General features: G+C 41.4%; 5 protein-coding genes and 1 long non-coding RNA gene across 14 annotated transcripts; 2 read left to right on the top strand and 4 right to left on the bottom strand.

Moving 5' to 3' along the window:
* ITPRIP (inositol 1,4,5-trisphosphate receptor interacting protein) lies at nt 1,760–36,862 on the top strand. 5 transcript variants are annotated; one of them, XR_002338487.1, is made up of 5 exons: nt 2,354–2,963; nt 23,337–29,369; nt 29,604–29,739; nt 32,031–32,207; nt 35,825–36,862. XR_002338487.1 is itself a non-coding variant. In XM_021072795.1 (2 exons), the coding sequence occupies exon 2, from the start codon at nt 23,350–23,352 to the stop codon at nt 25,003–25,005; it is 1,656 nt and encodes a 551-aa protein (XP_020928454.1). In that variant the 5' UTR covers nt 1,760–2,305; nt 23,337–23,349; the 3' UTR covers nt 25,006–27,108. The 5 variants fall into 5 exon arrangements, 2 of the variants coding, with proteins under 2 accessions (XP_020928454.1, XP_020928455.1); XR_002338486.1 differs by lacking the exon at nt 32,031–32,207; XR_002338485.1 differs by having other exon boundaries at nt 30,635–36,862.
* On the bottom strand, nt 37,520–61,718 carry LOC100152209 (glutathione S-transferase omega-2). The gene is made up of 7 exons (XM_001927288.6): nt 61,593–61,718; nt 55,560–55,787; nt 55,206–55,314; nt 52,040–52,262; nt 51,039–51,140; nt 41,118–41,224; nt 37,520–39,641 (listed from the first exon to the last, which is right to left on the bottom strand). Exons 3-7 carry the CDS (start codon nt 55,262–55,264, stop codon nt 39,482–39,484), a joined length of 651 nt encoding a protein of 216 aa, XP_001927323.2. The 5' UTR covers nt 55,265–55,314; nt 55,560–55,787; nt 61,593–61,718; the 3' UTR covers nt 37,520–39,481.
* Nucleotides 63,273–73,463, bottom strand: GSTO1 (glutathione S-transferase omega 1). The gene is given in 6 exon segments (NM_214050.2): nt 63,273–63,505; nt 64,542–64,648; nt 66,433–66,531; nt 69,170–69,392; nt 73,032–73,140; nt 73,358–73,463. Coding segments are annotated over 6 exon segments (726 nt in total). The 5' UTR covers nt 73,392–73,463; the 3' UTR covers nt 63,273–63,351.
* CFAP43 (cilia and flagella associated protein 43) lies at nt 77,932–206,368 on the top strand. 5 transcript variants are annotated; one of them, XM_021072821.1, is made up of 43 exons: nt 77,932–78,009; nt 79,957–80,197; nt 81,059–81,155; nt 94,162–94,358; nt 99,149–99,289; nt 100,615–100,785; nt 107,335–107,588; nt 114,728–114,824; nt 115,674–115,841; nt 119,242–119,392; nt 123,989–124,148; nt 127,554–127,621; nt 131,977–132,108; nt 136,474–136,590; nt 141,365–141,445; nt 146,326–146,474; nt 148,437–148,540; nt 153,315–153,455; nt 154,263–154,435; nt 155,801–155,953; nt 163,136–163,266; nt 164,180–164,327; nt 166,617–166,718; nt 167,599–167,676; nt 169,998–170,123; nt 174,142–174,246; nt 175,289–175,405; nt 176,320–176,547; nt 178,201–178,407; nt 179,341–179,430; nt 179,716–179,796; nt 180,570–180,695; nt 186,802–186,921; nt 188,505–188,612; nt 190,535–190,621; nt 191,583–191,671; nt 193,560–193,773; nt 195,591–195,703; nt 197,097–197,256; nt 202,533–202,697; nt 204,668–204,748; nt 205,378–205,531; nt 206,070–206,236. In XM_021072821.1, the coding sequence occupies exons 7-43, from the start codon at nt 107,480–107,482 to the stop codon at nt 206,234–206,236; spliced, it is 4,800 nt and encodes a 1,599-aa protein (XP_020928480.1). In that variant the 5' UTR covers nt 77,932–78,009; nt 79,957–80,197; nt 81,059–81,155; nt 94,162–94,358; nt 99,149–99,289; nt 100,615–100,785; nt 107,335–107,479. The 5 variants fall into 5 exon arrangements, with proteins under 5 accessions (XP_020928480.1, XP_020928478.1, XP_020928479.1 ...); XM_021072819.1 differs by having other exon boundaries at nt 77,932–78,056; XM_021072820.1 differs by lacking the exon at nt 94,162–94,358 and having other exon boundaries at nt 77,932–78,056.
* On the bottom strand, nt 83,713–91,829 carry LOC100623931. The gene is made up of 3 exons (XR_002338508.1): nt 91,815–91,829; nt 87,799–91,587; nt 83,713–84,123 (listed from the first exon to the last, which is right to left on the bottom strand). It is a non-coding gene; the product is annotated as an uncharacterized LOC100623931 (long non-coding RNA).
* Nucleotides 206,041–214,942, bottom strand: SFR1 (SWI5 dependent homologous recombination repair protein 1). Its single transcript, XM_001927227.5, has 4 exons — nt 214,790–214,942; nt 213,885–213,997; nt 212,710–213,123; nt 206,041–211,707 (listed from the first exon to the last, which is right to left on the bottom strand). Exons 1-4 carry the CDS (start codon nt 214,800–214,802, stop codon nt 211,516–211,518), a joined length of 732 nt encoding a protein of 243 aa, XP_001927262.2. The 5' UTR covers nt 214,803–214,942; the 3' UTR covers nt 206,041–211,515.

Below are 243,793 nucleotides of genomic sequence, written 5' to 3'. Positions count from 1 at the left end.
TTACACTGTTGGTGGGATTGTAAATTGGTGCAACCACTGTGGAAAACAGTATGGAGATTCCTCAGAAAACTAAAAATAGAACTACCATTTGATCCAGCAATCCCACTCCTGGGCATCTATCCAGAGAAAACCATGACTCGAAAAGACACATGTACTCCAATGTTCACTGCAGCACTATTTGCAATAGCCAAGACAGGGAAACAACCTAAATGCCCATAGATAGAGGAGTGGATAAAAAAGATGTGGTATATATACACAATGGAATATTACTCAGCCATTAAAAGGAACAAAATACTGGCATTTTTAGCAACATGGATGGACCTAGAAACTATCATGCTAGGTGAAGTCAGCCATACAATGAGACACCAACATCGAATGCTATCACATGTGGAATCTGAAAAAAGGACAGACTGAACTTCTTTGCAGAACAGATACTGACTCACAGACTTTGAAAAACTTATGGTTTCCAAATGAGACAGGTTGGGGGTGGGGGGATGCACTGGGGGTTCGGGATAGAAATGCCATAAAATTAGGTTGTGATGATCATTGTGCAACTATAAATGTAATAAATTCATTGAGTAATATAGAAATAAATAATAAATAAATAAATAAAAACCCTTTCTAGAATAAGCACAAGGTGCTACGAGAACTATATTTTGGGGTGAGGGGGTTGTCTAACGCCAGGTATGGGAGTTAGTGGAAGGCTTCCTATGGGAGAATTCACCTATTTGTGGACCTTAAGACCAAGCACTCATTAGCCTGGCAAAAAAAAAAAAAAAAAAATGTGTGTGGATTTGGGGTGACAGGTTGGAGGAAGAGGTGGGGTGAAGGTTGCAGGCAGAAGATAGCGCCCACGTGAACCTCCAAAGGGGAAAAAACAAACTCATTATCACATTCTGAGAAGCATACGTTCCAAGAACTGCAAGGAGTTTGGTGTGGAAAAATGGAATGAGATATGTAGTTGGTGAGATAAGTAGAGGCCAGTTCATGAATGGCCCAGGTGCCTGGTTAGGACCCTGGACTTTGCAGAGAATAGAGGGGAGATGAAAGTGACCGTCAGGTCACAGAGAATGAAATAATCAGGTTTAAACAAAAAACAAATGTAATAAATGTTGCTTATATAGATAAGTATACATACCTAGTTAGAAAGTGCTAAAACAACTTTGCACACAGGATGAGGATCCCAGAGGGCATTCAAGCACTAACTTTGGTGTTCCACCACGAAGAACCCTAAATCCTTACTGCAGGGTTAGGCAGTGTAGTGGTGCTCGCTCCAGTAGTCCCCACCTCTCAGGAATTTACCCCACCTGCTTTGGTGGAAAACAGACATTTTACAAATACAGACATTTTAGAAAAACACAGGCCTTTCAAGAATGTCTTCCGGAGTTCCCGTCGTGGCGCAGTGGTTAACGAATCCGACTAGGAACCATGAGGTTTCGGGTTCGAGCCCTGCCCTTGCTCAGTGGGTTAAGGATCCAGCGTTGCGGTGAGCTGTGGTGTGGGTCGCAGACGCAGCTCGGATGCAGCATTGCTGTGGCTCTGGTGTAGGCTGGCAGCTACAGCTCAGATTAGACCCCTAGCCTGGGAACCCAAGCGGGAGCGGCCCAAGAAATGGCAAAAAGAAAAGAAAAAAAAAAAAAAGAACGAATGTTTTCCCCCATCACCCTTTTCCTCGTCCCTCCCCACCAGCCCCTAAAACTCTGCCATAATTGTCCCTGGTGTAAGGAAAGAGCTGTGAGCAGCCGCAAAAGCCAGAAAACTAGACTAACCTGGGCCACTGGCCAGGGGGTCTATTTTTAGAACTTGTTCTCATTGCCTGTTTATCTTTCAGACTCAGCCTAATGTCTTCCAGGCGAATGTTAAAGCTATTTGGCTGGCTTGCAGAGGAGAGGAAGAAGGTGATCTAACACTTAAGAGCAGTGGCAATAGGGATAACCATTCCGACAGTGTGTTCTCATAACGTCCTCCCAGTGTACCCTTCTTGGCCTTCGATTCCTGTAAAGCCACTTACACAGGATTTATTCAAGCCCTTCCCAGCCACTTCTACTGGCTGTGGAATTTGGGCAGGTCACAAAGAGAAGATAATAGGTTATGGATTTCATAATCCATCAAGTATGACCAGAGCGCTGCTGTCCCTCCTGACCTCGGTTCCCTGGTGACTAAAATAGGGGTCTAACATCCTAACTGTAAACAGGCATTGGACACTAAAGCGCCCTCTACAGATAAAAATCACTTGGTCGTGATTCTCCTTTGTGTCTGGTTACTCAGGAAAAGGCGACGGTGCTTTCATTTACCGTAAAATCTGGTGAGTTATTTTAATCCATTCAAGCCGTAAAAGAGAAAAGGGCTAGCGTTTTGTCTCGATTTATATTTCCCTCCAGAGGAGAAACTAGGTGGCCCCTGGAATTCCACAGCATCTAAAATGTGCCGCGGGAAAACGCTCCGAAGGCGTGCAGGGAATTAACCCTTTCCGTTCCGCCGGCCGAGACCGACATTTAAGGGCGTCCTCCCCGGACTTGCTGTCCATTAGCCCCAGTTTACTCTGTAGCCAGATCCCATCTCTCCGGATCACCTTCCAGTTCTGCTGTCCGCTCTAGAGTTTCTGGGATGATCGATGGGCAAACTTCCGCTGCAGACCCGGCGTTCATCCCCTCCCTAACCCTCACGGTCCACCTTAAGGAGACTCCGCAGCCGAAAGTAGAGGCGGGTGTTTTGTTCTTATAAGGAGGAAAAGTTTCTTTGACATCCAGGAAATGAGTAACTCTGAAGTCCTTTAGAGCCCCCGCTGATGGAGGCCAGAAGGCGGGAGCCGGCTGGGGTATCACCGCCCGCGTCCCTCTAATTGCCCTGACGCTCCGCGGCAGCAGCCGCCAGACAGCCGATTCCGGGCCCCCGGGACCCGCGCGTGCAGCGGAGGCTCGCGCGGTCCCTCCCGCGCCAGGGAGCGGACACCAAGACTAAACGTAAGTCCCTGGCCTGAAGCCGAGAGGCTCTGCGTCCTCCCCAAGCATCTCGCGTATAGGAAGGAAGGAAGGGGACCAGGCGGAGGCGCGGTGGCGGATTTAAGAGGGGCGCCAGCTCAGCCTCCCAGGTTGGGGCTGACTTGGGAGACCCTGTTAAGGTGCCCGAGAGAATGTGGGGGTGGGCGGCTGTCCTCCCAGGTTCCCTTTCCGTCCTCGCGCCGCGCGGGGTCCTGCGCCCCAGCCTCTCGGCTTTAACCCCTCTCGAGACGCGGAGACCGTGGGTGCTTCCCTGCAGCCACGCGCCGCCGGCAGCTCCTCCTCCCCGCCGCACAGAACCGCCGCGCCGGAAGCGGGACCACGCTGTTGTTTGTGCGGACTCGCTGGTCCGTTACCTTCGACCGTCTGGGCAGATGCTAGGACAAAAAGGCCGAGTCTCCTTACTCTCTAGCCCGCTCCTTTCCCTCCTTCTTTCCCCTTCTGGAAACAGGGAGAGGGTGTGAAGCCTGCTTTTTCTTGGTTTAAATTAGTGAAGCTGTGCTGGGGCCGGATAAAGCCCTCGCTGCTTCCTCTTTCAGGGCTGTTGATGGAGAAGACCCCACGCTGTTCAGAACTTTCTCTAGGAGCTGCAGCTAGTTTCTGCCACCTGGCCCCTAAACCCATCCCGTCCTTTTCCCATTGTCTCCACTTTCCTGGCTGCCTGGTGGAGGGACTCCGAAGCCCCAGGGCTGGACTTCCCATCCAAAAGGCTTCTTCTCTTTAAAACCATAAATGCTACCTCCCAGGAAAGAAAAATATTTTACTGCACCTCTTGGGCACCACACGTTGCCTTTTGCTCCCCTGCCTAATGTGAGAGCCACCTAACCTCCCCCTCAAAACTGAAAGAGCATCGGGTACTGGTGGATCCTGGACCCTGGTCTTTTGATCCTAAATCAGTTTCAGAATCCTATTTTGTTGCTATTCCTCCCTTGGATTTGACCCAGGGCCCTTCCCTTTTACAAACCTGTTCTACCTAGGAGAGGCTTAAAGCTAATCTGTGCTGGGGTGCAGTCAAGTTAGCCTTGAAAATGGCTAATAGACAGGTAGAGTTGCTGACATTCACCTCTTTATTAACATAATAGGCCGAGCTTTCGCGTCCTCCTTTCGAAGCCTACGTGCCTAAGTGGCTTTCATTGTTTGCTAATTCCCTGTGTGCTGCTGCTGCCCCAGGCCATCCTGCCCTCATATTTTCCACTTGTGGGTAACCATAATATGGTTATACTGACTCTCCAATGGAAAGGCTTTCATTCAAGTGCTATCCTCTATCTCCATAATTTTCAAAGATGCAGCAGTTTCAAGCTCCAGCTTTCAGGGGTCAAGGATCTGAACTTTTAACCTCAAGCCATCATCCCAGAAGTTGTCACCTTACCGAGAACACCTCCCCAGCTCCTGCAACGCCCTAGAGGGAAACAAAGCAGAGGGGGTGTGAACTTCTTATCTGAGGACAAGAACAGGGAGGAACTTTTAGTAGAGGCTTCTGGCAAACTTGCCCACTTGAGAAGGTAACCTCTCGGAGGAAACGTGTTTTTGTAATTTTTCCCTTCTTGGATCCCCTGGGAGTCAATCAAGAGAAAGAAAGTGGGGGGATTCTGTCTGAGAGAGAGGGTGCTCCTCTGGGTGGGAGCCCTCACAGCGCTGTTCTCACATGTCTGAAGGAGTGGATGGAATGCCTTGGAGCTTCTGGAAAGTACTTCTTGTGAGGGAAAAGGGAATGAACTGGCAATATTTTCCCCAAGGATGAGAAGCCCAGGGGGACATGGCTATGGCCTTTGGGACTCCCCGCATTGTCACTCCAAGAAAGGAAAAGACTTGCTCTGTCTGCCTCCGAGGCATACTGGGTGGGAGAAGCAGGACAGGTCTTACTCAGAAGTAAGGAGGAACTTGCTCAGTAGGTAATGCGCTGCCATCACTTTCAGCAGACAGGTGGCCATCAACACTTACGAAGGAGAAAGTCCCTGCAGAGGCTGAGACTCTGTGGCTCCCTGTTTGGGTGGAGAGTCCCCTCAATAGGAATGAGGAGGTGGGAGGGCAGCCCCCTGGGGGCTTCTGGGGAAGGCTTAACTCTCTCAGTGTCCTAAAGGAGGAACAAGTGCTCCAGGTGTGTTGGGCAGCTTAGGGGCAGGAGCTTGCTTGTGGCTGGGACTAATCTTGACCTGCTGGGGAGGGGGACACAGCCATGAAAATGCTAAGAGCTGATAATAAATAACCTCCAAGGCTGCTGCTAGCCTGTTCTATCAATTGCATGAATTAGAATCAGATGCTCCCTCTCTACAAGAGGATGGCACCCTAGTGCCATTTAGAAAAAGGGCCTCAGAGTTCTTGTTGTGGCTCAGCGGCAATGAATCTGACTAGTATCCATGAAGATGTGGGTTCGATCCCTGGTCTTGCTCAGTGGGTTAAGGATCTGGTGTTGCTGCAAGCTGCAGCGTAGGTCACAGACATGGCTCAGATCTGATCTTGCAGTGGCTGTGGAGTAGGCTGGCAACTGGAGCTCCGATTTGGCTCCTAATCCGGGATCTTCCATATGCCTTAGGTGCAGCCCTGAAAAGCGAAAAACATAATAATAAATAAATAAAAAGAAAAAGGGTCCTCATCTGGGTGGACATAGCTGGGCAGGCAGCATGTGAGCTGGATTCATCCTCACCACCCCTTGTTAGGTGTATTTGATCAGTACACCACCTATACAACCGTACACAACAGCCCTGATAAACCATAATTGAGGGCTTAACATTTGCTAAGTTTTTTTTTTTTTTTCCCAGAAAACCAGTTTGCCTCTATTAATTCATTAAATCTTCACAGTAGCCCAGTGACATAGGTATTGATGTCCCCATTTTATACTGGAGGAAACCAAGGTACCGAGAAGTAACGTATTTGGAAGCTCGAATGCTAAGCCCCAGTCACTGAGCAGTCACAGAACAAGAAGTAGATTGAGCTTCGAAAGCTAGTTTGATTGAGGCCCTCATGAGAAAGAAGAAAGATTGCTCTTTTCTGTCTCTATCAAAGGAAGTAATACCCACTCTCAGCTCAGAAGGAAGAAGATGGAAAGCTCATCTGGCAGCTGAAAGAAAGGAAGGAAAGAGGCAGGCCTGGCCCCAGCCTCCAAAGGCTTGCCTTCTGAATTGCTTGGTAGTAGGAGGTGGCAAATCCAGTTTGGCGCCTGGCATGAGGGTGATGAGTAAGTGCTGCCTGGGTGTGGTGTGGAGGGGAAAGGCCCTACAGGGCCTCTGACCTGGGCAGCAATGGGCAATAGCAGAAATTTCTGAAGATGCTGTTCTGATGCTATCCTGTCCAGTGGTGTTCACCTGCAAATGCCCTTCCCAAGCTCTTCCAGGAAGCCTTTCCAAAATGCCATTTCACAGCAGCATATACATTATCTCTTATTTTTCACTCTATACATCTCAGTACTTAATTAGCTAGAATCAAGCATTTTATTACAGACACTCTATAGACAGTATTTTAAACAAAATAAGCTTCTCAGCCAATGAGAAAGTCATGATATCTCTTGGAAAGGGTAGGCTGGTGCCCAACACATTTCCCAGAAGGATGATGTTTACTCTACATCATGTCACCTGTTCCAGGGTCTTGCTCTTAGCTGTGCCCACTGGGAAATCCTAGCTCCACAGTTTTTAGAAAGGTTTGGACTTGGGCTACTGAGTTATCTCAAGAGAGCTCCCAGAAGTGGGTATACAAATAAGATTGCTTGTGTATCAATTTGCAAGGAGACTTTGTCACCATCATGCAGACTGGGTGATACCTGGGAAGCCACATGGGAAACCATGGATCAGAAGGCAGCTTGTGCTTGGCAAGCTGGATTCAAATCAGAGTAAGGGACTAATGGTCCCATAGCATGGGCTCTGTTTGCTTCCTTGGCCCTCTTGCCAATGAGAAGATACCCTCATGGTAGACCAGTACTCCTATGTATCTCCTTGGCCAGTCCCTTCAGTGCAGTGTTTACCAGTAGGACTTCTCCCTGTCCTCTTTCATAATTTAGCAGTTTTAACTTTACTCACTTATTTAGTGCTTTAGAAGCATTAGCTCCCAACTACATTGAGTTGCATTTGCACAAGTTAAAGAACCACTATAAAATTTTAGGGTTGTAGGTTCAGACCACAGGGGTAAATGCTATATGCTATGTGCAAATCAAGGGGATGGTCAGATGGATGGGTCAACCAGAAGTCAAGGGTAGAGCTGATGGTCCCCAATCAGCACGGATGCTCGAGGAAATGGAAGCTCCAATTACTGTAGCTCCTGTGTGAGCCTGGGGGTGAAGCAGTCCTAAGGCAGTGCTTGCTTTGGCTGCCTTAGCCACCTGGCCTGCCCCACTGGCCTCTTTGGATTTAAAGCACTGTTCCTGCTCTCGGTCCAGACCTGGCTCATCTTTAGTAAGCCACAGCCTCCAGGTGCCCCAGAGCCAAGAAGGAATGACTCACAAGGGCTTTGGTGTAGGGCAGACTGGGATTGAGTCCTAGCTCCACTGTGCAGGAGTTAAGTTTCCTCAGTAGTTGGGCAAGTGCTTTGACTATTCCAAGCTTTGATTTTGTCAGGAAAAATGGGGGTAACCCCTCACAGGGCCTGCGTAGAATGCACTGAGCACAGTGCCTGGCGCAGAGCAGCATCTGGCTAGTAGGAGCTCTTAAAGACAGTAGAGGTCATTCGAACATCTACATTCTCTGCCAGATGGGGACCCTCACTTCCCCATTAATGCCCCTGTTCCCTCCTCTGAGGCCTGGGCAGAGGGCCAGGCCACAGGGACCCAGGTGGTGAGAAAGAGATCATTGGTACCCTTGCATGTGGTTCGTTCGTAGCTGAGGACAAAGCTGCCCATCCTGACCTTTCCACCATTGCTGGGGGAGGGAAAGTCAGGTTTTCTGTGTGGTCTGAATCGGTACCCAGAGGCAAGAGAAGGATGAGAACTTTTTCTAGGAGAGGAAGGAGAATCGTTTGGGAGCTCCCCAGAGGTGTGCAGGATCCTCCTGAGCAGTCTGGGCCCTGTGACATTGTCCTGTAGAAAGTGCTATCCCCCTACATCCATACGACCTACCCTGTGACATCAGTGGAATGGAAGCACCTCATAGGTGACATCACTGTTGCCCGAGGCAACACCTCCACCTTAAGTTGAACAGGGAGGACCAAGAACCACCCAACTGTAAGACACACTTTGAAGGGGAGGAACACAGGAGGTGTAACATCCATGGTATGTTTCTCAAAGGATGGGCCAGGGAGGAGGGTGGGGCCATGAGCCAGTTGGTGGAGGATCTTCGGGCCTTGGATCTAGCCCCAAGGGAACAGGGCACAGAGCTGACAGCTGCTGTCTTGCTTAGTTCTCGGAGCAAAAAGCAAGACTTCTAAGGGTTTCTGTGGCTCCCATGGCTCTGGGCCTCCCTTCCACAGCCTGAATCAATCTGTGAAGGGAGTGGTGCAAGAGTAGGCCAGGGCAGTGATGGGGGGGTCAGAAAAGTGGCTTTCCCTTCTTCACTGACACCCCCAAAGGAACGTGAGAAACAAGAGCACCCACATCCTTCTATGAGGGCTGACTTAAGAGGGAATCTTCACTCCTTGATGGAGTGAGTATGTACTTCGTATGCATCTAAGATGTGCTAAGGATTCCGTGTCCTCAGAGAGCTTTGTGATCAAACGTGCATAGAGGAGGAATGTCTGGAATCCACTGACCCAAGAGTTGGTACCAGCTTGAAATAGAGGCAAGGTCTCAGAGTTCACCTCTCACCCAGCTCTGGCATCCCCAGGGAATTCTAGGTGGACTAAATGAAACTGGAACTCCCTCCCCTGAGTAGTTCATGAAGGAATTCAGGGGTGTCTGAGCTATATCTGAGATTTGGGGAGTGGTGTTAGAACAGCCAGGGGTGTCCACGGTGTCCTGACAACGGACAGAATCCCACAAAGTCTGAGTGTCAAAGGGGAGAAGCAACAGCCAGATCACCGATCCCAGGTCCCCTCCTGCTGCCACTGGCTCTGTGATATTAACAGATGGGGGCTCAGTCTCCCAGTCTTTTTAATGGGGACAGTAATATTCAGAGCACTTTGAGATCCTCAGATGGAAATCCCTAGAAAAAAAATTCAAAGCTCACAATTTCCAACTCACTTCTAGGTGAATAACACTGGGACACTCACTACCGCTCAGCTTCCCATGGAAGCTCTCCTGGACTTTCTCCCTCTGGGTCATTTCCCTGCAGCAGATGCAGAAGGGTCTCCTATAAGCTGCATCAAACCGAGGGGAGGGCGTGGTCAGAATTTTGGCCCTGCTTGTTGGTGCAAAACCATGTGCTCATAACAAACTCTTCTCCCGGGATCCTGTTTCAAGAGCCTTCTTAGGAGCAGTCAGAGGACCCGCCTGAAGTTCATGAACAGGTCCTTTGTTTGCAGAGACTTTGTTTGAGAGTCCCTGAGGGAGGCGGGATGTAGCATGCCTGGGCTGGAGACAGCCCCACCCCCACACCCACCCCGTGCACTGCCCGCCCCGCATCCCCCCAATGCATGTTTGCCTCTTCCTCCCAGATGTCTCCCCTCCAAACAGAGCCCCCAGGCTCAGAGGAGCCCTCACTCCCTTTTCCTCACCCACTGCAGAGGAGGTTTCCTGCACTTTTGGCTGAAAAGCCAGCTCAGATATCCCAGTTTACACTCCTTGAATCTCTGGGTGGAAGGCACCATTAAGTCTAACTCACTGCTTCATGCCCAGATAGCACCTAAATTGTAACCTGCTTTTCCCAACACAGTACAGGGAAGGAGAGCCCATAGATGCCTATTTAATGTTTCATGGATACCAAGTCACTGAGTAGCACTGTATCCTGGGAAGTTGGGAGACTCGAAAGTCGGACAGTCCTGGGTTTGAATCCCAGCTCTGTGATGTTGAATGAGTGGCCTACCCTCTCTGTGCCTGTTTCTTTATGAGGATAGGGCCTCCTTCAGAGGTTTATTGTGAGGTAAAGCATTTTGCACAATGCTTACATCGCAGTAAGTGCAGTGCATTGGTTGTGCTCCACTAAACCTTCCTGTGGCTGTCAGAGGCATGTGGCTGGTCTGGTGCTCTCCAGAAAGAGAATTGTTAGTTACTCTAGCAAGGGCTGTTTCTCTCTTCTCTTGCCTAATTTGCACCGAACCCTGTAGTCCTCCATGTGTCTTCCATTTCTATAAGGCTCTCAAGCAAGGAGGTGGGTGTCAAGGAAGGAGGCAGCTGGGGGTCAGATGTTCATTCCTGGGTCTTTTTCTTGGTCAGTGTCAGTAGTGAGTCAGGTGCCTTTAGATGAAGGCTGTCTGGACCTAAAGTGGCTCTGATCTGTCTCTAGGGAAGCATCGGGAAGGGTTTTTACTCACATTTCCTGAAGTGCTTACAGTGTTAGAGCTTTGCTTTTCTGATGGGAGGGTGCCTCTGAGGAAAAAATGTAGAAGTTACTTCATCCAAGAACAGCCCACTCCACTCCCTTGTCAAATTCCTGCTCCTGGGAAGAAAAGCACTGAGGTTCTGTTCCCAGTCCTGATTCCTTTTATTCATTCACTTATTCATTCATTCATTCAGCAAGAATTCATTGAGCGCCTGCACTTTTAATGCTGAGCATCAGAAACCAGGAGTTCCCATCATGGCTCAGTGGTTAACGAATCCGACTAAGGAACCATGAGATTGTGGATTCAATCCCTGGCCTTGCTCAGTGTGTTAAGGATCCAGCATTGCTGCGAGCTGTGGTGTAGGTCGCAATCATGGCTTGGATCCCGCATTGCTGTGGCTCTGGCGTAGGCCGGTGGCTACAGCACCTATTAGACTCCTAGCCTGGGAACCTCCATATGCCGCAGGTGCAGCCCTAGAAAAGACCGAAAAAAAAAAAGAAAGAAAGAAAAGAAAAAAGAAACCAGCTCTGAGAGTTCCGGTTGTGGCTCAGCAGGTTATGAACCTGACTAGTATCCATAGGGATTCAGATTCGATCCCTGGCCTCAGTCAGTGGGTTAAGGATCCGGTTTTGCCACAAGTTGTGGTTTAAGTCACAGGTACAGCTCAGGTCCTGTGTTGCTGTGGTTGTAGCGTAGGCTGGCAGCTGCAACTCTGATTCAACCCCTAGCCTGGGAACTTCCATATGCTGCAGGTGCAGCCCAAAAAATCGTTTTTAGAAAAGAGAGAGAAAGAAAAGAAACCAGCTCTGGCTTCTCCTCAGCACTCAGAAGGAGCGGAGGACCTTTCAGTGTTGTTGCTGCCAGATGGGCAGGAGGGAGCAGTGAGCTTCCCAGGTGCCAAGCTTCCTGCTCTCCTTCTGGGCCTGCAGAAGAAAACAGGGAGGTAGAGAAAACTTAGCCCTGTCCCCAGGTTTCTGGAGTTGCTGCAGGGATGTGGGCCACCCCCTCTTCCTAGAGGAGTGCCTAAGATGCACCCAGCAGGATTTAACAAGTCAAGAGGCAGACCTGGCCTCATCACCAATACCAGTGCCAATACCAATGTCCTTTACAGAGCATGACTATGTGACTGCCAGGCCAAGTAGGTGCTGATGTCACAACAAGTAGGAGAGCCAGGATTCAAACCCAGGCCTCCGATTCCAGAGTTTGGCCCCTTTGCTACTAAGCCTCTCCAAAGTGTTAAGCTCTTCTGAGCTGAAGAGCTTCGGACTTTTTCTTTCTGGGCAATCTTGGGATGGAAGTATGTCCAGGTGAACTTGGCAGTATCCATGACTGCTTACAGCCAGCCCCAAGCTGACCTATCACTGCTTTGAACCTTCTTTATGCTGGGCACAGCGTCGGGCAGGTGCCAGGGCAGGGCATCCTCATCATCACTCCGTCGCTGTGGCTGGAAAACCACATGGTGGTAAGTCGTTGTTTTGTGTCATTCACGGAGTGGGACTCTGTGTTCACAGATGATTCTGGGGTCATTTTCTAACTGCTCCCGGCCTTCCCTAGGCCCCCTGCTTCCCCTGGAGCAGAACTGGCTTGCTCTGAGTGATGCACCCTGCTGTGGGAGGACAGGCCAAACGCCAGCGCCAGCTCTGCTTTCAGCCCAGGTCCCTGCAGCAGAGAGCACAGCCAAGAGGCTGACCGCAAGCTCTTAAGTTTTTTACAGCTGGGTTGGCCCCCTTCTTGCCTTTGTGTCTCTTGTTGTTCCCCTTTATTAAGATAAAAGGGGTTTTTAGATCTTTGCAGTCACAGAGCTTGTGACTGAGAGTGTGTGTGTGTGGGGGGGGTGGCAGGGGGAAGGGGGAGGCCCAGCGTGTGCTTCGCTTCTTCCCTTTCTCCAGCCCAGCTGGGCCCCAAGCCTCAGGGGACCAGGATGGGAGCACAGTCTGGGATTTCACCATGTGGGGGCCAGAACTCCACTAAGCCAGGAAGGGAGTAACAGGAGTAAGGGTGGGGAAGGGGAGAGAGTGGGGAACCCGCCTTTCTGTGGCCAAGGAAAAGCCCCCCCAGGGTCTGTCCCTACATGCCTAGGAGGCCAGGTTGTCTTCCTGAGCTGGGCTCTCTTTGTTCCCATGCCTGGATCACAGGGAGGGGGCTGCTGGGCCCTGGCCATCTATTGAATCCCATCCATCCTCAGCTCAGCTCTGAGAAGGGGGAGGCCTTGTCTACTCTTTGTTGTCCTTTGTATTTACTCTCTGGTTCCTGCTCCACCCCCTGAAGTCTCCTCCCCTAAGCCTGTGTGTTTGCACTTGTCTGGAGCCTGTGGCAAGAGTAGGCTTTGTCTTGCTATTTTGCTGCTGTGCTTGGAGGCCTGGGGTGTTGATAACATCAGGTGACAGGAGACACAGGGGACAGGTTTTAGGAACCCTGTTCTGCCTGCCCTGACGTGAGTGTTCTTGTCCCCACGTGCAGGCACTCCGGTGGGTGAGATGGGCACCCCTGCAGGCAGAGGGGAACTTCCAAGAAACACAAGTTCAAACCATACCAGCATCTGACAGTCATGAGGGCTGCTTTGCCCATCTCCTTGGGAAATAGTTAGCACTGTGCTTCTAGTGTTAAAATGAACCCTGTGATTTCAGGTCTAGAAACCTGACGTGCGGGTGGGGGGCAGGATCAAGGGAGAAAATGCATCCTTCCTAAGAATGGAGGACATTTATAGGGGGCTTCTTTGGAAAGTGGTGTCTCCAGTGTGTATGAGCTAGTATGTGCCCAAGTTCCCATGTGTCCTTAACACAATGAGCAGGCAGCCCTGTGTTTGGTTTCTGCCTGGAGCTCTGCAGAATGTCAAGGCAAACAGGCCTGCCTTGGCCCTAGAGGAGCCCTCACTATGGAAGGCAATGGGATAAGATCAGAACTCAGGTCGGCAGTGCTCCGTAATGAAAGAGCAGCATGGGGTGCTCAAGGGTCTAGAGTCGCCGGCCTGGCCTGTCTGGCTCCTCTGCTCTCTTCCTGCTTGTGTCTCCTTGAACAATCGCTCAGTCTTTCAGCACCTTGGGCTCCTGCCTGGGGAAGGGGGCTGCTGCACAGGCGAGAAAAGCTAAGAATAGAGTCTTGGGGAGCAGGGTCCCTGCTAGGGGCACATCTGTGGAGGCACCATCTACACAAGGCACCAGATCCAGATGCCTGCCGGCTCTCAGAGGGGCTTAATAAATCTGCTGTTTCTCTCTCTTTGTTCTTCTATGCCTTTCAAGAAAGGATTGAACTCAAGATTTGGGGGAGGGGAGGATAGGGAAGACATGAAGCAGTTTCTGAAATGGGCTGGCTGTGAGGCACATTGGGTAGGCTTAGGTGTGGACATTGCAGGAATAGTGGGGAAGTCAGTCTATCTAGGTGTTAAGAAGACAGCTGAGAACCTGAAGGGGCTGGGGCAGGCCTGAAGGGAGCCGAGGGTCCCTCTAGAGCTGACTGGGACCAGGCGCTGAATATCAGCCTTAAAGTTCAGACCTGTGTCTAATGGGCCCAGGGGAGCCCTCCAGGGCCAGTTCTACCTGAGGGAGCTGGGAATTAGGGAGAGCTCAGAGGAGCTGATTCCAAAGGTCCATGCCAACCAGGTGGGAGGGCCCCATCCATGTGGAATCCCCAGGCCCTAGTGCAGAGCAATGGCTGGGGAGGCTGGCGGTGCCCAGTGGAAATGGGAAAGTCAGTGGGGGGGGTACCTGGTGCTTTGAGACTCCCTCAGCCTCCCAGGGCTGCAGTAACAGAAGACCACTAACATGGCAGCTTAAAACAACAGAAATCTACCCTCTCATAGCACTAGAGGCCTGAAGTCTGAAATCAAGGGCCTCGAAGGGCCACACTTCCTCCAAACACTCCATGGGAGAATCCTCTCTTGCCTCCTCCAGCTTCCAGTGGCTCCAGGGTGTCCTGGGCTGTTGGAAGCATCGCTCCGACCTCTGTTACCCCCCTCCATTTCTCTTTGTTTTCTCCTTTTCTGTCTTTTTATGAGGAGGCTTCTTATTGGATTTAGGTTAATCCAGAGCTATCTCATCTCAAGATCCTTAATTATATCAGTAAAAACGCTTCTTCTAAATAAAGTCCAATGCACATGGTCTGGGGGTTAGCACCTGAACTTGTCTTTTTAAGGGCTGCTGTTCAACCCACTGCAGTGGCTATTGGATTCGAGGTGCTCTGGGGAGTATGGATGAGAAAAAGGAGGATGGGCCCTGACTCAGGGCTGCTAGGGAAGCCCTTCCTTGTCTCTGTGACCTGCAGGCCTCAGTCTGTCTGTCCCAAGGCACTGTGATTTTCCACGAGTCCCTGTTGGTTAGACCCTCTGCTGTGGGGAAGTCAGGCAGCATGGCCAGATGGAAGGATGCCCTGTCCTTCCTGGGAGTTTGATGGTGCCCCTGCCTTCTGCTCCTCTTGCCCACCAAGGGATACACATGAGCTGCGATGGAGGAGCAGGAACAGGAAAAGGATGTGGGCTCTCCCACTGTCCTTCCTGCACCTGGGCTGGCCAGCTGCATGACCCTGGTCCAGAGGATGGGGTTGGCATCCTGGTGACTTTTTGGGAACTTCTCCCTCTTCCACAAGTGGGCCTTGAGGAAAATGCATGCTTTGGCAGGTGTGGCTGGGCACCTTCGGTGAGTCTGGCCAGTCTGGCCAGGGGGGACAGCAGAGCTCACCTCAGTAGAAAGGCTGCTCCCCTCACACTGTACACTTTCACACAGGCCCATCAGTAGGTCTGCGAGGGCAGGGTCTTGCCTCTCCACTCCCTCCCCCATTCTGTCCTGCTCCCCCATCCCCACCAGGGCCCAGTCTTGACTCCTGGGGTTTTCCCGGGGTTAGGGGAGGGCAGTGGGAATCCAGCTGTCAGTCCTACAGACCCTAGGCCTTAGTCTGTAATCTGAGTGCTGCTGAGTGCACATCCATGAGGCCACATGGTCCCTTTCTATTTTCTCCTAGTCTCTGGAGAGGCCTTGGGAAGGCCTGTGTAAACCCCTTAGCAAAGACTGATTTTTTTTTTTTTTTTTTTTTTTTTTTTTTGCTTTTTAGGGCCGCGTCTGTGGCATATGGAAGTTCCCAGGCTAGGGGTCCAATCAGAGCTGCAGCTGCCAGCCTACGCCACAGCTCATGGCAGTGCCGGATCCTTGACCCACTGAGCGAGGCCAGGGATTGAACCCACATACTAGTCAGATTCTTAACCCACTGAGCCACAACAGGAACTCCTGGTTATAATTATTCTGAGGGTGGCTGCTGGGACCAACTGGGAGATACTGGAATAGAGTCAGCACTGGGACTGGGGAGGCAAGTTGAGCCAGGAGTTAGTTCAAGGGGTCTTGGGTGCAGAGGGACTAGAAGGTGGTGGTATGATCAAGAAGGAGAGTGAGAAAGGGAGTCCAGGGGTCAAGGGCAGCTTTGAGGAAAGCTTGGTGGGGAGGCAGGTGTGGCAGTGGGCAGGAGAGAAGAGGCATGTGAGGGGCTGCATACAGCGGCCCACAGCTCTGGGTGGCCCCCTGATATTTTCTTTGCCTCACATGGTTTTTAAAAATTTTTCGAAAGAGTAGACAGTATTGTGAAATGGAAAGATTTTGATAAAATTCAGATTTCTGGCTTCTCTTGGGGGAGAAAAAAAGATTGCACCATGTTGGGTATACAGAGCATGCAATATGGTAGCTTTCACTATGGGGAATTGTCCCCTCCCTGCCCAACTCCTGCTCCAGACATGTCCCCCACTGCCACTTCTGCTCCCCGGGAAGCTGGAAGGAGATAAGGGAAGGAGCCCAGGAGCCATGAGGGTGGCAGATCCCAGGAAGGTATGCCTGGCTAGTGGCCAAGACCCAGGACCTGCTGGGGGAGAGGTGGAAGGTGACTGGAGGAGGCAGAGATGCTGCAAAGACACTCAGAAGAGGAGGCCCTCAGGGCCCAGAACTGCACTCTTTCTACCCACTTTCTCAATTAATTTTTGTTGGTCCTCTTCCTTCCTCTTTCCTCACTTCCTTTCTTTACCTGCCCCTCCCTCCCCTCCAAGTGCCCAGGTCCCACCCCAGTGCCACGCAGCCTCCTCCTCCCCTCCCAGTCTCTCTCCCATCCCCCTTTCCCATCTCCACGTGAGGTGCAGATAAAGAGAAACCTCAGCCTGAGATGCCTCAGTGGTGGGTGGTGGCCTTGCCCTCCCTGGGCCTTTCTCCTCTCCAGCCCAGGAGCTTCATCCTGGAAGGGCAGAAGCCAAAGACTGCAGAGCTGCCCTTATGGAACCAGAGTCTGTCTGTCCCCTGGTCCTGAGTTAGGCCACAAGGAAGGAGTATGTAGAGTCCCATCACTCACACAGCCAGCCGTCTCCTCCCAAGGACGTGATGAGCCACCTCCCACTGACACACTGGGTACCTGCAGGTACACAGCCTCAGGTGGTGCCTGGAGGAGGTAGGGGTGGGGGTTGGGCAATATTCAGCTTCAGGACCTCACTGGAGCTGTAGGTAGGAAGACAAGGACTGATGGACCAACTGACACAGTAAAGAGCAGGAAGGTGGCCTGATCTGCAGGGGTTCGAAAAAGGGCAGGCTCCAGGGAGAAGGGGCCCCTGAGCTGGCCGTGAAGGTAGGTGCTATTGCACTCTTCCAGGAAGCTGGTCAGACTCCAGCATGGGGCATGGGCTCTGCTAGAGAGAAGTGTGGAATCGGGGATGAGACAGATAGGCTGGACCAAGGAGGAACACCCCGACAGGGCTCAGACAGACTGCTCCTGGGGCCCAAGTTCCAAACCAAGACTGAGGGTCAAACACGTGCTCCACATGCATCCTCTCTCTTCTTACAGTCCTATTTCTCCAAGGCCTGGGAAGCTTGAGGGACAGCCAACTGATGATTTGGTGGTCGCCACTGGCAGTGGGGGTGGGCAAGACTCACTCAGTTTCCCATCAGCTCCTGGAGAGCAGAGGAGGGGAGGCAGAGGGAGGGAGGCAGATCCATCACATACTCAGACCAGGGCATCTTAGAGGCCACCCAGGGAACCTCCCTGACCATCATTCTCTTCGTAAGATGGGGAAGTTGCAACTACCTAGCTGGTATCTGAAAATTCAGTGACAGACACAGGCGGAGTACTTAGCTTCCTCTCGGGTGTTAATGAAAACTTCACCCCTCATGACACCTCTCATGTCTGTGAGGGTCCACAGGGTGATGTCTAGCCTGCCCGGACCACTTCCACCTTCACCCACCCTCCTGATCAAGTGTGTCTCCTCTTTAGGCCTCAGTTTCCTCATCTGTAAAATGGAGCTTAAATGAGCACATCTCTAAATTCTGCCTTTCTTAAATTTGTGGATTTATTTTCCCCAAACAACATGTATCTCATTAGCCAGGACTGTGAAACCCTGGCACTGGGCCAGGCGCACAGGAGGGGTTCAGCCCAAACTTATCAACAGTTTGGATCCCTTGGCCCCTTCTTTCTCAGGAGTCCCAAGCAGTGGGACCCTAAGCAATAGGAAAAGGACTCAAGTCACCCCATGGGGCTTGGGTTACAAGTGCCCTCCTGCGCCATCAGTCCACCTTCTTTTTACATTTTGTAAGCACACAACAGCTCTCCTTTTGGCTCTGAAGATGACACAGGGCCTGAGCTACTTTTGCTGTGCTCATTAGCAGAGCTAATTGTATCTGACAAGCTAGGGGCATGGGGCAAACCCTTAGTAATCTCTGAGATCTGGGCTACAGCGACACTGCGGGAGCCCCACCCTCCTCCTACCCTGAGGCCTACCTGGCTTTGGAAGGGGTGGTTCTAAGACTGAAGGAGGCACTAGGACCACCTGGAGGTGCTGGCCCCACCCCTGGAATGGCTGGTTAGCAGGTCTGGGACGGCACTTGAAAACATGCATGTCTAACAAGTCCCCAGGGGAAGTTGGTGACACTAAACCTGTGACCACCTTTGGAGAACCACTGTCCCGGGGTGCTGCCAGGCTGCTGAGAAAAGTGTCCCTGCAGCTGAGGCTACGGTGAGCCAGCCCTTGGGGGCAGATGGGTGTTGATGAACACCTTGTAAGTAAGTCTCCACCTCTTCTCAGTTTGTTGTAGGAATTCTGTCTGGAAGGAGAGGGTATGATGGTGGATGTGGAGCCAAGCAGGTGGGCTCAGGGAAGGTCTCCAGACAAGGAAGATCCCCCCTCAAAAGATCAGCAATGAAACTCCCTCTACGATGTTGTAGCCTATTGCTCACAGCCACTGATGCCCCAGCTCATCCTGCCCTGAGAGGGTACTCAGTGGCCATCTGCCTCCCTCGTGGATTGTGGTGTTTTTACTACTGAGGATTATGCCACACTCATCTTTGTGGGCCCTGTAGCACCCAGCATGTTCCTGGCACACAGGAGTGCTTTGTAACTATAGCTTGGACAGAACTTGGGCTTTGGTGGAGGCAGAGTAGGGTTTCTCAGCCCAGCTGTGCCTTTTCTAATCGTATGACTAGGAAATTACTTCTCTTGGGCTTGGTTAACCCACCTGTGAAAGAGGGATCACACCCACAACCCACAAGCTTACAGGAGTCACTGTGTGCAGTGCCCAGTGCATCCTAGTGAGAGCTTGATAAACAGAAGTGTGTCACTATTATCCAACTCTCAGTGGCATTCATTGAATTAATTCTAGTGGTCCTAGGGGGCTGCAAGAGTGAAGGACCCACAGAAGAGAGGGTACAGTTTGGATTTCTCCCCCAGGGTCTGGGGCTTTGGGCCAGGCTCAGAGTAAGGGTCTGAGTAAACCATTGGTCCAGGCCAACCACCTGCAGCCCTCTGCCCCCATGACCCTGGCCCTTTGCCAGGCTAAGTTTAGCCATGACCTTCAAGGGCCGCCACGCTCTGTGGGCAGGGGTGGGGGTGGAGAGGAACTCGGCAGGTTTCCTGCCTGCTTCCTGGCAAGGCCGCCTACGAAACCCTCCAAGTGACCCAGGTTTATTTTCAAAGCAGAACCCAACTGGATGTCTCAGACTACATGTATGGGGCGGCCTGGTAGAGGTGAGAGCTTTGGGCCAAGGCAGAGGTGAACATCCTTGAAATTAGGGGAAGAGGGGCCCTTTGGTGAGGCGTGTGTGTGTGTGTGTGTGTGTGTGTGTGTGTGTGTGTACATGTGCACAAACATGCATGCATGTGTCCATGGTTTTGTGAGAAGCTCCCGGGTATTGTCCTGTCCCTCTGATCTCTATAAGTCCGGATTTTCTCCCCTCATTCTTCTGACCCCCAGGGCAGTGCTCCCTGTGGCTTGGTTTGGGGAAGGGAAGAAGCAGAGGCTGAACTCCCTACTGGCACGGAGGAGCAGCCACCCTGCTCTCCATCACTTAGGTGCTCAGGCAGAGCCAGACCGTGAAGAAGGTATCGGGAGCAAAATGACAGCTGGGATCCCATCCAGTCCCTGGAAGGGAAGGGATGGCTTGCACAGGGAGTGAGTCAGAAGCAGCTCCACCTCCAGGAGGATTCAGGGCTCCAAAGGCTTCTCCCTCTTTGCTGGGGGGCAGGGTGGACTGAGTGGCGTGCCAAGAGACAGCAATCCTAGGGAGGATTTTATGCTTTCAGAGCACTTTTGAGCGTGTGTTCCTCTGCCCCAGGACTTGGGCAGGGCTGGTGTGTGTGACAGGTGAGAAAAGAGGCCCATAGAGGCCAAGGGGGAAGGAGCTGGTGTTGTAAGGTCCCTACTCTATGCCAGGCACTGTGCTCAGCACCTGAGATGGATGGTATTGCTTAACCCTCCTTCCCCCGTCACCCCACCAAGAAGCAAGGCCTGCTATTAACATCATCTCACAGGCAGATCAGTGGAGCCCTAGAAGCTAAGTGACTCACCCACAACTCCTCAGCAAGGAGCAGAGTCAAGGTTCAAACCCAGGCCTGTCTGCTTCTACAGCCCAGGCTCCTTCCTATTTCTCCCATGCTCCTGTTGAGTCTTGTTTGTAACCCTACTGTTATCAGTGTCCCTGGGACTGCCTTACATCCTGCCAGGGTTCCTTGTAGGGACATCTGTGTGGCCCACTGTATCACAGACCCCTGCAGGCAGGTTCAACTGCTCACAGCCACCCTTTTATAAGAAAAACTGCTTAGGGGCAAGCACTTTGCTAAATGCTTTCTATGCATTATCTCCTTTAAAACAGCAAGTGTTATTCCCATTTTACAGATGAAGAGACTGAGGTTCTGAGAAGTTGAATGCTTTGTCCAAGGTTACAATATCTAGCAGGGGCACTTGCTGGATGCTAACCCTGTCTCCTCCAGAGTCCATCCTCTTAACCCCTCATGCACGGTATCCAGTTGCTCCAGTTGGTTTGGAGTTTTGAGCCTTGCCTGCCCCAGTACAGCCCATCATCTCCCAGCAGGCATGAGGATGTCCACAGGCAGCCCTATGGAAGCTGACAGGTAGAGAGGAGAGGGCTTCCTGGTCATAGGACTTGGTGACGGCACCCCTCCCCAGCTGATGGCCTCCTACCCTGAGCTGGCATAGAAACTGACCTCTGGAATCAGGTGTTGCCAGAGACTTTTACTGTGCCTTGTCAGCATCTGCTGTGCCCAAGTGTGGCTGCCTATAGTACAGAGGCCCTGAAGGGCCTCAAACCCCCCAAATTACCTCCTAACTGTCTGCTGCCTGGTATTCTATTATTAGTACTCAGGCCTGTATCTTAAAACTCCGATCCACATTAGTCAGCCAACCTTGCAGTTTTCCCTTGGATCACCCTGGCCAAATTTTCCGCTGATGTTTTTCTAATGTGGAAACCGGGACTGACATGTTTCTGCAATCATCCAGCAAGCTGCCCTTTGTCTTGGGGAAGCTGGCTACTCTTTCCTCACCCTACCTCCTTTCCAGTCTGAGACTTCCTTCACTTTCTTCTGTCCTCCATTTCTTCCACAAGAGGAAATGCGTAAGCACCTCAGAGTTTACCTCTGAGGCTTGAACTTGTCTGCACACCGAATTCTGCTCAGCTGGACCCTCCCGCCACCCCACATTCTGATTCCTGCTGACCAGGTGAAGTCACGTCTGAGCAGCTTTTGCCTAAGTGTGGCAACTCAGGCCAGGTACATCCTGGCCCTGCCCAGTAGAACTACAGAGGTGTCCTTACCTGGTAACAGATACCTGCCTCTTGACACCATTAGGGTGAGAACCAGAACAGGCGGTTTTCAGGGTGCAAATTCAAGGTCAGGGAATGGGGCTTCTGTCGCGTCTTGGCTTGTATTAGGGCGAGGGGGGCGGTTCTTGTTCTCCAACAATGACTTCCTTAAACCATTTGTTCTCTTAGCTGAGGTCCCAGCAGGGAGTGGGTGGGGCAAATGTGGAAAAGGCCAATTGTTACTTCCCAAGATTCCTGCCAGGGAGAAGTGAGGGTATAATATAAGGCTTATAGTGTGAGACATTGCTTCTCAGACTTTAATGTGGATGCTATTAAAATGCAAATTCTAGTTCAGTAGGTCTGGGGTGGGACTCCCAGAGGTGTTGCAACTACCAGTCTGAATAGCAAGTATTGTAGGGGGTTAGTCCTTCCCTAAAAGTTCCTTAAAAATCTGTTTATCCTGGAGGAATGGTATGTCTCCTTTCCCAATAAAGAAGTCAGATCATTTATTTATTTAGTCTTTTTGCCATTTCTAGGGCCGCTCCCTCAGCATATGGAGGTTCCCAGGCTAGGGGTCCAATTGGAGCTGTAGCCCCACCACCACCACCACCTATGCCAGAGCCACAGCAATGCAGGATCCAAGCCACATCTGCAACCTACACCACAGCTCACAGCAACGCCGGATCCTTAACCCACTGAGCAAGAGCAGGGATCGAACCCGCAACCTCATGGTTCCTAGTCGGATTCGTTAACCACTGAGCCACGACGGGAACTCCAAGAAGTCAGATTTAAAATTCAGAGGACTCGTCAGAAGGAAGCCAATCACTCATTCACTCTGGTTGTCTCCTAGACTCTTCTGGGGAAAGACCCAGGACTAGCCAGGAGATCAGTGTCTGAATTTGGGGTAGGGTCTTCCAGATCAGGAGAGGTTTACAGTGGGGGAAGATAAGGGCTCAAGACTGCTTCAGTTACTGTTCAGTGAACCTATGCTGTGCACCATTCACTGTGCTGTGTATGCAGTTGGCATGGATCAATGCATCCATCTGGGTGCTATGGCTTTCCTTTTGTAAGGAAAGGAGGGCTGGGGCTCAGAGGGGTGCATTAACATGCCCAAGGTCACACAGCTAATCAGTGAATGACAGGGCTGGCTTTGGAATCCCACCCCCCTGATCTTCACTATGCTATACTGCACTGAGGAAATGGGCACTGGCTAGAAGGCATTCGCTGGGGTGAGAAGAGGATGTCTTATGCAGGACTATTTTGGTTTCAAGTGTTGGAAAACAACACAAACTGACTTAAATAAAAAGGGAGGATTTTGATTTATATGCATACACAGTCCAGAGATAACAGCTTCAGGCACAGCTGGCCCAGGGCATCTGCTTCCTGACATGTTGTCATCTTTCTCAGGCAGATTCCCCCCCTCCTCCCCCGTCTTCTACACAGCTAGGGCATCAGGGGCAGGTGTAACCCTGTTACCTCAGCAACCCTAGGTAACCCCACCAGTCCCAACAGGTCCTACTTCTGTCTCGCACTGGCCAGAATAGGGTCATCAGCTCATCCTGCAACAAACACTGTAGCCAGTGAGGAGGAGCATGAAATAGTTTGGGTCTGGGTTAAATGCTCACCCCTTGAGCTGGGAGTGGGTTCATCCCCAGCCAAGCTATAAGGACTAGGAGTAGGAAAGGTGTGCTTCCGAGGGAAAGTGGGGTACTCCTACCAGAAAGAGGACAATCTGGGTGGAAAGAAACGTGTCCACCACTGCGGGCTGTTTAACCAGCATTGCTGGTGTGGGACTTCGGAGTTGTTTCCAAGGCTAGACTGCAGGTTGGGTGGGGAAGAACCATAAGACATGCAACAGCTGGGTGGGGCAGAAGTCGGTGGGAGGGAACCACCAGAGAAGCAGTGGCATTGAAGGAAGTTCAGAATGACCATGGGTCTCTCTCTCCCTCTTCCCAGGAAAGCTGCAGCCATGGCGCTGGGGCTCTTCCGGGTGTGTCTGGTTGTGGTGACCGCCATCATCAACCATCCGCTGCTGTTCCCGCGAGAGAACGCCACGGTCCCCGAGAACGAAGAGGAGATCATCCGCCAGATGCAGGCCCACCAGGAGAAGCTGCAACTGGAGCAGCTGCGCCTGGAGGAGGAGGTGGCACGGCTGGCAGCCGAGAAGGAGGCGCTGGAGCGGGTAGCAGAGGAGGGCCAGCAGCAGAACGAGAGCCGCGCAGCCTGGGACCTGTGGAGCACCCTCTGCATGATCCTCTTCCTGGTGATCGAGGTGTGGCGGCAGGACCACCAGGACGGGCCCTCGCCCGAGTGCCTGGAAGAAGATGAGCTGCCTGGCCTGGACGGCGCCCCGCTCCGGGGCCTCACCCTGCCCAACAAGGCCACGCTGGACCACTTTTACGAGCGCTGCATTCGAGGAGCCACAGCCGACGCTGCCCGCACCAGGGAGTTTGTGGAAGGCTTCGTGGATGACTTGCTGGAAGCACTGAGGAGCCTGTGCAGCCGGGACTCAGACATGGAGGTGGAGGACTTCATCGGCGTGGACAGCATGTACGAGAACTGGCAGGTGAACAAGCCGCTGCTGTGCGACCTCTTTGTGCCCTTCATGCCCCCAGAGCCCTACCACTTCCACCCAGAACTCTGGTGCTCTGGCCGCTCCGTGCCCTTGGATCGCCAGGGCTATGGCCAGATCAAGGTGGTCCGGGCAGACGAGGACACACTGGGCTGTATCTGCGGCAAGACCAAGCTGGGGGAAGACATGCTGTGTCTCCTCCACGGCAAGAACAGCGTGATGCGGCGGCCGGGCAGTGAGGCGGGAGAGCTGCTGTGTGCCGGAGACTCTCCATACCTAGACACCATGCGGGTCATGAAGTGGTTCCAGACGGCCCTCACCAAAGCCTGGCACTGCATTGCCCACAAGTACGAGTTCGACCTGGCCTTTGGCCAACTGGACACCCCGGGATCCCTCAAGATCAAGTTCCGCTCGGGGAAGTTCATGCCCTTCAACCTGATTCCTGTGATCCAATGTGACGATTCCGACCTGTACTTTGTCTCCCACCTTCCCAGGGAGCCCTTCGGGAATACCCCGGCATCCAGCACCGATTGGCTCCTGTCCTTCGCTGTCTACGAGCGCCACTTCCTCAGGATGACCTCGAAGGCGCTGCCGGAGGGTTCCTGCCACCTCAGCTGCTTGCAGATCGTCTCCTTCTTGCTCTCCAAGCAAAGCCGCCTGACCGGCCCCAGCGGGCTTGGCAACTACCACCTGAAGACCGCTCTGCTGCACCTCCTGCTGGCCCGGCGACCCACCGACTGGAAGGCTGGGCATCTCGACGCTCGTCTGCACGAGATGCTCTGCTTCCTAGAGAAGAGCCTGCTGGAGAAGAAGCTCCATCACTTTTTCATCGGCAACCGCAAGGTGCCGGAAGCCCTGGGGCTCCCCGAGGCGGTGCGCAGGGCTGAGCCTCTCAACCTCTTCCGGCCCTTTGTCCTGCAGCGAAGTCTCTACCGGAAGACAGTGGACTCCTTCTATGAGATGCTCAAGAATGCCCCAGTGCTCATTAGCGAGTACTCCCTCCATATCCCCTCAGACCACTCCAGCCTGCCCCAAAAAGCTGTCATCTCGTAGAGCATCCTTGACCCAGAGGACTAGGACAAGGGGCATCGCACATGTCCACACCCCTGGGGATATCCACAGGCTCTGTCCTGGAAAAATGATGGGCTTTGTAGGGTGCCGTGGCTCAGCCTTTCAGGGAAGCCAGACCCTATAGCACAGAGGAAACGGAATTCCAAGCCAAAGCTGGTTTGCTTTCGTGCCATTGGGACCTGCTGGTGAAGCTGTTGTCTGGGTTTGGGTACCGACCAACCCTTTGCAGCTTACTTTTGGATCACCACCAGTGGCTGAGGTGACGGAAGAGCTCTGTGAACACTGAGTTACAGACAATGCAAATATCGATTTGGGTGTAATTCTTTTTACATCCCACATCCAGTCTTTACTTGAATATCAACAAAGGAGCTACAGGAATGCTAACAGGGACCCATGTTAAGACCCTGCAGCCCTATTTTCAGTGATCCTTGGCCCCAGGCATCTGCAACTAAAGCACTAATAGGAGCAGATGTGGGAATTTACCGCGCTCCGTCCACAGCCTGCGCAAGAGGGGTCCCCACCATGGCTGTTTTTTCATACTGTTTGTAGAGAAGACCTCGAGAGATTCAAGGCCCCAGTGGCTCTGTTGTACAGAAGTGGGTACTCAGTGGCAGAGAGTTTAAATTGGCCGCTATTTTAGCTACATGTCTCACTCAGGGTGCACCTCCTTCTCTCTGCCTCTTCCATGAGGATTCTGTGTCCTGAACCTTGTGGGTGCCACATACCCTGCTGGGTACACATCACAAAGCCCTTACCCCTTGTTACTCCTGCTGGTCTCCCTGACCACCAGGATGTGAGAGGGTGGGCACTGAAGATGGAAGGTGATAGAGAAAGAAGGGCATGGGGTGACTGGAGCAAAGGACAGAGCCTGGTACCCAAGGTGCTGGGGTCAGGGTGCAGTGTGGCCTCAGCTCAAGAAGGTTGGAGAGGTGAGGAGCGAGGGAGGCCGCAGCCCTGAGTTTCCCTCAGGGTTCCTATCCTAGGTTCCAGGGTACACCTGGAGGCAAGGTCTGCTGTAGAAACCCAGCTCCATCTGAAGGCCCCCAAAGCTCCTTGGCTCTTCATTCCAGTGGGGCCCCCTCACTGCACAAAACCTACACCTCCGTTCTGCATGGGCCTTGCTGGCCACACAGATGACCAGCACCCGAAGCACCTGACAGAGGCTCAGCAGACTGGACACATAGGAACAGACTGCAAGCACAGCCCTCAGACCTGAGAGAGACTGCCTTGGCACTGCTGGGCTTCTGTCCCCAGGCAGGCCCCAGAGCCTGCGGTCAGAGCTGGCCTCCGTCTCCAGGCCTGGTTGGGGCGGGTGGGGCTGGGAAGCCGCTCCCTCCTCCACTTGTGGCTTCACTGGCCCTTTGGGAGTTCCTCTCTTGGCATCGCCTCAGTAACCCTTGCAGAGGCTGAGGAGGAAGCAGGAATGAGTGCTCTTCCCTCCAGAGTTGAAGCTGGTTGTGCCTCCCCGACAGCCTACCCAGTTCCTTAGGGGCGTCGGGCTCCCCATAAACTGAAGAAAGGATCCTGTCTCTACCACAGAGGTGCTGTCACCTAGCGTCAAGAGTGTTCTAGAAGATGGGCGGTTTGCCTGACAAGGTTAATCCCCAGTGGTAGGCTCAGCTGTGATGGGGCGTGGAAGCCCAAAACTGGATTTGGACTGAGCAGCGCCTGGGTCCGCCCCTCCCCAGGCCCACATGATCTCCAGCCACAACCCTGAGCGCCCCCATTCCACAGGGATTCATTTCTAGAGTTGGGGAAAATTTCCTTATTTATTGTCACCCGTGCCTTGCCTTTCCCATCATCATCCTCATCTAGAGACCCCAGCAACCAAGAACCAGCCTTCGCAAGCCAAGACCAAGCCTGACTCTCTCCTTCACTTCCAGGAGAAAATCCACTGAAAAATTACCTTCTGGCCTCTTGTTTATAGAGAGACAACAGCTCAGCGGGGAAACGGGGTGTTTTTTTGTTTTGTTTTGTTTTGTTTTAATGCACCAAAGCTGCTTCTGAAGCAGAAAGCGGCGGGGCTCTTGGGTTTCATGCTGCCTTATTTATATTAAAGGAAGAATTAAATTCATGCAAAGAGTAGAAACTGGTCACGGTGTTTGTTTTTAACTTCAGGAAGTCTGAGGTTCCCAGGGCAGAACTGGGGAGGGGGGGGTTTCCTATTGACAAGCGGAAGTTTTCACTCCCTTTTTATTCTTATACTTTCAGAAAACTTTAAAAAATAGCAAGATAGAATATTTCTGGCCCATCTTTGAGGCAGCCTGCAGAGTTCCAAAAAGGGCCTTTGAAAGCCAGCTGTAAGGTGGATTCTAGCACAAAACCCTATTTCACAGAGCTGATGTGGGCAAAGAATGTGGGGATTAGGCTTGAAGGAGAGAGATTGTCTTTTAAAACAGAAGAGTTCTGGTCCTTTGGGGCCCTTAGGCCTTTGCACTAAGGACAACTTTCTCTGAGGACTCTCCTTCCCAAGGATGCTAGACTTTACACAGCAGTCTGTTCACTTACTGTACCAAATGCCTCCAGGCTGGTTCCAGGGCCCCACTGCAGACTTCAGAGGAATCTCTAGGAGTCAGGCATAGGACTCTGCATTTTGTCAAGTCCTCCAGGTAATGCTGGAAGTCCAAGAATCCCTGACACCTGGGGCATCGGGGAAGGCCTCATGGTACAGTGCTGCCTGATACTGTTTCTGGAAGATGGGCAGGATTGACCAGGAAAAGCATTTCAGCTGGAACCATGAAGTGAGAATAGGAAAGCATAACAGAGGTAGGCAATCTTTAAGTAGTACCTACTGTATGCCAAGCACCCTTTCAGAGCGGGGTTGGTGGCAGCTGTGGCAACAGTGGGTGAACATCCTGGAAATCTCAACTTAAGTCCCTCTGCAGACTGTGATTCAGAACATTCTCATGCTCCATCCGGTCTCCACCTCAGGGGAAGGAGTGGGAAGGTTGTTTGGTTTGGCCAGAGGACCACCAGCAGAGAGAGCCAAGAACCACCCAGTGATGGAAGTGTGTGCCTTCAGGTCACCTCACCGCCCCCTTCACCCTCCTCAGCCTTGCCCCCGCCCAGCACCCCAGAGGGACAGCTTTCAGACTTCACTTTTCTCATTGCCATCCAAAGACAGCTTGTTTTTCTGACTTTTTTTTTTTTTAACAAAAACATTACAGTCATGATAAAAAAATTCAACCACTAACAGAAAAATTAAGTAACAGACGAAGTTCCCACTCTTGACTTGCCCAGCATCAACCAATAGGACGTCTCCTGCCTACCCTTCCAAAATCATTCTGTGTGTACATATCACATGTGTGGATGCATCCTTCTAGTTCTTTTTTTCTGTAAATTACATCATACCATCTAACTTTTCTTGGACATCTTTTTTGAACATTTGTCTCTAACTCACTCTTCATTTTTTTTATTTTTTTATTTTTTTTCTTTTTGGCCACCCCCACAGCATATGGAGATCCAAGGACAGGGATCAGATCCGAGGTGCACTTGCAACCTAACCCACAATGGCAACACTGGATCCTTAACCCACTGTGCCAGGCCTGGAATCGAACCTGCATCCCAGCACTCCCAAGACACCACCAATTCCTGTTGCACTGCAGGGGGAACTCCTCTAACTTAACTTATTCTTTAAAGTAGCTGCTTATCACCTCCTTGTGTGATAGATGTACCCTAATTTACCCACCCTCCCCTGAGGACCACTGAGGCATCTCCACTTTTTTGCTTTTACAAACAATGCTTTAGCAAACATCTCAGTTCTTAAAAGCCTTCTTTGAAGTGATTCTCTCCTGGTAATTGCTGTGTTCTGTGCTCACCAACTTGCTGTATATGGATTCACCAGCAAGCATCTTACTATAAAAATAAGAACAATCCCTTTCTTCTGTAACGTATTCAATTATCCTGACTCCAGAGTGAGGGAAAAGCTCTTTTTTTTTTTTTTTTTTTGTCTTTTTAGGCCTGCTCCACGGCATATGGAGGTTTCCAGGCTTGGAGTCGAATCCAAACTGTAGCCACTGGCCACAGCAACACCAGATCCGAGCCATGTCTGCAACCTACACCAAGGCTCACAACAACGCAGGATCCTTAACCCACTGAGCAAGACCAGGGATGGAACCTGCATCCTCATGGATACCAGTCCAGATTTGTTTCCACTGAGCCACGACATGAACTCCAGAAAAGGCATTTTTAACCAAGTACTCAGCAGCACAGCTCATGTTCCATCTTGGGTCAGATGCTATTTATGGAACGGAAGTATAAGACAAAGGAAGGGCACTGTCCCCAAGGAACTGGGTCTATTAGGAAGACGAGTCTGATGGATCTAAGGCCAAGGACAATGAAGGCTGGTAAGTAATTGAAAGTGAAACGATGTGGTTCTGAGGGGAATGTGAGAGCGGCCAGATCAGCTTTGGGTTTGAGCTGTAGGCTTCTCTGTTATCCACACATCCCTTCCGTCCATCATTCATCCAGTCACGTATTCACATATTTGCTCCTTCACAAAACACTTATTGAATGGCCATCACTATGTGCCAGCTGCTAGGAAAACAAAGTTTAAGGAGACACTTTTTCTTTATACACAGGAAAATGTGAAGCGCCTCCCCAAAGAAAATCAAATCAACACGACTGTCATTCTGTCACCACATGCCTGTATTCCATTCATCTGAGCTCAGGGCTGATTAATTTCCTCCTGCACAATGTGGGACCCCTGCTTTAGAGGTGAGTGGCCTTTTCTATCTCTTTGTTGTTCCTTTCCAGCCCCAAGAAAAAACCAGAAAATAACTGTCAACAACAAATGCTTTCCCAGCAAGATAAACCTCAGAAATATTTCTTTTCTCAGAGGGAAAATGTGGGTCTTAAAAGTGCAAGGTGTGATTTGCAGGACAGGGTGGGGTGGGGTGTTGGAAAGAATTCAGTCCCATCTGTATCTTTAAAACCCACTCATCAGTGATGTTTAAGGTTTCTTTTAGGGTAACTTTGTTTAAAATAGAAATAGAAAGTAGAGGAGTTCCTCTGTGGCTTAGTGGGTTAAGGATCCCGCATTGTCACTGCTGCAGCGTGGGTTCGATTACTGGCCTGGGAACTTCCGCATGCTGAGGGTATGGTCAAAAAGGAAAAAAAAAAAGAGGAAGAAATAGAAGGCAGAGATCCACTTCCTGCCACTTGTTACAAGCCACCCTTGGGCCTTCTTCCCAACTGGCCAGAGATGACTCACAGCCGCCACCACCACATTGTTCACCTATTCCTGGAGAAAATTGAGCCATGTTAGACCAAAGGTCTCTTGGGGCAGTGGTTGGGCTTCCAAAGGCTGATAATGGCCTTGGATCTCTCCCAAAAGGCATGGCTAGTGCTGAATCAGCCACCTAGGAGTTGAACCTCAGGGAAGCCCCCAAGGTCTCCCAACCAGAGACAAGGAGTCAGCCCATACATACTCCAAGGTCCCCAATTCCCAATAGCCCAGAAGTCAGGGCCAACCAAGTTAACAGCAGAAATCTTCATTGGAGACAGATTCAGGGGCAAGGAGCTTGGTGGCATTCAGCCCTTTTGAAAGATAGAGTTTCCACCAGAACGATTCCTAAGAAGCCCTCTCCACACATCTGTTTCCTCCTTGCAGCATTTGTTAATCCTCCAGACAGAGAAGCTCTTGAAACCCTACCCCTGCAAGACCAGACAAGACCACAAGCAGTGAGATTACTCAGCCTGAGTAGTCAGTGCTCCAGAGAGAGTCAAGGAAGTGAGGTCCTTGTCCTCCATGTGCCCTCTCAAACTGGAGGCCCATGAGGGACCCAGACCTCTGTCATGACAAGACGTGCAGAGACCAATGCGGCTGAGATTCCAGACAGTGCAGATGGCACAGGGGCTGAGAACTTGGACTCTGTGTTTAAATCCAGTTATGCCATGTCCTAGCTCAGCAAGTCTCATAATTTCTATAAGCCTTGGTTTTCCTTAGTTTCTTCTGTAAAATGGGAATGATAGTGTCCACTTCATAGAACCATTGAAAAGATTGAGTGAAAAGGGCACATGTAAAGCACTTAGCTTAGGGCTTGATGAATAATAACAAAAATAGCAGCAGTTATTACCCTTGCTCTTAGGAGGCCCCCTTACAGCCAAATTCCTACTTTGTGGTTTCCCCATTGGTGGTAAGGCTGTCCCTCAAGTACCCACTCGCCCCCACTCTGTGGCATGTGAGTCTGTCTTCTCTGGAGGCTCTCTTAGTACAGGGCATGACCTGCCCGACCTGTTTCCTCCACACATACCTTAGGGTCATGTGCATGCCCAGTAAATATCTGTGACCAAAGTGGGTCTGGGACACTGGCCTCAGTTTGAGAATAGGAAGTGGTGTCTTACCTTGACTCATCTGACCCCTCTGCTCTCTGTCCCTTTGCAGAACTGTCAGAGCCTAGACCAGTAGTTGCCATAGCAACAACAGAGCCCAAGAGAGGGTACCAGTCAGGGCATCCCTGATTCTCAAGAGACAAGGTGCTTTTTCTGGACAGCAAAGAGGGGAAACAGCTGTGACAGCTGCCTTACAATGAGCTCCCTGGGAGGCATACACCCCTTCATTCCATCACTCATCCAATCATGTATTCGCTCCTTCACAAAACATTTATTGAGTGGCTATCACTATGCCAGATGCTAAGAAAACAGAATTCAAGTGAAACACTGTTCCTGCCTTGAGACAGGTTCCAGTCTAGAGGGAACCAGAAGGGAAGGCAGGGAGGGCGGGCGGCAGGAGGGTATGGGTCAGAGGGAAGCAGAGGAGTGCAGAGGTTAAGAGCATGTCCTCTGGAGTCAGCTGCCTGCATTCAAACCCAGACTTTGCCCATTACTGGCCATGTGACATCTGGGCAAGTTACTTCATCTCTAAGCCTCAGTTTATTCATATGTAAAATGGGGTAACTAGTGCTTACCTCAAAGACTCTGAGGTATCTTTAGTACATGTAAATCACGTGACATGTAGCAAGCACTCAATAACCAGTAGGTTTTCTATTGTTCTGGCTCTACCCCAGGTTCCATCCTCCACATACCCAAAACCAGTTTCAGATTAGAGCTTCCTCCAGGGCTCCCTCAGCAGAGCCCTAGCTAACCCTGGCTTCCAGGCTAAGCAGCCCCACTGCCACTGCACCTGGGACTTCTGTGTGTACCTCATCCCCTGCTGCCAGCAGATTTTTCGGACAGTGTTCCAGGTAAAGTCCCCAAAGGGGTGTCTTCTGTTTGGCACATGAATGGCCAAGGACCACTTGTTTAAGGATGGAATTTTGAGAATACCTTCTGCCCTGATTATTTATAGGATTCCTCAGTATTCATCCTAGTACTTTCCTCCTTGGGCAGAAATGCCCAGAAACACACACACACACGCACATACACACACATCCTTTGAGAGGTTTTCTAAATCCTTGAGCATAACCCAAATACTCAAGTATAAACCCCGATTTAGCAAAGGCTTCCCCGCCCTCCAGGCCTGAGCTGCTGGAAGGGGTGGTGCCACTGCTCAGGCTCCCCTGTGTGGGCAGTGTGGTCAGAGCCTGCGTTAGTGGTTTTGTCCTCTTTGGCTGACAGGCCTATAAATCCTCTTTCTTGTTGGCTCCCAGCCCTCTGAGGGAGTCTGTCTGCTACTGACGAAGTGGACTGGAGACCTTTGCTATCTGTCTGCGAGGGGATTCTTGGTTGTAGTGGATCCTTGGGAGGACATGACAGGGCAGTTTCCTGTAGTTCATGTCTGGAGCACGTGTGTAATATTTTCCATGAGCAGCACAGCTCCAGGTGTCTTTGTGTTCCATGCAGCCTCCAAGCTGCCAGGTACCTGGGCAGACCTGTGTGCATTTCAAATCCCTTACACTTTAACCCGTGGAAGGTGGTGATGTGCTCCAAGAGGGCAGAGAAGCTGGATTCTGAGTACTCCTCCATAACACAGGAGAGGGTATTTATTGTACCATCAGCAGCAACATGGCAGAATTCCAAGAGTCACAGTATGACACTAGGCTTGAGATTCGAGGAGTGCAGATGAGGGGAGGGAAGAAAGGTCCGGCTTCCAAGGGCTCACAGGTCATTTGAGATTAAGTCTGCACACATGAAGCAACCAGAAAACAATTCCAAGCCGTGGATCAAGCTGCATGCAATGTAGTACATCTTGTTTGACAAAGTGATGGGAGAATAAACAGAGTTCATGTCTGATCATCCACAGAAGCCTCACCGTGAGAGTAGAGTTGCCCACCATTCACTGAGCATTTCCCCTGCAGGTCCTAAATCCTTACAGGGATGACCCCATCATTGTTCAGGGACCCTAGGAAACACGTACTTGGTGGTCTCATGTTCCAGACAAGAAACTGAAGCTCAGAGGGATTGAGCAACTAGTCCATGAAGTTTAATTAAAGTCAGAGCCAGGATTTGAACCCGCTACATCTGACCAACACAGCTCCCTTTTTATGCACCATGGCACACCATCTCTTTGCCCAAAGAAGGATTCTTTTTTTTTTTTAGGGCCGCTGCCGCAGCATATGGAGGTTCCCAGGCTAGGGGTCTAATCAGAGCTATAGCCACCGGCCTATGCCAGAGCCACAGCAACGCAGGATCTGAGCCCTGTCTGCGACCTACACCACAGCTCACAGCAACGCCAGATCCTTTACCCACTGAGCAAGGCCAGGGATCGAACCTGCAACCTCATGGTTCCTAGTCGGATTCGTTAACCACTGCGCCACGACAGGAACTCCCAAAGAAGGATTCTTACCTGAACTTGCCAAGAGAAAATCTAGTTGGGAAAAACAAAACAAAACAAAACAAAAAACCAGGCGGCTGCTCTGAAGATTAGAGAGTAAAGGAAACAGCGTTTGCAAAGCCTCAAGAACTGTGACAAACCAGATGTGAGCAAAATGTTTGAAAAGACCAAATGTCCAGCCTTCCAGGGACTCACAGATGTAGACAAATGAGGAGTGGAGCTCCTGAGTGGGCACAGTGCTCAGTGGGCTGGGGTTGGGGAGGGGCCGGAGGCTAAGCAATGAGAAGACCCTTGGGTTGGATTTTTTTTTTTCTTTATGGCCATACCATACGGCATATGGGAGTTCCCAGGCCAGGGACTGAATCCAAGCCACAGCTGCAGCAATACCAGATCTCTTAACCCACTTTGCCAGGCCAGGGATAGAACCTGCATTTTCAGAGCTATTTGAGCCACTCAGTCAGTTTCTTAACCCACTGCACCACGGCTGGAACATCTCAGGCTAGATATTTGGCTGGTTGTGCAGACTTTAGATAACAAATGGAACCAGGCTGACATAAACCACTGGACAGCCCGAGACAAAGCAGCAAAGATTCCCCACCATCAAGAAGGCCATTGAAACATGGATGCAACTAAAGAGTCTCAGACTAAGTGAAGTAAGTCAGAAAAAGGAAGAGAAATACCATATGATATCACTTATGTGTGGAATCTAAAATAGGGCACAAATGAACCTATCTATAAAACAGAAACAGACTCACAGACATGGAGAACAGACTTGTGGTTGCCAAGGGGGAGGGGGAGAGGGAGGGAGTGGTATAGACTGGGAATTTGGGGTTAATAGATGTAAAGTATTGCCTTTGGAATAGATAAGCAATGAAATCCTGCTGTATGGCCCTGGGAGCTGTATCTAGTCACTTAGGATGAAGCATGATAATGTGAGAAAAAAGAGTGTATATGTGGATGTGTGACTGGGTCACCTTGCTGTACAGTAGAAAATTGACAGAACACTATAAACCAGCTATAATGGAAAAAACTAAAAATCATTTTAAAAAATAAAAAAGAGCACAAATGAACCTATCTACAGAACAGAAACAGACTCACAGACATGGAGAACAGATTCGTGGTTGCCGAGGGGGAGGGAGAGGGAGTAGGATGGACTGGGAGTTGAGGTTAGTAGATGCAAACTATTAGAATGGATAAGCAATGAGATTCTGCTGTATAGCACAGGGAACTATATCCAATCACTTGTGATAGAACACAATGGAAGATAATATGAGAAAAAGAATGTGTATATATACATATACTTTATATATATATATGTATGTATGTATGTATGACTGGGTCACTGCTATACAGCAGCAATTGAAATAAAGTAAATCAACTATACTTTAATTTTTTAAAAAATCTTTTTTCAAAAAGAAGACCACTGACTTTGACAATAGAAATGTGGACCAGGTGGGATGCAAAGTGAGAAATTAAAGGAGAGATCACCCCCACCCTCACCCCAAAAGCTCCAAGGAGCATTATGGAGGTGCACACAGGCAGTCCCTGCAGGACTGAAGAGGCTTAACCTTGGACTTGATCATTCAGGTTTAATCCACTCTAACACTCACATCCACTCTGCTATCTGACATCAGAGAAGTTTAGAGCTAGAAGGAATTTCAAGTAACTTTTACTCACCATCAGCCACCCACCACCACTGCCAGCTGACCTGGCCACACCATGCTACCCCCACTGTGTCAGGATGTAATTGGACTCAGCCCAGATGGGCTCCAGTCCAGAACCTCTAAGGTAAAGAGTCCACACAACTTCCTCTGGTTCTGATGTGAACATCATCTCTGACAAGGAGGTGCTTTTGATGCTGTGGTTTACACTAGTTTTCTCTTTTTCCAATCTGCGGGACATAGGAGACAAATTTCACCTGCTTTCATAAGATACACTCCCATTGTTAAAAGTGGGACATGGGATGATGGAAGACCCCTTCCTCTTTCACTGGATTTTTTTTTAACCCTGATATTGTTTATGCCCCCCCCCAATAAAAGAAGGGGTATTCTGAAAACTCATGGAGCATTATTTTTCTCTTTTCTCCAGGCTATGCTTCTAGTTTCATCCAGAGGTTGACAACTCAGATTCCTCTGTGGCTCAGATGGGTAATATACAGGAATGAGACGGAAGTAGTGGAAGGCAGTGGAGGTGACCCTGGCCAGCTGCAGAGATCATGCTTGGCTGAAAGGCTTTCACATCTCAAACTGGGCTTCAGGGTTCTGGCCTGCAGATTTCCTACTTTTCTCCATCCTTTATTTCCTGGATTTCCAAGCTTTCTAAATTAGCATGTGGAGCCCCAGAAGAGAACATCTTTTGTTTTGGCCACCCAGTGACAAGCCCTTTATTTGTTGTGTCAACAACAGTCTTGGTCCCATGCCAAATACCGGGCAGCACACAGGATATACACCTGTAAAGTTGATCAATCCCTGAGTCCCAGGAGAGGCCATGGAAACAGAGCAAGGATCCCAGGGAAATGTGACTCTCAGACCTTACTCTGCATTGGCTCGGGTGCCATAGCAACAGAGAGCCCCATCCTGAACAGATGGCAGGGCAGATTGCCCAGTCAGGTGGCAACCCCCACCACCCCAACCCCACCCAAGCAGGCTTGCTCTGTCCAACTGGCATGAAGTCACAATGGTAACTATTTACATGAGTCAAAATCCGCCCAGAGGCAGCAGATGGTGGGGCCAGGCTGAGACGTGGGAGATAGAGGCTGGTTTGGGCTGAATCAGAGGCAGCAGCAGCCGACAGCTCCTCCTTGGGCACCGACAAGTCCAAACATCACTCCCGCCACTGCCTGGTCCCAGCATGGCTGGAGGCTGGGAAAAGATCTGGCATGACCAAAGCTGAAATGATCACAGGCTGATCCCGAGACCCTGAGATAAAATAGTATTGAACAGGACTGTCCCTCTCTCCTAAGGCATCTGCTGGGCTATATACTTTGGGGCTTTTTGTCATCTCCAGTGGTGGGTGCTGCTGGAAGAAGCGGAATCTGGCCAAGAGAAGCATTCCTGTAAATTGGTGCAGCTATTATGGAGAACAAATCAAAGTTCCTTAAACAGTTAATAAACAATTACCATATGATCCAGCAGTCCCACTCCAGGGCATATATTCACAACAGATGAAAACACTAATTTGAAAAGATAAATGCACCCCTATGTTCATAGCAGCACTATTTACAATAGCCAAGACATGGAAACAACCTAAATGTCCATTGAGCAGATGAATGGATTAAGAAGATATGGTGTATATATATAAACACATATATACAACGGAATACTATTTAGCCATAAAAAGAATAAAGTATTGTCATTTGCAGCAACATGGAGGGACCTAGAGATATCATACTAATAAGTGAGATAAGTCAGGCAGAGAAAAAACAAATATCATATATCACTTAAATGCAGAATCTAAAAATATGATGCGGGAGTTCCCATCGTGGCTCAGTGGTTAATACATCCGACTAGGAACCGTGAGGTTGCGGGTTCGATCCCTGCCCTTGCTCAGTGGGTTAAGGATCCGGCATTGCCGTGAGCTGTGGTGTAGGTTGCAGATGCGGCTCGGATCCCGCGTTGCTGTGGCTCTGGCATAGGCCGGTGGCTACAGTTCCAATTCGACCCCTAGCCTGGGAACCTCCATATGCCGTGGCAGCAGCCCAAGAAATGGCAAAAAGACCAAAAAAATAAGTAAATAAGCAAAAATATGATACAAATGAACTTAGTTACAAAACAGAAACAGACTCACAGACATAGAAAACAAATTTATAGTTACCAAGTAAAACCATAAATAGTATATACACACACTGCTATATATAAATAAACAACAAGGACCTACTGTATAGCACAGGGAAATATACTCAATATCTTATAAAACATAATGGAAAAGACGATGAAAAAGAATATATTTTTTTTCAGATAAGCAATGAGGTCCTACTGTACAGCACAGGAAAATATATCCAATCTCTTGGGATAGAACATGAAATATGTTGTGACTTAATCAGGAGTAGTCAGAATGTGGATTTATAAACTTCCAGATTTTGTTTATTTATTGATCCTCTCTCATTGTGTGAGAAATGGGTCTGTGAAATCGAACTGGAGTTGAGTGGTTTTTTTGAGTCAACTGAATAAATATCAGAAAAGGAGAATATTTCCATAGTTTCTTGGAGTGGAGAGTAAATCTTTATATTAATAATACTGTGAAGACTCAAATATTATTCAACTTTTCCTTCACTCTAAAAAGAAAAGGATATATATATATTATTTATATATATATATATGAATCACTTTGCTGTATACCAGAAACTAACACAACTTATAAATCACCTACACTTCAATTTTAAAAATATTTTAAAGAGAGACATTCCTACTGCAAGGCAAGCAGCTCCAAAGCTCTAGGTTTAAAATCTCATCCAAGACAAGTGGAGAGGAGTTCCTGTTGTGGCACAGGAGAAATGGACCCGACTAGTAACCATGAGGATGCAGGTTGGATCCCTGGCCTTGTTCAGTGAGTTAAGGATCTGGTGTTGCTGGGGCTGTGGTGTGGGCCGGCAGCTGTAGCTCCGATTCGACCCCTAGCCTGGGAACTTCCATATGCCACAGGTCCAGCCCTAAAAAGGAAAAAAAAAAAAAAAGTGGAGAGATCAGGTGGTCCTGCGTCTTTGTCATTTTTGCCGTGGTTATCACCCACATGGCCCAGGGCTTGGTAGACAACAGGCAACCAGAGGCATGCGTTGGGATGAATTGAAAGCATCCGTGACGCAAATCCAACAGAATGACCTTTGCCCGAGACTGGGCTGGGTTGCAAGTGCACTTTTTCAACTCAGGATGTCAGTTACAGAACATTTTGTGAGCCATCCTGAGCCCTGACAGCACCGGTGAAATTCTGACGTCATTGGTGCAGGGTGATAATGGGTGTTCCATTTCCTGCTTTGGAATTCTTTTGGTCACAAGACCCTCGGTGTCTCCCAGGCCCACGGCCAAAGTTTGAGTGAGAATGAAACTTCCGCACACCCACAGGGACTGCAGCTTTCACTTGCCAACTGAAGAGTATTTGGACTTGTGTTTCCTTCCTTCTCGTCTCTAGCTGTCCGCCCACAAGGAAGTTGTAGAGGGTGTCAAACTGCAGTAACAAACCTCAGTGATGGGGTGGCCTTCATCTTCAACAGCATCATCAGCACCAGTAAGTTGGGCCGAAGGCACACAGGCTCCTAAAGTGTCCCCGGACGTTAGCACTGGGCAACTAAAGATTTCTAGAGAATCTTTAGACACTATGGGCTAGAGAGGTCATGCAAATGATTATCAGAAATGATTCTTGGAGTTCCCATCGTGGTTCAGTGGAAACGAATCTGACTAGCATCCATGAGGACACAGGTTCAATCCCTGGCCTTGCTCTGTGAGTTAAGGATCTGGTATTGCTGTGAGCTGTGGTGTAGGTCATAGACGCAGCTCAGATCCTGTGTTGCTGTGGCTGTGGTGTAGGCCAGCGGCTACAGCTCTGATTTGACCCCTAGCCTGGGAAACTCCATATGCCCCCCCCGGGGGGGGGCAGAGGCTAAAAAAAAAAGAAAGAAATGATTCTGTCCTCATGTTTATTGGGAGCCTCAAAGAAAATGAACAGAGATAGACTGCCCTACCAAAACAAGGGCTGCTGCAGAATCACGGCATGCTTGGGAATTCTGGATGGTGAAGAGATGGATCGTGAGCTTCAGCAATTTAGTCCATAGTCAAAGGCATCAGGGTTGTTCTGAAAATAGAGATTCAGGAAGCCCAGGAAGATGTTCTTATCTATGAGAAGAGCACAGACTGTGGGGTCCTGCTTCATGGCTGCGATCCAGAGACGGAGTGCGGGGGTGTGGTTCACACAGCTGTGGGACAGGAGAGAAGCGTTAGGGCAACTACAGGGGATGGCATCTGGAAAGGTGCCAGGATGGATAGCTTTCTAGATTTATAGGCTACAAGAAATGGGTTTATCTGAGCAATAAAGTTTTCTTAGTTTTCTATGTGTGCTTTATAATTGCAAATGTTGTTGCTTTCAGCCCTGCAGTTAAAAATACCTGTGGAGAGTTCCCTTTGTGGCTCAGAGGTTATCAAACCTGACTAGCATCGATGAGGACGCAGGTTCAATCCCTGGCTTCGCTCACTGGGTTAAGGATCCGGCATTGCCATGAGCTGTGGTGTGGGTCGCAGATGTGGCTCGGATTCCGAGTTGCTGTGGCTGTGGCATAGGCCAGCAGATGTAGCTCCCATTTAACCCATAGCCTGGGAACCTCCACATGCCTCACCTGGTCCCCTAAAAAGCAAAAAATAAAAACAAAATTTTTTTAATCATTAAACCTTGAAATATTGGAGCTTATTGGGCACTTCTGAAGATAGATCAAGGTCCAAGATCTATAGAATGACTCACCTGTACAGTAAACTGGTTAGTGGAAAATCCAGGAGAAGGGATGAAGTTTCCTAACCTGTGGTTCAATACTCTGTCCCCAGAGGAGGCTGGTTTTTGTAACGTTTATGTTGAGACATGGCTTAAAATACCCAGGTGTGTTATATCTGACCCTCCCTCAGAGATGGCTAGGCAGGAAGCACAGCACAGACGTCTACTCCCGGGGAAACACAAGCCTGTGCACTATGAAGGTCCAGGCAGTTCTACCCCGGCAAGACCTGAGTCCCAAACAGCAGAATTGGCTGGCAGCCGCCATGTGACCACCGGGGTCTAGAGCAGAGCCAGCTCAAGTTCAGTTTCTCCTGTAAGCATCATGGGCACAAAGTACATGTTCTGCCCAGGGTCCCTGTGCCATCTCCCTAAGTCTACCAGGCAATTTCTTCTACCTCAAACATCCCTACATTCCCATGGCATATGGCTGGCCATTCTGCTTGCTTTAAACACAAAGTGTATATTATTTTTTAAGTCATTTATTTGTTTAAAGGTATTCCCATCTAGGGGAGGACCCTTTGGGGGAACTAAGGTGAGTAAAGTATGCGGTGTCTGCTGGTGACACAGCAGGACCAGGTGGGCAGCCACCAAGGAGGCTGCAGACAAGCCACCAAAACCCCATGACTGAGACCCTCCGCCTGCCTCTGTGTTCACCACAGGCCTGCACTGGGTGGGCTGATGATGGGGGGCTTTTGGATACAGTCTCATCAGCAGAATATGAATAAAGTCTGTTAGTGGCAGAAGAGCACAGATACATTCTAAAAAGGAAATTTACCTAGTTTAAAACCTGATTGTCTTTCATATTCATGTGAACTATGTCCAAAGGAGGAAAAATGGCACACAAACCATTGCAAGCACCGTTACCCAGGGCAATCCCAGGAATTCACCCCCCCACACTCAAATGTCTTACTCAGCTATTCCATATACATCCAGCCGCTCAAACCAGGGCCAAAAGAGGTAATCAATCATGGATATACAGTCTCCACCAAAGAAGATGGTGTTCTGATAGCCAAGAATCTGAAAGTTTAAACAGAGCAAAACCAAGTTAATTTACCTCTCTGCTAGCATACTTAACAGGACACCAACTACAAATATCAAATTAATTCCCAAAGAAAGAGAGCCAAGGCTTTGATTCCCCTTCCAGTTTGTTAGGTGAATGCTTCTTCCCTTTTCCCATGGTTTCTTCTACCTCCTGTCGTGTCTTACTCCAGGTCACATTCAGCCCTTCCCTCCTTTCAACCCTGGAGCGTGAGTGCAGCTCATCTCATTGGAGAACTTGAAAAGACAGCCCAGCCTAGGCCTCTCAACCTAGAACAGGCTCCTCCCAGTGCTAAGCTTTCCAGGGATGAGCTCAGCCACACACACTCCTGGGGGAGGGGGCTGCTGCCTCTGACCAGCACTGCCGGTAACTGGATGGGACGGTCCCCATTGGGATTCCCACTCTCTGTGGTTGTGATTCCCCATTCTCCAGGATCCACCTTATCTGTAATAAAGAGGATACTGTAGTCTCTACACATCTTCCATTTTTTGCCTTATCTCTAAACTGATTCAAAACTAAGACACTGAATGGAGTTCCATGATTGCACAGCAGGCTAAGGATCCAGCTTGGTCACCACTGTGACTCTGGTTACTACTGTGGGGCGAGTTTGATCCCTGGCCTCGAAACTTCTGCTTGCTACAGATATAGCCAAAAACAAAACAAACAAATAAAAAAAACAAAACAAAACAAAAAACGGAGGTAGGGAAGAGCAGGGCTATCTAACAGGTCTGCTCAATTCCCAATACCGTCTTTCTATCATATTTTCTTTTTTTGAGTTCTCTGAAGTTCATGCAAGCTGACCACTCAACAATTTTATTTTTAAGTTTAAAATAAAATTTCCAGGAGTTCCCATTGTGGCTCATCAGGTTAAGAACCTGACATACTGTCCCTGAGGATTTGGGTTCCATCTCTGGCCTTGTTCAGTGGGTTAAGGATACAGCAGTGCTGTAAGCTGTGACGTAGATCACAGATGTGGCTCGGATCCAGCATTGCTTAGGCTGTGGCGTAGGTCGGCAGCTGCAGCTTCAATCTGACCCCTATCTCTAGGACTTCCATATGCCAGTTTTGCAGCCATAAAAAGGAAAAGAACACAAAGATAAGAAAATAAGAATTTATCATTCCCAAATGGGACAAATCCAGATAGATGATGAACTGTCTTGAAAATAGAAAAACTCTTGACAGACAGATAGCCAAAGACAGTGGGGGGGAAAGGCATTTGAAAATTTAGAAAGCAACGGTGCTCAGCAGAGGTTATTTTTGGGCTGGGTCTTCCCAAAGAGAAAACTGTGATGCCAGTTACCTAGTTAAATTGAGCAAAAGACTCTCTTTGACCCACATAGCACATAATCAACTAAATACTTCCCTATAGCTACAGATCTAGATTCCTATAGCCTTTATCTAGATTTCAATATTCTTATCTCTCTCACTCAGGCTTGATTCTTCATATTCGAGGCCAGCTTGTTGCCTCTATGATGTAGCCTAGGGCTGGAGTTTTGGGGGGTGGGGGTTGGCCACACCTGTGGCATGCAGAAGTTCCAAGGCCAGGGGCCATAGCAGTAACAACACTAAATCCTTAACTGCTAAGCCACCAGGGACCTCCAGGGCTGGAGTTAAGAATAGGCTTTTGAGTTCTCTCATGGTACAGCAGGTTAAGGATCTGGTGTTGTCACTGCAGCAGCAGCTCAGGTCACTGCTGTGGGGCAGGTTTGATCCCTGGCCTGGGAACTTCTGCATGCTGTGAGCATGGCCAAAAAAAGAATGAAAGAAAGAAAGAGCTGTGAAGCCAGCAGAAAAGCATAAAGATCCAACAGAAAGCAGTCTTCCCTTGTGCTTGTCTTCCAAACACCATCCAAAGTGCTGGCTCCTCTACAGACACATCACAGTGACCCATGAGCACACCCTGGCCTGCCCTCCTTGGAGGTGTATTACTGCCTCTCACCTTCAATAGGAGAGCTCCCTTGTCTGCCAACCTGAGACCTCCCAGACCTGTGAAATGACTTGTCCCCTTAGAATCACAGAACTTCAGTACTGGAACAATCTTTGGGATTCATCTAGTGTGACTCCCATTTTTCCATTTATTTATACCATACTCATGATACAAAGGATTAGAGGGGCAGTGTATAAAAACATGTCCACTAAAATATTAAACATTAAAAAAATAACCTGCTAAGATCAGGGAAAATAAAAGTTAGAACAGAAAGTCAAAGGAAGGAAGGAAAATGGTCTCAAGATAGCAAGCCAAGGCTCCCGCAGAGTTCCTTAATAAATAAAGCTTTGACTTTGACTTGAGTTTCCTGGCAGCTCAAGTGCAGAGGAAAGCAGACTGGTGAGCTGATTATTGTCTCCGCCATGGAAGCATAAGAGGCTTTTGCTTTACAGAGGAGGAAACTCCATCCTGGAGAAGTAAGGGGGCTCTCTGGTTAGTGCCAGAGATAGACAAAAACACCATTCTCCTAAGTCCCAGCTGAGTGTCAATGCCGTGACATTCAACCTCAAATATGTATGTATGAGGACTCTCATCACAGAGGCTTCCCCAAGTCCCTTGTGAATTCTTTGCTGATTCTTTCAATTTAAAAAGAAATCAGCAAAAAGCTTAGAATCTGCCTACTCTGAAAGCCTCTTTCCCTCTCTGGCCAAGGACTGGCCCAACACTGAGCATCTCTGTGAGAACTTTCCTTCCACCTTATCCTTTCCTACTCTCTCTCAATCATGGCCTCTGCCAGGGCACCAAGCTGACCTGGAGGTGTGATACAACCATGGTAAAAGAGCCTTTCAAAATTCTCTCCTTCCTGTTTCATTCCATGGATAAGGTCTTCAGGCAACTTGACTTAAAATCATTCTTCTGTGTTCTCAGTTTCAACTAAGCCCCTTGCTTAGAGCCAATTAGCTGCTTTTCACAAATTTCAGGATAGTCAGAGGTGAAATAAACTGTCAGTCTTAATGTCCAATGTCTTATCTTTCCTAGGTGTTCTGTCATCAGAAACAGAACAGGAAGCTGTGGCTATACCTCAACCCACTTAGTGGTGGTTCTGTTAACACACAATATCTTTTTTTTCGTTTAGGGTCGCAGGTGCAGCATATGGAAGTTCCCAGGCTAGGGGTAAATAGGAGCTACAGCTGTCAGCCTACACCACAGCCACAGCAACAGCAGGATCAGAGCTGTGTCTGCAACCTACACCACAGCTCACCGAAATGCCAGATCCTTAACCCATGATCCAGGTCAGGGATCAAACCCACCTCCTGATGGATACTAGTCGGGTTCATTACCCCTGAGCCACAATGGGAACTCCTAAAAACTCTGTTTTGGGTTAATTCGCCCACCTGCCACATCTAATGATATTGGCCATTCTTAAGGCTTAATAGCTTTCTCAGAGCTATTATCCCTGGTATCCTCAAGCAAGGAAAAATAGCTACTTCAAGATGATGACTTTCAGCCCACCCCACCCCCACCCTCGTCCCCCACGTCCCCCACATCCCCCAGGAGGTCACACTAAGGCCAGAGGAGGGAACCAAGGCTCTAGCTTCAAGCCCTCAGGGGTCCTTTAAGTGTGACCACTTCTTCAATTCAGCTTAAGAATTGAGACATTTTAGGAAAAGCCATTTGATGTTCTGGAATAGTAGAAAGCCCTATTTTTAAAACCTTCTGTTCTCCAGCTCACTGAAAAATGACTGCATATTCTTCTCTTGCTCTTAGATGTGACAGGGGATGAGGACCGAGCACGCTAATGAAGAGGAAGGGGCTGCTTGGTAAAACAAAACTTGAAACAGCTGCTCCTCTACGCGGGCCTCTCGGTCTCCCTCAGGCGGACGAAAGGAGGCTGGCTCTAGAGCGCACGTAGAAGGCCTCCTTGTGGCCATTGTTATGAAGTGCACCGGCCGAGATACCCCTCTGAGAGCTTCACCAAGGAAAAAAGAAATTGGCATTTTACGGGGCGCACGATCATAAAGAGAAGCGAATCACAAACGTCCTCAAACCAGGTATCCTAAAAAGCTTCAGTCTACAGTCTTGGACTCTCAGGTGCAGCTTCAATGACTGCACTTCAAAGCTTGACGCGGCCACTTGCCCTGCCTGTGGTCATTTACACCACTGCCCACAAATCCCGAGTCTCTGACCAGAACAGTGTTGTGGCTCTAAGCAGGTGCTGCTGTCCTAGCCTAAGGAGGAGAAAGAGGTTGTTCTTGATGGAAATAGTTCTGAAGAAGCAGAAACCCCCCTTCCCCCAATAAAATACACAAAGCCCCCTACAGGTACATCAGCAATGCAGTCCTTTATCCAGGAGCAGAAGCAAAGTACTCAGCTCCAGGGCAGAAATTTTCTGAGTTCATACAAGATAAGGATTTCAAATGTCAGGTCCCTACCACACTGACATACTCTAGCTGAGGCTGCGCTAACAACAACGAATGGATTCCCTTTAAAACAAACCAAGGGTATAGAACAAAGTTAAAGCACAGATAAAACCACTTCCCTAGAAAGACCCCCGAGAAGTAGGATCCAAGGGGATCACGCCCCTCCCTCTGGTCATCACTTTCAACTCAGAGTCTGCTGTGAAGATTCAGAACACAACTTGTCAATACTTGTCAAAGGACCACCCTGAAAATTCTATCCTGGAATCCTTTTCATGGGCTTCCTTTGTTAAAATGTACTTGTGAGACAGTAGGGGGGAAAGCTATGGGGCAAGGCTTGACAAGTCAAATACCTTTAAAGCGACGGATGGTGGATGAAAATATAAATGAATATTTATCAAATCTCTGAAGGGGGCAAAGAGGAAGACGATTTTCTTTCTTTCTTTTTTTGGCCTCGCCTGTGGCATGTGGAAGTTCCTAGGCCAGGGATCAAACCCTAGCCACAGCAGTGACCTGAGCCACAGCAGTGACAACCACTAGGCCACCAGAGAACTCCAAGGATTTTGTATAAAAACAGTGGAAGAGGTCACAACAGGAAAGGCTTATAGTACAATATTTTTAATGTTATATTTCTATATGTACCAAAAAAGACAAATCATAAGTTAAAGCAAAAAAATGTGTCTTAAAAACAGGCCAATATCCTTTATATATATAAGGACTAATTTTTTAAAAAAATCAACAAGGAAAATCATTAAGCCCTTAACAAACAAATGGGTAACAGACAATTTTCACAAATACAACACAAAGAGATGGCGTACTTTGGGGAAAATTTTCCACTTCACTAACAATCAAAGAAATACACATTAAATGAACAAAGAGAGACTGTTTCTTTCCAAAACAGGCAAATATCTTCTTTCATGCACTCTCCCAACAGTGAAAAGGAGATGGTACCAGGGGCACATGCACTCATAGCACGTGGGCGGCAAACAGCAAAGACTCGGGGGAGGAGTTCCCCTCGTGGCTCCGCGAAAGAATCTTACTAGCATCCACAAGAATGCAGGTTCAATCCCTGGCTTTGCTCAGTTGGCTAAAGATCCAGCGTTGCCCTGAGCTGTGGTGTAGGTCACAGACCAGGCTCGGATCTGGCATTGCTGTGACTGTGGTGCAGGCCAGAGGCTACAGCTCCTATTCAACCCCTAGCCTGGGAACCTCCATATGCCATGGGAGCGGCCCAAGAAATGGCAAAAAGACAAAAAAAAAAAAAAAAAAAAAAAGGCTTGGGGAAGCAATTTAGCAACATCTAGCTCCTGCCTCTAAAGTGTTCATATGCCTTGATCTGGTAATTCCATTCTTGGAAGTCCAGCCTAGCAACATATTCTAAAATAGTGAAAAGGCTTTTTATGCAAAGAAGTTCCTGGCAGCATCATTCAAAATGATGAATCAATCTAAAGAACCCTAATGAATGTGCTGGCTAAACAACTATGGCATATACATATGGAAATTATGCAGAAGGAAAAGTGATTTTTTTCCCTATCTTTAAATACGACATATGTAATAGAGAAGTGCATTCATATTGCTAAAAATTTTTTTTTTTCAAACACAGAGGCAGTGTAAAAGGCAGAGACTCTCCCTCCCCCATGCCTTCCAGGAACCATTTCCTTTCCCACCCCAGTGCTAACTACCCCCCCACCCCCCAACCCTCCTGCCATAATAGTAGCCACTAGTAGAAGTCTGATGTGTGTCTCCCCAAACATTTTTCTCGGCATTTATTTGCCAAGAGGTAGTTTGCTGAATGCCTGGAATTAAAAACTTAATGTGTCCTGTGACCACCAAAAGCTCAAGCCTCAGTTACTGGACGGGTTCTCTCGCCCTCGTGTTATTCCAGAGTTATCCATGCTACCCTTCTCTCACTCTCCTTTACTGACTGTTGATGATAACTTGTAGGGGTCAGGCAGTGCCCAGGATGTAGAATTCATGAGGGCAGGAAGACTGAGTTAGAGCAAAAATCCAAAGCATTAAAGATAACTGCCCAAATCCTGTCTTTCACTGCACTTGGACTTGATTAGATTACTTCCGCAATGAAAATATTTAGAATGAAGGCCCTGGACCCCCCAAAAAGAACACTGAAAGGTTCTGCCAAGATTCAAATCCACAAAGACAAAAGGAAGGTGGGCTCGGGTGATATTTTGAAATGAGTCAGTAAGAAACATTAAAAAAAAAATGTAAAGCTTAAAAAAAAAAGTGCTACTGAGATTAATGGTTAATCTCATTAATTGGTGCTGCGATTAATGAGATTAAAGGTTAGGAAATCTGTTTGAAGACGGAAATGCCATTAGAGAAGGGCAGTCCACCAGTTTTATAACTCATGAAAATGTTCAGAACAGGGAGTTCCCATTGTGGCACAGTGGAAATGAATCTGACTAGTATCCATGAGGATGTGGGTTCAATCCCTGGCCTTGCTCAGTGAGTTAAGGATCCAGCATTGCCATGAACTGTGGTGTAGGTCACAGACCAGGCTCGGATCCTGTGTTGCTGTGGCTGTGGCACAGGGTGGCAACTGTAGCTCCAGTTGGACCCCTAGCCTGGGAACTTCCTTATGCTGAGGGTATAGCCCTAAAAAACAGAAACAAACAAACGAAAAAAAAGAAAAAAGAAAGAAAAAGAAAGAAGGAAAAAAGAAAAAAAATGTTCAAAACAGGAAAGCAAGTGAGGAAGCTGCTAGTTTGATAATAAAAGCAGCAGTAAGTAATATATCTCAAAGAATTGTAAAAATAACATAGGAGAATATGGTTATATAACAAGCACAATAAATCTTTAAATTCGATGAAACTGGTTTGTTTGTTTGTTTTTTCCTTTTCTAGGGCCGCTTCCACGGCATATGGAGGTTCCCAGGCTAGGGGTCGAATCAGAGCTGTAGCCACCGAATCAGAGCTGTAGCCACCGGCCTACTCCAAAGCCACAGCACCGCAGGATCTGAGCCGTGTCTTCGATCTACACTACAGCTCATGCAATGTGGGATCCTTAACCCAATGAGCAAGGCCAGGGATTGAACCCGCAACTTCATGGTTCCTACTTGGATTCGTTAACCACTGCGCCAAGACAGGAACTCCTCCCGAAACCGTTTTTTTAATTTTAATAGTTAAACATTGCATTTATTTCAAAAGAAGGAAGTGTCAGCGTTTAAGGCTCAAAAGTTAAATTAAGCCATTTTCTTGAGAATAATATGGTAGAAAATTATACATTGGTATCTTGAGTTGCTTATCACTCAGAAAAACCCATGGATATTTAAGTTATTTTTAATTCACAGAAAATTCCGATGATATAAAACTGAGGTAAAAAGTTGTACATGTCATTTCTATTAATGGAGAGGGAAATCTCTATTAGAATTGTTCTGACGAGTTTCAATTTCACTAGTCTCTCCTAGAGTCAATATACTGGTATTGGTATTGAGAAGAATGAATCACATAATTCAAGCTCAGTGGGCACGTTTCAGATTCTGATATTGCCTACACTGTTGTTATAATTCCTCCTAACATTTTGTGGGACAAAAACCATATTCACATCCGGTAGAACAATGCTGAATACTCAGTGGTCCTTAACTAGTCCTGGTTTAGGTAGCTTTCACTGATGCTATTTATTATATCAGAGAGGAGGAGCGACAAGATTAAATGAGAGAGTTATGCAAAGCCTCTGAAGCATCATGCCTGGCACAAAACTACAGGTTCACTTCCCTTGGAAGAACCCCAACTAAAGAACTGTACCTCCACTGTAATTATATACATTTATTTAGCAATCTGTAATTTTCAAAGATCATCCATCACTCAAATGCAGAGTAGGAGGGAGAGGGGTCAAAATGTGTTTTCAATTATCTTTGAATTCTGAGGGTTTTGTTTCCCAGCTCCTTTCTGTAGCCCAGCATTTAACTGTTAGCAGGTAAGGAGGCATGATAAAAACAGACTTTGAAAATCTCTATGGGCAAGAGCTTTCAAGCTTCTTTTTGAAAGCATAGCCACCCCTCTCCAAATTCGATCTTATTAAGTGTCTTGATAAACACTGTGTTAAAAGTAGGCTGGTCTAGCTGAAGCAGGATCTGGAACCACCCACCAGACCTCCCCTCACTGGGTGGTCCCTCTCAAGAACCCAGATGCTCTGTGAACACACCTTTTAAAACACTCATCCTGTACATGTGGAAACCAAGGCACTAAGAGGTCTCAAATCCTGCCGAAGGTTCTGGAATCTGATAAATCCAAGCCTAGGATCCAAGATTCTTTCTACCTCATCCTCCTTGCCTCCTGGGTATCAAGTCCACAATCTGTGTTCTCAGGACCAAAGGTTGACATTTCTTACACATGACTATTCATCATGTGTAAATACTGCAACCGTATAAATCTAAGATAGGCAGCTGGAACTGTAAATAATTTTAACTGCTTCCACTTAACAAAGGTCAAATGGAAAAATATAAGTAATCAGTCTTCCCTTATGGGGATAAAAATAGCATTCTCTGGCTACCAATAGAATTACAACCCACGTATAAATGGAATGTGTCAGTTTCTGGGACAAAGATGAAGGGGGTCAAAGAACCACCTTTCAGATAATTTTAGAGGTATGAGGTAAGTAGCCCTATTACTGAGAGATTAATGCAAGATCTGGTACCAGAGATTGCTCCTTGTTTACCCATAAACATTTTCCCCTTCTTTCTTAACTATAGAACTCTGATTTTATGCAGGGCATTCCCATCTAAAAGACTAAATTTCCCAGCCTCTCCCTACAGATATTTATGACTCTACAATTAAGTTCTGGCCAATGAGATTTAAGGAGTCATTGAGTAGGGTTTCTAGGAAAGCCCTTTAAAGGGGTAGGGTCTTTTGCCATTTTTTTCCCTTTCTTTTGTCCTTTGTGCAACCTGGAACTTGGATGTGATGGCTGCAGTTTCAGCAGCTATCTTGTTATTTTGAGGATAAAAGCCTTGCACTGAAAAGTGACAGAACTGAAAGAGAGAAAAGGCCTCATTTCCTGGTCTTCATGAAGAAGCCATCAAAAGAGCTTGGAACTGCCCTACCTCTGGGAACCTGCGTATATAAACATAAATCCTTACAAGATAAATTATAATGGTTGGTCCCTTTTACTAGCAGCCAAACAAAATCCCTAACCAATACAGACCCTGGACTCAGTGGCAGAAGCTACAGAATCCATGCAAAGATACCTAAGGAATGTGGTGATTCTGGGAAAGGAAGAAATTCATCACTTGCCCTCTCCCACTTTTTGCCAGATTTTTAAGAATAATTCCAGAGCAGGTTAGTGGGGGGCCAATACCCACAAGTTAAAGTCATATGACTAGCGGCTGAACTTATCAAAGTCTGTGAAAACAGAAGGTGTCCGGGTGACCAGGGTGGGGACCTGAATCACTTCTCCCACTGCATCTGTCCAGGAGGGGGCTCCGTTTAGTACCTCTTCCAGGTTGCAGAACTCCTGACGCAGGGCTAGCTTCAGATCAGCGCATTCTCTCCCACATCTCAAGGCTACCAGACACTCCTTTGTCAAATGTGGGACCTGATCAGAGGACACAGGTTCTTAGTGGAGAATTCTTAGGGCACCCAGTGCTCCCTAAAAATGCAGCTGGAGCTTGTCTGGCTCCCACACCCAGGCTCCCCAGCTCCTTCTGAGGGCCATCTCTGTGGCTTCACAGCACCCTGGTAAACAAGGTGCTATAAAAGAGGACTCTCTGGTGCTCCTTATTTGGTCAGCTACTTCCATGATGTACAGTCTTAGGTGGGGCACTTACCTTCCCTAAGCCTCAGTGTTCTCATCTGAGAAATGGATACAATAATAGTACCCACCTTAAAGGGCAGGGGCGAGAATTCAACGAGGTAACCTTTATAAAGCAGTTAGAATAGTGCTTGGCACATTCTAAGTGCTCAAGAGATTTCAGCTATAAATCTGATTATTTTTGTTTCTTTTCAAAGAGAATTATCTTAGAATTTCTCCATCATTTTCTCTCCCATTATCAACAATATCCCCCTTTCTCTCGTCTTCACATTTTCCTGGACAGTTGGCACTCTCATTCCCCATTAAAGGACAATTCCCTTCTGTACACATTACCTTTTACAGCTACCCCAATATTTTTTTTTACCTGAAAGCTTAGAAAGAGTCCCTTTAAAGTATCACCAGTTTTCAACCCTTTCAGTATTCCTGTCTCAAGTTACAGTCATAACCATAACTCTTGAGACTACTAGTTCAAATGGTAAAGGCTAAGCCTTCAAACTTTAACGTCAGAGGCCACTGCTCTACTATAATTCCATACCAGCTATCCTCCTAAAGGCACATACATATATCAAAGCAAATGAATTTCATCAATGATTTGACTTTTTAAACAGATCAAAGCTTGGGCAAGACATATAAAGTAAAATTGAGTGCAAGTGGCTTTCTAAAAAAAAAAAAAATGGGTATACCTTATAGAATAGCTCCAATAGCATCTTTTGGCGAGCTCGCTCATAAGGGTCATATGGATATAGCTTCCTTCCAGGATAAGCATCATCCAGGTACTCGCAAGCAATGACAGATTCGTAGATCAGTTGACATTTGCTGTTCTCCAGGACAGGAATTTGGCCAAAAGGGTGCTTTGTAAAGTACCATTCAGGCTTGTTTCTCAGGTTAATGTTGACAACTTCATGTCTTACAAAGCAAATGGGAAACAAGACAGAAAAACAAATGAGAGGCTTAGGCAGGTAGATGCTCATCTTGAACGCAAAAGCCATCAATCTATAAAATTATAATTTGCAATAAGTTTTTTTTTTAAGTTAGGTTTGTACAAAGAAAAATACATAATGAGGTCATTGTCTTCCTACATCCAGGAAGCTACATTGAATGTTTTCTATGCCTTACCCCATTGGCTCCTCCGGATTCCCTTTGAGGTAAACTGGGGGATCATCATGAAGAGCACACGAGGTACAGAAAACACTTAACACATCCCTTCTGAGAACTGAGGCTCCTTGAGGTTGACTCTCCTGCCCGATATCACCCACTAAAAAGTAGCAGAGCCAAGATAGAGCCCAAGCAGTCTGACTCAGAGTCCCCAAGCTTCACCAGGGTTTGAAAATTTTTATCTAATGTCTGCAAACAAGTTTTGGTTGCTGTAACTTGTGGGGGGGAGTCTACTGCCATCCTATGAGTAGAGGCCAGGGATGCTGCTAGACATCCAACAGAGCACAGGACAGTCCTTCCCCATCACCAAATACACACAGAGATAAAAATTATCTGGCCCCAAATGTCAAAAGTGCCAAGAGTGAGAAACCCTGCCCTAAACAGGTATTTACTCATGCAGCTCAATAACAACAACAACAACAACAAAATGCAATCAAAAAGTGGGCAGAAGATCTAAATAGACATTTCTTCAAAGAAGACATACAGAAGGCAAACAGGCACATGAAAATAGGCACAAGAAACAGGCATTTCTCTAATAATCAGCACTGCTAATTATTAGAGAAATGTAAATCAAAACTACAATGAGGTACTACCTCACACTGGTCAGAATAACCATCATTAAAAAGTCTACAAATAGCAAATGCTGGAAAGGATGTGAAGAAACGGGAACCCTCCTACACTGTTGGTGGGAATGTAAATTGATGGAGCCACTATGGAAAACATATGGAGGGTTCTCAAAAAGCTAAAAATAGGGTTGCCATGGGATCCAGGAATCCCACTCCTGAGCGTATATCCAAAGAAAACTTTAATTTGAAAAGATATATGCATCTCAATGTTCGCAGCAGCACTATTCATAATAGCCAAAACTTGGAAACAACCTAAATATCCATCAACAAATGAATGGATAAAGAAGCTGTGGTATATATGCAATGCAATACTACTCAGCCATAAAAAAGAATGAAATAATGCCATACACAGCAATATGGATGAACCTAGAGATCATCACACTAAGGGAAGTAAGTCAGAAAGAGAAAGACAAATACCATATGGTATCACTTATATAGAGAATCTAAAATATAACGCAAATGAACTTATTTATGAAACAAACAGACTCACAGACACAGAAAATAAATTTATGGTTACCAAAGGGGAAAGGCGGTGGGGGGAGGGGATAAATCGGGAGTTTGGGATTAGTAAATACACGCTACTATAAAATAGATAAACAATAAAAACAGATAAACAACAAGGTCCTACTGTATAGCACAGGGAACTATATTCAATATCTGATAACAAACCATAATGGAAAAGAATATGAAAAAGAATACGAATATGTGCATATATCTGAGTCATTTTGCTATATACATCAGAAACTAACACAATATTTAAAATCAATCATACCTCAATAAAATTTTTAAGAAGAAGTATTTGTATCAGTTCCTAAGCTGCTCCTTAGTCACTATAGTAAAACATTGGTCTAGGCGTTCTGGCTGTGGTGCAGTGGGTTAAGAATCCAACTGTGGTGGCTCAGGTTGCTGTGACGGGGGACAGGCTGAATTCTTGCCCTGGCACAGTGGCTTAAAGGATCCGGTGTTGCCACAGCTATGGCATAGGTCACAGTTACTGCTCAGATTCAATCCCTGGCTTAGGAACTTCCATGTGGTGTGAGTGTGGCCATTTAAAAAAATATATATATATTGATCTTTTTTTTTTTTTTTTTAAAAAAAAAAGATAATGTTAGGCCAACTAGAATTGAGCAGAAGGGAAGAATCTGGATATATAAGCCATATACACTTAACAAAACAGAATTACATAATTTCATTTAAAAGATCTCTGTATTAGTCACTGCATATCTTTACTTGAATCAGATACTCTTAAGTCATCCCCTAGGGACGGACTTTCCAAGCCCAGAGTCAAAAGGCTGGAGAAACACTTTCTCAGCACTTTAGCTTGGAGCCCATTCCATCCAGCCATTCCCAATCCCAGCAAGATCTCTATACCTTCTAAATCCAAATCTCCTTTGCAGGAGCTAGTCTTGCAAGATCCTTCTGGAGAGGTGTGTATCCATTTCTCAGATATATGGGTCCCTTCCAGACACCTCTTGATAATATCCCTATATTTCACAGTTTGGAACTATTTGTTTATTTATTCAAAAAGTAGTTTTAAGCACCTACTATGTGCTGGGTTCTCTTCCACACCATGAATAAAAGATAAAGTTCCTACCCTCAAGAACTTACATTTGTGTGTGTATGTGTGTCTGGGGCAGGGGTGGGGCAGTGGAAGTGTGGCTGGGAGGTGTGGAGAAAAGACTACAAGCAAATAAGAAAATGTTGGCTGCCACAAGCACAAAGAAAAAAGAGAAGAGAATTGACCTGAAGATGTCTAGGGTAGGGTGGGGGCTATGGTTCATGGAACAGTCAGCAGAGGCCTCTGTAGTCTCTGGAGTGCCCTTCACAAGCCTTAGGGAAGAAACACGCTCACCAGAGTCTTCATTCTGTTTGCTCTCAATTGTCCTAAATGTTTCCTGCACAGACCTGACTACATTTCAGCAAGGCTGCTCAAGAACCTGCCCTCTGCTAACCGTTTACTGACTTGGCTTCAGAAGAAAGAGGCAGGGAGCCTCTGCAATTTGAGCAAGGCACCCCAGATGTTAGACATCCCCAGGCGTGTCTGGGGCGCAGGCCTCCCCCTTCTCACCTGATGCCTTTGGCCCTAAGGACCAGACGGGTCCTGTGCGCATAGGGGCAGAACCTCATGCTGTAGATGCGGATCAGGCCCTCTGGGACTGGCCCAGGGGGGAGGCTCCCTGCGGGCAGAGGAGGTACAAGGAGGAGGATTAGCCCATGGGGTCAGAGGCTCACTTCCCTCCCCAGGACCCTAAGAGGGCCACCTCCTAATCCCAGAGAGGACTTTTTTTTTTCTTTTTTTCTTTTCTTTCATGTGGCTTTTTTGCAGAGGACCCATTCAAGTCCCCACTCGCCATGCTAGTCTGGGATCCAACATCCAGCCACATGTGCCCCCAGCCCGTGGACAGCTGTCAAGAGGACTCACCTTTCCCCAAGGTCCTGGTGGCATCGTCAGTCACGTTCTCCCGATGTTTGCGCAGTGGCCAGCGCTCACAGCCGCGGCCATGTGGCTTGCTGCTGCTACCGCAGCCTCCAAGGACAACGGAACTCTGGTGCCCTCGCCCTGCTCTTGCCCCAAATTCAACCTTGGAGCAACAGGGCCCTAGCGGGGCGGAGGAGAAGTGATCCAGGACGGCAGCTAGGATAGTTCAACCTGGAGAAACAGAGCCCCAGATTCAGAAGCTGGAGTACTAGGAGTAGGGGGGGGAATGGGTGGATGAAACCTGAAAAGTACCCCTTGCTTTGAACTCAGGGGGCACAACATCCGGTTCAATCTCCTCTACATCAAGAATCTGTGAAGTATGGGCATTGAATCTCCACTTATTTCAAGGGAGTTTAATAAAAATTGACTAGGGTGATGCTAACGTCTTCTTTCCCATTCTAAGCCTTCCCTTATGCATATCTAAGACAGCTAGCCATACCCTGTGTATAAGGAGTGCTTTTTAAAAAATAAGGCCATGATCTAGCAGATAAGAAGAAAAACTTACAGATGTTAAGATCTTGCACGACCCTAAAAGGGTCTCATTAAATTTTGTGCCCTCCCTGCCTCACCCTAGTTCTGATCCTATTTATGCAATTTTACCCAAGCTACAAAAAATTGGTAATGAACAGAAACAAGATCCCTAGAGGCAAAGATAAATTTGTGAGCTCTTTCCAACCCCTAGTACAAATTTCAGAAAAGACCCTTCTTAATTACCAAGGACACACTGCCAACAGCCCAGCAATACAGGGGCTCCTTGGACAGCTCTTCCGTCAACATGAGATAAAGGAGGTAGCTAGCCTTTGCTCTGACCCTAAGAAGCTGAGATCCCAATATTTGGTAGATGGAGAGATAATTATTTTAATTTTTACCTTGTAGAGCTAAAATGGGAATTGCTTATAAATGCATTTTTATGGGGTTGACAGGTAAAGAAAGAAAAGGATTACATGTTTCATTCAAAGTGACTTAATGATTCAGCTCAGTCAGCTATTATTATTCTTCCTATTTTACAAGTTAGAAAATAATCTCAGAAAAATAAAATTATTTGCCCAAAGTGACCAGCTAGTAGGGTTGAAGAACTTTAAAAGTCCGAAGTCTGCCTCATTGATTTGGCCTCTAAAGCTGGTAACAGCGTGGAGAGGAAAAGATATAAATCCCCCAAAAGACGCAGCACATAATAGCTGCTCAACAAATGTTAGCTGGATCTAAATACCCCTTATTAAAATGACAGAATCTAATTATATAGCTCATGAATGGGCACTTTTTGTCCTTTGGGAATTCCAACCCACCCAAAATTCTTGGCCAACAGTATTAACATGTTTTTCTGCTAAATAAGAATCTTTAAAAATCTTCAGAATAGTGAGTGGATTCAACTACGTTCCTTCCTAAGTCACTCAGAGTGATTTCATGTGAGATATGGCAAGTCGTGACTTTATAAGAATGGGGGAGAATGGAAAAAATGTTTGAAAAAAATGTTCTCTGAAAAGAAAATGTATATATGTCAGTAAGAAATCTGGCATTGGAAAGACAAATTGGTTCTTGATTTGCCATGCTGACAGTTTTGCATTTGAAAGACAGAGAAAGTAATAGGATAACTACTATTCTGGAGCTTATTTTGCACAAAAAGGACAAACTGAATGGTAAAATAGAAACAATCAATATAACCATGTCGTATGAAAGCTTCTGGTAGACCAGATGAATACTGATCAGACAAATGGAACACTCATATTAAAAAAGTAAGTGTTCTCTCTCTCTGCTTTTTTTTTTTTTTTCCGGTCTTTTTAGTGCCACACTCAAGGCATGTAGAGGTTCCCAGGCTAGGGGTCGAATCGGAGCTGAAACCGCCGGCCTACACCACAGCTGGATCCGAGCTGTGTCTGCAAACTACACTGCAGCTCACAGCAATGCCGGATCCTTAACTCAAGGCCCAGGGATCAAACCCACATCCACATGGATGCCACTCAGGTTCATTAATCTCTAGGGAATGCCAAAGAAAGTGTATTTCAAATAGTTTAGAGAAAACATAATCCAGACTCTAAAAGGGAAGGCCATATGAGGAATGTGAAATTCTCAAAGATCAAAATAAACTGTACTAACATGTATTTGCTGCTGTATGTGTATTAATTTATTTAATCCTTAAAATAGTACTATTATCTTACCTCATTTTAAAAGGCAAGTAAACTGAAGCTATCAAGGTTAAGTTACTTGTCAAAAGCCTCACAACTAGGAAGAGGTAGAGGGAGGATTATGAAGCCTGGAAGTTTGACTCCAGAGACAGCACTCCAACCAGGATCTTAATCTATACCAGAGATGGGCAAACTTTTTCTGTAAAGGTCGAGACAGTAAATATTTTAGGCTTTTCAAGCCATCTTTTCTCAACTATTCAACTCTACCCGTGAAGGGTGAAAACAGCCATAAATAATACATAAATAAATGTGTGTATGTGTTCCAATAAAATATTATTTATGAATACCGAATTTGAATATATGTATTTTTAGAACCACACATTGGGCATATGGAAGTTCCCAGGCTAGGGGGTGAATCGGAGCTGCCATCCTACCCCACAGCCATAGCAACACAGGATCTGAGCCACATCTCATGGCTACACCACAGCTCCCAGCAACACCAGATACTTAACCCACTGAGCGAGGCCAGGGATCAAACCTGAATCCTCATGGTTTACTAGTAGGGTTCATTACTGCTGAGCTACAGTGTCAACTCCCTGAATTTCATATATAAAGTCTATTTTTAATAGACTTTATTTTTTAGAGCAGTTTTAGGTTCACAGCAAAATCTAGCAGAATATATAGAGATTTCCCATTAAACTCCTACCTACACACATGCAAACAGCCTCCCCCACCATCAACATCCTGCATCAAAGTGGTACATTTCTCACAACTGACGAACCTATATTGAAATATTATTACCACCCAAAGTCCACAATTTACATTAAGGCTCACTTTTGGTGGGTTTCACATGATTTTTACATGTTACAAATTATAATTCTTCATTTGATTTTTCTCCCAACCATTCTTAGCTCTTGAATTGAAATGAGCGGCAGGCTGGACTTGGCCCACTGGCCTTAGGTTGCCCATCCCTGGTATTGACAATGACTGAACTAGCACTAGTCAAAATGAGGATTCCATTTGTAAAGTAAAAGGTGCCTGGATCCACATTTCTACTATGCCAGAAGAGAACATATTTTCATGTTGTGTGTCCTCATGCCCACCTTCTCAAGGAAACCAACTCTGAGAGTTGGGAAATACTGCTTATTAAAAGTACAGCTGACCCTTAAACAACCAGGGGGTTTGGGACACATCCACCACACAGAAGAAAATCCACATATAACTTTATAGTCAGCCCTCGCATCCGTGGTTCTGCCCCTGCAGATTTAATCAACTGTGGATCATATTGTACTGTGGTATGTATTCAGTGAAAAAAAAATCCACATATAAATAGACCCTTGCAAGTCAAACCCATGTTGTTCAAGAGTCAACAGTATACCTGTTTCTGGGAAGTCATTTCTGAGATGCAAGTCTATTTGGTGTAGTCGGGAGAATGAACAAAGGGATGGAAAGAGTTTTTCCTCTGAAGGGAAGCAGTATTACGACAAGGTTCTCATATGGCACTATATTCAAACCCTGGCTTTGGCACTTAGGCAAGATCTCTAACCTCTTTGACCTGCATCTTCCACATCTGTAAAACAAGAACACCAAGTACCTACTTGACGGGTTTTGCATATTGAATGAAATCCAATAGGCAGCTATCCTCAGTATAGTAAGAGTTCAGTGTATTTCAAAATTAATGACTAATACTAGTGAATAGAACATGTTTTTAATAGCATAGTGCCTTCTGATTTTATATCCATAAAGATAAAAGCACTGCAATTCAGCTTTGTCAAGCACATTAGAATTAAAATTCAACACAGAATACTTATTTCGCCAATTACCAGTTTAATGCCAATTGAATAGTTTGAATGCCATAGGCTACATTTCAGTAATATGGTTTTTAATCTTACCACTGAACACTATGGTTTCCCTAGAAAGACTTTAATTATGACCTTTAAGCTTAACACTACTTCCTCTTTAAAACTCAGTAAGTACCTCTTTGAAATCCTCTTTGCAAATTTTCCTTGTAGGTTACTATATCATGTTTACACCTCTATTATATTGAGTCACTCAAGCAAGACATAGATGGTAATAAGGCTGTATTAAACCTACTCCAAACTGATTTCTCGAGCTACTTGAAATATAATCAGATCTGTTTTGACAATGTGGGGCTCTTTGGCCATGGGGGATAATGACTTGCGCCTTCTAGGAACAATGCCACCGCAGAAATAATCTTTCACTCTATTGACACAAGAGTCTCTGTTTTGTGAAGAGGAGAGGAATTAAGGTTTGCATTTTGCGATTTTTCAAAATTTTTTTGTCATACCAATCTCTGATAGTGGCAGAACTTAGACGACATTCCTATTAAAATTTCAGAAGCCTAATTTACATGATAGATTATGCTACAGGGAGTTCCACTATTGTTCACAAAGTTTAAAGAGTTAGACAAATGAGAAGGGCTCTTTTTGAAATGGCCCTAGACTCAGGACTTTTTTACAAGTTGGGATCATAGGAAATAGTGTGTTCTAATGTCCTTGGAACATTACATAAGATTACTTAAGTTGTCAAAGGAGGAATTTCATCTTTCCATGGGGGAAAGCAGGGTCAAAGAAGGCTTTCTTTTTAATTACTTGATTTTGCTTTCCTATCCCTATTTTATAGCTTAAAGTATCAAAGAAAAAATTTTAACAGTTTTATATAATAACATTTGAAGAAGCAATGGCAGATTCTCAAGATCCTGAAATAAGCCAAAATCAAACAAAACACACTGAATCAAAGAGGAATGTCAGAACTTCCCATTATATCCCAGGCATAAGAGTGATGTGTCAGAAAGGTGGACACAGGAGTTCCCATCATGGCTCAGCAGTTAGCAAACCCAACTAGCATCCATTAAGACTCGAGTTCCATCCCTGGCCTCAGTGGGTTAAGGATCTGGCATTGCTTCGAGCTGTGGTGTAGGTCAGCAGCTACAGCTCCCTAGCCTGGGAATCTCCATATGCGGTGGGTTAAGGGCCTAAAAAGACAAAAAAGACCAAAAACAAACAAACAAACAAACAAACAAAGAAGTGGACACAGCCCTCTCCTGGCTCAATCTGGCTCAATCTCTAAAACCTAAAAGTTAATGAATAAAGAGACTGGAGCAGAGACATACCTGAACTCTCATTTCAAGAATGGTCTGAATGACTAAGAGTTCAGAGATTCAGGATTTGAATCTCCTCTTCAGCATTTACTAGCTGGGTGCCCTTGGACAAATCACAACTTTCTGTCCTTGGTGTTCTCATCTGTTATTCAGAGCTAAAGGCACCAATACATCATGTGGTTTGGAGAGAATTATTGCAAATACTGGGTGAAAAGCATTTAATATTTATCACCCCTCTATTACCTAGTAAGCATTCCACATTAGCTATTATTTTTATTATTTGAATATAGGTGGGAAGACGCATAGTTCTGACAAGACAGAACATTCCTGGGGACAAAATGCCCCTGCCTGCCAGTGCTCTATAATGTTAGCTAAATTAGTGGTGCCCAATGCAGGGCCCACAGTGACCTGGGGTCGTATTTACCTGTATCCAGTCAAATCACAAAGAACAATTTAATGGCTTTTTCCCCCTTTAAGTTAAAGGTATTCGCTTTAAAGACCTGTTTCTTAGGGTTATAGCACGTGTACTTCTTTCTTTTTTTTTCCAATGTTAAAATCTTTGATGAAACTTTGATGAAGATAAGTAGTTGGGTTTTCTTTTAAAAGTGTTAGGCAAATTTAAAAGTTGGCAATCCTATTCTGGGTCCGCAAATTCGTGAGAAAATCCCCCAATTCCGAAGAGACCTCAAACCCCTCTTCCCTTCAAATGCTACTCATGCCTCAGCGACCCACCCTGTGCTGGAGAAAAGAGAGACACCGGGAGGCACCTCCAGAAGCGAGGCTGACGGAAGCTGACGGAAGCTGATGTGGAGCCAAGCGGGCCGCAGGGGGAGGCGGGGTCCAGGCGAAACCCGCCCCTTAGAACACGATCCTCTCCGCCACTGGACGCGTCGCCCGGAGCTTCAGCCAATCCTCAAAGCCTTTAGAAGGGTTCCAGCCAAGCGGTGCCGAACTGAGCCAATGCGAAGCCGCGTTACAGGCTCCTGGGTCCCGAAGTTTCGGGTCTTGGCGGGTGTCGGTGGCTGGCCGAAGTGGAAGCCAGGGAGTGGCCGGCAGTGGCACTTCAACGCCCAGGTCTACATCCGACTGAAGTCCGCCCGCAGCCCACCCGGGCGTGTTGGGTGGGGCAGGCGGACGCCGGCAGAGATGGGTTGGCCCGGAGCCTGGGCGTTGGTGGCACCGAGGGTGCGCAGCATGACGCCGTTTGTGAAGTCAACCGGTTATCAGCGGCTTCTCAGGGTGCGGCCCCCTGGTCGCCTGCATCACCATGGGGCGGGGGGCTCCTTCAAAGGTGAACTGCCTGGCCCACCCCGATCTACCTAATCGGAGATCAGAGGTGAGCCTTAGGTGACCGTTAGGCGCTCTCTAAGTAGAGGAGGAGTTCCCGTCGTGTCTCGGTGGTTAGCTAATCCCACTAGGAACCGTGAGCTTGTGGTTCCGATCCCTGGCCTCGCTCAGTGGGTTAAGGATCCGGGTTGTCATCAGCTGTTGTGTAGGTCGCAGATGCGGCTCGGATCCAGCGTTGCTGTGGCTGTGGCATAGGCCGGCTGCCACAGTTTCGATTGGACTCCTAGCCTGGGAACCTCCATATGCTGCGGATGCGGCGCTAGGAAAAAAAAGAGAGAGAGGAAACCAGACTATATTAGGGCAGGTCGACAGCCCCCTAGTTCGATGTAAGAACCTTGTGCTGTGATTGTTCTCCATATCTTTCTGCCAGCATCTTAAGGCCTCACTTAACCTCAGGAACTGAGTTGAATCATTTGTAGAATGAAATGGTGCTCTCTTGACCTACCTTTTCATGGAGGTGATATGATAAATAAATAGTGAGAAGTGCAGTGGGCTATGGAAATGACTAGAAGATGACATTAATATTTCTGAATTACTTATCCAGACTTATATACACAATTGATGGATGAGGTCTTCACAGTATTTAATTACATATATGGGTCACCTGTGTCTAGCAAAGGCTTTGAAGGAGTTAGTGATTGGAGACTGGGAAAACAAGTAAGAGGCCACCTAGTCCCTTGGCTTTGAGTGGATGTGGGTCTGCTCTTCAGCAGCAACAATGGGAATAAGAAAGGTAATGGAATTGTGTAGGCGATGGAAAGGACAGAATGAGCAAAGTTTCTCAACTTTCAAGACAAACCTGAAAGGGCATCTCTTGAAATGACAACACCGTGTCTAAGTAGAAATGTCCTGTGGGCAGTTAGAAGTCTAGATTGAAATCCAGCTCTCACTAGAGATGATTTAGAGGTTTTCAGCATGGTCTATGTTAGAACCCTTAGAGTTCCAGCATCCTAGAAATGTGTTTACATTTCTGCAGAAGGGCCCTGAGGAAACCCCACAGTTAGACCATAGTGTCTAATGAGAGAAGGTGATCCAATGAGATAATGAGAGCACTGGAAAAGTATGTTTTTATTTCACATGTTTATTATTCATATTTAGGGAAGGAAAATATCAGGTACATCATAGTTGCTGACTCCTGTCCCCATCAGAGCCCATAGTCACAGGCCTCTGGGCTGTTCTGCAAGTAGAGGTCATTGAAAGCTCGAAGGTCTCTCGGTTCAATGTGGAGGGCTGACACCGCCGGATCTTTCATCATGGCTGCCATCCAGAGCTTAAGTTTTGGAGTGTGGTCTATACACCTGTGAGAGATGGAAAGAACGGAGGTGTGAGCAAGGCTAAATAGGAAAGCATTGCAAAGTCTCCTCTATATCATTAGTACCAGTCTGCAGCCTCCTTTTGTGTTTTTCTAACCTTTCACAAATTTTTCTCTTTTTTTAGGGCCACACTTGCAGCATATGGAGGTTCCCAGGCTAGGGGTCAAACTGGAACTAGCTGCAGGCCTATGCCACAGCCACAACAATGCTAGATCTGAGCCATGTCTGCAACCTACATCATGGCTCACAGCAATGCCAGATCCTTAACCCACTGAGAGAGGCCAGGGATACAACCTGTGTCCTCATGGATACTAGTCAGATTCATTTCCCCTGAGCCATGATGGGAACTCCCACAAATTTCTTTGAATATCTCTTTAAAGTATGCAAAATCATTGAATATGAGATTTGGAAGATATTGGAGAGGTCTTGGTTCTGTTGAAGAGGCATCTAAGACTAGAGTGAAGTGACTTGCTCAGTTTAGTGTGAGAACTTGTCCAAACTGAGAGACTGATAGGTTTCTTAAATGAGAACAAGAAAGGAAACCAATATGGTATATAATTAGCATTTTCTGGTCAGATCGTATCTAAATATTACCCTGAATAGCTCTGAGCTCTAAGAAGTGGGAGTAAGCCAAGGTAGCTGCCAAACTTCAAAACATGGAGTTTGGACAAGAGTGCAGGACTCTTGCTGATAAATGGGTGCTGGCATTAGGCACACAGTCCTGCATAACATCCTTATAAAAATGTACATCCTTAAGGATTTTTAACCAGGAGGGAAGGACTAAATTGATTTTAAAACATATTACCACATGGCACAGAATTCCCCACCCCCAGGGATGGGGGAAGAATGGTGAGGCCAGGTGGATGGCATGCCCTGGAAAGTCCAAGACCCCTCCTGTCTGCTTGTTCCCATTCAAGCCAGGTGAATGAGGTATTTTAATTACTGCTTATAAAAGAGGTCAATATATACTATTCCAGTTGTCATTGTCCTAATTTATGCACAAGGTATTCAAATGTCTTACTCATTTAACTCCAGGGCTTCCAGCCTTTCAAACCAGGGCCAGATGAGGTAATCAATCATAGAAAGAGAACTTCCACCAAAGTATGTTGTCTTCTTTTTGGTCAGAACCTGAACATTAAACAGCATAAGAGTACTTCTTATTTGTGCATCTGGTAAAATTCATTTTCAGAAATGATAAAAGCAAGTTAAGTTAAGCAAGTGACATATCCAAGTTAGCTTTTCCAAGTATGATCAGTTTAAGATTTAGGATCTCTTGGTTTGGGATGAAGCAAAACAATCATCAAAATAAACTGGAAAGTAGAGAAAAATAAAACAAGCCACAGAGTAAAAGATCTTTGTAATACAAATATTCCCCCCCCCCCCGCAAAAGGACTGGTATTCAGAATGTAGGAAGACCAGGGAATCAATATGAAAACACCTATCAAGAAATTGGGCCAAGACTTGAACTTCACAAAAGAGGAGTCCAAACACAGGGAACTATATCTAGTCACTTGTGATAGAACATGATGGAGGATAATGTGAGAAAAAGAATGTATAATATGTGTGACTGGGTCACTTTGCCGTACAGTAGAAATTGACAGAACACTGTAAACCAACTATAATGGAAAAATAAGAATCATTAGAAATAAAAAAAGAAAAAAATATATATGTACACACATATTTAAAAAAAAGGGGGGGGGAGTCCAAATGGCCAATAACCATTTGAGAAGGTGCTCAACTTCATTAGTCATCAGGGAAATTCAAATTAGAACCAAAATGTCATTCCACTTCACAATCATCAAAATGTTTAAAATGAACAAAACAAAGTATAGGTGGAATCACTGCTGAGAGGAATGTAAATTGGTACAACCATGTTTTAATAGTATCTGCTAAAGTCGAGTGCATGCATAATAGTAAACCAGTAATTCTATTAGTCAGAAATGTGAACGTAGGGGTTCCTGTCATGGCTCAGTGGTTACTGAATCTGACTAGCATCCATGAGGACGCAGGTTCTATCCCTGACCTTGCTCAGTGGGTTAAGGATCCAGCGTTGCTGTGAGTTGTGATATAGGTCGCAGACGCGGCTCAGATCCCGAATTGCTGTGGCTGTGGTGTAGGCCAGCAGCTACAGCTCTGATTAGACCCCTAGCCTGGAAACCTCCATATGCTGCAGGTGCAGCTCTAAAAAGACAAAAGACAAAAAGAAAAAAAAAGAAATGTGAACATATATTCACAAAAAAATAGGTATAAAAACCTTCATTACAGTTCCCTTGTGGCTGAGGAGGTTAATCCACTGCAGAGTCACTACAGCAGCTTGGGTCAATGCTGTAGCACAGGGGGTTTTTCCTGTCTTTTAAGGGCCGCACCTGTGGCATATGGTGATTCCCAGTACAGAGGTCGAATTGGAGCTGTAGCTGCCAGCCTCTACCACCGCCACAGCAACTCAGGATCTGAGCCATGTCTGTGACCTACACCACAGCTCCTAGCAATGCCAGATCCTTAACCCATTGAGAGGCCAGGGATTGAATCTGTGTCCTCATGGATACAAGTCAGATTGGTTTCCACTGAGCCAAGACGGGAACTCCTGCTGTGGCACAGGTTTGATCCCTGACCTGGGAACTTTCGCATGCCATGAGCACAGCCCAAAAAAAAAAAAAAAAAAGTTCACTGCAGCTCTACTTATAATAGCCCAAAAAGGAAATGATTACTATTTCAGGAATAAAATGGATAAATAAATTCTACAACGGCCATATCTTGGAACATTATACAAGGAGTAGGAATGAACTACACATAACATAGATGAACCTCACAAACCTATAATTCTATGAAAGAAGGAAAGAGTAGAAGGAAGCCAAGAGTGAATATAATGTACCATTTACTCTCCATAAAAGCGAAGAGAAACAACTGATTACCTCCTCTAGCTTGCTGAATTCTTTACGTAATTCTTCTTTTAGGCCAGAGCAGTCTGCCTCATTTTCCCTTCTAATAAAGCGTATTAGCAAAGGCGGTACCTAGACAGAAAATAATTTTTTAGTTCATCAGTGTGAGGCTAACTATTCAGCCCCATCATACAAAAGCATGATAGAACCCTCATAGTCCCAGTGTCAGGATGTTCTAGAAACCTCAAAAGTGCACCAATTCCTGTGTTCACAGAGATCACATCCTGATTTTAGAAACAGTTTTGTAGCCTAAGATGCTGCATTGGTTAGAATTTTATAAGCTGCAAATAAGAGAACCTTTGGAGAGTTTGAGTCAAAAATGTCTTAAAAGGACCCTGAGTGGCTCGTAGAATTGTTGAGAGACTTTTGAACAAACACGTTTGGAACTAAGCTGGAACTTTCCCAAGTCATGCTCAGAACTGAACTGATGGGAAGCACCCATTGCTGCCACAGAGCTGAGCACTGGATGCTAAAGTTGTGCCACTGCCAGAAGTTGAACTCTGAGGTAACCAATGCCACCCTGCAATTTAACCTTGCAACCACTTTGGCTCCTGAAAGCCAGGAGCTCTGCCACCAGCCACTCTCACCAGCAGAACCAGGGCCTCACACCAAGTCTGTTTACCCACATTGCTCAATTCAAAATTGAACTATACCATGTGTGTGTCTGAGAAAAAGAACCTTGCTGTCAGGCCTTAGTCCCAGGTGCAAAGGGACCTGGGGAAGAGACTTTCCTGATTTATACCTTGGGGAGGGCATGAGAAGACAGTTCAAAGTGGTTGACGACCTCAAGATTTGACAGGTGGTGTGTCAGATGCTTTACCACTTGTGATGGAGAAGTTTGTGTGTTTTAATACTTTGGTCTTTGATAGTGTGTCGCCACAAGAGACAGAAGTCCACTCGTCCCAGTGTAAGTAAACAGACAGAATGTCCTGAAACCCCATCCATGTTTGTAGAGCTTGCCTTCATTGGAACTGGATGTGGGCAGACAGCCCTTCCTTCCACTTTTCCATTTGGGACATTCATCTCTGCTTCTTCCTAAATGTCTGTTCCACATTACTTTCCATATATTGATTCCCTTTGCAATGCTCTTAATTTTTGCTTTCCTAAAAATTCACTTTTTATGTAGCTTTTGTTTGTCAAGTCTCCAAGGTTCCAAAGTCTTAACACATACATTGTCTTAGTCTCTGCGTCTCACTTTCAAATTCCCAGAAGAGAAGATGATTGGTCTGAGGGTACATTTGGGGGCATTTCTGATTTGCTAAGCTGTGGCCAGGATGGTGGGGTCATATGCTTCTAAGGCCACCTCTTCCCTGAATGTGAGCAGGGAAGTAACAGTGGGCATCTCTAACTTTTAGCTCATTTTCTTTCTAGAGAATACAGTCAACCTCTTGTTATTATTTTTGATAATCTAGCATCTTTCTTGTAAATACCATATTCCCTCTTCACCGTCTTTGATGGCAGCCATTTCTAGTATTTTTCCACTCTCATTCTGCCAAACAGACAACACCCTCTTCCTTCCCCACTGGATTCTCATTGCAGTGTCTCCTTAAACAATATATTCTCCCTATAGGTCTCATCTTCTAGGTATTTCTCTGACCATTTCTTTCTCTACAGATTAGAGATCTCTTTATATGTGGACATATATCCTGACAAGGTGACTATACAACAGGATATAACCGGATGTCACCTTTATTGTTGTCTACTGTTGATTCATTTCCTTATTTTTTCACTTCCTTGTATACAGTAATTTTTTAAACTAACCTGTAACATTGATGCTAATTAAAATACAGACAGCTCTTCTAAAGTAATGCCAATAACTCAGTCAGCAAGGAGCTATTGCCAACACACAGGAGATGCTCACTGCTAGACACTATGTGTCTAAAACTAACACAGTATTTTCGCTGTGTAGGCTTCTGCTCTAGATGATTTTTATCTATGGGGAGGGAACAATTTTCATACTCATTTTACAAATTATGGGCTGAGGCACAGAAGTAAAATATTAAGTACTTGCTCAGAGTCACATAACTAGGAAGTGGCAGAGCTGGTCACATGCCTAGGCAGTGAGCTGAGAGTGATGGAAATATAGCCCAACCTTCAAGAGGGTCATAGCCGAGGGGCAACACACAGGCAAGAAGGTAGGCAGTTACCACAGGGGAAAGTTAGCATATGTAGGAACACAGAGCTGGGCATTAACCCAGCCTGGACAAGTTTCTAGAAGACAAGAGTATCTGGGCAGGTACAGTGGTCCATTGGTATCCTCTGTGGGGGTGGTGGGTGTTTGAGGACACCCCTCCATACCAAAATCAAAGGATGTTGTATAAATTGGCACAGTAAAGTGAGCCCTCAACGTCTGAGGGTTCTGCTTATACAGAAACGCTGACTACAGAGCAAAGAGGACTTGGAGACAACCAGGCAAAGAGAGAAGGAGGAAGAGTCTTCCAGCAAGTTGAGAAGAAGGTGGCAAGTTTGGAAAAAAGAAAAACATTCAGCGTGGCAGGAATACACCGGGTCAGAAGAGGGAAGAGGCATACCTTTGGAGAGGTAAATAGGATCCAGACCATGAAAGGGCTTGCAGCACATGGCAGAGCTGACAAGAGCATCACCCTGTTGGTTTGCTACTCCCAAATCATTGAACCATGAGTGACAACACTGATTTAGCTTCACAACCAAAGGTGTTTCAAATGGGAGCTGAAATGTCTTACACACACACCTTAGAAGACAACTCAAAGACCATCTTTTGGCAAGCTTTCTCATAGGGGTCATCTGGCAACAGCTTCTTCCCTGGATATGCTTCATCCAGGTACTCACAAGTGATGGCAGATTCATAGATCAGTTGACCCTGACTGTTTTCCAGAACTGGCACCAGACCTGAGGGATTCTTCTGGAAGAACCACTCAGGCTTATTTTTCAGGTTGATGTTGATGACTTGATGCCTGAAAGACACATAGAAGACAGTCAAGAGAGTAACATTTCTTTTGTACTCCTGAAGAAAGCTTCACTGGTTCCACCACCCACTTATCTATCTGATCAGACCCCAAATTCAGGAGTCAGCTCAGCCTTGATTCCTTCCCTCTGTCCCGTCTTCCTGAAATCAGATGGGTCATCAAGACCTGTCAGCTAGACCTCCAGATCACATTCTGGCTTTATCTACTTCTCAGCTTTAACACTGCCACCTTGTCTAGGACATTATCTGGCACCTGGACCTCTACAGTAGTCCCCCTGGTCCCTCTGCTTCCACAGTGGCCTCCTTACAGTCCATCCTCCATGCACTGGATCAGCAAACTGGATCAGTGACCCTCCTGCTTGCTTACAAGCCCTCAGCTGCTCCTCACTGCAGTGAGGATTAAACTCTAAACCCCTTTGCATGCCATTTTATCTGTCTTCTGCTTATCTGTTATATCTCTTTCCTATGACTTTCCATCTGGTCATTATGATCTGGCCACACTAGCCCCATTTATATTCCTTGTATGATGTTCGTCACTGAACTAGTATGTATTTGAAATCACTTTGCTCAATTATACTTTTATTATGTCACCTCCCTAGAATATAACGTCCATGAAACCAGGGATCTTGTGAGTCTTGGTCATATTCATAAGCAAACATGTAAATGAGCAAAATTTTAAATAGATTTAAATGCTATGAAGAAATATAAGCAGTTTTAGATAGTTATTCAGTATGTATTTGTTGAATAAATAGGTGGAAATGCTTTAAGATTGTTAGGAAGATATTCCATGTGGGGCTAAGAAGTATTTTAACTGTATATTATATGAGGCAACTAATTGAATTGTGTCTACACCCCACTACTTGAGAATCAACATGATAAAATTCAATTCCTTTTGCTAATCTAAATAGAAAATTCCTTACTTTTTTTTTTTCCCCAAGTACAGTTATGATTCAACCCCTAGCCTGGGAACTTCCATATGCCACAAATATGGCCCTGAAAAAGCAAAAAAAAAAAAAAAAAAAAAAAGAAATTTCCTCACTTTCTACCAGAATATTAAGGGAATCAAAAAAAAAAAAAAAAACCTTTCAGATTAAATCTCCATTGGCTGATGTTTTCAAAAAAATGTACATGGGTAAATTACACTAGGTAAACCCATACAAAAGAAAACAGGTGAAGTCCAGGCTGTATTAAGACTGTTTTTAGATCTAACTCTTATCTTGTCTGAGAGATTTTAGGGGAAATAAGAGAAAGGAAAGTTTCATATAATCATTTTCCCCATCCACCTCAGTAGCTAGAACAGCATTTAGCTTGAGGATTTATTTATTTATTTATTTATTGTATTTTTTTTGTCTTTTTTGTTGTTGTTGTTGTTGTTGTTGTTGTTGCTATTTCTTGGGCTGCTCCCGCGGCATATGGAGGTTCCCAGGCTAGGGGTTGAATCGGAGCTGTAGCCACCAGCCTACGCCAGAGCCACAGCCACGCGGGATCCGAGCCGCGTCTGCAACCTACACCACAGCTCACGGCAACACCGGATCATTAACCCACTGAGCAAGGGCAGGGACCGAACCCGCAACCTCATAGTTCCTAGTTGGATTCGTTAACCACTGCGCCAAGACGGGAACTCCTAGCTTGAGGATTTAAATATGCAACACCCCACCCCTCACCAGGCCATGGATTGAACACTGGCCTCTGTGTGCCAAAAGGTTCATGTGCTTACAGACCACTGAACACACAGATACAAGCCACTGCAAGAAAAACTAATCTCCTTGCCAAGGAAATTATCATTTCTGAATTTTTTTTTTTTTTTTTTTTTGCCATGAAACAGAAAGGTAAATACTGGGCTTTTGTAATAAAGAAGGTTCTCAGAACACACATGCATCTTGGTAACTTGGCAACATGAGCCAACAAGTCAAGGTCCCTGCCAAACAAGTTGGAAGATGTGCCTTTAGAGAAAACCATGCTTTATTAGAGTCTATCAGATGGTAAAATCTAGTACACTAATGGAAATCTCCTGGGACTCAAAACTAATCCATGAACATAGAAGACCTCTGTTTGTGCTACTTAGCAGCTGTTATTACTCTTTACCTTCCATATACACACATGTACATGGTATAATCACTTCAGTTTTCCTTTGGAAAACTGTCTCAGTAAACAAGGTAGGGTTGTCTTCAACCTAGAGTTCCAGAAAGACACTAACCCATGACTTAGTGCCACAGCATAATAGCTGTGTCTTGCTTCTGGACTTACTTTATAATTGTATGAGCAGAAGATATGGTGCTTTTTTTTTTAATCAAATTTTAATTGTATTTCCCTTTCTTGCAATAAATGAATACTTACTAATACAGGAAATATTACTGTATTTGGATAAAAATAGTTTTGGATAAATTTCACCAAATATTGCGTATTTTGCTATGTGTTTAGAATCAGTTTCATCCAAATAAGATGCAAATTTTACTGCAGTGATAGCTAATCCAAAAATAATTCATTTTTTTAAGAGCACATCTTACAATTCTTTTTTTTTTTTTTTTTTTGTCTTTTGTCCTTTTAGGGCCGCACCCGAGGCAAATGGAGGCTCCCAGGCTAGGGATCTAATCAGAGCTGAAGCTGTTGGCCTACACCACAGCCACAGCAATTTGGGATCCGAGCCTCATCTGCAACCTACATCACAGCTCACAGCAATGCTGGTTCCTTAACCCACTGAGTGAGGCGAGGCATCGAACCCACAACCCCATGGTTCCTAGTCGGATTCGTTTCCCCTGCACCATGAAGGGAACTCCTCATCTTATGTTTCTTTTAGGGAAAAGAATTGCTTGCCTAATTCTCCACCTAGAAAACTAAAATTAATTTACGAACTCTAAGCACATAAATGGAAATTTTCTTAAGAATAGGGGCTGGTTTTAAACCTCCACATCTAATGTCTGTTCAACAGATTCCAAAAGTCATTGGAAGAGAGGTAGTGACAATGGATATTTAACAGAGAAAACTGAAGTGACTTGCATATTTCCTGCAGATAACCCATTTGTCATCACCATACAGGTTTCAATGACTCTTCCCCAAAGTCTGAATTTTTAGGCATAGACACTTCCTGTGACTCAGCAAACAATCCAACCTTTAGAAATATACAAAGTACAGTTATGTCAGCACTCTGCCAGGAGGAAGGTCAAGGTCTGGACTCTGGACTGGGGTGAATCAACAATTCAGGAAGGGATCTTATCTTCAGAATAACAGGAAAGGATATCAAATAAGCCAGATAAGAATGGAGAAATGGCGTGAAAGGGAAAAGACAGTGCACCAGGAATCGGGAATCTACCAGAGCTAAAAGAGCCTCACCTGAATACCAGTCGAGTGATCCCAGCCTATCACTAACTTTACTGAAGCTTCAGCTTTCTGGATCCATTAAATTGTTAATCTAAATGCGGTGTTCTAGACTGGTGGAGTCTGTAGCATTCCCACTGCCCTCGGAGGAAAGGATTAGGTTCATAGCTTTACATGTCCTCCCAAAAGTTTGAGAATAATTTATTTTGCAGTAAAAGAAGCTATGGGGACCCTGTCTGAGATTCCCACTCGCGCCGCTTGCAGCAGCTGGTTCTTGGCCTGAGAGGAGAGCTGCTGCTGCCTTGGTTCTCACCGGATTCCCTTGGCATTCAGGACCAGGAGAGTCCTCTGGGCGAAAGGACAGAATCTCATGCTGTAGACACGGATCAGGCCCTCGGGGACCGGCCCCGGGGGCGCACTTCCTGTTGGGAAGAAGGGGAGGCAGTTACAGCCCAGAGAGTATCTGGGACCCGTGGCCTCCCGCAGACCCCGGGCCTGGCCCTAGCTCGCTGAGGCCAGGGCCGATTCTCCCAGGTGGGGGCCCCCCTATGGCTGGCTCAGCTCCAGAGCAGCGGCTCCCGGACACGTGGCCGAGGGTCGCTCAGATTTTTCCCGCAGATCGTGGTGGGCCGGCCTTACCCTTCCCCAGGCTTCTGGCTGATCCTCCAGACATCTTGGCGCAGCAGGGGTTGAGCTCTCTTCCTGAGTTGCCCAGCGATTCAGGAAGTCGGTCGCCACTCTCTCCCTCCCTATCTCTTCCAGAAGTGCCCTCCCGAAAGGCCACTTCTGGGCTCACTTGCTCTTCAGGGAGGTGTGCCCAGGACCTCGCGCTCCGCCCACGCTGGAAGCAAACAGGCGCGCAGGAGCCCAGTGGCGGCCCGACCAGCACACAGGCACTTTCTCACCCAGCGCTTAAAGGAAGGCGCCGCCCTCAACCCGGGCGCCTGGAGGCGAATTGCGGCCGGCGGAGATGCCCGCCTGGAGCAATTCCACCCAGGGCTGGCCTTCCTGGTTTAGTGAGAGCGAGGCTTAAAACACCGCAGGTGGCTGTTATGCCACAGTTCATCATGCTGGCCATGAGGTGCACGCACTCCGAGATGCACAATAGAAGATCTAAATCCTCAAGAGCCTTTTCTGACCCCGAGCGATGGTGGTCTCCGGTCCACCCTGCTGGGGTCCGCGCCTGACCCTGACTCTGACTCTGATCTCCCTCAGCCAGTGCCCAGGCCGCAGGGAGGTGCTCCCTGGCAGCCCTCACATTACTCCGACCTGGTCGCTGCTCTCCCTCTGCCCCGAGGCCTCCCTGACTTTAGGGCCTGTGGCCCCAGACCCAGTGCACACCCAGGATTCCAGAATATGTTCTCTAGAGTTTCCTTTTTCCAGGACCTGAGACCAGGTCGCCCAGCCACCTGGAGAGCCTTTTCCTTTTTCTGTTGGTACTAGCCTAATATAACTACTGGGAAGGCTGCTGTCTCTCCTCTCACCCTGTCACCTTTTACTGAAATCTCTGCTGCCTCTGTGCACTGATGCCAAATAAAAATATGAAGACAGAGTTTTGGAGGAAATAGAAAGAGTAGCTTTATGTATTTGCCAGGCAAAGAGGGAACACAGTAGGTCATTGTCACAGACTGTGTTCCCCATCCTTGGGAAAAGGAAGAAGTCCTACAGTCAGGGCTCATTGTCTAGGGATAGGTGATTGAGATCAAAGCTGTGTCAGCCTCGCATCCTTTTTCCTCCTACAAAACATCCAGTCACAGCTCGCATCAGGTAGATCAGTAACTGGTTCTGCTCTCTCTGCGGTTATCAGCCTGAGACTTTCTTCTCTGAAATGAAGAATACTACAAGGGAGAGTGAGGAGAAAGGAATGCCAGGTGCTGGAAATAATTCAGAGAGTGATTAAGGAACTAGCTCTGTGAGGGACAAATCTAGTTACATGAACTCAAGATTAGCGATAGCTAAAAACAGTTAAAATTAGGGCTGCTTAACACTTTAAGGCCTGTTTTTGCTGTTCCCACAGCCATTTACTTTGTTTTTCCTTTTTATTAGCAGGGAAAAGAATGTCCCATTATTCTTTTCTACAGTAAGAGCCTCATACAGTCTTGCTCCATTACACTTTTAATTTTCACCCAAAGAAAACAGCCCATATCTGGATATTGCTAACCTCAGAAAGATGGTCTGCTTTCAAAATTTAAATATGGAGAAATTGAAGCCCAAATAGACTCAGAGTTAGGCAGGTGGGTTAGTGAATTTAGTCCACAAGTCTATGAATAACGTCTGGCCAGAACCACTGCTTTATTAGCTCCTCTTAATTTAGAGGTTGGGAAAGAGGGGATTCTACGGTACATGGTACAGATACTGGAAAAGGGTAGTCAATGTTTTGTTTGTCCAAATATATTTTCAAGCTAGTAACTCCTGTGCCATTTATTGAGGGCAAGTGGTGGTGGGGGAGCTGGGTAGTATTTTTATTTTGATAAGTTCTGTCTTGTGAGAGGCAGAGTGAGGTGATAAACAAACCCATCTCAGAGCCTTCCTGCCTGGGTTTGATCCTAACTCCACCCTTGTATTAGTTTGCTAGGGCTGCTATGTCATAGTGCCACAAACTGAGTGGCTTAAACAAAGGAAATTTATTCTCACAGCTCTGAAGGCTGGAAGTCTAAGATCAAGGTGTCAGCAGGGTTGGTACCTTTTCAAGACTGTGAGAGAGAATATGTTCCATGCCTCTCATCTAGAGTCTGGCAGTTTGCTGGCAATCTCTGGGACTCCTTGAAGCATAGAAGCCTTATCTCTGCTTCATCTTCATATGTCTTCCCCTGTGAGCATGTTCCTGTGCAAATGTCTCTTCTTTATAAAAGTACCTGTCATATCAGATTGGTGCCCATCCATATTAATTAACTAATTACAACTGCACTGCAATGAACCTATTTTCAAATAAGATCACATTTTGAGGTGCTGGGGATATAGAGCTTCAACATATGAATCTATGAATTCATAATTCAACATATGAATTTATTATAAAACCATATGAATTACAGTAGCCCCTTAGTAATGTGTGAATGTGGGCAAGTTCTATCTGTATTTCAATCTCCTCATTTGTAAAATGGAGCGGTGAAAACTTAATACCTCTCTTATAGAGACTGAAGAAAGATTAAATTAGTTAATAAATAGAAAACAGGAGTTCCCCTCTTGGCTCAGTGGTTAATGAACTCGACTAGTATCCATGAAGACTTGGGTTTGATCCCTGGCCTTGCTCAGAGGATTAAGGATCTGGCATTGCTGTGGTGTAGGTCACAGACGCGGCTCAGATATCGCATTGCTGTGGCTGTGGTGTCAGTCGGCAGCTGTAGCTTCGATTCGCCTGGAAAACTTCATATGCCACAGGTGCAGCCCTAAAAAGACAAAAGACTAAAACAAACAAACAAACAAAAAAAAACACATTCTTAGCACAGAATGAGTGGTAAATAAATGTTATTATTATAGATACTAAATTAAAAAATAGACCACATTTTTGCTAAAACATGGCTTTTGCTTAACTTTTTTAGAAAATTAATTTTTAGAAGGTCTTTAGCGCATTAATGATATCATGGAAATTAACCATGGCCAAGTATAAAGTTAAACTTGGCCAGGCAAAATTTCTGATTGGCCAAACTAAGGATTTCAGGTGTAGGGATTATTTGAGAACTTTTATTTGGAATAGCTCATCCTCTAATTAGTATGAAAAGTGTAACAATTTGTTGTAATGATTAGAAAGATCCAATTCATCAATAAGGTAACTTCCTTAGAGAAAGAAATTAAAAACAAAAGACACTGTCCCAGGAAACCACTGCTCTGTAGTGCTGCTCTGCATCACATTGGATCAGCTCCAAGCCCTTTGTGGTTGTGTGCATCGTATATGAACATCTGGATACACACTGCTGTTAGCCACAGGTAAAGGCATTTCACATTTTTTTGCAGCTATAATTGTCAGCAATTGACCTGAAGGAGCTAAACTGAACTGATTCTGCTGGTTGAAGATCAAGAGTTGGAAGACTTGTGATAGCTTTCTTCCTTCTAAGTGCCACCTGCTTTTGCAGACCGTATATACCCACTTGATACAACATTCTTCTGTGGATTTTCAGGAATGTAATTTGAATAATTTTAAGCAATTTAAGTGGTTCTTGAATCTGTGTGTCCTAGCTTATCGTCCTCGGTATGGTTCAAATAAAATTCTTTTCCATTCCTAGGATAGATTTGTTTATTGATTATTTCCCTTTACAGTTCCAAATGACTAGCACATGAGATACTTGGTAAATATCTCTGGATGAAAAGAAGAGAAGGTGACAAGATGGGAAGGAAAGGAGTGACCTAAAGAAGGGAAGAAGATAGGTCTAGAAAGGACGAAAGAAGGCAAAGGGCAGCGGGCAGGGGAGAGCATGAGAGGGGAGGGCAGAAGCAAGGACAAACTGCTGCCCTTCCCACAAGTTATTTCTAGGAGCTGTCTGCCTCTTTGAAATAGCTGAGGGTACATCAGAAAGTGTAAAAAAGTAATTAAAGGTTTGGCACTCCAGATGTAGACTAGAGTTGGCTTTATTTATTTATTTATTTGCTTTTTAGGGCCGCTGGTGCAGCATATGTAAGTTCCCAGGCTAGGGGTGAAATGAAAGCTGCAGTTGCTGGCCTTGTGTCACAGTCACAGCAACTCCGGATCAGAGCTGTGTCTGCGACCTTCTCCACAGCTCAGGGCAACGCTGGATTCTCAACCCACTGAGTGAGGCCACGGATCAAACCCACATCCTCGTGGATACTAGTCAGATCCATTTCCGCTGCTCAGCAACTGGGAACTTCCTCTAGAGTTGGCTTTAAAAAATCCCACTCAGCTTTGTAGCCTTGAGCAAATTATTTCTCTTATCCTCCCTTTCCTTTTCTGTAAAGTGGGACTGATGAGGATTTGAATATTATATAAAACTATACCCGCACGAATCTTGGACAGTCAGCCCTCAACATTTCATTCTAGTGCTGAGACTTAGCAACTTTGTTAATTATTTGCCGCGGGCTGGGCCATTCCAGTACCCGCCCCGCGCTTCGCGCGTCGCTCTCCATTCGTCAAGACCCCTCCACCCCCAGAACTTTCACCAATCCGCTTGACTCAAACATGAGCGTCTCAAAGGACAGAGCCAATGGGCGCAGGGGTTACGAAGCGGTAAACAGTGGAGGCAACTCGGGCGGGCGGGCTGGGGCTTCGGAATAACCCGGCAGATCCTAGTTGGGTTCCACGTTTACCGCGGGTGGCCCAGCTGCGAGGCTCACGGCTCATGGTACAAGGCTGGGAACGAGACGTAGCCCGAAGCGCCGCGTCCGTGAGGTTCACTGCCGCCCGCCTCCTAACTGACTCGGTCTTGAGGAAATTTTTCCCTCAGCTGTACCCGCAGCTTCCTCTCCTGTAGACCTGCTCTCCCACAAATTCGACATCTTCTCCTTCAACCCCAAACCCTCCTGCAGACTTCCGTTCTCTGTGAATGCTCTCCGTTCCACCCCCAGCCCCACTCCGTCCCCTTTTTCACTTAACACATTTCCAGCTCTTTCCACGTCTTTGGTGACTTTCCCCAAACTTAATGACCTCAATCCCTTCCCTTTAACTCCCGTCCGTGGACTTTGGGTTTATTTGCATTTGTGGTGATCGTAAGCATCTGCAAGGATGTAACTTGGCATTTCGTTCCTTCCACATGCTAGAGTGTTCCCGGCACTCTGTTCCACGGGGCGTCCTGCACCAGCCCGGCTGTACTCTCCATTCCCTTGACATTTTTCTTTAAGCATATTTTAATAATTAAATAGAGATAGAGTCTCCCCTCACCCCAGACTCCTCCATCTAGCTTACATTCACCACACATTTCTTACTTTAAAATATGTTCCTTTCGAACTGCAAACCAAAAATCTACAATTGATACACAAACAAGGAATCTCTGGAGAATAACTATATCTCATAATAAATAAGTGCATATTGTTTATCACATCACTTAGAATGGTGTAATGCCTATATTGAAGAATCAATAAGATGTAACAAATTGTGAGGACATATTTATATAGTTACCCTGTTTTTTAACCAATTTATGCATTTTAGATTTTACTTATTTTCAGAGGGTGTATTATTTTTGTTATTCTTACCAGTTAAGTTATTCTTTTTATGATGCTATATAAAATATTTAATGGTATAAAATATGTTCCTTTCATGTTCTGACCTTTTCATTCATGTTGACTTATTCCTTTTCCTTTCTGCATTTATCTCTAGTTTGATCTAAAATATGGCTACACACGTTCCATTTTTGTAAAGAAGCAATTTTCCTTCTGGGTTCACAACCACAAAGCAAGCTGTCCTATTCAAAGATGTTTTTTACAGTTTATTTTTAAAATCAAAACTAGTTATAAAGCAAAGGCCCAGGTTGCACCCTGTTTTCTATTGGGATCAAGCTCTTTTCTCTCTCTGTTTTGACTTTTTCTTTCCCAGCATGCAAGACCCCAGAAATCCTTCTGAGATTTTCTCAGGTTTGAACAGAGGTTTTCCTTCATTGGAAGAGCTCTCTGAGGAGGGCTCTTAGACTTAAATGCAGATGGGAACTTTCCCATCTGCATTTAAGTTTCTGGAATGCCTGCACTCAAACTGGTCTCACCGCTGGCACGTGTGTTCTTTTATCTTTGAGATTGTTTTGGGCAGAATGGGAGTGAAAAGAGATTAGATGTGTGGAAAGACAATCCTTGTGTTTCAAAGATTTCTTGATTTTTGTTTGCTTTTTTTAAGAAAAGACTTTTATTTTATTTTACTTTTTCATTTTATTTTCTGCTTTTTAGGGCCCCATCCACAGCCTACGGAGGTTCCCAGGCTAGGGGTTGAATCAGAGCTATGGCTGCCAGCCTGTGCCACAGCCACAGCAACATGGGATTCGAGCTGCTTCTGTGACCCACACCACAGCTCACGGCAATGCCCGATGCTTAACCCATTGAGCGAGGCTAGGAATTGAACCCAAAGCCTCATGGTTCCTAGTTGGATTGGTTTCTGCTGCACTATGATGGGAACTCTAAGAAGAGTTTTCTTGTGGTGCAGCAGATTAAAGATCTGGCATTGTCACTGCTGCGGCAAGGGTTTGATCCCTGGCCTAGGAACTTCCACATGCAGTGACCACAGCCAAAATAAATAAATAAAGTAAAGTAACAAGAAAATAAAAATAATTTGAAATATGATCTATTGATGGCGACATATCTTTTCCTAGATGCGTGCAAGGATTCCTAAGCAGAATGTTGTGTCAAGGACAGCACCATTTGCTACCCTTGTGGGAATTGCATAATACTTATTACCATGGAAATTAGGACTGTGCCGAAGTTTATGAATGGAATTGTGGGCATCCTGGAAACTCACATTCCTTATGAAGTTGTGGCTTTCTCTGACTGTCGGCTAAGACTCCTCATCTACATATACAACTTTTCTGGATTGACATAGGACCAAATTAAAAGGTATCTTGTAAGACCTTTCTTCTGCCATGACTGAAGGATTTAGTTCTAAGATGTGCCCAGATCTAGCTCTTATAAATGAAGGGTTTTCTTGGCTTTTTGAAGGTTTTTTTTTCATTGTGGTGGGAATTTCAGTTTATTTCCTTTTTTTTTTTGGTAATACACCTTTATAAGGAAGGAATTAGGCTCATCACAGTGAATTTAATTAAGTGGGCTAGAACCCTGCTACTCGAATTGTGGTCTGCTTACAGTCAACATTGCGTCACCTAGTATGCTTGTTATATATGAAAAAACTCTGCTTTCATTAGGGATCTACTGAATTGTAATTGGTATTTTAACCAAATTCCCCAGAGGAGGTCATAGGCACATTAAACTTGAGAAGCACAAGGCTATAACGCTCCATTAGATCACAGAAACCCTGAGGTATTTCAAGTTGTTTGAAAAACTTTTTAACTTACCTTGTTTCATATATTTATGCAATATTTTATGGTTCTTGGGGACAGACATAGTGCAGTGTGCTATGGAGGTTCCCAGGTTAGGGGTTGAATCAAAGCTACAGCTGCTGGCCTGTGGCACAGCCACAGCAACGTGGGATACATGGGGATACACATGGTGCAGTGTGCTCAGTTTGACACTAGAGACAGTGACCTCATGGTCTTAATTCACTCTAAAAACTTTTTAAAATAGATCTTAACTTTGATTTTACTTTTCTGTTCATATTTAGAAACCAGCTGAGACATCTCTTATTCCAGGAGCTAAATGCTTTTGAATTACGGAAAATTATTAGGCATGGGAAGTTTAACTATACGACTATAGTTACTCTGAACATGATGACTAATCCTTGTAATGGATTTTATATTTTAGGCAATGTTCTTCTGGATTACACTTTACTTTCCTTCAGTTACTGTGGCACCTACCTGGCAAGTTACTCCTCCCTCCTAGAATTTGAACTGGCCCTCTGGTAAGTTGCAGCCTTCTGCAGAATTCCTTTCATTGGGTCACATTTTAATCTTGTCCTCTGGATTTTATCAAAGGCGCTATGCATATGGAAAAGTGGAAGGAATAAAAGTCCTAATCATAAGTTTAATCTAGTTGCTACTTTTAGGCAGAAATTTGGCAGAGCAAAAGCTAAAAGAGATTAACTACCATCTTTCTCTTTTTATTAACATGTTATATTTTCTTTGTTGGGTAAAGAATACATGGGTAAGTACATAGTTTCATCTCTTTAAAAAACAATTGGTACCTTTGAATTATTTCATATTTTCCACTAATGTTGAAATTAGGGAGGTCTCTATATTAGAGCTCAGTTTGAAGTAATTGTTTTTAGAGACATTAGAACAATTGTATGTTCAGAGAGTAGAACATCATATCCCATTTGCCTCTTGTTTAGGAAATACTTGTGTGTAAGACACATCTCTGGTCTTTGCTGGGCACTTCTTGCAGCCAGCTGCAAAGCTGCACTCACTCTTTCATCAACATATAAACTCCTCTGGGGGAAATTTGTCTTATTAAGGGGAAGTACAAAATGTCCCAGGAATAACTGAGGCTATTGCTTACATGCCAGCATTTCTCATAGAAAAGTGTAACAGTTTAGGTTCAGAGAGCCACATTTAACTTATGCAGTTACCCATAAAAAAAAGCTTTACTAAGGTATAACTGACATATGATAAATTTCTCATAGGTACATATACACAACATGATAGCTTTTGACTTAGCCATGAAGCCATCACCATATCAGGATAATGAATCTACCATCACCCCCCCCCCAAGTTTCCTTGTGCTTCTTCGGATCCTTCCTTGTTGGCTCTTGCCACACATCTTGCTCTCACCATTGTGGCCCTGCCGCTCACCCCCAGGCAGCCACTGATGTGCTTTTCCTCACTCTAGATTAGTTTGTGTTTTCTAGAATTGCACATCCATCATATACTCATTCATTGTCAGGCTTCTTTTCATGCAGCACAATTCCTTTGAAATTCTCTCATGCTGCTGTGTGCGTTTCAAGGGAAGTTTGTTCCTTTCTATTCCATGGTATGGATATACCACAGTTTACTTACTCATTTGTCAATGGATATATTAATTTGCTAGGGCTACCATGAAGCAAGTACCACAGACTGAGTGGCTTAAACACAGAAATTTATTATCTCATAGTTCTGGAGGCCAGAAATCTGAGAACAAGGTATCAGCACAGTTGGTTCCTTCTGAGGGCTGTAAGGGAGAATCTGTGCCAGGCCTCTCTCCTTGGCTTGTGAATAATTATCTTCATGTTCACATGGTGTTCTTCTATGTGTAGCTTTCTCCCAGTTTCCCTTTTCTATAAGGATACTAGTCATGTTGGAGTAGGGCCACACTAAATGACCTCATCCAACTTAGTAAAGCTGGTCCTTCCAGACCACATCACGTTCTGAGATACTGAGGTTTAGGACATCAACCTGTGCATTTGGGGGACACAATTCAATGAACACTGATACTTAAAGGATGAGTAGGAATCAGCTTTGTAAAGAGGAGGAGGAGGAAGTGGATTCCAAGCAGAGGAAATGTGTGTGCAAAGGCCAAAAGATCAGAGAAAATAAGAGATCATAATGATAAGAACAAGAGATCAGCCATGAGAGGCAAGCCTGGAGGGACAGTCTGAGGCCAGCTCAGGAGCAGCCTTCTAAATAAGTGACCCTATAGTTTATTATCCAGTCCATTAGCATGGACTAGTAGAGCCCTTAGAGTCATCTGAGCATCCTAAGTTAGAAAATATGTTTATATTTCTACAGGAGGGCTTTGAGAAAAGCCTATACTTAGGCCACAGTATCTAACCTGATTAGGTGGGTAGAATGAGATGTGAGAGGACTTGATAACATAAAGGCATGCTATTTTCATATTAGTGAAAGAAAATATTAGATATATCTTAATTGCTGACTCCTGCCACTGTCAGAGCCCATAGTCACAGGCCTCAAGGCTGCTTTGCAAATAGAGGTCAAAGAAACCTTGAAGGGTCCTTGGTTCAATGAGGAGGGCTATTACTGCCAGATCTTTCATCATGGCTGCCATCCAGAGCTTAAGTTTTGGAGTGTGAGCAAGGCTAAATAGGAAGGCATTGCAAAGTCTCCTCTATATCATCATTACCACTCTGCTGTTTCATTTTGTTTTTTTCTAACTTTTACAAATGTTATAAAATACTTATTTAAAGTGCACAGAGTCATCAAATATGAGATTTGGAAGATACTGGAGAGGTCTTGGTTCTGTTGAAGAGGCATCTAAGACTAGAGTGAAGTGACTTGCTCAGTTTGGTGTGAGGACTTGTCCAAACTGAGAGACTGATAGGTTTCTTAAATGAGAACAAGAGAGGCAACTGATATGTTATTATATACTTAGTATTCTCTGGTTAGATTGTATCTAAATGTTACCCTGAATAGCTCTGAGCTCTAAAGAGTGGGAGTAAGCCAAGGTAGCTGCCAAACTTCAAAACATGGAGTTTGAACAAGAGTGCAGGACTCTTGCTGATAAATGGGTCTTGGCATTAGGCACACAGTCCTGCATAACATCTTTATAAAAATGTACATCCTTAAGGATTTTTAACCAGGAGGGAAGGACTAAATTGATTTTAAAACATGTTACCACATGGCACAGAATTCCCCACCCCCAGGGATGGGGGAAGAATGGTGAGGCCAGGTGGATGGCATGCCCTGGAAAGTCCAAGACCCCTCCTGTCTGCTTGTTCCCATTCAAGCCAGGTGAATGAGGCATTTTAGTTACTGTTTATAAAAGAGGTCAATATATACTATTCCAGTTGTCATTGTCCTAATTTATGCACAAGGTATTCAAATGTCTTACTCATTTAACTCCAGGGCTTCCAGCCTTTCAAACCAGGGCCAGATGAGGTAATCAATCATAGAGAGAGAACTTCCACCAAAGTATGTTGTCTTCTTTTTGGTCAGAACCTGAACATTAAACAGCATAAGAATACTTCTTATTTGTGCATCTGGTAAGATTGATCATCAGAAACGATGAAGGCAAGTTAAGCAAGCGAAAGTAGGATCTTTTATCCGGACAGGTACAAGTTGGCTTTTTATCTGATTAGTTTAAGCTTTAGAATTTTTTAGTTTGTGATGAAGCAAAACAACACAATAAAAACTGGAAAATGGAGAAACATCAAACAAACTTCAGAGTACAAGATATTCATAACAGATATTCCAACAAAGGATTGGTATTCAGAATATAGAGAAGAACTCATCAAAATCAAATAAGAAAAAGGCAAACAGGCCATCAGAAAATTGGCAAGACTTGAACTTCAAAAAAGAGGAGGTCTGAATCCATCCATTTGAAAAGGTTCTCAGCTTCATTAGTCATCAGGAAAAGGCAATTTAGAAACAAAATGTCATTCCACTTCACAACCACCAGAATGGCTAAAATGAACAAGACAAAGTAGATAAGAGTGTAGAACCACTGTTGATAGGAATTTAAATTGGTACAACCTTATTTTAACTGTATCTACTAAAGCTGAGTGCATGCATACCCTTAACCCAGTAAATATACTCCTCAGAAATGTGCACATATATTCACAGAAAATAGATATAAGAATGTTCATTGCAGCACTATTTGTAATAACCCAAAGAGGGAAATGTTTACTGTCCATCAGGAAGGAGTAAAATGGATAAACTGGGCAATAGTTATATGTTGGAACACTATAAAAAGAATAGGAATGAACTGTACATAACATAGATGATCCTCACAAACCTATAGCTGCATGAAACAAGATAGATCCAAAAGAGTGCACATTATATGATTCCTTTTGTATAAGGTATAAAACTATACAAAACTAGGAGTTCTCTTGTGCAGTGGGTTAAGGATCTGGCATTTTCACCGCAGCAGCTCCAGTGACTGCTATGGTGCATGTTGGATCCCTGGTCTAGGAACTTCCACATGTCATGGGTGCAGCTCCCGCCCCCAAAATCAGCCAAAACTAATATTCTATGTCTTGATATGGGTACTAGTTTCATGGCCCTGTTCATTTTGTAAAAATTTATCAAGCTGTACTCTTATGCTTTGGGTAAATCTCTGCATATAATACTTTAATAAAAAATTTACTTATAATACATGGAAATAACTATTAACTATTAGGCAGATGCCAAATAACATTCTTTGAAAACCAAGCACAAATAGTATATTTTTGAAAATTTAAATGAATTGGTAATTATGGTTTTGCAAGGAGAAGAACTGAGAATATTATCTGACTAATAAACACCAAACCATTTTATAAAACATCCATAGTTTTTCTCAGGTCCCTGCATTGTAACATCCTGCATTGTAGACAGATCGTTTATATCTACCCAAGCATTTGTTTTTGGTCTGTTACCAAATTAATCATCTGAAGCGTATGGACCACATCTTACTTTCTATCTCCCATACTGCTAGCACAGTGCCTTGCAATAATTAGGCACTCAGAATTGTACAGCGAACAAATATTTTTTTGGATATGTCCTTAAACTGTAGTGCCTTGTTATTATATTATGCAAAAATAAAAGTATGATAGTTTTAGTCAGCAGGAAATACCCTATCAGCAGCTTGAAACATAGAAACAGTACTGTTCACTTTAAAGCATGAGTCCTTAACATGGAGTCTATGAACTTAGATGGGAAAATGTTATGTGTCCCCCCAGGGAACTCCAAATTTAGCTGGTAGTATGTGGACTTTCTATTGCTCAGGGGATCAACATCCCTAACTCCCACACTGTTCAGGGTCAACTGTAGTTGGATATAGGGATTTTTTTGAAATCAGGAAACATGATCATCTTCATGCCCATATATATGAAAACTTAGATGAAATGGATACTTTTCAAGAAAAATGCTAATAACCGAAATTGATTCAAGAAGAAATATAAACCTCACAAAATCAATTGTTATTTAAAAAGTTGAACTACTAATGAAAACTCTAGCCTCATAAAAGACACTGGATTCAAATGTTTTATAGAAACAGCCAAACCTTATCAAATGTGTTCAGGGCTTAGAAATCCAGAGAAAATAAACCAACTCATTTTATGTGGTTAGATATCCTTGATATAAAAACCAAATAAAGATACTATAAGAACAAAACCATCTCCTTTATGAACAAATGTACAAAAACCTGTTAAATATTAACTAATTCTAGTTAATGAAAATCCATTGAAAACAAGTAGCTTTTATCCCAGTTATGCTAGCTAGCATGGTTCAAGACAAGAAAAATCTGTCAATGCCACTTATACTCTGCAGATTAAATGGAAACAATTCTATGAACATTTCAAAAGATGTAATAGAAGCAAACAAGACATTCACTAAAATCAGTCATTCTTGACTTAAAAAAAATAAGCAAATTAGTAATAGAACTTTCTTTTGTGTGTGTGTGTGTGTGTGTGTGTGTGTGTGACTTTTGTTTTTTTAGGGCCACACCCACAGCATATGGAGGTTCCAAGACTAAGGGTCAAATCAGAGCTGTAGCCTACACCAGGTAGCTACACCACAGCCACAGCAACACCAGATACCAGCCGCATCTGCAAACTACACCACAGCTTATGGCGATGCTGGATCCTTAACCCACTGAGCAAGGCCAGGGATCGAACCTGCATCCTCATGGATACTACTCAGGTTTGTTTCCGCTGAGTCATGACAGGAACTCTAGTAACAGAACTTTCTTAATGCAAAAACAAAAACAAAAAACAAAAAACTTTTCTGAAAAAAATCCATAGCAAACTTCATAGTTACTGATAAAATGTTAGTATGCATACCCATTTAAGACAGGAACTATGACTTCCCTCAGTAAAAACCTAAGGCTGACTGTGAATGGAATGTCTCAAGGCCAGTGGAAGATTCTATATAAAGGTCAAAACTGCAGCTCTCTCCCAAAGCAGGTAAAAACATACCTGGGCTTCCACATGTGTCTATCTGATTCATGGCATCACCTTGTTATGGGAAATATTTATTATATAACATTAAGTGGAAAAAAGAACACAATGATTTATGCCCTGTTATAGTTATGTTAATTTAAATATGCTCAAGGACTGAAAACAAACAAGCATGGAGGAATGTAAAAGGCTGGCAAATTTTGGAAACAGGGTAAAAATTTCCCTTGATTTTCTTTTTTTTCTTTTCACTTTTTAGGGCCATACCTGTGGCATATGGAAGTTCCCAGGCTGGAGGTCAAATCAGAGCTACTGCTGCCGGTCTACACCATGGCCATAGAAACGCAGGATCCAAGCTGCATCTGCGATCTACACCACAGCATACGGCAATGCCAGATCCTTAACCCACTGAGCGAGGCTGGGGATCAGACCCTCAACGTCATGGCTCTTAGTCGGATTCGTTTCTGCTGTACTACAACAGGAACTCCTCCCTTGATATTTCAGTGTCAGTATATCACAAAGTTTTAAAAGCAAACCAATGACAAGACATTTTTAGGTGTTTTAGGTTATATCTTAAACACAACAGCTTATAGCTATCCATTGTAAACTAAAATTTTCTAACTAATATTATTATTAATTGCCATAAAGCAGTTTTGGAGATGGGAGTATGAGGAAAAGAGTAGAACAAAAGGGTGGATACAATGTGTCACTCAAATGAAAGCAGGGAGAAGGGCTTGAATACCTCCTCTAGCTTGCTGAATCCTTTACCCAATTCTTCTTTTAGGCCAGAGCAGTCTTTATTTTGCTTTCTAAGAAAGCTTAGTAGCAAAGGAGGCACCTAGGTAGAGAGTAAGTTCTTAGTTTATCAGTGTGAGGCTAACTATACCAGTCCTCTCATTTGAAAGCGTGGTCAGATTCACAGCCTTCAAAAACAAACTTAAGGTGAGAAGGGGAGGAACATTCCAGCAAGAGTTGAGAAGAAGGTGGCAAGTTTGGAAAAAAGAAAAACATTCAGCGTGGCAGGAATACACCGGGTCAGAAGAGGGAAGAGGCATACCTTTGGAGAGGTAAACAGGATCCAGACCATGAAAGGGCTTGCAGCACATGGCAGAGCTGACAAGAGCATCACCCTATTGGTTTGCTACTCCCAAATCATTGAACCATGAGTGACAACACTGATTTAGCTTCACAACCAAAGGTGTTTCAAATGGGAGCTGAAATGTCTTACACACACACCTTAGAAGACAACTCAAAGACCATCTTTTGGCAAGCTTTCTCATAGGGGTCATCTGGCAACAGCTTCTTCCCTGGATATGCTTCATCCAGGTACTCACAAGTGATGGCAGATTCATAGATCAGTTGACCCTGACTGTTTTCCAGAACTGGCACCAGACCTGAGGGATTCTTCTGGAAGAACCACTCAGGCTTATTTTTCAGGTTGATGTTGATGACTTGATGCCTGAAAGACACATAGAAGACAGTCAAGAGAGTAACATTCCTTTTGTACTCCTGAAGGAAGCTTCACTGGTTCCACCACCCACTTATCTATCTGATCAGACCCCAAATTCAGGAGTCAGCTCAGCCTTGATTCCTTCCCTCTGTCCCGTCTTCCTGAAATCAGATGGGTCATCAAGACCTGTCAGCTAGACCTCCAGATCACATTCTGGCTTTATCTGATTCTCAGCTTTAACACTGCCACCTTGTCTAGGACATTATCTGGCACCTGGACCTCTACAGTAGTCCCCCTGGTCCCTCTGCTTCCACAGTGGCCTCCTTACAGTCCATCCTCCATGCACTGGATCAAAACTGGATCAGTGACCCTCCTGCTTGCTTACAAGCCCTCAGCTGCTCCTCATTGCAATGAGGATGAACTCTAAACCTCTTTCCATGCCATTTGACCTGTCCTTTGCTTATCTGTCAATCTGTTTCCTATCAGTCCCTCTCATCATTACCATCTGGCCGTACTGACCTCTTTTTCACTCTTTGTAATACTTTCTTCATTGACCTGATAATATGTATCTGAAATTACTTTGCTTCTTTAATTGCATGCTTATTATGTCACCTCCCTACAATGTAAGTTCCATGAAAGCATCGATTTTGAGAGTCTAGGTCATATTCATAAGCAAACATGTAAATGAGCAAAATTTTAAATAGGTTTAAATGCTACGAAGAAATATAAGCAGTTTCAGATAGATACTCAGTACATATTTGTCAAATAAATAGGTGGAAATGCTTTAAGATTGTCAATAAGATACTCCATGTGGGGCTAAGAGGTATTTTAACTGTATATTTTATAAGGCAACTAATTGAATTGTGTCCATACCCCACTATATGAGAATCAACATGATAATATTCAATTCCTTTTGCTAATTTGAATGAAAGTTCCTCACTTCTTACCAGAATATTAAGAGAATCAAAAAAATGCTTCCATGAAATAAACTTTCCGATTAAATCTCCATTAGTTGATATTTAAAAAAAAAAATGATACATGGGTAAGTCACTTAAGTTAAACCCATAAAGAAGAAAACAAGTGAAGTCCAGCCTGTATTAAGATGGTTTTTATATCTAATTCTTATCTTGCCTCAGAGATTTTAGGGGAAATAAGAGAAAGGAAAGTTTCATATAATCATTAAAGCCAGGTTCGTATCATTGTCAAAGCTGATAAGTGTTCAATAGAACATTATTTACTCAAAAATGATACACACCAGCAGCTTTTGTTTCCTATTTCCCCATCCATCTTAGTAGCTAGAATAGCACTTACCTTGAAGATTTAAATATGCAGACCTCCCACCATGGATACAGAGGAATAGCCCCATTGAACACTGGCATCTGTATGTGTGTATTCAAATGTTCATGTGCTAACAGACCACTAAACAGTCAGATACAAGCCACTGCAAGAAAAATAAGTCTCCTTGCCAAGGAATTATCAACATTTCTGAAAATTTATACTGTGAAACAGAAAGGTAAATACTGGGCTTTTGTAATAAAGAAGGTTAGCACACACATGCATCTTAGTAACCTGGCATTGTGAGCCAACAAGTCAACATACCTGCCGAACAAGTTGGAAGATGTGTCTTTAGAGAAAACCATGCTTTGTTAATCATGTGGTAAATTCTAGTACTGGCACGAAAATCTATTGGGATGCAAAACTAATCCATGAACATAGTAGACCTCTGTTTACACTACCTTGCAGCTGTTACCACTCCTTACCCCCATACACACACTTGTACATTAATATTAGCTTTCCTTTGGAAAATTTTCCTAGTAAATAACGTAGAGTTTTCAATCTAGACGTCCAGAAAGGCACTAACCCAAGACTTTGTGCCCCAGAATACAGTTGTGGCTTGCTCCAGGACTTTTCAGTTATATGAACACAAGATATGTATTTTTCCAATACAGTTAAATTGGATTTCTCTTAATTTCAATAAAAATAATTATGACTAAGGATATATTAAAATACTTGGCTAAAATAATGTTTTAGATAAATGTTACTAAATGTTGAGTGTTTTGCTATTGTGTTCAAAATCAGTTTCATCCAAAATAAGAAGCAAATCTTACTAAAGAGATAGCTAATCCAAAATAATTTCTTTTAAGAATGTAACTTACTTTTCTCTCAGGGGAAAGAGTTGCCTAATTCTCCCCCAGAAGACTAAAATTAGTTTGTAAACTCTAAGCCATAGACGGAAAACTTCTTAAGAACAGGGGCTATGTTTTAAACTTTCACATCACAGACATCTAAAGATCATTGGGAGGGAGGTGGTTCCGGTGGATATTCAGCTCTGAGAAAATCCCAGTGACTTTCATATTTCCTGAAGATAACTCTTATGTCAATAACCATCCTAATTTCAATAAGGCTTCCCCAAAGTCTGAATTTTTAGGTATAGACACTTTATTTAACTCAACCAACAACCCAAATCCCATAGGAACATGCACTGTACAGTTAGGTCAGCACTATGTCCGGTGGTGTGTGGAGGTCTGGACTCTGGACTGAGATAAATTACCCACTATTGGAGAAGGGACTCTATCCCCAGAATATCAGCAAATAATATCCGATAAGCAGGACATGAATGAAGTGGGGGAAAGGGAAAGTGCAATACACCAGTAACCAGGATCTACCAGAGCTAAAAGGGCTGCTGCCTGTGATTACCGTTCCAGTGATCTCTGCACATCACTAACGTTATTATTGGAGCCCCAGCTTTTGGGATCCATGAAATAGTTAATCTAAATGGGGCGTCATAGGCTGGTGGAGCCTGTGGCATTCCCCACCACGCGAGGATAGGGTCCATAAGTTACTATGTCTCCCCAAAAGGCTGAGCATTGTGTATTTTGCAGTAAAGGAAGCAGCGGGGACCCTTTTCAGGATTCCCACTCGCGCCGCCTGTAGCAGCTGGTTCTTGGCCTGATAGGGGAGCGGCCCCCTCACCGAATTCCCTTGGCGTTGAGGACCAGGAGCGTCCTCTTGGTGAAAGGACAGAACCTCACACTGTAGACACGGGTTAGGCCCTCGGGACCGGTCCCGGGGGCGCACTTCCTGTTGGGGAGAAGAGAAGGCGGTTACAGCCCAGAGAGCAGGTGGGACCCGAAGGCTCCCGCGGTCGCGGAACCGGCCGCCCAGCGTTCCCTCTTGCTCGCTACTGCCTCGGCTGGTTCCCCCGGGGTGGGGGCCCTCCCGGGCGGCTTGGCTCCAGACAGCTGCTCCTGGACACGTGGCCGAGGGTCGCTCAGATTTTTCCTCGGATCGCGGGAGGTTGGCCTCACCCTTCCCCAGGCTCCTGGCTGATCCTCCAGACTTCTTGGTGCAGCAGGGGAAGAGCTCCCACCCTGGTTTGCAGGCTATCTAGGAAGTAGGCCGCCCCTCCCTCCCTGGCTCCTTTTCTCCCTCCCTAAGTCTCCCAGAAGTGCCAGCCCAGGGCGGCCACCAGTTCGGAGAGGTCTGCCAGGGAGCAAGCAGAAAGCAAACCCATAAGTAGAAGCCTGGTGGGCGACCGGCCCCTTGTCCGGCCTTGATTTCCCACCCACTGGGAGAAGCAAGGCACTGCCACCACAGCCTGCGTGCTTAGAGAGCGATCAATGCCAGAGGCCCATCCCCCTTGGCATCTGACCTGGTTTGGCGGGGAGGGGATAAGACTTAAAATACCGCTCGTGTTCAAAGTTTATCATGCTGCCACAAAGTTCATTATGCTGGCCATGAGGTGCTCCCGTGTCAAAACGGACAAAAGAACCTGGAAGTCTTCAGAGCCCTTACTAATGGTGGTCTCCAGTACCCCCTGCTTAAAAACAAAAACAAACAAAAAAACAGCTATTATATATGGAGCATTTGAAGCCCTAGCAGGGGCATATGCTCAGAGTCAGGCAGCTGGGTTATTGAGTTTAGTCTGCAGATCTGTGAAAAATATCTGGCCAGGGCATCTGGCTCAATCTGCTCCTCTTAATTTAAGGGTTAGGAAAGGGGGATTCCAGGGCACATGGTACAGACATTGGAAAAGGGTAGTCAATGTTTTGTTTGCATAGATTTGCAAGCTGGTAGCTCCTGTGCCAGTTTGGGGGTGGGAAGAGGTGGTATTTCTGTTCTGATTTGTTCTGTTATGGGAGAGGCAGAGTGAGGTGATAAGCAAAACCATCTTGGAGTCTTACTGCCTGGGTCTGATCCTAACTCCATTCCTGTAATATTTTGCCCACTCCAGTACCACAAACAGAGTGGCTTAGGTAGTAGAGATTTATTCTCACAGTACTAGAGGCTGGAAGTCCCAGATCAAGGTGTCAGCAGGGTCGGTTCCTTCTGAAGACTGTGAGGGGGAATCTGTTCCATGCCTCTCCCCCAGCTTTTGGTGGTTTGCTTGCAAACTCTGGCATTACTTGGAGTGCAGAAGCATTATCCCATTTCTACCTTCGTCTTCACATGGCCTTCTCCTTGTATGCATGTTCATGTCCAAATTTCCCCTCTTTATAGAGGCACCTGTTATGTTGGATTAGAGACCCACCCACCCTAATTTAACTAATTACAACTGCAGTGAATATGTTTCCAAATAAGATCACATTCTGTGACATACTGGGGGTTAGGGCTTCAACATATGTATCTATGAATTCAAAATTCAACATATGAGTTTATTATGAAACCATATGATTTATAATAGCAACTTTTTGTGTGAATGTGGGCAAGTTCCACACAAAAAGGTGTGTTTCAATTACCTCATCTGTGAAATGGAGTGGTCAAAATTTAATGCTTCTTTTATAGAGTTTGAAGAAAGATTAAATTAATAAATAGGAAACAGTACAGTTCTTGGTACAGAATAAGTGTTAAGTAAATATTATTATAGATGCTAAATGAAAAAATTAGACCATATTTTTGCTAAAACATGGGTCTGGCATGCAGCAGTTCCCAGGCCAGGGATCAAACTGGAGCCACTGCAGTAACAATGCAGAATCCTTAACCTCTGAGCCACCAGGGAACTCTGCTTAACTCTTAACTCTTTTTTATTTTATTTGCTTTTTAGGGTCAAACCCACAGCATACGGAGGTTCCCAGGCCAGGGTTTGGATCAGAGCTACAGCTGCTGGCCTACACCATAGCCACAGCAACTCCAGATACCAGCCGTGTCTGTGACCTACACCATAGTTCACAGCAACACCGGAACCTTAACCCACTGAGTGAGGCCAAGGAGTGAACCTGCACCCTCATGGATGCTAGTCAGATTCATTTCTGCTGAGACATGATGGGAACACCTTAACTCTTTTTTAGAAAATTAACTTTTTAGAAAGTCTTTGGCACATTAATTATATCATGCAAATGAACCCTGTAAATTATACTTGGCCAGGCAAAACTTCTGACTGGCCAAACTAAAGATTCCACATGTAGAGTATTTGAGAACTTTTATTTGAAGTTGCCTACCCCCAAATTAGTATGAAATGGGTAACATTTTGTTGTAATGATAAGAAAGATCCAATTCATCAATAAAGTAAAATTTAATTCCTCAAAGAAAAAAATTGGAAACAAAAGATATTGTCCCAGGGAGTTCCCATTGTGGGGTGGGTAGTATTTCTGCAGTGCAGGGATGCAGGTTTGATCCCCGCCCAGCACAGTGGGTTAAAAGAATCCAACATTGCAGTTGCAGCTTGAATCTGATCCCTGGACCAAGACAGGAACTCCGTGTGCCAAGGGGTGTCCCTCCCCCCAGAAAATGTACTGTCCCAGGAAACCATTGCTCTGCAGTACTGCTCTGCATCACAGTGGATCAGCTCCAAGGCCTTTGTGATTGTGTGCATCATATGTGAACATCTGGATACACACTGCTGTTAGCTACAGGTAAAGCGCACAGTATTTCACATTTTTGCAGCTGTAGTTGTCAGTAATTGACCTGAGGGAGCTAAACTCAACTGTTTTTGGTAGTTAAAGAGAACCTCACTTTTTTTGGGCAGGGGGAGAGGCCTTTGTCTCTTTAAGGCCACACTCATGGCATATGGTGATTCCCAAGTTAGGGGCTGAATTGCAGCTGAAGCCACTGGCCTACACCACAGCCACAGCAACATGGGATCCCAGCCACGTCTACGAGCTACTACACCACAGCTCATAGCAAGGCCGGATCCTTTACCCACTGATTGAGGCCAGGGATTGAACCCTCATCCTCATGGATACTAGTCGGGTTGGTTAACCACTGAGCCATGACGGGAACTCCAAAGAGGGCCTTGTGATAGTTTTCTTCCTTCTAAGTACCACCTGTCTTTACAGACCATATATACCCGCTTGATACAACAGTCTTCTGTGAATTTTCAAGTATGTAATTTGAATAATTATATACTTTGTAATTTGAAAGAAATTTATATTAATAAGGTATTTTATAGAGTAAGTTAGGAATATTGAAAGTCACATGCAGTGTTTCATTGTTATTATTTTAGTTAATTATTTTTAAAAGCTCTTAAAAAATTAGGGGCCCTTATCATAAGAATATGAATGTTTCTTTAAAAATTAACAGTCTATGATAACCCATAGCAGAGAGGAACAGCCTTCTTCAAAAATATTCTATGCAACCATATTAGCTGAATGAGGGAGTGAATAGTAGGGCCCAAAGCGATAACAAATGAAAAAAATTTTAATCCCCACGATATGAAGCCTCATAAGAGTGAATAGTCCCATTAAGAAAAGAGCTTTGTCTACTTAAAAGAGACACATGCACCCGCATGTTCATTGCAGCACTATTCACAATAGCCAGGACATGGAAACAATCCAAATGTCCATCGACAGAGGATTGGATTCGGAAGATGTGGTATATATACACGATGGAATACTACTCAGCCATAAAAAAGGATGACATCATGCCATTTGCAGCAACATGGATGGAACTAGAGAATCTCATACTGAGTGAAATGAGCCAGAAAGACAAAGACAAATACCATATGACATCACTTATAACTGGAATCTAATATCCAGCACAAATGAACATCTCCTCAGAAAAGAAAATCAATCATGGACTTGGGAGAAGAGACTTGTGGTTGCCTGATGGGAGGGGGAGGGAGTGGGAGGGATTGGGAGCTTGGGCTTATCAGTCACAACGTAGAATAGATTTACAAGGAGATCCCGCTGAATAGCATTGAGAACTATGTCTAGATACTCATGTTGCAACAGAAGAAATGGTGGGGGAAAAACTGTAATTGTAATGTATACATGTAAGGATAACCTGACCCCCTTGCTGTACAGTGGGAAAATAAAATTAAAAAAAAAAAAAAAAAAAAAGAAAAGAGCTTTGGATGGAGTTCCCATTGTGGCTCAGCAGGTTAAGAATCCAACTAGTATCCATGAGGATGCAGGTTCAATCCCTGGCCTCTTTCAGTGGGTTAAGGATCCAGGGTTGCCACAAGTTTTGACATAGGTCACAGATGGGGCTTGGATCTGGCATTGCTATGGCTATGGTGTGCAGCAACTGCAGCTGTGATTCACCCTCTGGCCTGGGAACTTCCATATGCCACAGATGCGGCCGTAAAAAGGAAAAAAAAAAAAGAGAGAGAGAAGAAAAGAGCTTTGGCGTTCCCTAGTGGCTCTGTGGGTTAAGGATCCAGCATTGTCACTACTGTGGCTGGAGTTCAGTCCTGGCCCAGGAATTTCCACATGCTTCAGGTGTGGCCAAAAAGAAAAGAATTTAAAAACAAAAAACAGGGGACTGTTAAAAGTGCATTGTGCATTAAGAGCAGAATGGATGAATACACTGTGGTATATTCACATAATGGACAACTATACAGCAATAAAAACTAGTAAGCTACATCTACAGCTATCAACATAAGTGCATCTTAAAAACATAGGATTGAGTCACAAAATAATATATATGTTATATATGTTAACTTTAAAAACATACAAAATAAAAAAGCGTATTTATTATGGGACATGCATATGTGGTAGAATTGATTAGCAAGGAGTAGTAAAGAGAGTTCAGGAGAGTGGTTAGCCCTGGGAGAAGGAAGAGAGGAAAAAAGAGGGTATGTAGCAGAGTAGATGGGAGGGAGGGTTGCTACTTTTGTTCTGTTTCTTAAACTGGAAGGTGGCTCTGGACAATGGAATCAAGATGGAAAAAGATAAAGTGAGAAGAAATGTGGTGGAGACCACTGTCATTTGAAAACCTTTCTATACAATCTGAGTTTTACTATGTGTTGTAGTTGAAAAAAATAAAACCTAGAGAAACTGATTTTTTGGGGGTATATTTTTTGTTTTGTATGGCATATGGAAGTTCCCAGGCTAGGGGTGGAATTGGAGCTGTAGCTGCTGGCCTGTGCCACAGCCACAGTAACACCAGATCCAAGCCGTGTCTGCGACCTACAACACAGCTCACAGCAATGCTGGATCCTTAACCCACTGAGCGAGGCAAGGGATCAAAGCCTCATCCTCATGGACACTAGTTGGGTTTGTGTCTGCTGAGCCAAACAGGACTCATAGAGAAACTGATTTTTAAAGGAACAGGGGAAAAAAAAAAAGCCTAACTACTGTTCAAAGGGTTGGAGTAGATCTGTATATACTGATGCAGAAATGTGTTCTAGATATATTGCTAAATGAAAATGTGGTAAAACAGCACATAGAGGACAATCCCATCTATTGAATGCATACTTCCCGCCAGGTACCCGCTAAGAGTTCTACATGAAAAATATCTAATCCTCACAACAATCCTAAGAATTAGATAAGACATACTGTTACTATTACCATGGACTGAGGCATGGAAATTAAGTGACTTTCTCAAGAGCCTCAAACTTTGAAATGGTGGTGCTGGTTTTTCAACTCTGAACTGACACCAGAGTCTGATCTCTAACCATTACCATATTTCATTGATCCTAAAATGTACATTTCTTCACTTTTGAACACCTCTGAGAACTGGCTGTATCTTAAAATCACTGTAGGCTGGGTGCAGCTTGACGTAGGTGTTATTGCTTGTGCTTGAACTTGCATGGAGGATGTCTGTGGCTTGGAAGAAAATCCCAGAGATAACAAGAGAGCATTCTTGCTACATTATTAAATGAAATGTTCTTGATAGCACAGAGGACAATGCTGTGGCAGAGGTAGTAAGGGGAAAGAATGCCTATGCATGATTTGAAAAAATTCCTCAAAAGAGTTGGATTTTAAAAATAAAAGATGTTGTAGGAATATATTAATTTATATAAGTTATATTTCCCTTTTTATACTTAGACAACAGCAGTATAGAGTAAAATAAACATTTCTAAATAAGTTTCAGTTCTTTTATGATAAAATCTGTCTGCATTTAAAAGAGCTTTTTCAGTAAGTATCAAAGAAAAATTCTGAGTAATGAGAAAGGAGTCTGTTGTAATTTCATTGGCAGATTTCTCCCCTTACCGTTTTATCTTAGATTTGATGAAATAGAATATGTGTCCCTCATAATCACTTCTAAAGTACTTACTTTTTTTTTAAGGAAAAAACACATTTTATTTAATGATCCAGTACAAAAATACAAATATACACACGTACCTGAAACATTATTTACCTTTTCCATGTAGGATGCGTTGTGAAATTTTCTGTTCTGTGTTCTTTGATTTAGAAAAAATGCTTAGTAACAGATTATACAAACCACTAACATGTTCTAACTAGTAATTGTTCTAGAATACAAACTTGTGTTACCTACGCTAATGAGTAATTTATGGGAACTTGATAATATTTCCCTTCTTAGAATTAGCCTACAATGGTATTCTGAGTACTCAGAGGAAAAAAATTAGCATAGACTTGTGACCAGGTAGCCAGCATGGACATGATGCATGCTCGCAGTGTGCAAGTAAATCACCTTCCAGGCTCAACAGCTGAGGGAAATGCCTTGCTTCTATGTAACAGGACCATGTGTCTATACTGCACATTTTATATAAAGTCCTTTTTATGTACATTATTTCATTTGATCCTCGTAACAGCTCTGTGAAGGTAGGCAGGAAAAAATATTATCAGGTTCACTTTAATAGACGATGAAGTTAAATTTCAGAGAAGGCCAGCGACTTTTCCAGTTATATACCTAAAAAGAAGCAGAGACAAAATAAGAGCATGAAGTTTTAGGCTGAGGGCTCTTTTCTCCAAACCACATAGACTCCGAAGAGTATAATCTGAACTCAAATATTTTTACCACTTCATCCTCTTTTTCTAGGCATGGACTCAAATTTTTGTTGTAGAATACAATGAAACACTTGATTCCAAGCTTGTCATGTCAGTAAAAACTTTATGGCCACAGAATATGGTTTGGTTTGGTTTTGTGTCTTTGGAAAACACTGTTCCTTTGGCTCTGATCTAAGGGAACACAAAGAGCGTGTAAGACCCTAAAGGCAAAGGAAATTGAGGGGACATCGGATGAAAGAATATAAAATAGAATGTACTGATGGATTTTAGTGCTTTTAAGCTTTTACTTTGATGAGAAGTTTTAATGGAGAATTTAATGCAGATGAGACTTGAATCCTTTAAAGAGGACCTTAAGTCTTGATATGGTTATTCAAACTCAAATCCTAAACTTGTAATCATAGTAAACCATGGTCTTCCAAATTTTGGTTATTTAATGCTCTCCTAAAGTGCTATTTTATGTGCTATTTGTGCCAAAATGAAAATTGATTCCCGTTTTTGTCCATGAACAGCCCTTGGATTTCTTTAAATGAAGTCTTATGTTAGAGACCATAGATATATCAATTCTGCAAAATTTCCCTGGATTCAAGGCCCCAAGCAAACTCAGAAGCCCCAATGGCAGAGCCCTCTGTATCCAGGTACCACTTGCAGAGGTAACTTCCTGACTTTCTGTTACACTGTAAATAATGTATTTTATCATGCTTCTTAAAATAACCCTTTTTTTCTATTTTATCACTAAGTATATAGTTTGTCAAAACATATGTGACATGGTGCCACCCACAGACATAGCAGGGGGTGCTCCTGCCTCCCTCCCCGCCTGTAGAGAGCACATGCCTCTGTACTGTGGATAAAGCACTCAACATTCCCCCAGCATCCTTGCAGCTCTAATGATCTACAGTTGTTACCACATCAAACATGGATCCCCTCTCCTATTCTGCAGTAGAGCCAATATACTGATACTGGGTTGTAATAAAGGAAAGGATTGTGTTTAATGCCAGGCTAACCAAGGAGAATGGGAACAATTTTTAACAACAGTGTGAGGGAATAGGTCCAGGATGCATGATCAACTTTTTGATATTCTTCTAACTGGTTAGTGGTGAGGTAACAGGGAGTATTTCGGGAGTTAAGGTCATCAAACTTCTGACTCCAACAGGTCTGAGTCCTAAGTCCTGGTAGTCAACATGTAGTGAATTTAATTTCCACCTGCTGGAGATTTTAGTGTCTGCAAAACAAGGTAAGCATATGGCCCAGGATATTCTCTGTAGCTCTTGAGGAGGAAGTAAGGGCCCTTGACCTTATGGCTAAATTATTATTTGTCTTGTTTGACTGTTTTTTTGTTTATGCATTTTCTCACTTCTCTTATTAAATTTGCTCTTTGGAACTCAGGGAAGGCCTAGGAGGCTAAAGCTTTCTCTACAAACAAGAGGTGGGAGACATGGGGGGATCTGTCCCTGGGAAGGCCGCATTGGGCCCTTCTTGGTTTTTATGACTAACCCCTCTCTGGCTCCAGAGTTCTCTGCTTTTGCCTCTTGAAACAAAAGACAACTTACTGTGTTTGAGTGCTGTGAGGTTTGTGCTTTGTGCTCCTACTGATATCAGAGGCAGAAAGTGTTTGGGGAGTGTGGGGAAGATCTGAGTGGCAGAACTTGGATAAGGGAAAAGATTAATGAATTTGTCCACTCCTTTCTTTCATAGAGTACTAAAGTATTGCTTCTCTACTAAGGATCCTTTCCCAGCAGAATCAAGTAACTATTTTCTTACTTCTCTTTAGGTTCTGATTTTTGGTTCCAGAACCCAGATTTTGGGTTCTGATTTTTGGTTCCACACATGAATTAGTGTGGTATTGGCAATGATAACAAATGAGGCTGAGGAATGCTTTAAATATAAAACAAATCTCTTTAGCCTACATTGATTTGCTCAAGTAGTTCTAGATGAAACCTGTTGAAGCCTGATACCAATTCTTTATTATTTCAACTAGATGGATATCAATGGTCATTGTCATGGTCCATGCATGTGGGTCAGAAAAAAGAATTTTCCAGCATAATGAGGTGAAGAGAAAGAAGAATTTATTGAGATGAGAGAGGCTGCTGATTGCACAGCAAGACAACTTCCTGATAATCAGGGAGAGCCCCACCCCCCACCCCCATGGGTATGTATGGTGGTATCTGTTTTTATGGCCAAGGGAGAGAGGAGAGGTCTAATGATACACCTGCCGATCTGCTGATTGGTTGGGGAAAGAGGGGTCTCATAATACACTTGCTGGTTGGTTGGGGGTGTATAAGGCCCCTATAGGGGTGGGGTGAGGAGTGGGCCACATACCTTTCCTACTACAGGGTAGGAAGGGGTAGGCCAGGTTGCTCAAGGTGGAGGAGGGGGCATTACTATGAGATGGATGGGGTGATGATAAGGGTCTGGTAATTCATCTCTTGGCCAGAGGCTTTGAGATCTATCTTCTTGAAGGGGCCTTGAAGTTCCACAGTTAATCGGTCTCTATTTGTATTCTTACCCTGGAATGAGGAATCGGCATGATTTGACAATCCCCTTCCTCCACCTTACATGCTATGAACTAACTTTCACAGTCCCCTTCTTTGAAGCATTATCCAAAACTGTATCATTAGTGTCTTACTTGCTTGGATGCTGGTTAGTTACAAACTCTTTCCATGTTTCAACCTAGTATACATATTTCTGTATCAAGATCAAGGTAAACAACTTGGAATAAGAAATGGAGTCATAAAGTTTTGCTCCATATACACATAAGATATTCAAAGTTAGAAAATAGTCTGAATCTGTTAGGTTAAACGCACAAAATAGTAACTTTCAGTCATTTTAAATATCCGGTCCAGAATCTCCATAAAAATGTAACCTCTTCCCATATGACTTATTTTTAAGCTCCTGGGAATTATGAAGGATTCCCTATTTTTCTTCTTCAAGAAAAATGCTCAATTCAAATTAAATGCCCCATTCAATTCAAAATTTCAGGTCTGGATATCTCCTGGCTCAGTGGTTAACGAATCCAACTAGGAACCATGAGGTTTTGGGTTGGATCCCTGGCCTTGCTCAGTGGGTTAAGGATCTACCGTTGCTGTGGTGTAGGTGGCAGATGCGGCTCAGATCTGGTGTTGCTGTGGCTGTGGTGTAGGCTGGCAGCTATAGCTCCGATTAGACCCCTAGCCTGGGAACCTCCATATGACGTGGGTGTGGCCCTAAAAAGCAAAAATAAAAATAAAACTATCTGAGTTCAAACCCATTTGAAAGTTGTGAAACTCTGGGCAATAATCTCAACTTTTCTGAGATTCAATTTCCCTGTCTATGCAATAAGGTTAAAATAATATGTGTGTGCTAAGTGTGTAAGATCCCAGGTACAGATAGCAGCTTCCTACAAATTAGCTATCAGTATAGCAGAGCAGAGAGGAAATTTGTGCAGGACACACAGATTCAGAGGCAGGTGGACCCAGGTTTGAATCTGACTTTGCACTAACTAAATCTCTGAGCCTGTTTCCTCTGCAGTATGGTTATTGAGAGAATCAGATATTGTTACATTCTTAACATATTGTAGGAGCTCAGTAAATCGTGGTTTATTATTATCACTGTGATAAAAGGGGTCAATTACCAGAAAATAAGTAGATATTCCAAACTGCAATTGGTTATTCCTTTAATGTAAAAACATTCATTATTTACATCTTTTTACCCAGAGAAACAATGCTCACTTCTTGCTTTTTCCAGCTTTTCTTGTACACATTGCTACCTTTCACAAAAAGCAAATAATTGTCTAATCACAGGAAGTTATTTATCTACTTAATGAAATACTTTCCAGTATGGTTTATATTTTTCTCATGTTTAAATGATCCTAGAAAACCTAGTTAATGGGTGAAAAATTTACTGAAAATCTATCTTTCAGGTAATTTGGAGAGAAGCTGGGAGTGAAATGATTTCTTTGTGGAAAGTAGGCTTTTTTTTCCCCTTTTTTTGTTCTGTGGCTGGCTGTGTACCGGTTTTGGTTTTAGGGCTCAAAGAGCTTAAGCACTTCTTTCTTGGCCTTTAATACAAGATGAGTTCTCCTACAAAGGAATAAAACCTCAAGCTGAAGATTAGGCTTATTCTGTCCAGAACTTGTCTGGTGGTGGTGGTGGGGTTTGTGGAGATTTGCGAGGAGAGAGGAAGTTAAGAGGGGTAGGGCGGGTTTGGGAAGACACTTCCAAAAAATGGCACACTGGTTATCACCTTTGGGAGCTCAGGGCTGCTCCTTGGGTCACTGATTAGAGAAAAAGTTTGTGGGTTTTAGATTTTGTTTCTAACATCAGAAAATCCTTCACAGTGAGAACTAGATCCCATTTTCCTGATTTATTCTACCTTTCCATTCCCCTTCCAGACTGAAAATGAAAGGCCACTCATCTTCCTGTGTTCTGCATGGTGCAGAGGTCAGGGCATCTCCTCCTGAATATTAGCCACATGTATTTCCCAGAAACCCAGCTGGAGACCTCTGTTTTCATAAAAACAAACAAAAAAAGGTTTCAATGGAGTAGCCACATGATTGCATTTTAAGTTTGATTTTTTCAGTTCCTCTTTGCTCTAGCACAGGGCAAATTCAGCTTCCCAGGGTCATGGCTGACTCCAGCCCAGGTATATCCTCTTATATACCATTTACTTTGGGAGCAGTGGCAGGGCTTGCCCCATCATATCTTTTAAAACTCTCAGGTTGTAGTTAAAGGAATGTTGGGGTTGGGGTGGAGTGGAGGGTAGGGAGGGCTTGGTGGTAACACAAAGAAGCCAACTGGTGAGAGAGTGGCAGCAGAAATTGCCCTGAACTTAGGAAGTACTAGAGGAGAAATCTTGACTGTTGCTGAACCCACTTCTCCCTGTGACTCAGAATGTGGGATTTTGTCAGCCAGTTTTGTGCAGTCCTTTAGCACTAAGCACTACCTGTGTTTGGCACTTACATTTTAGCAAAGAAACTCTTCAGGGCAGAAACATGTAGCTCCATTCCTTCCCCCACCCCATCTCAGCAAAAGTCAGGACCATCTCTGACTGTGATAATCAGACATCCAGGAGCATCCTTCAGTCTTCTTCTCTCTTACCCTTCTTTACCAATCCATCATCAAATTCTTTTTTTTTTTTTTTGGTCTTTTTTGTCTTTATAGGGCTGCACCCCCGGCATATGGAGGTTCCCAGGATAGGGGTCTAATCAGAGCTGTTGCTGCCAGCCCACATCAGAGCCACAATAACACTAGATCCAAGCCGCGTCTGTGACCTACACCACAGCTCACGGCAACACCAGATCCTTAACCCACTGATTGAGACCAGGGATCAAATCCGCCACCTCATGGCTCCTAGTTGGATTCCTTTCCGATGCACCACAGTGGGAACTCCTCCATCACCAAATTCTATAGATTTTTTTTTTTTTTTACCATTAAAACAATTTTTCAAATACATTGACTCAACTGGCTTTCAACTGGGGTTATTTTGCCCCTCCAGGGGACATTTGACAATGCCCATAGACATTTTTGATTGTCCCAACTGTGGAGGTGCTACTGGCAGGGATGATTCTAACCATCCTACAATGTAGGAGACTCACCCCCGCATCCAGTCCCAAATGCCTGAAGTGCTCAGCTTGACAGCCCCACTTTGCTTCTCTTGTTAGGACCATGAAACCAACTCCTAACTGACTTTCCTATTTTTACTCTTTCTACTCTCCTACCCAGTTGATAATCCTTCTGCTGCCAGAATGATTTTAATAAATCTGATCACATCATTACTCTGTTGAAAACCAGTTAATGTCTTTGTGTGGCTCTTGGGCTAAAGACCAGATTTCTTTTTTTTTCTCTTTTGTCTTTTAAGGGCCGCACCTGCAACATATGGAAGTTCCCAGGCTAGGGGTTGAATTGAAGCTGTAACTGCTGGCCTACACCACAGCCATAGCAACTCAGGATCCGAGTCACTTCTGCTACCTACACCACAGCCACAGCAACTCAGGATCCAAGCCGCTTCTGCGACCTACACTACAGGTCACGGCAGCACCGGATCCTTAACCCACTGAGGGAGGCCAGGGATCAAACCCGTATTCTCATGAATACTAGTCGGTTTCATTAACCACTGAACCACGACGGGAACTCCAAGACCAGATTTCTTAATGTTGCCTTTACCTGGCTTTGGCACCTTTTCTAGCCTTGCATATGTTCTACTATCTCCCTCTGCTCCAATCACACTGCCCTTCCCAGTTCATACAATCTATTGTCCTGCCTTAATACCTTTACACAAACTTTCCTCTGCCTATTTTCCATCCCCTACCCACTGGCAATCCTCATCCTTTAAATCTCAGTGAAAATGGCACATGCACACAGAAACCAGCTCTGACACTGCCCATCCAAGTAGGAGAAGACCACAACAAAAGTCCTCATGATATCATGTTCCTTTTCTTCTTAATTCAATCTGTGATTCTACATTTCTGAATGGATGTCTACCCCCCATCCCACCCGGTGCTCCACCAAGAAACTTCTAAGTTCCATGAAGGAAGGAATTGTATCTGGTTTTCTATTTTGTTCCAAACACTAGCACAATGCACCGGAGTATTTGGTAAGTATCTGTGAATGAAATGAAGAAGAGAAGGTGACAAGACAGGAAAGAGAGATGTAAAGAAGGGAAAAGGAGATGACTGGAGGGGAGGGACAAAGGAAAGGGGTGAGGTAGCAGAGGGCAAGAGAGGATAGGAGAGGGGAAGAGCAGAAGCAAATTGACAACTGTTGACCGTTCCATTAGTTGCTTCCAGAAGCTGTCTGCCTCCTTGAAAGAGTGGAGCGCACAATAGAGAATGTAATACAGTAATTAAAGCTTGGAGCTCTAGATCTAGACTAGACTTGTCTTTAAATCCTTCTCAGTTTTGTAGTCTTAGAAAAATCTCTAATCCTGCTTTCCTTTTCTGTAAAATGGGTCTGAGGAGGGATTTGAATATAAATGAAATAATACCTGGACGGCGCTTGGGACAATGTCTGGTATGGTCAGCACTCAATATTTTAGTCAGCTATTCTTCTTTTTGAATATTGTAATTATTTGCCTGGGGGTGGGGCACTCCAGCACGTCACCCGGGACCCGCCCATCGCTCATTTCCCGATCTCCCATTGGTCGAAATTCGTCAGCCCTTCCACCAATCCGCTTGTCTGAAACGACAGAGCCAATGGGCGCAGGGGTTACGGTCTCCCGGATACGGTGTAAACAGCGGAGGCAGAGTAACCATTGCAGACCTCGGCCTAGGTCTGGCGTTTGCTGCCCGCAGCCGCGCCAAGAGACACACTGCCCATGGCGCAAGGCCGGGAGCGAGACGAATCCCACAGCGTTGCCATCGGCGCGTCGCTGTCCGTGAGGTGCGGCGCCCACCGCCTCGCACTGACTTTTTCATGCGGAAATACCTCCCTCGGAACTACCACCTCTCCCTGTAAACCTTCTCTCCTGCAAATTCGACCTCTTCTTCAACTCTCAATGCCTGCCTGCGGGCTTCCTATCTGATTTCTCTCCATTCCCCTAGTGCTCTTATTCAGTGACCGCATTTCCAGATCTTTCCACTCCACACCCTCTGCCTCTTACTATTCTGCGACTCCACCTAGCGCCGGCTTACACAGACTCTCTCTCTCCTCCACTCATTTCTACCTCTTCTTTCTGGCTGTTACCTTAAGTGATCTATTTTCCTTTCCTGTACATTCCCAACCCCCATCCCAGTGACAGCACTCCTCCTATCCCAGTGGTCTTGGGTGATCTTCCCCAGAGTTAGAGCCATTAATCCCTTCCTTCTAACTCTAATCCATTGACTTTGGATTTATTTGCACCTATAGTGGGTTTTGAAAAGCATAAAGCGCCGCACAGATGTAAATTGGTATTAATTTCCTTACACATTCTAGAGTGTTCCTGGCACTCTGTTCCACACTACCTCCAACACTGTTCCTGGCTATACTCTCCATTCCTTGATGTTTCCTTCTCTTGCCCTTTCCACCATCTTTAAGCATATTTTATTACTTAAATAGAGGTAGAGTCTCCCCTCACTCCAGACTCCCTCTCCATCTAGCTTACATTCACCACACACTCCTTACTTTAAAATGTTCCTTTTGTGTTCTAACCTTTTCATTCATGTTGACTTACTCCTTTTACTTTCTGCATTTATCTCTAGTTTTAGATCTAAAATATGGCTACACACGTTCCATCTTTGTAAAGAAGCAATTTTCCTACTGGGCTCACAACCACAAAGCAAGCTGTCCTATTCAAAGATGTTTTTTACAGTTTATTTTTAAAATCAAAACTAGTTATAAAGCAAAGGCCCAGGATGCATCCTGTTTTCTATTGGGATCAAGCTCTTTTCTCTCTCTGTTTGACTTTTTCTTTTCTATGTATACAATACCCCAGAGATCCTTCTGAGATTTTCTCAGGTTTGAACAAAGGTTTTGCTTCACTAGAAAAGCTGTCTGAAGAGACTCTTAGTTTAGACCTATAGAACTTTCAGTCTGCATCTAAGTTTCTGTAACACCTGGACTCAAACTGGTCTCACAGCTGGTACATGTATTCCTTTATCTTAGAGATTGTTTGGAGCAGAAAGGGAGTGAAAAGACAATACATGTGTTTCAAAGATTTTGATGATTTTTTGTTTGCTTCAAGAAAAAAAAAAAGAGGAAAAAGTATTTGAAATACATTATATTGATGGTGACATATCTTTTCCCAGATGGGTGCAAGGATTCCCTAAGCAGAATATTCATTTTGTCAACGATAGCACCTTTTGCTACCCTTGTGGGAATTTCATAATATTTATTAACATTGAAACCAAGAAAAGGACTGTACTGCAGTGTATAAATGGAATTGTGGGTGTCATGGCAACTAACATTCCTTATGAAGTTGTGGCTTTCTCTGACCGTCGGCTAAGACCCCTCATCTACATATACAACTTTCCTGGATTGACCAGAAGGACCAAATTAAAAGGTATCTTTCAAGATCTTTCCTCTGTCATGACTGAAGGATTTTGTTTTAAGATGTGATCAGGGAGTTCCTGCTGTGGCACAGTGGGTTAAGAATCTGACTGTAGCATTTTAGATACTGGGCCCAGCATGGTGGGTTAAGGATCCAGCATTCCTGCAACTGTGGTGTGGGTCACAGATGTGGCTTGGGTTCTGTCTCTGGCCTGGGAATTTCCATATGCTGTAGGTACAGGGGGAGAAAAAAAAAGATTTGACCAGACCTAGCTCTTATAAATTAAGGTTTTTTTTCTTTTGTAAGGATTTTTTTTTCCTGGTTTTGGTGGTTTTTTAAATTATCCTTTATTTTATTTTGTTTGTTAACACACATTATAAAGAAGGAATCAGGCTAATCGCTGAGAATTTGTTAAGTGGGCTAGAATCTTGCTACTCAAATTGTGGTCGGCTTACAGTCAACATTGCATCATTTAGATGCTTGTTATAAATGTAGAAACTCTGAATTGTACTACAGAATTCTAATATGCATTTTAACTAGATTCCCCAGGTGATTCATATGCACATTAAATTTGAGACCCACTGATTTAGAACACTGTATTAGAGCACTATATGCTATTTAAAAACCTTTTTCAGCACATTTTTTTTTTTACTTTCCTGATGACTCATTGATAATCTAGCTCAATGGATGTTGTTTAGCTTCTAGAGGTAAGTCTCTAAGCCTCAATTTCCTTATCCATAAAATGAAGATGGTAGTATCTACCATTAAGACTGTGATGATAATAAATAAAATCACATGTAACATATATAATTATATAATATATATGAAATATATACACATGCTATGTTTACACTGTGTCAATGTTTCCTACCACTTAAATTACTATGGACTCATTCATAGTTGCAGTTAACCCAGACTGGGCTGCTGCATATCCATTGGAGCCTCCACATAACCTTCCCTATTTTGACACATCATGAACAGGAAGCTCAGGAGGGCTTGAGGCTGATCTTAGTTTTGTAGCCTTATGGGTCAAGGAAATGCTTGGGTCAAGCCAGGGGACTTCACTATAATTTACCATTTTATTTATGGGGAAATATTTCTATGGTCACAACAGATTAAAACATTTAAAGGATAACCCATTGATACATTGAGGACTGTGTACAGGCATACCTCGTCTATTGTACTTCACTCTTATGCCTTGTAGATGTTGCATTTTTTACAGATTGAAGGTTTGGGGCAACTCTCTATTAAGTATATTGGCAACATTTTTATAATGGTATTTGCTCACTTCCTATCTCTGTGTCATGTTTTAGTAATTCTTATGATTTTTCAAACTTTCCCCATTAGTATTATGTTTGTTATGGTGATTGGTGATCTTTGATGCTGCTACTGTAATTGTTTTGTGGTGCCATGAACTATGCCCATATGAGATGGCAAACCTAATCTCTAAATTTTGATGTGTCTTCTGATTGTTCCACCACAGTCATTCTTCTATCTGTCTCTCCCTCTTCTCAGGCCTCACTATTCCCTGAAACACACAATATTAAAATTAGGCCTATTAACAACTCTGCAATGGTCTCTAAGTGTTCAAGTGAAATGAAGAGTTGTACCTCTCTCACTTTATAATGATTTTTATTTTTTCCATTATAGCTGGTTTACAGTGTTCTGCCAGTTTTCTGCTGTACAGCAAGGTGACCCGGTTATACATACATGTATACATTCTTTTTTCTCACATTATCATGCTCCATCATAAGTGACTAGATATAGTTCCCGGTGCTATACAGCAAGATCTCATTGCTTATCCATAGGTACCTCTCCCGCTTTAAATCACAAGCTAGAAGTGATTAAGTTTAATGAAGAATGTATGTCAAAAGCTGAGAAAGGCCAAAAGCTAGGGCTCTTACACCAAGCAGCCAAGTTGTGAATGCAACATTCTTGAAGAAAAGTCAGAGTGCTATTCCAGTAAACAGGTAAGTGATGAGAAAGCAAAACAGCTTATTGCTGATATGGAGAAAGTTTTAGTGGTCTGAATAGAGCAAACAGCCACAGCATTCCCTTAGACCAAAACCTAATTCAGAGCAAAGCCCTAACTCTCTTCAGTGAAGGCTGAGAGTGGTGAGGGAGCTGCAAAAGAAAAGTTCAAAGCTAGTGGAGGTTGGTTCATGAGGTTTAAGGAAATAAGTCTTCTCCATAACATAAAAAAGTAAGGTGAAGCAGCAAATTATCCAGAAAATCCAGCTAAGATAATTAATGAAGGTTGCTACTCTAAACAACAGATTTTCAGTATAGATGAAACAGCCTTATATAGAAAGAAGATGCCATGTAGGATTTTTATAGCTAGAGGAGAGAAATCGATGCCTGATTTTGAAGCTCCAAAGGATAGGCTGACTCTCCTGTGAGGGGCTGATACAGCTGGTGATTGAGCTGGGGCTCATTTACCATTCTGAAAATCCTACAGCCCTTAAGAATTATAGTAAATATCCTCTACTTATGATATATAAATGGAACAACAAAGACTGACAGCACATATGTTGACAACATGGTTTACTGAATATTTTAATCCTGCTATTGAGACCTACTACTTAGAAAAAAAGATTCCTTTCAAAATGTTACTGCTCATTGACAATGTTCTTGGTCACCCAAGAGGTGTATTGGAGAGGAGATATACAACAATATTCATATTGTTTTCATGTCCTGCTAACACAGCATCCCTTCTGCAGCCCATGGATCAAGGAGTAATTTCTACTTTCAGGTCTTACTATTCAAGAGATACATTTTGTAAGACTATAGTTGCCATAGGTAGTAATTCCTCTGATGGATTGCTGAAAAATCAATTGAAAACTTTCTGGAAAGGATTCACCATTCTAGATGCTATTAAGAACATTTGTGATTCGGGAGTTCCCATCGTGGCGCAGTGGTTAACGAATCCAACTAAGAACCATGAGGTTGCGGGTTCGGTCCCTGCCCTTGCTCAGTGGGTTAAAGATCCGGCGTTGCCGTGAGCTGTGGTGTAGGTTGCAGACGCGGCTCGGATCCTGCGTTGCTGTGGCTCTGGCGTAGGCCAGTGGCTACAGCTCGGATTAGACCCCTAGCCTGGGAACCTCCATATGCCGCAGGAGTGGCCCAAAGAAATAGCAAAAGACCAAAAAAAAAAAAAAAAAAGATACAGCTTTGGAGCTCCCATCGTGGCACAGCAGAAACAAATCCAACTAGGAACCACGAGGTTGTGGGTTCGATCCCTGGCCTCGCTCATTGGGTTAAGGATCCAGCGTTGCTGTGAGCTGTGGTGTCGGTCGCAGACGCAGCTCAGATCTGGCATTGCTGTGGCTCTGGCATAGGCTGGCAGCTATAGCTCCAATTAGACCCCCTAGTCTGGGAACCTCCATATGCCACAGGTGTGGCCTAAAAAGCAAAAAAAAAAAAAAAATTGTGATTCATTGAAAGAGATTAAAATATCAATATTAACAGGAGTTTGGAAGAAGTTGATTCCAAACCTGATGGATAACTTTGAGAGGTTCAAGACCTCAGTGGAGGAGGTAGTGTGCTGTGGTGGAAATAGCAAGAGAACTAGAATTAGAAGTGGAGCCTAGGAATTCCCGTTGTGGCACAGTGGTTAACGAATCCGACTAGGAACCATGAGGTTGCGGGTTCAGTCCCTGCCCTTGCTCAGTGGGTTAACGATCTGGCGTTGCCGTGAGCTGTGGTGTAGGTTGCAGACGTGGCTCGGATCCCAAGTTGCTGTGGCTCTGGCGTAGGCCGGTGGCTGCAGCTCCGATTGGACCCCTAGCCTGGGAACCTCCATATGCCGAAGGAGCGGCCCAAAGAAACAGCAAAAAAAGACAAACAAACAAACAAACAAGAAAAAAAAAAAAAAAGAAGTGGAGCCTAAGTGTGTGATTGAATTGCTGCAATCTCATTGTAAAATGTGAACAGTTGAGGAGTTGCTTCTTAAGGATGAGCAAATAAAAGGATTTCTTGAGATGGAATCTTGGCAAAGATGCTGTAAGGTTGTTGAAGTGACAACAAAGGATTTAGAATGTTACTTAAACTCAATAAAGCGGTGACAGGGTGTGAGAAGATTGACTCCAATTTTGAAAGTTCTCCTGTGGGTAAGGTGCTATCAAACAGCATTGCATGGTGAAGAGAAATCGTTCATGAAAGGATGACTCAATTGATATGGCAAACTTCATTGTTGTCTTATTTATGAAATTGCCAAAGTCATCCCAAAGTTCATCAACCACCACCTTAATTGCTCAGCAGCCATCTACATTGAGGCAAGACCCTCCACCAGCAAAGAGATTATGACTCAGTAAAGGCTCAGATGATGGTTAGCAGTTTTTTTGTAATAAGTATTTTTAAATTGAGGAATGTACATTGTTTTTTTAGACATAATGCTATTGCACACTTAATAGACTACAGTAACTGTAACTTTCTATGTACTAGGAAACAAAAACAATTCATGTGACTTGCTTTGTTACAATGTTTGCTTTATTGTAGTGATCTGAAACCAAACTCATGATGTCTCTAAGGTATGCCTGTATATGGATTATAACTACCCTTCATCTTTAAAATATCTCTAGCTTGATTATTTGGCTATAGCCTTGGCCAAGCAATTGAAAGTTAATTCAAACCAATAGCCAACATTCATATTGAATAATGAAGCTCTAAAGTCATTCACAGTAAAATTAGGACTAAGTTATCAAGGGAACCTGATGTTACCACTGGTATTTAAGAACATGATGAAAGACACTCCCAGACACACACCAACCTGAAAGTTCTAGCCAGTGCAACAAAATATGAAACAGAAAAAAATGTAGCTTTGGGAAAGGAGTTAATGGATAATAGTGTACTAGGAATAATAACATAATGCTCAGTAAGGTGCTGGTTTGAAAATAAATATGCATGAAATTAGATGATTTAAACACTTAGGAATACTCCAAAGAAGAAATGTGACTGACCTTAATGAAGAAAACTACAAAAATCACTGAATAAAATGTTTAAACATATAGAGGTATATTCCTGCATGGAAAACTTGTTTATTATAAATGTATTTCTGATATTCTTCACTGAATGTAATTCATAGGCTTATAAAATGTTTTAGAGAGCCAGGAGTACTTAAATGAAATGAATGTTCTTCTAAAACAAGACGTAGAGAAGGAGAATAATTTGAAAGACATTGATAACAAGTCAGAGGGTCCTCTTAGCATTATGGTATTATAGAAATTTATATGTGGTATTGGTACAGGGATCACCTGATCAGTAGAAGAGTTGAAGACTGGAGACAGACTCTGAAATATATAAAGTTAAGAACATGATGAAAGACACTCCCAGACACTCCCAGACACACACACACACACACACATGCATACATGCACGCACATGCACAGAACACACACACACACACACACATCAGATTATATGGATTGTTTAGCAATGGTGTTAAGGAATGTATTTGAACAAAAGTGTAAAGTTAGGTACTCATGTCATACTGTGTATCAAAACATATATCAAACTAAGAGTTCAATAAACACAACAAACCCATTGAAAAGAAAAAAAATATAGAAGATTGAAATGTTTTGAGAATGAGGAAGAACTTTTCACACAAAGAATAAAATTTTAAACATTAAGATTTATATGTTTGATTACATGCATATTTAAAACTAATGAACCTTTAAAATACCACAAAAAATTAAAAGACAAATAGTAAACTGAGGAAAATATTTGGAACAAATATGACAATAATAAAAAAGAGAGTTCCCTGGTGGCTCAGCAGGTTAAGGATCCAGCATTGTCACTGCTGTAGCACAGATTTGATCCCTGACCTGGGAACTTCTACATGCCATGAGTGCAGCCAAAAAGAAAAAAGAAAAGATATTCCATTAGAACAATGGAAAAGGAACTTGGCCAAATCCCAAAACTACCAATGACCCCAAAACATCACAAAATATTTCATCTCTACACTTGAAACTAATACAACATTGTTAAGTCAACTATACTCCAATAAAAACTTTTTTAAAGATTCCATCTCAATATTGATTTTAAAAAGTGTCACTTCCATAGAGAACAGACTTGTGGTTGCCAAGGAGGTACGTGGAAGGGGTGGGATGGACTGGGAGTTTGGGGTTAGTAGATGCAAACTATTACATTTAGAACAGATAAGCTATGAGGTCCTATTGTACAGCACAGGAAACTATGTCCAATCTCTTGTGATCATGATGGAAGATAATTTAAGAAAAAGTGTATATATATATCTGGATCACTTTGATGTATAGCAGAAATTGGCATAACATTGTAAATCAACTATGATTTTTTTAAAAGTGTCATTTAAACCAAGATAAGGTTTTTTTGTTTATCAATGTCATAATTTTTTTAGAGCTCATAATTGCTAGACAGAGTGCAGCAAAATTGATAGCATTCATTTTTGTTGAAAGTGGGGGTAAAAATTCATACAAAAACATGACTGTGAAAAAGTCAGTAATAGGAGAAAGCAAGGCTTGCAGCTCTGAAACCACAATGAAGACCAGGAGATAAAGGAGGGGAAATCAGAGCCTCATATACAAGGAGGCAGAAACTGACACTTCCCTGTTTTAGCATCCTCATGATGCTCATTTTAAACACATTGTTGCTGAGAATTTTAAAGCCACATTTCATTTCTTCAACTGTAGGTATAAATGAGATTAGGACTTTTTATAGTTCTAAGAACTGGAAGATATTAAGCTAAGGGCGAGATATGACCTAAGGGATAGAGATATGGAGCTAAGCTAGAATTATCACAACTCCCCAAAGTATTTCAAGTTGTTTGAATAACGTTTCTAATTACCATGTTTCATATATTTGTGGAATATTTTATGGTTCTTGGGTCATTTCAATCCACATGGGGACATACATGGTGCAGTGTGCTCAGTTAGGCACTAAAGTTTAGAGACAGCGACCTCATGGTCTTAATTCACTCTAAAAACTTTTTAAAAATGGATCTTAACTTTGCTCCCATCTTTCTGTTCATACTGTTAGAAATCAGCTAGGACATCTTTTATTCCAGGAGCCAAATAGTTTTGAATTACAGAAAATTATTAGGCATGGGAAATTAAACCATAAGACTATAGTTACTCTGAACATGATGACTAATCCTTGTAATGGATTTTATATTTTAGGCAATGTTCTTCTGGATTACACTTTACTTTCCTTCAGTTACTGTGGCACCTATCTGGCAAGTTACTCCTCCCTCCCAGAATTTGAACTGGCCCTCTGGTAAGTTGCAGCCTTCTGCAGAATTCCTTTCCTTGGGTCACAATTTAATCTTGTCCTCTTGATTTTTTTTTTTTTAATCTTTCTGCCATTTCTTGGGCCGCTCCCGCAGCATATGGAGGTTCCCAGGCTAGGGGTCAAATCGGAGCTGTAGCCGCTGGTCTACACCACAGCCACAGCAACCCGGGATCCAAGCCGCATCTGCAACCTACACCACAGCTCACGGCAACGCTGGATCCTTAACCTACTGAGCAAGGCCAGGGATCGAACTTGCAGCCTCATGGTTCCTAGTCGGATTCGTTAACCACTGAGCCACGACGGGAACTCCGTGTCCTCTGGGATAGGTGATAGGACTGGGGATGGAGGGAAGTAGGAATATTTGGGAGCTGGTTGGGCAGCAGCATCATTGGATTTGGCGCCTGGCTGAACAGTGGACGTGGTGCTGTGGGAGAGGGACAGTTGAGGGTCATACACAAAGGTGCAACTTGAGAAACTTAGGAACATTATGCAATTATGTTCAGAAAGATACAGAGGACATGGTGAGGGGGCTTGGAAGAAGCAGTGGGAGAAGATGAGTTGGAACAAGCTGAGTTGAGGGTGCCTGAGGTAAATAAATGGAGATATCTAGTTGGAAGTTGATACAGCAGTTGGGATTTAAGCTCAGTTGTTGTCACATACCCAGGTCATCCTAAAGAGGTGGCCTAAACAAAACAGAAATATTAAGATCATAGATTAATTAATTATATCATGAATTCTCAACTTATATAGATTGTTTTCAAATAATTAGATAAATGTTCTTAAGATACGAAATTCAAATGAGTTATTTTTCACCCAAATTACTTTTTCTCTAAGGAACTGGGAATTAGGTGTCATTTTGTGCAAGAAGTCACAACCTGGTGTAGATGTAAGCCAGATGACTTTTAACCCCATGAACTGGTGCCAGCTGTGCTTGTCAAGTCCAAGTGCAGTGACTGTTTGGACCATTGAAAGATGTAACCAAGAACATTATCTCAAAGCAAAGTAAGAGACTTCATTATAATACAACAAAGTGGAGAATCTTTGTGTGCATTTGTGCAGTGTGCTTGGATTAATTTTATGAATTAAGTGGCTTTATACATGCATCTTAACTTAAAACATCTTTCTACATGTATAATTACCTTGGAATGGTTGTTTGCATTTCAAAAAAATTCTCTGTAACCTGATTTTCCACCAGTTTTCTTTTAAATATCAAGATTTTTCCAAAATAGTTTAATTTTCCAAAATTGTATTTGCTCTTACTATTTCAAAACATGTTTATTGTATATATGTGTATTTTTTTGGCCTTTCTTTTTTTTTTTTTTTAGGGCCTCACCTGTGGCATATGGAGGTTTCCAGGCTAGGAGTCTAATCGGAGCTACAGCTGCTGGCCTACACTAGAGCCACAGCAATGCCAGATCCGAGCCACATCTGCAGCCTACACCACAGCTCATGTCAATGCTGGATCCTCAACCCACTGATCAAGGCAAGGGATCAAACCCACAACATCGTGGTTCCTAGTCGGATTCTTTTCCACTGTACCACAATGGGAACTCCTATTTATTGTATATTTTAAAAGGTCATGTTAGCGTTTTTTTGCTCCTATTACTTTAATGCCCAACTGGAATCTCAAAAACATGTTATTTTTAGGGTATACCTTCAACCACATTATCTCTAACCAAAAGCATCATTGCATGTAGTAAAGTCATGGGAATTACCTATTTAAATAGAACTGAATCAAAGAGAAATTCTAAGACAGATGTCCTCGTGATAGTTTATAATAATGGTACCTTCACTGAAAAGAGTTTGAAGACTTAAGGTGCCCCTGAGCTGACCATTCTCACCATACTCCCCAAAGTCAGAGACAAAGGAGGCATCGGACATGCACATCCTTGAAAATACAGTTTTCGAAAAGTTGCCTTTTTAAGAGAAATGTGAAGCTAGTAAATAAAGTTTTTGAAACAGAGAAGCTTAAGAGAGGCACTTCTTTCTCCTCTCAGTATTCTTTATGTCTCAATTTAATTTTTACAAGAACCCATTGAATAATCCAATCTGTCTCTAGGCAGAGTTGACAACATTGTACCTTTTTGTAAAAAGGGTAATGTCTCTATCAGATCCTTGCCAGGGCCAGTAATTTATCACATCTTTCTCTCGTTTTGCTTTCCTTGAATATTTTTCTCTACCTCTGCATGTTGAGTTGTGATTTTTCTATAAGCAAATGAAAGTGGGAGGCAAAATAAGTGGACTGTCTTGGTTTAGAAAACAAGCAGGATTTGAAAATACTTAATTAAGCCTTGCATTTGAGTACTAAGTACTGTTTTCATGTGATTGTTTTTCAGTTATTCATCATTTATAAAATATAACCAGGGACATTTTGAATTAATGTATAAAGCCATAAGTTCTCCAAACTCATCTTTATAGCCGTATTATGTTTTAAAAGGAAACATATGGTATATTTGAAAATGAATTCTTTTTTTTTTTTTTTTTTTTTTGTCTTTTGTCTTTTTAGGGCCGCACCTGCAGCATATGGAGATTCCCAGGCTGGGGTCTTTTCGGAGCTACAACTGCCAGCCTACGCCATAGCCACAGCCACAGCAGATCTGAGCCGTGTCTGTGACATGGCAACGCTGGATCCTTAACCCACTGAGCAAGGCCAGGGATCGAACCCGCAACCTCATGGTTCCTAGTCGGATTTGTTTCCTCTGCGCCAAAATGGGAACTCCCTGAAAATGAATTCTTGATACTAGAGGTTGTAAAGGTAGCTGAATACAACCTACATTTATGTTTATTTTGGCCCATGTATTTTTTTTAAATCTGCATCAGTTGCCAATATTTAAAATTTGAGAAATTTCTCATAAATATCCAAATTTGATATTCTCTTGAAATTTCGGAACCAAAATTCTCATAGGTCAACAAACCCTCCTCACTGAAACAGAGTAGTATCTCTCAGCTTTACTGTGTACAGGGATAAAATTCAGTTTTTTTTCTGTGTGGGGAAAATCCTAGTTCTTTCCTACTGTGTTTTTCTTCCCCATGAATCTACTCACAGTGAACACCTCAATTCTAGCATTTGTGGTGGAGGCTCTTCCCCACACCAAGCAATTTTCCATGATATTAGCTATGTTCCTACTATTCAGCTCAATTCTGACACTGTCTACCCAGAGACAGAACCAGATTCCACGGGCTAGGTGTTCAGTCCTATAATTCTGTCCTCTCCCCTTCTCATCAGAGGCTGGTTGCAGCTAAGTTGTTATCTATGTTTCTGACCAACCAGCTATAGATTAGAAGTTTCAATGACCACCCCCCCGCCACATGTGCCTTGAGTTCCATTAATTTGCAAGAGCAACTCCTAGAACTCAGGGCAACAGTTACTTACATTTACTAGTTTATTAAGGGCTTTGATAAAGGATACAGATGAGCAGCCAAGTGAAGAGATAGGGTGAAGGTTTCAAACAGAGGGACGTCTGTTCCTTGGAGTTAGATTGTGTCACCCTCCTGGTGTATGTGTTCACCAGCCTGTAAGCACTTCAGACTCCCTACCGTTAAGATGATCAATTATTAGCTCCATATCTTGCCCCTCTGCTCTCTCTGGATAATGGGCGTTATGGCTGAAACTTCTAAGCTTCTGTCAATGGCTTCATTTTTCTGGTGACCAATATCTAGTTAGGAGCCATCCAGGAGCCCACAGTCACCTCAGCAGAACAAAAGGTGCTCTTAATGCTCTAATCACTTTGGAATTTACAAGGGTTTCAGGAGCTCTGTTCCAGGAACTGGGGCAGAAACCAATATATATATTTTCCATTGTCTCACAGGAGGGAAGACACTTTGACATTTGCCACAGTCCCACCTGGCTACACATCACCTGCCTAACCCCTATCAGTGTTCAAATTTATAATTCCTGCCTAAAATTTTTGAAAAATCCCTGTATACATAATTTATAACTGTGTATTACTTGTCCTTTTATGACATATATATATATATATATATATATTTTTTTTTTTTTTTTTTTTTTTTTTTGGCTTTTTGCTATTTCTTTGGGCCGCTCTCGCGGCATATGGAGGTTCCCAGGCTAGGGGTCGAATCGGAGCTGTAGCCGCCAGCCTACGCCAGAGCCACAGCAACGCGGGATCCGAGCCGCGTCTGCAACCTACACCACAGCTCACGGCAACCCCGGATCGTTAACCCACTGAGCAAGGGCAGGGACCGAACCCGCAACCTCATGGTTCCTAGTCGGATTCGTTAACCACTGCGCCACGACAGGAACTCCTGACATATATTTTTAAATCAACTATTTGCCTTTTGTCTGTTTTTTATTTTTTAAATGAGTTATAACACCTCCACTTTACTTACTACTGATATGCAGCAGTTACATCAATGACTATTATCTGATTATTTTTTCCCACAGGTCAGTAAAACTGCCTATGGAAGATGGGTCATTTTTTAATGAAACAGATGTAATTTTCCCCCAATCGTTGCCCAAGGATCTTATCTATGGACCTGTGCTCCCTGTGTCAGCCATTGCTGGGCTAGTGGGTGAAGAGGCAGAAACTTTCAGGGTAATGACCTCAACGCTCTCCCTGTTTGCCTAATTGCTCTCATGACCATCCCCTGAGACATGCGGGACAGAGAGGCTCATCCTGGTCCTTAATACAGATCAGCCCTGGAGGCCACCAGAGATGAAGACTGGAGTTTTGAGTTTGAGTGACTAATAAGATGATGGCTCTGCTAACTGAAGGGGTGGGGGGGCAGATGTGATTTCAGTTTTGGACCTGCTGACTTTGGAGTTCTGGGATCGCATTTCAGTGGAGATTCGGGATGGAAGTTGGCAACGTGGTCCTAGTGTCAGAGAGGAGAGGGCAGGGCTAAGGAAGTCAGAGGAATTCCCACAGAGAAATAGCACTGCGTTGCGGGAGGGAGGAGGGACAGGAACAGCTCCGATTGGACCTCTAGCCTGGGAACCTCCATATGCCGCAGGGTCGGCTCTCAAAAAACAAAAAGAAAAAAGAAAAGAAAATGACTAATTCTTTTAATAGCACAGATCTTAGCCTTGGAAATAAGACCACACTCAGCCACAGTGGGGCAGCAAAGTAAAAACAAACATCAGCCAGTGAGGTTTACGACTTGAAAATAATGTTTCTATGTTTAATGTTTAATGCTAAGGAACACACATTTTCAACCATCTCAAGTGTGTGTGTGTGTGTGTGTGTGTGTGTGTAGCAAATTTCTGTGGCAGCCTTATCATTCACCTTTTGCACCAACTTGATGGATGCTACATTAAAACATTTGAAATTCAGACAATTGTTTTTGTCATTTGGAAAATGCTATGAGATGCCTTCTTTAAATACTTAATTGTGGAGTTACCATTTTTTAAAAAATGCTCATAATAAACAGACATCTTTATTTTCTAGGATTTTTTTAACTCAGTGCATTTTAACTTTTTTCTGAAAACAGAAATTTAATGTCAAAGTTTGACCTTTCTAAATCATAAAGGGAATATAATAAACCCATTTACTTTATATTTAAATTAGAAACTAATTTTCCCAGTATTTACTTTTTCGTCTTATAAATAAGGTGAGAAGAATTTCTAAAACACTGATTAACATCCATAAAGTGAGTGAAAGCATAACCAAAGTTTGATTCAAATGTCTTGATTCTGTTCTTTCCTTTGAATGAAATTTCTTATGACTCTGTACCAATGGCAAAGAAATCAGTAATGACTTGATCTATTTAAGAGTCTTAAAAAGTGACGTTATGGACTTTTTTAAAATAACAAATATTAAATATTCCCATCACTTCTCTTGTTGCTAACACTGGAATGGTACCTGATAGACCTTTAAATAAACCTGCTTCACATTACCTGACTTATGTAGGTCTTTAGAAATGGTATCCAGTAGTAGCAAGGGGGAAATCAAAGGCAGATGTTATCTAGGCAGAAATTGAATCCAAGGTAATGAACTTAATCTCCAGTGTCCAGTTTTCTTTTTCCATTTGCCTTAAGAAAAAAAAAAAAAAAGCAGAAGTTGCTAAATAGAAATTCCTTTTATAAACTCAAGTATTTTGAAACATATTCGGGAGTTAACATTTCCTAAAGCAATATTAAGTTGAACTTCAGTTTTTCATGTTTGCTCTTCAGGTGATCAAAATGGTTGATTCCAGAGAACTAAACAAGGAAGAGGTGTTATCAACAAAAAATTTTTAAACCTTATTGGCACATTTTATTTTACAATTCTCAATTTCCAGAATTAGAAATTATTGTTTTGGCTCACACCGTATAACACCACATTAAGTTTTAAATGGCACAGAAAATATTTATTGATGAAAGAAAGTAGTAAGAAGACAAGCCCAGGTTTATCTTTAAGTAAAGCTACATACAATACTAGTTTAATATATTAAGGCAAGAAAATTCCACCTTCTGTGGCATACATATAGATTCACTGATGTAGAGAATCATGTGTAGGTTTGTTTGTTTGTTTGTTTGTTTGTTTGTTTTTGTCTTTTGTCTTTTTGTTGTTGCTATTTCTTGGGCCGCTCCCGCGGCATATGGAGATTCCCAGGCTAGGGGTTGAATTGGAGCTGTAGCCACCGGCCTATGCCAGAGCCACAGCAACTCGGGATCCGAGCCGCGTCTGCAACCTACACCACAGCTCACGGCAACCCCGGATCGTTAACCCACTGAGCAAGGGCAGGGACTGAACCCTCAACCTCATGGTTCCTAGTCGGATTTGTTAACCACTGCGCCACGACGGGAACTCCTGTTTGTTTGTTTTTAACGAGTTTTGAGCCCATTGCCACAGACTTGGTAAGGCCTGTGTTTTTCTGATTTGTAGTCTAAGGTGAGATGTCATCAAGACAACTGAGACAACTTTTAAATAATGATAATTAAATAATGGTATTCAGTGAGTAACTCTTATTCCCTATGAGTCAAATATCAGACACCACAAAAATGTCATTAATCACCAGCCGTTTAATCCTTTTAAGCTGTTTTGCCCCCTTTTTGTGGCCCACTAGTGGGTCAGATTGTTACTCAAGATTTATTTTCTAACAATCCAAGACTGTGAGGACATGAAATAGACCAATCATACAATTAAAGATAAATCTGTCCTCTTAAAATAATCATGATGAGTGTTCCTGTGTATGACTTCTGCCTTAGTGATACTTCAAGGTCCATCCCAAATGATAATTATTTTCTCTGTCCAATTCCTTCACTCCACCAAGAACCAATTGCTGTCTCATAGATGCTCACATAATACTTAAACTCCCCTTTACTATAACCTGCCATGTTTTATGATTCTGGTACTTACCAATACTACCTGTTCCCTCAATAGATAATTATCCTGTTGAGGAGAAGGACCTTGTAGGATGTGGCACAATGCCTAGTATATAACCAACACTCAGTAAATGTTTGTGGAAATATCAGTTATGTCACTAATGTATATCAGTTAGAAATTCAATAGAAATAGTTACTTTGGCAGTGCCACATCTGCTTTATCTTGAATCTACAAACCTTTCCTAAATTAAAAGAGCAGTATGTAATATATTATTCAAATAGTAGAGTATTTATTAGAACTGTGGCTTACATTTAGTAAAGAGTTTCGAATGGAAAAATGACCATTTATTAGGTTTACAGTATTCCCATTGTGAAACCTATTCCAATTTCCCCTGCTTTATTTTTCTCCCACTTTGAAAACATAATATTCTCTATATTTAACTTGTTAACATATTTTTACTCTATTTCCTCTCACCAGGATGTAAGCTGCATGAGGGCAGGGATTCTTTTCTGTTTGTTTCATTCACTGCTACATCCCTGTGTTTAGAACAGTGCCTGCTACTTAAGTGTGTCCAATAAATATTTGTTAGATGAATGAATTCATGAAAGTATAAATGAATGAAATACAGAGCTCTTAAGGAATTTAAGAATTCTGTTAATTTGACTGTTGGCTTATTAAAAATGTTTTCTGTTCCTGTGGCTGTGAGGATGCCTAGAGAAAACAGACATTATGTTGCAGCTAATGCAATTCTAAATAATAGTATAGCATTCAGAAACTCAAATAGTATTAAATGTTATGTTACAAAGAAAGATATAGAAAGATAAATAAAAGTAAGGTATATGTTTGACTTGTTTAAATAGAAAAGGAAGCATACTGTGTTATGGTATCCTGAATTCAGAACCTTAATCAGTGTTGTGGAGGTGCATACTCAGAATAGCTGCCATAGCTATTTTGACAGCCAAGAAGGAGAGCAGTCCTGAACTTACAAGGCCAGTTCTGTTCTGATGGAAAGGGGAGTAACTCTCCCTGCTGGACAGAGTGTTTAAGGCTACAAGGGACATAACACTGAGATATTATCATCCAAGGCAGAAATAAAAAAACTAGCACCTGTCTTTATATGGCTTCACGCTAAGAATTTGCTTACATTTTTAAAGTATTTAAATAAAAGGGAAAAAAGGATACATGACAGATATCTGTGTGGTCCACAGAGCCTAAAATAGTCTCTACCTGGTCCATTTCAGAAAAAAATTTGCCTTAGACCCTTGGTCCACATTATTTTTAGTCCCCCAAACCAGCTTTTCTTCTAGGTACATTCCATAGATTTTGTGCATTTCTCTCTGAGTTTTCCATGGAATCAATGTCAGGTAGGCTATTTCATAAATCGGACTGGAAAAGCCACCAGCATCAGAGAAGGAGTCCCTTTCTCATTCCCTCTGACAAGTAACTAAGCAGAGAATCTAAGCCAACCTCTCCACAGCCACTCAAGGAAAATCACATTCATACCTCCTGCAGAAACAGGATAGAAAATATTGACCAAAATTTTCCTCAGAAGAGGTGATTATAGCTGTACAATGACTTTCTTAGATCTGAGATACTAAAGAGTCTACAAAGAAGCAGCAGAGAAGTTACTACTCAAGACTTTCACAAAAACCTGTGACACTAGAACTCTGAACATATTGGCAAAAACACCTAATTTTTTCCCCTAGGAATTAAAATGTATAGAGAGACATGAAGCAGGAAGGAGTTCACTTAGGTCTTGGTAGAGGGCAGGACCATATATGTACATACAAATTCACTTCTTGGAACTTGTTTTTGCTGAGTATTTCTCTGGCTCTTAAGTCATGACTGTTGTATCAACACAAGGTTTCAAATCTTTTCTTGAAGCCTAAAGATGATCTATATACTTTGCTTCACCCTACTATGCACTGCTGGACTCCAACAAGTGACCTATACATTGGCTGTGAAGAGGGTCATCTTCTTATGATAAATGGAGAAAACTTGAAGGCAACCGTGCTTAGTAAAATGGAAGACGGAACACCAAACAGTAAGAAATTGCTTTGCTTCATCTTCCCAGAAGTGTTAACATTGGTGATGGTTTTGCACTTGACGGTGGATGTTTTGTTTCCTGTTTTTCTAGAGACATCTTTGATTCCACTTTCTTCTTTCTCCTCCAATTCACTACCAGCTCTTGCGGATCTTCCTTGTAGCTAACTAATGTTTATTGAATGTTCTATACTTTAGGCATTCTGCATCACTCTATATGCATGCATAATTCATGTAATCCTTAAAACAACTTTATAAGCAAATACATGTTTATCTTCGTTATATACATGAGGAAGTGGAAGAAAGAGTAAAATTGATGCCCAAATTCACATAACTCGTAAACTGTAGAGCTGACCCCCGGACCCAGGCAATAAGACTTCAGAGTCCAAGCACTTAGCGACTGCGCTGTATCCTTTCCCATGCGTATGCCTGTTCTTTTTAAACAGCTAATTGTGCCCTTTCCTGCCCTCTGAAATGACCCTTTCTTTACAATGTCCTTCTTTAAGATCAGCTGCCATCTTGAAAATTACTTTTTGATGCTTGATTAGAATTTCTGAGAGAATCTAATGTATTCTCCTTAGACCTAGTGTCCATCAGCTATGGCCAGAGTTGGGCCTGGGTCAGAGAAGCCAATGTTACCCCGTTAGGGCTACAAGGAGACACTTTGTGAAGGGAGTTTTGCCAGGGCAGGTTCCCCAACCTGACCAATGCACCCTCCATTCCAATTCCTCTTATTATTTCATGTCTTGATTTCCGCAGCAACCTTAGGACTGACTTCACTGACCTTAGTGTAAAGCTGACCCAAACCAGGCATCTCATCCATGACAAACTGCCCCTCTTGAAGACTATTTTCAGTATACAACTCAAGGACTACTTTGCCTTGATTTTAAGCCCTTTCTATTCTGATCTTACCTGCGCCATTATTATTATTTCCTACTACTCCCCAAGTGTGAGTTTTCTGATCTAGCCAGCCATTTCTTCCCATCATTTCACAGACATGCCACCCAGCTCATTCCCTTGCCTCCTTACTCTGAATCTTCCAGGTTCCAGCTCAAACACTGCATCCTACAGCAAGTTTTCCCCAACTGCAGTGTCCCTTGCTTACTCCTCTCCTGTTCCCTGACTCACACTCCACTGGTAAACCGAAGTCATTAGGTTTGACTTTCTTTCCCCAGCCCTGCTCTCTCTTCCCTTCACTATCACCTGTACCCTACAGGCCTCGTCCACCCTCTGTCTCACATCCACAATGCCATCCCTCAGCTTTCTGAAAAAATAAGCCTCTTTGCTGGCCTATCTTTCCAGTCCTGGCTCTCTCACTTGAGCTTTTTAGACGTTCTCATCATTCCTATGCTCTCTCTGTATTCTGCCTGCTCGTGTTTATAGTTACCTCTGTCTAGGATGCCCTTCTCTTCCTTGTCTACCTGGTGAAATTATCCTTTGTGGAGCCTTCCCTGTGCTCTCCTCAACCTGTGGGCAGAATCAGGTGCTCTGTCTGGGGTTCCATCAGACCCACTTCTTTGTGAGAGCCTCATCCTATGCTATTGCAGTGCCCCATGTGCCTGTCTTTCTTTCCCACTAATCATCAACTCTTTCAGGTCAGAAACTGTATCTTACTCAAACTTTGGATCCAAAGTTTAATCCCTAGAGATTGCTAGAGAGTAAATTGGCACTTCTGTTTGTAAAATGAATTATAAAACAATGCTTCTCATTTCCAAATTCTTATCATACTTGCAATAAATTTTACACAATTTAGGACTTAGTTGTACATAGTCCTGTATTGTTCACTATTTCCTTCCTGTACACTATTTATTATCATTTCCATAATATATTATAAATACTTTGAAATAAATATTTATATAACCTCTACCATGTAGAAGACACTAAGCAAGTTGCCTCCAAGTTGACATAGGTGGCAAATATAATCATATAATCAATACCTTCAAAGGATTTGTATATGGTTTTTTTATTTTTTAATTTTTAGCTTTTTTAGGGCCTCACCTGTGGCATGGAGGTTTCCAGGCTAGGGGTCAAATCATATCTACAGCTGCCAACCTACTCCACAGCCACAGCAACGTGGGATCCAAGCCATATCTGCAACCTATACCACAGCTCGCAGCAACACCAGATCCCCAACCCACTGAGCGAGGCCAGGGATCGAACCTGCATCCTCATGGATACTAATCAGATTCATTTCTGCCTTGCCACAATGGGAACTCCAGATTTATATTTTATTAAAGAGAATAGAACAAGTTGACAAATAATTGCACCCAGGAAATTTAAGATGTGAAAGAGAACTTTATAAAGTGCTGTGGGAATTCAGATGAGGGAAATAGGCCAAGTTAAGTCATTTTGTAGAGAGCATTTGATATGGCCCTTAAAGGATGGGTTCACAGTCAGAGCTGAGGGTAGGTAGAATTTTAGGCAGTGGTATCTGCATAAATAAGAAAACACGGAGAAGGTTAAGAAACAAGAAGTAGTGTGGTTTGTGTGGAGCATCGAGTGTTGTGCATGAATAGTGGGGAACAAAGGGACATCTATACCCTATCGGACTTTGAACATCTGACTAAGGCATTTATACATAGTCTAGCTGACAGTGGACTGACATTACCTCCTGAATGGGGATGCACTCCAGTTGGAATTGTACTTGGAGAGATTAATGATCTATTTCGGGGAAGGACCATCCTAGAAGCAGGTGGCTGTAAGCAGCAGGCACCTAGACTAGGCCAGGAGTCATGGCAGCCTGGATTCTGGTGGCAGTTGGTTTGGAAAGAGGTTCTGCTAGGAGTTGAATGGTCTTGGAAGAAAGGACAGTATGCATCTCAGCCTCTAGCAAAATGCCAAGCATGTAGTATGCAATAAATTAACGTCTGGTGGATGTCTCTGAGCCTTCCATCTTGTTCTTGTGGCTTATCTACAAGATTTTTTACTTTCCCCCAGGACAATATTTTAGTAATAATGATGTTCTTTTAGATCATTTTTTTCCTTTTTTTAAAACCCATTGTGCTTTATTTATTGAGATATAAATTTATAAGCCATAAAATGTACAAATCTTAAGTATACAACTTGATAATAATATAGTTTTTGTCATTTTTTTCTGACCCCTTAAATCTCTGATAATTGCTTTCCTAAAAAAGCAAATAAATTACTATGTAATTCTACAATGTTAGTTCCATGGCTCTGATGATATGGAACATTTAAAAAAACTCATGTGATTTCCATCAGTAATCATTGCAAAGCAGCTTTTATTCTTCATTGTTTAAGAGCCATCATAGCATATATTCTAATATGAAGTTGATTGGTGGGAAGAATTACAAAGAAATGAGTAGTCCTAGAAAAGTAGATTAATTACTCTGTATGGCACTTTTAATTATGTGTCACCTGTTTTACCTTGTTTTCTTTTCCAAAGTTGGAAGGAGTCATATAAGTCCGGTCACCATGGTGTATCAGAAGGGAGGCGTGCTTGCTTCTGGAATTGTAATGTATTTTTTTTCTTCTAAATCAATTGCTTTCAAGAAAATATGCAAACACCTGAAGTTAACACAATGTTGTAAATTAGCTATACTTCATTTTTTAAATGGTTTAAAAATTATTTCAAATAGAAAAAAAAAATCAATTGCTTTCAAGAAAATATGCAAACACTTGAAGACAATGTTGTAAATTAACTATACTTCAATTTTGTAAATGGTTTAAAAATTATTTCAAATAGAAAAAAAATTATTTTCATTTGCTGTCATTATGATGAGCCATAGTTTATGATGTTGGGTTCTGCATAATTATTTCTTTATTACTCAATGAATTATTACATTTATAGTTGTATAATATCACAATCCAGTTTTATAGGATTTCCAACCCACAACCCCAGTGCATCCCCACCCCCCAACATGTCTCCTTTGGAAATCATAAGTTTTTCAACGTCTGTGAGTCAGTATCTGTTCTGCAAAGAAGTTCAGTGTATCCTTTTTTCAGATTCCACATGTCAGTGAAAGCATTTGATGTTGGTGTCTCATTGTATGGCTGACTTCACTTAGCATGATAATTTCTAGGTCCATCCATGTTGCTAAAAATGCCGGTGTTTCGTTCCTTTTAATGGCTGTATATGTACTACATCTTCTGAATCCACTCCTCTGTCGATGGACATTTAGTTGTTTCCATGTCTTGGCTATTGAAAATAGTGCTGCAATGAACAGTGGAGTACATGTGTCTTTGCGAGTCGTGGTTTTCTGTGGATAGATGCCCAGGAGTGGGATTGCTGGATCAAATGGTAGTTCTATTTTAAGTTTTCTGAGGAAGCTCCATACTGTTTTCCACAGTGGTTGCACCAATTTACAATCCCACCAACAGTGTGATAGGGTTCCTTTTTCTCCACACCCTGTCCAGCACTTATTGTTTGTAGACTTGTGGATGATGGCCATTCTGGCTGGTGTAAGGTGGTACCTCCTAGGGGTTTTGATTTGCATTTCTCTAATGATGAGTGATGTTGAACATCTTTTCATGTGTTTCTTGGCCATCTGTATGTCCTCTTTGGAGAACTGTCTGTTTAGATCTTCTGCCTATTTTTGGATGGGGTTGTTTGTTTTTTTGGTACGGAGCTGCAGAAGGTGTTCATAAATTTTAGAGATTAATCCCTTGTCAGTCGATTCACTTGCAAAGATGTTCTCCCATTCTGTGGGTTGTCTTTTTGTGTTGTTTAGGGTTTCCTTTGCTGTGCAGAAACTTTGAAGTTTGATTGGGTCCCATTTGTTTGTCTTTGTTTTTACTGTTATGACTCTAAGAGGTAGATCTGAGAAGATGTTGCTGTTGTTTATGTTGGAGAGTGTTTGGCCTACATTTTCCTCTAAGAGTTTTGTAGTGTCTGGTCTTACATCTAGGTCTTTAATCCATTTGGAGTTTATTTTTGTGTACGGTGTTGGGGAGTGTTCTAATTTCATTCTTTTCCATGTGGCTGTCCAGTTTTCCCAGCACTACTTATTGAACAGGCTGTCTTTTCTCCACTGTATATTCTTGCCTCCTTTGTCATAGATGAGTTGGCTGTAGGTGCGTGGGTTGAATTCTGGGCTCTCTATCCTGTTCCACTGATCTATATGTCTGTCTTTGTGCCAGTACCATGCAGTTTTAATGACTGTTGCTTTGTAGCATAGTCTGAAGTCAGGGAGCCTGATTTCTTCCAGCTCTATTTTTCTTTTTCAGGATGTCTTTGGCTATTCTGGATCTTTTGTGCTTCAGAACAAACTTTAAAATATTTTGTTCGAGTTCTGTGAAAAATGTGCTTGGTAATTTGATAGGGATTGCATTGAATGTGTAGATTGCCTTAGGTAGTACAGTCATTTTGATAGTATTGACTCTTCCAATCCAAGAGCATGGTATGTCTCTCCATCTATTTGTGTTATCTTTGATTTCTTTTATCAGTGGCTTGTAGTTTTCAGAGTACAGGTCTTTTGTCTCTTTAGGTATGTTTACTCCTAGGTATTTTATTCTTTTGGATGTGATGGTAAATGGAATTGCTTCCCTAATTTCTCTTTCTGATCTTTCATTGTTAGTATATAGAAATGCAGTCAATTTCTGTGTATTGATTTTGTACCCTGTGACTTCACCAAATTCATGGAAGAGTTCTAACAGTTTTCTGGTAGAGTCTTTAGGATTCTCTAGGTATAGCATCATGTCATCCGCAAATAGGGATAGTTTTACTTCTTCCTTTCCAATTTGGATTCCTTTTATCTCTTTTACTTCTCTGATTGCTGTGGCTAGGACTTCCAGAACTATGTTGAAAAGTAGTAGTGAGAGCAGACATCCTTGTCTTGTTCCTGATCTCAGCAGGAATTCTTTCAGCATTTCACCATTGAGAATGATGTTTGCTGTGGGTTTGTCATATATGGCCTTTATCATGTTGAGGTAGGTTCCCATTATGCCCACTTTCTGAAGGGTTTTTATCAGAAATGGGTGTTGGATTTTGTCAAAGGATTTTTCCACGTCTATTGAGAGGATCATATGGTTTTTTTTCTTCAGTTTGTTAATGTGGTGTACCACCACTGATGGATTTGCAGATATTGAAGAACCCTTGCATCCCTGGGATAAATCCCACTGCATCATGATGTACAAGCCTTTTAATGTATTGTTGAATGCGGTTTGCTAGTATTTTGTTGAGGATTTTTGCATCAATGTTCCTCAGTGAAATTGGCCTATAATTTTCATTTTTTGTGGTATCTTTGTCTGGTTTTGGTATGAGGGTGATGGTGGCCTCATAGAATGTGTTTGGGAGTGTCCCTTCCTCTGTGATTTTTTGGAATAGTTTCAGAAGGATGGGTGTTAGCTCTTCTCTAAATGTTTGATAGAATTCACCTGTGAAGGCATCTGGTCCTAGGCTTGTTTGTTGGAAGTTTTTTAATCACAGTTTCAATTACAGCACTTGTAATTGGTCCGTTCATCTTTTCTATTTTGTCTTGGTTTAGTCTTGGAAGATTGTACGTTTCTAAGAATTTGTCCATTTCTTCTAGGTTTTCCATCTTATTGGTATATAGTTGCATATAGTAGTCTCTTATGATCCTTTGTATTCCTGTGATATCCATTGTTACTTCTCCTTTTTCATTTCTAATTTTACTGATTTGAGTCCTCTCTCTTTTTTTCTTGATAAGTCTGGCTGAGGGTTTATCAATTTTGTTGGTCTTTTCAAAGAACCAGCTTTTTGTTTCATTGATCTTTTCTATGGTTTTCTTTGTTTCTATTTCATTGATTTCTGCTCTGATCTTTATGATTTTCCTTCTGCTAACTTGAGGTCTTGTCTGTTCTCTCTCAAGCTGCTTTAGATGTAAAGTTAGCTTGTTTATTTGAGCTTTTTCTTGTTTCCTGAAGTGGGCTTGCATTGCTATAAACTTTCCTCTTAGAAGGGCTTTTGCTGCATCCCATAGGTTTTGGAGTATCGTATCTTCATTGTCATTTGCTTCTAGGTATTTTTTAATTTCCTCTTTGATTTCTTCAGTGATCCATTGGTTGTTTGGTAGCATGTTGTTGAGTCTCCACGTGTTTGTGTTTTTTGCAGTTTTTTTCTTGTTGATTTCCAGTCATATAGCATTGTGGTCGGAAAAGATGCTTGACATCATTTCAATTTTCTTAAAGTTACTGAGGTTGGATTTGTAGCCCAGGATATGATCAATCTTAGAGAATGTTCCATGTTCACTTGAGAAGAATGTGTATTCTGTTGCTTTTGGATGAAATGTCCTATAAATATCTATTAAGTCCATCTGGTTTAATGCTTCATTCAGGGCCTGTGTTTCCTTATTGATTTTCTGTCTGGTTGATCTGTCCATTGCTGTAAGTGGGGTGTTAAAGTCCCCCACTATGATTGTGTTATTGTCGATTTCTCCTTTTAAGGTTGTTAGCAGTTGCCTTATATATTGTGGTGAACCTATGTTGGGTGCTTGGATATTTAAAATTGTTATGTCTATTGTTGCATAACGATATCCTCATTCTTATTACAGCATAATACTCCATACTTAATTTATGTACTATTTATGTACCATTATTTATTCATCTATCCTCTGTTGATGAACATTAGGTTGCTTTTACAAACAGCACTGCCATGAATAACCTCCTATACGAGGTTATTTTATTTCCCAAAAGAAATAAAATTGAAAATTGACCAGGAAATATGTTTAAAAGTTGGCTAAATAAAGGTAAAAACACAGGGCATTCTAGGTAATATAAACATACATTATGATTCCAAAAACGAACAGTAGATACCAATCAATAATTCTTAGCTCGTCTGATGAGGAACGTTTACTGAGCACTGACTGAGACTAATTTTCTGCATTTATCTCATTGTTTTTGTTCTATAGGATGGCTTTGTATATTCTTTTCTTATTAAAGATACAAATTACAAAGTAGAGGATTTTCTTGAGATTGAAGAGCCTGTGGAACATTTGATATTTTCTCCCAGTTACAAAATGCTGCTAATTCAGACAGACAAGGTATGCTAGAAGGTGATTTTTTGATATGCAATTTTCAGATATTATCATCATTGCATGTCAGGAATGAAGGACAGAATATGTTGCATAATTATATACTACTAAGCATGACTCTTTAGTTTGCAAATGAGAAAAAAATACCCAATTAAAAGACCTAAATAACACAAGGGTGTTTGTTTGTTTTTGCGCATATGGCTGAAAACATAAGGAATTTATATGAGTCTAGGAGTTCCCTGGATATGATGCTACTGGCCTTTTTTTTCTGTCATACCTTGCTTCTCTTTCCTCTCTGCTTCCTCCCTTTCCATGTAAACTATCCCCTGTGGTGTCAGAAGAGCCTTTTACAAATCTAGTTTTGTATTTTTATTCTCTTGGTGACTCTGGTAGAAAGATACTGGCTGAGAAAAAAAAGGTACTGGAATCTAGACTCATTGTCCTAACTTGGGTCACCTCTCTACCCCTGGGTCAATTGCTATATCCAGAGGGATTCTAAACTCTCATTGACCAGGTTTAAGTCACATGTCTACCCTTGGACCCTGGGTAGAGTCAATTCACCCAAACATGAACTCAGATTGGGTCATGGGTAGTTCTCTAAGGAATATAAAGGTCCCATAAGGGAAGAAGGAAGGACAATAAGTCCAGAATAAAACCAAACGCCCATTTGAATTAAACTGTTAGGAAAACTCCAAGGTCAGGATTAGCAACAGCCTATATTGTTAGGCAGTGATTTTTTTGGTGGAGTCCAAATAAAGTTTGATGATTTTCTGCCTAAAGGAAATTTAAATGTAAATACGGAAAGGCTTAAGTTTCTGGTAATTACCAGAAGTTAAAACAACTGTGCTGTGTTTTAATAAATGACAAGCTTAAAATATTCATGGAGACTCGGAAACAGTAAAAAATGTAACATAACAGAAAGGAGAAAGACACATAGAAGTTCTAAAAAATACATATACTAACAAAGTAAAAATTAAATGAGTATTTCTGACAGAAGATAAAACAGCCAAAGAGAAGATAACTGAACTGGAAGATAGATCAGACGTAGTTATCCAGAATATACCCAAAAGACAAAATTATAGGAAATCGAGAAGGGAGGGTAAGAGAAATGAATGATATAGTGAAAAGATCCAACACGTGTTTGCTTGAAATCCCAAAAAGGAGAGAGAGTGGGACAGAAGAAATATTTAAAAATGTGTATTCCAGAAATGATTGAAGACATGAATTTAAAGCTTTAAGAGGCCCAGTAAATCCCAAGCAGGGTACATAAAAAGATATTCACACTTAGACTAAGCAAAGTGAAACTGTTGAAAACCGAAGACAAAGACAAAAATATTAAAAGCAGTCAGAAAAACAGATTATTTTAAAGGATTTTCAATTAGACTAATAGCTGACTTCTCTGGCAATAATGTAAGTAAGAAAGAGTAGAATGATATCTTTGATGTAGTGCAGGGGTCAGCAAATTGTGAACCTGTGGGCCAAAACCAGCCTGCTGATTGTTTTTGTAAATAAAGTTTTATTGGAATGTTTTATTGGAACACAAGACTACTCATTTATGTATTGTCTATGGCTGCTTTCACATCACAATTGTAGAATTAAGTAGTTGTGAGAGATCACATGGCCTGCAAAGCCTAAATGTTTACTAGCTGTCCATTTATAGAAAAAGTTTGCTGACTTCTGACTTAGTGAAATAAGGTTACTACTACCTGGAATTCTATATGCAGTGACATACTTTTCAGATATAGGGGTGAAAAAGACATTTTTTGACACTCCAGAAATGAGTTCGTTAGCTGCACATCATCATTAGAGAAACTTCTAGGAATGTACTTCAATTAAAAGGAAAATTATCCTGCCTAGAAGGACTGTGATGTAAAAAGAATGAAAAGCAGTAGTAAATGTGCAGAGACAGTAAGTGAACACTGACTGTATAAAACAGCAAAAATACATGAAGTTGGGTTCAAAAATAACATTGAATTAAAATTCCAGACAATAGGAGTTCCTGTTGTGGCTCAGCAGTAATGAACCTGACTAGTATCCATGAGAATGTGACTTTGATTCCTAGCCCTGCTCAGCAGGTTAAGGATCAGGCATTGCTGTGACCTTGCAGGGTGTAGGGTGCAGGGTGTAGAGTGCAGGGGCTGCTTGGATCTGGTGTTGCTCTTGCTGTGGTGTAGGCTGGCAACTACAGCTGCAGCTCTGATTTGACCCCTAGCCTGGGAACTTCCATATGCCGCAGGTACAACCCTAAAAAGACAATAAATAAATAAATAAATAAAATTAAAAAAATTAAATCCCAGATAATAAGTTGGAGGGAATAAATGTTTCAAGTTTATTGTATTGCCCAGGAGGTGAGTAGAGGTTTTAAGTCACTTCTGATATTTATAAATTAAGTATGCATGTTCTGACCTCTAAGGTAATCATAAAAGAATTGAAACAGCAGATGAAATCTCCACATTATAGAGGGGGAAAGTGAAATGTTAAACAAACAAAAAACAAGATAAGAGAGAAAAAGAAACACAAAACAAGAAAATAGTATAAATTAAAATGTAATGTTTAAACTCCAATATATTAGTAATTACAGTTGAAACAAAACAGAATAATTGGTCTAGTTAAAAAAGGAAAGATTACCATATTGGATTTTTAAGAAGAGAAAATTAAAACCCAACTGTGCACTGTTTACAAGTGACATATCTAAAACATAAGTTTGAAAGTAAAATTTTTAAAATGCAGTAACATTGAAAGTAAATTAAAGATTGAAAGTAAATAAGATGGGAAAAGACATACTATGCAAACATTTAACAAAAGAATGCTAGTGGAAATAATATTAATATTAGACAAAGTAGACTTTCAGACAAAAATCATTACTAATGATAAGTGGGCTTATTTTTAGAATAGTAAAAAGTTTAATTCACTAGGAATATATAAACTTAAAAATATATATGTACCAAATAAAATAGCTTCAAAATATAAAGCAAAACATGACAAAATGACAGAGAAACAAAGTCATGATCTCAAACGATGTTTATATATTTTTCTCAGTACATGATAAACTACAACTACTACAACACAGCAGCCAAAGTGAGCAAAGCATTTCTCTCTACTACTTAGAAGTCTTCAGTGATTTCCCATGTTATTCTAAGTAAAAGCCCACATCTTCATGCTACTTTACAAGGCCCTTCATCATGTGAACTCCACTCCCTACCATGGCCTTCTCTCTCTCTCCTCTTCTTGTTCACCCTGCTTTACTCATGCTGGTCATAATGCACTTTTCTTAAACTCACCAGGCATACTCCTCCCTCAGAGCGTTTGCACTGACTGTTCCTTCCATCTGGGATACATTTCCCATAGAATCCACATGAATCCTTTCCTCATTTCCTTCAAGTTTTTTAGCTAAAGTCACATTCTCTGTAGAACCTTTCTTGAACACTCAGCTTAAAATTTTACCCTCTTATTTTGCTATGTCATATCCTCTTTCCTTGCTTTATTTTTTTCTTCTTACGATTATTGCTCTTTAACTAACTATATATTATTTAGATATTTATTGCCAAATCTCCCAGTAGAATGTAAGCTGCCTGAGAGTAGATAACTGTTATCTGTCTCTTTCTGACATAGCCCTGGCATCTAGAGCTATGCCTGGCACAGTATATCCTCTTAATATTTGTTAAGGTAAAATCAGTAAATACCTACCAAATTTTAGACTTTACAAAGTTGTGTTTTTTAGATAAACAAAAACAGAAAATTATCCATGTTTAACTCAGGTAAACTTGAAGATCTTATGATCAGTTGAAGGCTGACTTCTTATTTCTAGGTTAAACAGCCATACCATATTACAGTTACCTGGCAGAAATTCATAATATACAGGATAGATTTTTTGGAGAGGTGAATTTGGTGAAAATGGTAAGTCATAACATAATAGCTTCAGCCACACTTCTACAATTTTCACAAATGTTTACTTAAAAGTTTTCATTAGTGCCCACCCTGGTCTAGTATGTGATAAGATTTATTTCATCTTAACAACTGTCCAGGTTTTCTACATTTTTCCAAATTTTCTGCATAAATAGACACTATTTTTGAAGTCAGGAAAAAGTGCTTTGTTACACTTTTGTAACCTAAAAAAAATTCCTGGAAATGAAGAAAAGAAGAAAACCATTTTTATTATTTTAATTGATGAGCAAATGAACCTATCAATAAAGAAACAAGTCAAGCATCTAGATTTTAAGTTCCTTAAGGTCAGGGCCTTACTGGGTTTATCTCTAATTTCCTATCACTAATTCCCACACAGTGCCTTGCTCACAGTAAGCATTTAATAAATATTTGTTGAACTTCACACATAACAATTGCATTATTTTTTTTCTTTTTTGATGTATTTAACAGGGATCTGTTTATATTTATACTTTTGGTGAAGAGCCAACCTTTGAAAAAATCCTGGAAGCTTGTGATGGGAAATTTCAGGCAACAGATTTTATCACACCAAGAAGTGAATACTGCATGGTAAGGAATATTTTATTGTTCACAATATGATTTAAAGATGAGATTTTGGAAGTTGATGTGCAACCTGTTGCAAATAGGAGGCAGAGAGTATTCTTGAAGGTGAGGTAAAAATGCCAATCACTTCCATCATTGGATCTACTTTCCCGTTAGAATGACATCATCATATTGTGACTTTATAATATTGTCTCCGAACACAATCAAAGCAGTTAAAACTTAGGAGCCATCCTGTTTGTATTCACTATCCAAGCTTTCCAAGCCATCTTAAAACACATTCATTGCTAATGAGTTGTCAAATCTTTTTAAACTATTAGTATTTACCTCTTTCAGAGTGATACAGCCTCATCTAGAGATGAAAATGAAAGAGTTGCCATGCGCAAAATCTATATTCAGTCCACTTAGAAAAAAAACCCACCCTCTACCTTTAGAAAAGAAAGTTTTTTTATGGTGCTTAACTATTTACCTTTTGTTGATCTCAAGAATATATTTCACTTTTCATGTGATTCATCAAAAGTCCATTGAGATTTGGGGGATTCTAGAAAATTAAAAAAATACATAGACTCTGGAATAGGTAGTGCTTAAGGTTTCTTCTGATCTTGAGGTTTTGGTTGTGTTATTTTTCTGCCAGATGTTCTCTGATAAGAATTACATCTATTCATAGGGTTGTTTTAACTCAATAAAATGGTCCAAACAAGGTTTTCATGTTTAGGATTTAAATACTTGATTCACATTTTTTGTTTGTTTGTTTCTTTGCTTTTTAGGGATGCACCAGAGGCATATGGAGGTTCCCAGGCTAGGGGTCAAATTGTAACTGTAGCTGCCAGCCTACAACACAGCCACAGCAATTCAGATCTGATCCACATATGCAACCTACACCACAGCTCATGGCAACACCGGATCCTTAACCCACTGAGTGAGGCCAAGGATCAAACCTACAACCTCATGGTTACTAGTTGAACTCATTTCCATTGAGGCACAATGGAAACTCCCTTGATTCACATTTTTTTTTTAAGTAATTTTTTTAATTTTTTTTTTTTTTGTCTTTTTGCCATTTCTTTTCTTTTTCTTTTTCTTTTTTTTTTTTTTTTTTGTCTTTTGTTGTTGTCGCTATTTCTTGGGCCGCTCCTGTGGCATATGGAGGTTCCCAGGCTAGGGGTCGAATCGGAGCTGTAGCCACCGGCCTACGCCAGAGCCACAGCAACTCGGGATCCGAGCCGCGTCTGCAACCTACACCACAGCTCGTGGCAACGCCGGACCCTTAACCCACTGAGCAAGGGCAGGGACCGAACCCGCAACCTCATGGTTCCTAGTCGGATTCGTTAACCACTGCGCCACGACGGGACCTCCTGATTCACATTTTTATGTTACCCACTCTCTAGTATTCAGGAAACAGAATTTAAATTGTTATCACATTGCAGTTGCTTTCAACTACTTTCAGTCTCGATCCTGTGAAAGAGTAAAAATTATCTGTCAAAATGAACAATATGAACCTTTGGTTTCCAGTCCAGGGTGTAAAGAGCCTTGCAATAAGAAAAAAAAGCTGAATGAATTTAAAATTAACTGTTCCTCTTAGACTTATCATAGTATTTAGGTAATAGGGAAAACTATTGTCCCCAAATTATAGATAGATACAAAGAATCATGGCTTACTGGAGCAGAAGTCCAGAAGTAGAAACCACCACTGGAGCCAGTACCAGGGAGATTACAATGAAAAAATCTGCATATTTCAGACCGAAAACAAGGACACCAGGGGAAATTTTAGCTTCTGGTACATTCAGCTACAGCAAACAGTAACCATAATCTAACTCCTAGCCAGATAAACATAAAACTTCGATCTATAGCTTATGTAATTCAGATCCTTTTACCCAGTATATCATGTCCAGCTTTTAATGAAAATTTCAAGGTATACTAAAAGACTAAAACAACAGTTGAGACAGAGCAAGCATGAGACTCAGATATGGCAGAAGTGCTGTAATTATCAAGCCAGAAATTTAAGACAACTATAATTAATATACTAAGGGCTCTTATGGAAACAGTGGATAATATGCAAGAATGACGGGTTACAACATAAACAAAACAAAAGTGACACCACATTTGCAGAGATATGGAAATTCTAAGAGAGAAAAAAAAGAAATATTAGAAATCAAAAACACTGTAACAGAAATGAATAATGCCTTTGGTGGGCTCATCAGTAGACTGAATATGGCAAAGGAAAGAACCAATAAGTGTGAAGAAATATCAATAGAAACTTCCAACACTGAAATGTAAAGTGAAAAAAGAATGAAAATAAAAGACCAGAATATCCAAGAACATGGGGCAATTACAAAAGGTATAACATACACATAACAGGAATACCAGAAGAAGAAGCAAGAGAGGAAGGAACAGAGAAAATATTTGAAATAATAATGGTTGAGAATTTTTCAAAATGACACTAACTGCAGACCTAGAAACTCAGAGAACAGTAATAGGATAAATTTTCAAAAAAAATCTACACCCAAGCTTATCATATTCAAACTAGAGAAAAACAAAGACAGAGTGAAATTTTTGAAAAAAACCCCAAGGGAAAAAAACTTACCTTTGAAGGAACTAGGGTAAGAATTACATTGATCTTCTCTTCAAAAATCAAGTAAGCAGGAGTAGAGTGAATTACCTAAAGTGTTGAAAGAAAAAAAACACCAACCTAGAATTCTATATTCAGCAAAATTATCCTTCAAAAGTGAAGGAAAAATACTTTCTCAGACAAATAAAAATTAAGGGAATTTGTCACTAGCAGAACTACCTTGAGAGAAATGTTAAAAGAAGTTGTTCAGAGAGACATCACTAGCAGGCAGAAGATCAAAATCATAGGTGAATTTAATAATAACCATTAATTGGGTCTAGTTGACATCTATAGACTACCTCATCAAATGATAGCATAATAGACATTCTTCTCAATCTTGCATGAATTGTTCACCACAATAGATCACAGTTTTGGTCATAAAATATACCTTCACCATTTTAAAGAAATATAAATTATACACAGTGTGTTCTCAGGCTGCATGGAATTAAATTAGAAGTATCAGAAAGATCACTGGAAAACCCCTAAAATAATTGGAAAGTAAACACTTTTAATAACAAATTAGTCAAAGAAGTCTCAAGAGTAATTAAAAAGTTTGAACTAAATATCGAGTAATGTGATTTTGCAGTGAATGTAGTGCTTAGAGGAAATTTACAGCATTTGATACATATATCAGAAATGAAGAATGTTTAAAATCAATAACCTAACCTATCACTTTAGGAAATAGAAAAAATAAATCCAAAGTAAGCAGAAGAAAAGAAATAATAAAAATGAGAGTAGAATGCAATGAAACTAAAAGTAGGAAATCAGTAGAGAAAATCTAAGAAACCAAAAGCTGGTTCTTCAAAAAGATCAATAAAATTGATAAACCTATAGCAGTGTTAAAGAAAAAGAAAGAGAGAGAGCGAGAGAAGATACAAATTACTAATATCAGAAATGAAAGGGGGCTGTCCAGTCTTTTGGCGTAGACCACAATGGAAGATAATATGAGAAAAAGAATGTATATATATATATATGTATGACTGGGTCACTGTGCTATACAGCCGAAATTGACACAACACTGTAAATCAACTATACTCTAATAAAACTAAAAAAAAAAAAAGTCAAAGAGAGATCATCACTACTGGCCCCATGGACATTAAGAGGATAATAAAACAATACAGTCATCTTTCAGTATCCGAGGGGTTTAGTTATAGGACCCCTTGTGGAACCAAAATCCTCAAATAGTAGGTCCTTTATATAGAATGGCATAGTACAGTCAGCCCTCTATACCTGCAGATGCAGAACCTGCAGATATAGAAGGCCAACTGTATTATGAACAACTCTAGGCCCAAAAATATGATAACCAATTCGCATTTGAAAGATACAAATGGATACAAATGGAAATGGACCAATTCTTTGAAAGATACCATCTACCAAAATTCAGGTAAGGAGAAATGGATAATATGAATAAGTCCTATATCTATTAAAGAAAATGAATCAATAATTAATAATAAAGTTATAAAACCTCTCAAAAAACTACAAATAGAGGGGAACTTCAAGTTGATAAAGAACATCCATAAAAAAACCTATAGGAGTTTCCACCATGGCTCAGCGGTTAACAAACCCAAATGAGCACGTGGGTTTGATCCATGGCCTTGCTCAGTGGGTTAAGGATCTGGTGTTGCTTTTAGCTGTGGTGTAGGTCGCAGTTGTAGCTTGGATCCTGCTGGCTATGGCATAGGCTGTCAGCTGTAGCTTCGATTAGACCCCTAGCCTGGGAACCTCCATATGCCATGGGTGCAGCCCTGAAAAGACAAAAAGACAAAAACAAACAAAAAACCTACAGCTTACAGGGTATTTAATAATAATAACTCCTATTAAAAGCAAAGCCTATTAATTTTTAAAAATACCAATTATAGCTTTCTATTCTAGGCTTATTCACTAGGCAACAACCTCACTGAATTTCCAATTAACTTTTACTTCCAATTTTGTTACACAGAAAAAAAATTTATTTCACTTTTCTAATCCTATCTAGTTATTATGTGTTACTTAAATTGTATTAAAGATAATCATTAATCTTTGTTCAAATAAGAACTATTGATATTGAGGTTATAAAAGTAATTATAGTCCACATAAGATGAAATTTTATACTAAAATCATCAGAGTGATTGACATACTAGAAAGATATGCTCCCGTAGCAGAGTCTTTTTTTCCATTTGAGTTTTTCTTTCTTTTACAGACCCTCACAGCTTCAGGGGAAGTTTGTATTTGGGATATAGAAGATGGTTTGTGTGCCAGCAGGATTTATCTGAAAATCCCAGTAAGTATGCCTTATAAATGAATGTTTTAAAAAATTGAATTCTAATCTAACTTTCTTATATTCATGTGTCAATAATCTGTGGAAATACTCATTACAGATGCCTTATTGCATTTTTACCTTATATATTTAGAGTAATTCTTGTGTATAAAGTATATTCCTCAGCCCAGAGGGTGGAACATAAGGTACCATATTGGTGTATAGGAAAAAACAATTTTTTCCATGGTGGCCGTTGTTTCTGAAACCCTAGTGGTTTGTATCTCATTTGTGCTGTAAGTTTGTTGTGGATTGACAGGATCTCTGCTCCACATGGTCTCTCAGGAACAAGGTTGATGGAGGCTCCTCAGTGTCACGGTATGGGGAGAGTGCTAGAGAGTCTTGAATTAGCAATTAAGTGCTTTTACTCAAAAAATAAAACATTCCCTTGGCCATAACTAGATAAATGGTCCCATCTGACCTCTAGGGGATTAGTTAGGAAAGAAAGAAAATTGCCACTCTGATCAGCCAAAAATTAAAAAGTAGGGGTTAAATATAATAGCTTAATCAACTATAAAGTATAGAACTTATCTGGCCTCAGCTGTGGCTTGATCCAACAACTCAAATTATATTACCAAGAATCTTGTTTTTCTCTCTGTCTGTATACTGTGTCTTTTTTTTTTTTTTTTTTTTGTCTTTTGTTGTTGTTGTTGTTGCTATTTCTTGGGCTGCTCCCGCGGCATATGGAGGTTCCCAGGCTAGGGGTTAAATCGGAGCTGTAGCCACCAGCCTACGCCAGAGCCACAGCAACTCGGGATCCGAGCCTCGTCTGCAACCTACACCACAGCTCATGGCAATGCCGGATCGTTAACCCACTGAGCAAGGGCAGGGACCGAACCCGCAACCTCATGGTTCCTAGTCGGATTCGTTAACCACTGCGCCACGACGGGAACTCCTGTATACTGTGTCTTTAGTTTTGTCTTAGGCTTCATTTAGTGGCATGCAAATGCTACAGGTGTCAACCTCACATCAGATCATCAGGGAAGAAAGCTTCCAACAGTGGAAGGAAGAAGAGAAAAGAAATTTCTCCTGGGAGTTCCTGTTGTGGCTCAGTGATAACACACATGACTAGAATCCATGAGAATGCAAGTTCAATCCCTGGGGGATTAAGGATCCAGTGTTGGCACAAGCTGCAGTGTAAGCCACAAATGCAACTTGGATCTGGCATTGCTGTGGCTGTGGCGTAGGCCAGCAGCTGCAGTTCCTACTCGACCCCTAGCCTGGAAACGTCCAGATGCCATGGGTGTGGCCCTAAAAAGACCAAAAAAAAAAAAAATTTCTCCTTTTCTCAGAAGGCTTAGTAAATATCTCTTTATGTTTTAAAAATATTCTTGAACTAATCAGTATGGATAGGAGAATGAGAAATGCTAATTGGTTTAAAAATCAGCCCTGGAAATTGGAGCCAGATCTTTTACATTCAACCCTGAAAATAGAGGAAGGATGGTTTCTCAATGGATACTCAAGAAATTTTCCAGAAGAAATGTATATGAATATTGGATGTCCCACCACAACTGCTCATCTAAACCTCTCCCTAAACTACTACAACATGATACCATTCTTTCTACCATGTTCACAGTGCATTTTACATAAAATAATAATTAAAAAATATAAAAAGACCAAGAAACAATGGTAATGTTATTTTTTTCTTTTTTCTTTTTTTTTTTTTGTGTGTGTGTGTTTTTGTTTTTTTAGGGCCACACCCATGGCATATGGAGGTTCCCAGGCTAGGGGTCGAATCAGAGCTGTAGCCACCGGCCTTCACCACAACCATAGCAACGCAGGATCCGAAGTGCGTCTGTGACCTACACCATCGCTCACGGCAACACTGGATCCTCAACCCACTGAGCGAGGCCAGGGATTGAACCCGCAACCTCATGGTTCCTAGTCAGATTCATTTCTGCTTTGCTGCTTTGCTATTTTTTATTAAATTATCGTTTTCCATCTCACACAGTTCTGGATAAGATATGGATCTTGGGAGTAGGTAAAGTTACAGTTCTTCTCCATTATAAGTGAAAATCTCAATTATAAAACAAGATGAAACACCATTCTATATGTAAGAGGATAATAAGATATGAAAGATATATAATTTAATGAGATAACCAAACTCATCCTAAAAAGTAAAGATAAAAATTCTTACCTAAAAGAATATGTGTAACCCCCATACTCTGTGTGACAAAGATTATTATGTATTCATTTCTGTTAGAATTTCTAAAACTAGAAGAGTTCTTAAAGCTCATCTGATCACACCTCCTTTTCCAGATGAGAAACATATATATGTTATCAACCTACCCAAGGCTCTATATAATCAGGACTTATTTTGCACTTCATGGCTAAGGAGGATTATAGGTACCAAAAAGGCCCTCTTTCTGCTTCAGATATCTTCCCTTCGCTTGACCAGAGGGAAGACATTTGGACAACTGTCACAGTTAATTAGACAACCCTTCACTGAGCTCCAAACAAGACATTGTACACTTCTGTGGTTCTGCCCATGTGGGAGAGAGTTTGGTTTTTCCTTACTAGAGGGTTCTGCTGCCCAGTGGGGAATTGATAAGTGGATTGTCCCAGAGTGCTGAGGCCAGATCTCTCAGCCTGTGCCCAGGACTCTGTTTCCCATGAACATTTTAGGCAGTGGTCCTCAGAGAATCCTGCCTACCATCTTGATGGAAGGATCCTGAACACTAGTGCTTCCCTTGATGGTACCTGATAGGGTACATAATGCCCCTCCAAATATGACTCTACATTTTTAGCTTAGCCCACTATTACCCTAGAATGGAGGATAATTTCAATTTATTTTAAGGAAACGCACATACACACACACACACACTGAGAGCTCCCATTAAGTCTTTCAGTTAAAAAAACAGGAATTTTGGTGTTCCCACTGTGGTGCAGTGGGATCAGTGGCATCTCTGGAGCTCTGGGATGCAGGTTAGATCCCTGGCCTGACACAGTGGGTGAAGGATCCAGTGTTGCCACAGTAAACCAAGCCTTACCACTTTGGAGGCAGGACACCTGAGTTGTCCTCTGAGCTAGGTTACTGGCTACTGGATCCTGGCACAAATCGCTATGTTTTTCTTGGCCTCTATTTTCTAGTCTAAAAAATGATGCTCTCTTAAGATCTTTTCTAGTTCTAATGTTTCATTACTTTATTCAAAGCAACCTACAAAGTGTAATTATATTGCCAGTCCTTTTGAGGCATTCTCAACAGGGTTCCTCCTCTCTGGTGCTGCTCATGCCAATAGAGCAAGGTCAAGCTGGGTTCAGAAGCAAAGGAAAGTTTTATTCTTTGATCAAAGAATGGAGAGGGCAAGCCTCTTCTCTAGAGCACATGCTCGCCTGACAGTGGATGGGCTGGGCTGCCTTATAGGGTTCTCCCTAGCCTAGCAGGGTGGGGCAGAGTTCTCACACAATGATTGCAGCTTCTGTGGACCTGCCTAAAGCCATCTTGAATTGGGGTGTCCTGTGCAGCGCTTCTCCATGTGGCCACCAAGCCGAGGTGTCCTAGCCGTTTTACTCTAGGAACTCTGGTCTGAAATGCCCAGTTCGAGGCCTCTGCACACTGTACCCTATGGGCAGGTGAAACTAGACTAAGCACAAAGAAGAGGTTATACCTTACCTTATCACCTGGATTCCACCTTATGTTTCCTGGGGACTTCAGTGGACTTTGTTGGTGACACCTATAGAGGAATGAATCTGATTCCTTAAGTATCATGACAACACATTTATTCTCTCAGACATCATCTTCCGTAAATGACTGTGAGATAAGCAGGAATCTGTGATGACTTTCTTTGGTGGCATGCTACATGGTTCAGTGATATAGTTATTTTCTTAAGTCTTCCTCGGTCATACCAGCGTCCCAAGATCTACCATTATCCAGCAGAGGAATGCTGATTTTAAAAATTACTAACATTCTATAAAAATATCTAAAAGATGCTCAGAATGTATTTTAAATTTATTTTATTTTTTCATTATTATTGGGTGTAATCATTTTACAATCATTTAGGGATAAAAATGAAATCATGGTTTAAAGTTCAAGAAATATCCTTGTATTTTTATCATTCTAGTTTTAGCATAAAAGATTCTGATATGCAGATTCCTGTAACTTCTTATGTAGTTGATTATCTCAAAAATGTTGAGTGTATACTTTTTAATGCCACATGACACTTGCCACTCTTCTTATTCTGCAGGCTTTTCAAATAAACTGTAGAATTCTTATGTGTAGAGAATAGGTTTCATTTTCTGGTGCAGTAAAGTTGAGCACCTGAGGGCTTATTTTATTTTATTTGTTTATATTGAAGTATAGTTGATTTAAAATATTGTGTTATTTTCAAGTGTACGATTCAATATTTTTGTATATTATAATCCATTAAGGTTATTACAAGATAGTGGGTATAATTCCCTATGCTAGGGAGTTCCTTTCGTGGCTCAGTGTTTAATGAACTCGACTAGAGTTCGATCCCTGGCCTCGCTCAGTGGGTTAAGGATCCAGCATTGCCGTGAGCTGTGGTGTAGGTTGAAGATACAGTTTGGATCCCATGTTGTTGTGTCTGTGGTGTAGGCTGGCAGCTGTAGCTCCGATTTGACCCCTAGCCTGAGAACTTCCACATGCCTTGGCTGCAGCCAAAAAAAAAAAAATAATAATAAATAAATAAATAAATAAAAATTCCATATGCTGTACAGTCTACCCTTGTCCATTGTTGCTTATCTGTTTTATATGTATAGTTTGTATCTCTTAACCCCACCCCTAACACTACTAACCTGCCCCTCCCCCCTTCTCTTTCCCCTTTGGAAACCACAAGTTTGTCTTCTATATCTGTGAATGTGTTTCTGCTTTGCACTTATTTAAACAGGCAACAGTTCTGGCTTGCTCTCCCTCCTCCCTCTCTGCGGCCGTGGGGACCAAGGATGGTTTTGTCCACTTCCTTGATGTCCGGAATGTGGAATCCCCTCAGGCAGTTCACAAGGCCTTTCTCTCTGAATCTCCAGTGCAGCACCTCCTGTAAGTACTGCCTGCTTCTGGCAGCCAACTTTGTCCAGCCTGTCTTGAGAATTCTAGTGAAGCCCTGATTTCTTTTTTTCTTTTTTTTCTATTTTAGGGCCATACCAGCAGCATATGGAGGTGCCCAGGCTAGGGGTCTAATTGGAGCTGTAGCTGCCGGCCTATGCCAGAGCCACAGCAATGCCAGACCTGAACCTCGTCTGCAACTTACACCACAGCTCATGGCAACACCAGATCCTTAACCCACTGAGGGAGGCCAGGGATCAAACCTTCAACCTCATTGTTCCTAGTCAGATTTGTTTCCGCTGCACCATGACAGATACTCCCCTGATTTCTTTTAAGTTTTATCTGTGTTGTTTTGAAAGTTAGTGTATTGACTCAGATCAACATTCAAGAAGTATAGAGGAGTGTATAGTATAGTTTCCCACCCTTGTCCCCAAATACCCAGTTCTCCTTCCTGGAGGAGGCAGCTGTTTACCAATTTCTCATATCTTCTTCTGGAGATATTTATCCACAAACAAGCAAGAGGATAAGTACTTTTAATTACATGAATAATTATCAAGTACTTAGCATGTGCCAGGAACTTCTGCTGTATTAACTTCATGAGATAGATATTCTTATTGTCTCCATTTTACAGATAAAGAAGATGATGCACAAAGAATTTAAATAATTAATATCACACACATGATAAATGGCAAATGTTAGCATTTGAACCCAGGTAGTTGGGCTCCTGAGTCATTGCCTTCGCTCTTAAAGGGCAGCAAACCACATGGTTCTGCACCTTGATTTTTTTCACTTAATGGTATATCTTTGAGAAAATCTTCTATCAACACATGGAGACCTTCCTCATTCTTTTTTTTTTTTTTTACAGCCCCAAAGTATTCCATTATATGACTATATCATAATTTTTAAAAGATGGTATATTGGGAATTCCCTGATGGCTCACCGAGTTAAGGATCTGACATTGTCACTGCTGTGGCTCAGATCCTGCTGTGGGGCACAGGTTCAGTCCTTGGGAACTTCTGCCTGCCACAGATGTGGCCAAAAAAAAAAAAAAAACAAACAAAAAAAAGAAGTATATTGACAGACATTTAGATGACTTCAAATTTTTTGAGGCAGTGCTTATAAGAAGATAGAATAGAGACAGTGGATTTGGACTTACTATTATTACTTCTTTTGTTAATGTATCATAATAGTAAGTATTAATAAGAAATGACATTTATGCCCTGCTTTACAGAATGAGGTGCTATCACACATTGCAGCTTATTTAGTGTGACACTTGCTGCACATCTGGAAGATTGTCCCTATTTCACAAGTGAGATAAACTAGGTTCAGAGCAGTTAAGAGAAGGATTTGCCCAAGATTACTCAGCTAGTGTCTGGAGGAGCTGTGTTTCTACTCTCTGTGTTGTTCTTACAAGCTCTGCTGCCTCCAGCTCAGTGGGGAAGGATCTGTAATCTCTTTCCATTTACATTCTGCTCCTCTGTACCATATTTTTTGGTGCTTCTCCTCTCTCAGATTTTTCTTTCATACCCTAATTTGCATTTCCCACTGTTTTCTAATTTGATGAAGGTATAGACATTTCACTACATTCTTCCTGCCAGGACTGGTACTGAAGGTATTCAGTGTTCCACTCATCACTAAATTGAGAATTGCTTATTTCCACTTGCAGTATCAAGAAAGCTCTGCTGTCGTATTTCATTCACTTGTGACGAAATAGTTGCCCAGCTTTAGTAAATCTTCTTGACTGGGTACTTGTAAATTGCAATTGGGAAACAGAATTAGCCTAGAAGGTAATGATTACATTTATATATAATCACCTCCCTTTTTATAATATTAAAAATCACAATCTATAAAAATAATAGTTTTGAATATATCTCCATGGTGTCATTCAATAAATTTGTTTACCATCTTATTAGTAAAATAAGTAGAATCTGATAATCAGATTTTTTTCTTTTCTAGGTATGACCAGAGAGGAATGTATCTATTAGTTGGAACATCAGAAGGATATATCTTTGTTATCAATGCCAAACCCTCAAGCTTATTTCAGATTCTTGGATTCATAGGTACTACACAGAATGCTTATTAACTTAAAATATTGGTCACTTTATTCTAAAGAATTTAAAGTTGTGAAAGTGGGACTATAGTGAAACAATTATTTGTAGCATGTTTTCTAAAACAGAAACATTTAAATCACTGTTCAAAGTTACTTAGGAGAATTCCCACATCGTATTTAGAGGTTTTAATATGTCTACTTGGTACATAGTTGATGTTAAATAAATCTTCTTGAATCAGTTAATGAATTAATGAAATGGCTAAATGTTTCTAATGTTGCTACAAAGGGAAAATGAGTTAGTTTATCCCTGAAATATTTTTAAAATAGTATTTGATCTCTGTTCAAAATTAAGATATATGAAGAAAGTTTTGAATCATGCATCTTTAAAGTTTCCTTTTTAAACAAAATGATATCCAGCTTTTTTCGGTAATATGCATCAAAATGCCCAGGTAAACCTCATATCTGGTAAGCAAAGTAGCATTTAGGTAATGAATGATAAGAACTGATACTTTTCTCTCTCTGTCTTTACATACCAAATACGTTAAGTATATTTTTCCACAAAATGTATTTTAAAATCCATGTATTGATTTTTAAAAATTGAGTGCCTACCAGATATAAAGTGCTGAACGTAGGCCCTGTGGGAGCAGGGAAAGGTCAAGGAGACAGGGTAGTGGAGGAGGAGGAATAGCAGAGTGCCATGGAGGCTCAGGGCCAGGTGTGAGGAAAGGAGCAGAGGTGAAAAGTGTGCTCAGAGGACTGGGGGCGAATTTTCCAATGATGTAAATAGTGGAGGATGGGGCTAGTTAATATTCTAACTTTCGATAAGTCTGAACAAAGGCAGTTAGAATGGTAAGAAGTCTGGTGTAACAGGTAAATAGAAGAGTTTATTAGATGCTGATCATGGTGACAAAATCTGAAAGAAGGTAGAGCTGCTTGAACATCATTCCAAGGAGTCTGGACTTTGTTCTGTAGTTAATGACACATCATCAGATATTTTCAAGATGGGGCTGGTGTGATTCGACTTGGTTTTTTAGAGGACAACTCTAGAATCACTGTGAAGGCTGGAGCAGAAAGGCAAAAGAATGGAATAAAAAATATGGTTAGGAAGCTATTATAATAACTCAGGAAAGATATGATATTAATCATAATAATATCCAACATTTATTGAGGGATTCCTTACCATGTGGTAGTGTTCTAGGTATTTGGCATGTGTTAATTCATTTAATTCTTACAGACAATTTTTTATGAGATAGAGACTACTGTTATGCCCAATTTAAAGATAAGGCAATTGAGGCACAGTGAGGTTAAGATTTGCTCAAAGCCATGTAGGTGGTTAGTGCTGGAGCCAGGACTCAAACTCAGGAATATTGGCTTCAGGGCTTGTGCTATTATCCATAGTGTACAAGCCCATGCAGCAGTCACAGAGAGAGAAAGGAGGGGACAGCTAAGAGTGATGGGGTTGGTAGGATTTGATATTTGACTATGTGTGAAAGGGAGGGATCCACAACAACTCCAAAGTTTCTAGCCTGAATAGTGGAAGTCTGTGATATCATCAATTGCAGTAAAATCTCAAGAAAAAAGAAAGTTATGAATATTAAGGGATATGGTGAGCTAACAAGCTCCTGTAGATTTGAAGCCAATAAACTCTTCATTTGGGTATTTTTAGCATAAGTTTGGAAATGGATACTTGTAGTTCAAAGTTTAATAATAGAATTCTGATCTTGAAATCATGGAAGCAGATGATATGGCATAAGACAGAGTAAAAGAAAACCCAATTGCTTAATGAAATCAAACAGGTAACCCAAATATGTAAATTAGATGACATGGAGTGTAGTAGGCCCTATGTCTAACCTTAGGATGGGTAAAAGTCCTGCAAAAATATGCCATTTTTTAACATAGCTGGTTGGTCAGAATGTGGGATGGGAAAAGCTACTTACTTTGAAGTTGTGGACAGAGGAGGACAAGGCAGTGAAGAAAACTAAGGATGGAGCAGAGTAATAAGAGAATTGAGAGTCTCTACCTTTAGGAAGAGCTTAAAGAAGGAAGGCTGCATAAAGGGGTGGATGGTGGCAGAAGTCCAAGTGAGGTAAGGGCTGTGATGAGGCAATCAGTGTGTGAGCCCTGGGAGAGCTACTCCTTTGTAACAGAGGGACAAAGAGGAAAAGGAAGTCAGTAAGTAGCAACTCCTGTTCTAAGTTTGCATGGAAAGAGAATTAGTTTGCATGGTAACTGATGGGGAAGAAGGATTGAAGGAAGGTCCTAATTTGAATATTGGAGAGTCTTGAGAACTGAAAAGGAGAGGCCATAAAAGACAGAAGAAACTTTTAAAAGGGTAATTGACAGCACGTGGTCTGATAGAATATTGGAGGCATGGACCCAAAATCACAGATGGAAAGAGAAAGTTTCATTTTGTTCCTACAAAAATGTCAAGAAATGAATGGGGAAGATAGGAAGAAACAGAGAAAATGCAAGATTCAGCATAAGAAAGTTAAGGTCAAGTTTGTGTCACAAATAGATGGGAAGACATACCATGCTCTTGGATTGGAAGGGTCAATATTATCAAAATGACTATACTACCTAAGGCAATCTACACATTCAATGCAATCCCTATCAAATTACCAAGCACATTTTTCACAGAACTCGAACAAAATATTTTAAAGTTTGTTCTGAAGCACAAAAGATCCAGAATAGCCAAAGACATCCTGAAAAAGAAAAATAGAGCTGGAAGAAATCAGGCTCCCTGACTTCAGACTATGCTACAAAGCAACAGCCCTCAAAACCATATGGTACTGGCACAAAGACAGACATATAGATCAGTGGAACAGGATAGAGAGCCCAGAATTCAACCCACGCACCTACAGCCAACTCATCTATGACAAAGGAGGCAAGAATATACAGTGGAGAAAAGACAGCCTGTTCAATAAGTGGTGCTGGGAAAACTGGATAGCCACATGGAAAAGAATGAGATTAGAATACTCCCCAGCACCATACACAAAAATAAACTCCAAATGGATTAAAGACCTAGATGTAAGACCAGACACTACAAAACTCTTAGAGGAAAATGTAGGCCAAACACTCTCCAACATAAACAACAGCAACATCTTCTCAGATCTACCTCTTAGAGTCATAACAGTAAAAACAAAGATAAACAAATGGGACCCAATCAAACTTCAAAGTTTCTGCACAGCAAAGGAAACCCTAAACAACACAAAAAGACAACCCACAGAATGGGAGAACATCTTTGCAAGTGAATCAACTGACAAGGGATTAATCTCCAAAATTTATGAACACCTTCTGCAGCTCCATACCAAAAAAACAAACAACCCCATCCAAAAATGGGCAGAAGATCTAAACAGACAGTTCTCCAAAGAGGACATACAGATGGCCAAGAAACACATGAAAAGATGTTCAACATCACTCATCATTAGAGAAACGCAAATCAAAACCCCTAGGAGGTACCACCTTACACCAGCCAGAATGGCCATCATCCACAAGTCTACAAACAATAAGTGCTGGACAGGGTGTGGAGAAAAAGGAACCCTATCACACTGTTGGTGGGATTGTAAATTGGTGCAACCACTGTGGAAAACAGTATGGAGCTTCCTCAGAAAACTTAAAATAGAACTACCATTTGATCCAGCAATCCCACTCCTGGGCATCTATCCACAGAAAACCACGACTCGCAAAGACACATGTACTCCAATGTTCACTGCAGTACCATTTTCAATAGCCAAGACATGGAAACAACCTAAATGCCCATAGATAGAGTGGATCAAGAAGATGTGGTACATATATACAATGGAATATTATTATTCAGCCATTAAAAGGAACGAAATACCAGCATTTTTAGCAACATGGATGGACCTAGAAATTATCGTGCTAAGTGAAGTCAGCCATACAATGAGACACCAACATCAAATGCTTTCACTGACATGTGGAATCTGAAAAAAGGACAGACTGAACTTCTTTGCAGAACAGATACTGACTCACAGACATTGAAAAACTTATGATTTCCAAAGGAGACATGTTGGGGGGTGGGGATGCACTGGGGTTGTGGGTTGGAAATCCTATAAAATTGGATTGTGATGATCATTATACAACTATAAATGTAATAAATTCATTGAGTAATTAAAAAAATTGTGTCAGATGTTCTCTGTGTTCCTTGTTAAGTAAGCAAAGGTCATCCATTGGACATCTGAGGGGAAGGGCTGAGATGGGGCCTGGGAAAGTAGACAGGTAGAACAGTCCCTGTGGAGAATGGCAGTAGTTAATCTGGAAAGAGTCCAAGGTGGGTCCCAGGCAAGGCACCTTACAGAGGTGGATTAACTGAGTTTCTGGAGGGCAAACTCATAAAGGCATGTGTAGTCCCACCATTTCTTCAATACCTTGACTACAGATGCAAAGAACACTGATACCTGAGTTCATCCAGTATCAGCAGTGGGCAGATGGCTGGAGTGGACTTCCAAGGGTCCAGAGCATGCACGTGGCTGCCAAGTTGGGTGGACAGGGCAGACTCTGAAGGCCTCCCTGTCTGGGAAAGAAGCTGAGTCCAACTAAGTTGGATTGAATCTACCAACACAAGCATCTAATGGGAAGAAGCCCCTATCTGTTCATCAAAAATGTTACCATCACTTATGTTTAAAGGTCACTTAAATATCCAGTAAATACATTTGGATCTAAAGATTTAGTGAAGGCATTTCTATAATGTGATATCTTACCTGGGAATATGAAAGATTCTATAAACTAAACAACTACTTGTGGTGTTGATTTCCATTTGCTCGCAGAGATCGGCAAAGGTATTTTGCAAATATCCACAGTGTCTCTTTTGGAAAAAGACATAGTGAAAGTGATGGTCCTTTACCCACTTCCAGATACAGGAAGAAGCAGACTGGAAATATTTACTCTGCCTAAAATAATACCACAAGGTAAAGAAAAAATGAGCACTCAATTCTGTTCTGGGTGCTCAATTAAGTAGTTGCTACAGCTTTTTCTTTCTTTCTTTTCTTTCCTTTTTTCCTTCTTTTCTGACGATAGCATTTTTTTTAACATGTGAAGAGGTTAAAATGGCCACTACTTTTGTATATCTTTCAAAGAGAAATTGATGTGTCTACTAAATACTGTGAAATGTGGACTTCCTTCTAGGTCCTGTCATTCATATGAATCTGTCCTATTATCAGAAAAAAAAAAACAGGATTGACTGTCACTTTTATCAAATTGGTTTGTCATCTTTGTGATGTCTCTTTTTTGTAACTTTAAATATACATAGTCCAATTCAGATAGGTTATTGTGTAGTTACTTTCACTGATAAAATCATAAAGAAATCCTTCTGAATAAAAAGGTCTCATAAAATAAATACTTCATGTGTTTTAGATAACAAATATATCTGGGTGGCTATTTTGAAAATATATAATTATGGAGTAAAAGAAAGTTGAAAATCTCAAAATACTTTTATGTCTTCATTAAGGCTCTCTAGACCATCTGGGTTTCTTTTAACGCTGTATCTCTATTAACTGATAAAATTAACCAAGGCCTTATAAAAGATATTTTACTCATCATCAGTCATTTGATACTCAAGTATTTTAATGGAGCCAAGTTCTTTTCAAATCATTTTTATATCCTAATAGCCTCTGCATTAATTGAACATTTTTATTTTGCTTTTTTATAGTTTTCACAATAATTAAAAAAACAAATATATGGTAGAAATGATCTCTGTTCTTTCCCAAATCCTACAGTTTCTGCAAGCTTTGCTGATGAACGAGGGAGGCTGAGAGATGAATTAATTCATAAGTTTGTGTATGAGATAGAGCACACTCTGTCCTCTGCAGTCTTGAATTTTCAAAGTAACCGAATATATGGCTTCTGTAATCAAGTGCCATACATCTGCAGCTATCTTCTTCCTGAAAAAGTATGCAAAACTTATCATTTTTCTTAGCAATCGAGTGACACATTGTATTATTTAGACATGATCCATGCTTTAACACTCAAGTCCAGTTATCAAATGCCTTTACTGTAGAACTGAAACTTCTTTGACTTATATATATACTAGCATGATTTAATTCATCATAAAATACATTTGATCAACCTCACACTTGTGCCACATACATCATACTGGTCAGATAAACATGTAGATAACACAATATTAGTTTAGTGCCTTTTAAAAATATTTTTAAAAAATCTATCTCTAGAAAATCTATTTTAAAGGTGTCGGGAGCTACAGGATTGATGATTTTCAGTGGAACTTTGTACTCAAGCCCTAAAAAAAATTGCACAAAATACTTAAACTATATTTCTGGAATCCTTTCATCACACACTTTTCAAACTTCTCCCACATCATGTCCTTTCCTGCTACATATACTGACCCAGATTATCAACCACCCTTTCTTTCTAAATCCTTTAATCAAAGGCCTTCTCTCCCAGAGTAGCCAATGTCAGCAAGGTATGAGAGAGAGACATTCAGATGGAAGAAATGGTTTATGGTAAGGAGGATTCAAGAAAAGCTTCCTAGAGGCACTGGACTTTAAAGAATAGGTCAGATTTAAACATGAACAGGTATTGTATACAGTCTTAGCGGGGAGGTGGGATTGCTGCTTTGGGGTTGCTAAATTGCTGGGGATGGGGTGGGGAAGGGCATTTCAGACAAAAGTCTCAACATGTGCGGAGGCTTTAAGGAGGGAATACATGACCTACATGGGGGAATGTTGACTATATTTATTCTGACTGGAGCACAGGGAGGGGTATATGCAAAGGGTTAGTAAAAAAAAGATAGTAAGTTTTAGGGTGGGATTTTTAGTGGTAGCTAACATACGAAGAAGACTTTTTCTTAGTTGGCTGAAATGAACTTTTATTTGCAATCAAAGATAAAAAATGTTGCATTCCCATCGTGGCGCAGTGGAAATGAATCTGACTAGGAACCATGAGGTTGAGAGTTGGATCCCTGGCCTTGCTCAGTGGATTAAGGATCCGGCATTGCCATGAATGAGCTGTAGTATAGATAACAGACGTGGCTTGGATCTTGCATTGCTGTGGCTGTGATGTAGGCTGGCGGCTATAGCTGCAATTAGACCCCTAACCAGGGAACCTCCATGTGCTGCAGGTGCAGCCTTAAAAAGACCAAAAAAAAAAAAAAAAAAAAGTGCCCACTTTATAATTTGTCAGTTTATTTCCAATGACAGTATTTTCAGGTTTGAATCTGTTCATATATGCACAACCTTAAATCCCAAATTGCTGCTCCCCTGATCTTTCCTATAATGTGGTCATTTTCTTTGATTAGCAGGAACATGGTGGTGTTTGCATTCTTAAGCCATACCAAAAAGTACAAAGCAAACAATACGGATCTGGAATGCTCTCCTTGTCTCCACATGGATTGTGGCTCATAACAATAGCTAAATGTGGAATTCTGTGTGTCCGGGATATTCATACCTTGGTAAACTCCCCCTTTTTTGTCCAATCATGAATGTATGTCTTGATCTCATGTAAGAAACACAAGCCTTGAGGAAGGGAATTGGAACTCTTTCTTAAGTAAATTAACTCACAACATATTTACCACTGATGGTGTTATTGGCTTCAACATTGGATATATTTACATGCCAAAGTTTGAGTCTCTAAGGGAGGATGTGTCAATTAATAGACTGAGATCTGCACAGGAGCTTGGGGAAGGGATACAGTAGGTGGGCTCCAGCCCAGCTCCATCACCATTTACTGTGTCTTAGAAATCACTGAACTTCACTAAGCTTCAGCTGCTCCTCTGTAATGCTTGGTAAGCCTTGCTTGCCCCAGCCTGTGGGATTTTCTGGTGAGAGCCAGTGAGGCTATATGCAAAGCTTCTTTGGAAATTTGGAAATTTGGAAATGAATTGCTGTGCAAACCTTGGGATGAATACTGCTAGCTCCCTGGCCTGGAGGGCCTCTAGGCTGGTTGCTGTCACCTCCCCATCTGACTCTTCCTGTGATGCTGGAAGAGCATAATGGAGAAGGGCGTGGCCCTCACTGAGTCCTCCCCCATCACTTGCAGACCTCAGTGTCACCAGTACCATCACCATTTCTGATTTCCTTTGCTCTCAGATCTCTGAAAAAAAGATGAAAATAGCTTTTTATCCCCAAGAAGTGGAAGATCCTTTCCTAGGTTTTGAGTCTTAAGTTATACTGGTTATCAGCATAATTTAATGTGGTCAGTTATTTACATATCTGCAGCACCACAGTCATGCACATGACACTGTCCCACAAGGTCACAGAGAAACTGGCTCTGGTTATGCACATCCAGCTCTCCTTGCTCACTTGTGCAAGAAAGCATCTTTGGAATACAAAGCAAAAGTGATATTATTATTATATAGGAAAAATATTAAATCCCTTAGAAATTATCTTTAAGTCAACAATGTGCACACTCTGCTACATTCTCTCTTATTCAAATGATTTGTAATGTACACTACAACTGATAGTGACATAACATGGCAAGACATCAGCATTTTTCTGGGTGATTCTATGCAAAGTACCTCATATAGGAGGTTATTCATGGCAGTGCTGTTTGTAAAAGCAACCTAATGTTCATCAACAGAGGATGGATGAATAAATAATGGTACATAAATAGTACATAAATTAAGTATGGAGTATTATGCCGTAATAAGAATGAGGACATCTTTATGCAACAATAGGAAAAAATCCAAAAATACATTCTTAAAGAGGAAAGGCAAGATATATAATATATGTATTATGTTATAACTTATGTTAAAAATTCCCTGTATAAGAATTTGCTGATAGGAGGCACTGCCACTTCCCGCTCAGAGGTTTGAAGAGCAGGGAGAATGTGAGGCACTTGATGCTTCTCCATCATTCCAGGTGGCTTACCTAGGAACTCTGGGAGGCTCCATCTTCTCCAGGATGTTCATCAGCGTGGGTTTTGGAACTTGGAATGTTGGAACTCTTACAATAGCCTAGGAGGCTGAAGTTTTTCTACAGAGGAGAGGCAGGCAGAGGACACTAAGAGGTCTCTCCTGGGCAGGCCCTGTAGGGTCCTGCTTGGTGACAAACTGATCATGTTATATCAAAAATTAAGGACCTACAGGAGTGAGAGTTCTGAGCCACACATCAAACTCACGTGTGGGGATCTGGCACAGGGAGAAAGAGCCCCGGAGCATCTGGCATTGAAGGCCAGTGGGGCTTGTGTGCAAGAGCTCCATGGGACTGGGGGAAACAGAGACTCCATTCTTAAAAGGTGCACACAGACTTTCACGTGCACTGAGTCCCAGGGCAAAGCAAAGTCTCCAAAGGAATCTGGGTCAAACCTGACCTCAGTTCTTGGAGGACATCCTGGGAAAACAGGGGTGAACGTAGCTTGTTGTGAGGGAAGGACATTGAAAGCAAAGCTCTCGGGAATATTTAGCAGCAGTGCCTTTCTCTGGAGGTGGCCATTTTGGGAAAAATCTGGCCCCACCCATCAGTGCTGAGAAGCCCCAGGGCAAACAACAACCCAGGTGGGATCACAGCCCCACCCCTCAGTAAACAGGCTACCTAAAGACCCCTCAGGCACACAGCTGCCTCTAATCCCATCCAGAGACTAAGCCCCACCCACCAGAGGGATTAGAATCGGCTCCTCCTACCAAGGGGCAGGCATCAGCCCCTCCCATCAGGAAGCCTACACCAAGCCCCCATACTGACTTCAGCCACAGGGGGGCAGACATCAGAAGTAAGAGAGGCTACAACTCTATTATCTGTAAGAAGGTCACCACACCAAAAACCTATAAAAATGAAAAGATAGAGAACTATAACTCAGGTGAAGGAGAAAGAAAAAAACCCAGAAAACCAGCTAAGTGATCAGGAGATTCTCAGCCTCCAGGAGAAAGACTTTAGACTGTTGATGCTGAAGATGATGCAAGACATTGGAAATAAACTGAAGGCAAAGATGGATAACTTACAGGAAACACTGAGCAAAGAGATTCAAGATATAAAACTTCAACAAGAAGAGATGCAAAATACAGTAACTGAAATAAAAAATTCCCTAGAAGCAGCTAACAGCAGAATACAGGAGGCAGAAGAACAAATCAGCGAGGTGGAGGACAGATTAGTGGAAATTACGGATGCAGAACAGAAAAGAGAAAAAGGATTGAAAACAAATGAAGAGAGTCTCAGAGAACTCTGGGACAACGTGAAACGCAACAACATCTGTATTATAGGGGTGCCAGAAGGGGAAGAGAGAGAGAAGGAGACAGAAAAAATATTCCAAGAGATAATAGCCGAAAACTTCCCTAACATGGGGAAGGAATCACTCACTCAAATCCAGGAAGCACAACGAGTGCCATGTAAAATAAATCCAAGGAGGAACACCCCGAGACACATACTAATCAAACTGACCAAACTTAAAGACAAAGAGGAAATCTTGAAAGCAGCTAGGGAAAAGAAACAAATAACATACAAGGAAACCCCAATAAGGCTATCAGCAGATTTTTCAATAGAAACGCTGCAGGCCAGAAGGAAGTGGCATGATATACTCAACGTGATGAAAGGAAAACACCTCCGACCAAGATTACTCTACCCAGCAAAGCTCTCATTCAGATTTGAAGAAGTCAAAACCTTCACAGATAAGCAAAAGCTGAGAGAATTCAGCAACACTAAACCAGCCTAACAACAAATACTAAAGGAACTTCTATAGGCAGAAAAGAACAAGAGAAGAAGGAAAGGAAAAAGAGCAACAAAAACAAATCCAAAGCAATTAATAAAATGGCAATAAGAACATACATATCAATAATTACCTTAAATGTGAATGGACTAAATGCTCCAGCCAAAAGACATAGACTGGCTGAATGGATACAAAAACAAGACCCATATATATGCTGTCTTCAAGAGACCCACTTCACTTTTAGGGACACATACAAATTGAAAGTGAGAGGATGGAAGAAAATATTTCATGCAAAGGGGGATCAAAAGAAAGCTGGGGTAGCAATACTCATATCAGACAAAATAGACTTTAAAATGAAGAATATTTTAAGGGATGAAAAAGGACATTACATAATGACCAAAGGATCAATCCAAGAAGATGATATAACAATTTTAAATATCTACACACCCAACACAGTTTCACCACAATATATAAGGCAACTGCTAACAACCTTAAAAGGAGAAATCGACAATAACACAATCATAGTGGGGGACTTTAACACCCCACTTACAGCAATGGACAGATCAACCAGACAGAAAATCAATAAGGAAACACAGGCCCTGAATGAAGCATTAGACCAGATGGACTTAATAGATATTTATAGGACATTTCATCCAAAAGCAACAGAATACACATTCTTCTCAAGTGAACATGGAACATTCTCTAAGATTGATCATATCCTGGGCTACAAATCCAACCTCAGTAACTTTAAGAAAATTGAAATGATGTCAAGCATCTTTTCCGACCACAATGCTATATGACTGGAAATCAACAAGAAAAAAACTGCAAAAAACACAAACACGTGGAGACTCAACAACATGCTACCAAACAACCAATGGATCACTGAAGAAATCAAAGAGGAAATTAAAAAATACCTAGAAGCAAATGACAATGAAGATACGATACTCCAAAACCTATGGGATGCAGCAAAAGCCCTTCTAAGAGGAAAGTTTATAGCAATGCAAGCCCACTTCAGGAAACAAGAAAAAGCTCAAATAAACAAGCTAACTTTACATCTAAAGCAGCTTGAGAGAGAACAGACAAGACCTCAAGTTAGCAGAAGGAAAATCATAAAGATCAGAGCAGAAATCAATGAAATAGAAACAAAGAAAACCATAGAAAAGATCAATGAAACAAAAAGCTGGTTCTTTGAAAAGACCAACAAAATTGATAAACCCTCAGCCAGACTTATCAAGAAAAAAAGAGAGAGGATTCAAATCAATAAAATTAGAAATGAGGAGTTCCCGTCGTGGCGCAGTGGTTAACGAATCCGACTAGGAACCATGAGGTTGCGGGTTCGGTCCCTGCCCTTGCTCAGTGGGTTAACGATCCGGCGTTGCCGTGAGCTGTGGTGTAGGTTGCAGACGTGGCTCGGATCCTGCTTTGCTGTGGCTCTGGCGTAGGCCGGTGGCTACAGCTCTGATTCAACCCCTAGCCTGGGAACCTCCATATGCCGCGGGAGTCGGCCCAAGAAATAGCAAAAAGACAAAAAAAAAAAAAAAAAAAAAGAGAGAGACAAAAGATGTATACTCTGAAAACTACAAGCCACTGATGAAAGAAATCAAAGATAACACAAATAGATGGAAAGACATACCATGCTCTTGGATTGGAAGGGTCAATATTATCAAAATGACTGTACTACCTAAGGCAATCTACACATTCAATGCAATCCCTATCAAATTACCAAGCACATTTTTCACAGAACTCGAACAAAATATTTTAAAGTTTGTTCTGAAGCACAAAAGATCCAGAATAGCCAAAGACATCCTGAAAAAGAAAAATAGAGCTGGAAGAAATCAGGCTCCCTGACTTCAGACTATGCTACAAAGCAACAGCCCTCAAAACCATATGGTACTGGCACAAAGACAGACATATAGATCAGTGGAACAGGATAGAGAGCCCAGAATTCAACCCACGCACCTACAGCCAACTCATCTATGACAAAGGAGGCAAGAATATACAGTGGAGAAAAGACAGCCTGTTCAATAAGTGGTGCTGGGAAAACTGGATAGCCACATGGAAAAGAATGAGATTAGAATACTCCCCAGCACCATACACAAAAATAAACTCCAAATGGATTAAAGACCTAGATGTAAGACCAGACACTACAAAACTCTTAGAGGAAAATGTAGGCCAAACACTCTCCAACATAAACAACAGCAACATCTTCTCAGATCTACCTCTTAGAGTCATAACAGTAAAAACAAAGATAAACAAATGGGACCCAATCAAACTTCAAAGTTTCTGCACAGCAAAGGAAACCCTAAACAACACAAAAAGACAACCCACAGAATGGGAGAACATCTTTGCAAGTGAATCAACTGACAAGAGATTAATCTCCAAAATTTATGAACACCTTCTGCAGCTCCATACCAAAAAAACAAACAACCCCATCCAAAAATGGGCAGAAGATCTAAACAGACAGTTCTCCAAAGAGGACATACAGATGGCCAAGAAACACATGAAAAGATGTTCAACATCACTCATCATTAGAGAAATGCAAATCAAAACCCCTAGGAGGTACCACCTTACACCAGCCAGAATGGCCATCATCCACAAGTCTACAAACAATAAGTGCTGGACAGGGTGTGGAGAAAAAGGAACCCTATCACACTGTTGGTGGGATTGTAAATTGGTGCAACCACTGTGGAAAACAGTATGGAGCTTCCTCAGAAAACTTAAAATAGAACTACCATTTGATCCAGCAATCCCACTCCTGGGCATCTATCCACAGAAAACCACGACTCGCAAAGACACATGTACTCCACTGTTCATTGCAGCACTATTTTCAATAGCCAAGACATGGAAACAACCTAAATGTCCATTGACAGAGGGGTGGATCAAGAAGATGTGGTACATATACACAATGGAATATTACTCAGCCATCAAAATGAACGAAATACCAGCATTTTTAGCAACATGGATGGACCTAGAAACTATCATGCTAGGTGAAGTCAGCCATACAATGAGACACCAACATCAAATGCTTTCACTGACATGTGGAATCTGAAAAAAGGACAGACTGAACTTCTTTGCAGAACAGATGCTGACTCACAGACATTGAAAAACACATGGTGTCTGGAGGAGACAGTTGGGAGGTGGAGGGATGTGCCTGGGCTGTGGGATGGAAATCCTGTGAAATCAGATTGTTATGATCATTATACAACTACAGATGTGGTAAATTCATTTGAGTAATAAAAAAAATGGAAAAAAATTTGCTTATATACGTTAAAAAACTCTGAAAGGGTATTGTAGGTACTAGGTATATTGATTACCTTTGGGAGGTGTTGGGTAATGGGGACAGAAAGGAGATTTCACTGCACGTTTTTATAGCTTTTTAATTTTGAAACATTTGAATGTATTGCCTATTCAAAAACACTAAAAACGTTTTTAAAAGAACCATGGTTGATAACAAATGTGACAAAAAAAAAAAAAACCCTGTTTTTAGTCAGAGTTTAAACCATTGCATTTGTACCAGTTATTAATGTGTTTGAGTTCTATTTGCACTGGTTTAATTGGCATCCCCTGTCATTCTTCCCAGTGCCAGTCACCTTCCCTTATCGCACTCAGCCTCTTTGCACATAAAGGGAATTTGCCTAACCCTTGGAGGCATCCGAATTTGCCCACACTGCTTGTTCAAGGCCGCTCTCCTGACTTCTAGTACCCTTCAGCAAGTCCATTTGCTTCTCTGTGCCTGGTTCCTATTATAAATTGGTGATAATAATCCCTCTTCTTCCACATTATACAGAAGGGAGAGCAATCAGTACTGGTGAATGAATTTTGTACTAGGAATTTTCAGCACTAGGTATTACTAGGAGGCTATTTCCATACCAACTAAAATGCTATTAACAAATAGAAAATGTTTATCCACAAGCAAAAGTGCACGTAACCCCCTTAGAAAAACCATGTGGTAGAATTGCATTTGTAATTTCTTCATTTTATTCCTAAAACTATTAAGGAAGTATTTGCTCGGTGTCGGAGTCATTCTCACCAGGGGCACGGGATTCAGTCAGTGAGAATTTCAATGGATGGACAAAACATTCTGGTGAATGGGAGAAACGACAGCACGCTTGTTAACCTGAGATGGAGGTACATACAGTATGCAGTAAGCAGCCTTACATGATAATCGTGTTTTAAAATAAAGATGTTGTTATTTAGCTATAGCTAGGCCTACACAGCTGGAGACAGCTGTCATTGTTATACTAATGATCCCAAGAGGAGGGGGGATATGCCATGCATGTAGGGTAGCACCAGCGAGGTAAGGAGGCAGAGGGAGCAGGGAAAACATGGGCAAGAGTCTTTATTATGGTTTCCGTGCGAAGGAGCAGACAGGCTTAGGATTGACTAGTTTGGATAATTTTAGGGGGCCTGGGTCACAGTGGCTGCCCCTGGTTGTCTGGTATTTGGCCCAGAGATGATTAGGACAGGAAAATAGTGGCCCCAAGTGTGAAAGCCCAAGAAAGGAGATAGTTGGGCTCTGGGTTGGTGGGTTTGCTTTTGAAGAGTATGTTCCAGGCAAGTTGTTTACTGTCTCCATGAACTGCTGGACCCAGGAGGGGCAGTTCCTCCAAGGTTATTATCAAGATCCCAGATGTCAAGGCATTAAAATGCAAAAAATAAAAAGACACGGTTAAGACCTATGAAGTGATCAGTCCCCACTTTCATAACATCTGATGGAGAAACATAAGGAATGAGGACAATTCTGAATAGTAGATAACTTTAAAAGCTATTTATTCCTAAAAAACCTGACATAGGTATGCATGTATGTGTACACACATACAGATTTACTTTCCTAACTAGACTTAGCTTAGACAATAGTAAATTATTTAGACTTTGCTTAGACTAAAACTACAAATCTACAGGGCCATGTGGAGAGTTGTCCACATATTTCTTTGTGTAGAAATGGTTAGGTATCTGGAAATAATACTGTTAAATGTGTCTTTTTCAAATTGTGATTTTGTAGCCTGTGGTTTTTTTTTTGTTTGTTTGTTTGTTTTTATAGGCGGTTTGGAGGACACTTAGCCAATGAAATTCTTGAATATAATCAGCAACTTTTAACTTTCCTAACAAACATCATGGATGAGGAGAATGATTATTTAAGTATAACACAAAGAGATTCCTTGGTTTTGGAATCAGCATCTGAACACACAGTTGAGTTTCAATATAGTTTTCTTGATCCTTCCTCTCTCTTTCCCTACTTTCTTTCCTTCCCTCCTTCCTCTTTTTTTCTAAATCAGATATTAGTTTGTGGTTTTCTTTTAAAAGATATTTTAGTAATATTCCTCTTTGCTCAGGTATCTCATGATTTTCAAAAAGAGCATTTACTTCATTTAAGATAAAATATTCAGGTTTCTTTAAAGCAGTCACAAATATTACATCTTAGATCTTATTTAAACCATAGTACAAGGTATGGGCTTGCTTGAAAAAAATCTGCTACCAGTTCTGGTGCTTGTTCAAACTAGTCTCTCTATACTTTTATATCACATGCATTATTTAGGATGTGTCTAGTCAGAGAACATTTATTCACTCAATCATTTAACAAATATTTGTTGAGTGTCTACAAAGTGCTCGGCCTAAACACTCATGAAAAAATAGGGAAAGCTTCTGCTCTCATGGAGCTTACATTCTAATTGAGGGTTGAGGGTGAGAAGAGAGAAATAGATATCTTATCAATAAATAAGAAAAAAATAGATCGTAAATAAGATCTGTTTACAGAATATAAATGGGTTTGTGTGATGGTGTTTGGGTGAAATAGCTCCTCCAAGGAGAAGACCCTTAAGCTGTGAGCTCACTTAAAAGAGCTTCCACACACTGTGGTATATGGAACATTTGGCCAACAGGAACCTGCTGTATGACACAGGGAACTCCACCCAACATTCTGTGTTGGTCTATGTGGGAAAAGAATCTGAAGCATGGATGTGTGTATAACTGAATCACTTTGTTGCACAGAAGAAATGATCACAGCCTTGGAAATCAACTATACTTCAATACAATTTTTAAGAATGAGGGGAGAAAAAGAGTAAAGCAATGTGTAAGGGAGGGGCAAGTACTCAGGGCCGAGGGAGAAAGAGCTTGCACCTTAAAGGCCAAAAAAAAGGCCTGTGCAGTTGAAATGAACAAGGGAGAGCATGGTAGGAGATGACGTCCTTGAGGTAGGAGAAGACCAGATGATGAAGGGCTTTGTCAACCATGCAGGGTTTGGACTTAATTTTACATACAGCGAGAACCTGTGAAAGTGTTCTGAGCAGAGGAGTTACAAGATCTTATTTACATTTTTGAAATGATTACTTCTGCTCTGTGGAGAATGGTTCATGTAGGAAGCAAGAGTAGAAGCAGGGAGAGGAGTTAGGAGGTCCAGGTAACAGTGATGGAGGTGGAAGAGTGTTGTGAGGAAGTGGTAGATTCCAGGCAGGTTGCAAAGGGAGAGCTGTCAGAACTTGCTGATGAATTGGACATAGCAGGAAAGGGAAAGAAAGGACTAAAGGATGACTCCTAGATTTTTTTACTTGAAGAACTATGTAGAAAAAGGTACCACTCACCAAGATGGGCAAGACTGTGGGGAGGAGAGCCACTGTGGGGAGAAAGAAAGGAATCTGAAGTCAGTTCCCTGAGCTGGAGTGTGAGAATCCTGTTTGACATCCAGACAAGATACCAGGTAGGCCATTGGATAGATTTTCTGGGGAGAGTCCAGGACTTGGGATATTGATTTGAGTCAAGGGCATACATATATGAATAGAATTTAAAGCCATAAATCCAGGTAATGTCATCATGGAGGAGTGGATGGTGAGAAACAGAAATGGACCAAGATAGAGCACTTCTAGAGACTTCGGAGAACAGTTTAGGGAGGCAAGGGAGACTGAGAAGGGATGGCCAGTGAGGTTGCAGGAGAACCACAAGAGTATGACAAGATATTTTGCTGCAAAGGGGAGCACCTAAATGGGGTGGAAGCTAAAGGGAAATGTGGTAGTCAACGGAGAGTAGCTTTCCTAGGACAGGAAGATCCTAGAGCAAGTTTGGATACTGTTGATAAAGATTCAGTAAAAGGCAGAAATGGATGATGCAGAGGAGTGGCAGGAATTTTTTTTTTCAAGTTAAAAGACTTCAAGAAGGAGGAAAAAAGATTGAGATCCTAAGTACAATGGTGGAGCAGGCCTTGATAGGCAGAAGCTTTTGTCTATAGTAAAAGGAAGAAGGCAGAGAGTGATTTGATGAGCGTGTGACCTGTCTCATCTTTGCTGCTTTCTCAGAGAAAATTGTGGCTGATGTAAGGGCAGACTGGAAGGAATTAAATTAACAAAACATATCTTGAGTAGGCAAAATGCTTGGTGCTATTTTTAAAAATGCAACAAGTGCAGAGGGACTCAAAGTAATTAAATGAAGCAGGGTTGGAGGAGAACTTGATGAATTTTCAATTTAAGAAATGTCTGTCTTCTTCTAAGATACATGAGAATAGGCGGTCAAGCACTGACTCATCGCAAGAGGAATTAGTCCAAGTTGGTAATACAGAGGCAATTCCCTGGATACAACAGAAGAGCCAAGAGGTATTTATAAAATATGAGAGAGGTTTGAAATAATGCTTTGTAGGTGTGCCAAATAGATTAGTATCCTGTGAAAGCCCATTAGAAAGTTAGAAAATAGAATGAAATACTACTTGGCAGAGCATTACATCATACAAATATAACTTTCCTGAAAGCAAGTGAACACCCTAAACAAAGCTCAATCTTTAGATTAAGTTATATGAGCTTTAAGCACTGTACGTAGGCTAATATGAAACCCAAGAAGAGTTGTCCAGATAAGGCAAAGCAAAGGATGAACTGTGATACCTCATACTGAAGTGCATTTGGAAGGATGTTACAAGGTTGGCTTAAATAAAAGGGGTAGACCACAGGAGTGCCCTGGTGGCTCAGCAGGTTAAGGAGCTGGTGTTGTCACTGTTGTAGTTCTGGTTACTGCTGTGGTATGAGTTTGATCCCTGGCCTGGGAACTTCCACATACTGCAGTCACAGCCATAGAAAAGGGGGGTGGGGAGGGAGGTGGGCCAGGAAAAGGAGAGGAGACATTGTAGCTTCAGATGTAGGTGGCGCCTTGTGTCTGGATTCAGCCTGCCTATCTCTTCTCACTCTAGTTCCCAATAAAATAGTTTGTCAACTATACTTTATTTATTTTTTTGCTAAATTATTTTCTTGGTATTGGCTTTATAATTGACATCAGTTCCAAGTTGCTTCAGTGGTGAGTAGCACAGTAGCATTTTAGACTTAAACTATTGCAGCTCTGTTATTTCATGTACACTTTATATTATTAATCTTTAAAAAAATTTCTTCATTTCTGTTTCTAGAGAAGTGCTGTCTCTATATCTATGTATGTACTTATGTATCTATCATCTCTTTTGCTTGTTTAAATGATGTGCTTGTTCCATTCTAGGCCATCAAAAAGGAGGTTAAACTGTTTTCCAACAAAAGGAAAGAGATAAAAAGAAAAATCAAAGCGCTTGCTAAAACTGTAAGTGTTGTGATTTCATATACTAATACATTTGGCCCTTGGTCTAAAATTACTTTTTAAATTTCATTTTGTTCAACACAGCATGTGGCACTATATTCCCCCCTTTTTTTTTCTCTGCCTATAAGCTCAGTTTTCTGGGGCACATTAATAAGGTATAATTTTTATCATGTACCATACAATAATATAAATAGTGGTTTTTTTCCCTGTCTTCCCAAATACTGTCTTGCTTAATACTTATTTTTGTCAAAGTTATGTATTTACATTTTTGTAAATTAAACAATACAGAGTTACATAATTTAAAATAATGTTTTTAGGAAGTTCCATTGTGGTGCAGCTATTGGGCTATTGTATTTTTGCATTCAATATTGCTGATGTGAATTCTTCTATTAGTCTGATTCTTCAGACTCTTTTCCTCTTTGGAAATATTTGGAGATACTCTTTTCCTCTTTGGAAATATTTGGAGATACTCTTTTCCTCTTTGGAAATATTTAGGATTTGGTTCTTAAGCTTCCCTACATTTCTGTTTCTAGACCTGGGCTTGCTCAACACCTGTTATACTCTTTGAATCTTGAATATTCATGCTTTATTGAGTCTTTTAAAAATTCTCCCATATGGTTTCTTTAAACATTATGACCCCTGTTCTCTCTCTCTTTTTTTCTTTTTAGGGCTGAACCTGTGGCATATGGAAGTTCCTAGGCTAAGGGGTCAAATCGGAGCCACAGCTGCTGGCCTACACCACAACCACAGCAATGCAAGACCCAAGCTGCATCTGCAGCCTACACCACAGCTCACAGCAATGCCAGATCCTTAACCCACTGAGCAAGGCCTGGGATCGAACCCGAAACCTCATGGTCCCTAGTAGGATTGGTTTCCGCTGTGCCACGACAGGAACGCCTATTTTCTTCTTAAAGTCATATTAGTAATGGGTACTTAGATATGTCATATACATTAATTTTTACATTTTTCATTACTTCATCCTTTCCTACACCCAGGGAGAATTCTTAACTGACTCTTAACAGATCATTAATTATCTTCAACTGGTGTCCATTTTGCTGTTCAGACCATCTATTGAATTTTTTATTTCAAAGATTAAACTTTTAAGTTCCATAATATCTTGATTATTTTTATGATATAATATTTTGCATCCCTAGTTACTATAAAATTCTACTCCTCTTGCTTAATAAACTCTTCTTTGCATAACAAGTTTTTTTTTTTTTTGGCTGAATGTATTGTTTCTCTTCATTGGTCTTATAGTTCTCCAGACATTTGGTGATCTATTTTTATTATTGTATGCTCATAGTTATAATTGAAATTCCCTATTATAATTCCACCACACTAGTTCAGCAAGCCTGGGAAGAAGATATGTAGGAGATCTAACTTCAGCAAGTATTTCAGTCTGCCTTTTGCTGAGTGCTGTCTGGGGGGCCCTTGCAGCTATGATGTATCATTCAGATCCATCTGATTTTCGTCTTTCAGATATTAGTTTCCATACTGCTAAAGGGTCCTTTTTTCCCCCCCTCTTAAATTACAGTATTGGATTTATTGATTTATTATACATTTCTTTCTTTTTTTATAGGTTGAGGCAGGAAAGGAAGTCCTTATTTTTTTAAAATCATATTGTCTTTGTTTTCGTTGACTTTTGTAAGGGCTCTTTATATTTTGAAGACATTAATATTTTGTCATATATGTTGTAATGTGTTTCCTTTGTCCCTTTATTTCTTGAAGGTATAAACCTTTGAAGATTTTTTACTATAAAAATGTTCAGATATATATATATATATACAGAGAGAGAGAGAGAGAGTCGCCAATATTATTTTCCTCTCTATGCTATCTACTCTCCTCTGTCCTGAAAGATCCCAGATGTCATATTATGTCACCTTTAATCATTTAAGGATATGTCCCTGAGTTCCCCTGATGGCACAGTGGTTTAAGGATCTGGCATTGTCATTGCTGTGGCATGGATTTGATCCCTGGCCTGAAAACTGCCACATGTCACTAGTGCGGACAAAAAAGAAAAAAAAAGAAAAGAATTACTTAATTATATGTCTCTGAAAGATAAGAACTCTGAAAACACATGCCTAAATATAATTCCTTAATATCATTCAGTAAATTGATGTTTACATATTTTTGTTGTTTTTAGATGAATGAGCTTTTATGGATTAAGCCTTAAAACTTAAATAATCCTATAACCTAATTCTTTACTTGATAGTTACATTTAGATAAACAGAATATTTTCTTATTGCTGTCTCAAGAGACTCAGAAAACCATCTCCATAGAGTTTAATTCTTTACTTGTCCATCCTTTTCTATTGGAAAATTCAGGTTCTGGACATGATGGAAGAAAATGAAGCAGTAGACAATATCGCAAAATTAGAGCAACAAGAATTTGGCCTGGATCTTGAAGAGCTGGAAAGGCTCCATCATAAAAGTGAGGAAGAAGTGGCAAAGGTATGGAAAAATCTATTTAAGCACTACAAAGATTTAATAAAGAAAACAGGAAGGAGAACTGTTCCAGGATAATGCAAGTAATAAAACGTTTCCAGCATTACGAATAAAGAAAACAGTGCATTGAAATACGATGAGTCAGAAAAATATTGAATTTGAGAGTTAGGGGAAAGAACATCTAGACCAGCCAGACATCAATGTTTGTCTTTCCCCCATGACATTCATGCCAACCATCTTCCACCATATGTTTTTGAACACTTTTAGAAATCTCAGCCCGCTGGTGACAACTTTGAACATTTTTGGTTTAGTAAGCCCTTTCTTGATTAGAGTTGAAATCTTTCTTCCACCCTTTGAGCATATCTACTCTACAGCCACTCTGAAGACGGTTAGAGAAGACTAGCAGTTATCGTGTTTCCTATGTATCTTCTCTTGTCTAGGCCAACTATCCCAGCTCCTAGGACTGTCATATACTGCAGTGTCAATAACTTCCTCATCATCATGTAGTTTTCCTCTGATTTCATTTGATTCCTGTGTGGCACCCACAAAAGAATTTCAGTTATTCTATTTCCAGTTTAGAGAAAAGCATAAACTGAAACCTCCATTTTTCTAGCTACTATAATTCTGTTAATTCATCTTTTCCACTGCCTTGTTACAATTATATCACATTGCTTACTCCTATGGATTTTATTTTAGGTAAAAGCCATAATTGTGTTTTACATAGAATATTCTTAAGCAACCTCTTTCTCAATGCGCACAGTACATTTGATTTTTTGACTTGCAAGTATAAAAACATTTTCCCTCTGAACAAGAGAATGAAATATAGCTGGATTCAAGGACATTTAAGTAAGTTACAGTTGGTTACACCAAAAAGAGGCTGATTATTTGACTGATGTTTCTAGGAGAGAGATTTCCAGTCATATGTCCCAGGACTCTTTCCTGCTAAATATGTTTATTAATGACTAGAGTGAAGATATAAAAATTAGGCAGATCTGTCAAAGTAGCCTATGACATGGGACTGAAAATGAGAGGAGTATATTGGATAACAGAGTCAATACCAAGAGTACCTCAAGGGACTAACTCAAGGACATAAAATTTACCTGGATGATCATCCACCCATCCATTAATTTATTCTGCAACATTTATTGAACACCTATTTTGTGCCAGGCACTACTGTTGGTGCTGGGAATACAGTGAATAAGACAGTCCCATCCACATGGCACTAATCTAGTGGAGAACACAGACCATAAACAAATCTCAACATATTATATGATGGCAACAAACTGGATGCTATGATAGATGTGGGGGATCTATTTCTGTGGTCAAGGAAGACAGCTTTTAAAAGGTGACACTTTGATTGAGAACTAAAAGAGAGGGAGCTGGCTGTGCAAAGCTTTGAGGAAAGAGAATGTCAGGCAAAGGGAACAGCAAGAGCAAGGGCCCTGAGGTAGAAATTGCTCAGAGTAATTCAGGAACAGAAAGGCTGTAGCACAGTGGACAGGAGAAAGCCTCGTGGAATGAGGTGGTGGTGGGGGTAGGCAGAGGCTGGCTCTGAAGACCTTGTATATTTTGGTAAAGAATTTGGCTTTTGTTGGAATTCTGTGTGGCTCAGTAGATCAAGGATCTGATGTTGTCACTGCAGTGGCTTGGGCCACTATTGTGGCAGAGGTTCAATCCCTGGCCCAGGAACTTTCTCATGCCATGATGCAGGAAAAAAAAAAAAAAAAAAAAAAAAAAGAACTTGGCTTTTATTATTAAATATAAAACAGGAAGCTATTAGAAATGATCCCTTTTTCTTATTATAACAGATAGACACCAATCTATGGGCTTTTTGAATGTTATTTGATTGCTGCTACAATCCAAAAAGGTAGGTTATTGTTCCACTTGAGGAAACTAAGGCGTAGGCACTAGAGTTTCTTGGCTAAGAGCCCACAACTTGAGTCTGAGCCAGGAAGTCTGCCCACCAGCCTTCTTGGCTCATCCTCTTTGGCCCTGGCCTCACTCAGGCCTGGAGTGGCCCCAACTATTCTGGCACCAGCTTCTCCCAGCCCATTCATCTTGCTATCTAAAATGAGTTTGTGTTAGGTGCCTGCCCCATCCTCACTCTGGGGAAGTCATTGCTTCTCTCTCCAAGCTCATGTCTGACCACATGAGCCTGCTCCTCTGGGCTATTGACCTACTGACCACTGATGAAGCCCCCCTGCTCACCCGACCTCTACCCTACACCTCTGCCCAGATGCCCCCTCCCCCCTGCTGCTTATCAGGTCCCAGCATATCCCTCAAGGAGCCTCCTTGATCCTCTGAGGCAGACTTTGGCACAGAGAAAGGCTCTTCATGTGCTTGTTTCCTGCACCTTGTTGATTTTTCCTGAGCTCTGAATTTTTGAAGAGATATCATCCCTACATTGGTCATGATGGTGGACCAGACAGTCCAGCACAGAACAGTGTTAGCAGATGGTACTATAAACCCAGCTGGGAGCAGAATACTAGTCCCTGGGAAGAGCTAGACATCCCAGTCCTAAAGAGAGCAGGCTACTAGCCAGGCCCAGCCAAGGACCTCAACAGTAGGGAAAAGACCAAGCCTAGTAATGACCACCTGGACATAGTATTAGCGTTGTTCTGGAGGATTGATCAAATAGCTTCAGGAGTGGCAAGGAGAGGTATGGAGGGACCTGTGAATCAGGCAGGTTCTAACATTTGATATGCAGAACAGCTATTTATTTAAGAAAAAAACAATTTGAAACTGTATTAGCCATTAACTCAATGGATAAAATTAAAAAATGCAAATTAAACAAAGTATTTGTTCAGAGAATGAATAAAATAAGTATAAATGAGTTAATAAATGAATAAGAAAATAAGACATTTTCTAACTAGGGAGATATTCTTCTCGGCTAGTTTGCAAATGGTTCTCTCGACAAAGGATTTGTATTATAATACTTTGTGTTAAAGAAGTTTCTGCACAACATTGTAAATCACCTATACTTCAATAAAAATTTTTTTGCAAAAAAGGTTCTGAAGAGGACCCTAAGGACTAAAGATTGTTAGGTGTCACCTTCATAATCAGCTTTTGATAAACTTTATTAAAATAAAAATACTTAATCACTTAAATATTAAATAATACATATATGTGTGTATATATATATATATATATATATATATATATATATATATATATATATAGTTTTGTTTTGTTTTGTTTTGTTTTTGCCTTTTCTAGGGCCGCTCTGGCGGCGTATGGAGGTTCCCAGGCTAGGGGTCGAATCGGAGCTCCAGCTGCCAGCCTACGCCAGAGCCACAGCAACTTGGGTCTGAGCCATGTCTGCAACCTACGTCACAGCTCACGGCAACGCCAGATCCTCAACCCACTGAGCAAGGCCAGGGATTGAACCCGCAACCTCATGGTTCCTAGTCGGATTCATTAACCACTGTGCCACGACCGGAACTCCAAAATATTAAATAATATAATCACTTAAGGAGATAAAACCAATTGAGGTAATGTGTTTCTAAATGGGAAAAGTTACATCATATGGTCCCCAGTTGTAGTGAAACATTCATTTCATGGTAGGCATAAATAATAGAAGAATTAAGTGCAGTAAAGACCCCAAAACAGAGGTCACAAACTGGCAGTTCAAATATGCATCGACAAGAATTAAGCCAACATGAAGATACTTGAGACTTTTCTAACAAAACGAGAAAACTTGGCACAGTGGATTTGTTTCACTGCCTTGCACCAACCAGTCAGATTTGTGGTGATGTGTATGTTAGGTATCCAGCCACATGGCCCTGCAACTGCCCTCACACCCACCTTGGCTCCTGTGTAGGACCTGCCTGCCCTCAGTGGTGTTTGTGTTTACACCCTTATCCTCAAGGAAGGGAATCTTAAGCCTCCAGACTAAACTTCGGGTTCTCGATGACAGGATTGTCCCCCCTCCAAGAGCATCTAGTTAATGAATTTACAATTGAAGTTTTTTTTAAGGGGCCACATTTTTATTTTTATTTTTTTCCCTTCATTTGTGTTATTCAAGATAAGAAAGGATGTTGAGATGCAAAACCTAGCCAAGAGATATTTGGCTGAACTTATCAAAGAAGAATGCTGGAATTCGATGGCTGTGAAAGGCCGAGCTCTTAAGGTAAAACAGCTATAAGGTACCACACCTTAGCCAAGGAGAATTTTCATGGAAAGTTTCATGGCAGAAAAATCCATATACAGGAAAGCAGTTAACGCACACTTTGCCCTTTCCTGTACTGAATTCCACCTTGACATGTCACTTTCTCTTGTCACTCTTCCCTCTCTGCTCAGTCAGTCCCCTTGTGCTTCTAAGCCAGCATCTCTTAAGATTTGTCTTACCACCTTTCTCCCTCTTTATGACACTACCTGCATCTGTCTCAATATCTGTCTATTCCAAAAAGCCACCTCACTCACATTCCACACAGACTGAAGGCTAGACACAGTATTGTTTACATTTCTACCTCTCCCTGCCTTCATATTACATTTTCTAAAGGGGTGGTTTTTTTTGTGTGCCTTTTTATTGAGATTCCTCCCAACATAATTTCCGTCTTTGTGTATGGTGATCAAAAGTCCCAGCTTATGCCTATGGTCCTAGATTAACTATATACAGCACCTTTTTCACTTTCAAATATGCCCTCCTGTTTAGATGGTGAAGTAGTGGTCACCCTACATTTATGTGATTGAGTGAGTTTTGCTCTACAACAGGGTTTCTTGATAGTGGCACATTTGGGGCTAGATAATTCTTTGTTGTGAGGGCTGTCCTATGGATTGGAGAATGTTTTGCAACATTCCTGGCTTCTATCTATTGGGCCCCAGTAGTATTCACCACCCCCATTAGTGACAATCGAAAATGTCTCCAGCCGTTGACAAATGTCCATGCGGGGCTGGAAAGGACAGGGACAAGGGCAAGCAAAATCACTTCTAGTTGGGAAGCACTGCTCAAGAAGTAAATCTTTCACAAAAGCACAGTATTTTTATACAAAGTTTACGCCAATACTGATGACATACATTGTTTTATTTTAGAGAAAGTCTCCATCACCAATTTCACTCATGCATGATAACCTAGGAATTAATTTTAATCAGATAAAACATTTCCCACTCTGCTCCCAATATACACAATTGTACTAAAAATGGATTTATTTCATGTTGCTTTTTTCCCCAAGTGCTTTCACATCCCCTATGTGGTTGAGAACTTCCCAATGAAAGAACGTACAGATGAAGAATTGAAAGAATTGAAAAGAGTTGTGCAGCAAAAGAAGATTGAAGCAGAGTGTCTTAAAGTACAGTTTTAAATATGTATATGTTTGTATAAGCAATGTGTTCTGTTTCAGGGTATCTTTCATACAGATTTGAGTTGGAATACTACTAAAGATAAGTTCAGATATTATTTGTATTTACATTTTTATTCCTTGTTTATGTGTGGAACATATTCTAATGAACATAGGAGCCTGTATCCATGCAGTAAGTCAAGAAGCCTGTATCCTAACCCTGGCTAGCCCTCAAATATAATGATATGCTTTAAAAAATAATTAGATTTAGGATTTTGTTCTTGTCCTAGTCAGAAGTTCTTCATCTGTAGTTACTTTTTTTGTATTATCTCTTATCACTAGGGATTGTAGTTTAAGATGACTAGCTAGGGTAGAATCTGTTTTGATGGGATTTATGGTTTTCCTAAAGCAGTCTTAGCTTTTTCTTTTTTTTCCCATCAATCTTGAAACACCACTTAAAAAAAAAAAAAAAAACTGCTCAGTTGGTATAGTTTTGTCTTGGCCAGAACTTTGCATTCATTCTTTTTCTGAAACATAAAACAAAGGCATGCTTAATCCTTCTTACATTGGACTCAACCAGTCCTATGTGAATAAGATCCTTTGTAAAATTTGAAAATGTATATTTTTAATGCATCAGTACCAAGAAAGAGTCCAAATATTTACAAGCAGCTGTCATCCTAACAGAAAAATACAAATATTATGTATGATCAAGAACAATTTTTACTCTTTTGATTTATCCACACTTTATCAGTTTTTGAAGCTTTCTCTTCAGCAGGTTCAGGAACTATCCATCACTTTAAGCTCAGTTGTTGGCAAGACAATTGACATTTTAAAATAATTGCTCAAATAATTAAGTTGTCCCCAAGTTGCCCTTTAGAGAATTCTTCTTAATGTGTAACTTTCATTTAATTTTTTTCTATATTTAGCTTCGGAAGGAAATTGTAGAGGTTCAGTCTGCAATTACTATGGTTAAAAAGCATCATGAAGAGGAGGATGAAGAAGAGGAAGAAGATGGGACAACAAAAGATACCAACTTGCCCAATTACCTGCTTGGCAGTCTGAGTACTGATTTTAGGGTGCATACCTCTTTGTTGTCAAGCCAACTAGAACTTCATTCCAGAGAGGAGAAAATCAACCAAATTATATTACTGAAAGTGGGTGAATTTTTTCTTTATCCCCGAAAATTTCTAAAACTTTCTGTGAGGTGTTTTGCAAAGGCTCAAATTGAAATCTAATGCCAATGAAATGATGTTTTTTAAAGTTCAAAGAGAAATATCCAGGGGGCTAGCATCCATGTTCTTTAAACACAGCTTGTAGCCAAGAGTTGTTTTCATCCATTTGGAGTGGGTTCTTTGATACTAGGTTTTCTAAAGAGCCCCCTCCACTGGCTAACACCACAAACCCTTTTTCTACTTAGATCTTAGGGAAACTCAAGTATAAAAGAAATCCTTGAATTCCACTTTCTAGGTAACCCAAATGTCAGTTAGGACCTCCTTGTAAGATGTGATTGCTTATCTATCTCCTGAACTTTGGGAAATGCAATTTCCTCTTTAAGATTTCTATAAATTCTGGGGCTCAGGGAAAATATATGGTTTCCTTTAGGCTTTAAGCCCCTACTCCTTGCTTTCAACTAAACAAGACAGTTTCAGAACACATCTGTACTACTGAAGGTTTTTGAAAATTCAGTGGCTGAGATTGCACCAATATAGATGGTTTGAAATTTAATGTTTGGCCATTTCTGTTGCTGAAAGTCCTCCAGCTGTAGCTGCACTTTGAGTTCTAGCCTCCTGCCATGCTGCTCTGTTCTCTCTTCCTGTCTTTTTCTCTTCTTTGTTTCTTCCAATATCTGAAATTCCTATGCATTTGTACTGAAAACTGTTTAGTTTATCTTTTGATGCTCAGATTTGCTGACCCATGCCGTCAGTGTCTCACCTTCCTGCTGCTTTATTAAGGCCTTTTTCCTACAAGAAGGTAATTTTGGCCTAGGAGAAATTCTGGTCCCAGCTGTTAAAATCATTTTTCTATCCTACTTTAATGGTTTTTGTCTTCAGCAAGATAGATATATAGACTGAGCTCTGATGATAAAATAAAGGCAACTTTTAGCTGACCCATTATTCTACTCATCAGCAAAACTAGAGGCAATCCAATTGGCCCTGGGATTGCCTTGTAATTGGTTGATCCAGCTGGCCAGCTTGGATTCCCTTTCTACCTGAAAATGACCTGCCCATAGAGGAAGAATATTGTTTGTGGTGTGCTTCTCTGAAAGACTCCAGATCAACTTTATAGGCCATCTTTTCCTCACTCCATCCCTCCAACAACAGTTCCAAAAAAAAAGACATTTCCCAAATACTGAATATTGCTTTTTTAAAAATTTATGATGGATTTTTAAAGAACATACACAAAGGTAGAGAGAATAGCCCAAAGAGCTCCCAGGTATCCATTACCCACTTCAGCATTTATCAGCACACCTGCCCATTGAGTTACAACTTACATTTCTAGAAGCAGTTTGTATAGCATAACCATTATGCTGTTGCCTTAATCCTACCCACAGTGGGATACTGCTATCAATACTGAACCAAGAAATCACTTAATATAAACAATATTCTAGAAATTGCTTGTTTTATTATTATTAATAATAAATAAATATTTAAATTAGTATAATAAGCAATTATTAAATAAATATAACAAGCAAATATTACTATTGCTTATAATTTGTAAAATGGTTTTGGAGGGAAAGTAAAGCTGTAGAACTATGTTGCCAGCAAAGATATAATATGTGATATGTTCACAACATATTGATATTTCAGGATATTATTTACAAGGTGAAAACTACTTTCAACAGTGAGTTTGATGCTGCATATAAACAAAAAGAGTTTGAAATTGCACGTGTGAAGGAAAAAAATGTAAGAATTCAGGAAATTATTTTAGATCTGGAGTTGGAAGAATCAGTCTGGCAACCAGAATTTGAGGACTGTGAGAAGCCAGAGAGAACCCTTGTTGTGAAAAGTAGTGAGGTACGATTATCCTCACATTATCCCTTCCCTCTTTCTCATGACATTTTCCGGACTCTTATTTATTCATCACGTTTTCACTACTAGAAGCAACTACATGAGGAGGCATTCTCCTCTATAAGTTAACAAAAATGGTTAACATAGCCCCAGCAGTAATGAGGATTTCTTTTATGAATCCCATGGAGTCCAAGGAAGATTTGAACACCGAGCCGAAAAAGAAGCAGAAACCACCCACAGGAGGCCTGTGAGAGTCCAGGAGGGCTCTGTTTATCTCTTGACTCACTTCTCTCTGCGTTTCAGCTGCCTCCAGCAGTTTCTATGTTATATCTTCTACACTCAAGAGAGCAACTGGTCCAAACTGTAATTCCTTAGTACCAGTTCCAGATTCACCTGGGAAAGGGCTCCTTGGCCCAACTTGGGTCCAGCACCTGTATCCAGGGAGGCTGGGTCATATCAGGGGAATGAGGCTGATGGAGCGCCAGTAATAATCCACGTCATGAGAGCAGTATGGGTCCCAGAGAAAGGGGCTCACTGACAGCTTCCTTAAAACGTGGCACAGAGGCAGTTACAAGTAAATGCTTAAAGAAAACAATTCAAATATAACCATATTTCACTTATAAAAAGTAAAAAATGCTAGAGAATATGCAAAGAGAATACCATTGCTCACACAAAACCATCTTGATTACATTGGGGCAAAAGACAATAGTGTTGCTTCAAAGTAATAGCACTTACACAGTCGCTGTAATAAACAACCATCGATTTTTTCAGAGATCTCATTTTAGACCTCATTTTCATCCCAAGATAGGAAATTGATTGCAAAATCTGGTTCATCCCTCTATCTTTGTAATCCCTTCTAACCTCCTCCCATTGTGTGGAAGGGACGTGTGACTTGAATTTTGTAAGAATAACAGCAGGAAACTACATTTTCTCTTTCAGATTACTGCTCATAAACATATTAATCCATGGCAAAAATCCAAAACAGAATTGCTTGTGGCCCATGAAATGGAGCAGTCGCTTCTAACGAGGGTATGTGCGTTTGCTCAAACAGTTCCTAAGACCCTTTCTCCTTGAGGGATACTTGTTCCGAACTTGGTTGGATAGTCTTGTGCTTGTACTCCACTACAGAAACACGTGAAGGCATTCGTCGTGGTCAGAGGTCACTGGGATCTCAGTGGCCTCCCCCCCTCTATTCATGCCACTGCCTGCAGACATTCTAACATTAGGGTGGGGAGGGGAGGGCCTGCCCCTAGTGCCACTGGAGTGTCATATCTCTGTCTCAGTGACCCTCTCTGACCCTGTCTCTTTCCCAAGGGCTCCGACGCAAGACGCCGAGCCCTCATGGACATGATGGGAGGAGTTCTGGAAGTCAAGAAGGAAGACATTTTGAGAATGGTGAGATTCCTGGCCGTCCTTGTGGAAAGTGGGATGAGGTGGAGAGAGATACTTAAATGTGATCTTTTTTTTTTTTCAGTGTGAACCTGAGTTTTAGAAATTCTACAAACTGTTACATTTGGAATGGATGGGCAGTGGGGTCCTACTGTACAGCACAGGGGACTGTGTGATTGGGTCACTTTGCTGTACAACAGAAATTGAAGAAACATTGTAAATCAACTATACTTCAATTAAAAAAAAAAAGAAGAAAAAGAAATTCTATAGCAACAAATATACAGCCTCTCCATACCTTATAAACATACCACATCAGGCAAATAAGAAGTTTGAAACCTCAGGCTTGCCTTCCAGTCTGACAAAAAGCAAACAAATGAACAGAAACAAGCAACCAATGGCTTTGGTCGTTAGAGAAAGCAGGGATAAAATCATACCTGTAATTCTTCAGAGACACCAAGAAACATTTCCTTTGATACCTGAAATAGGTATCCCTGGAGCACAGGCATAGTCCTAGCTATGAAGATAGCAACTCACACTTCTGAACTTGTCACCTAAGAGTCAGGGTACATCCCAAACTGCCCTCACTTAAGTCACAGAAAAACAGTTGTAAGATTTTTTTCATACCTTTTGATCAAAGTGTTAGGTCATTGCCTTGACAATGTGAAGAACTGTACCCTTTTAAAGGGCTCTTAAAAAAAAAAAATGTAGCAATACCGAGTTTTACGATACTGCTTCGTTTATGTTTGACCTAGAATACATGCTTTCCTTTATATCCTCAGGTGATTCCTCAACCTGCTTTCATGGCAAAACCTGACGCTTTGTGGTCTGAAGAGGAAAGGAAACAATTCAAAGAATATGAGAAAAAAGTCAAGGATTTAAATGAAGAAAGAGATAAGTATAGAAAGGTCAGAAGAGCAAAGAATATAACTTACATTATCAAGGGTTTTGTTTCAGTATCTTTTCAAATGAAGTGTTCTTTATTTTCTCAGTGTCTTTATTTGCCTCAGGATGGTCTTTCAGCTTAAATTCTCAAGAGAATTTGAGGAAGCGAACGGAGCTAAGTTTAAAGACTTAGAGCAGTTTAAAATGAAAAGAACATACAGCAATTTTTAAAGTCTTATTGGTTTCAGCATTTCACATCATTACAGTTCATTTGGCCCTTCAGGAGTTCCCATCGTGGATCAGCAGAAACAAATCTGCCTAGCGTCCATGAGGATGCAGGTTTGATCCCTGGCCTTGCTCAGTGGGTTAAGGATCCGGTGTTGCCCTGAGCTGCGGTGTAGGTCACAGACATGGCTCAGATCCCGCATTGCTGTGGCTGTGGCGTAGGCCAGCAGCTGCAGCTCCAATTTGACCCCTAGCCTGGGGACCTCCATATGCTGAGGGTGTAGCCCTAAAAAAAAAAAAGACCATTTGGTCCTTCCTTCATTCTTCAGATATTTAATGAACACCTGTGATAGTGTTTTCAAGGCACTGCATTGAACTGCTCTACCTCCGTTTGAGTTGTATACTCTTTGTTTGATTTGCTCTCAATTTCAAGGGAAAAGGCTGGAGAGAAGAAAGACACAATCAATACAGTTCTAATTTGAGATTTTTGCCATACGGGTCTCCTACTTTTATCCTTCCATCGCAAAGAAACATTCACACATTAAAATTGCTTACAAGTATAATACAGATATAAAAGGTGATGGAATACAACCAAGTAAATAATATTTATTATTCTGTGAAGAAAGAAAAATCATTCGAGGCAGGAGTTTGTCAGCTTTATAGTGGCTGTGTCATAAACAGCTTCTTTGATCCTATTGTTGACCTGTTCCTGTTTTTATTTGCTGCAGTCCTCTAACTGTGCTCTTGCATTTATTCTAAGATACACTTACTGAAAGGCCAAAATGAGTACTCTTGAAAGCAATAAATATTTCAAGGAGTTACAGAGTATAGATGCCCAAAGTGGTGGCATTTACTCCATGGTCTTGCTTTGTAAAATAGTCTGCTGCCTGCACCTTCACCCAGCGCTCCTTGGCCATCCTCACCTGGTTAAACCTCCAGTCCAGTTCAGCATACTGCAGGGTTCTTACCTCTTTCCCTCAGTTAATATTTAGATCTCCTTCCCGCTGAATAGCATTGAGAACTATGTCTAGATACTCATGTTGCAACAGAAGAAATGGTGGGGGGAAAAACTGTAATTGTAATGTATACATCTAAGGATGACCTGACCCCCTTGCTGTACAGTGGGAAAATAAAATAAAATTTAATAAAAAAAAAAAAAAAAAAAAAAAAAAAAAAAAAAAATATTTAGATCTCCTTTTTCAGGGCAAATTCCAGTTCCCAAAATATAAATATATTTATTCATTTTATCAGTCCTACAATATGTATAAAATACCTCTACCAAAACAAATATAGTCAGTTGATAGTTGATATATATATATATATATATACATATATATATATATATATATATATATATATATTGTCTTTTTTAGGGCCACACCCTCGTCATATAGAGGTCCCCAGGCTAGGGGTTGAATCAGAGCTACAGCTGCCAGCCTACACCACAGCCACAGCAAAGTGGGATCCAGGCCACATTTGTGACCTACACCACAGCTCACAGCAACACCAGAGCCTTAACCCACTGATCAAGGCCAGGGATCGAACCTGCATCCTCATGGATACTAATCAGATTCATTTCTGCCTTGCCACAATGGGAACTCCATGGGAACTCATGGATGCTAGTCAGATTCCTTTCCACTGAGCCATGATGGGAACTCTGATAGTTGATTTTAAAATTTCTTTTCACCTCTTTTTTTTGGGGGTTGGGGGGCTGCTCCCATGGCATGTATCAGTTCCCAGGCCAGGGATCAAATCTGCACCATAGCAGTACCAGAGCCACAGCAGTGACAAAGCAGGATCCTTAACCTGCTGAACCAGCAGGAAGCTTCACCTCTTTTTGTTGTTAGGATATTTCCCACTGAGGGTGGAACTTTTGCATATTATATTCAGAAATTATTTGGACTAATCTTTTTTTCTTCCTCTGTGTTTATAACATTATCAATGTGATGTAAAGTTTTTCATGCAATTGTGTTCTTATTTGAGGGGGAAGGGGCAGATGTGTCTTCTGATTTTATGATTTTCTTTGGTTTCTGCAGGACCCTTAGCCCTACTTCTTACTTCTTTCCCTTCATCCCCAAGTCTTCAAGGGGCACCACCCTCTTCCAAGCTGCCTTGCTCCCCACCAGAAGCAGTATCAACTGAGACTGTACCTTTGCCCTTTCAAGTCCCTTTACAATTTTTCCAGGAGCTCCACAGCTCCAACTTCCAACACCACCACAACTCCCACCCTAATCCAAAACTGTCATCTTTCACATGATTTATTGCATTAGTTTCCCTGCTCTACCCCAATCCCTGTGCACCATCCCATTTTATCTGTTAACACTCCTCCCTTGGGTAACTGTGGTAACTATGCCAGCTCCCCTGCCCTCTTTGGTGTTTCTCAAAGATGACTCCAAAACTCACAGCTCATCCTTGCCACAGATGCTTGACATGCCGTAGCCTCTGCCTAAACTGCCCTCACCCCATTTAGCCACACACCTGGCTGTCTCACCTCCTTTGGATTCCTACTCAGTTGTCACCCCATCTCCCTGTGGCAAGCTTCCTCCCTACCCAGTCCTTGTCTGTCCCCCTCACCCTGCTTTAGAGTACTTATCCCACCTATTCTTTACTTGTTCTTATTACCTGCCTCTTCCACTGGAACATGAGGGAAGAGAGTTGGTCTGTTTTTTCATCACTATATTCCAAGTTTTGAGAACTATGCTTGACCCATAATAAACACTCAATAAATATTTCTTGAATAAATGGATGGATTTATTGACCCTGTCATGTGTCACTTTCCTAAGGCCTGGGGATTCACAGTTGAAAGGATATAGCCTTTGCCCTCAGGAGTTTTCAGTCCAATCAGCTAAAACAATACCTTCTTGAACTGCAAGCCATTTCCTTTCAGGGTTGGGAGAAATTTTTGTTGTAATGGATTCTGCATTGTTTGTGCACACCTCCTACTTAGTCTTCTGTCTCTCACCTTTCCTTCTTATTTCTCAGTATCTGATGCAGAAATTTTTAGACAAAATTAGATTTTCCCAGGAATGTTTGAGGAAAAGTGACATGTGTTTTTTTAATGAATACTCCTTGAGATCCCCCTATGTGCCCTATGTTAGATCCCAAGGGGCACGTGACAAGTAGACAGAGCCCTCAACCCTCACTGTGTTCACTATCTGGTGGGGAAGGGCATTATATATATATTAGCTGGACAGTCATAAAATAATTATTTAACTATAAACTAGTAAATCAGAAAGGATAAGTTCAAGTGCCGTCTATAAAAATAAACACAGAGGCACTGACTTAGATTGGGGTCTCCATCCCTTCACTGCTGTAAGTGCTGCAGCTAAAGGCTTATAGCTGAGACCACTGGAGCCTTGTCCTTGGCTGACTACAGGGGCATCATTGTCTAGAGACACTGCTAGGTTATACCACCACAACAGCCAGCGATAAGATGGGGGATACAGAAGATCACCCCCTAGACCCAAGTTGGGATAGCTCAGCAGAGCCTCTCTGTTACCCTGGGAATCAGACCATGGCTGGGCCATCTGAGAGCATGTTATAGTTCACCACCTGCCTCTTCCAGCCTGTTTCCCTCAAACCTTTACAGGTGTCTTCAAAAGAGCACTCCCTCCAGAGAGAATGTGCACTAGAATCCTGTGACAGACTTTGCTTCTAAGACTCATGATAGCGTTTTCCTTTCTCAAGGAAGGTTCCTTGAGAAAGTGGCATCTGTGCTCACACTGAAAGAGTGAGAAAGAATGAACAGGTTGAAGAGTGAGGAAGGGAGAGCAGAGAGATGGAAAAGCTTGGCAAAGAGTCCACAGTGAGAAGAGTGTGGGGCATTGAAGAACAAAGCAAAAGGCTAGTTTGATATTACAAAAAGTTGCTTTCAAATCAGAGAGCATCAAAAGCCTGAAATCTCAGTGTTTTAAAGAGGGTGGTTTGGCGCCCCTTGGACAACCTGGCCTGAGCAGGCTGAGTTTTTGGCCATTTGCCATGTGGTGATGTGTCTGTTATCCAGAAACACCTGAACCTCATAAACAACTGCTAGGGGACCACAATCTGAGGGGTTTTTCCATTCCTACAAGATAGTGTCATAAATTATAATAAGCAAATTGACCCAGTGTGTGTGTGTGTGTGTCTTATTTTTAATATTTCCTCATAGCTTAACTAGCCTAATTTAGGTGGTGTTTCTCCTTGCATCATGTATTTCTATATGTTTTGTTAAAATTCCTTTTCCATAATCTTCCCAGGGTTAGCCTCTTCCTTTATTAAACCAACATAGAAAGAACTTATGGGTGTTTTTAAAATAAATTTAAAATATTAACAGCATTATATCATCATAGTTATAATTTTATTCAATTAAGAATTATTGGAGTTCCTACTGTGGCACAGCGTTGATCCATGGCCCAGTGCATGAGTTAAGGATCCAGCATTGCCACAGCTGTGGTGTAGGTTGCAACTGTGGCTTGGATTCCATCCCTGGCCCTGGAACTTTAATATGCTTTGGAGTGGCCAAAAAAAAAAAGAATTATGAATGTGTGCTAAAACTGGGTGGATAAAAGTTTGACAAGGAACAAGATTTTTATATAGTCTCTAAGTATTTTCCCACAAATTGATTACAAATGGAAAAACTGTAAATGTACAATAGAGAAACTGACAGACACTCCTTAATCCAGTGATCTGCACTTAACATCAGCCAAAGTGAAACAAAGCAACATCCTATCTCCTGAGGTGGTGAGTTAGGAAGGACACAATACGATTTATGTAATGATCCTGCTAAAAGTGTATACACTGGTCTGAGCATGAGAAAACACCAGACAGACTTAAACTGAGTGAAAGTCCCTAAAATAACTGGCCTGTATCCGAGTGTCTTCAGCTTATTCTCAAATGATTGAGAAAGAGGGATGGGGGCAAAGAGAGAGGTGGTGAGGAAGAGAGAAAGAGGGAAACAGGGAGAGAGAAAGAGAGAGGATGGGGGGAAGGGAGGGAAGGAGATTGAGCAAGTGATAAAGCAAATGAGGCAGCATTTTAACAATTGATTAATTTGGTTAAAATATATGGGAATTTTTTTGTCCTATTCTTGCAACTTTTCTGTGAATTTGAAGTTATATCAAAATTTTAAAGTTACCAAAAATGTTTAAAAAATAGTTTGTAACAGTGTGTCTGGGATTGATCTACAGAGGTTGTTCTCCCTAAAAATATAAATGTATAGCTTTCCACTTACCTATTGTGTGTTTGGTTCTAGGTCTTGGTGGAATTTTTAAAAAGGAGGTGGGACTTTTTTCCTCTGATATAGGAATTTTTTGTAGGGATAGAACATACAGAAAACAAGAGGGAGAATAAATACATAAATATTATATATAGTTCACCCCTGAACAACTTGGGGGTTGGGGCATTGACCCTCCTCACAGTCAAAAATCCAAGGGTAACTTTACTGCTAGCCCTCCACATCCACAGATGGGGTAGTACTATAATATATATTTATTGAAAAAAAATCTATAAATGAACAGGTGCATTTCAAACCCATGTTATTCAAGCACCAAGTGTATTCATGACTTTTTTTTTAAATCAAGATTTCTTAGGGCCAAATTGTGTGCCTGGAAATTTCTGTCCTATATAGAATCAGAATTTTCTAGAAAGATTTGTTGCAGTTTGTTTTACTAGGCCTCTGTCTGCTTGCATCATTAGCCCTGATTACTGAGGGTTTTTTTGTTTTTTTTATTCCAGTGTGATCTTTTTTTAAGCAAAAATTTCAGATGCACAATATGAGAGACCCAGGAGTAACATCTCCAGTTGCAGGGGGTGCCCAGAATACCTCCAAGGCCTGCCTTCCACCTGCCCCTTCCTTTTGAGAAAATGTAAAAACCACTTTCTAGGAACATTTGATTAACATTAACTTCACCGTTGATTTCCTTTCAGTCATTAGAAGCAGAAATGAAGAAACTTCAAAACTCTATTCAAGAAAACACACAGAATTTTGATGAACATTTGAAAAAACTCTTCGAAAGGAGAGTGAAAGCAGAGATGGTTGTCAACCAGGTAAATAAAAACTTTTTACTTATATGACTCATTCTTTTTTTTGCCTTTTAAGGCCACATCTGTGACATATGGGGTTCCCAGGCTAGGGGTCCAGCTGGAGCTACAGCTGCCAGCCTATGCCACAGCCACAGCAACACCAGATCCGAGCCACATCTTCAACTTACACCACAGCTTATGGCAGCACCGGATCCTTAACCCACTGAGCAAGGCCAGGGATCAAACCTGCAATTTCATGGTTCCTAGTCGATTTTGTTTCCGCTGCACCACAGTGGGAACTCCCATGACTTTTTCTTTTAAGGAGCCTCCAGGGCTTCTCATTGTTCTTAAGATAAAGACCAACACCCTGTCTGACACCAAGGCCCTGCACTCACTGGCCCTGACTCCTGCTCTGCCTCATCTGTGCCCCCTCCCCACTCCTGCTTCTCTTGGGCCTGGTTCACCCCTCCTTCCTCCCAACTCTGCCAGTAATACTCTCTGCCAACTTCTTTGCTTCCTCAGCTATATCTATTCATCTGTCAGATGAGTAGGTTAGATCTTCTTGTTATATACTCTGTTTTTTTACTTTCTATCCCTTATTAAAACTTAATTTTAATTTATATGAGATTACTTTTTGATGCTCCCAAGACTTATACACTCCATGAGGTTAGGGACTGTGTCTGTCTTGTGCATCCTTGTATTTCCAGTAACTAGCAAAGCACTGGGCTCAAACTATATTTTGAATGAGTAAATAATCCACCTGCTCCAAAAAGACCAGATGAAAAATCTGGCTTAATTTGATTTGGCAGGAGTTCCCATCACAGCTCGGTGGTTAACAAACCCAACAAATATCCATGAGGATGCAGGTTCGATTCCTGGCCTCACTCAGTGGGTTAAGATCTGGCGTTGCCATGAGCTATGGTGTAGGTCGCAGATGCAGCTCGGATCCAGCATTGGTGTGCTGTGGTGTAGGTCAGCAGTTGTAGCTCTGATTCAACTCCTAGCCTGGGAACCTCCATATGCCAATACTTAACCCACTGAGCGAGGCCCACGTCCTCATGGATACTAGTCAGGTTCATTACTGCTGAGCTACAACGGAAACTCCGAGACTTTTAAAATGTGACAATTTTCTAATAGACAAGTTATACAATAGTGCCTAGAGATACATATTTGGATAATAATACTACAGAGAAACACAAGGGAGTTATTACTATAAAAGTCAGGACAGTGGTTATTATTGGGATTGACTATGGTGGGGACACATGGAAAGGGCTTTAGGCAGTGAAGTTCTAGTTCTTTAACTGAGCAGTGATTACTAGGGTGTTTTGCCTTTATAATAACTAACCTGGACCATACATTTGCTTTAATGTAAATACACTATGTAAATAAACTATGTATATATTTTATGCAACATTAAAAAATTGAAAAAGGTAAAAATAACAGTGTAGTTATTGCAACAGTTTATATTCCCTTCTTTTTAGAAAGAATTTCTCTTCCTTTTATATTATAATCTTGCTTGATGAATGCCTAGTCTTTATGACCCTCAGTGGAAAATTCTTTCTCAGGTAGAGTTTTGATCATTCCCCTCCTTTTAAATACTTGTACAGGAGGAATTGAAGATAAACAACCTTGTTTTTTCTTTACTGTTGGATGAAGAAATAAGCTCCAGAGAAACATTCTTGAACAACTACCTTACACGGAAGCAGGAGGAGAAAGTAAGTACGGTGCCTGATTTCCGAGCACAAGCATTTTCTGACAAATGCTTACACACCTAGACCTTCCTTCCTTCAATATTCCTGCAACTGTGTATGTTGTCTCCCTGACTGGGACTTTACTCCAGGGTCAGGTAAAAGCACCCACTCCAGTCTGTTCATAACGTTATGTGATTCTGCGCCTGCAGTCATTTAGTCAGAAGAACTGTGTGACATTCATATGACAAATGGTTTATAAAATGAGGCCATGTGGCTTCATACTTGAAAGAACCTGCTTTTAACCAATAACTGGCTGTGGGATCTTGGGCAAGACATAATGGGAAATATTGTTCTCTCAGGACCATTTGGCACCATAAATTTCACTAAATGCATAAGTAGTGAGTTAGCTTATAGAATGAAAAGCTGTCATATTCTGAAAATCTCTATCTAATCAGTAGAGCATGAATATATATGTTTCATTAAAGAGACAATGAATACAAAATGCTTGCCACATGATAATTTTCAAAAGATGTCACCTTTTATTAGTGGTATTAATAAAGGACATTTATGAAAGAATAAAGTATCATATGACATATGTACTTATTTTCTTATGAGATCACATGCAAAACACCTTCTAAATACAACCCTTCTCATAACAACCCTACAGAGGATGGAATTTCTTTTTTTTTTTTTTTTTTTCGAACCAGCTGTGCCGTGTTGTGTAGACAAAATAACCCTTTGACAGACCGATCGGATCACCTTTTTGACCTGTTGATTCCCCACGACGTCAGCGAGACTTCAGCTGTTCCAGTGGCTCGGGCTTCTGCTTGTTTCTTCCTTCTCCCCATCCTCCTTTTGTGGTTGATCTGTTGTGCGGGCAATATTCCAAAGTAGAGAGATGGGAGTAAAAGACAGAAAAGCACGCTCACATATACGCCCCACCAGAGGGTCAGACCGGTCCTACGCCCTCCTTCCTTCCTCCTCTTTTTTTTTTTTTTTTTTTTTTTGGCTATTTCTTGGGCTGCACTCGCGGCATATGGAGGTTCCCAGGCTAAGGGTCTAATCGGAGCTGTAGCCACCGGCCTACACCAGAGCCACAGCAATGGAATTTCTTTTACAGGTGAGGAGTCCGTCTCAGAGGTACTGGTAACAGGCCTAAGTCACTCACTAGTGTGTAGCAGAAGAAATTGGAACTGCAGGGAAAAAAAAAAAAAAAAAAAAGACCTTCCAAATTAGAATAAGCAGGCTATTTAGAGTGTGGTATAGTAAGGGCACTTGCGTATGGCAGACACTCAAAGGCAGGCAGGGGAATGGGAAAGCTTTATAATGAAAAGAAGGAAGGGCCTCAGGTGAACCCTGATTGCAGCTGACATGGGAAAGCATGGGGCAACTTAATTAGAAGCTGGGCAACCTATGTGATTGGTTTGGGAAGCAGATCTGGCTTTCTCTGGTTAGTCCTAAGTTCAAAATAGTGGCAAAAATTAGGAAAGCTGAAAGTTATTGACCAAGTCCTGATGATTTAGGACAGATTGCTACGGTGGTTGTGGTTCAGCTTCCTGGCTGGTTGCAGGTTGTTGGTCAGAGTTCTGTTTTCATATATTGTCTGGCCATCATCCATTTATATAGTCAGTCTCTCAGACCCCCCGGTCCATGTGACTCCTGAGTCTGTGCAATTTCACCATTCATCCATACCGCCCTGCCAAGAATGCAGTGTGCTCCACAGTCACACTCACACCCAGACCTGGCCATGCTTCAAAACCAGTGATTAGATGTTTGTCCTTTCAAAGTCTCTAGTCGGTTTACTTTCTTCTATGAATGTTATCTGTAATCAATACTTCACATTTATCTTGTACTAGGCAATTTTTTGTTCATTTTAGTGTTCCCAATATTTTTGTTTATCTTGAAAAATCTCCAGTCCCAATCTTCTCTTCCTAATATTATTACAGAGCCAGACAGCAGAAGTCGTCCGGAAATCAAGAGAAGACCTTGATGTGTACAAGGAACACTATGACAACTTACTGGCAGAAGACAAAGTGAGACCTATTGTCTCATCCACTCACCAATGCAGTAGAGTTGCTGCTGCCTGGATTTGGGCAAGATTATAAGGGATATGATTTAATTTCCTCATAGATTTTTCTTCTGTAATTTACAGTTATAGGTGAACTTCATTCAGTATCACTGCATATTCTAAAACTCATTGTGTAAAATAAATTTTCGTAAACTTCTCTGGTTTAAGCTTTCTCTTATACAAAAAAAGAGAGAGCTCATCTAGACTTTAGGGCATTTAAAACTTCAGTTGCAAGCCCCATTAGTTGGTTATGAAGTCAGTTTAGTAGGCTATGACTAGCAGATTTGTAATGGAAAAGAATAGGATAGAAGAGCAAACAGAAGAGTAGAATGGGATAAAATAGAGGTACCTTGCATGTTTCACCAGTAAATCTTACTTTGTGAAATGTCAGTTCCGAGTGATTTCTAAGACCTCTTATATGAAATAATATTTTTAATTTACTGAGGTGCTTTGAATAGTAACTTTTTGGCAGTTCCCGTCATGGCGCAGTGGAAACGGATTTGACTAGTAATCATGAGGTTGTGGGTTCAACCCCTGGCCTCGCTCAGTGGGTTAAGGATCCGGCATGGCCATGAGCTGTTGTGTAGGTCACAGATGCGGCTCGGATCTGGCGTTGCTGTGGCTGTGGCTGTGGCTGTGGCCAGCAGCTACAGCTCCTATTAGACCCCTAGCCTGGGAACCTCCATATGCCACAGGTGAGACCCTAAAAAGACAAAAAGACAAAACAAAACAAACAAACAAAAAAGTAAGCCTTTTAGAAATCTTTGCACAGTGAATGGTCACCTTCCCACAAGTCTATTTATAAACCAAGTTTTCATGGACCTATAAAATCAGTGATACAACTCTCAATCTTAAATAGTATTGTCAACAAATAAAAGGCTTCTGAAAAAAGTTGTAATCCTGACAATGATATGTTTTTTCCTTAGGTTCTGGATCGTAGCTTTAAAAAGGAGTTTTCTGAAATTCCCAGTCATCAGGTGGATATACTATACAAACTGTTTAAACGCCGACCAAGGTTTGTTTCTCCTTTGCTGTCATGTTTCTAAGAAAAAAAAAAATGTGTTATTAGACTTCAGCTTTTTCTCCCAATTGGTTGGTAATATTCAGTGTAGCATCTTTTTATATGTGAAAATGCTCAAGTGTCTTGATCATAATTCACGGTATTTAAAGATTATTTTTATGTCTTACTGTAGGTCGTGACTAATGATTTCATTATTTAAAAACAGTTAAGTATCTAGGTAATCATAGTGTTATTATAGATTCTATTTTACACACAAAAATAGTTCTTCCTAAGTCATGGATGACAGGCAGATTTTTAAACTGTTTTTCCTAAGATGTGTTCACCAAGTATGAGTCCCTTGTGATATGAATTGTAATTACACATTAAAGGCTTCCAGGACAAAATAAGTGTGAGGAAATACTGGTTGAAAAAGAAAAAGTTGAGTGGAAGTTTTCTTTAGTGAGGAACTTTTCAGAAATTGTAGTCTTTGCATCCCCAAGTATAAGAAATAGAGTAAGCAGTGTTTTCCAGATGTTTTCGACCACAAATCCCCTTCTTTGGAGCATCTCATGTGAGTGTATTCAAGACAAAGTTTGAAAAATGCCAGAATAAATGATTGAAAGTAATCATTATCAAAAGATTTGTTTTTTCTATTTTTTTTTTTTTTTTTTTTTTAGGGTCGCACCCATGGCATGTGTAAGTTCCCAGGCTAGGTGTCAAATTGGAGCCACAGCTGCCAGCCTACACCACAGCCACAGTAACGTGGGATCCCAGCCATGTCTGCGACATACACCACAGTTCATAGCAACATTGGATCCTTAACCCAAAGAGCGAGGCCAGGGATCGAACCCTCATCCTCATGGTTCCTAGTCAGGTTTGTTAGCCACTGAACCACAAGGGGAACTCCCCAAAAGAGTTTTAAAATATCTGATTTTTATACTTAGAGTAGCATAAGAATTACATTTCACAGACTTTCAGATTTTTATCAATTCAGATTTCCGTAATTTTTAATCAAGCATAATATAAAAATCATGGAGTTTGTCACCAATGTATGGGCTCATTTGTATCTGAGATACAAACTCATTCTCTCACCTTTGGCAGGTTGTATGCAACCTGAGGAATTCAACCTAGAATAAGCCTTATATCTTGGTTTCCCTATTTTTAGAGGAGAGAGTTTTATAAACCTATGAAGAAAGAAATGAGACTCCCATATATTGGGAGGCAGCAGTGGAAAAAGCTTAAGTATCATCCAAAAGAATTAGCTTTAAATCCAAGCTCCACATCTGTCAAAGCTGTGGCCTTGGCCAGTCGCTTCTCTCAGAGCTTCACTTCCTTCATCTAGAGAAAGAGGATAACAATACTAACCTCACAATGTGTTGGAAAGCACCTTGAAAGTGAGTGTCTAGTACAAACCTCTGTACCCTCCTCTTTCCCAGCTGCAGCCCAAGGATACAAAACTAATCCACTAATGTAGATAAAAAGGGGTGCTTCTCTAGTTGCACATATATCCGAACATCTTCCAGGCTACTCACCTGCAACAAGGATACCAGCAGGGAATGTGTGGAACAGAACCTCACTTCTCTCAGGCATTTACTCGTCTGCTTAAAATGCCCAGAAGGGAACTGTTTTCTAATGCATATAAAGCTGCCAGTGCTGACAGCAGTTGGGGACATCAATAGTCCAGCCAAGGTCATGTCCTGGGGATCAAGAGAGGACGGAAGAAAGTCCAAGTGGCTGCTTTTCGCTTTAGGGTAATCCACCTTTAATGCTTTTCTCTTTAGGGTAATCCACCTTTAGGAAGCATCATGCAGTGTTACATCTATGCTAAGGGTTATATTATTTAACAGTAAGTTTGTGTGTGTGAGAATATGAAAGGTTGATACGCTTTTATTGGTAATACCAGGATTCACAGACAGAAAGTGCACGCAGATACAACCAGTCTTGTGCCTTTTGGAGAACGACCAGGATCTGGGAAATTGAATAAGGATGCCTTTGCCCAGCTAATGAAAGCCATGGATGACTTGGACAATATTAATAACATGCCAGAAGGCTTGGACCCCTCGGTCTGGGAGCATTTCTGCGTGACCAGACGAGCAAAAGTGGAAAATGAACAGAAAGTATATAATCACATTTTATTATTTTATTTCCTTTCATTTCATTTAGTGTACTAGCATAAAATATTATGGTGGTCAGTGCTTCTAGAAAAGCTAATTATTTCAGTTTTCCTGCTAGTAATATTAATAATAATGATGAAGTAATAAAATATTAATCTTAGTCCTATTGAGGACTAAGTACAGGCCTGGATTTGTAGACCCACATTGTCCAAAATGATAGCCACTAGCCACACGTGGTTATTTTTCATTTGAAATAAATGTGGACAAACTTAATTGAGATATGCTGTAAATGGAAAATACACACAGATTTAGAAGACTGTAAAAAAAAGAATGGTAAATGTGTCAACATTTTTTATACTCTATATGTTGAAATTATAATGTTTTGAATACATTGTGTTAAATAAAATAGTAAAATTAATTTTACCTGTTTTATTTCACTTTTATAATGTGGCTTATACAAAATTTAAAATTACATACATGGCCTGTATTGATGTACACATGGCATTTTTCTTAGATAACACTGTTGTAAATACAACTTCCCTTCTCCTGCCTGCTCTGGTGTTGAGTAGCCCTCATCTCTTTTTGCATAGATTAGAATGATATATTACCAAAGCCCAATTTATGGTTTCACTAAGATATTTTTTTTACAGTAACAAAAGGTAGCGATTTGAGAATCCTTCCTCTTGTAGCTTTTTTTTTTTTTCTAATGACCACGCTTGTGGCACATTCCATGGGCAAGGGGTTGAATCGGAACTGCAGGTGAGACCTACACCACAGCCACAGCAACATCAGATCTGGGCTACATCTGCAACCTACAACGTAGCTTAATGGCAACCCCAGATCCTTATCACACTGAGTGAGGTCAGGGATCAAACCCACATCCTCATGGAGACAGTGGTCGGGTCCTTAACCTGTTGAGCCACAACGGGAACTCCTTCTCTTGTTGCTTCTTGACCAAACCCTGCCTCCCCTCCCCCAAATTCCCTAAATTCAGTGCCACTTGTGTCAGGCTGGTGTATTTTCATTAAGTATCTATGATTGTAAAATTTTATCTAAGATGATCAGACATAAGAAAAATTCTATGGGAGTTCCCATCGTGGCACAGAGGAAATGAATCCGACTAGGAACCATGAGGTTGTGGGTTCGATCCATGGCCTCCCTCGGTGGGTTAAGGATCCAGCGTTGCCTTGAGCTGTGGTGTATGTTGCAGACGCAGCTTGGATCTGGCGTTGCTGTGGCTCTCGTGTAGGCTGGCAGCTCCAATTAGACCCCGAACCGGGAACCTCCATATGCTGCGGGTGCGGCCCTAAAAGGACAAAAGGAGGAAAAAGAAAAATTCTAGTTGCTTGCATATTGACTTTCAGTGAGAAGCAAATTTGATAGTTTTCTAATTACTCATGGGATGTACCATTTAAGTTTTAGATCTCTTATATTACATAAGGTCAGGGATTTAAATTTTTGTTTTTCTTAGAAAGATGGGAATATTAAGGTTATGTAACAAAGTTAAAAGATATATATTTCCTGGAGTTCCTCCTGTGGCACAATGGGTTAAGAATCAAACTGCAGCAGCTCAGGTCATTGTGGCATGGGTTTAGTCCCTGGCCTGGCACAGCGGGTTGAAGGATCTGGCATTGCTGCAGCTGTGGCGTAGATTGCAGTTGTGTCTCAGATTCAATCCATGGCCTGGGAAATTCCATATGCCAAGGGTGGGGCCATAAAAAAAAAAAAAGAGGTGTATTTTCTTAAGTTCTTTAAAATTAGTTTGCCTTTATTTCTAAAGTTCCATATGTTCTGAGATGTTTGTGGTTTGATTTCTTCAGGTAAAGCAGAAAGCAGCTGGCTTAATGGAAATGGTGGCTTTCCTCCGGAGGAGAACAGAAGATGATGAGAGGGTGCAACAGGAAATTGAAAAAGTGCTCCATGAGCTCGTCCTGTAATTTGAATCTTTCATTCACTATCATTTATTCAAAATCTGAGCTAAGGCTGAGTTAGGTTGTGTTATCATGGGGGCGGGGGAGAATGCCGACTCACTGATTTACAGTTCCAACAGACTTACCTACTCATGGCTTTGTAACTTCTCTTTGAGAAAGTGCATTTTGTTATATAAGACATTATTTCTCTTTTTTGTTCTTGTGTTGTTTTCTTTGTTTTGTTTTGTTTCTGGCTGCGTCCACAGCATGTGGAATTTCCTGGGTGAGGGATCAAATTCGCACCACAGCAGCAGCCCAAGTCACCATAGTGACAACGCCAGATCCTTAACCTGTTGCTCCACAAGAGAACTCCAAGACCTTATTTCAGAATGAAATTTACCTACGTGCTCCACTGTTCTTATTGTAGATGGTCAAGGTTTTTTTTCACTTTTCAATTTTTTTCATTTTTTAAAATTAAAGTATTAAATGTTATATTTACAATATGATTTTGCAATATAAGATAATGTAATATTTAAAATATTAGTTTCAGATGCACATCATAGTGATTTGATTGTCTCTAATTACACAGTGATCTCCATAAGTCTGGTTACCATCTATCATCATACAAAATTATTACAATATTATTGACTATATTCCTATGCTGACTTATTTAACAAATAGGCAAGTTTTGGAAAATCTTTTAGTTTAATCTCCTTCCACATAAAAACGCAAAGAGTACGTTTCTGCCAGTAAGTACTTTTGGGCTCAAGCCACCCAAACAAACTCTGTGAAAAATTAAGCAGATATCCCCAAATTTCCATGTAGACACCTAAGCAGCTAATTTTTTTCAAAGGGAATTTATATTCCCTGAGTGACTAGGATACTGTTTTAAGTCTTTGCTTCATTTTTGGCCATATTTACACCCACATTGATAAATACTTCTCAAATGTTACCAAATTCATCATTAAACATCATTTTCGGATGTAGGCAATAAATAGGAATATGAATTACCCCAAAATAGATTTGATAAGTAGCATGCAGATTAAACACTGTTAATATAATCTCAAAGGTCAATACACAAAGTCTCACAACTATTAATAGATTTGTTATTTGTAGCATTTCTATTTTCTTCTACTTACAGTCAAAACCATATGAGTCTTTATGAAGTAAAACTTTATGAATGTGTTTCTGTCTGTACTATTCTTTGAGCAGCCCAAGGGTGATTTCGTATCAGTAAGAAGAGGTATCATAGGGACCTTTAGGAAAGCTTGTTTTCCTTCAGCTTAGGGAAAGTTAAGTTTGAATTTTGAATTTGTATACCAGATACATTTTATTAAATTTATATATCAGATGATAGGTGAAATCTGGAGTATAAATATATTACAACTGTTTACTTTGAAATCTTCTTCAATTTAGACTACAGGAAGACAAAGTGAAATTCCAGTTGAATTTGACAATCCAGATCCTCCTTAAACAAGGACAAGTAGAGCTGGAGAATTTCCAGTTCCTGCTGGAGTATCCTGATGCAATCCTCATCAACAAGAACATAATTGAAGACTTGAATTCTGTGATTCGGGTAATTAGCATGTTTTAAGGAGGAAAAAAACAACATATCACCTACCGTACCAAATATTTTTCGTATTCTCCCCATGTCTATGATAAATTATTCATTCAGTTAACTCTGGCTGTACGTTAGAATTACCTGAAGAATGGAGTTCCCGTTGTGGCACAGAGGAAATGAATCCAACTAATAACCATGAGGCTGCGGGCTGATCCCTGGCCTTGGTCAGTGCGTTAAGGATCCCGCGTTGCCATGAGCTGTAGTGTAGGTCACAGACATGGCTGGGATCTGATGTTGCTGTGGCTCTGGCATAGGCCGGCAGCTGTAGCTCCGATTCAACCCCTAGCGTAGGAACCTCTATATGCCACAGGTGTCGCTCTAAAAAGAAAAAAAAAAAAAAAGAATTACCTGAACAAGTTTACAGCTGTTTCCAGGCCCCACCCCTAGGCATGGGTATTTTTTAAAAGCTTCTCAGATACCTCTAAGGTAAAAGAAGTTCAGGTCCACATGGCTAAATGTTCATTCTCATATACATACCATCATTTTGTTAGGCCAAATCTACCCATCTAAGATGAGCTTGATAAGCTTAGATAATTGATTTCAGACCTTGCTTGTTTTCTAATATAAACATTTAATGTTATAAATTGCTTTCTAAGCACTATTTTAGTTGCATTCTACTAAATTTTGATAGTTTATATTTTTATTTTCTTTCCATTTAAAATATCTAATTTCCCTTGTAACTTCCTATTAGAAGTTACTTTGGATTATTTAGAAGTGTGTTATTTAATTTCCAAACATTTGGGGATTTTGTGCTATGTGGGAATTACGTGCTACTGTTGCTATACATTTTACTTATAAATTTTCTAAACCCACAATACATTATTATATTTGCTTTAGATAGTCAATTACCTTTTAGAGTTATGAAAAATAAGAAAAAAGCATTTTCTATTTCCCTTCAATTTTGCTATTTCAAGAGATCTTTCTTTGTGTGGATTGAAATTTCTCCCTTTTATTATATAACTTCTACTAAAAGAATTTCTTTTAACTTACCTGAATTGCAAGTCTGCTGATAATGAATTCTCCTGTTTTTCTTTGTCTGAAATTATCTTTGATTCATCTTTATTGTTGAAAGATATTTTACTGAGTTCCCTGGATTGACAGGTTCTTTCTCATTCTTTTCACTTTAAAGGTGTTCATCTTCTGGCTTACAGACCTTCTGACAAGATGTCTACTGTACCTTTTTAATCTTTGTTCTTAATGTAGTGTGTATGCCTTTGATATTTCCTTTTTATCTTTGGTTTTCAGCAATTTGAACACATGTCTAGTACATATGTGTGATCCTTTTAATGTACCATTGACTTTGGTTTGCTAATATTTTGTTGAGGATTTTTGCATATATGTCCATGAAGGATATTGACCTGTAATTTTCTTTTCTCATGGTACCTTTGTCTGGCTTTGAGAATAAGGTAATGATGGTCTCATAAAATGAGTTTGGAAGTATTCCTTCCTCTTCAGTTTTTTTGCTAGGTGTTTGAGAAGGATTGGTATAAGTTCTGGTATATTATGTTTTCACTTACATTCATTTCAAAGTATTTTCTAGTATCCCTTTTGATTTTTTCTTTGACTATTGATTATTTAATAATGTGTTGTTTAATCTCTAAATATTTGTAAATATTCCAGTTTTCTTTCTGTTATTGATTTCTAGTTTCATTCCCTTGTGGTCAGAGTGGATATTTTGCATGATTTCCACCTTTTAAAATGTATTAGGATTCATTTTATGGCCCAACATATGGTCTATATTTGAAAATGTTCCATTTGCATTTGCAAAGAATGTATATTCTGCTCTTATTGAGGGTGCATTCTGTGTATTTCTCTTATTTCTAATTAGTTTATAGTGTTGTTTAAAACTTCTATTTCCTTACTGATCTTCCATATACTTGTTATATCCATTATTGAAAGTAGGATATTTAGGTCTCCAATTATTGTCATTAAAATGTCAATTTCTCCTCAATTCTGTCAATTTTTGCTTCATATATTTTGAAGTTTTTAGGTACATATATGTTTATAATTATTATATCTTCTTGAAGTATTGGCCTCCTATCAGCATATAAAATACAATTTTTGTGTTGAAGTTTATTTTCTCTGATGTTAGCATAGCCATTCCAGCTGTCTTTGGGTTATAATTTGCGTGGAAGATATCTTTCCATCCTTTCACCTTCAAGCTACTTATGTCATTGGACCTCAAATGAATCTCTTCTAAACAGAATATTGTCGGATCTTTTTAAAACTCATTGTGCCTATCTTTGCCTTCTAATTGTAGACTTCAGTGCATTTACATTTAAAGTAGTTACCGGTAAAGAAGAACTTACTGCTGCCATTTTGGTATTTGCTTTCTGCATATCATATTTTTTAGTTGTTCAGCCCCTCCATTATTGCCTTCTTTTGTATATAGTTGATTTTTTTTAGTACCATTTTGATCCCCATTCTCTTGTCCTTTGCCATATATATTTCCAAACCAAAATACAATAATATGGGTTTTTTAAATTTACCTATATAGTTATATTTTCTATTTTGGTTTTTTAAAAATTTATTTCTTCTCTGGCTTTGAGTTATAGTCTATTGACTTTTCATTTCAACATGAAGGATTCCCTTTAGCATTTCTTGTAGAGCAGAAGTCCTATTAATGATGGACTCCCTCAGTTTTTTTTTTTTTATCTCAGAATGTTTTTAATTCTCCTTCTTTTTTTTTTTTGTCTCTTGTCTTTTTAGGGCCACACCCATGGCATATGGAGGTTCCCAGGCTAGGGGTCCAGTTGGAGCTATTGCTGCTGGCCTACACCAGAGCCACAGCAACGCCAGATCCGAGCCATGTCCGTGACCTACACCACGGCTCACAGCAATGCCGGATCCTTAATCCACTGAGCGAGGCCAGGGATTGAACCCACAACCTCATGGTTCCTAGTGAGATTCATTTCCACTGTGCCATGACGGGAACTCCTCCTACAATTTTTGATGTTAGGGTAGGAGCAACAATCATCAGATTTGCTGATGGATTGAATGTGAAGGGTAAGATAGAGAAATCAAGAATAAATCTTAAAATTTTGGCTTTTGAGCACCTGAGATGATGATGTCATTAACTGACATGAGAAAGACTGGGGAGATGTAGCTTTGGGTGGGGGATATATGAAGAGTTTGGGCCTTTGTTAAATTTGAAATGCCTGTAGAACACCCCAATGTAAATATCAAGCAGACAGCCAGAATTCAAGTTTGAGACATGTATTTCTATATTTAGATCACATATATTTAACTACATATGGATTATTACATGTAGCTATTTACATATAGAGAATTTATGAGATGAGATTGCTTGAGTTTGCTTAGGAAGTGGATAGATAACAGAGAAGGAGTTTGGGCCAACACCCAAAGTCCAACTCTGAAAGATCTAACAGAGAAGGAGTTAAGTATGGACACTGAGAAGGAGCTGCAGTGAGATAGAAGGAAACGATGAGAGAAACAGGTCCAAGGAGGAGAGGGTCATGCACTATGTCAATTTCTTGACAAGAGGAGCCTCAGTGGAGGCTTGGGACAAGAGTTCAGTTGGTGATGGCTGAAGAAAAAACACAAAGTTAGGAAGTAGAGATTGGAACTATAAATAAATATTATGAAAAAGTTGACTGAAATGAAAGCAGAGAGATGTGGTAGTTCCACAGCGATGTTTCTCAACCTTGGCGCTATTGACATTTTTGGGCTGATGACTATTTGTTGGGGAGAGATATCCCTTGTATTGTGCAAAATTTAGCAGCATCCCTGGCCCTGGCCTCTAACCACCAGATTCCAGTAGAAATGCCCTCCTCCTGTTGTGTCATCCAAAAACATCTTCAAACAGTGAATGTCTCCTGGTGGGGCAGTATTTCCCCCATTTGAGAAATACTTGATCTTAGGAGAAATGCTTGACTTTAAGATCTTGGAGCTGGTGATGACAAGAGCAAGGAAATGATCATGAGAGTTGGGTGGCAGAGCGAGATAGAGAACAGATCATTGAAAGTGGGAAATTCAAGGAACTGAGGCCAAGCAGTGATCAGAAGATGAAAATCATTTTTAAAAAGAATAGCAGTGATATAGTCTAGTGGCATGGACTTTAAAAAGCTAAATTTTTAAAGGAGAAGAGAGGAAAAATACAAAATATTAACTGATGGAACCCACTCACATACAAATTTTTTTTTCTTTTTTCTTTTTTTGTCTTTTCTAGGGCCGTACCCGCAGCATATGGAGGTTCCCAGGCTAGGGGTCCAATTGGACCTGTAGCCACCGGCCTACACCAGAGCCACAGCAATGTGAGGTCCGAGCCACGTCTGCAACCTATACCACAGCTCACGGCAATGCTGGATCCTTAACCCACTGAGTGAGGCCAGGGATCAAACCCGCAACCTCATGGTTCCTAGTCGGGTTGGTTAGCCATTGTGCCATGACAGGAAGTCCCAAATTTATTTTAGAGACATGATAGTTTCATTGTTAGCAATCTGGGAGAACAACTTCATGAAAATATTCCTAATTTCTTTCTTTTTTTTTTTTTTTTTCCTTTTTAGGACCGCACCCATGACATCTGGAAGTTCTCAGGGCCAGGCTAGGGGTGGAATCTGAGGTACAGCTGCCTGCCTACACCACAGCCACAGCAACACAGGATCCAAGCCACATCTGCAATTTACACCACAGTTCACGGCAATGCCAGGTCCCTAACCCACTGAGTGAGGCCAGGGATTGAACCCTCATCCTCATGGATACTGGTTGGATTCATTCCGCTGCACCACAATGGGAACTCCAAAATATTCCTAATTTCATGTAGGCAATTTGAAATGAAGTACAAAATGTCTAGATGTTTAACTATCATATTTAACTCATTCAATATTTTTGCTTTTTCACTAGCTACAACCAGATACTGTTGTGTCTGGCTGCATTAAACTACAATCCTTTATCTATAGTGTCAAGGAGCAGGGCTGAGTAAGGGTACAAATGTATATTGGTGATGGCAAAACCCATCTGATCATTGCCATAAAAGTAAATCTGCTATGGCACTCAAATGTATCTTATAATCCATCTGTTTAGTAATTATCTTGCCTTATAGTGATAAGATTGTGCCCATGAAGTAAGTTTTTTATATATCTACATTTTTAAAAAGAAGGTAGAATTAAATGTGTTCTAAGTGTTTTCTAAGAAAATCAGTCAGCTTCAAATAATCTATATTCTGTATGCAGAAACATATTATATGAATATCAAAATGTACTTTTTTTAAGACTCAAGGACAAAAGAAAGTTGCTAGCATGATGGAAAGTAAAAATGTTCATAAAGGAATATTTCAGATTGAGTGGGAACATAAGAAAATGGAGATGGAAATGGAAGATCTAAATCAGAAGGCTTGGGATATTCAGATGCTGTTTTTTTCAAGAGATCGTCAAAAGGTAAGTTCTCCCTGTCGCCCAACTATATAATTTCAATTTCATTCTTTGACGTATTCATTATTCAACTGGTATTTAATAAGAAGCCTCTACCATGTCAAGCATATTCTAAACCAGTAGTATTTCGTAATGTGACTATGAATTTTGTGCTTTTCTTCCAGTAGTTTACATTTGTTTCCTCTGCTTCCTTGTGCCCCTCTCAGTAGTGTAGTTCTATCTCGCAGTTCACCAAGGATTTTTCTGAATGTCAAATCTAGAGATCTCTATCCCAGTCTTCACCATCCTCTGTGGCATTTGACCACCTTCCTTCTTAATTTCCCATTTTTTTGGCTTTAATCACCCCTGTTTTCTCCTGGTTTTCTTCCAACGTGTCAGACCACTCTGCCTTTTTTCCTGATTACTTTTTTATTTCTGAGTCTTAAATATAGCTATTCCTTATGATTCTGCCCTCAGCTCTGTGTTTCTTTCTATGCCCTCTCCTTTGATGATCTTTCTAATAACTTCTATGCCCACTGCTAAAAGATCCACCCAAGCTCTCTGAATTCCAATTCAATTCCAATTCCAATCCAAGCTGTCTGACCTAACCTCTCTCAAGCTCTATTTCTATATTTCCTACCTCCCAACATCTCTTCTTGTTTTGCTTATTTCTGTTCTTTCGGCCACTCACTCAGAGTTAAAGTTGTTGTCCTCTTTGATTCCTTTCTTTCCCTTGTCTCCTAAGCCTTGCATAGTTTACCCATTTATTCTCATTCTCTCTGTCCACTGCCTTTACCCTGCTTCAATCCTTCCTTTTTAATGGTTTAGAGTATTTCATAATAATCTCCTAACTGGTCTCTTGACCTTGGGTCTTTCACTAATCTATACTGTTATGTCAGATTACCATTCTTATTCAACTCTAGTAACACTACTACTCTGCTCAGACTTTTGAAACTGCCTCTTCTTACCTGGCAATTGAATTCTGCAATCTTTAGGTGGCATTCAGTGTCCTTCAACCTGTGTTTTCAAACTCATTCCCATTGTTCCATTGTTCCTCTTAAACATCAGTATTCTTAAACCAAACCGATTTCATTTTCTAGGATTCTACCTCTGTGCCTTTGCTAACACTGGTTCTTCTACTGGAATATCTTTCCTTGTTGGTTTTCTTTTTCCTTTTTTTTTTTTCTTCCCATTCCAAATTTATTTTTCAAGCTATAGTTTAAATACCATCTCATCCACAAAGGGTTTTGATTTCCCCAGTTCAGAGAAATCATAACCCATCTCAAACCACCTTTTATTTTGCATGCCACTTTACATATCTCTTGGCAACTAATCATACTACATGTTCTCTTTTTCTTTTTTTTTAGTCTTTTTCTAGGACTGCACCCACGGCATGTGGAGGTTCCCAGATTAGGGGTCCAGTTGGAGCTGTAGCTGCCAGCCTACTCCAGATGCACAGCAATGCCAGATCTGAGCCGCGTCTGAGACCTACACCACAGCTCATAGCAATGCTGGATCCTTAACCCACTGAGCAAGGTCAGGGATCAACCCCGCAACCTCATGGTTCCTAGTCAAACTCGTTTCCTCTGTGCCACGGCGGGAACTCCTGTTCTTTTTTTCTTGAAGGCTAGGTCATGTTATCTATCTTTGCTATCTCCTTCAGTGTCTTTAACTGGGACATTGTTAATATGGAACTCATATGAGACACTCTCAAATGAGACACAATAAATATTTGGTGAGTTGAATAAATGAATGAATAAATGAAAGAGAAAATAAACTCTAGGCATTTGTAATTGTACTATATAGGTAAGTGTATCAATAGCTAAATGTAGGTAAATACTATGGCACAAAACTCAGATCAATCCTAACTTGGATAGATTATTTTTTATGAGAAACAGTAACTTTGAAAACTAAGAAAATCTTTATAAAATTATCTGTTGAAATAAACAGAGAAAAATATCCTTTCATATACTGTGGGTTTTTTTTTTCTTTCAAAGTTCCTAAATGAACCAAACTATGAGACTCTGATTGCCATTCAAATTGGAATAATGGAGCAAACCATTGCTGTTTTAGATAAGGTAGGTATCAAAGATATTGATCATTATAATTCCAATAGCTGTGAATGATTTGAACAAAGTAATAGTTTTCAAATCATGAATTCAGATAGGACCTACCAGAATCTTGGCCTTTCATGCTGGTATTCAGGTTGTAATTAGAGGTCCCTAAATCTTTGCAACCATGACCACTGTGGTAGCCTGAAGAACCTCTTTAAACATTTGAATCAGTTCCTTGGGAGATATCTGAGTATACGAATTTCCTGTTTCACTTTAGTTTGAATTTATGTAGTAGAAGTGTTAATAGTCTGTCGTTGGCATTGTGAAGGCTTTGCTTTACCTTAACTGCCTAACAATGCTGTTTTTTGCGTGTAGCATATATAAAGTAGAAACCAAGTAATCTCAAGGCTATGTGTTTTTTAATCTCTCATTTTTAAGAATAAGAAAAATTTCTTCTAAAATGTGTGTTAACATACCATTCTATCTTTCAACAACTAATTTAAGTGCCTACTATGTGCAGGCATTATGCTAGACACTAGGGATATGGTGGGTAAGATATCTTCATGATGACAATGTATTTAAATTTTAAGAATAATGTCTTTATTTTTTTTCAAAATTATTTTTGTGGGGTATTATGGGAACAAAAATTTCAGACCCACAAAAAGAATGTGGAAAACTGCAAAAAACTACTTAAAAAACTGGGAAGGTGCAGCAGTCAAAAAGATGTAGCAAATTATACTCTAAGCTGCAGCTTACGAGAAGAGTTGGTGGCTGTCTCGGAGAGAAAAGACATCTGTAATGCAGTGGGTAAGTTATTGTTTTGTTTTGTCTTTTCTTTAATCAATAGTCAGTTTCTTTAAAAGTAATCAGGATTCCTAAAATCTGTACAGTGGTTATAAGCTACCAGTATTTGTTTCATATATTTAATTGATTCTGGGTGTTGTTCCTGTATAAAAGTATAGATAGAAATCCAGCTAATTCTGGAGTTCCCGTTGTGGCTCAGTGGTTAATGAATCCGACTAGGAACCATGAGATTGTGGGTTTGATCCCCGGCCTCTCTCAGTGGGTTAAGGATCCAGTGTTCCCATGAGCTGTGGTATAGGTCGCAGACATAGCTCGGATCTGGCGCTGCTGTGGCCATAGTGTAAGCTGGCAGCTAAAGCTCTGATTAGACCCCTAGCCTGGGAACGTCCATGAAGCTCGGATCTGGCATTGCTGTGGCTGTGGCGTAGGCTGGAGGCTACAGCTCTGATTAGACCCTTAGTAGGTATAGCCCCTAGAAAAGACAAAAGGACACACACACACACACAAATTCCAACTAATTCCTTCTTCATTTTTGGGATAGGGTCTAAACTGACTTGTGAAAAGATTGCAAAAGAACGATATGAAAACATGATGCAACAACAAAAGTTAACAAAAATTTCAAAAGAACAAGCAGAGCAGATTTCAATACTACAGGCTGAAGTTGAAAGATTAAGGATGAAAACATTTCCTGCTCTTGTTCAAATGTAAAAATACTCGTGGGAAACATAAGACCAAATCATTCATTCATTTTAAAAATAATTTCATTTGGTTGAAATGATTTCTCTTTCTCTCATCTCGGAAAATTAAAGTAGAGTCTCCTCTTAGTTGCATATTTTTAATAGCAAATTATTTGATTTTAGCCTTAATCATTATAAAAATGTTTGTCCTGAATGAATAAATATCTCAAATATCATGGATTGTTTTTATTTAAGAATGAACAAGATTTTAACCCAGAATGTATTCAAGATCTATTTTAATGTCTTAATTTGTTCAAAAATTATTTTCACAATAGTAGTATATCAAGTCTTAAAGTCAAAAAAATCATTCTTAGTCACTACTGATATTTCTAATCTTATAAAATTACCATTGAGATTATGAATGATTTTTATCTTTTATAATTCTCTATATTTCCCATTTTATTCAATAAGCATTTCTCTATGACCATAAAAAGACAGAATGTATATTATTCCCTGTCCTACCAATGGAAACAAGATGTTCACTTTTATCAAGCCCTAAATCATTTGTAAATTATATTTTCTTTTAGATAAACATAACAATCTTAATATTTCATATTTATTGCAACAGAACTTAATTTTGTACCCTACCCAATCGGGTTTAGTAAACAGAAAAAAAGCACTTTCTCATTTTGTGATATTGGGGTTTACAATAAGACATATATATTCGGTCTTTGACACTATCACTGGCCCAGAGATCCTAAAACCCTTGGAATTTCCTAAGTGATGAGAGGGGTATAGGTGTCTTGTTATGTTAATGTGGTGACTTTTGGACTGAAAAAGAATAAGAATACGGGGACTGGTTGCCAGGAGAACCAACCCTGTGATTAGAGTCTTAACTTTCTGTCCAAATACTGCCCCATACACACCTCACCTCCAGAAACAATAAAGGACCTGGAAGTTGAATTGATCACCAATGTCCAAAGATTTAATCAATCATGCCTACATAATGAAGCCCCCATAAAAACCCACAAGGATGGGGTTTGGAGTGTGCCCAAAGAGAACAAGCAAGCTCTGAGCCTTTCCCCTTAACTTGCACTATGCAGCTCTTCTATCTGGAGGTTCCTGAGTCAGATTCTTTTAATAATAAACTGGTAATATAGTAAATGAAATGTTTCTCTGAGTTCTGTGAACTACTCTGGTAAATTAATTGAACCCACGGAAGGAGGGGGGCAGTTGTGGGAACCTCTGATTTACTGCCAGTCAGTCAAAAGCATAGGAAACAACTTGGGTTTTAGTCAGCATCTGAAGTGGAGGGCAGTCTTATGGGACTGAGTCCTTAGCTTGTGGAATCTGATGCATCACCAGATAGAAGGGTCCGAGTCGAGTTGAATTTTAGGACATCTAGTATTTGAGAATTGCTTGGTGTGGGGAAACAACACACACACACCCAGGAATTTGGTAATCAAAATCTTTACATTTTCATGAAATAGTTTATCACTTTATTTATATAGATGACGATAATTAAGTAATGAGAAAATTAGTCAGAAAACTGCTTTGACTTTCCATAGCCTATGGGCTTCTGTACCTCTGGGATCACTGACCACAATCTCCAACTGATATCAATGTCTCGTTCTGCATTTTGTGAGTTAAATGTTGTTTAGTTTGCAACACCATATCCCTTGTACACTGTAGTGTAGGAAAACAAAAGAGCAATTATAAAACATTCTGTTTAGAAAAAAATTTTTAGAAGACTTAAAATCTTCTATTTAGAAATTGCCAGTGCCATAAATGATCACCTGTACAGTGATGGGTGGTGGATGGGATTGAAAGCAAAATAATAGAACTAACATCATTTTGACAACACCCCTCCTTATACTGGAATGATTCCTGACATAATCAGCTTGGCTGCTTAAGCAGCAAAACATCCATTGATAACACAGGTGCTTTCAAAAGTATCACTAAGATGGGGATTGTGCGAGGTGGGTGGGAAATGTGTGAGGGGTGCAAATACTTTGTACTTAAGATAGAATGTCAGAAGTTCTCTCTCCTGCTGGCTTGAGTCAACCATTTGCTACAAGTCAATGCCACAAATTTCACTGGACAGTGCTTGTGGATTCCCAGATCTTAACAAACCAAATAGTGGTTTCTATTTCTTAGTGTCCAGCCTGGGTGATTCTGGCAATGCTCCTTGTTTTGAGGCATAGAATAGAGGTTAGCAGGAGCCTCTTGCCCCCACCCCCCACCCTCAAGCTGGATTCTAGTAGCAGCGCTTTCAACAAGAGCCCTCCCTTGGTCTGGGGATGTTAGTTGGTGATTTGGAGGGAAACATTGGTCATGCAACCCAATCCTTCCTTGATAAGTCCATGGAACTGATTACTCTCAGCTTCTTCTGAACTAAGAACAATTATATTCATATTTTTATAGCCCTTTAAAATATTATCTGTATTATCAAGCAGTAATTAATTGGGTCAAACATAAGATTGTTTTGAGGATAGGACTTAAGAGTATGGGTTCTGTTGACAGGTTGCTTGGGTTCAAATTCTGGCTCTGCCCACTTAAGTTTAAAAATAACCTCTTAGGGAGTTCCCATCGTGGCACAGTGGTTAACGAATCCGACTAGGAACCATGAGGTTGCGGGTTCGATCCCTGCTCTTGCTCAGTGGGTCAAGGTTCCGGCGTTGCCGTGAGCTGGGTGTAGGTCGCAGACGCGGCTTGGATCCTGCGTTGCTGTGGCTCTGGCGTAGGCTGGCAGCTACAGCTCCGATTCAACCCCTAGCCCGGGAACCTCCATATGCCGCAGGAGTGGCCCAAGAAATGGCAAAAAGACAAAAAAAAAAAAAAAAAACAAAACCTCTTAGGAGCGACCATTGTGGCTCAGTACCTTAAGAACCCAACTAGTATCCATGAGTATACGGGTTCAATCCCTGGCCTTGCTCAGTGGGTTAAAGGATCCAGTGTTGCCACAAGCTGTGGTGTAGGTCACAAATGAGGCATGGATCTGGTGTTGCTGTGGCTGTGGCATAGGCCAATGGCTATGGCTCCAACTTGCCCCCTAACCTGGGAATCTCTATATGCTACAGGTACAGCCCTAAAAAGACAAAAACAAAAGGAAAAACCAAAAAAAAAAAAAAAAACCACTTAGTTTTCAAATAGTTTATCATAAATGTCATTATCTTTAAAATTGGGATAGTTATAATACTCAAATTAGTTAACATTTTTAAGACTGGCACAAAGCAAGTGCTGTGTTGTTAGCTTTCAGTTTTATGAATAAAAATACTGCATTCAATATTTCTTAGTAATATATCCTCTTAAATGGGGGTGAAATTCAACAGAAATTATTAAAAAGGGATTGCCTTGTGGGTATCTCTAAGCCCCAGACTCTTCCGTAAGCCCCATCCATAATCCATGACCTACCTCCTCTTGTACAAGTGCCCACTGAGCTGTTGGAGCACTCAGCACTCAGCCAATGCCTTGGAATACCCTCAACTTTTCCCCAGCTCTCCCAGAACCAGAGTCCCACTGATGCTGTAGTTTCCCCAAGTGGACATATAAGGATGACCCAGGGGATGTGCTGTCAGCAGCAGGCAGCTGAGTCAAATGCCAGCAGCATCACAAGGGAGACCACTTTTGCTGCCACATTTAGGGCCTCCAGCTAAGCAGCAAGAAGCAATGGAGGCTGGTCACCACAGCTCTTCATGGATACCCACCCAGGAATTCCAGAGCCAGGTAAGTCCTCTGTGAGACTGGGCCAGGCCTCTTGGGTTCACAGAAGTCAATGACAATGGCAGTGTCTAGAAAGCAAGAATTTGGTGGGGGTGGGGGGGGTGGGCAGGGGGGTAGTTACTGACAAGGACTCTTATTAGACTGGATGCAAGAGCAGGGTCCTGATATGGCAACATTAATAGTTTGATGGATCATGGAGGACTGGGCTGAAAGTAAGGAACAGTTAGAGGGTAGGTTGGGGGGAAGGTTAGGGTAGTGGCTATTTACCACATAGTAGGGAAATACTCTTTTTTTATTTAGAAGATTGGGGGGGGATTTTTTTTAAAAACTAAGTAAAACTGTCTTAGCCGTTAAAAGGACCCAAGAACAGAAATCCAGAAAGCTCTCAGGAAGACTGGAAACCGGAACCAGAAAGCCACAGATCCACAAAGTTCTCTCTCCATCACCTCTGCCTTTCTCTATACGGGCACACGCTACCCTTCTTAATCACATAAGCTTTTCTGCTTCCAAGTTCACACACAGCAGCTCCAGCCAAAAAAAGAAATGAGCTTTCTTTCCTGAGCTCAATTCCAAATTTTCAGGGACTGGGCCAGCTTAGGTCATAAATCTGTCCATAGCCAGGATGGCAGCCAGAACCTTAACCCAGTGGAGGTGGGTTTCTGGCTGAGGAGTCACTGTTAATGGAGTAGATAATCTAAGTTTAACTTATTTCACAGATAAAACTAGAAAGGTAGGATTTCCCATCGTAGCACAGTGGGAATGAATCCAACTAGGAGCCATGAGGTTGCAGGTTCAATTCCCGGCCTCGCTCAGTAGGTTAAGGATCTGGTGTTGCCATGAGCTATGGTGTAGGTCACAGATGTGGCACAGATCCTGGGTTGCTATGGGTGTGGCAAAGGCCGGCAGCTCCAATTTGAACCCCAGCCTGGAACCCTCCACATGCCGTGGGTGTGGCCCTAAAAAGTAAAAAAAAAAAAAAAAAAACCTAGAAAGGTAGATAAATGTAAAAGGCCTTGTATACCAAGATGCCTCAAAGTGGGAGATGAAGATATGAGGTTTTATAAGAAATAGATGATCGTTTCACTAAATGAGATGAGGGATACAAGTAACAAATTTGAAGAGATAGAAACTAATATAATTTTGAACATATGAATTTATCTGCTAGGCCGTCCAGATGGAAATATGTGGTAAATAAATGGAAACAAGATCATAAACTAAGAAGAAGCAGGCATTTTTAGACAAGTTTAGGTTTAGACATTTGCAAGATGTTATTTTAACATTAAAAATAAAACTTTTTATCACAATAAATAAAACAATGTATTAAAACTCACTTCCACAATTCTCCAAATTTTATGATTTAATTTTTTTTCACATTTCCTTAACTGTCAAGTTTTCTTTGGCAAATTTATTCAAAATACTAAATTTTCATTTTAGAACCTAGTTTATATTTATATAACAGAGGCCCTAAATTGATCCAGGCTCACAGGATACCTTTCTCTAGGCCCTAATGGTTTATATCTTCCCTTTAAAATGTATAAGTATTTTTTAGTTAGGTTCACAAAGATATTCTGGAGAAAAAATTATGAATTAAACATCTATAAATTCTTCTTCATTTCTGCTATAGTGTAGCAGTTTATCATCTAACCCATAGTGGTCTATCAGCTGAGTAAGGCTTAGTTTCTTGTTCTCTTCTGACATAGCTGACTGCAACTCATAAAGCAACAGCTGGCTACAGCTTCTCCACTTCTTTATTAACAACTGTAACTGAGACAGGTCATTCTGAAACAGGAAAAAAAAAATGTATGTCAATAACTTGAAAGCCATCCTATTTTAACTTACTTAATGGAAATTGTTAAATCAGTCAATGAGTAATAGGTTTAAAGGGTAACACACTTGGATATGAATGGGACTTCTACCCAGGAAAATAATATGATTTTAAGTAAAATGGTTACACTGTCACTCAAGTTGAGTTCTATGGCTTTTTTGTTGGGTTTAAGCTCTGGGCCGTCCTCACCCTCGAGAAAAATGAAATCATTAAGTAGGGCAAAATTATGTAGAAATATGGGTTTAAAAAAACCTACGTTTTCTATTACAGCTGCACTTTTAAAAATAATACTCAAATTAATTTTTCAACATCACTACCTCATAAAATTCAAGCAGTTATATATTTTTTAAAAATCCTCAAAATTCAAGACAGCATATAAGATATAGTATTCCATCACCTATTCTACATTGTTGAGGAAGAAGGAACAATTTCAATATACATGAATGATCCAGGTAAATAAGGGTCATCTTCTTCCAAGTGCTCAAGTTCTGTTTACTTCAGCTATCTGAGTTGAAATCTAAAATCTAATATATATTTGTTATTTTCTTGAATACTTGGAACATTTTAATAATTTGGAATAATGCAAGATCACTACTAAGAATACTTTTTATTATACTCTGTGGCCCATTTTTAGATTTTTAACTCATTCCCTGTCAGCTGTCACTTCTGTTCTCATTGCAACCTGCAGCTAACATCTGAAACCTCTAATACTGTTGTGAGCTGGAAACTAGAGAGAAAAGCTTCCACTGCATACTAAATGAGGGCTGGAACTTTCCAAAAGTTGTACCTGCTGTTTAGAGGCCTCTTCTACTCTAAATCTATGACTTATATTTGAGTTAAAGTTGTTGGAAGCCAGGTTTCTTAGCTTATTACGCTAAAATAAACTTTATGAAGTGCTTTCCTACCATTTATCAAAAAATCAAAAAATAATTAGGCAATGGTTCTGAAATTCTCACCTTTGATCTATACATTTTGACTAGTTTTAGCCTTCGAAGAAGGTCTTCTTTCTCCTGAATCTGCTTCACCAATTTTGCTTTTTCTTTGTTTAATCCTTGTTTAGGAAGATTCTCGTTCATAAAATCATCTTGGAGATCTCTGCATGATTCAGTATCAAATGAATTAGATTCACATGCACTGATATTCTTGAAGGTATTTTTCGAATATGGACTTTCTTCAAATTCACTGTCTATGTGTTTAAAATTTTCTTGAAATTCCAAACAGTTTTTTTCTTCTGCTGAAGATGCTGGTTTCTCTGAAAAAGTCTGATCATTTTCTTCACTCTCAACTTTAAGTCGTTTTACCACACTATAACAGGAATTAAATGAAGATCTAGTTTTCCTTAACCTTTCTCTAAGGGTTGCACTCATAGGCTGAAAAAGACATCAAACATTGATACTATTAATCAAGAAAAACCTCCGTTTTTTTTTTTAAAGGCTGCACCCACCACCTGTATAAGTTCCCATGCCAGGGATCGAGCCTGTGCCACAGCAGCAACCTGAGCTGCTGTAGTGACAACACTGGATCTTTAACCTGCTGTGCCAGAAGGGAACTCCAAGAAAAAATTCTTGACATAAATAAATCCACTAAAAATCAAGACTTTACATTTCTATAGCAGAACCACTAGATGGCTTTCTGTCTCCATATATCTAAAGTAACCATCACGCAATGTCCAATTTCTGGAAGCTCGACTAAATTTTATTTTTTTATTTTAGCAAAGTCAGCCCCCTTCTAAAACAGTGTGGAGACACTTATCCCAGTAATCACAAACATTTATTCAGTAACTAGCCCACGCATGACACTATTCTAGGTGCTTCAGACTTACAAATTAAGGAAAAGACCTAGATTTTTCTACCAAAGACCTTTATGACCTCACAGATTCAAACTTCCTGTTTAGAATATTGTAATAACCTGAACTGAAACTAAATGAAAATTATTGATTCATGATGAAAACTTGGGCGGGAGCAGGGAGGAGGGTGTCCAATACATTACCTTAGGGGAATGACTTAAAAATTTTTGCTAAGAAAATTTTTACTTATTAGTCTACACATTGTTAACAATCTTCAATAGACTTAAAACCACCCGTGACACAATACTTAGAAATATAAAATTAGAAAATATTAGATTTTCATACTTGTTTTCTTGTACTACTTGTAGGGGGAGATGGTGGATTGGCACCGGCTTGTGGAGTGCTAGGTAAAATCACAGCTGAGTCTGGACTTCCCATCTTGAAATCTTGGTTTACTTCTAAAAAAGCAATAATGGAAATCAAATGAACCCATACCTCTACATTCCTCAATTTTTATCAAGTAATTTTTTTTTACTGTTGTGTGTAACATCCACAAGTAAGCCCACAACTTCCCTTTTCATTTAGTTGTGATTCATTCTTGATCCTTCTGCAGTTTTCCATTTACCTTCCTAAACCAGATAGTGTTGGTCCATATGGTGACTACTAGTTTTTTCAGACAAGTTAACCCGCTAGCTTCTTATAGAAACAACTCTCCACTTGTTCTTATTGATGAAGTCCTCAAAATCTGCCACGTGGAGGGTAGGGAGAATAACAACTTTGTACAGTCAGGAATTCTTTAATTTCGCCAATTTCATTACGCCAGCTTCACAATGAAAGGGAGCATAAATTAAGTCTTGACTCAAAAACACATAATCAGACCAGTCACACTACCCTAATCATCAAAGTTGTGTGACTAGAACCAATGACCGACGCTCCAGGCCTGAGGAACAAGGAGCATAAGCACAGACTAATTCACTCCTGTCTGCATTGTTTTCCATTAATGGCGAAGAGATACTGAAAGGGAGAGTCTACAGAAGTTTGTTTCTTAAACAAACGCCATCAACTTCACCAAGCAAACTACCAGAGGGAGGCGAACTCCCTCCCCGCCCGCCAATGCAGAAAACCAACTCGAGCCTCGAGCCCCCAGGCCTGAGGTGGAGCTGAGAGGTTCCCACGCCGCGCAGAGGGAGCGCAGCTCCATTCCCCAGTCAACTCCTAAACAGAGACCCACTCGGCGCCCTGGACCCTACCTCCCGCCGCCATCCCCACGCTGCGAGGCAAGCGGGCGCGGCCGCAGCCCTGGCCAAAGCGTCTCGGAGGCGGGACCACGCGGGAGGCCAAAGAGACGCGCGATTGGCCAGGCCGACCGACGCGCGCAATTTGGCTTTGCCTCGCGTTCCGGAGTGTCGCGACTGCGCGCGCGCGGCCCCGAGCCTCGCTTGGTGGCGGGGCGAGGCGGGGCCAAGCGGGGGCGGGGGGGGGCAGAGATACATGATTGGCTGAGTTGACCGACGCGCGCGGCTCTGCTCCGCCCAGCGCCCGGGAGGCTCGGGACTGTGCGCGCGCGCGGCCGTGAGCCTCCGCGGGCGTCAGGCGCGCGCCGGGCTGAGCTTTTAAATGGCAGACTGTTCTCGAGAAGGGGGCGGTTTCTCTGCGCGGCTTCTCCTCCCTACTGTTTCCTTGCACTGCCTTCCTTTCCTGCTTCCTGGGTTTTGTGTGTTTGAGAAGGACGCCTAAGAATGCTTGCCCTCATCTGGCCGGCGTCTGTCTCGTCTCCGCGCTCTCCACAGCAAAGGCCTTTCTTCACGCTGCACGGGACCCAGAGACGTGGGGCCGGCTGTGTTAAATTTACAGCTTGTAAACTCCGAAGGCGAGACCACAAAAGAGCAGCGCTGGCTTAAATGGCCTTTTGAGAGTCAAACAGGTTAGAAATCTGAGAGCGGATGCAGTTGAGCTAATTTTTAGCCTTTGCTGCCGCAAACTCGGCGGCACGTCCATGAGTTCTCTGCTGAATCTACCACAACATTTAGATTCTTTAGCTTGGCTTCAAATTGTTAAGTCAAATCTGAGAGAGAGGAAAAAAAAAAAAAATGTAGTCCAAGGAAAATTTGTCGTGGTGCAACACAGGAAGCCCAGCAATCGCTGAATAAGATTGTATTGGTCCAGAAGTTTGCCCTCGCTGAATGCTGGGCAGCAGTATCCTTAATCTAAAATAATCCTTTCCTGTGTGCTGCCGTTCTGATGCTGCGCAACAACAAAGTTAATTAAATTGGGTGGAGCACTAGGTTTAGGAGAAGACAGTTGAGTAATTTCTGAGTCACGTGGAAGTTGGAAATTTTAAGGATCCAATGTTTTGAATCCTAGCGAATGGCCAATTTAAACGTTGATACTGTGTTTCACTAAAATAATAATGGTTTAGAAGTAGCCAGTACCCGGTAGGAATTTAAGGTGTCCTGAACAGTGGAATATAAATACAGATCCTGAAGACGATATAATGCAGTGTTAGGGATGTAAATGTTGGAGTCCAGTTGCCTAGGTTCAAATCTCAACACCATTATTTTGTGTTCTTTGTAATGTAGTGTCTCTGTGCCTCAGTTTTTTCATCCATAAAGTGGGGATAATAGTATCAACCTAGATACTGGAGAATTAAGTGAGAACTCATGACAGGGTGAACAGCAGTAGGAAACACTCATTAGTTGTTATGCTACATATGTGACTACGTTCACCATTCCCTAATTGAGTTAAAGGAATGCATCATAAAATTCTTTCACATTCACTTATTTACCCAAAAAGGGCCACGTATTATTTAAAAGATGCTCTGGTCTATAGGATCTCTCACAGTTGAAGCCACAAATAGAAAACTTGAAGCTTCCATGTATAATTAATAATGCATTCCAATCCTTCTAATAGTATCAAAATTACATAAATTAATCTCAAGGAATTTACAAAATGAGAGAACTCATGATTTTGTGACATAGGTGTTATTCACCTCAGCAAGCCACAGGTCTCAGTCTGTACATTTATTTCTCCCTTTAACTCATCCATTGGCATCAGTTACACTGAAAAAGGCAGATTTGCCCTGACAGTAGAAGCCCAGTGCACACTCTGCATATTCTTTACACCTTAGGGCATAAGGTTGGGTTGTTTTTTTAATTCCCTAAAATCAGCTGCTCCAGAAACCTTTTATCATTACAACCTAAGCTTAGAGCTGTGTTTTTGCTGGCTCCAAAAACGAAAACAACATCTTGCCTGGCAAATTTCTGACTTGCTTATTATGTGAACTGGTATATTAAATGGAATTGTTTTGGCCAGATTTTCAAAGAACTTCAGACCAAGTACTCAGAACAATCTGTATTTCACAATTGTGCATTTGTTGACCTACATTTCTGACTTCCATGTGTTGTTAGAATCGAATGATCTTCCCGTGTTTAAGTTTGCATTTACTTAACACCTTCACATACCGAAATACTCTCAATTTAGTAAGGGATCTAGAGTATAGCCCTTATAGTTTTCATTGTTTGTGTAGACAGAGCCTCGCAACCATTTCCTTGTCTTTAAGAGCTTGAAATCTGCTGGAGTTTGTTGTTTCTGAACTAGGACATTGTATATTTCAAATGGAACTCTTCAGGCAGGGAAGAATGCTGCCCCAGAGAGCTTGAAGGCAAGGACTCTTAATTCCACCTTAGAGAACAATTTAGAAAAGAGAATTCAATGATAATAGTAATTAATATTAACCTAAGGCAGGCTTTTTCTCTGTTTTTAAATTTCCTCAGTACCCAAGGCTACTGTTCGCCACATTGTTGTTCATTGGGGAGTGGTAAAACACTTCTTCCATTCATTCTTGTCTGTGATTATTGTTGGTGGAATGATGACATAAACCTAAAAGCCTTTATGAGGGTTTTTTCCTTTTTTAATAGCAAGAAGAGAATAGTGAATAGTCTCTGTCTCTGACTCTGTCTCTCTCCCTCTACTTCTTTTTCTAGCTCTCTTTCTCCATACAAACACATACACACACGTGCACACACACAAAAGCCACAATTTAAATTCTATTGCAGTGGATTTTTTTTTTTTAATTTTTGGCTTTAACATTACTTTAAAAATCTTAACAATAATCTCTGGATGTCCTAAATTCCATTCCTTTGACTTTTCTGTATTGACAAAAATGTTAATATCGTGTAGACATAGCTGGTATCCACAGGTATTTTTTTATTTGTCTTTTATTTATTTATTAATTTATTTTTGGGCTGCAGTATGCAGCAGCTTGATGTGGGATTTTGGTTGCCAGACCAGGGATTGAACCCAGGGCATAACGGTGAAAGTGCTGAGTCCTAACCACTAGACCACCAGGGAACTTCCTTCATAGGTATTTTTTAAAACAATTAAACTGTAAGTACACACCCTTTTTTTTTCTTTTTGGCTGAACCCACAGCATGTGGAGGTTCTTGGACCAGAGATCGAACCCATACCACAGCAGCAGCCCAAGGTACAGCAGTGACAACACCCAATCCCTAACTGGCTGTGCCACAAGGAAACTCCAAATACGCACTTTTAAAACCAGAATTAAAATCCACTTGGGTGGAGAATTGTGTAAAATCCACATGATTTAAGTTGATTTATAAAGTCCATCGGGACAAGTTCAACTAAATTTATAAAACTCACAAAATCTACTAAATTCTCTCAACTGGCTTTCTATATTTCTTATGACCTTGGGATATAAGTTGAAAATCACCTTCAAAAACTCTCCTTTAGGTTTCTCTTGCCATGAATTAAGTCTCATAGACTATCCATGGTGAAGAGGTATCTTAGTGCTGTCATCTCATAAATTTCCTTTTGAGTAATTGTCAAATTCTATTTCTTTTTTCTATTACCAAAATATCTCATATGGAATTCTATAATGTGTAATTGATTTACTTGTAGAAACATTTGAAGACTTTGTTATCATAGGGCCACCTTTGAGGGTAAACTGTTTAGTATCTTTTAGCCAAGTTATACAAGAAAGGATTTTATTTTCAACTTCAAAATGAAAGAGCCCTTGACTTAGTTCTTAGGCATGCCTGAGTGATGGCCTCACTGAGTAGGATGGCTACTTCAAGCCTGCAGATATGGGGAGGATCAATATTATTTGTATGATAAAAACCCATTCACCACCAGGAAACCGGAGAATGTATCTGGTAACTAATACTGGGGGCAATATACTGAACAAGAACCTAAAGAGTTCCTTTCAGTCAAAATTCCTGTTGTTTTATTATGTTAGATGCCAGCACTTTGTCAAGTCCATTAGAGACTAGAGAAGCAAGAGTGTCTATGACTCACTGCTATTAAGTGGGGTGTGTTCTCTTAAAGAAGAGTAGAGTGATTCAGGTTAGATTAATAACAGTGAGGAAGAGGGTAGGTGTGGGTGAATGGGAGGGTTGTGGCAGAGGAGTTAGATTGTGGAAAAGTAATGAATAAAAGTATTGCTCAAGGTCACATTTCACTAACTCAGAAATGTCACCTCTGCATTCATTTGGAAGAAAAAAGTCAATAGATGTCAGCAAATCCTTAAGCAACAGAATATGTCTTATAATCATCTTTAACCACCTGAAGTTTGAGAGATAATAACTCCCAAGATAATTCCACAGTATTGAAATCTGTTTGAAGTGCTGGCAAAGAAGTCAACTCAGTTTTCTACCCTTGCCTCTCATTACTGTTTTAGTCTTGAGAATTATAAAAGGTTTCTTTTAGGTGATGCTTTTTAAATGGGGGATTGTGTCTAATTAGTACCAGGAAAATAAGAAGTTAAGAGACCCTTCTATCCTGTCCTAGGACACTTGGTCTTTTGGCCTCTGCTTTTCCATTCCTTGGCAAACTTTGACGATAAGCATAGTAGTAATGTAAATTTGTGAATTAGGAATTTTCTGGCCCAGTTCAGGATCTAAGAGCTAGAATGAAACTTAGTCCCTTTCCCACCACTCCCTAAGGCAACATAAAACATCTTGGGGATTTTCATCATGGACCTTTACGAGCAGCACCAAAACCACTGAATGCAGAGCCCCTGACCTAGAGGTTTGATCCCCAGGGAGAATCTCTTGGAGAGGCATGTGTTGGTGGCAGCTTGAGCAAAGCCAGCTCTTGATCCTCTCCCTTCTACCTCCAAGGTCATGCCTACTGCCCACTACCTCCACACCATGTCTAAATTACATCACTTGTCAATGATATCAACATTACCCTGGGAGTTTCCCTTTGTGGCTCAGCAGTTAATGAACCCAACTAGGATCCATGCAATGTGGGTTCAATCCTTGGCCTTGTAGATATTGCTTCCACTCAGTGGTTAAGGATCCAGCTTTGCCATGAGCTGTGGTGTAGGTCCCAGACGTGGCTCAGATCCAGTGTTGTTGTGTGTTTCTTTGGCTGTGGTGTAGGCTAGCAGCTACAGCTCCAATTTGATCCCTAGCCTGGGAACCTCCATATGCTGTGCGTGCGGCCCTAAAATAGCAAAATTATCCATCTTGGAAAAGAAGCATAGAATACAACCTACATTCACCGTGATATGATTCTTCAAGGCTTCACCCAACTATTTAGAATTTGTTAACTCAAGATTAAGACAGATAATATTTTTCCTTTAACAATGTACATCTTTAGCTCAAACTCTTCCCAACCCTTCCCCAAATTCACCCTTATGTGCTACTCTGCTTATAATTGTAGCAGCTCTCAAGTACCTATATCATCTCAGTTATTCTCAGTTATTTTTCACTTGATATAAGTGACTAGCTCTGGATCAAAGTATCCTTTTCTTACAGCCACTTTTTTTTTTTTTAATCAAGGGACGTTCACTTAATTTTTTGCCAGTACTCCATAGTATATGGGAATGATGGCTTACTGTATCTCCTACATTGTACTGTTTATGATCTGCCTCACACTTTTTTTTTTTTTTTTTTTGTCTTTTTGTTATTTCTTGGGCCGCTCCCACGGCATATGGAGGTTCCCAGGCTAGGGGTCAAATTGGAGCTGTAGCCACCGGCCTACGCCAGAGCCACAGCAACGCGGGATCCGAGCAGTGGCTGCAACCTACACCACAGCTCACGGCAACGCTGAATCCTTAACCCACTGAGCAAGGGCAGGGACCAAACCCGCAACCCCATGGTTCCTAGTCGGATTCGTTAACCACTGCGCCACGACGGGAACTCCTGCCTCACACTTTTTAATAACTCATGGATCTATGTATGCCCTTTAATGAATTCTGGATATTGAAAACACAACATCATCTGTGGAAGATCTGCTGGGAGTGAAATTCACATCAAGTGCAAGAATAACACTCACCAACAAAGATGGTCCTTTCAACTTTTGAAAGCCTTTCATTTTGCATATACCATTCCTTGGTATCAAAGAACACAGGTTTCAGTTTTGGACAGGCACCTAATCACGTCCACATTTGTTAAGCAAATTCCTAAGAAACTATAAATTATAAACCACCCATAGGTTTTTTTTTTTTTAAAAAAAAAGCATTACTACAGATTGGCATTATCTGAAATGCTTTCCTAGCCAAACTTTGGGCCACTGAAATAGGGTATTTTGAACTTGCATGTACAAGTTTAAGATTTTTGTAAAGCTGCCAAATCTTTAATATAACAATAATTAGCATAAAACTTGTGCAATTAAGTTGTCCCTAAAGGAGTGAGTTTGAATCTTCGGCAAAATGTTTCTCTTTTTTAAAAATCAGGAGTTCCCGTCGTGGTGCAGTGGTTAACAAATCCGACTAGGAACCATGAGGTTGCGGGTTCGGTCCCTGCCCTTGCTCAGTGGGTTGATGATCCGGCATTGCCGGAGCTGTGGTGTGGGTTGCAAACGCGGCTCAGATCCCGCGTTGCTGTGGCTCTGGCATAGGCCAGTGGCTGCATGGGAACCTCCATATGCTGTGGGAGCGGCCCAAGAAATAGCAAAAAGACACAAAAAAAAAAAAAAAAAAAAAAATCAGTTTCCCAGTACATATTGCTTCCACTCAAAGCTGTTTTCCTCAGGGTTTTGAAGGTATGTAAAGCTGACTTTCTTTTATTCCAATAATAATCTACAGGGAGAACCATTTATTTTCAGCCACTAATGTAGCTGAAAAGTGGCCTTTGTACACTGGCACCAACTAAGTCTCAGAGACAGAGTTTTGGGTGGTGGAGCAGAAAGAACAGCTTTGTTGTTTTGCCGGCTAAAGGAGAACACAGCAGGCTAACGCCTAAAACTTGTGTCCTGTCTTGAGAGGGGATAGTAAGGGGTTTTATAGGTTTAGCTCAGAAGGCAGAGTTATTGATTAAGGTGTTTATATTATTCTTCATTCATAGATCATGTCGAAGTCATCAAATCTGGTGTCTGTCAGTCACTCCAGTGATGGTTTCTGGTTGTCCTTGGTGTTATTTTTCTTTGACCTTTTCTCTGGAAAGAAGATTGCTTACAGGGAAGGAGTGTTAGGGAGTGTTTCAGTTACAAAAGAAAACACTAGGTGCAATATAAATCTAACTGGAAAGTAAACGTTAGTAGTAAGTTAGTGGGCCAAGGCAGGGCACAACAAAATGGAGACTGTTTTAACTAGTTTTTAGCTGCAACAATATTTCCTGATCATTAATCCTTGAGTCAGCCTTTTGAGACTGAGGGGAGGTTTGGGAGGCTAAAGGAAAAGACTTTTACTTTAAAACACAAAGATTTAGGGTCTGGTACATGGTTTCACTAGTTTTTAGGATGAATCAACCAACCATTTTTACCCACCAGTACAATCGTATCTGTTATGGATGCTTTCTATTTTATAGTTTGAAAAAAAATCAGGCTTACTGCTCCCCTCAATCTAGAGAGAATACTTACATGCTTAGAATGGGATGACGGCCCCAAAATAAACTCTAGGAAGGGAATTCATTTCAGAAAAAGAAATTCATGGATATCAAAGATGCAGTGAGCCAGTACCTGAAGTGACTTCATTTTAAGGAGTGAAAATAACATGTTATCACAGGTTTGAAAGACTACAGTAGGTAAGAATTATGTGGACTATTGAGAATACTTACCGAGGCTGAAATTGGACATTTACATACTAATTAGCAGCTCTCAAGGCAAGTCTTACACACCCATCACCTTTCAATCAATCAACTGCTCAGGCCAAGATTACAGGAAGCTTTCCCGGACCACTGCATTCTTAGCCTGAAGCTGTCCTCAAGAGCTCAAAATTCACTACCAAGAATTAGGCAAGAGGAGAAGAGAAGGAGAGGGAAAGGGACAGGAGACAGACATCTTTGCTATGTGTTTCTTACCCTTAAAAAAAAAGGTAGAACAAAACTCCTATTTTAAAACACATTTAAAAAAAATAACTGATTACTGATTACGCCAGTACTACAAATTATTCTGCAAATTTAAGCTAGATTTTGAGGTCCAAACAGCAGATTAAACACCGTGAAACCTGGGCTTATTTAATAGAGGTTAAATTCTGAGAAAATCATTTCTTAACAAGAAAGGCATGCTTCATGTTCTAAAGTTCTCTTGATATAATTGACTAAAAAGTATTATGGAAGTTCAAGATTTTATGATTAATGTAAACATGCGTTTTAGTAGACATACATGTACTTTCTTAGGACTGATAGAGTACTGTAATAATCAGGTTAAACTTGATTATACCTTGTAAGATAAGCCACATTTTACAGTAGGTGAAGTTTTAAATGAGTAAGGCTATAAAGCCACAGACCTCACTTACCTGACTTTTCTTTGGCCTGCTAAATCTTTTCTTTGCTGATTTTTGTTGCTATATGCAGTGAATTGGGAATGAAGTGGGCTGTGGTCACAAACTGAAGGCGAGGTTACTTAAATCTGTACTAAACATGACATAATAACGGGTTGTCAGTTTAAATTGGGGAAAATGGGGAAGCCACTTGGGGTTTGTGTTTGAATGCAAGTTTTGGTGAATACAAATGACACATTAATGTTTACAACTCTTTTTCTTAGATTCACCCATTCCAGTGGAAATTATGGCTCCAGCAGGGATTAGGACTGAATCAGAGAAGCTAAATTTTTCCTAACCCTGCTACCGACAACTAATGAGCTATATGAGTGGCAGGTTCAGTTAACTTCTGTGGTCTCAGCTTTCCTCATCTATAAAGTGTAGAGAGAAAGATCTTTTCCAGCTCTGAGTTTCTCTAATTCCAGTTTTGGTACATTTCGGTATAGCTGAAATTATCAGTCCCCACCATTTACTTAGTTCATAGAGAGTTAGAATTGCAGATAAAATTCCCCATAGAAACAACTATTATGATGATACTATGGAAGATGTGCTAGGTGCTGAAGATGGAAAAGTAAATACATTTTTCTGAGTTTACAAAAACAAATTGGACACATTGATATTTACCACATAGAGTCAATCAGCACAAACCCTGGGGAAAATGGTTACTATACAGAAGACTTTTTCTTCAGTGACATTTCCTTCCTCTTAGCAGTCCTTCCACATCATCTGATCTCACTCTCCCAAGGCCAGGCCTTCAGGCTAACTCCCATGACCCACCACTTGCCATTGCAGGACACATCCTAGGTACTCTGCTTACTTCTACTGTCATTTTTCTGGAATTCACACCCTTGCCTTCATTAACATTTGATGCTCACCATAGGTGCTTAACAAATGTGTTGCATATGAATGCAAAATCGTACAGCCTCTGTGGGAGACAGCATGGTAGTTCTTCAAAATATTAAGTACAGAATTACCATATTTTGAGCTATTAGAAAAAAAGTATATTAGTCTCCTCCACCTATCTCCACTCCTCTAGAGACAGGAGAGGAGCTGGAAATGGAGTTAATAATCGATCATGCCTCCATGAGGAAGCTGCCATTAAAATCCCAGTTAGTAGGGGGATCAGAGAGCTTCTAGTTTTATGAACATAGCCACACACCAGGAAGGTGACACACCTTGACTTGACAGGGACAGAAGCTTCTGTGCTAAGGACCCTCGCAGACCTTGCCCTACGTATCTGTCTCTTCATCTGGCTATCCATCCATATGGTTTATCATATCCTTTAATAAGCTAGTAAACTTGATTCCCTGAGTTCTGTGAGCCACTCTAGCAAATAATCAAATACATGGGGGAAGAGGTCATGGGAAACTCCAAAGTGTAGCCAAGTGGGACAGAAGTTGTGGGTAACCTAGGAACCTCCTCATAGCCTTTGGCATCTGAAGTGGGGGAACAATCTTGTGGAACTGAGCCCTTAATCTGTGGGATCTGATGCTCTCTCCAGGTAGAGAGTATGGTAGTGGTATGAGAGTAAAGGAGAGACACAGGAGGAAAGATGGGATTTTTTTTTTTTCCAAACACATAGGATGCAACAATTCCACTTCTTGGTATAAACCCAAAAGAAATGAAAGAGGGACTTGAACATATTTGTACACCAACGTTCATAGGAACGTTATCCACAAATAACCAAAAAGTGGAAACAACCCAAATGCCCATCAGCAGATGAATAGGTAAACAAAATGTGGTATACACATGGTGTGGTATTCCATACAAGTACAATGGGATGTTACTTAACCTTACAAAGGAAAGAAATTACAATATCTTCCACAACATGGATGAACCTTGAAAACATTATGCTAACTGAAATAATGCAGACACAAAAGGATAAATGTATAAATCCACTTATATAAGATACCCAGGACAGTCAAATTCATAGAGACAGAGGCGAATAATGGTTACCAGGTGCTGGGGGCAGGGAAGGGAATAGAGAATTTTTGTTTAATGGGTACAAAGTTTCAGTTTGGGATGGTCAAAGTTCTGGAGATTGATGGTGATATGGTGATATCTGCACAACAAGGTGAATGTACTTAATGTTACAGAACTATACACTTAAAAATGGTTGATGGGGTAAGTTTTGTTTTATATATAATCCCCCCCCCAAAAAAAATCCTAGGGAAGAATATTCTCTGGCATAACTGATCTTAATATTGAAAAGCTTCTCTGACGAGAAAATGGTTCCTCAAATCTAATCTAAACCTTTCAGGGTATGTCTTATTATTTCTTATTGTTGCTTCTGCCATTGGATCAAGAAAGGCTACTTCCACCACAGTGGAAACAAACACCATGCTCCCTTTATGGGTGAAGACACCAGCCTTCTTTGGACACCTGCCTTTGAGTTGAGATGGGATGGGTTTTTGTTTTTTCTTCCCCTTACCCAGACCTCTTGTAAGACAGCATAATTTTCAGTCTGGTTAAAGTCAGGTCCATGGAAATCTCAGAGAACTTCAGCTTCAGGGAAATAAGCCAGGTGATGCAACAAGAAATGAATATATGTTCTGCTGCTTCAATTCTGTTAATTGTGCTGTATACCAGTACAAACTCTGGAAAAAAAAAAAGCTGAGATTACTCTTATTTTGTTCCAATTATTCATTTTACTTACCTAAATATGTCTTGTCTCTCCCCTCTCCTCTTCAACATCACTGCTACTGCCCAGTGTGTCTGACCTGGATGCCAGCAAGAGCCTCCTGACTCCTAGACTTGTGCCCACCCCACTTTCCCTGCGCATCTCATCTCCCATGCCCATCTGTTCTATAAATCCTGTCAGGACAATTGTTCCAAACATCCCAGCACGTACCCTGTACATAAGCCTTCTCAAATCAAGTACTTGCAAAATTCCCACAACAGGCAAGACTTCTTATCATCTTACTCGGTGGTTCTACCTAGAAAATACAGGCGCCAGTGAATGCACACACACCTACCAACACATACACACCACCATCTGCCTAATTTCTACTCCTACCTAGAATCAAGGGTCAAAATCACTACTCCTTTTCTTTCCAGTGGGCCGCGTTCTTTTCCCCCACCCCTTCAGGTCTTCCAGCTAGAGTTAAATGCTTTTCCTCTTTTATAGCACCCTATAGGCATTATAATACATATTTCACCATGAGCAATTTGAGAGCATGGACATGTCTTTAATCTGTATCCCCAGCACCTGCACAAAAGGCTTAGCAGATTTGGGGGTGTCATTTGGGAGATAAAGTACTAAGAGTACAGGAAAAATGCTTAGGGAGTCCCCAAAAGGTTAGGTCAAGGAAGACTTCATGAAGGAAAAGAAAGGTATTTGAGGCGTATTTTTTTTAATTGAAGTATAGTTGATTTACAATGTTGAGTTAGCTTCTGGTTACAGCAAAGTGATTCAGTTACACATATTCTTTTTTATATTCTTTCCAATTATAGGTTATTACAACATATTGAATATAGTTCCCCATGCTATACAATAAGGTCTTGTTTCTTTCATATATAGTAGTTTGTATCTGCCAAACCCAAACTCCTAATTTATCCCTCTCCATGTGTTTACCCTTTGGTAACCATAAGTTTTTGAAGTCTGAGTCTGTTTCTGTCTTATAAAAGTTCATTTGCATCATATTTTAGATTCCACACAAAGGTACTATCATTTGATATTTGTCTCTCTGATTTTCTTCATTTAGCCTTATCATCTCTAGGTTTATCCTTGTTACTGAAAATGGTGTTATTTTATTATTTTTTGTGGCTAAGTAGTTTTCAATTGAATATATGTGCCACATCTTCTTTATCCATTCCTCTGTCAATAGACATTTAGATTGCTTCCATGTCTTGGCTATTGTGAATAGTGCTGCTATGAACATTGAGGAGCATGTAATTTTTTTGAATTATGGCTTTCTCTGGATATATGTCCAGGAGTGGAATTGCTAGATCATAGGGCAGCTCTACTTTCAGTTTTTGGGGGAACCTCCATACTGTTTTTCAAAGTGGCTGCACCAATTTACCTTTCTACCAACAGCATAGGGAGGGTTCCGTTTTCTCCACACCTTCTCCATCATTTGTTAATTGTAGACTTTTTTATGATGGCCATTCTGCCCAGTGTGAAGTGGTACTTCATTGTAGTTTTGATTTGCATTTCTCTGACAGTTAGTAGTGTTAGACTGTTGGCCATCTATATGTATTCTTCAGAGAAACATCTGTTTAGGTATTCTGCCCATCTTTTCCTTATTGGATTGTTTGTTTTTTGATATTAAGTTGTGTAAGCTGTTTATATATTTTGGAAATTAAGCCCTTGTCAGTTGCATCATTTAGAAATATTTTCTCCCACTCCATATATTGACTTTTGCTCTGTAAAATTTAAAAGTTTGATTAGGTTTCATTTGTTAATTTTTGCTTATATATCTATTGCCTTGGGAGACTGACATAAGAAAACATTGGTACTGTTGAATGTTTTGCCTATGTTACCTTCTACGAATTTCATGGTGTCATGGTTTATATTTAAGTCTTTAAGCCATTTTGAATTTATTTTTGTGAATGATGTGAGGGTGAATTCTAACTTCACTTATTTACATGTAGCTGTCCAGCTTTCCCAACACTACTTGATAAAGAGACTCTTTTATCTGTTGTGTATTCTTACCTCCTTTGCTAAAGATTAATTGACTGTAGGTGTGTTGATTTATTCCTGAGCTCTCTCTTCTGCTCCATTTGTCTGTTTTTGTACCAACACCTCATTGTTTTGTTTACTGTGACTTTGTAGTATTGTTTAAAGTCTGGTAGGGTTATGCCTTCAGCTTTGTCCTTTTTCCTCAGGATTGCTTTAACAATTCTGGGGTTTTTATGGTTCCATATAAATTTTAGGATCATTTGTTTTAGTTCTGTGAAAATTGTCATAGATAATTTAACAGGGATTGCATTAAATCTGTAGATTGCTTTGGGTAGTACGGCCATTTTAAAATATTAATTCTTCCAATCCAAGAGCATGGTATAGCTTTCCATTTCTTTAAGTTATCTGCAGTTTCCTTTATCAATGTTTTATCGTTCTCAGCATATGTCTTTAACCTCCTAAGTATTTTATTCTTTTTGATATGATTTTAAAATGGATATTTTTATTTTCCCTTTCATTGTTAGTGTAAAGAAATGCAAAAATATCTTTATGTTAATCTTTTATCTTGCTACCTTGCTGAATTTATTCATCAGTTCTAGTAGTCGTTTTTATTTTTTGTGAAATCATTAGGGTTTTCCATACATAGTATTGTCATCTGCACATAATGACAATTGTACCTCTTCCCTTCCAATTTGGATATCTTTTATTTCTTTTTCTTGTGATTCCTGCAGCTAAACCTTCCAATACCTGTTGAATAGAAGTAATGAGAGTGGGCATCCTTGTCTTGTTCCAGATTTTAGTGGAAAGGCTTTCTTTCGTTCTTTCTTTTTTTAAGGCTTTCAACTTTTAACTGTTGAGTATTACGTTGGCTGTGGGTTTGTTGTAAATAGATTTTATTATATTGAGATATGTTCCCTCTTTGCCTACTTTGGTAAGAGTTTTTATCATGAATGGATGTTGAATTTTATCAAATGCTTTTACTCCATCTATTGAGATGGTCATGCGGTTTTTGTCATTTCTTTTGTAGATGTAGTGTATCACATCGATTACTTTGCATATGTTGACCCATCCTTGTGATGCTGGGATGAATCCAACTTGATCATGGTGTATGATCTTTATCAATATGTTGTTGGATTCAGTTTTCTAATGTTCTGTTGAGGATTTTTATATCTATTTTCACCAAAGATATTGGCCAGCAATTTTCTTTTTGGTATTGTCTTTGTCTGGTTTTGATATCAGGGTGATTGTGACTTCACCGAATGACTTTGGGAGTATCCCCTCCTCTTCAATCTTTTGAGAGATTGAGAAGAGTCAGTATATGTTTTTCTTTGGATGTTTGGTAGAATTCCCCAGTGAAGCCATCCAGTCCTAGACTTTTGTTTGCAGGAAGTTTTTTTTGTTTGGTTTGGTTTTTTGTTTGTTTGTTTGTTTTTGGTCTCTTTCTTTTTTTTGCCATTTCTTGGGCCACTCTCACGGCATATGGAGGTTCCCAGGCTAGGGGTCCAATCGGAGCTGTAGCCACTGGCCTACACCAGAGCCACAGCAACGTGGGATCTGAGCCATGTCTGTGACCCTACACCACAGCTCACAGCAACGCCAGATCCTTAACCCACTGAGTGAGGCCAGGGATTGAACCCGCAACCTCATGGTTCCTAGTCGGATTCATTAACCCCTGCGCCACGACAGGAACTCCAGTTTGTTTTTGTTTTTTAATTAATGATTCTATTTCACTTCTAGTGATTGGACTATTCAAATTATCTATTTCTTCTTGATTCAGTTTTGGTAGGCTGCATGTTTTTAGAAACTTGTTCATTTCTTTTAGGTTGTGGAATTTGTTGGCATATGATTATTCATAGTGTTTGCTTATGTTTTTTTTGTATTTTTGTGATATTAATTGTTATTTCTCTTCTTTCATCTCTAATTTTGTTTATTTGAGTTCTCTCTTCTTGGCGAGCCTGGCCAGATGTTTGTTCATTTTGTTTACCCTTTCAAAAAACCAGCCTTTATTTTTATTGATTTTTTTTCTATTTTTATCTCTATTTTATTTATACCCTCTCTGGTCTTTATTATTTCTTTCCTTATGCTTATTTTAGGTTTTGTTCATTCTTCTTTTTCTAATTCTTCTAGGTGGTAGGTTAGGTTCTTTATATGATATTTTTCTTGTTTTTTGAGGAAGGCCTATACTGCTATCATCTTCCTCTTAGGACTCCTTTTGCTGCATCCCATAGATTTTGTATGGTTGTGTTTTTCATTGTCATTGTCTCAAGGTATTTCTTAAATTTCCCCTTTGACTTCACCATTGACCCATTGGCTTTTTATTAGCATGCTGTTTAGTCTCCATGTAATCATTTTTTCTTGTTTCTCTCTCTGTGGTTGATTCTAGTTTCATGCCATTGTGGTCAGAGAAGATGCTTGAAACAATTCCTATCCCTTTAAATTTGTTGAGTCTTGTTTTGTGCCCTGATATGTGCTCCATCCTAGAGAATGTTCCATGTGCACTTGAAAAGAATGTATATTCTGGGGGTTTTTTTAAATGTAAAATCCTAAAAATATCAATTGAGTCTAGTTATTCTATTGTGTTGTTTGGATCTCTGTTGCCTTATTGATTTTATATCTGGAAGATCTGTCTGTTTATATGAATGAGCTGTTAAAGTCTCCTATTATTATTGTATTCCTGTCAGTTTCTCTCTTTGAGTCTGTTAGTATTTGTTTTATGTATTAGGTGCTCCTATATTGGTGCATTTATGTTAATTAGTGTAATATTCCCTTCTCATATTGATATATATATATATATATTTTTGCTTCACATGTGGCATGCAGAAGTTCTTGGATCAAGGATTGAACCCACACCACAGCAGTGACACAAGCCACAGCAGTGACACCAGAACCATAGCCCATTTGGTATGGCCTTTGTTTTAAAGTCAATTTTGTCTGATACAAGTATTGCTACCTCCACTTTCTTGTCATTTCCACTTACATGAAGAATCTTTTCCCATCCCCTCACTTTCAACCTATGTATGTCCTTCCTCCTAGAGTGGGTCTCTTGTAGGCAGCATATTGTAGACTCTTGTTTTATTATCCAATCTGCCACTCTTTGTCTTTTGACTGGAGCATATACTACATTGACTTTAAGATAATTATTGATAAGTATTTATTTATTGCCATGTTAAACTTTGTTTTCCATTTGATTTTGTATTTTTTCTGAGTTCCTTCTTGAGCTGTATTTTGTTTTCTTCACAACAATACTGATAGCATTTTCCTTCTTACTTTTCAATCAACATTTTTTAAACAACTAATTCTGTAAAATATATTCTGCAAGTATATAAACTTGATTGTAGGGCATAGATACTCCTTGGGTAATATAAGTGATAGGATTATGATTGAGAGGTTTTTGAACACCTGACTCTTTAAAGGGCTTATTGACAGGCTCACAAAATACAATGTATTGTTATTTTCCACTTTTTTTTTTTTTTTTTTTTTTTTGCTGTAGATTGGATCATAAAGAAGTATAGGTAGGAGTTCCTGTCGTGGCTCAGTGGTCAACGAATCTGACTAGGAACCAGGTGGTTGTGGGTTCGATCCCTGGCCTGGCTCAGTGGCTTAAGGATCCGGTGTTGCCATGAGCTGTGGTGTGGGTCCCAGACACAGCTCGGATCCCATGTTGCTGTGGCTCTGGTGTAGGCCAGCAGCTACAGCTCCGATTAGACCCCTAGCCTGGGAACCTCCATATGCTGCAGGTGCAGCCCTAGAAAAGACAAAAAAAAAAAGAAATATAGGTAGCAGTTAAGAGAATGGATAGCAGAATGAGAGGTATCTGGGTTTAAATCTGAACTCTTCCTTTATAAACCATAAAAGTATTTCCTCATACTATGTAAAAGAGAGTAATGATATTAAATCTAATAAAGTATTAAAAGTATTTTCTCATTAAAAGTATTTCCTCATACTATGTAAAATAGAGTAATAATCTTTACTTCATTAGATCTAATAAAGCAGATAAAGTGCTTGATACGGCACATAGCAGATAGTAACACTGCACATAATTGTAGTGAAGGTGGTGGTTCTGATGGTGAAGGTGGGGATTACCTTATAGCTGAGGATGGAGGTTTGTGGCAGGAGCAGTGCAAGAAAGCTGCTTGATGAGAGAAATAGCTTTAAATTAGTCAAAATTCCTCAAATTGTGCTTCAGTAGAACAATGATGTTCTATAAGCTGTTCTGGGGTATCTCACAGGTAAAATCAAAATTAGGGAGATATTTTCTAAATGTGTAGGGAAAATTAAAATGAGAAGTAGAATGCTTCTGATTATGTTTTTTTCTATATACTCTTCCTCACACTGCTAATGGATGACAGATAACAGAATGAATAGGTAGAAAATAAATATTAAAAGGAAACATCAGTAAACTGATTTTTTTTTGGCTAGGCCCACAGCATATGAAAGTTCCTGGGCCAGGGATTGAACCTGTACCACAGCAGCAACCTGAGCTCCTGCAGTGACAACACCAGATCTTAAACCTGCTGCACCACAAAAGAACTCCAAAATTGATTTATTTTAAATGGTTAGTAAATACTTAACAAATGTTTGCTTGCTTTTTTTTTTAAGATTCATAAACATGTAGCTTGATCACTTTCTTGCTATTATTGCTCCTAGTGACAAAATTTAATGTGGCTTTATTTCATGCTATTCTGCAAAGAGCATAACATCCCCAAATCACCATGTCATCTTCATGTTCCACCACTTGCAGAAGTACATGGTCTATTATTGTTAGCATCCCACTGTCTGAACCTTTAAGTCCTGGTTTTTAGGGCACCCTTAAGACTTTACCAAAGTATCCATGGTGAGTCCAACCATTCATCTCCTAATTTCCTCTTATATTAGAAGAGCACTGCCTTAACAAATATGTAATGAATAAGGAAAAAATTTTATGTTACACATTTCTGTTATTTATGGTAAATACTACAAATGAGTAAGTACATCTGTAATTCCTGGAGGTACTGTATATGAGGATATCCCAGCGAGTTTGGGTAAGAAATGGGAAATGTAGGAGAAGCATGTCCTGTCTTAGCCTGTATTCTTCACCAGTCATCCTCAAGAAGAGAAAACCGTGAAACTCACAGCTAATGTTGAAAAGGTAACTGCTCAAATATTGGAAAACACAAATGATTAAATCTTGACTCATCTTCCTCTCAGAACTCCTCTGAGGCTCAGAATATCTTGTCTATTACTTGTTCTTGACAAGTAGGTGAGTCTAGCACATTTCTAGGTATTGACTGGCATGACTGATTTCTGAGGTCTACAGAAAGCCAACTGCTGAGTAGACTTGGGCAGCCCTCACCTCATGCTGTGGCTACAATGTTACTTCTATGTTTATACTACGAAGTCTTCCATGTTTATTCAGAGGCATGGAAGAAAAGATTGGATTTGGAAATCTCTTTATCCAGACACAAGTAAAATGCCTCAAAGAACATGGTGTGAAATTTGGGACCCAAGTCCAGTTTTCCCAGGTAGTATCATATTGCTGAAGGCCTGGATGAATATTTCAGTTTGGGACAAGTTTCGTTTTTGCAAATAATGCTTCACCGTCCAGGACCTGTCATAATTATAATCTTAATTATTTGTATTTTTACTAATTTCTTTTCTCAAGTTCAGGCTTCATTGATATGAAGCAGAATCTGAAATGCTAAAAAAAAATTTAGGAATATAAATCTCTCTTCCTAAGGCTTCTGTAATGCAGACCACAGTTGGATTTATAAATAGAGCTTGATGGTTACCTTTACTTTTAAGGTAACAATAAGCATTTCTGTGTATTGGCTCCATATTTTTATTTTTTTTAATCCTTTTGTGAGTAGATTTTGGAGCACTTTTTTTTTTTTTTTTTTTTGTCTTTTTGCTATTTCTTGGGCTGTTCCTGTGGCATATGGAGGTTCCCAGGCCAGGGGTTGAATCGGAGCTGTAGCTGCCAGCCTATGCCAGAGCCACAGCAACACGGGATCCGAGCCGCGTCTGCAACCTACACCACAGCTCACGGCAACGCTGGATCGTTAACCCACTGAGCAAGGGCAGGGACCGAACCCGCAACCTCATGGTTCCTAGTCGGATTCGTTAACCACTGCGCCACGACGGGAACTCCTGGAGCACTTTTATGTTTACAGAAATATTTAGCAAAAAGTACAGAGTTCTCATATACCTCCTAACTTCCTCCTCCCACCCACCACACCATTTCCTCTACCATTAGCATCTAGCATCATTAGTGTGGTACATTTGTTATAATCAGTGAGGCAGTATTGATACATTACTATTAACTAAAGTCCAAAGTTTGCATTAGGATTCACTCTTTGGGATGTACATTCTGTTGGTTTTAACAAATGTATAATGACATATTCAGTTGAATGGGTACTTAAAAAATTTATTTTTAGTTTAAGTTAGTATTTGGTTTCTTAGCTTCATACAGTTTCCATAATGATTATTCTTTGTCATTGCTGATTGAGTTTGTCTTTATAATTACAATAATTGCTGATTGATTTTGTCTTTATAATTCCAAGATAGGATGTAAATTTCTTTTTATGCCATTAACCAGTAGTTTGAATTAAATAACATCGAGTTAAGGTTTTAGGGTCAAGTACTTGGGCAAAAGAAGTTGCTTCCCAGGCCTAAAACTTTAGGGATAGCCTACCTTCCACTTGTCTTTGGCAGTTAGGAGATGCATCAACATTCAGGGAAGACTTGCTATGGACCGTTGTACCCCAGCCCCCACAATGAGGATCGATGAGTCACACTCTGAATCAACCCAAGACTCAGGACAGGATGTGCAAGTTCTTACTCCTGGCACAGTCACCTCAAGAGGCTTAGTACACGTTATCATGTGAGTACCAGTCATACTCAGTCTGGAGAGGGTCTGGAAAGCAGACTTCTTCTCCACTCCTCCCCCTACATTTCCCAAAGCAGCACCTCAGAGATGACTAACATTATGACAGGAAGGGAAGATAACTGTCCTCACCTGCCTTAGTTTATAAAGAAGGAGGTAGTGGTGGCCTCTAGTAAGTACGCAAGGCTAAGGGGGGAAATGGAATAACTGGATTTTGGTCTTTAGAGTGAAATTCATTGGATGTGTAATTATGAGCACTGGATTAGAGAAAAATCCACTTTCTACTCAGTGAAAAGAACAACATACTGGGAGTGTCAACTATATATGGGAAAAAGAGAAAGCAGATTCACTCAAAGGTGTTTAGAAACAACAACAAACTTGTCACATCAACACAGTTCACAAATGGAACTGATAAAGTCAAGGATAATTTCAAAGACAGTTCAAAGCTTGTCATGAGACAGGATGGGTTTACCAACATTTAAATCAAGATAAGATAATATCAAAAGTACCAATGATATAGTCTCATTATAAATACTAATTTTGCTAAATCAGAACTTCATGAAGGATTGGATTGACATGTCATAACCCAAGGCCTTTTCTGAATACAAAATATTAAGATGATAAATAATGGGGATTTATTTAGGAAAACAAAACCATTGTTAAACACTTTAATATCTACCTGCATATCTATAAGTATGATGATAATTACCTATTCAATAAAAGAGTATCTTCAGCCACCACAATGAAGCAGTGTGTGCCTGAGTTTGAGGTACTGCAAAGCAAGAATGAATTTTTACATTCATTAATTCAGGTCTCCTATTTTATACTACTTTGCATGAAGCTCATGGGAGTTCTCAAAATATCCTGACTTATCGCTTCTCGGCCTTTTGGCTAAGATCAAGTGTAGTATCAAAATATCCTGACTTATGTTTTCCCCCATCACCAATCTTTGTTGTTTCTATCCACTAGATCATAAATATTGTTTAGAAACAGCAAATATAAGGACATCATCTTTTCTGAATACATACTTACCTAATAATACATCATGATCTGTTGGTTCAGGAGTGACAGAGAGAAAGTCCCTGAGATACACATAGGCTTCCCCATTCCGGCACCAAATCTGTCCTCTGTGAATGCTGTTGGCTGCTGTCTGAAGTGCAAGGTAAATAGAGATATGTTTAGGTAAATAGAGCTGCACAAAAATAAACACTGGTAATGGAATGTAGGGTTCATCCATGGAGTTAGTGATTTGTGGAATATCAGATTCATTTAAAAATAAGCTGTGTGCTCCTTTCATTTGCTGTGCGGTTGATATCATTTGCTTTATTAAGAATGAATGTGTTGTTCTTATCACTTGAAAATGATTCTTGCTTCTGAACTCCAAAATTTTAGGATAATCTTTTGAATCGTGTGGGGATGTACTGAACCCTAGTCTATACTGTGGCCTAATTGCCCTGTGAGCCCCATGCCTAAGCAACAGCTGAATTGTTTTCACTATTCATTGATAATAGAAACCTACAGAAAACTCTCAATATAGTTTGTACCATGTGAATAAGCATCTACGAGTGCTTGCACTGTTCTGTTTAAAAGATTGCAAAAAAGAATATGCTTCAAGGTTCTGGAGCAGGGTTTTCAGCTGGAAGTGTTGTTGGTTTTCATGTCCTGCCTCCTGTGATGACTGAGGGAGTTAGTTATATTTCAGTAAAACTCTCAAGTCCAATAGAAAAACTTCTGCCAAGGATGCCAGGAATCTGGGGTGTATAGATTGATACTCAGCATGTGAGGGCAACCACCTTAAGAATAGCAGGTACTTTCACTGGTTAAAAAAAAAAAAAAAAAAAAAAAAAAAAACAGGAGTCCTTTAAGCCTCTTTTTGGAACAAGTTTTGAAAAAAGTTTTTCTGGAAAATGCTCTTTTCATATATCTAAACACCCTTCAAAATTACCAGACGTCAGCATGATTTTTACCAAGCCCTTTACAATGACGGAATATTTTTTACACATTTCCCTGTAGGCTAGACTGTACCTCCCACAAATAAAATCAAGGAGTGCCTGCATATTGCCTTAACCTGAAAATGTCTTGGGGTTACAGTTATGACATGTCCTCACTCAAAGAGATTAGAGCATCAGACTTAAAATAAGCTGGCAACAGAACCCAAAAAGAACACATGCAAAAAGTTGTAAGACTGTAAAAACCCCAGGACCAGAAGAACAAGCAAGATCTTGTCCCTTTGCCTACCTAAGGCAAAAGAGAATCATTCCCAATGGAAAAAGAAATGAACCTCAACCCCAGATCTTCATTTCAGAGCCTCATTTTGAGAGCTCTAAAGTTAAAAACAAGTATCTAATCACACTTCTTATTTTTGCCAACTGGTCTGCAGAATCATGCTCCATAGTGGAAAACAGCCCAGCTACTCCCATCATCTGCATGTGCGGGAATGTCTGAAACATGCTCATTAATTCACTCTCTTTTCACACTCACAAAACATTGAGAGTCTAACCCAAACTGGAAGCAGTTAATACAACACTAGAAGGGAAGTGTTCTAGCTCTTCTGTGGAGGGCTCTAGATATCATCTATACCTTGTGATTTAGGGAAAACCAGTCTAAAATACCCTTCTCACCATCCTCCTCTTCTCTTCCCTCTTTGTTACTTTCATGATTTCCCCCCCTTTTTTTTAAACTATTTTTTTCCTCATACTTCTCGTCAGTTCTCTTTTTCCTCATTTCTCTCCTCATTCCACTTTGAATATTCTCTGAACCCTTACAGGGGGCTGCATCCTAGACCTCATCCTGCAGATGCAGAGATAAATGCACTGGGGTGTGACTGAGGGGAGAGAGGGGGAGGTAACAGGTCTGGTTTTCAATATGTTGAGTTTGAAGTGCCAGCAGGACATCCATGAAGGTAAACAGTAGTAAATGAGAAGAATACTAACCAGGAGCTGGAGAGAGATTTTATTGAATGTCTTTTATACTCTAGGTGCTATGTTTGCTGTTGGGAATACAGAGAAAAGGTCAAACCCAGCCCATTCCTCCGAAACCTGTAAGGAAACAAAGTGTTGGATGTGTTTCAAGAAAATTCAAGTGTTAGAGGTGCAGAAAGAAAAGTATGGGCAGGTGCTGAGGAAGTACAGAGGACAAGCGGTCAGAGGTACCACAGATGGGGGAAGGGAGTCAAGTCACACCCTCAGTTTTGTTAAGCCAGTGAGCCAGGATGGTGTCCACGGCGTTAAATTTGGGGTTGGCCCTTGAAGCTCTGTTGATATCAAATTGTTCCAGCCAGTCTTGCCCATGGAGTGTTAGCTATTCTGATTTGTGTCCTTCTTTCTCTAACTGGGTACTAATCTCTGAGTAGCAGAACAGTCTCCACCTTTATATGGGGAGGGGAAATCCATGGCTACCTGCAAAGCCTCCTTCCCAAGTTAAAAGAAGCCAGAATTTTTTTAGCTTTATTGTCAGGCTTAACACTCTACTGATTTTGCAAAATAGCTAAAGCTCTCTTGCATTTCTTCCCATGGATTTCCTGGGCCCTAGAACAAGCCTGAGGGTATGTTCTGGGATGATAAAGCTGGAAGTCTGATGAGCTGCAAGAACTTCCTGGGAACACAAGTAGGTCATTACTATGGAGATTTTCTGTCATGTGAGATCACATGAAATTAACTTTCCATTTCAGAAACCTTGTCCAGCTTTTGTGATGAAATCCCCTTTGACTATCAGCTTATCAGGTCTTGGAACTACCCTACACTCTACCCCACCTCCAGCCCCGTTTGTCTGAGCATCAGAGACAATTCTCCAGTCTTTCATCACCTTCCCATTTGTGTGTCTCTCTCCTCACCTAAAAAATCCTCATAGGTGATTAAATAAGTTAAGTTTAATGTAGATGACTTAACTCACCCAGTCGTTTCTCAGATGCCTGAGTTAACCCAGACAAACCAAAAATGGAAACCCAAAGGCTATATACATGCTGCATTTTTATCCCTTCAAAGGAAAGTGCTTTTCCTGTGCCAAGAACATTGCTCTCTACCCACAAGTTATCCCTAAGAAAACAGGCAGCCTTGGATATTGGTGTAGCTTCTATATATAGTAAGTCAATATGGCTACCATCAACTGAGATGTTTCTTCCCAGTCTGGGTTTGTTTTTCCAGGTTTTCAATTTAGATTGTTGACATCCTCCCCAAACTACTTATTAAAATGTTGTTAAGTATGGTAATACATTATTAATTGATCACTTCTTGAACTTGATTTATGATACTCTTGAAGCTACATAGCATTATTATGAAATACTTATATTGAAGTTAAAGTGGTTTCTTGTTAGTTCTGGGGAAAAAGAAGGACCCATTATTGGATATTTCTTTATCTCATTTTTTGCCATTTAAAATTTTAATTAAAACCTCTAGCTACAAGCCAAAGAGGTGGAATATTTGAGATAATCAAAAATGATTAAATTTGAGTAACTCATTTCAGGTACTCTTCCTGCTGTGGCTGTTTTATTGAATATAGATGAAATGAATACAGTCTGATAAACGTAAGGTAGATGGCAAAAAAATTACCTTATAAAACATTTGATTTTATGCCACACTAACTATCCTGCTCTTTCAAATATCCTACTAGCATGTAGGATAGCTGCCTATTTCTTACTTTCAAAAGAAAAGAATCGAGTGGTAAAAAATCATCAAGAACAGGTTATTCTGTTTAAGTTAATAATTGAGAATTGTTAAAATTTACACATGATTTTAATGGCACAGATTTGGGCCACAAATTTTTGATAATTCTTCAGGTTCCTCAGTATTTAGAATAGGTGTGCATCTTAAACAACTTTCCCAAATGCTATAGCAAAAGAAAGCAAACAGGAGATCTGTATCCTAGTCATGACTATGCCATTAATTACCTTCAGTGACTGACTTAGTTTATTTGGGTCTCCAGGGTTCTCATTCGCAGAACTGTTAGTTGATTTCTAAGACCACTTTGAGTGCCAAGATTTTATGATATTATTATTAGAACTTTGCCAGTTTTTAACTAAAATTAGTCTCAAAGGATCTAGCATTTTCTGAGAATATTTAATCTCTTCTTGGTGTTGGTAAAAACTAGATGTCCATGTTGTCTTCACATTTGAGTCTTTACATTTGAGTGAATCGCTCTCAACCTTTGTAAATGTAAATATCTCTTCTTAAGGTCAAACTATTTTGTAATAGTTTCACATGATGATGCTTGTACTTTTGGAATCAATTGATTGAAAAGTTAGGCAATGCCTGAGGGGTACTTTGACTCCATTAACATTAAAAATGGATTTGTATTATTCATAACAGCATCTACATATATTTAGAGAATACTATTACTTATTATGTATCTGTATTTGGAGAAAACTGTTACTTATTATTGGGTATCAGTTAGGATGCTTTTGACTCCAATAACCAACTCACACTGGCTTAAATGATAACGAAGTTTATACTCTGATATGCTGGGGACCAGAGATGGGGTGGCTCCACGTCTGTTTATTCAGGTGCTCAGTGCTGGCACTGAGAAGCAAGGATGTTTTCAACTCTCATCACTTCACTGAGGAGGTTTTGCCCTTGTGAATGTAGTGCTTAAGCTGCTCTGCCATCACATCCAGATAACAAGGTCCTGAAAAAGAAAAGGGGTCTCTTTTTGTCTCCTTAGAAGCAACAAACCTTCCTTAAAATCCCTGGACAGGTTTTCTTCATGTATCAATGGCCAGGAATACACTTATTTTCTTCAACAAATCCATCACTAACAAGGGCAATGGATTAAGAAGAGGAACAGTTTGGGGGAGGAATAAGGGGGCAAACATCACGACCACTCTCACAGATAATACATTATCAGTAGACACTGTGTGCTGTGCACAGAGCTGTGGTAATAACTCCACATGTACTGCCCACTTCTGGAAATCCTTGGTCAGGTCTCTCTATGAGATCTTAAGTCCATTAACACTCTCCACACTACTGATGATTTGTATTCTTCTGTGGGGAGAGAAAAATGAAATGAATAGTTCTTTTTTTTTTTTTTTAACAAAGGAAGCACTCTTTATTTATTTATTTATTTATTTATTTTGTCTTTTGTTGTTGTTGCTATTTCTTGGGCCGCTCCCGCTGCATATGGAGGTTCCCAGGCTAGGGGTTGAATCGGAGCTGTAGCCACCGGCCTACGCCAGAGCCACAGCAACGCGGGATCCGAGCCGCGTCTGCAACCTACACCACAGCTCACGGCAACGCCGGATCGTTAACCCACTGAGCAAGGGCAGGGATCGAACCCACAACCTCATGGTTCCTAGTCGGATTCGTTAACCACTGCGCCACGACGGGAACTCCGAAATGAATAGTTCTGAAGTAAATCACCCCAACTTGTGTGTGCATCTTTCCTAAAGGACAAATCTCAAATATTGCAGTAAATAGAACATGTCCTGCTTTCTTACTATTTTGTGTTGCCACTGGAAAAAAAAAAAAAAAGAAATCTGCCCACTTAACCAGTCTCAATCTCAAATGAGATCACAGGGGTTATGGTTAGATATCATAACTGCCAATCATTTCTGCCACAAGAGTGGTAAAAAGAAGTCAGAACACTTCTTTTTGAAGCAGTTACCTGACAGCAGACAAAACTGAATGCATCTGCTCCCAGTCAACAAGTATGTATTTCCAGAACAGCTAGAGAAGAAAGAAAGAGAAGGAAGAAAGTAAAAAAAGAAGAAATGAAGGAAGAAAGAAAGAAATCTCACTAGCAGGAGGCTGAAATACATAAGAAAAATTGAAACTATGTTAAGTATTGTATTGTTAAGATAATAAAGCAACAGTGGAGCAACACTTTGATTGCCTAAGTCTCTTGTTGTCCTAAAATTCCCACTCTTTTTTTAATTTTAGGACTTCCACATATGCCTGAAATGTACAAAGCCAAAATGAGCATTGTTCTTACTCTAGCAACAATAAAAATCCAGATGAAATATAAAATCATGAATTACCTCGAACCTGAGTTTGCATGACAATCAAGCAACCTAAAACTAAGGAAAAGTAGGCCTTTCTCCCAGGATACAGAACATGTGTACTGGTCACATGTAGCAAGACATGAGCAAAAGACCCAGCCATCTTACAAGGAGGTAAGAAAAATTCAGTTCAAAGTTTTAATCAATTTCAACAATCTTTTTTCAAGTGTATGTGAAACATTCATGAAGGAAGACTTTTTTCCAGGATATAAAACAAACCTCAACAAATTTAAATGAATTGCAGTCATACCAATTATGTTCTTTGACCACAACAAAGTGAAACTAGAAATTAATAACATAGGATATTTGGTAAATTTCCCCAAATATTTTTAAATTACATAATGCATCAAAAAGGAAGTCAGAAGGGAAATTAAAAGATATCTTAAATCACATGAAAGAAAACACAGCATATAAAAGTTTGTGGGATACAGGAGTTCCCATCATAGCTCAGTGGAAATGAATCTGACAAGGAACCATAAGATTGTGGGTTTGATCCCTGGCCTCACTCAGTGGGTTAAGGATCTGGCATTGCTATGAGCTGTGTTGTAGGTCACAGACATGGCTCAGATCCTGCATTGCTGTGGCTGTGGCACAGGCCAGTAGCTATAGCTCCAATTCGACCCCTAGCCTGGGAACCTCCATATGCCATGGGAACAGCCGTAAAAAGAAAAAAAAAAGTTGTGGGATACAGCACATACTTAGAATATTTAGCAGCAAAGTTTATATTAGATGAGAAGAAAGATCTCAAACCAGTTATCTAAGCTTTCATCTTAAGAAACAATAAACAAAACTAGAATCAAGCAGAAGGGAGGAAATAATAAAAGAGCAGAAATGAATGTAATTGCAAATATAAAGACAGTAGAGACTTCTGGTTTCCAGTTCTGCATGGAAGGAGTCATCATTCTATCCTAACAAGTAAAAATGTGAATAAACTGAAAAATTAACAACTTTTCTTGGATTCCTAAGAGAGGGGAGGGCACAGGGCAAATCACTGCCCCCAAGACTGGAGAGACAGATAGATGAACACAGGGAGCCAAAGCTCATGAGCAGCGACCACCCCAGAAATCAGTGCTGGAGTATGAAATCCTGCACTCTAACAAATAAACTGCTAGAAACTCAGTGTGGACAACTCTGAGAGATTTGAAAACTCCAAGGGGACCTAGTCATAGGGGTCCCCACAATATTGTGAGATTAACCTCCAGGTACTTGACCATGTTCCTTTGGTAAAAATAGGAGAAACTCCCCCGCCCCTTTCATCAGGAGGAGGAGAAAAGGAACCATGCTGAAATACACCAGAGCACTCTGTTCTTATCAAGGCCTGTCCTCAGGAAAAACTAGTTTACTACAGTTTAACCTGCTGGAGTATTATTATGAGCCTACCTGATCTGGGAAAGGGAAATAACCAATACCAGTCAACTCTATTCAGTCTCACCTAAATGGGGAGAAGAAAACAGAAACATTTGTAAAATTCACAGTGCAGAGGCATAGACTTACTAAAACTGAAACACAATCACAGGCCTATAGACCACTCCTCCTCCCCAATACCTCACCACCACATTGCTAAGGACGAACTACATTTTTATAGCACTTCCTTTTACCTGGTACATCATGTCAAGCTATTAAGAAAAAATTACAAGGCAGACTAAAGTGCAAAACACACAATTTGAAAAATCAGACAAGCATTAGAAGTAGATATGACAGGGATGTTAGAATTATCAGACTGGGAGTTCCCATTGTGGCTCAGTGGAAATGAATCTGACTAGTATCCATGAGGAAGCAGTTTCAATCCCTGGCCTCACTCAGTGGGTTAAGGATCTGATGTTGCAGTGAACTGTGGTGTAGGTCACAGATGTGGCTCAGATCTGACATTACTGTGGCTATGGCGTAGGTTGGTGGCTACAGCTCCAATTCAACCCCTAGCCTGGGATCCTCCATATGCCACAGGTGATGTGGCCCTAAAAAACAAAACAAAACAAAAGTATTATCATACTGGAAACTTAAAATTACCATGATTAATATGTTATGGACTCTAACGGATAAAGTAGACAATATACAAGAA

This window comes from Sus scrofa, chromosome 14 (assembly GCF_000003025.6).
Source record: "Sus scrofa isolate TJ Tabasco breed Duroc chromosome 14, Sscrofa11.1, whole genome shotgun sequence".
In the NCBI taxonomy this organism is placed as follows: Eukaryota; Metazoa; Chordata; class Mammalia; order Artiodactyla; family Suidae; genus Sus; species Sus scrofa.
The sequence above is the reverse complement of the archived record's forward strand: the minus strand, read 5'-3'. Positions and strand labels throughout refer to the sequence as shown.

Bases quoted from the DNA above. Each gene is read 5' to 3' on its own strand.
- CFAP43 (XM_021072818.1), top strand. From the start codon at position 105,927: ATGGCGCAAGGCCGGGAGCGAGACGAATCCCACAGCGTTGCCATCGGC. The intron at 107,589-114,727 runs GTATCTTTCAAG...TTTATATTTTAG, and splicing joins CAGAAGGACCAAATTAAAAG to GCAATGTTCTTCTGGATTAC. The intron at 176,548-178,200 runs GTGGGTGAATTT...TTGATATTTCAG, and splicing joins ACCAAATTATATTACTGAAA to GATATTATTTACAAGGTGAA.
- ITPRIP (XM_021072795.1), top strand. From the start codon at position 23,350: ATGGCGCTGGGGCTCTTCCGGGTGTGTCTGGTTGTGGTGACCGCCATC.
- SFR1 (XM_001927227.5), bottom strand. The intron at 213,124-213,884 runs GTATGAAAATCT...TGTCTTTTTCAG, and splicing joins CAAGTAGTACAAGAAAACAA to CCTATGAGTGCAACCCTTAG. The intron at 211,708-212,709 runs GTGAGAATTTCA...TTCCTGTTTCAG, and splicing joins TCAAAATGTATAGATCAAAG to AATGACCTGTCTCAGTTACA.
- LOC100152209 (XM_001927288.6), bottom strand. From the start codon at position 55,264: ATGAGGTTCTGCCCCTATGCGCACAGGACCCGTCTGGTCCTTAGGGCC. The intron at 51,141-52,039 runs GTATACCCATTT...TCCTCTGATCAG, and splicing joins TATTGGAGCTATTCTATAAG to GTCCCACATTTGACAAAGGA. The intron at 41,225-51,038 runs GTACTAAACGGA...TTAAACTTTCAG, and splicing joins AGTTCTGCAACCTGGAAGAG to ATTCTTGGCTATCAGAACAC.